The sequence below is a fragment of the Gallinula chloropus genome (assembly GCF_964237585.1).
Source record: "Gallinula chloropus genome assembly, chromosome: Z".
In the NCBI taxonomy this organism is placed as follows: Eukaryota; Metazoa; Chordata; class Aves; order Gruiformes; family Rallidae; genus Gallinula; species Gallinula chloropus.
The window spans coordinates 6,278,961-6,567,318 of record NC_140089.1 but is presented as its reverse complement, the minus strand read 5'-3'; positions in this window follow the sequence as shown (position 1 = coordinate 6,567,318).

The following is a 288,358-nucleotide window of genomic DNA, read 5'->3' as shown; positions in this document are numbered from 1 at the left end:
CGTCTTTTGAAAAGTCAAACAATGAAAAACTTGGTTTATTTTGTTTTGTTTGGGTTTTTTCCCAGTGCAGGCACTGAGTTCAAAAGTTGCCTGCAGAGTCTGCTCTAAATCTCTGGGTTTACTCTTCAGAATACTGCCTTGTGCATTTCCTGTATCGCTTAAAATTTGGGAAAAATTGTTCCTCATGATAATTTGTTATAGAAGCTTGTTATCACTTAAAAAAACCACAAAAATTTGACAATTTTCACATCATTCTCACATAGTAGGGCAGGTTTGGAAGTTCTGTTTCCTTTTGTTCTTGTGTGCACCTGCCAGCATTTGTTTTGTCCTTACATTAGTATCAGCTTTAGGAGTGATATATCTTCCTAATTTGATCTGACAGATATTTGTTTTCTGTGGATATTTTTTTCCCCAGCACGACTGGGTTGGCTCCTTTTAATGAAAGAAGTTGCATTAACAGTTTCAGGAAGATCTATGCAGAAGCAGAAAGAGTGAGTGCAGACATACATTGCTGGTTGCTGTAATGGACATACATATTTATATCATTTATATTATTTATATTTCTATATTATTTATACTGTTTATATTGTGTATATTTGAGGTGGGCTGACCCTGGCTGGAGGCAAGATGCCAACCAAATCTGGTCTATCACTCCTCTCCTCAGACAGACAGGGGAGAAAATACATAATGAAAGGCTTACAGGTCGAGATAAGCACAGGATGTAAACATGTGTTGCAGTCATATCTTGTATGTTGATACAACTGAAGTAAAAAAAAAGGCTTTTTTTTTTTTTTGGTTTTTTACTCCTGCTGAAGAGAACAGTGGTACCAGAGAAACAGGAAGTATACAGTCTTCTTTCTTACTATTAAACTGTGTAACCAATGGACCTATTGCCTCTTTACTGGAACAGAAAAAGACAAAACAAACTAAGGTGCTATGTGATGTGATCACTGAACTAAGTATCTGAGAGTATTTATAAACTTGATAATGCATAATGCTTAAGGTTATATTTGGTCAACAGTTTTTTATTTCATTTGCATTTCTTGCATGCTTTCCCTTCACTTAACGATTCTATCTGTCCTGAGCGGCCTGTTACCATATATTTAACATAAATTTAAAATACTTCAAGTGAGCAGAGGTAATATTATGCTCTTAGCAAATCACCTGATGTTTGTAGATATCTCTAAGTCAACATAAACAACCTTTTCAGTTGCACCTGCTCCTCAGAATGTTTATTTCCTGCTACAATAAAAAACACTTGCAACATTCAGAAAAGGATGTAAATGATGAAATAATTACCTTTCCAAAGTTTTGAGGGTAAAAAATATAAAAATTCACAGTGTATATACTGGTAGCAGCTTTGTGTACTATAACAGCTTTTGGTAATAATGCCATAATGTTATAAATTTGAAAAAAAGTATGCAAAGTAGAATACACAAGAGGGTTTGGAATGCCAAAAGTATTAATATTCAGAGTTAAGTAGATAGGGCTTCAGGAAAAATTGGAACAGGATAAAAAAATTGAAAGATCACCAATGGCTGAGAAATACCATTCATAATCAGATTTTGTTTGGACACCGCTGCTTCAGGCAATTCTTGTCACAGTCGAATCGAGCAGATAAATAGACAAATGCAGTATCTATTTTGCAATTGTTTATTATTGCTTCTGTACTCATATTCTGCTAATGAGACTCTGAAAAATTCCCATCTGACCTAAGAAGCATCAAAACTCTTGTCATCCTACCTTGAGCCCCTGTAAAACTTAAAAAGATGGAAAAATGTGAAAATGTGGATCTTCTACAAAATGAAAAAACTCGAAAAGGAGATTCAGGTTGGATATTAGGAAAAAGTTCTTCAATATGAAGGTGGCGGATCACTGCAACAGGTTGCCCAGAGATGTAGCGGAGACCCTATCCCTGAAGATATACAAGGTCAGACATGATGAAGCTCTGACCAATATGATCTAGTTAAAGGTGTCCCCAGGGGAGTTGGACTAGATGACCTCTAAAAGTCCCTTCCAACCTTATACATTTTATGATTATATGAAAATTTAAAGATTTCTTACAGGCCATTTATATGATATTTAATTTCAGTTTCCATGGTTCTGTGCTTTTCATGTTAAATAAAGGAACTGAATGTAGAAAACAGTAAATGGTTTTTTTATGAAATCCACATCTTGTGAAAGAACATCCTTGCACTTACTGTAAGACCAGTTTTAACAATTTTTAACTAAATATTTTTTCAAAAAAAAGTCTATTTCAAAATAGAGAAATTCTTGATCTAAAAAAATTTAAATAATGTAATCCCACAATGTGACCAATTATGCTAGAAAAAAGTGGAAAGTCTTCAAAGAAGGATTGATACTCTTTTAATCATGTTGTAGTATTGCTTGTGAGAAATTGAATATATGTTGAAAATTTTCTGCCTCAAGTACCTTTTACAGGCCAGCTTCTTTAAGATGAGAAGCATCCACAGAAGACCAGTTTTTGCAAAACTTTAAAGAATATTTAAAGAAAACACACAACTAAAAAGAAGAGTTTATAAACTCTACACTTTAATTTTAAAATAGTTTTATCCTGACATTTTAATTATTCTGCTATTAAAGTTATTAATGAAAGAGGACTTCAGAATTATTAAGATTCAAAATATATGCTGATGCAATCCAACTTTACTGCACTATTGTTGTCTAATAAACGTTGATCATGAATCCTGATGAAAAGAAATGAAAATACAAGCTTTCGAATTCTGTGAAGAAAAATGTTTCTTACTGTCTAGCATTAAGGAGGCCCAAATCCTTTTTTGTTTTTTAACTGTCATACTAACATGGCTTCTATTTCTAACCTTTCTTTTCTATAAATATGATTATATGTTTAATTTGATACTGTAAAAAATACATTTCCCACATGGATCATTGTGTTCTGGTTTGGTTATATTTTTCCAAATGGCCCCAAATTGCAGTCCAATACTCTAATTGCACTATGATAAAATTATCTACAGTGTAGGCACAATAAGTACTTGTATGTATTTCTGAATACTTTTTCTTTTAATTTTGTATTTTCTTTTTTCTTTTCCCAGTGCACATCTACAGTCAAACTGTGTGTACTGTTTGAATGCTGGTTGAAAGAGAGGAAACGCTTTGCTATTCCAGTGGAAATGTTCACCTTTGCCAGCAAATCTCAGTGAATAAATATTGACTCTAAATTCTCAAACAACCTGGTCTTGAAAAAACAGTAATAATCTTAATTTCTAAAAAAAAGAGCTAATTATGATACAAAACCAGTATCCCAGAAAATTCAAATGTGCAAAGAGAAAGAAAATAATAAAAAATAGATTTTTTTTCAGAACTGTAAGAAATAAGGCTGACATAGACCTCAGAAGGCCATCTTGTCCATCCTCCTACTCCAAGGCAGAACTGTATGCAGCGATGTCATTCTTGGTAGATTTAGGACTAGGCAGGGGATTATTTTTCTTTCTTCTAAGGATGGAAATTCATTAAAACTTGATGTATGGTAATTATTTAGGCACAGATTAATCTGCTGTGATCTTAGGCTTTTATCAGGGAAGCCTAAAATAAGACACTGTTCACATTACATTTCTATTTCCAGTAAGGGGAAAGAAATATCTGAGTGCCTGAAATCTTGAGTGGACTTGATCATCCTCTTCATGACTTTTATAGAGGCATTGAATATAAGGAAGGAGAAGAAAGGTAGTCTGTTCACAGTATTGAATTGGACTGCACTCTGAAATGGGAAAGATACAAGGGTAGAATAGTTCGGTTTATAAGCAGCTGCTTTTTATTGTCTTCATGTCTTGCTCCATTGAGGTAGGAGGGGACGCATAACTTTGAGAACATCTAATACAATTAAGAGCTTGATTCTCCTATCCATTACAAATTTAATTTATGTCTGTTTAATATGAATGTAAAGAATTGAAAACTCAGGTTATAAGAGCAATAAACCAAAGCTTTTTCTTCTATAGACAAATTATAAACATTATTTCCTTTTTTGTAATACTATCTTCATTGCACTATTTATCCTGGAATAGTAACCCTCTCTGTATGAGTTTTATTTCTGACATCAAGGACTCTGATGTACTGGTGACCTAAATGTGTTTGCATGATCTAGAGCATAGCTTTTAATATTGAAGTTGTAAAACTTCTGATTTACATAATTGGTAATGTTAATCTTTATTTTAAAAACTTGATCTGTATATATGCTTGGTCAGTTACTGTGTTTACATTCAGTCACTGAGATTTTTAGGTAATCTTATGTTGTTGTGCACTTCATAATCTTTCCTTCTGCCTCAGAATAAAGAGGTAACAAGGTTCATGGCAAATTTAGAGAAAGTTTCTTGAGTAAAAATGGGCTTCAGATTCTGAGATTATCAGATGGGTAAACTATTTCAAGAGTATACTTTTATTTTAAGTCTTCAGAAAGGTTTTTTAAATGGCTGTTAGAGTGTATGGCAGGAAAATTGTCATTTGTTTTTCCACTAATGCATTTTTTCTTTTTCAATGCTGTTATTTCTCTGATACATTAGCTAAATAGGTTTGGAGTATTGTGTAGATATTTTTATATCATTAATAATAGTGGTGTAGTTACGCAAAGGGCACTTTAGTTTACAGTTTTCATGTTCTTTTTGAAGGTTAATGCCAGTACTGCATTATACACTGTAATTTAAAAGACAGAATGAATATTTCTGTATGCTGATTTTGTCTGTGTGTTGAAAAACAGACTTCTGCTGAGCCTGCAACATCAGTCTTACTGAGGATGAGTTATGCTACTTATGTGCTGAAAGAAGACAAGTCTTGGTTTATTTGGCAGTTGTCCTGGCCCACTGGAGCCCAATTTGGTGATGTCTAACACAGAAGGTGTTCGTCAACCTCACAGGCCCCTGGTCAGAGGAGCAGACAAACATCAAAACAGAATAGTGTCAGAACTTGTACCCACATATATGAGTGGATTTATATATGATATAAATCATGCACCTTGCACTCATTGAACTTTCATTTTTATCTTCCTTCTCCCATTTTCCCATTCTTTTTTCTCAATCAACCAGTTTGACTATCCTGAACCTAACCTTTCTTAAAAATTGTCTCCTCCCAAATAAACAACCCACACCTAAGTTCTTTTTTCCTTTGGGCTTTGTTTTTCTGTATCTATACCCAGATTTAGTATTTCTGATACTATTACAAGTCTTTTATGATATTAGTGTACAATATGATATGACAACATAACATGACAGGACATGACATGTCAGCCTTAGAAAGTGTTATTACCTCCTCCAAAGCCCTGTGATTACCTCCAATTATTTGAGAAGTGTAGCTGTATCTCATAAAACTGACCCTTAATCACCTGCAAAATCCATCCATCCCTTACATCTCTATCTACTTCTGCACAGATATAAAATGCTTCTCATTTGCTATGTTTAACAGTTTCTCACATCTAGGTGTTTCTTCAGTTGTATAAATTAACTACATACCCTCACACTGGTGTTACTTCTTTTCTTCTGTAGTAACTACACATTTATTATATATTTCAGATAATCTTTGTCTCTGTTGCTGTAATTTGACATTCATGATCAAGGCATACTTAATATTGTTTATAAAAAATGTATTCACAGAATCACAGAATCATTAAGGTTGGAAAAGACCTCAAAAATCACGTAGTCCAACCACCCTCCTACCACCTATATTACTAACTAAACCATGTCCCTAAGTACCTCATCCAATATTTTCTTGAAGACCCTGAGGGATGGTGACTCCACCACCTCCTGGGTAACCTGTTCCAGTGCCCAGCTACTCTTTCTGAGAAGAATTTTCTCCCCATTTCTAACCTGAACCTCTCCTGATGTAACTTTCAGCCATTCTCTCTTGTCCCATAGCTATTTCTCTGTGAGAAGAGGCTTATCCCCAGCTCACCACAACCTCCCTGCAGGTAGTTGAAGAGAGCAAGAAGGTCTCCCCTCAGCCTCATCTGCTTCAGGCTAAACTCTCTCAGTTCCCTCAGCCACTCCTTGTAAGACTTGTGCTCCAGACTGACTCTTCACCATCTTTGTTGCCCTTCTCTGGACATGCTCCAGGGCCTTGATGTCTTTCTTGTAGTTGACAGGCCCAAAACTGAACAGTGTTTGAGGTGCAGACTCACCAGAGCTGAGTACAGGGGGATGATCGCCTCCCTGGTCCTGCTGACTATGCTATTGCTGATGCAAGCTAGGATGCCATTGGCCTTCTTGGCCACCTGGGCACATTGCTGGCTCATGTTCAGGTGAGTGTCAACCACCACCCCCAGATCATTTTCCTCTCTACAGCTTTCCAGTCACCATGTCTTTGCTTCTAAATCAGAGTCTCACCATGACCAGTGGACATTTTCTATGCTTTATCCAAGATTAAGTAAATATAATCTCCTCAGTGATAATCTTTATTGGGAATAGCTCTTATGTCTAAGAAGTTCCTGAATAATTGTTTCTAAAATTTCCCTTTAACCAGTGCTATTTACAGAACGGAGTTTTTGCATTATGCTAGAACTGTCAGCAGAAATTCTTGCACAGTAAATGGCTTATGGTATTGTGCTTTTGTAGTGTGTGTGGGGAGGTGTGGGTGAATGAAGGTCTGCCTTGAGTAAATTAGCTCTGAGAAACATGCAGGAAAACAGTTCTTATTTATAAACTCATGGAAAGTCTGCTATGAAAAAGGATCCCCTGAATCTCAGAAAACTGCTTTTAAACCTAGAATCTTTCTGAATGATAAAGAGACTGAGTAAGGGTCTCTGACTCAGCAAACTGAGTCTGCTTTTCTTCTATTGTAACCATTATTGATAGCTTAAGTAAATCAGTTGTGTAAATAAACCAATTTCATTTATGATTAATATGTAGCTCTTATCTGTATCTGGGGAATCAAATCATGAAACAAAGTATGTTTTTGGGACAGCATTGTAAGCCAACTGAATAACATTAAGGAGAAGATGAAATGAGACAAAAATAATATTTAGAATAGAATTTACATGGTTGGTCTTGTATGAAGAAGTTCATGCTAAAAATGTTTGATTTGTAGTTGGCACCACCTTCTGCACCATTGTGTGAGCCATACCGATTAAAGCTTGATTTTATAAAAATGATGAGTATCAGAGTTTTGTATGTGTTTAAAACAAACTATACTAATGCCTTTACTAGTCTGGTAAATGCATTTCTACTTGAAATAATCCCCACAAGTCTCCCTTGAGCTTTCCAGAAACCCACGAATTTCTTCGTTCCCTCTGCAGGATCCAATTTCTGTCAATATTTACACTATTTCCTGAAACATCATGACAGTGTCAATGTCTATGAGACAGCTTGCACAAATTATAGGATTTGGGTTTTTTGAAAAAAAAAAATCATTTGTCAGAAAACATATACGAAGCCAGTCTATATGTATACCTGGCACTCCAAATAATTGCTGGCTTCCTAGATGGAGAAACCTGCCAGTCTCCAAACTCTACTACTTCTTGGTGGTGGTGTATTGACCATCAAAGCTTTTAAACTTCTGCTCCACTACTAATCCTACAGCTGGCTGAGGGAGTTCCAGGGTTCCCTCCCTCCTGCCCCCACAATGTAAGGTCTTTGAATGAGTTCAAGTGCAAGTTGATGTTTCATTCCAAGTGTTAAGTTTTTCAATGTATTCCATTACTGAAAGACTTCTTGGCTCATTATTGAGGATGATTATCACAGAATCACAGAATTGTAGGGGTTGTAAGGGACCTCAAGAGATCATTGAGTTAAAACTACCCTACCAAAGCAGATTATCACCCTGTTATGGTTTATTTCTCACCAGAACTAACATTATTTTCCATCCACATAAGATTATATTTTAGATTTGTAAGTAATGTAAACTTTACAGCAGTAGTAATGGAAGATTTGAAAAGAAAGTTTTCTATACCTGTCAAAAAAATTCCTCCTCTTACTCCAACCCTTTGGTCCTCTGAACTTCCCCTGTGTTTATCCAGGCGATGATTTGCAGAAAAAGCTGGTATCTCAGACTTTTTATTTGCCTTTCCCTTTAGTGCCAAGGCTTTTTACGTGTATATGTATATAAATTAGAATCATATCAAGCATGTTGGTCAATTGTAAACCAACATTTCACCAACAGAGGTGTTTGATTAGAGGGTGTATGCAGAGAAATATAGTAGCTTTCATTCTCAATACCTTGGATAATGCATGTAGACATAGTTGAATCAAACTCAAGTGCTATTTTTCAATTTCATTCTTCAAAACTTTGTACTTTATTTGACTGCCTGTATGTTAGTCAGCTTAGAAGATAAAATTGACTTGAATCCTCACTTGCACATTAACTAACCTGGGAAAAAGCTTTTGCATCAAACCATGCTTGATCAGTTTATTGCAGAAATTAAACTAAGAATTATTTTTCTCCACCCACTCCCAAACTTTGAATAGGCACGAATTAGTGATAAGCTAAAGACTAGAGGTATTCTGAAACTGAAAATCAGAGTGGAAGCATGATGATATTGGTTTTCTTGTTTACATAGATTACATTTATAAATCCTGGAGTACAGGTTTTCATCAGCAATTCTAGTAAACCAATCAGTCACTGGTTTTATAATTGCTTAAGGTTCGTATAAGGCTTTTGTGGAACTGCTGCTAAAGATGATAGTTGGAACTGCTCAGGACTTCTCTGAGCACAGAGTTCATAAGCATCTCCTCACCTTATTATGGCAATTGCTGTTTCTTATTGTGAAAATATTTTGACATATATACATTGCCTTGCACTATGTTTTACTTCTCTTATGTAATAAATGGCATGGAATCTGTAACTCATGCCTATTTGTAAATAAGACCTGAATTCATGCCACCAATATTTGTTGTACAAGCAAAATAAAATAAATATACCACCAAATCTATTCACACTGAACTTCACATAATTTGTCATTGCTATAAACTCAGTAGCATGTATTCATTAGTCTTATCCTCAGCTACTTAACTACCAAGTAGCATGAATCAATGGAGACTAAATGTTACAAGGAGTAGCTGAGGGATCTGGGGCTGATTAGTCTGGAGAAGAGGAGGTTGAGGGGATGCCTAATAGCTCTCTACAACTACCTGAAAGGAGGTTGTGGAGAGGTAGAGGCTGACCTATTCTCCTTAGTGACAAGTGATAGGACAAGAGGAAATGGCATCAAGTCACACCAAGGGTGGTTTAGATTGGATGTCAGGAAAAACTTCTTCACAGAGAGGGTTGTTAGGCATTGGGACAGGCTGTCTAGGGAAGTGGTATAGTCTCCATCCCTGGAGGTATTTAAAAGACAGATGTGCTGAGTGACATGATTTAGTGGTGGTTGCAGGTTAGGGTGGTGGCTGGACTTGATGATCTAAAGGGTGCCTCCCAGCCAAGACAATTCTATGATTCTCTGATCCTGTGAATCTGAAAACAGAAACCACTTACTGCCAAACAATTCTGTAGAATTGTTTCTCCATAACTAAATCTTGTTAAAATCTTCAACCACAGCAAAAAAAAAGACCCCAACCCCCCTGCTTTTTAATTTAATACCAGTGCCATCTTCTGCTTTATCTCAAAGTATCCTGTAGGAAAACAACATAATGTGCTTTAAAATTTAAATATATCAGGGCCTTTGAGAACTGTTTCTGTTAGTGGTTTATAGTGCTTAATCTGTTCATCTTCATGCTTATTTGTTCAACTTAGTATCTGAAATCTGAAAGTATACTTGATAGTTTTTAATAAATAATTTTGAACCCAAATTCCAGGTATTGAGGCATGGTGTTTGTTGCTATTTCATAGGTATGCAGTCTGTTCAGTCAAGGCCTGGATTACCTGTAATATTTATGACTCTTGGGAACCCTTGTATCCACATTTCCTGCAGCTGTTCTTTGATCAAAGTAAAAAGTTATAAAGCTACATGTAAGGGGATGCTTTTAGCTACAACACTGCACTGTGAAATACCGCAAAATACTATGTAGAATGAGACTGGTTTAAAATAATAGGACAGACTCCCAATACTACAAGAGGAAACTGAGAATCTTAAGACTTGTAGGAAAGTGCAATATTGGTAAAAAAAGAAAATTGTTATTTCTCTCTATGAAAAGGAAGGGGTGAAAAAAAAGAGACAGAACATTCTACACAACAGTATGGACTAATTCAGAAGGAAAGTATTATCCTTTAAGTATTTTTCTGTAATGATTATTAATGTAATAATATTACTGATACATTTTACAGAATGCTAATTTATTTTATGCTTTGAAAACTGCTCCTTAAAATGTTCATGCAGGTTAAGCCAGTATTAATTACCTGGTATTTCAGTTTGATTTTTCTGCCAGGCATTTTATTCAGTTGCTCGTCAGGTTCAATGAGTTCCTCCAGCAAAAAGATCACACCATTGTAACCACAGTTGGAATATATAAAATCTGTTTATGATTGTCTTCATGACTGCCATGAGATACTTATGTGGCAGCATTTTCTGTTCACGTCACAGCGTTACCAGATGAACAGATCAGGGGAATTTTGTTGCTTTCTACATTCCCTAATACATAAGAGTGCTCTATACAGTTCTGACCTTTTCAGTGTTCACAAATACTATAGGATGCTCTCTGCCACCCCCTTTCTTCTTCAACAGCTTGCAGGCAGCTAACCTGTAGGGAAACCATAGAAAGACTTAACCAATTAAAGTACAGAACATTGAAAAGGTCAAAGTAATACAAAACTTGGCAGTACATGGAATATATCAGGTGCTTCACAAATGGAGATAAGAAAAGGAGAGAAGAAACAAGATTAAATCACATTTGAGTTCAACCAAAAAAAAAAGAAGTTTTTTTGTTAAACTTTCTTTATTAGTTTGATACAGGAGGAACACCCTGTGGCTGCTGAGTATCCGAGTATTTTAAGGATGTGCATTTGGAGTAAAATCTTGTTCATATGGATATCCTATTGATTACATGGTTTGAAGTTTTCTGGCCTGCACAGATATTTTCTCTCAGTTAGATCATTTTAAGTTAATGGATAAAAATCACGGAGTGAGAAATACCTCTTTCTGCAGTTAACAGGATTTTGGAGTTGTGAAGGTGTCATGCTCTAGAGAAAGTCAAATCTTTCTTTAACAACACTAGAACATTACAACTTTGTCTGTAAATATGTGTAGCTGGTGGCTGGGAGAATTTTGTGAATAATCAGTACAATTTTACCTCATACACCACATTTTGCAGTCAGAGATGCTGGTTTATAGCTCTGAACTGATGCTTTTTTCCTATGGCACAGTTGTAGCAAAGGAGACAGCATCTCTTTGTTATAGTATACTGAACCTTAAATAGCTGTCTTTAGTGCTTTGAATCAGTCTTTCACTTTGAATAAGTGATCTGTTTTGTAGATAGAAAAATATATTTTTTTCCTTCTCTGATTGGTTCATCATCTGACAATTCTCCGTATCATGACATGCTAGTAGGAAACTCCGTATGGAGATGCATCTGCTAGGAATCTAAATCCATCAGTCCGTTGCCACTCCTAACAATCCTGCATTCCATTAAAATATAGTTTTAACTTGATTTATCATTATTTTAGAGTAATATAACAAATGTTTTGTCTAGACACAGGATTGGCTATGTGTTTCTAACTCCTGTGCAAATTAATGTGATATTTTTTATAATATTTAAATTGTCCAATGAGATATGAATTATGTCTGAAGTTAAGTCTAGTTTTCTTACTCTGCTTGGACAAAGGCTTAGCAGAGAAAGTAGTTGTATAAGAAACTGGAGACATACCAAAGCAGATTAACTCATCTGTGAGGTAGTTGTCTGAGGTAGGTCTTCCTAGCTCCAGATTTACTTAGTGGCATCAAGAGCTTAGAATCATGAAAGACAAGCCTTCCTAGTAAAGACCAAAGCAAAGAAGCTTGGCCTTTTTGTTGAAATAGATTTGTACCACAAAAAGCCACACAATATTGAAAACTCCATGCCCATTCTTTATTTAAATTTTAATTAGGAATCTGGTTTAGGATTATAATCCACATCAATATGTATATTGCCAAGTTCACTCAACTGTACAACACCTGCAACATCTGGAAGCCACTTAGTACATGCTGTGGGCTTTCCAGTTGTTGCAGCTGTTACCACAGTTAAATTAAACATAACAATCTTCCTTCCATCCCAGATTTGCTGTTTCATTTTCATACATTTCCCCTCAGTTGAGAAAACAGACTTGAAATTTACTGGTGTTTATTATAGATGATGTTGTGAAACTATTTAAATCTTAATTTTGTAAGTTAATGAGAGTGCTGCTTTATCTTGACATAATTTTGAAGAGCACTCTTCCTGTGCACCAAAAAGTAGGATTCATATATATAAACCTAGAGTATACCATAATTTAAGATGGGTATAAAACCTGTATTAAATTTGCAGGTAGTTACTGCCAATCTCAACTTTGACTGGCTAGTCCATAATCATAATTCTTGATGTTATTTACTATTTGTACTCTGGATGTATCCCTAGCAGCAGTAATCTGTCTGAAAACAAGTTCAGGAAAAGCCTATTTTGGTGCTGAAATTATTCTGATATCTATACAGCTGAGTACACCATATGCATAAATGCAATTACTGCATCGAGTTTTCAAATATTTTCTTATCCAGAGAAACCTGCTACTTCTCAAACATCTGTTCTCTTTTACTTTTATGAAGTTTCTACAATAACTGAAAAACACAAGCACCAAGTCTCCTCATTCACCTGTGGTCTGAAACTTTGAATCTTTTAACACTTTAGAAAGTGATTATTTTAATATTTGCTGCACCAAATTATAATGTTCTGCAGGATGAAACATGCAAAATCAGTTATTTTAAATAAAAAAAATCCTTAGAGTACTTTTTTCCTCTCAAAACAAATATGCGTCTATCTATCATCTGTCTGTCATCTCTCTCTCTCTCTCTCTCTATCTATTGAGGTCCAGGTAGTTTTAAGAAGTCTGTTTCCCAGAAAAAGAGTATTATGTTTAACTTTTGCAGAAACAAAATAGTGAATTTTATGTTTTATCAGATGAGCTTAGATATATCGTGTGGTTTATCTTTAATTTATCCTGCTGAAATTGCTTTCCAATACAGAAGCCTGGAATAGTATTTTCTCAGACTTAGATCTCTCCCACATATATTTCTTGCTCTCTTGTGCAGCTTGGTGATTGAATAATCACAGCTTTGATGAATCTGTTTTAAGGGTGTACATTCTAGTGGTTGACTGAGCAGTAAATGCAGCAGTCACTCACACAATCTGTACAAGCTTTCCCATAAAAGTTTCTACTGGAGTCCATGGATCAAATATATAAATCTGAAGCATAAAAGTGGTGAGAGGCGATGCCAATGCTTTGTACTTGTTTAAAACAAACTGCATTAACCCATAGGATTCACTGGAATGTTACTGACGTCCCTCAAATATAATCATTTGCTTGATGAAAAGTTCTAGCAGCCAAAGAATGCAAACCAGATTGCATAAAACACAAGATATGGGAGTCTAGTGGTGTGACTTAAATGAGTCTGTCAGCTCATTTTGTCTTTAAATGCCCTTGCTCATCTGATTTTTTGAATATTGTGCTGGAGTTTGTGCTTCAAGAATTCTACCATATAAAATTCTGCAAGGTCATGAAATTTCAGAAGTATTTATAGACAAAATGCTGTCACTTCTATCAATTTAAACTTTCAGCAAGTGTGGCTCAGACAGTGGTACAGAGGTTATATCAGTTATATACCAAACATTTTTTAGCATGGACTTCTTCATTAACATTCCTAAGAGATTCTGTTTTCCTCAAGAGAATTCATTGTATAACACTTAAATATCCACAGGTCTGCTAGCATTGCAACATAAAAAAGCAAGTAAGGTTCCATAATTTTATGAAATATATTTAAATTTTCAAGGAAAAAATGAGGTATACATTCATTATTCTTCCCCCTTTTATCCAGTAGGTTTTCAAGAAAATATTCACAGCTGACTTTTAAGTTCTTTTGTCATTAAGAGGTGAACTTAGTACTTGTCCATCTTTCCCAAAAATTTAAGCCACAGTATGAGTCTTATCTGCATTTAAGAGATATGAAAACCATTACTGAAGGGCTGCTCTTGATCACTTTCAGTTGCTTGTTTTCCAATGACATTATTTGTGAAGAAAGTAGGTGTTAAGGCATCAGAAAGAATGAAACTATTAGTTTTCCATATTTTTTTCTATATTTGACCTTACATATGAACATAATGTGGGTATATGAACATTATCAGCATTGAAAAATAGTAAATAATTTAAAGGATTACTCTGCTTACCAATGAAGGTCTTGAAGGATGCTTGCTGATTATGGATTGAATTCTCCTGTTCCCTCAGTAACTTTTCACTCTGTTTTTTCTGTCCTCTTTGTTAGCCAGACTAAGCAAGACATTCCTCCACCTCATCTTTTTCCATCTGACTGTAATGGCACAAGGTATTTTCCAAACTAGGTAAAACTAGTTATGCTTAGATTAAGCATCCAACATTAATTTTTAAATTTCCTTGGCTTCTTCATATAAAACCACCATGCCTTCTCCTACTCATCCTTGCCCCTTACTCATCACATATTTTTCTGTAGGTCAGTGTGGACCAGTCAATGTTAACTGACATTTCACAGGACTTTTAATTAAACTCTTACGTACTTACATGCATGTTTTGTGGTGGCCGTATTGTCCTAGTCCTGATGTGTTTACCTATGCCTCATAACATGTTGTAAAACCGTCTGTGCAAATTTTCCTCATTACAGATTTCTGTTGATATGCATAGATTTTCAGGATTTCTAGCACCAGGAAGTTCCTGTATCTCTGTGTTCAGGTTCCTGTCTTTTATATTATTTCATGTCTGTACTACAATGAAGAAAACCTGTTCCCCAACACAAATGGAATATTAGGCACAAAAAGATGTGGACAGATGTGAACTCAGTTTTAGAGCTCCAGATGATCCCTGGGTACTCCCATATATAAAGTTATTCTGCAGGGGATCTGAACATTCTGGATAGATCTGACCGGACTTTTGTTTGTTTTGTTTTCTTTTCTTTTTTAATACAGTACCTCATGTACCCAGAAAGTCTGTCTCTCTTCTTGTTATTTCAGAAATATTGATTCCATGGTGCCTTCATATAGGATGAAGCTCTCAAAGAACTAAAAGGGAAGCATAAAAAAAGAGTAAAATTGGAGGTAAAGGAAACTAAAGTAGAAAGTTTCTGTTGAGGATGAAAAATCTTTTTCTGTAAATATTTTTTAATGTTAGACTCCTAGATTTCATGTGCATATTGCTATGCAAGGGTTTCACCTCTCCCTACTAATGTTCTTCTTCAGTTCATAAGGTGTTTCAGATACTGCTTACTTAGGCAATATATTTGGACATAAAAGCAAAGCCATAGTAGGCTTTCATAATTGCTTTAGATGTACCTCATTAGCATTATTCACCACAAGGAGTTAAAACACCATGTTAAGTGTAGATTTTAAGCTATTTCTGTTGGAAAAGAGAGAGTTTAATCCCATAAGGTTGTTAATTTATTTTCCATGATCTCTGCCTAAGAACAAGTCCTTTGGAAGCTCATTTTCAATATTGGGCAGTTGTCTGCAGGATCAGGCCCAGAGGGTGACAGTAAATGGGGTTACATCTGGCTGGTGGCCAGTCACTAGTGAGGTTCCCCAGGGCTCCATCTTAGGTTCAGCTCTTTTTAACATTGTCATGAAGGACCTGGATGCAATACTGGAGTGTCAAGTAGGTTTGCAGATGACACGAAACTGGGAGGAGCTATTGACTCTGTTGAGGGTGGAGAAGCCTTAAAGAGAGACCTAAACAGAAAAGAGAGCTGGGCAGTCACCAACAGCATGAAGTGTAACAAGGGAAAGTGCTGTATTCTGCACCTGTAAATGGGCAACCCTGTCTACCCATCCAGCCTGGGCGATCAGACGCTGGAGGCCAGCCATGCTGAGAGGGATTTGGGGGTCTTGGTTGACAGCAAGTTAACCATGAGTCAGCAGTGTACCCAGGCAGCCAAGAGGGCCAACCCTATCCTGGGGTGCATCAAGCATGGCATGGCCAGCCGGTCCAGGGAGGGGATTGTCTAGCTCTACACTGCACTGGTACGGCCTCACCTTGAGTACTGGGAGCAGTGTTGGGCACCACAGTAGAAGAGTGACACAAAACTGCTGGAGAGTGTCCAGAGGAGGGCAAGGAGAATGGGGAAGGGTCTCAAGGGGAAGTCATATGACGAGAGGCTGAAGTCCCTTGGTTTGTTCAGCCTGAAGAAGAGGAGACTGAGGGGAGACCTCATCACAGACTGTGGCTTCCTGATGAGGGAAGCAAAGGGGCAGGCACCACTCTCCTCTCTCTGGTGGCCAGTGACAGAACCCGAGGGAATGTTGGGAAGAGATTCTGTACTGAAAGGGTGGTCTGGCACTGGAACAGGTTCCCCAGAGAAAGGGTCACAGCACCTTGGCTGAGGTCAAGAATCGTCTGGAGGATGTGCTCAGTCCCATGCTCTGACTTGGCTGGCCTTGTGTGGAGCCAGGAGTTGAACTCCATGGTCCTCGTGTGTCCCTTCCAAGTCAAGATATTCTGTGATTCTATGATTCTATTTCTACCTTAATTCCTTAATGATTCCATATAGACTTACATACATATGCACACACATACACACACATACTAGCACACATGTACAGAGACACAATCTGACTTACTCTTCTCACTCAATGCCACATTCTTGATCAAATCCAAAACCTTTGGAGCTCAATCAAAATATTCTACTGATTTCTATATAATCCATGTAAAATCTGTGGATGAAATATTGTTACAAAGATAATAGATATAATTATCTTTATCACAGCTTTTTATCTACTGCATTTGTACTGATTCTGGTCACTGATTATATCACCTTTAATTTCCCAGACATGTATGATCAGTCAATGTTCCTCATATTGCTGACTCACTTGTTTCTGGTTAACTTCATAGGGATGATGACTTCTGATTAGACATCTTATTTTCTCTATTTTCTATGTTATGGTTATTAAATGTGACAAATGGAGCTGGAAAAATTTTTCTTACACAAGAACAGACAGAAGCCTAATGTGTTTAAAATTTCATATTTGGGCTGGGGATGTGACAAGTGCTGTGAATTTGAAGATAGGATCTTGGTAAATGGTTTTGACAATATTGGAGAGAACTAAGAACTCTAAACAATTGATAAAAAGAGTGTTGTAAGATAAGTAGTGCTGCATTTCTCCTAAGGGATTTTTTTTTCTTGCTGTTCTTGTTTATTCCTGTAGCTTACTAATACTAATACTAATACTTAAGTTTCTTTTCTTTCCCCCTGCCTCTTTTCAGTGTGATTGATTATTTCTGCGGTGACATACAACATATATTTAGGCTGTACTCCTAAAAAAAACAAAAGAAAAACTGTGTTACCTGAAAGGTTTGATTCAGGTTACATATGTGATAGAGTGGAGTTGGAATCTGCTGGTTGCTCATACAGGCCATGTCTGTATTTACAAAATCATGATCTAATGGAAACAACCTCACCGAGCAGAGCAGTTGGTAGAGAATAACAAATCTCATTGTGCTTATCTATAAATCGTAGAAACATAGAATATATAGGGTTGAAAGGGACCTTTAAAGCCCATCTAGTCCAATTCCCCCTGCAGTGCACAGGGACATCCTCTCTAGATCAGGTTGCTCAGGGTCCCCTCAAGCCTGACCTTTAATATCTGCAGAGACGGGGCCTTCACTACCTCTCTGGGCAACCTGTTCCACCAATCTACCACCCTCATATTGAAGAACTTTTTCCTAATAGCCAACTTAAACCTCCCCTTTTCTAGTTTAAAACCACTACCCCTCATCCTATTACTACATGCCCTTGGGAACAGTACCCCAGCTTTGTTATAAACACCTTTCAGGTATTGGAAGACCTCTATAAGGTCCCTCCAGAGCCTTCTCTTCTCCAGGCTGGTTTACCTTAAAAAAAGCCCTGATCGTGTTCTGTAGAGTGGTTAAATTCTGAACTGTGTTTTCATGGAGTTTCATCCATAGGAATTCACGTGTTTCAAGACTAGTAAGGAGCAGCTGAGGGAACTGGGACTGTTCAGTCCTCAGAAGAGGATGCTCAGGGGAGACCTTATTGCTCTGTTGACCTTCCTGAAACGAAGCTGTGGTGAGCTGGGGGTCAGCCTCTTCTTGCAGATAAGTAGTGATAAGAAAAGAGGGAAAGGCCACAAGTTGTACCAGGTAAGGTTCAGGTTAGAAATTAGGAGAAATTTTTTCTCAGAAAGAGCAGTTAGGCATTGGAATGGGTTGCCCAGGGTGATGGAGTCACCGTTCCTCAGGGTGTTCAAGGAAAGGTTGGATGAGGTACTTAAGGACATGGTTTAGTGAGTAGTATAGATGATAGGGGGACAGTTGGACTAGATGATTTTGGAGGTCTTTTCCAACCTTAATGATTCTGTGATTCTGAGATTCTATGAGACACAATATGGTCAGTGAGCACTTCACAAAAGCTAACAAAAAATTAATCTCTAGGGAAACACTCTCCCTTCCCTCTCCGCCCCTTTCTCTGCTTTCTTTCCCAAGAGAAGTCTTATTTGAATTCAGTAATTATTACATTGGAGACCTTAGAAATCATGACCTTCTCAATAGAAAAATCTCCGTTAACAGCTCTAGCAAACCTGGATGTGGTGATGAGGCAGTCTGCTACCCAAGAGTAGAGGCTGTATTTGCTTTTTATTTTACTTTTAGAAAATCAATAACCATTACTGGACATCAGCTGAAATATCAGTGAGGAAATGTTATCAGTTATCCTGCTTCAGAGAATAAACTGATTTCCAGGTAGTGATCAAGATGAAATCCACTCCCCCTGTTCCCCCATTCTATATGACTCTGTTTGTATAAGGTTTTATAGCTTCTTTTGCATTGCTCAGTGTTTACCATGAGAGAGATAAAGGCATCTTTTGTTCTCTTAAAATTGTCTAGGATAGTTTTAGTGATTTTTGTGCAGCATTTGATTAGAGCATGTGACATCTTGAGAAACCTCTCCAATTTAATGGGAACAGTAATAATAGATTGAAAAGTAGACAGATTAAAATTTTCAGGCATCTAATTCAGTTAACAGTACAAAATTATCAAAAGATCCCCATCAGCACAAACACTCAAACCACATCACACTAAAATGCAACTCCATGTACCCTCCATTTATGGCTAATTTAAAAGCAGCCTTGGAAATAATATTGACTGACAGTTCTAGGTAGTAGTGAAGTATATTTTTTTCTTCTATCAGACACCTCTGGAGGGATATAGTGTATGGTGGAGACTTGTTTACTCATTTGACCTAAATTTTCCTTACCAGCCTAGATTATGTATTTCTAAGAGTACTGTATTTTTCTATCCTTCCTTATAAAAATAATAATAGAATTGCAATCACAGAATAGTTTGGGTGAGCTGGCACCTCAAAGCACATCTAGTTTCATTCCCCTGCCATGGGCAGGGACACCATCTATTAGATCAAATTGCCCAAAGTCCCACCCAACCTGGCCTTGAACCCTGGCAAGGATCCAGGGGAAGCTGTAGCTTCTCTGGGCACCTTATGCCAGGGCCTCACCACCCTCACAGGGAAGGATTTCTTTCTACTCTCATTTAGTTGAAACCCTTTACCCCTTGTCTCATTACTCACTGCCCTTGTAAACATTCTTGTCTACATCTTTCCTGTTGCTCCTTCAGGTACTAGAAGGCTGCAATAAGGGTGTCTGCCTTATCTTCTCCAGTCTGAACAATCCCAGCTCTCTGAAACTGTCTTCATAGGAGACACCTACTTGAGGAGGGGTCTCATGAGAGTGGAGTAGAGCAGGAAAGCCGCCTCTCTTGACTTGATGGTCACTGTTGGCTTCCTGGGTTGCAAGAGTACACTGCTGGCTCATGTAGAGTTTCTTGTTTACCAACACACCCAAGTCCGTCTCCTCAGGTCTGCCCTCAATACACTCTTAACCCAGTTTGTAGTTGTGCTTGGGATTGCCCTGACCCATGTCCAGGGCCTTGCAATTGTTAAGCTTTCTGCCATTTGCATGGGCCCATCTCTCTAGACTTTCAAGGTCCATCTAGATGGCACCCTTTCCCTCCAGTGTTGTCAGCAAATTTGCTGTGTGTGCACTCAATCCCAATGTCCATGTCTCCGGAAAAGAGAGGTACTGATTCCAATACTGACCCCTGAGGTATGCCACTCAGAATAACAACAGCTTCAAACACATTATTCCTGATACTTTAACTTTTACAGGGAAATTCTATAGCTAGGAAAAACCCCATCAGTTATTTCTCTGACTTTAAAAATAATTTTGCTATTTGTTGGTATTCATAGGAGCTTTAGAAACATTGTTCAATTGTTAATTAATGTTCCAGAGAATGATTCTCCAGACTATTAGTTAAAATACTAAGAATTTCCAAAACAGTGTGTTATTTTATTTCACTTTCATATGACCAAAGTCCTTTTAATCCTAGTCTTATTGATAAACCAGGAATAATAAGCAATGTGTTTCCTGCACGGCTTCTCAACCATGATAATCATAAGCATAGCTATTTCTTAGGGATCAAGGTCATAATCTCTCCTTTAGCACTGAAGTTGAAAAAATTCCATTTCAATATATATTGAACTTGGATTTTCTTTAATGCTTCAGAAAAAAAAAATCAATTTCACAAAAAAAACCCCCACCAAAACCCACAGTTTCACAAATATGCATAATTTTCTCTGAAATTATTGTTTCATTAACATTCTGTTCCCATTTAATAAGATGTAAATAGACATAGCTGCAATATTGAATATTATTAATTTCTTTTCAATGCATGGTATGGCTAATGCTCTTTCTTAAATCCTCTGACATTGAAGATAAGTGGTTGTTTCCCTAGACGACTATTTAAAAAAAACCAAACTGTTGTATAATTTTTGAAGGAGCTTGTGACACTTTGTATTGGCACTTCTTATTAAAGTTTAAGGATTTTAAACTTACCTATCTTAAATAAACTTCTTGTTTTCCTCAAATTAAATGTGATATGTCTCCAAGATATGTTCTCAAATAGTTAGCAGTTTTTAATGGCAAAAAAGTGTTCCTTTCTTTGAGATCATCTTATGTTATAGTTCTATAAATGCATTTTAAATGCAACTTTCAACATGGTAGTATAAGAACACTGTATAACATACATTTGAAATCTTATGCTTTATGCAGATCCAGTTAGATATTGTCATTAACTGTATAGCATTGTGAAAACAGAAGAGAGAAGGGGGAAAACCATACAGGACAACACAGTGGAGCAGATGCAATGCATGCAGGAGGTGTTGGGGTTTTGCAGGAAACAATAAAGATACACCATGTCATGCAGTCCATCATGTAGAAGCAAACTCATCTGGTTTGTTCTAGAAAGTTTTCTGAGCCAGGGAAGGAAGGAAAAAACTGGAAGAACAGGGGAAACAACATGTGTATTGGTGGGCACAGACTGGACACTGTAGGTACTCGCTTTTTTGTGTATTACTTAGTTCTGGCAGTGTTTAACAAAAATAGATTCTGAAGTAACAAAACATGTAGCAATGTGATCTGTAGAATCATAGAATCTTCTGACTTGGAAGGGACACATAAGGAGTTCAACTGCTGGCTCCACTCAGGGCCGGACAAGTTAGAGCATGGGACTGAGTGCATTGTCCAGACGCTTCTTGAACTGAGTCTATCTCCATGCTGTGACCAGTTCCCTGGGAAACCTGTTACAGTGCCAGACCCCCCTCTCAGTAAAGAACCTCTACCCAACATCCAACCTAAACCTCCCCTGTCACAGCCTCATGCTGTCCCCTCAGGTTCTATCCTTGGTTAACAAAGAAAGGAGATTGGGACCTGCCCCTTCACTCCCTCTTCTCAGGGAGCCACAGACCATGATGAGGTCTCCCCTCAGCCTCCTCTTCTCCAGGCTGTACAAACCAAAGGACTTCAGCCTCTCCTCATAAGACTTCCCCTCCAGACCCTTCACCATTCTTGTTGTCCTCTGTTCCATATTACTATGTTCCTCTTGTACTGTGGTGTCCAAAACTGCATGTTAAACTTGCTGTTGACCAGAAGTCCAAAATCCCAATGATGTAGGTCATCCCATGGCTGACCTACAGCGTCTGATCCCCCAGTCTAGACATGCAGACAGGGTTGCCCCTTCCAATGTGCAGAACCTGGCTCTAATGAAAAAGCCATGTTTATAAACAAATGTAGCAAGAAGTTTTAACCAATAGATTTGGTTACTTAACAGAAACTATAACTTTACGCTCTACTGATTAGTATGTTGGTGGGGTTTTTTTGTTTGTTTGTTTTCAGGAAACAGCTCACAACCCAGATTTTTTTTTTTTTTTAATTTGAGAGCACGAAGTTTATTACTGTGTTTGGTAAGGACTATCATGGCTGTTTATTTTTAAAAATTTTCAGGTTTCTGGCATATACATCTCCACATTCTTCTGTTGGAAAGATCCTTAGAAATTTTTGTATGTCATCCTAAATATATTTATGGCTAGTGTCTTATGTCAGCAAAATTTGGCTTAAAAAGTTATTTTTCTGGTCTGTAGTTGTCCTCTAATACACACTGCAGTCATAACATTTCTTAACCTTTGTTTTGTTAGACTAAATAGCCAAGGTGGACTGACCCTTGCTGAAGGCTGTGTCCTTTTCCCTAACAACTCTACAGATACTTTATGAAACCGTTCTGGTTTCAAATTCTTTCCTGAACACTGGTGTCCAGAGTTACTTTCAGACAAATCTGACATGGAGATTGTTGAATGTCCCTAGAAGTACCTCTCTCTCTTTATGGACACATCATATTTTGACGTGAGACAAATCACTGAGACATATCCAAAGCTCATACTTGGTAAGACTGGGGTTAGCAATTCACCATTCTAATTTCTCTTTTTCTTCTGTTTTCAGGGTCCTTCTCAATCTCAACAATTATTTCTTCACTGCTTAATGATTCCTACACTAATCTAATGCTAACTTCATTAATGGAGTTTCATGTGATCCCTCATCAATTACCCTAAGTCTGAAGTGACTAATCTACCCAGCTCCTTTTGTCTAGAAAATCAGATAAGCCACCTTGTTTCAAGAGAGAGAGGGGAAGGTAGTTATTATTGAATAAACTAATTTCTATTATTTTTCTTACATCCATGTAACATTTTTCTAAAATTCTGCTGTAATTTGATATTTTTATTTTTATATATACATAATTTTTACTTTCATTATTCTTACTATCTTTCCTGCAAAATTAATGCTATCTTGTTTCTAAATTGAAACCAATACTTTATGTATTTTTTATCTGTACTTAAGCTATCTATTCCATCTTACTGCTTACCAGTCACTTTTTTTTCCTTCTTAAGTGAAGAACTTACTGAGAATCTTAAAACACACCTGGAAAAGAATCCGTCTTTGCTTCACTTCTTTAGATTATTATTTTGTTATCACATTTTTTGACCTCAAATGATGGCTTTAGTTTCAAGTAAGTTTCTTTTATTGCATGCAAACCTCTGCTTAATTCTGAAAATCTATGTGAAATATGTACTTGTGAAATTAATTCAGAGTGTTTTTTCCCCTTTCTTATAATAAGACACCTGAAGATGTTTGTACTTTTCACTTGAAAAACTGTAAGGGAGAATTTCTTCAAAATAATTTATACATATATGTTCTAATTATGAATTATTTTCTGAGACTTTACAAAATGCACATTGTAGAGTGCTAATACAAACTACAGAGAGCATTTATAATGGTTACAACTTTATATTTTAAGTTTCATAATAGCGTTTGGGGTTTTTTATAACAAATTAAATGAAGTTTTTATAACACCAAGTCTTAAAAAACCCCTGCTTTTAAAAATGGAGTGACAGCTGTAGACTTTTTGTTTGTAAAACCCTTATTAGTAGTTTTTTTTCAGTTTATTCAGAGTCACATATTATAGGCAAACCATATAGTACTGATAATTCTACACATTTATTTTCGGTTAGCATGGCAAGATTTTGGTAGCAGGGGCAGGGAGCAACAAGGGTGGCTTTTGCTAGAAGTTTCCCCCATGTCCAACAGAACCAAAACTAAATGGCCCCCAAATGTACCCATTGCTGACCAAGGTTGAGCCCATCAACGAAGGTGGTTGCACCTCTGGGATAACAAAGTTAAGAAGGGGTAAATAAACCACCCTAGCATCAGCTTTTTGTAACCAGGGAAAGGGATGAGAAGATGTGGGACACTTTACTCCAGGGGGACCTCACAAGGCTGGACTACGGAGGGAAAATACAGAGGTCATGCTGCTTCTGATGCAGACAAAAATACAGTTGACTTTTTGGGTTGCAAGCACTCTTCTCATAGTTTAATTTTACTTCCTTTTAAATTGCTTGATTATGAATATTAATATTCTCATAGAATATTAATTAAAATATATTTTAATATGAGAGCTGTTTTCTTCCTAAAAGCTAGTATCACATTATTTGCAAAGCCTTTAGAAGGTAATGAGTAACTAAGGATATAATAAATCTTACATTGACCATTATCAACTAGCACATTTTTCACACCAAGTAAAAATGTGATTTTCATGCCACACCCCAGCAACTTTACTAATGAGACATAGATTATTTTTAAGATTATTTTTCTTTAATGCTGACTGACTCTTTGGTTGGGGTTTGTTTGGGGGTTTTTTTCAGTTGCAGATGGGACAAAAAAGAACGTTTTCCTTCTGAGTTTTACTTCTTTGAAACACTGCACTGGTGTAATAGGTATTTTCAATGGATGGGACAAGAGCTTCTTTTCCACAAACCAAGGTATTTTATGGGCAATAGTTCCAATATCTGAAAGACCTTCCATAATAGTGTGGAAAACACTAATGTTAAGTATGTTGGCATAGACATGTGACTATCATAGACCTTCACCATCTCAGTGGCCATGCCATCTCCTGGATTTGCAGTAAGGACCACCACAAACTTCAGAACCATCATTCTACCAGTGAATGTCTAATGGCAATCTCTTGACCCTGCCTTCCTTAGAACAGAATTTCTGTTAACTTTCAGTGTTTGTTCAGGCTATCCTTGAGGTGTCTGTCTTCTGAGAGGGAAGGAGTTCAAGTATATTTGGAAAGCAACTTGGTAATAGTGTTGATTTGCTTATCCTTTTAGTCAAGTAATTGCAGTAGATGAGTGACTCGTCTCACAACTAATCCACCAACTCTTTCTTTATGTGACTGTCCAAGGACAGACTTTCTTAGGGAATTGTAGACCTATTATAAACTATTTTATTGCCAACTTTTTTGCTGGCAGTGGTTTCCTCTGTTAACTGAAAAAAAAACATGTTAGTTCAGAAGTATATCGCTCACAGACTATGTCTTCTGGGAACTGGAATCTACAATGGCGTCAGGAAAAAAGGAAAGGATACTAAGGACTGTTCAAATAGTTTAATCTAACATAAATATGTATGTAGCTCTTGATCTCTAATACTACCCTTAAATTACCACACTCAAATTTAAGAAGTATGGGCTACATGCATGTAACAAATTAATGGGATCTTTTTTTTAAGCTATATGTAAACAACCATTTAGGAATGGAACCATTTTGTAATACCTTACTCAAAATAGGCATTTCTTGAAACTTTGTGGGAGAAAATGCTACTAGTGTAAATACTGTATTATTCAACATCATCAATTATTAAAATGAAATGCTATGGCAGATAGAACAGAACTTCACTCTTAGAGCTGGATGAAATTTTAACTACTGAGAAGTTAATGTTTCCCTTAATACTATGAACCATTGTTTACACAAGTTAAATGTCTTAAAGACTGTCCCTGTCAGCTGCCTCTAATGAGCCAGACACCAAAAGTGTAGCTGATTGGAAGCTTTCCTAATTTCAGAGAAATTTATATCTACTGTAATGTATAGTGTGTATTGATAATTCAATCAGACTGAAGGGAGAGAGTTTGACTGGCAAGCACTTTAGATCTTCTATGTTCTGTAGTCTTCTGCATATATTTTAGAAAAATAGTTTATGTCTAAAACAAAACTGCAGTCTTGGAGGAATGGTTAAATCTGCTGCTTACCTTGAACATTTCATTACCATACAAGCCTTATAAAGAATTTATTTGTGTGTGTGTGTGTGAGGTTTATATAACTGGTAACCACACTGCAGTTCCTGTTCATTTCAGTTTTACAGAGGAAAATGAAATGTATTTCTCCATTTTTCTCTGTGTAAAATGCATAATTTCCTTGAAGCCTAATTTTTGTTAGTCTATTGCTGTGTGCTGTAACAATTAGTTTTTTGTATCTTCCTTCAAAACAAAAAATATTTCTCCAGATGTATTTTTCTGCTGCTTGATATTTCAGGAGAAAATAAACATTGTCTATCCCTCAAAATTAATCAGTTCAAGGTTTTGTTTCCCTTTTAAAATCTAATTTTAAATTCGTACAGATTCTATAACAGTAAATAAAATGCATTTTTTATTGATTTTTTTCACAGTGTTGCCTAGCTAAGCTTTTTTACAGTGAAGCTGAGGGTGATGAATATTTGACAGCTTTGTTCTCATTTTTTAATAAATTTAATAATTTACATAAATCACGAGATACAAGAACCTTTGCTTCCATGATCAAAGTGATTATTAATCAAATGTTTAGCTGATTCCTTCCACTTTCAAAGTTTCTGACTGTATGTTTGCATATGAGTTGGGTATCTATGCTATTAAATGCTTGTTTTCAGTTCAGTTCATATTTGCATAAAACTATGATATGATCAGGTATCCAAAGTGTTTTCCCCTGTTGAGACTGTAAGATTTGAACTCTGCTTTAGGGCCATGGCAGGATGTGTGTTCATGGGGATGATCATGACACCTCATGGGTGAGTGGACTTAATGATAGAAAACTTAGATTTGTGTCCCTACTCTGTGAGCTTTAAACTGAGACAAGACTAGTGAGAGCAACAGGGGGCAGGTTGTCTTGGCATCTCTGATCACATACAGTGTTATCCCATTCAGCAAACATGCAAAGGTCTCAGACTTCCCAAAACAAAGCATGAATGGAAACTTCAACAACAGTTAAGTGGCTAAGCACTAATTTCTTTATTGGGAAATTTGGTTTCTGATGAGAAGTCCAACATTTTCAAAACCTTTTGGTCTGTTCCAATCATGAGCTGAATTTTCCGGTGGAAAAAATGTGAAGTCTGAATATTCCTGACCAGCTGTTACAGTAAATCTGTTTAGTCCAGAGCACAGAATATTTTGAATTTTTTCGGGATTTAGATGGCATATCCTTTAAAGCTGCTGTGAGCAAATAGACTCTCTTGCTGACAAGGATAAGATAATTGCTTTCAGAAATACAACTCTTGCTATGCACACGTATTTTAGCAATGCTTTCTTTGAAATCTTAAGTGAATGGGGACAAAGAAATAGTAGGATCTTTGTTCAGAGAATATGTGACTGGATACTAAATAGATATGGTAGGTCTACTCCTGGTGCACATGTGTACAAACACATTAGTAAATAACTGTAGAGGAAGAATAAGATTGACTGAAATCATTTATCTCAGCAGCAGGAACAATTATCTGTGCCAAATGAAGTATCCAAAGGAGATAAAAACCCTTTCCCTTACAATGTGCAGGAGTGGACTAAGTGCTATAAATGTTTTCATAGTCTAGCCATAACCTTGGCCATACAGTCCTGTTGCATTCTCCAAATGGAGATTGTATTTACATCCTTATCCACAATATTACAAATATCTATTTATCTAGAAAGTTTGGTCAAGGTCTGTACTTTTCACAGGTGCATAATTAACTTTCATTTTTAAATGCACATAATTCTGCCACTCTTCAGTTAAGAAAAAAAAATTGCTGATAAAGAATACAAGCTCAGATATGCTTACCAAAAAAAAAAACCCAACCTAATAAACACAGTTTATATCCAAACACCTGTATTATAGGTAAGTACCTAACAGGATTTTACAAATTATTTAACTGAAATGAGAATCAGGAAAGTACCTTAAATAAAAGATTTTGCATTGATCCTAAAAGATTTAGATGCTTTTGTTCCTTGTAACCCACTTAATGCTTGCTAGGAAGTCTGTTTCAAAGCAGCAAATGGAATTCTAGGCTAACGGCCTAATCTCTATCTATTTTTTCCTAACTGTAGTTTGTTATTTTTGAATTATTAACTATGTGATTTATTGAACAATTAAGACATATTTATAGTGGTCTCATTAGGTAAGTTCTCTTCAAAAAATATTTTTTTAGATGGTGAACCATATACATAACCTTATGGATTTTTTTCTACTTGAAGATTAATATGCCATAGCTTATTTTTCAGCTATGGCTTTTGCCAGATTCTTAATTTATCACTGCATTTAGAAACCCTCAGGGAAGTTCCATAACTTTGGGCTACTACTGATTATAATGGCTAATTGCTGAGGGTACACATTATATGTATATATATCTGTGTAAGTTCGAAACCTGAACTCCCAGACATAAGATTAGACTCTGTTTATGGCCAGATGATGGAATGGTATATTTATCCAGACAGGTGCAGGTAGATGTGAGCTTGTGTGAAGAAAGAAAAGAGTTAGAAAGATGCCAAGAGACAGGTGCTAGTCTTTGAGACACAACAGTGTGCCATATGGCTCCCAGACAGGATTTGGCTGGTGCCTTGTCAGATACGAGTGTGGGCAGAAGATCTTCAATCATACTGGAACTCATAGACTTGTCCTTCTTGTATCTGTGATTCTGTTCTTTTTTACCTGACAAGTGCATAACCTATTCTAATTATATCCATGCAAACATTAAACAACTAGTTATGAGAACACGTACTTTTACAGTAATTTCTTTCTAATCCACAAGTCTGTGAAGTTTTTTGCATGAGTCTTGGTAGGGATGCAAACTTCAGTGCTGATATTGATGTAACATCACTGCACGAAGAAGTCACAGCACCTACGTCTAACAAGCTGGCAAAGGGTCAAGGAAGTGAGCAGGAAAGAATACAAAAAGACCCAGTCTACTATCCCGACACTGAGAGTAATAATGACCATTATAACTTTATAAACATTAATATCTTACAATAATTATTAAACATTACGTTTATGTGCTATTTACAAAAAATTCATCCATGTATACCTTTTCTGACTCATTCAATTTTGTGCTGTACAGAATGTATAAGTAGTATTACTTTCATACTTATAATCCATTTGGGAAGTGACTGGGAGGGGATTTTTTTGTTTCATGATGGACCTTTATTCTTGAAGGAAAAAAAAAAGGAAAGATAGTATAGTGGATCACTAAGGACAATTTTCAATTCCTCTCAAAAAGGCACATGTCTTAATACTGTTCTGAAAGTAGCTATGGCTTTTCTTGCTGTAGTGTACTTCCTTTTCAGGTGAGTACAATGGCATCCACTAAATAATCCAGAATTGGGAAGCAGAAGAAAGCACCAAAATGTTATCTCCACAGTGGTCATGGAAGGTACATATTCTCATAGGGCAATAAGTCTCAGAAGAAGATTCATAAATTCCATTCTGAAAACTGGAAAACAGACCAGTGTGGAGGATTCAGTGCAGACTTGGTTGTTGGAGAAGGGTCACAGCTGCACAGACCTGCTCGAGATGGCATAAGGAGGGTAAAGGTTGGTTCAAAGTCAGTGTGCCCTTGGGACCAGCTGCAGGCAGTCCTGTTGTCTTAGAAAGAGGTCTTTCTCATAACAAAATGCAACAGAATGTAAGCAGATGTGTAATAGAATGTAAGCAAGGGCAGGACTGCAATTGATTAGCTGGACCAATGATGAGCTCGGCTTTGCAATATTCAGTGAGCTAATTAACTACTATATTTAAGCTATGCTTGTGTGATTAAAGTTGGAGACAGCCTGACGAACCACTTGGTGTCCGTGTCTTCCTTCTCCGACAAAATGGTGACCCCGACGTGATTCTCGTCAACTCCCAATCCCCCGACGTGAATACTGCGACGCGGCACCACGGTCGAAGAAGTCGAGCTGGGTCCTGTAAGCAGGCAGGACGGCGACTTAATCAAGGCTCGCCCCCAAAGATTACAAGGGTAATTTTGGGCCATACGTGCCACAGAAGCCTGGAAGCTGCAACGGCGCGCGCTGAGGATTACACGATGGATAGGCAAGTGGCATATGATTTATTTGCAAATACTTTAAGAAAATGGGATATTAAGGGGTTAGATCTAAAAAAGGAATTACCGGGGTTCTTGGCTTATGGGTATGCTAAGGGGTGTTTTCAGAACCCGCACGCGGTTCACGAGTTAACTGCATAAAGCAATATCAAGCAAAAGCTGCTCAATTAGAAGATCAAAGGGGATAAGCCGGCAAGTCAGTCTTGGAAAGTGATTATGTACCTACCGCCCCAACTGGACTGTCGGTAACAGCTGAACCCTTTAAAACATCAGGGGCTTGTGAGGCAATTCCTCCACAATCTGCTGTCTAAGAGAGTGATTAAGAATTATGAAGTCTTTAAAACCCCTCCTTTTTGAGCAGCGAAGAAAGAAAACTGATAACAAGCCTTGACAGCACATTTGATTTACCTACTTGGGAAGCTATTGGAGCTCAAATTCTTGACGAACCCTCAGTCTGGGCGAAAGAAAGTAAATCCTTAATAACTCTCTGGAAATCAAGTAAAAGGACTTTAACCAAAATAGAGACAGAACACATAGCTGCTACTTCAGCCTTTGCAGCTTTAGCACCAGTTCTGGATTCTACAGAACCGATTTAAAAAGGGAAAAATCTACTATAAAGAATGTGGTTTTGTTTCTGGGTGCTCTTTCATCTACCCCAGTTACTATGCCAAGTAAGAATGCCATGTTATCAGAGCAAAGTGATAAATCTGTCAGAACTGACCGGGAAGGGGAGCGAGTAGTGCGTGTAAATCTGCCACCATGGCCTGCCCCCCCCCACTACTATACCTTTGGAAGGAAAAATGTGGAAACAAACGTACAACTTTAATATCTGTTTACCTTTAACTTTTACTGAGCCTAAAAACACGCTATGATGCAGTCGAAAATGTTAACCGGCATCCACAACTTCAGCCTGTCCTTGAAAAGCTGGAAAAAGGCAGAGCAGGCGATGGCATGCCCTGCTGGGAAAGGGTTTGCAGAACTGCCCACCCAGCCACCCGAAAATTACTGAGATAAAATCTACCTACGTGAAGAATCACCAACTAAGGCACAGAGCAGTGTTGCCCCCATGGACAAGGAACCTAAGCACAGGGACAAGAATCCTACGGAGATGGACACATCACCCACACCTCCCGACGAACTCACCAATACATCACTGTCTCCTGACGCCCGAGACACTCTGCAGAGACTGCTCGTCACAGCCTGGACACGTAAGATGCCGTCAGAATGGGATAAAGGGTTACATCAGGATATTTGGATTCCTACTCAGTTGCGGAACTTACTGGGGAAAAGTTTACGTGGGACTGAGCGGGTGGTGGAGAGAGTTAATAGTGGGCCGGTGGGAGGTGGACGGAAAAGGGAGACCGTGCGGCAGGTCCTGGTGTTCCGCCAGGTCCTAGTGCTCACCCAGGGCTCGGCCCCGGTGACCGTCGGGGTCGCGCTGTGGTTCACAGCACGGAGAGTAGAAGGGCACTGCGGGCAGCAGCCGACACCACTGACACCGTGCTGCGCAGCCCAGTGCCTTGGCAGAATTGCCATAGAAGTGGGAGAACTCCCCCCCCTCCCCCCCATGTGCACTGGATGTGACAATTTGCGTCTTGCAATGTCGTTTGTTTGGTGACTTGCTTTGCAGCGTTTGTTTGTATGTGCTATGGGTTCAGAGATGCATTTATCCACTGAGAGCAAGGCTGCCTACTTAGCAAAGGGATTTTTGATAGCAATCATTGAAACTGGGCAGCTTACTTTACAAACTTAACCTGGAAAACAGAAGATCCCCGTTTGGGCTGATTACTAACTACTTACTTGGACAAAAATTGCCCAATTGCAACGTTTAATACAGGAGTAACTGACTACAGGGTGTATAAAGCCTTCCGCAACTTTGTGGAACATGCAAAGATTTTCAAGGATTGGGTTTTATTTTCCATTATGCGTTTACACTCCAATGATTAGGAAAAATTTGCTTTTTCAGTCCCTAGTATAAGCAAACGTGTGCTCCCACAAGGCATAAAAAAATCCACCAACTATGTGCCAGGCTTGTGTAGCCTAGACACTTGCTCCAGTATGAAAAATTCATCTTGATCTAATCTTTTATCATTATATGGATGACAATTTGATTACAGAAAAAGCTTGGACATTGAAAGTTTGATTCATGAGTTACCAGTGCAAAGGATTAGAGATTACTGTGTTTTCTGGCAGTGTGAGCTACTACACAAACAGGGGAATCCAGTAAGTGTGCTTTGCTATAGCAGAATTAGACTATCCTGTGAAATCAAACTGGACAACAGCTCAGAATATATGGCACGAACATTGCCTATGTTACAGAGACGCCACATTTGCCTATGGGCAAAGCCATGGTAGAACGTATGAATCAAACTCTCACAAAGCTCTTTACATTTTGAACTGTTTGTGTCTGCCACATTTGGTACCTCCAATGGTGAAATAGCAAAAGACGAGAAAAAAAAAAAAAAAGAAAAAAAAAAAAGACAGAAAAGTCGATGTCAAGTGTTATTAAGAATGAAGTTACAGGTACTAACTTGGCAAGGAGATCTGCCTGTGTCATTACAGATGCGGGAGCCAAGCGGCTAAAGCTGTGGGTTCAGAAGAACTCGAGCTTGCATGAACCAGGACGAGATCCCAGTAACTGAAGTCAAGTGTTCCAAGTGCAACCACAGTGGACTATGAACTTTGCTGCGAGATATTTTGAATGATCTCACAGTCTTTGAAAAATGCATGTATTTGTGCTAAATGAAAATTAGGGAAATTGTGATTTCAGCACAGCCTAAGGTCATAGATTGCGATCAGTACCTGCAGGAAAACATGAGGCTGATGTTATCACACTCCTGATTGGCAAAACAAACAAATGCAACAGCAAAGGTATCAAGGCACTTACAATTGGTTTAATGACTGGGGAATTTCAGGATGGATATTGTGGATGGTCAAATTTGGATTATTGGATTTGGTAATTATGGTACTTGTCTTACATTTACTGTCATGTTCATTGAGCTTTCTGCAAAGGGCCCCTGCAGAGACCTCAAAAAGCAGTTTTTGTAACACAGATACTAAAAGGAAAAAATTGGCAAGTAGGACAGTGGACCTGCCGGCGGCCTGGCTCTCCTCACAGAAGACAATATCCTTGAATTCCCATAAGACAGGAAAATTACTTATGCTGAGAGGTATTCGGTAATGAAATTCTCAAACATAGTGACCTTGAAGACAGAGGTACGCACTGCCTCAACCCAAGGAGGAGTTTGAAGGCATGTGTTGTATGAACCTCTCTGATCATTCACGATCCATACATTCCCAAATTAATGAACTACAAAGGTTAACTAACGACTTACAAGTGGATTCTGGTTTAGGACTTGATGGATGGTTAAGATCACTGGGACTGGGACCCTGGTTGCTATCCATAGTAAAAGCAGCTATTCTGATAGGAGTAATACTACTAACCTTTACCTTACTCTTACCATGTCTCTGTATGTGTCTGCAGAACATGATGCAAAAAATGGTATCGGCAGCTTTCAATCAGACGCTATTAGCCCAAAAAGAAAATGGGAGAAATGTGGAGGATTCAGTGCAGACTTGGTTGTTGGAGAAGGGACACAGCTGCACAGACCTGCTCGAGATGGCATAAGTAGGGTAAAGGCTGGTTCAAAGTCAGTGTGCCCTTGGGACCAGTTGCAGGCAGTCCTGTTGTCTTAGAAAGAGGTCTTTCTCATAACAAAATGCAACAGAATGTAAGCAGATGTGTAATAGAATGTAAGCAAGGGCAGGACTGCAATTGATTAGCTGGACCAATGATGAGCTCGGCTTTGCAATATTCAACGAGCTAATGAACTACTATATTTAAGCTATGCTTGTGTGATTAAAGTTGGAGACAGCCTGACGAACCACTTGGTGTCCGTGTCTTCCTTCTCCGACAGACCAGGACTGATGTGGTAAGTGTACATTATTAAATCCTTAAAGGGAAAAAGAAAAAAAATAAATCGACCAGACAATGAATGAAAATTTTTCAGCAGCAAGAGACAGGACTTGTTATATTTTTGGGCCTGGAACAGGCTGCCCAGGGAGGTGGTTGAGTCACCTTCCCTGGATGTGTTCAAAAAAGGGGTTGATGAGGTACTTAGGGATACGGTTTAGCATAGGACGGGAATGGTTGGACTTGATGATCTTTTGAGGTCTCTTCCAAACTTGTGATTCTGTGATTCTGTGACTTGCATTAAGTAAAATAATTCAAAGTATATTGATTGAAATATCTATCTTTAGCCACAAAAACCTGCAAGTAATATATTAGGTTGCCTTGCTCTTCTAGTCATATAATAGTCTTTATTCTGGGGACAAAAAAATAATGCTTTATCAAAGAATACAATTAAAACCCTCTAACTTTTAAATTAAAACTATAATGTTATGATATCATGTTGAAAAAATTTCTTAAGCAAAGTATGTTAATACATGCAAAATGTACAATATGATGAATGATACGTAATCAATGACTGGTCTAAAAGTAAAATCAAAAGCAGATTAAATTTTGACGAAAGACTTTGTCAGGCACTTGAATCGGACTTCTTAATAGGCAAGTACAATCAATAATAGGTATGAAATCCAATACAAGTTTAATACTCAATTACTCTGTAAGTAGAGGATATGTTATACTTGAAATCTTGGCTATGAAGTTCTGGTCATTTTTTTTTCCTATATGCATGAACATGTGCCCACATAGAGAACAATTCTCCTACTTAAATTAAGTTTTCACTAAAGCTTAATGAAAAAAAATACCCATATATTATATTTTTTCCCCACACAGGAATAAATGAATGACATTAGTCTCCCCTGTAGTTCTGTGTTTTAAAAGCCTAAAGGGTGCTACCAGTAAGTTTATGATAAATGGTCCAGCTTTGTTACTCACTTGCATGGATGTCCCACTCGTTTTCTCACATATACAAGTCAAAATTAAAATAAAGATGTTAACAGAAAAAGAAACTAAGAAGAAAGTTGCAGACCCAGTATCATTCTATTTTAGTAAATGATGATGATGTAACACATTTTTCAAACAGTCAGGAAAAGATACAAATCCTTTATTGTACAGAAAAGGAGACATTTCCCTGAAATAAGTAGTGACTTTATTTAGCTTTGACTGTGCAATTCATAATTGTAAGACTGCACCTGATCATGGTTTTCCCTTTATCAATGCTTATGACAGCTAAATTTGAGCTTTTGGAGCACTTAATAAATGGAACGCTTACATGAACTGATAGGGAACGTTGAATTAAGATTACCCTAGTCACATGAAGCTATTATTCAAATCTAAGAATCCTTATTTTCATTTAAAGACAATTCACTTTTGAAGGAAATCTGACATAGTGATGAATTTGCATCAGTATATGGACATCAATTTATGTTCCGTGACTGCATCACCAATAATCACAAGAAATGCTGCTTGTTTTCATATGTAAAATAATCTTTTTGTTTCTACAGGATTACAAGGTACAAAGTAGATTGAAAAATTACCTTAATTAATGTTAACCAGAGCAGCATAATTAATAAGAAACCACCTATGAGGATGGTTAATCATCTATAATTAACCATCTAAATGAAGGACAGAATTTATGTTACTTTATGTGCCTAGAGTAAGCAGATTTTTGCTGACACCTTGAAGTACTTGTCATGCTTGCAAAAATATGCTAGAGTAACTCCTTGCTGACAGTAAGCTCATCAAACCTTTGTCTTCAAAAGCAGCTGAGATCATCGATTTAGAAGGTAAGGTCAACATTAGGGATAACCTGGAGTAAAGGTCTCTGACAGAACTGACTGTAAAATGATGCTACATCATGTGCTATGAACATCATTTCCACAGTAAGTGTCTGAGCAAGCTAGTGGTTACTTGTAGAGCTGTTGAGTATTTTTCTAACCATTTCAGGCAGTACCCAGCTTGCTGTGACACTATAAATCAGATACGTCTTTGTGTGGCTGTGTTTCAAAGAAAACCTGTTATAAGTGACCTTTATCTGGGTGATGTCAACTTTTCTTTACTAGAAGGATAAATGCCCTCTCCTTCTGGATTTATTTTATCCTCTGTATTCCATTTTATTCAGAATAAAAGTCCCTGTTTGTCCCTTCACTTTCTCAGCCTTGTGAAATGCATGTTCTGTAAACATGTATGGATGAACCTGTTTGAAATTTTCTTTAGGGATGAATGGAAGTGTAGAAGATAAAGTCTTTTAGTTGAAGACATAGTAGGGACTACAGGGAAAAACAACTAGTGCCATTGGTAAGGGTCCAGCATTTCAGAAAAGCAAGGATGTTACGGAATTATTTTATTCCTTTGAACCCCAAGAGATTTAAATCAGCTCCACTGGATTCCCCCTAGAGCAATTTCTGGCTACTTCTCTATCCCTAATCTTCTAAAGTAACAGAAAACTACTTAGCGTTTTCATCAAAGTTTAGTTCTGTAAAGGTCTTTTGAAGCTGTAACTTTCAAAATAAAGGCAAACTCTTAAGTGGGTCTTATAAATTATGCTTGGTGGCATTTCTCAAATAATGCAGATACAAAATGTATCTCAGGTTCTTTTCATTCATTTTAATGAGTGTAATGAAAAGATAATATACACTGAAATGCACTGCTCAATCTGAGCAAGGAGTAGTATAGAATGAAATAGCTACTGTTGCCCCTTAGGACTGCAATACATTAAGCTTTTGTTATCATGATGTGCTTTACTGTTAAGTGTTATGTGCTGCATTTATAATTTAATTCCTAACTGAGCTGATTCAATGACTTTGAATCTTTCAGATTCTTAAGGAAAAGTTTTCTAAAAGAAGGAATAAGAAACAATCAGATGACTCAATTACCTGAAAACAGTTTTATTACAGGATAATAAGTTCTTGAGTGATATAAATCAACATAACATCAAAGTCTATGGAGCGTAGCATTTTATATGAGCAGAGTATTTGGCCCAATACTTGCATGTTAATTCTCTTAAGTGTGTTGCACATGGGAGTTCCAGTTCATAATGAGGGATTCCAGATGCAATGATATCACATGTTATAATGATTTGCTGTTTACTTCTGCTCTTCTCTCTTCACATTGTCTTTGAGTTTCACACGTTTCAGCATGTGAATTTTCTGTGAAATTTCACATTTATTTTGATGTTTTATCACTCTCTTAAATTATAACCCCATGAAAATGGATGGTGATCCTTCTATTCCTCAATGAATCCACTGAAGACCAAAGAAGTCAGAATTATATCTGTTACTTTCTCTCTTGCAGCCCACAGAATGAAGTGTAATCTAGCCAAAATGGGGGTTAACTTGATCATTTGCACATAAACCTCTGTTGTTGTTGCCAATTAATAATAAGAGACAGAGGGTTTCTCTCCCTTATACAGCAGGAGAAAGATACGAACCTCAGAATTATAGTCCAATTACTCTCTTTTGTGAAGACTAAGGTCTATTTCTGGCATGATAACTTAGTTATGAACTAGTTGTCAGGCTGGCTGTTGTAAGACCTCAGATCTTTTAAATATTGTCAGTAGCTCCAGTCATTTCGAGCCACTTGTTTGGACTCAGCTGCTACATTTCACCTTAGAGTGTTATCAGATCTCTGTGCTGCAGCTTGTCTTCTCCTTTGGATGACAGTCAGGTAAAAATATTTGCTAATTTTGCCAGGAAGAACCCATTTTGCAAATATTGAATGAAGTCTTGAAAATTTTTTGTGCCAGGCAATGTAACATACTCTTAAACTGCAATTCTCCAGAGTGAACCAAACAGTTTTTACTGTGCTAGAAATGTGCTGTGTCTCTTTAAGGCAAGCCAAGAGGGAGCTGAGGGGGGAAAAAAGGGCTCTGCGGCAAAATCACAATTGTTGCTTTAATCTCACATTTCATGGAGCTGTCAATAAAGGTTAGTGACATATTTCTACTTTATTTCATGGCATGACCAGTGATGCCATTACATCTCATAGTAACATTTCAAATTAGGATTCTCAAATAAAGCTCTAATCCTTTGAAGCTGACATTTTCCAGATTGCCAGCCAAGCGGATGTTTAGGAGGATGTGTATATAGCTCCTGGGCCACAATTTTTCCCTTTGAACTATGTTTTAAGGCTACTGTTGATTTCAGTAAAAGTTCAATAAACTATATGTCTGTGTTATTGAAAGGTTAATTAAAATGTAGCAAACTGTTCTTATGTGTTCATCATAGCGTGACTGTTTCTGTTCACTTAAGTTATAGAAATGATACATCTGTGTTACCTGATTGTTATTGTTAATACAATGCAATATGTACTTTTGAAAAAGATTAGTTTTCTGCTCTTTTGGGTTGGATTGATCTTCAAATGAAATGAAGTATTTCTATTACTAGAGCTCATAGAATCAAAGAATCATAGAATCGTAGAATGGCATGGGTTGGAAGGGACCCTAAGGATCATAGAGCTCACACCCCCCTGCCACAGGCAGGGCCACCAACCTCCAGCTCACTTTCTGAAGAATCTTAAACTATTCTAACTTCTCAGATTAATAAATACTCTATATGCTTCTGATTTTTTTGTTGATTGCAGTAGTTTTGGATTTTAAAACTTATGTGTTTTATAAGCATATCTATTATAATTCCCTTATTTTTTTTTCACACCATGTAATTAAAGATGTGATCTTGCTAGCAGTTTTCCCATGGATGAGACGGTCACTTACTTCAACAAAGCATGATCAAAAGGTGCAATTATTTGTAAGTGAATGTGACTAACTTTTAAAAGATGTGGTTAAACAAAAATAATTAAATATTTTTAAGAAAGTTGAAGAATCCTGATTTGGCTGCACACTGTGAAGAGCATTGGTAAAAGGAAATGAGTCATGGCTATGAACACGTGATACCATGAAGGACAGTACTATCATACACCTCTAGTGAAGTAAAGCTTGGGGTTTTTTTTTGGGTGCCCGGTCTTTTATGCCCCGATAACCAAATCCGGGAATGATGAGCCACTGAGAAACCAGTCTGTCAACACAATTATCAGCGCCACTGTCTTTTAATCCTCCTCTTCCTCTTGTATAAAAGCTCTGACCAGAAAGCATCACATGCAGTTGCAGACACCAAAAGTACTATGTTGTTACCTGTCTTGAGTTTATCAGCCTTACCATGGCATGGTTTTGTACTGCCTTGATCTAAAACACACACAGGTTAACATTAGATATATGATTTAGATTCTCCCAGGAAAACAACATCAAAGTGGGCATTCATCTGGAGTTTTTTCAGTCATGTCTTAACAGAGAAGAATCCATGTCACAAATGACATGACATTATTAGTCCTGCAATTAAACCAGGATTAATGATTTCACATGCTCTAGAGGATGCATGTCATTAGATATTTTTTTTCTCATTATGTGAATAATCAATAAGTGAAAAAAAGCTGTTAAGAAGGGCAGTGTAGAACCCTGAATTGTCACTTTATCTTTCTCTCCATAGATGGCTCTAAGATCTTCTGTAGGAGACATAATTTACACTGAGCAGGTATAAGAGTTTATTAAAATTTAATTTTGATGTTTTAACCAGGGGGTAAAAATTTTAAGAGAATTTTTTCCTTTATTGAAGGATTAACAAAATCTAACTCAGAAGAATCGGAATTTCTCTGTTGCAGTAAATTCAAAGGAAAATGCAGAAATCATAGGAAATGTGGAAAAGGAACACTACAAACAAACAAACACTGCAATATATGATGAATTTCATCTGGAAATCTCTATACTGTAGGCATTGGTATCCAGTCTCAAAAGCTTTTCATGCAGTGCTTTAGAATAGTGGAAGCAAGGCAAACAATCACCCACAAAAAGCATGTTAAGAGACCACCACCAAGAAGGAAGCTCTCAAGACAGTGAGGCATTGCTAAAATTGAGGATGGGTGGAAGTAGATTCAGCACAACCCTGAAGAGGAGGACGTGTGGGTATTGGTGGACAAGCAACTCCACATGAGCCAGCAATGTGTGCCTGCAGCCCAGAAAGCCAACCACCAAAAGTAGTGTGACCGGAATGTCAAGGAAGGTGATTCTGCACCTCTGCTCTGCACCCCACCCTCAGTGCTGCATCCAGCGCTGTGGTCCCCAGCACAAGAAAGATATGGAGCTGTTGGAGCAAGTATAGAGGAAACAACATATTTGATGAGAGGGCTGGACCACGTCTCCTGCAAAGACAGGCTATAAGAGTTAGGCTTGGTTAGGCTGGAGAAGAGAAGTCTCTGGAGATGCTTTAATGCTGCCTTTTAAAACAGAAAGGATGCTTATAAGAAAGAGAGAGAGGCTTTTTGTCCATGCCTGTAGTGGCAGGGCAAGGGGTCATGATTTTAATCTGAAAGATGGTAGATTTAGATTTGACATAAGGAAGAAGTTTTACATTGAGTATGGCAAAGCACTGGCACAGGCTGCCCAGAGAAGCCGTGGCTGCCCCTGGATCCCTGGCAGAGTTCAAGGCCAGGTTGGATGGGGCTTTGGGCGACCTGGGCTAGTAGAGGGTTTCCCTGCTCATGGCAGGGGAGTGGGACTAGATGGACTTTAACGTCTCTTCCATCCCAAACCAGTCTGAGATTATATAATTGTATCATTGCATGATTCTATGTTTCTTTCTTTGGAATTCAAGTGCTTGCTTCTAGCCTGTAAATGGCACTGATTTTTGTTCAGGATTCGTAACCCAAGACTTTCAGAGCTTTTGAAGGTTTTTCCTTTGTGTGATGAACAGCATTAGCCTCTTGCATTTGAAAGATGTCACTCTTCCCTTTATAGGCATTCTTGAGGTGGAAGAAACTTATACTTAAAAAACTTAGCTGGGTCTGGTGTTTTCCCCTTTCACATCAGTATTAAATCACAAAGCTGCAGGATGTGATTTGTACTTGCTTTTTGTTAGTAAAGTCAAAGCATTCTCTAATACCTTGGTGGAAAATGTTACAATTTCACCTCACCAGAAGGTTTTGAATCAGTTCTTTCAGAATAACTCTACGCATGGAGAGGTGGCAAGTTTTGGTGTCACTCGGAGTATGCACTAAAATAGATATGCTTTAATGAATGAAATAGGGTCTGTGAAAGGGTTGTTTGAAGTTTCTTGTGGGCAGGAAATAACAGATAACAGATTCTTAGAATCATAGAATATCCTGAGTTAGACGGGACCCATAAGGATCATAAAGTCCAATTCCTAGCTCCAAGAATATCAAATATTTGATATTTAGTCAATGATGCTGTTTAAGATGTAGTTGACATGAAATTCTGGTAAATTATATTTATAATCTTTTACTTTAAATTAAATGTGTGGGTTTTTATACATTTCTCATGGTCCTGACTAGAGAGTGCGCAAGTGAATGAAGTCACAGAAATCACAGAATCACAAGGTTGGAAAAGACCTTTAAGATCATCAAGTCCAACCATTCCCATCCTATGCTAAACCATATCCCCAAGTACCTCATCTACCCTTTTTTTAAACACATCCAGGGATGGTGACTCAACCCCCTCCCTGGGCAGCCTGTCCTGGTTTCGGTCAGGATGGAGTTAACTTCTTTTGTAGCAGTGGATGGAATGCTGTGTTTGAGAGTTAAAATAAAAGCAGTGCTGATAACACCCTGATGGTTTTAGTTGAGTCAAGCAGTCAAGGACTTTCTCAGCTCTTCATATTTCTCTATTCATGAGAAGGAAGGGCAAAGCCAGGACAGGTGACCCAAACTGGCCAAAGAGAGTATTCCATGCCAATTACGTCCTGCTCAGTATAAAGGGGGGGCTGATGGGAGGAGGAGTGGGGTGGGGGGTTCTGGGACGCGCAGTTTTTGGGGGAGAGTCGCGTTCCGGGATGGCTCTGGGTGGCACGGCCTGAGCTGTGGGTTCGGTGAGAAACTGCATTGTGTATCAATAGTTTCATATATTTTTGCTCTAAAGTCCTGTTAGCATTGTTATATTTTATCTTTCTGCTATTCTAGTAAACTATCCTTATCCCAACCCACGGGCTTTTGGTTTCTTGGTTTTGGGGTTGTTATTTGCCCCTTCCTTTTCCCTTCCCTTGCCTCCCCCTCCCCCTCCCTTCTCCCCCTGCTCTTTTCCTTTAAAGAGCAGGCAGCTGCGTGAATCTTGGCTCTCAGCCAGGGTAAAACCACGACAGCAGCCTGTTTCAGGCCCTGAGAACTCTTTCAGTGAAAAATATTTTTCTAACATCTAATCTGAATATGCTCTGGTGACACTTCATGCCATTCCCCTTTGTCCTCTCACCTATCACCTGGCTGAAAATACCATCGCCCACCTCTCTACAACCTCCTGTCAGGCAACTGCAAGTCGTACCAGTATTTAACACAAGACCCTTGGAAAATATATTTGAATGTTATTAAATGGGATCAAATATGTTATGATAGGTTGCTGAATGGATAAATGAACCATGGGAATAGGGAATACATAAAGAAAATTTTGCCTTTAGGTATTTAACACAGAATGTACATCATGACAAGAAAATAACATTCCATGACAATGTTACTGAGTAGCTTTACACATTATACAATATACTTATTGGAAAATATCCATTGTTCCTCCTTTTATTCTTGTCTTTTTGCTGTAGTGAACAAATCCGGACCCGACATATATATATATATTGAACTACTTATAACTATTTTTAGAAAACTGTATATAAATAAACTATCCCTTCAGACATCTTGTGATGATTCTAATGAAAAAAGGAGCCTCTAACACCTTCTTTCTTCAAATAACAACTAAACAAATAAATTCACTTCTAGAAGCAAAAATATCATTACATCACTTAAAAACCATGTAAAATAAGAGCATCAATCTGTTTCTTGTGCAGTAGGTGAATGCTGACATATGTGATCACTATGCAGCAGAGGGAAATTTTATGAGAAGTCCTATTTTCCTGTATTTTTTATTTTATTTTTAAATTTAAATCTTGAAATATTAATCTCACTGTAAAACATATTTAGGATAGGAAGAACGCAACCTGTGAAAAAGGGACAAAATTAAATTTTGTTTTAAAACCTCTGTGTGAAATTTCACATAATAAGACAGCAGGGAACAAGTCCTTATTTTAGCTTTGTTGAATGTTTATATCCACAGCTTCAGTGATTTTTTTGTCTTCATTTCTTTGTAATGCACCTTTTAAGAACATATATAACTTTGGGGTACAGGTCTAATGAAATACTGAGATAAGTCTTAATTTCTATTAAGATATCTAGCCAAACGGATTGCTTTTGGGTTTTTTCTTTTTGCTGTTGCTTTTGATCATATTTTGGGGGGTCCTTAATTGTTTTTAAATACTTAAATGTTGAACAACTGTTTTTCTTTTGATCCTCATCAAGTTTTGTAGATGAGAACACATTATCAGCCCAGTGCTGAAGATACATATATTGATCTCACACAAGAGGGTATTTATGTGGAGAGAGAATTCAGGGCTGAATTTAGGGGCTGAAGAGGGGGTTCTGATTGTGATATTTTAAAATTAAATTAGATAAAGACTTGTGGAAAAATGGCAAGGTTAGAAAATAATTTATTAATAGTTTGCCGTAATAAATGGTGATATGCATCATTTCTGTTCAGCAATTGTTACACTTGGTATAGCAAGGGACTGGAAGACAAGATGATGTGGCTTTGTCACCGGATTGTCTGGATGTGCCTAATGGGCAGGTCCATTTGATGAATTGCTGCATGTCATTCCTAGGATGAATGGCATTCATCTGTGTGGGCTTGGAAATTGGAGCAGGCAGTGAAGAGGTCTGAAGGTGATGTTTGGTGTCCCCAGGTCAAAGTTTTTCTTCAGAGTTTGAAGAAAAGTGCCAGAACATGTTAGGAAAATAAGGAAAAATGTACACACCTAGACAGAGTGTTGGTGGTTTAAAAAATAAAGGAAAACAAAGGGAAAAATAACACAGGAAAAAGAAATTAAATGTCAGGGATTTCACTTTAAGTTCTGTCACGTGGCAGGACTTTTTTCCATCATACAGCAGCAGTCCTGACTGACTGAGGAAGTTCCACTCCACTGAAGGCTGGAAGATGTTACATCCATTTACAAGCAGGGTTGGAGGAAGGATCCAGGAAACTATGGGCCTGTCAGTCTGACCTCAGTGCTGGGAAGATCATGGAACATGTCTTCCTGAGTGATATCACACAGCACACACAAGGCAACAGAGTGGTCAGCCCCAGTCAACATGGGTTTATGAAAAGCAGATCCTGCCAAACTGACCTGATCACCTTCTATGACAAGGTAACCCGCTTAGTGGATGAAGGAAAGGCTGTGGATGTAGCATACCTCGACTTCATCAAAGCCTTTGACACTGTTTCTCACAGCATTCTGCTTGAGAAACTGGCTACCACCAGCCTTGACATATACACTCTCTGCTATGTAAAAAACTGTCTGAATGTCCAGGCCTAAAAAGTTGTGGTAAACTGAACTAAATGCAGCTGGAGGCTGGTCACAGGTGATGTTCCCCAAGGTTCAGTCCTGGGTCTAGTCATGTTCAATACCTGTATCAATGATCTGGATGAGGGGATTTTAATGTTCCCTCAGTAAGTCTGCATGTGACACAAAGCTGGGAGGAAGTGTCTGTCTGCCGGTGGATAGGGAGGCTCTTGAGAAGGATCTGGACAGGCTGGATTGATTGGGACATAACAACCCTGTGCAGCGCCACAGGCCTGGAGAAGAATGTCTAGAAAGCTGCCTGGTGGAGAAGGACCTGGGGGTGTTGGATGACTGCAGACTAAATATGCATATTAAGAAGGTGACTAAATATGAGCCAGCAGTGTGCCTGGGTGGCCAGGAAGGCCAACAGCACCTTGGCTTGTATCAGAAACAGCATGGCCAGCAGGTCCAGGGAAGTGATTGTGCCCCTATACTCAGTACCGGTGAGGCCGCACCTCAAGTACTGTCTTCAGTTTGGGACCCCTCACTACAAGAAGGCTATCAAGGCCCTGAAGCATGTCCAGAGAAGGGCAACCAGGCTGGGGAAGGGGCTGGAGGACCAGCTGATGGAACTGGGACTGTTAATACTGGAGGAGGCTGAGGGGAGACCTTATCACCACCTACAACTACCTGAAAGGAGGTTGTAGAGAGATGGGTGTTGGTCTTTTTGTCCAAGCAAGAGGTGATAGGACAAGAGGGAATGGCCTCACATTGCACTAGAATAGGTTCAGATTAGACATTAGGAAAAAATCCTTCACCAAAAGGGTTATTGGGCACTTGAGCAGGCTGCCCAGGGAGGGGGTTGAGTCACTGATCCTGGATGTATTTAAAAGATAGTTAGACAACATACTTAGAAATATGGTTTAGTACAGGTCAAGTATGGTTGGAGTTGATGATCTAAAAGGTCTTTTCCAACGTAGGCATTCTGTGATTCTTTGATTTTGTGACTTTGAGAAACATCTAGGAGTAATTAAAGAGCATGAAATTAATTAAAATGCATGGATTGATGATGTAAAGGACTGCAAAGCCTGCTCTCTGTCCATAGCTGTCTGAGGGCAGTGTGTGCTGTAACACATCTGCAGGTAACAACTGCGGGATCACAGCCAAATGCAAGAAGTGTCATTATTCATTGGAAGCTCAAACTGCTTTCTTCCACATCCCTCATCCTCAATCTTCAACATTGTTTGGTCTGGCTTCAGGATATCAGTAGAGATTCTTGTTGCAAAATACTTTCCTCTCGGTCTTTTTGAGCTGCCTATGCACATTTCTGGCTCCTAGCAGTGTAGATGACTCTAGATGCTTTCCTACAGCAGCATTTCAACTTAATATGTCTTGAAACAGTTCTGGTGGCTTCAGCAGAGTTTTCTAATTAGGTCCAGATCTTTTGAAAATGCATCAATATATTTTAAGACAATGAAGTTGGGAAGTTTTGCTGCCCTTCAAGACTAAAGCAGTTGAAAAACAAATGTGGATCTCAAGAGGAAAAACTACGTATTAGAGTTGGCAATTATATGATCTACTCCTCAGTTCATAACACTATAATGTGTCCAGACTCATGCTTATGGTTTATAGTTTCTCCATTAAATATTTTATATAGACACAAATGTTTGCAACCTTCTGGTTTTTAAATGGCCCTAATTTTCTGTAATTGCTAAGACTTAATGTAAGAAATAAGCAACTTCTGACTTAACCACACTTGAACATTTCATGCTAAAAGTGCAGAGCTTGATCATTCAGTTTGTTAACAAAAAGGCAAGTAAAGGCAAGTTCTGTGCTAAGGTCAGAAATTGCTTGGTTGCTGTGTGTATTATACAAAGAACAACAAAGGTTTTAAAGAAAGTAAACAACATTTCACATGCAGCAATACAAAGTAGTTGCTTTCTTTGTGCTAATAAAGTGTGAGGTGAAAATAAAATGCAAAACAATGGCATTTTTATGTACTTGAGGATTTTTACACCCAGAATATAGTTCAGTAAATGCTATGCAGGGAAAAAAACCCAGAAAATTCTGAGAGTTTTCACTTTTGTGTATATGTAGTAATTGCTTAATAGAAATATGATAGGTCATCTTTTTAAAATGCATTTTTCAAGTACAATTGCAGATGAAATATGATCAATTTTTGTGAAAACTAAGTGGCCTTTAAATTAGAGAATCATATAACTTGAATACATAAGATTTTTGTGTACTAGTAGACATTAGCAAACTGATTGAATACAAGTCTATGAGAGTAAACTCTTCACATATGATATATGAAACTGATTGTAAAATGTGAAGTTTTACAAAACTGTTACACTGTAGTTCTCTCTCAAAAAGATACAGTTGAAATATTGTTCCCCTTGTCTCTGACCAAAAAAAAAAAAAGGAAGTAAAAATAAATTCATGAAACTTCTAAGAAAAGTAAAAACTTTGTAGCAAAGCTAATTTTTTGTGAATTCCTATGTATGTGTTTTCTTGAACTCTGATCCTGTTACCTAGAACTCGGAAATATTACATTTACTGTCATTAATTTTTTTGTTTAGTGTTTCCTTTTGCAGTAAATTTGTCTGTACCATCAAAGAAAAAACCCCATAGTTTTACGTCACCACGTTGTGAATTTTTGGTTTACAAATAATTCCTCTTTCCTGTAGGAAATCTAACTAAAAATACATCAATTAAATGACTAAATCTTTTACAGAAATAATCTATTATGTGATACCACATTATTATATTATTTATAATTAAACCTATTTTTTTTCTTTTCATTTTTAATATGTCAATAATAGTGCACCTCCTGCTCTTTGAAATTAATTGTTTCAGGAAATATACTTAAGGTCAGCTCATACTACTGGATCTTAAACATCAAAGAAATATTGCCTTTTCTCATGTGCTTGGCTAGACAGTGCTAAATATTTTTATCTTTAAGGCTTTTCCAGTTCCTGGTCTTTCCATCTGACACAATCAGCAACTTTATAATGAAATATAAATTATCTTCCATTTGCTTTTCCTTCTGCATTACCCCAACAAGCTTGTTTGTCTTGAAGTGTCTAAACATAGATTCAGAATGAATGTTCCACAACTATGATTTAAGACACATATTTCTGAAATTGCAAGTTCATCTTGTCTAAATGGTATGACCTAGGCCCATGTTCTCATGGTGATCTATTTGATTGACTTGCATGACCATTCAGCAGTGGAGATATTTTCTTCCTTTCTCCTTTGAGAATTCTTCAGGCCAGTGGAATCCAGAGGGTTTTCCACTGGCATAAAGAGTGGAAATTAGAACATTAATTGCATACAGAGATATAATTGAGCCTGTCAATGTGTTCTGCTCCAAGCAATATGGGCAGAAAAAAACACTACAAAACAGAAGTAGTAAAAAAACTGAGAGTTCAGTGAGAGAGAGAGAGAGAATTTGACTAAGGAAAGGTGGTAGAATAAAAGCACACTTATTGGCTTAGTAAAGCAAATGCTGGATAAAGGGGTTTGATGCAGAATATTCTGCAAAAACACAACAGAAATAAAAGGTGTTCAGTGGTGATGATTTTGAGTGAGAAAGTTTGTTTCGAAATGCTTTTCAAATTCTTAATTTCTTTTGCTGCTTGTACATTTGCAGAAACATGGAGAGGGGGAATTTAGAGCTGTTGTATGTAAATTAGACATAGTACAACTATGTTGATTTTCAGACATATCCCGTCACCCAGAAAAATTATAATGAGAGCATTTGATTAAAGAAAATGTGAGGAGCTTTTGCTCATTTAGGATATTGGGATTGTCTGTGGTTGCTAATGAAGTGCAAAGTGAACTTCTAGTAATTATGTAAATAAGAGAACAAGTAAATCTAGAGATATAGCTGGAAATCTATGGAAAAGACAGTCAACTTTGAAACAGTCAGTGGATAGTTTCTGTATTGTGTCTGGCTAAGTTGAAGTTGAATTTTTCCCATAGCAGCCTGCATAGTGCTGTGCTGTGTATGGGTAGCCAGTGAGGTGTGGGTAATATACAGGTGTTTTGTGTCTGCTGAGCAGTGCCAGCACACATCAAGACAGACAGACAAATAGACAGGCAGACAGACACACACACACACACGCACTCTCTCTCTCTCTCTCTTTTTCTCTCTCAACATTCCCCCTCACCATGTGGCTGTAGGTGGGCAAGACTTTGGGAGAGGAGATGGCCAGGACATCTGACCCCAGCTGACCAAGGGGATATTCCATATCGTGTGGTGTCTGCTTAGTAATAAAGACAGAGAAAGGAGGAAGGGGAGCATTCATTATTTATAACACTTGTTTTCTGGAGCAACCATTGCATGTACTGACACCCTGCTTCCTGGGAACTGACCAGATATCACCTATGATGGGAAGTACCCAAGAAAACTTTTCATTTTCCTTTACTTCCGGGCATTGCCTTTGTCTGTGGTTTTGCTTTACTAAACTGCCTTAGTCTTGACCCATGAGTTTTTATTTCAATCTTATTTTCTCCCCCCACTCCTTCCATCCTGCTAAGCAGGTGAGTGATAGAGCAGCTTGGTGGGCACCTGGCACCCAGACAAGTTCAACCCACCATGGTTCCATAAAATACTGGTTTTGTTTTGCCTCATGCTGAGATGTGTCTTGGCTGGATGTTATTTGAAAAATGCCTTGCTGTAGATGACGGTAATCTTACAGGCAAATATGATCATGGATATGTCAGTTGTGCATTGGATCACAAATATAATCTGATATATTCCTCATCGTTAAAGGTGGGGAAAATTAACATCTGATGGCTAGTAGTTAGGAATTTCTCTTAAATGAGAGAGAAGAACTATTGATTTCAGTAAGTCATAGTCTCTACATTTGCTCCAGTAATCTTGATGGAGAATAGCTGAGTTTGCTTGGTAATACATGAGATCTTGCACAAAACAAGAAATAGTTAATTTATCTTTTTCCTGAAACCAGTAGACATATACAAGTAAAAAACCTTAAAAAAAATTTGAAGATTGTCCATATTTTCAGTAACATTATTAGCATGATCCTTCAATGTTTACCACTATTTGCATTTTAATAGATTTCAAATACCTTTCACAAAGAGGAAAGTTCCAAGGGTTTATATTTTAGTCATATACAGCTTAAATAGTAGCATGTAGTGATAGTAACAATCTGCTGAATGAAATATAGGGCTATATTAAATCAACATAAACAAGTACATTTAAAATTAATAGATAAGATTTTTAAAATTTTATTTTAAATCCATAACGATGTTTTTTTATTGCTTTCATATGTAATTTTATACTAACAAAATAAAATGCAAAGAACAAAAGCGTTCAAGTAAATATACTTAGTTTTATTGCAAATTATTGTAGGCAGAGGACAATCAAATAAAATCTGCACTGATTGTATTTTTGTTCCATATTCATTAAACTGTAGCAATAATAGAACTGCTAAAGAGTTTTAGCCTTTTGTTCCAAACCCCTAATTTTTATGTTGACAGACTCGCTGGTATGCTGAAACCTCAGCATTGACCGCTCAAATCACAGGAAATAGTATGGAAATACTTGGTTTGTGTTGCCAATGAAAAAGAAAAAAATAATATTCATGGCAATTTTGAAGTATTCTCTGAAAGTTGTGTGTTGCCTCTTGTTTATAGTGTTTGTTTCTTTGTGACTGTGTATGGAGTGACAAAGATGGCTGGTGGATTAAACTGGTAACCATTGATGGTTCCACTGTCATTGCTTTTGTCTGACCTTGAGAAATTCCTGTTGCAATCTGTATACCTGCAAAACTGAGAGGTTTATGTTACCAACAGTTTTATCTGTATGCTTACTTGTAAAGAGCAATCCAAGCCTTTCAGGGAATATGTTGGTTGAATTCTCCCAGTATTCCTAATCTAAAACATTATAGCGGAATATTAGTATCTGTTTTAATGAAGTTCTGTTACCATAGAATAATTAAGAGAGAAAATGATTATTAGAATTATTTCTCCGAAAGTCTTCTGAAAGGGGTATGAGGGAAGAAGAGTATGAGTTTCATGGCAGTATTTGGACGTAAAGTTTGAAACTTGTCTATCTAGCTCCATATACACTATTGTTTACTACCAACTGCAGTAACTTCAGAGTCATTAATAACAGGTTCATATACTTTCTCATGGTGACTACTTAGACCATATGAAATCTCTATCCTAACTTCAACCAACTGTTAAAGAGGTGAAAAGCTACTAAGAGGCTACAAACTTACATAGAGGTGTGCTGGAAGAAAAGAAAAACATATATAAAATATTTAAAAGATGCTCATGTAAAAATTTAACCTCCTTTCAAATCTTTGTCTGAAAAATAAATGTCTCCTACTGCCCTTACTAACTCTTCACTATCCCTTGGAAAATTCTAGCTGCATACATACATTGGATTTGTCCTTTCAATGTATTTATTGATGACCTGGGTGAGGGAATACAGTGTACAATCTGCAGGTTTGCTAATGACACAAAACTGGGAGTGGTGGCTGACACATCAGAGGGTTGAGCTGCCATCCAGCAAGACTTAGGCTGGAGAGCTGAATGGGCAGAAATTTAATGACATTTAACAAGAGCAAGTGTAGGGTCTGGCATCTAGGGAAGAACAACCCCAGGTACCAGTATAGGTTGGGGACTGGCCTGTTGGAGAGCAGTGTAGGTGAGAGGGACCTGGGGGTCCTGGGGGACAGAAGGATGACCATGAACCAGCAATGTGCCTTCATGGCTAATGATCAATAGTCAATGGCATCCTGGGGTGTTTTAGGAGGGGTGTGGTTAGCAAGTCAAGAGAGGTCCTTCTCCCCCTCTCCTCTGCCCTGGTGAGACTGCACTTGGATTATTGTGTCCACTTCTGGGCCCCTCAGTTCAAGAAGGACATGGAACTCCTGGAAAGAGTCCAGCACAGGGCCACTAAAATGAGGGGGTGGAACACCTTCCTTATGAGGAAAGGCTGAGGGAGCTGGGCCTCTAGCTTGGAGAAGAGGAGACAGTGGGGTGACCTCATTAATGTGCATATATATGTGAAGGGTGAGTGTCAGGAAGATGGAGCCATGCTCTTCTCAGTGATGGCCAGCAACAGGACAGGGAGCAACATATGCAAGCTGGAGCAGAGTAAGTTCCATGTGAATATAAGGAGAAACTTTTCAGTATGAGGGTGACAGAGCACTGGGATAGACTGCCCAGAGAGGTTGTGGAGTTTCCTTCTCTGAAGACATTCAACCCTTGCCTGGATGTGTTCCTGTGTGATTTAGTCTGGGTGATCCTGCTCTGCCAGGGGGGTTGGACTAGATGATCTTTCGAGGTCCCTTCCAACTCCTAACGTTCTGTGATTCTGTGATTCAAGACCCTTTGAAAATGTGATTGCACTTTGTTCTACTTAAAAAATTCATAGTATCACAACATTTATTTAATTTCATTATTTAGCATCCCAGAATCACAGAATCACAAGTTTGGAAAAGACCTTTACAATCATCAAGTCCAACCATTCCTGTCCTATGCTAAACCATACCCCTAAGTACCTGATCTACCTGTCTTTTAAACACATCCAGGGATGGTGACTCCCTGGGTAGCCTGTTCCAGGCCCTGACAACTCTTTCAGTAAAAAAATATTTTTTTCCTAACATCTAATCTGAAACTGCCCTGGTGCATGCAGCTTAGTGCCATTTCCCCTTGTCCTGTCATCTGGATGGCTAGAACCCTGTATCCACACTGGTATAATTCTAAACAAGGACTTGATGTCCAGTTGCAGATATGATGTGTATTTATTTATTAATTTTAATTTGTGCATTTCCATTATGTTCCTAATTTTTTTTCTGTAAATGATTCAGTTCCTAATTACTGTGTGTCTTGGTTTCAGTTGGGATTTTATTTCTGTTAGCTGGCATACTGCTATGTTTTCTATTTAAGGTCTGAATGGTGTTGATGACACAATAATGTTATTGCTAGGCAGTTGTAGTGTCTAACACTAAATCCAGGACATTTCAGCTTCACCCACCATGCCAGGTGCAGAAGCAGCTGGGAGAGCACAGACAGGACAGCTGACCCAGGTTGGCCAAAGGGATATTCCATACCTTATAATGTCATGTTCTGGATAGAAGTGTGGAAGCAAGACAAGGGATTGTTGCTTGGAAGCAGACTGGGAATTGGGATATATCTTTCTGCAGGTGGTGAGCAATTGCATTTATTCATCTCTTGTATTATTGTTTGCTACTATCGTTATTACTAATCTCTTCCTTTGTTTTCTATTAAACTGTCTTTATGTCAACCCATGAGGTTTTTTCCATTTTCCTTCCCACCCGCTTGGGGCCAAGGGTGAGTGAGGAGCTGCATGGTGCTTATTTATTGGCTGGGGTTACACCATGACATAGTACAAACATGCCAGACCACAGAAACAGTGATAAATGGTGTTGATGCCTTAGGGTGATAACTAAGTAAATTATCTGGTAAAGATAAACTGTTCAGTTTCAATTTTTAATACTGTTTTGTAGGATTGGATTGTTGTTCACCACTGAATTGGCTTTGCTTACTTTGTGATTTAATTATTCTTTACAGAGTAATGAAAATTTAGAAATGTATAAGGAAGTCAAATGTAGTTTTACAACTGAAGCTAAGAACCTGATAACTAAAGAGTAATCGAGGGAGCTCTGAGCTACAGAAAGCAGTTTAAAAGCTTTCAGAATGTGCATTCCTTAGAAAAAACATTTTGCCTGAAGGATTCAAGTACTTATTTTAAGATGCACAGCTCCTTAAGACATAAAGATCCTTTTCTTTTAGAAAATGTCTTCTCTATTAGAAGTCAATGTTGTATGTTCAGTGAAGAATGGAAGAAGACATACACAAAATGATCCTTACCATCTAGAGGACTGCTGAAACAGAAGTGCTGTCTTCATGTTAAATAAGAATTTCCAGATCTTTCATATGTGATATTTTAATCCACAGCCTCCAAGTTTACAGAAACATGACCTTTCTCAGAGTTAAAACAGGAAAAAATCTCTGCGTTAATGCACAGATAAGAAGAAAACATTCCCATGGCTAAATTGTTTCTTAAGTTGTTTATCTGCTTATTCCTTTACTAATTTTAAAGATGGTTTTATGATACTGCTGGCATCTTGGGCTTACTTGGTTTCAAGGCAGAATACAGAGGAAGCTTTCAAAGATGCATGAAAATGCGTTTTTTTCACCTGCATGTAGATAATGTCCAGGCACTTGCTTTCCACCTTTTCTGTCCCAGTGGCTGCCTGCATTTGTTCATCCATTTGTATCTTCTTCTGTGTGTCTGAGATGACCTTTCTCTTCCAGCCTGCCAATGATGGCTATCTCTCAATCCTCCTAAAGCCCTACTTTCCTGCAATAAATAAAATATGTTTTACCCTTTAGTTATATATCCTTATCTAAACACCAGGAAATACATACAGTTCCATCATGCACATCTGTAATCTCTTGCCTGACACTGTTATCTTATTAAGTACTGGCATAACTCTTTTGAAATAGAGTAGGCTAGAAATTTTCACATTTCAGTTTAATTTCAGATATTAACTGACAAACTATGAAGCTTGTTCATTGAAAATGGTCAGCTGTTTTATTTTTTCTTTGACAGTTTTGCTTAGAAGTGCTGGCAAATATATTCAGATAGAATAATGTAACAAATAAGTGCAATTCATGTGTATTCACCCTGAAGGATATAGATTTATTTTTGTCTAAATGCCTTGGAACATTCTTATCCAAGATAGTTTAAAAAAATCCAACACATTTCATAATCAAATTTCATATGATGAAATTACAATTTTCCACAGAGAAAGGAAAAGCTATAATTTAAAACATTCATGTGTAAGTTGATCATTTTCATTTTGAACTCACAGTTAAATTGATGTAACTGAATGTTTCAATTTCATTGTAAGTTTTGGAGGATTTCTAATTCTTATTTTTTAATTGTCAAACAATATTTACCCTAAATAATTATTTTATTATTATTTATTACCTTAAATAATTTTTTTATTGGCAAGAAAGCAACAGTTTTTAGTTAACCTTATTTGTTCCTTTATTAAAATAAAACCTATGCCCTGTGAGAAATTTCATTTCATTTCATTTCAGGTAAGGCAAAAAGAAAGCCACTCAGAAAAACAAAACAAAACAAAAAACACTGCTAATTATAGGTTAAATAAATCCTCAATTAATTTTCTATCAAATAAAAATTACAACACTATGAAGGACAAAACCCATTACACAACAGCTGCTTACCTCAAGTAACTCATCTAGGGTACCTCTGGCTTTGCAAGTATCCTGTGCTAAATTGTCTTGGAACTCTTAGACAGCAGCCAAGCCTTGTGAGCAGACAGTTTCAGGATATGCTGTTTCAGGAAAGATGTCAGAAATCCTTTTTTTTTTCCCTCCCCCTGGTTGGATGAATTTTTGTACAGAAAAAAATAAGTGAAATATCAGTGATCCTATCTGTACTCTTATGATTTAAATGTATCTTGTAGAGCAGGCATAACTGTAAGGAAAATTTCACTTTGGTTTATCTTGAGTAAGAAATATGAGTAACAAGTAGAAAAAAAAGTCAGTGAAGCAGATTTTATTTTAAGGACTAGCAAGGTAATTTTTTAAATCTTATTTGTCTATTTTTTACAGTGGAGCTAGGAAAGTTAATGTGCTGCAGGATACCTGGATAGGCTGGAGAAGTGGGCCTAGGTGAACCTCATGAGGTTCAACAAAAGCAATTGCAGAGTCTTGCACCTGGGTCAGGACAATCCCCGTCATCCATACAGGTTAGGAGATGACGTGCTGGAAAGCAGCCCTGAGGAATAGGACTTCAGAGTACTTGTGGATGAGAAATGGGACTTGAGCCACCAATGTGCATCTGCAGCTCAGAAGGCCAACCATGTCCTGGGCCGCATCAAAAGAAGTGCAGCCAGCACATCTAGAGAGGTGATTCAGCCCCTTTACTCTGCTCTGGTGAGATCTCACCTGCAGTGTTGCATCCAGCTTTGGAGCCCTCAACACAAGGCCTGTTTGGAGCACTTACAGGGGAGGACCACAAAAATGATCAAATGACGGAGGCTGCTCTCCTGTGAAGACAAGCTGAGAGAGATGGGCTCCAGGGACACCTTTAAAATAGTGGGATATTCACCAAAGGTAACCAAAGAATCCTTAGTAGAAACAGAAATTCTGGTTTTCATAAATGATGGCTGATCTTTTGTTTTAATAGGAATTTGTAGGTCAAACCACTGCTTTTTACTCATCGTAACTTCCTGAATGTTCTAACTGCACCTCACATACATGTCTGCTCCAGGCCACAGAGTTACTTGGGCTTTCCTCAGGCTTGGCTTACTAAAGGAATTCAGGGATTTAATATCTCATAAAAGTTTGGCAAGTTCAAACAAAATTAATGTTTGGTCACTGCATACCAAACTAGACTGATATGTACCAATAGAAGAGAGACATAAATTATTCTTCTGAAGATAAGAATTTCATGTTCTTTTCTGCTTCAGCAGTACAACAAAAATTTCTAAAACTTTTTAAAAAAGGGAGGGCAGGAGGTACAACATCCATGTAGGAAAAAAACAAGCAAGCAAGGGTCAATGATACAGAATTTAAAAAAAAAAAAAACAAAAAAACAAAACAGAGAGATCACATTGTTTCTGCTGGGTTTCTTGCCAGATTTAATATTCATGTCATAAAATGCTCTTGGGTTTAGTTCAGAAAGCTGACAAGTAGAAGAAAAAAAACCCAACAGACCCAAACCAAAGAAAACTACACAGGCCACCTAAAAAATTGAAAAAATAAATTTCAAAATGCACTACATTGAATTATTATTATTTTGATGTAATTCTTCAACATTCTAAAAATAAATACTGACAATATTCAGAACAATAAAGATAGTACAGAACAACTGACAATACAAAGCAATTATCTGAGATTTGTTATTTAGGAATTTGACCTGTTCTTTTTTATTTTCTTACAGAAACAAAGTTGATCAATTCCTTTTACGATATATATAAAAAAAAAACCTTTAAAAGTTACTACAATAGAAATGATTACAGTATATTATGTATGCTTCAAATAATCTCAGTTCAAATCGAAATGGAAATCATTCTTGATCCTGTTGATCTCTTTTAAATTATGTTTTCATTATATACTTTGGATAGCTGAAATTTATATCAAATTGTATTGTAATATTTGAGTTCTCTGTGTTTGGTCTTTCTCTGTCCTTACCATAGCTTCCATGAATAACTCCTGCATACACGTTTCTCAGGACTCGATCTTGCTTTTCTGATTTCAATACCACTATTCTCTTCCAAAAAGTATCTGAAGTTTCATTGCCATTTCAAGTCTAGAAGAGCTTTTAGCAAAAAATGTCAGATGTCAAATTAGTTTCTTCTACAGAAGGTATAGTCAAATCTGTATTTCTATTTCCATTGCAAAAATAACTTGGGGTTGTGCCTTTTAAAATGATTGATCTGGGCTGTTGCCCAAAATCTATATTTCACTAATTGTTGTCCATAATTTTCTTTTATTTTGCATTGAAATCACCAAGAACTTTTATTGAGGAATAACATGCTTAATATCTAAGTAATTCTGTTATTAGAAAATAATGAGTTCAAATGTGTTATACAATTTTCAGGGGACTTGTGAGACTGTATATTAAAGATTTCAAAGACAATAAATATCACTCAATAAATACTAATATGTCATAAACATGAAACAACAAGAATGATTTGGATTGTAATGGAATGGAGGTACTGTAGTTCCACCTCTTCTCAAAACAGGTCCACTTAGACTAGATTGCTTGGAGTCTCATACTGCTGAGTTTTTAAAATCTTCAAGAATAGAGATTCCAGAGATTCTCTGTATAAAATGTTCCCTCATACTGAACTTTTCCATAGCATTGCATTGACTTTTAATATCTGTTTCTCTGCAAGTGCTACTAGGAAAGGAAATGAGCAACAAGGTAGAAATTGTGTCTGGTTCAGATATGAGGGAGAAGGGCTACAGTTTTCTTATATTTTTATTTTTTTGGACCCCAACACCGAAAGTGATTTAAAAAGTTAAAGTGAGTTGACTTTAAAATGTGTTTTACCTGTGAAGTAATGCAGTTAATTTCCAGAATTGGAAAAGACCGGAGACTGACAGTCTACCACTATCAGAGAACAAGAATTTTGATTGATTTAAAGTTTGTTCATATGAAGTATATTTTTAAATTTGTGTCCCAGTCTGAGTGATCAAGACAGTAATGGACTGTGTCAGAGCTTTTATAAAAATGTACATAAATATATTTCTAAACAAATTTATTTATATAATTTTCACAAATATTAGAAACAGAGTTTAACACAGTGCTGTGTCAAGTGTTTAATCCATGTTATAATTTTATTGCTAGATTCTCCTTATTTTTGCATAAAGTTTTTAATGCTGTCATTAATCACAATTATCTGTTCTTTTAATCAACAATCACAACTAACACAATTTAACTTGCACTATTTTGTGTTTAGGTTAATAAAAATTCTCGGCTTTTAATATAAGAAAAAATCAAACAAAATATTTTTACATCTCATTTTTACACAGAATTATGATCTAATCATATTTTGATGCAGTGGTTTTGAAGAGGACGCCATGGCTACTTTAGCAGAGAGTAATTTGAATTTGCACAATCGATAGGCACAACATGCATTCATTTTAAAGATGAGTCAAAGCAATTCACATTTATATTCATAAAAAACATTTATATTCATAAAAAAGTCCTTTTTCCTGACTTTAAATATATTAATGGAAAACTGTATTATTCAATATTAACAAAATAAGCAGGGCTAGAGGGCAGTTGCAGATTTTTTTGTGATTACAAGTAGTAGAAATAAGTCTGAGAACTACAGATGTGAATAATTACCTTTATGTACTCAACATAAATGAGAGAATCACTTCCTTTTTCTGTGAATATACCAGGTTTTCTTGGTCTCCAGTTGCTTTTTACTGGTTTGTAATGCTCCTAAATGCTGTATTGTAAACATCAGATGGTAGGAACTTCCTTCATAAAGATGGATTTGTTAGTATACTAATACTTTAGAAATAACTGGTGTGAATGTGTTTCTTTTGCTTTTCTAACTGTTTAAAATATAAAGGGCATTAGAATTTAATTTTTATAAGATAGGGGTTTTTTTTATCTTTAAACCTATTTATCAGAAGGTAGGTGTTTAAGAAAAAGTTAATTACATAAAGTGCATTTATATCTCCACTCTGTGTGGAGAATCCCTCTGCTCTTAACCTCATGGTTTCCCTTGTGGTTTTTTTTCAGATATACTGTTTTGACAGGATTGCTTCCTTCTATTCAAGTAGTAGACTGTAAAAGACCTGAAATGGTGTGGACAGAGGATGACTGTGTATTAAATAAAACACTTTAGTATTGTGGGATATAGTTATTAAATCAGAAGTTCATTTAATGGGTAAAAATAATCCCCCTCAGGACGTTTGTTTTACGACTTTGTTGGGTGCTGCTTTACGAAAACTACCCATGGTTAAACTGGAAAATGAGAGGCAATTTGGAGCATCGACAAATGTTACAACGTGGCTGTAAAAAGCAACCACAGAGAGTAACAGGAATAGAAACTGCAGCCAAGTGAGAAAGCTTTGAGACTTAAAAATGGGAAGCTGTGTACAGAAGGTAGAATTAACAGCATTTCTACACATTAAACTGGACAGCCAAAAGGGTTTAGTGGAATGACTAGACTATTTTATTGAAGGAAGATATTTTAAAACTTGTCTTTTGAATGTTATCCTCAAACTATTTTTTTTTGTGTCCAAGTTCGACAGATGCAATAGAAGAGAACTAATAAAAGAAAAAATTTTATGAGACAAAACACAATTTGAACAATTGCTCAAAATGTAAGGGATGGAATACCTAAATCCAGTATGTATCTTCAGAAAGACATCTTATGTTTCACTTTAAATGGTTAAGTAGATATTTGCTTAAAATCAATATTTTCAATTTTATCTCAGTCTGGGTTTGCTCTGCTTTTTTTTCCCCCCTCAGAGCAAGGCAAGAATTAAACCCATTTAAATTTTTTTTAAAGCTATAGACAAATATGAAAACATCAATTTAGAAAAGTGTTGCTTAATTGTTTCTCTCTCTCACATTGCCTCTCTGGGATTTCCAATACAGAACAGAGTCTTTTCATTGCTGAAAATTAATCTGAATTAATTATTTTATTGCCTTATTTATACATTCAGCTCACAGAGAAGAGGATGTATGTCATGCTGTTGGTCACAGAATTTTTTAAACTTAGCTGTATGAAAATTAGAGCTTGTCTGAATACTTTTAATATGATTAGTATGAAGATTTTTATTTAACTTGACAATCATCATGGAAGTTAAAAAGCTATTAAGATCTCACGATTATTAAAAGGGTAACAGACCACATATTGCAATCAGAGGCAATTAGCTTCTGATATCAAGAAAATGATTTTTTACCAAATTGCTTGACTTAATAGCAGTCATTTAAGAAATTTTCCCTCCTGTTATATGATACAGGCAGAGATCATTGTGTTCAGGCTTGATTTAAGCAATTGTTTCCAGTTCCCATACTTATGAATCAGTTTATTAAAGATCAACTGAAAGTATTGGGCTGTCGATTAACAAGCTAATAAAAATGCTGATGACAAAAGCACAAAGGCAAAAGTCAGTGACAGTTTCATCATGAAATTAGAAAGATATTCCTCATATAAACTCTCTACCCCAATGCTACTGATGAGCTGCAGTTGAAGTGCATCTTTTGTCAAAATTCCTGAGACCTGTCTATGTAGGATAGTTAGATGATAGCAGATATTTATTGGTAGAGTCTTGCCATCGAGCCTTAAAACTGTTTAATCCTTTTGTATCTGATTTAGTGCCTGAAAATGGGAGCCATTAAAACCCTTCTGCAGAACATTCTCATCCCAGTAAGATTCTCCTTTGCATTTCTGAACAGTTCGTCAAGTTTATTTTTTTCCTTTGAAAAAACCCCAAAATGTCTTCCTTAGTCAGTGTATGTAAAGCCATTCTTTCTGAATATTTGTTAGGATTATTCTTTCTTACAACTAACTGTAGCAGAAATAGCTTTTCCTGCACAATGGACTTGTGCATCAGCAGAATTTCCAGCTTTTCTATTCCCTTAATTCTCACTGCCACTTTTCTCCCAGTATCTCCATGTCAGATATATTCACTAATGTTAGCTCAGTCTGGAGTGCTGTAGCAATGTGTTTTGGCTGCCTATTGTAGTAGCAATCTTAGCCTGCAAAAAACAACTTTCTGTTTCTTTTCTATCCCTTTTATCTAACAACATCATCTTAACTGATGTTGAAACAACATCCAAATGACACAATTGAATGTTATCAGGTTCTGATTGACTTTAATTTCTTGTGGCTCATTTAATATGAAATCCTTTTACATCTTCAGTGTATTGTAAGCACAGAACATGAGCTTTTCTCTTTTTCATGTTCATAAAGCTAAACTGTTTTAAAACCTCATAAGTATGTGTATACATATTTATGAAATGCTTGTGATTACCCCTTGCTTAGATTATCTTGATTTTTTAATTGGATATTGAGACACTGTACAGATCTATACCAAGTTCTATGGTATTACTGAGGAGTTGGCTAAAAACATTTGATTTATTCATGTGGAAATTTTAGTCTATATAATGACTCTATCACAGAATCACATCTCAGAATCACAGAATGATCTGATTTGGAAGGGAACTTGAAGGCCATCTAATTCCAACTGTCTTGCCATGTACAGGAACACCTTCCACTAGACTAGGTTTCTCAAAGCCCCATCAAAAATTCATGTAGGAAAAGAGAAATTTACTTAATTTACATACTTGAGTTTAACTTAGTATCTTGTCCTGGTTTTGGTCAGGATGGAGTTAACTTCTTTTGTAGCAGTGGATGGAATGCTGTATTTGAGAGTTAAAATGAAAGCAGTGCTGGTAACACCCTGATGTTTTTAGTTGTATCAAGCAGTAAAGGACTTTTCCAGTTCTTCATATTTCTCTATTCAGGAGAAAGGAGGGGCAAAGCCAGGACAGGTGACCCTAACTGGCCAAAGAGAGTATTCCATGCCAATTATGTCCTGCTCAGTTCAACAGGGGGCTGATGGGAGGAGGAGCAGACGCGGTTTTTGGGGGACAGTCGGGTTCCGGGATGGCTCTGGGTGGCACGGCCTGAGCTGTGGGTTCGGTGAGAAACTGCATCCTGTATCAACATTTTCATAGATTTTTTGCTCTAAAGACTTTTGGTTTCTTGGTTTTGGGTCCTTTTCCCTTCCCTTCCCTCACCTCCCCCCACCCCTTCTCCCCCTGCTCTTTTCCTTTAAAGAGCAGGCAGCTGCGTGGATCTCAGCTCTCAGATGGGGTAAAACAACAACATATCTATAGCAAAAAAATCATGCTTTCTTTAACTTTTAGCTGTCAGAACAATTATTCCTATTAACACTGTCTATCCAATATTTTCCTTTTTAAATTATTTTTCCCTTATCTAATTTTTTTCAGTGTGGCAGAAGTTTCCTACCAAATATCTCATTGTTGTGGGTAAAATGATGTCATGTTGTTTTCTTTTACAGTTTAGTAACTCATACATGAGATATTGGGGGTGTGTGTGAATTTAACTTAAGGTTTTTTTACTATTATTTTTAGTTTAAAACAGAGCATTAAAAAAGTATTGTTTCAATTTTTTATCAAATATTTTTGTTCTGTTTTCAAAATGCTCATTTGCAAAGCTCATTTTATTTCCTTGAAGTGACTCTATGTCAAATCCAAATTTCTTTGTGATTATTAAGTTACCAGTTACTGTCTAAATGGTCTTTTGAGTTATACCATATGAATATTTATTCAGATGTTTCTGTTTGCTTTTTGTAATATAAGAGTATTTGCTATCTGGCAAAAAAAGCAATTGGTACTTCACAAGCTAAACTGAATGAGGTCCTTATGATTTATCATGGTAGCTGGAAATGAACGACCCCAAGCCATCAAGTTTCATGGTTCTGAGTTGCTGGTAAAGAACTACTAATGGCTATAAGTAGATGTTCAGCATCTGCAGCAAATGCAGATTGTGAAGGAAAAGCTGTTCAGCTTTAGTTTTAGGATCCAGAAAGGGGTGAAGTTGTCTCTACAATTTTCATCTGTGAATTGAATGCTGTATTTTGGGTTATGGGAAAACATTCTTTAGATTGTCCTTTTTTTTGGAAAGTCAGCAAATAATGTGCTTTTTCAGTTTGTTGCTTTAAAAGGTACAAGTTAATGTTCCAGTAACAATCCCTGTGAGGCTGATACAGTCCATTAAAATTGGGGGCACTTGGTCACTTTGCAGAATTACTTCAGAAGTAAGCTGTAATTTTTGAAGCCTCTCTGAGGAATTAAGTACAAAGTAAGTGTAGGTCTTTTTTAAATGGTCTCAAGTAGTGTGTGACTGAAGGGCAGAAAATGCCATCTTTTTTTTTCTTTTTTTTTACCTGAAAGATACTAGAATTATTGACTTTTCTTAGTGTTTGAGCTGATCAGTTCAAAGTTTAATATGTTTGAAATGTGTTTTCTAAATAAAAGAAGTATCTTCCTTTCCTCTTGTGATTCTCTGCTTGTGATTTTTTGCTCTTTTGTAACTGATCAAGCTGCAGTGGTACAACATGCCACTGATGTTTCAAAGTCTTTAGTACTTTGAACAGGAGCGAAAAGAAATAATAATAATAAAAGATAAATTTATTCACTTATATTAGAATTCCAAGTCCTATTTTAATTTCTTGAACTTCTTATACATGGCTTAAAACATAAAAAAGATTAAAATCATTCACGTTTTCTCCCTATGTTGATGACATGTTGGCCATGAGCCAGCACTGTGGCCTGGTGGCTAAGAGAGCCAACGGGATCCTGGGTTGCATCCGGAGGAGTATAGCCAGCAGGTCAAAGGAGGTGATCCTCCCCCTCTACTCTGCCCTGGTCAGGCCCCACCTGGAGTATTGTGTCCAGTTCTGGGCTCCTTGGTTTAAAAAGGACAGGGATGTCCTGGAGAGAGTCCAAAGAAGGGCCACAAAGATGATTAGGGGCCTGGAACATCTCCCCTATGAGGAAAGGCTGAGTAAGTTGGGACTGTTCAGCCTTGAGAAGAGAAGACTAAGGGGGGACCTAATTAAAGTTTATAATTAACTGAAGCAGGGGATGCAGGGGGAATCAGCCAGCCCCTTTTCAGTGGTCTGTGGAGACAGGACAAGGGGCAATGGCTGCAAGTTGGAGCACAGGAAGTTCCGCACCAACACGCAGAAGAACTTTTTCCCAGTGAGGGTGACAGAGCACTGGCATAGGCTGCCCAGGGAGGTGGTGGAGTCTCCATCTCTGGAGGTATTCAAGACCCGTCTGGACGCCTATCTGAGTGATATGTCCTAGGGAGCTGCTTTGGCAGAGGGGTTAGACACGATGATCTCTGAAGGTCCCTTCCAACCCCTACAATTCCATGATTCTATGATTCTATGGCCAGAAGACAGCTTTATTATTTTGAAGATGGTAACCTAGTTTTTAATACGCTATAATGTCTGTAATAATGTATTTATTTTTTTTCTATAGCATTTATATAGGGTTTTATTGTGATTTCTTTTTCTTCTTTGAGAAAATCTGAGACAGTCAGCATGGCTTCAATAAGTACAAGTCATGACTGAACAACCTAGTGGCTTTCTATAATGGAGCAACTATATCATTGGACAATGGAAAAGCAACGGATTTCTGGACTTCTGTAAGGCCTTTGACATGGTCCCCCATAACCTCCTTCTCTCTAAGTTGAAGAAATATGGATTTGATTGGTGGATAAGTATTTGGCTGGATGGTCACATCCAGAGGGTAGCAATCAATGGCTCGATGTCCAGGTGAAAGATGGTGAAAAGCCATTTTCTTCAAGGGTCCGTACTGGGACTAGTGCTGTTTAAAATCTTCATAAAGTGATATAGACTATGGGAATGAGTGCACCCTCAGCAAGTTTGCTGGCAACACCAAGCTGAGGGGTGCAACTGACTTGCCAGAGAGACAGGATATCATCCAGAGGGACCCAGACAAGCTGGAGAGGTTGGCCTGTGCAAATCTCTCAAGTTTCAATAAGGAAAAGTCCTGCACTTGAGTCAAGACAATCCTTGTTATTAATACGGGCTGAGGGATGATGTGATAGAGAGCAGCTTTTCAGAAAAGGTCTTAGGGTTAATGGACAATAAGCTGAATATGAGCCTACAAAGTGCATTCATAACCCAGAAGACCAATCTCATCCTGGATTGCATCAAAAGTGTGGCCAGAAGATCAAGAGTTTATTTTCTCTCTGTTCTCTGCTCTGGTAAGACCACATCTGGAGTACTGCGTCCAACTCTGGAGTCCTCAGCAAAAGAAGGACATGGTCAACTTGGAGAGGGTCCAGAGAAGGCCGTGAGGATGCTTAGAGAGCTGGAGCACCTCTCCTGCGAAGACAGACTGAGGGAGTTGGGCTTGTTCAGCCTGGAGAAGAGAAGGCTCTGGGGAGGTGTTACAGTGACCTCCCAGTACCTGAGAAGGACATACAGGAAGGCTGGGGTGAGACTGTTTGTAAGGGCATGCAGACGCAAGACGGGTTTTAAACTAGACCAGGGCAGGTTTAGATTGGATATTAGGAAGAAGTTCTTTGCTAGGAGAGACACTGGTACAGGTTGCCCAGAGAGGTGGGGAAGGCCCTGGACTCATTCAAGGTCAGGCCTGAAAAAGCTCTGTGCAACCTGATATAGTTAAAGGTGCCCCTGCTCACTGCAAGGGGGTTGTACTAGATGGCCTTTACAGGTCCCTTACAACCTAGTGCGTTCTATGATTCTATGAAAGTTTAAAAAGATAACCATCTATCATACTACAGTTATTGGAAAAATGAGTGGAACAAACCTAAACCCCTAGGGAACATAAAAATATTGATATAGTCCAAAAGACTATAATATTAAAAAATAATAAAACACACATTATATAAAATATTTTCTGATACTCACAATACATATAATAAACACATCAAACATCTTATGTATTTCTCTTTTATTTCCTGCAGTTATTTATTTAAATACATATATGTGTATCAGACATGCAATTGATAAATAGCTGCAAAGTGCCGGAATAATGGCTGCAGATGAGAAATCAGAAAATCGTGTGTTATTTGGCATCCCAAGCACATCAGGACTGCAATATTCATACATCTTCTTAATTACTTGCCATAATTGGGTACCAGGTTTTATTTTTTTGATGTTGATATTCATCCAATGGGAATATTCAGAAGTCGCAAAATTAATTAAACTTTTAAAAACTGCTTTGAACTACTGGAAATGAATTGTTGAAGACTATATAAAAAAGATTGATGATTGTGTTTGTTTCAAACCTCAGATATTTAAAGAAGCCTGCAGTCCCTTGGAAACTTATTTTCCTCTAAATGTGAGACATACAGCATACCTGGGTGTTCTGTTAGCTTTGGTCAAAATTTTTAGCTACTCTGTGTGTTTCCCAGACTTGATGGTAGCAGTAAATCTGTCCACTGTTATTACTGAACATAATGCAGGATCACTTGTATAACAATATGGTTTCCAAAATGTTTAACCTTTTGATTACAGAAAATCTGAAGATTTTTGTGTTATTTTTCATACATGAGAGAATAGACCGTTGCTGAGACAAGGACAAAAGACATCCTTCTGGGTGAAGTCACCAGGAATAGTGGGGGACTCCCTGAGTTTGTTCTTGGTTGTGAGGCAAAAAAAGGGAAGGACATGCCTAACTACAGACATTAGATCTCGGCCATGTCATACTTACAGCTGATAATGTAGATTTTTTAGAAATAATTTTAGAATGCTATGGGAACCACTTGTTTAAGACTTGATTGAGAAAAACAAAGTGGCAGTGTGCATGGGAAAATGGAATCCAGTTTGAACTACACAAAAAAGAACAATATATTAAAAGGGGCTTTTGAGTGGCAGATTTAAAATGATAATTCATATCTAATAGATACAAGGGAATCATGTTTGCTATTCAAAATTTTGGTAGTGCATACAAAGAAATACCTCCTGCCTGCAAAAGTGCTTGCTAATAGATTCGGCTGAACCAACACAATCTTGTTACCTGACACCTTATAGCAGTCAGAGGGAACGTCTGAGTAGATGTTGAGCTTTATTTAACACATTTACAGGCTTATTGCTTTGCTCCAAAGTTCAAGGCTTAATTCCGTGCAGAGCAGGCAGATGGATTTGCCTGAGGAAGAAGCATATCTCCTTCTTAAATAACACGGAGTTTTTGGCAAACAGGCAAACATCAAAGTATTCCCTGTTTTCAAAAAGTAATGTCTGAAAGTTTATGTGACCTTCTGTGTGTTACTACAGACTTTCGTTTTGGACTGTTTATAAGCTGTAAGTGAAGAAAACTGATAATAACATTTTCTGAATGTAATTGCTTTTTGGAGGATTCTGGTAATTTACTGAGACATGCAAGATAAAGCAAGTACCTGAAGTGTCTGACCAGGGAGCTTGAGGTGCAAAGTCAGCACCCAGAGGATGGTTACTGAGGTGAATCACTCAGGAGTTTTACTTCCTGTCTGAGAGAAAGCTGTAGCTTCTGGTAATCATGAGCTTTTTCAGCACTTTTTGTTGTTGTTGTTGGAGCAAAACAGCACTTCATGACCATTATGTTTGAAGCAGGGGTTACTGGACTTGGATCCAACTGCTAGCCACGTGTTACCTTACTTCCCTTTTCAGTACTGAGAATTTACAACTCTTGCCCTCTGATTCAGAGTCATCTCAGAGAATTTATATCTTTATAATGAAGAAATCCTTATCATGCCCAAAATATACCACTTGATGAAAATAATTCAGGGGGATGGAAAGCCTACCTAGTGTCTGTGTTTCAGGGGATGTATGCCATGGTTGGAATTTCCAAATTTGAATTATGTAAAACTGGAATGTGACTCATTGAAAAAGATACATTTGTTTGTTGATACAACCATCTCAGCTGAGTAAAAATAAAGGAAAATATTCCCTTTATAACTATTACATCTTCAAAAGGTACATATTTTCCTTGGAAAAAATCTAAAATCAGAAGGGTTGATTAATTTTAAAATAATTCATTCAGAATTATTTCTTAGCATGCTTGTAAATGACTACAAGATCAAGTTTTCTTCCTGCACAACTTGACACCCAAGGATCTGAAGTGGCTTACTAGAACATGGAAATCAATTTTCTACTTTCTATGGAAGAATGTTCTCATGATGTCTTTTCTTCTGATTACTTGCTAGATATAAGAAAGGCTTAAGTCCCTGTGATTTCCAGGATGCACTTTAACAGATACTATACTGGTATTCTCCAGTATCCTGAATGTTGATCTTTGTCCACCTGGCTGAACAAAACCCAGAATTAGTATAACAAATTGGAAATAAACAATCCCCTTTTCAGTTCCCTCTCTCATTCCTCTGAAATTCCTCTCATCACAACATTAGACCATATGTTTGAAGAAGTACTGGTATAAACAGAGATTCTTCATATGTAAAATTCTAGATGCTATTTAATATACAATTTTAATCTTTGAAAGTAGCCCCCAGTTTATGGGAAGTCAAAACACTTCCTAAGGAATCAACAGATAAGTTGTAAAAGAGATTGCACCCATGTGACAAGAGTTTGACACTTAACGAACACATCAAGACAATTGACAATAAACATGTCAAAGCAAATTTATGTTTCAAAATTTACTGGAAAATGTATATAAAGAATCCATTAGGGTTTTACAAATTCGGAGGCGTTGAGTAATTTTTCCAAACTTGAAGTGTTAACTTTAATGGTAAAGTGCACTTCCAGATATTTATATGATGGGTGCCTTATTGTAGATGATCATAAATAAGTACAGGATAACAGCAACAGAATCTAGAAAGCTTTCAGTTTTAATTCTAGTTATGATTTTTACTTCATTCTTTACAGGATCTTAGATAATTCTCTTAAAGCAGCTTTGCCACACAGAAAAGAAGACGGTAGCTGCCAATTTATATTTTGGCATGATGACTAAATGATGAAAAGAAAGAAAGAAAAAAGAAAAGTAGCAATGTGTCAGAGATTTAGGATCCAAAGAGTTTAGTGAAAGGCAACAGATTAAAGACCATAAAGGCTAAAGCAAGTAAAAATTTACCCTTTCAGCGACATTTGAAATATTCCTAGCATTAGTCTCCTTGTACTCTCCATGTAGTCTCTTTCCTAGGTTAGGAGAAATGGTTTTGATTTCTTTCCTCCTACCTGTTTTTTCTGTGTTTCAGCTGACATAAAGCCGCAGGCTAGTTGTTTGTTTATTCCCCTTTATTTCACAGACAGGAGTGCTAAAACTATAGTAGGGTACATTGCTGCCTTGCAATCTTACTGCCAATAATGGGAGCCTTACACTCAATTACCACAGTCTTCACAGAAAGTTTAATTAGCCAACATAATGTGAAAAAAAATGTATTTAGTAGCTAGATTGAGTGGAATCATAATATTACACACAGTGAGATATCTCTATTTTGCACTAGAATGAGGTACATCCCAAATCATGAGAGGAGAAAAAATGATGCTTGAAACAACCTTGTGCCAGAAATAAATACTGCATTATTATTTCTGTCATTGGAAATAACTATGATAATGCATTCACTATTGATCTTTCTCAATAGGACTCCAACTCTGACTCCTTGCTCATCTTAAATGGCTCAGTGAGTTGCAAGAGCTGTCAGTGCTTGTCCATTTAGTCTTACAATCTTTTGCATACTCCATTTGCTTAACAGTCCTAGCTGCTTGTGGACTACCATTCACATGGACCAATGGCAAAGCAAACCTGAAAACCAATATTGGCAGAATTTTCTGGTTTATTTGTTTTAAGTATGCACCGGTAAATTTAGATTCCAAGATAGGAACGAATTGTTTTCATGTGAAATGAATTTGGAAAATTAAACAAAAACAGTAGTTATCATTCCTAGGAGTCAAAATAAATAAATAATACGGCATCTTTTTTCCAATCACTTTTAACTTACATTAATATCTTAATTAAAATACTAATTATTTTTATGAAAAATATTAATTAAGATTATTATTTCAATAAGGCTTTTGATACTGTCCCTTAACAGTATTCTTCTGGAAAAAATGTCCAATTGTTGTATGAGCAGGTACACAGTGCACTGGGTGAAGAACTGGATGAAGGGCAGAGCTCAAAGAGTTGTGATGAAAGGGGCTGCATCTGGTTGAGGAGTGGTCCCCATTAGTGTTCCTTAGGGCTCAATCCCAGGGCCAGTTCTGGTCAGTATTTTTATCAGTGACCTAGATGCAAGGGTTGAAAGTACCATTAGCAAGTTTGCTGATGATCCCAAACTGGGAGGTGCTGTTGAATTTCATGAAGGACAAGATGCCTTGCAGACATATCTAAATTGGAATGTTGGACCATGATTAATGAGATGAAATTTACTAAGTCCAAATACCAGTTTCTGCAACTAAGATGAAGTAACACAGAACACAAGAGGGAGAGGAGTGTTTGGAAGGCAGCCCTGAAGAAAGGATTTAGGGGTGCTGGTCAACAGAGGCTCAGTGTGACTCAGCACTGTGCCCTGCTAGCCAAGAGGGCAAACAGCATCCTTGGGGTACATCAAACACAGAGTAACCAGACAGTCAAATGAGGTGATTATCCTGCTGTGTTCAGTCTTGGTGGGGGTCTCACCTTTAGTACTGTGTGCAGTTCTGGGCTCCACAGTTTAAGAAACATATGAAAGTCTTTCAATATGTACAGAGAAGTGCAGCAAAGCTGGTGAAAGGTCTGGAAGGTGTGTCCTATGAGTAGTGTCTAAGGACTTTGGGATTGTCTGGTTTGGAGGAAAGGAAGCTAAGGGGTGAGCTCATGGTGCTCTACATCTTCCTGAGGAAGGAATGTGGAGATGGAGGTGCTGAGCTCTTCTCCCTGGCGTCCAGTGACAGAATGTGTGGCAATGGTTCAAAGTCACATTATGGGATATTCAGACCAGACATTAGGAAATCTTCTTTAATGAGAGGGTGGTCAAAAACAGTCTTTCTGGACAGTGGTTGGTGTCACAGGCCAGTCAGTGTTTAAGAGGCATTTGGATGGTGCCCTTAAAAACATGCTTTAACTAGGTCAGCCCTGAACTAATCAGGTGGTTGCATCATTGTAGGTCTCTTCTAACTGTAATACTCTATTCCTGTTCTCTTATGTTCTGTTCTACTTTATTAAATAGAATTTTTTTATTCATTCTTGTGTAAAAATTTTAAAATAAATAGCTGATTTTTTAAGGAATATATACATGTTGCTAGATTAAATGGTTTCAATTAGTAAAGTAGATGTACAGTAAATTATATTTATAGACTGGCTAAAGCCATGCAAACCTGATGGACTTCCAGCTTCTTGGTTGTTCACATACCAGTTTCTCTGGAAATGTAATAGCTGGATTTAAGAAAAAAACCCACAACCAACCAAAAAACCCCCATCCTAGTACTTTTCACAATGTAGTGGTCTGATTTCTATTTGTTTTCCTCATTCATTTTATAGATAATTCCCAGGTTGTCTTGTCATTCCTAATAGACATATCTTTTAGTGTTGGGAGTTTACATAGTCATTTCCAAACTTGAACTTAGACCTAGTAACCACACAGCCAGTTCTTGCAAACGTGTACTATGTAGAAGCAGATTCAGAGTGGAGAAAAAAAAGTCTGAATATGACCAAACAAAAACTTAAACTTATTTTTACTTTAAAAAGGTCATATAGAGTGAAAATATATGACCTTGTGGATATTTGCTTTAAAAACAGTGTATTTTGAGGGTATGTAAACTGTTTTCACTGAGAGCTGGAGTGATTGAATGATTGACTAAAATTTATTTTATGAGAATGAGACTACATTGCAGTGTTTCACATGCTACAACTACTAATTGGTAGATGAACAAAGAAAATTAACCACAGCTCTCTGACTTCTTTCCTTCAACCAGTTCACAAGCCATCTTGCTACCTCATCCTCCACACCACGTTTCCTCAGTTTAGCCATGAGGATGCTGTGGGAAACAGTATCAAATGCTTACTGAAACCAAGATAAACCACATCCACTGCCCACATCTATTCACCGGGTATGTCTTCACAGAAGGCTATCAGGTTGATAATTAATTAATTAATTTATTTATTGATGTGATTATTAACTTAGTAATATATTTTTGTTATGTCTGAGACGGGTGTATTATGTGGGTAGGCTTCATTTAACTTAACAATAAATGATAAGCATCCACAGCATCACCAAGATTATTAATGTATCTACAAGCTTTAATGTTACTGTTATCAATGTAGTATTTTGGTTTTTACTTTGTTAACTCTCTATAGGAAGCTTTAGAGAGGAAATTTAATGCTATCTCAATCACAATTTTACTTAGAAACAAGATAGATTCAAATTTACAATAGCAGGAGTTCAATTTTCAATTAGTACCTTACACTAATTAGATATGTTACTTAATTTATTTCTGTAGTTGTGTGCTTTCACCTGTGCTGCTCTTTCTTCATTTTTTAACCTTATCTGCAGCACAGCAGAGAAATCATCCCACTTTAAGGCTTCTATTTAACTTTTCATTGTTAGAAGATAGAATGTAAATTAACTGTAACTAATGTCTCTACATTTATATTATGTCAAATTGAAATTCATCGTAAAAAGATAAGAATAAATTTCCTATTCAGAGAAATTTCTTATCAGTTCCTAGCACTTTTTTATGATTAACCAGATCCTGTCTGCTTTTTGAATTTCATTCCTATTTTTAACAACTCTGATATTTATGTACCTAATATGTAAAAGTGACTTTTTGGAGAATTATGTCTTGAGTTATATATAAAGGAAAAAAACACAAATTCCCTAAGCCATCTGAGTGCCTAGGAAGATTTTTAACCACAGAATCATTTCACATAGTTACAGAACTGACATGTATTATTTTTCCTGTAGGATATTAGATCTGAACTGTACTATTTCCTATCATTTATTTAAATATCTGTTTGTTTAATGCTGCTGGTCAGTTACCATCCAAATCTTTCTGGTTATTGAAAATGTAGTGATCTACAGGACCTGGAAACCATTGAAAGGTTAAGTACTAGCCTGATAATATAAATATATATGTATGCAGTATAAACCAGCTTTTTTTGTTCAGTGTTTATTTCTGAAGTACGTCAGTTTTGGTTTATGATTTCTAATGATGGTTACTGCTGTCTGGCATCCATTCCTGTGATCTCCCAGTTATTCCCACCCCTGCTGCTGCCCTAGATCCTTAACTAACTCTTGGCCTTGTCAAATGGCACTTCTCTTGGATTATGATCAGGATCTCATTCTGCTGTCCGTCAGTGTCTCCAGTTATCATGGTTCTTGGCTATGGTGTGTGCCCAGCACATTAACCTCTCCAACTGCATGTGTGCTAACAACTTAGGCTCCTGTCATGGTTCAACCCCAGCCAATAGCCAAGGACCACACAGCTGCTCATTCACTTCCCCCTGCCAACAGTGGGATAGGGGAGAGAATCAGAACAGTGAAAGCAAAGGAACTTGTAGGTTGAGAAAAAGACAGTTTATTAGGTAAAACAAACGCCAAGCAAAGCAAGACAAGGAATTATTTCTCTATTATATTTCTTCAGCCATCACTAGGTCAGCCCCTCTTCATCATGTCTAACTTGGGAAGAAAACATCACTCTGAATCTCCTTCTCTCTTTTCTCCCCAGTATCTTCTATATCCAGCATGATATGATACAGTATGGGATAACCCTTTGGTCAGTTGGGGTCAGCAGTCCTGGCCATATCCCCTCCCAACTTCTTGTGCACCCCCAGTCCCCTTGCTGGTAGGGTGAGGTAAGGAGCAGAAAAGCCCCCGCTGCGTGAGCACACAGGAATGAAAACATCTGTCTGTTACCAGCACTGTTCCCAGGACAAACCCAAACCAGAGCAACATGCCAACTACTATGAAGAAAATTAACTCTATCTCAGCTGAAAACAGGACAACTCCACAACTATGGACCTCAGTGTCAACCGACCCACAGCAACACACTTGCTAAAGGAGCTGGCAGAAGTCATTGCTAGGCCATTCTCTGTCATCTCTGGTAAGTCATGGGAAACAGGAGAGGTGCCTGAGGACTGGGGCAAAGCAAATGTCACTCCAGTCTTCAAAAAGGGCAAGAAGGAGGACCTGGGTAACTACAAACTGGTCGGCCTCACTTCTATCCCTGAAAAGGTGATGAAATGACTTGTCCTTGGTGCAGTCCCTAGGCGTATCAAGGATAAGAGGGTCATTAGAGCTGTCAGCAGAGTTTTACCAAGGGTAAGTTATCTTTAAACAATCTGATAGCCTTCTACGATGGTAGGGCAGTGGATGTGGTTTACTTTGTTTTCAGTAAGCATTTTACCCCATCTACCCCGGCATCTTCACAGCTAAACTGAGGAAGTGTGGTGTGGAGGATCGGGTAGTGAGGTGGATTGTGAACTGGTTGAAAAAAAGAAGTCAAAAAGTTGCTGCCATACAGCAAGACCTGGACAGGCTAGAGATCTGGGTGGAAGAAATTTAATGAAATACAACAAGGACAAGTCTTGCATCTGGGGAAGAACAACACCAGGTACCAGTATAGGTTTGGGACTGGCCTATTGGAGGGCAGCATAAGTGAGAGGGACCAGGGGGTCCTGGGGGACACCGGGATGACCATGAGCCAGCAATGTACCCTCATGGCTAAGAAGGCCAATGGCATCCTGGGGTGTACTAAAAGGGGTGTGGTTAGTAGGTTGAGAGAGGTTCTTCACCCCCTCTACTCTGCTCGGGTGAGGCTTCATCTGGAATATTGTGTCCAGTTCTGGGCCTCTCAGTTCAAGAACACAGAACCCCTTAAAAGAGTCCAGTGCAGGGACACTAAGATGATTAAGCGATCATCTTCCGTATGAGAAAAGGCTGAGGGAGCTGGGCCTCTTTAGCCTGAAGGAGACTGGGGAGTGACCTTATTTATGTGCATATATGTGGGAAGGGTGAGAGTAAGGAGGACGGAGCCAGGCTCTTCTCAGAGATGTCTAATGAGAGGACAAGGGGCAATGGGTGCAAGCTACAGCAGAGGAGGTTTCATAAGGGATTTTTTTTTCTCTGTGAGGATGACAGACCACTGGAACAGACTCTGGAGTCTCCTTCTCTGAAGACATTCAAAACCTGCCTGGATCTGTTCCTGTGTAACTTACTGTGATCCTACTCTAGCAGGGGGGTTGGACGAGATGATCTTTCGAGGTCCCTTCTGACCCCTGGCACTCTGTGATTCTGCAATTGGTGTCTGCACCTTTCAGAGCACTGATACGGGATTTATTTATCAGATTAAGATACATGTGACAATCTGATGCTTAGAGCCATTAGAATTTGGGGCTAAGGACTCAGGGGCTTTTTATCCCCCAAAAGGACTTGGTTTACTGCTTTCAGTAGCATTTGTCAACAAAGGTGGAGTAATGCTGATGTTTTGTCAGCATTTTTAGGTGTTCAAACCTTGAGAAAAAAAAAACCTCACAGAGTAAATCACAAACCTTTCAGTGGTACATTTTACATGTGTGTCTTCATGGTAAATTTTTAAATATAGAAATAGAATTCTTTTTCATTTTGACATCATTGTAGCTATATTGAGAAAGGAATGTCTAATACAAACAGAAATTTAATATAACTTCTTTCTGTGTTTTTTTGCTTTTTTAAAAGGACAGTGCATTAGTATCATTGTGTATAAAAGCTGTGGTGCTTTTATATAAACAGTTTTCATTGTCTTACTACAATGGGGAAGCTTTTTTCTGTACTATACTGATTTAAGCATCGAGGGAATTTCTTTTATACATGAAGTTTTCCAGAAAACCTTATTCATTTAAAAAAAACCCAACCCCCATTTTGCTAATGTAACAAATCTAATTTGAAAACACTGCAATAAATGAATAAATGCTTTTGTCTGATACAATCCTCTCATCAATTAACATTCGAATTGCACCTGTTTGTTATTTATACTATATAAGACTTTTATGTTTAGTTACTATCACACAGTTATCACGTATAGCTATAAACTTAATCCTGTTGATTTCAGTAGAACTGTGGTGGTTTATAAGAGTGATTTATGACTGGAGACTATGTAATTTCTTTTCAAAATCAAGGGTTTTTTTGCAGCAATTTGCCCTAGGAATAACATACTTTTAACCACTTAATTGAAGTCAGTCTTACCTTGTACAGATCTTTCTATGCCAATAGAGGGTGAAAAGGCTGTTGACAAGGACAATGCCTGAATCCCTATGTAGGATAACAATTTGTATACAAATGACATCGTTTTTTGAAGACAGCTAAAGCAGGGTGGAATTAATCCTTACCTTTGGTATGCCCAGTCACTCACCTGTTTCTAAGAAGTTCTTTACAAAGTGTAAACTGACAATGATTTAAAAGAATTTATCTTTAGTATAAATATCAGAAACTATCATATAGGATTTTCACCTATGTTTTGACAATGTATCAATTTACTAAGCTTAAAGCAGTAACTAGCTCTTTTAGATTCTTCATCCTTGTCTGAATAAATAACTTACTGGGTCTCTATTAAAATATCCCAGCTGTTTCACTTTAAATCTGAGCCATCTTCAGGCTGTTTTTTATACTTTTGGTCTAGCTTCTACAAACAGCTCATCAATGCTGAGTATCAGTTTCTAAGAAAGTATGAATAAGAATAGACCAGCAAAGTGTTAGAGAACTGGAGAATTTAGACAATTGTAGAATTTAACTTTTCCAGGGTTTTAGGTGCTTTATATAAGCACAGATTCAAATGACTTTTGAATCCATAGCTCATATCTGACCTAGTAGTATTAATCTCCTTGTATTAATAACTGTCAACACAGTTCTGAAAATTTTTTCTTGAATAAAAGATTTCCTCTACCCACCCCCTCCCTGCCCAAGGGAAAGAGAACGATAAAATAAAAATCCGGTATTCAATATCATAAAATCAGAAATCACCACTCCACATCAGAGCAGAAAAGTTTTGCTTTTATATTGCTATCTGGTAAGGGTTTTCTGCTTTCTGATGTTGGGATGTATGGACCTAGAAAAATTCTTGAAACATTTAAACTATATAAATAATATAGATATTACAATTTCTTCCTCCCTCTCTTCCTCCCTCCCTCCCTCTCTTCTTCCTTCTCTTCCTTCCTTTCTCCCTTTATCTTTCTTCTTTTCTCTTTCTCCCTTTCTTTCCCCCTTCCCTATCCCCTTCCCTTCCCTTCCCTTCCCTTCCTTTCCCTTCCCTTCCCTTCCCATTTGCCCTTTTCATACTTCTAATGAAAACAGATCATGTGGGGTAGCTAACATAACCCCAGTGTAGCCACTTGTCATTATATACCTGCCTCTGCAGAAATTCCCTCCATCAAAGGGTAACTTCTTCCAGCCATCTAGCCAGGCCAGAATACTAATGGAAAGGGTTGAAATTTTTCTCTTTAAATCAATGTTGTGTCATTTGTCAAAGACCTTATGGCAGATTCTAACTCATTTACTACACCAATTTAGGTCACAATGGCACTAAAAATTCAGACTAAACCTGCTGTATATCCTTTATGACATACCTGACACCTGGGAATATGTTTAAAAAAAGAGTGACCAGATATAAAGGAACATGGTTTACTTTTTGACTTTAAGGAAGTGATTGTGCAGAATGTTATGCTTATATGTTAACATGTATTTAGATTTTAATATTAAGTATGTTAATTTTTCATCCAATTATTTAATGACTATTTGCAACATATATTCACAATATTCTAGAAAAGATTGCCAGGACAGACACTGCAAAAAATGGACATAATCTAAATTAATGATTTCTTATTTCAGAAGCAGTGTGTGCTGCATATGCATATAGACAGTCAAGCAGACTTTTACTTGGGACAATATAATATGAGGGGAAAACAATCTCTAATAGAATGTAATAAAAGATTTTTTTTTTTCAAGGACAGGATAGTCCAGTTTTACTCTTGATAACATGGTAGCACCTTTCTCAACTTGCTTGCTGCTGGCAAATCTTAATCCACAAATAAAGAATAAAAGTCCATGTTACTTCTTAAATTCAGTTTAATTATTTGGTTTACCAATCCTTCTAACTTTCCTTTGCTACTTGAAATAAGACATTATTGACATACAAATGTAATTTTACATAGTAAAAGTAGATTTATCAAGCTATAATACAATATCTGAAATGTCACATATTTAACAGCAATTATGCAGGTGTCCTAAAGAAGCTATAAATTAATCTGGTAACTGCTAGCAGTAATATTCGGCTGAATTATACTTTTCTTATACATAAATAACTATTTTATGGCATCACCAAATATATAGAAGATCTGAAAACTACTGAAAATGAGTCAGGTAAAAAAAAATCTATTGAGGAGAAATTTCTCCATTGGGGAGAAAAAAACCCTCACTATTGAAGAAAAAATTGTCTATTTACCTTTCTATCCTTTCAAAAATTCCTTTTAAACATTTTGGATCTTGTCATACCACTTACTGTCTCACAGTGAAATTGATTCTCCACCAAGCCACCAAGTAGAATAAGATAAATAAAAAATGTAATTTCTCTTGCATTAAGTATGGATTAGTCTTACCAATTTAGCACTCTGAAAGCTAATAAAATAATAAACTGCACTCTCTCATATCACCTTACAGTTGGCATAGTGACAAATATCAAAGGAAGACTGGATTTGTGCAAATATTTCAACACAAAGACTTTATTTGTGTTACTGTGCCTTATTTTTCTTCTCTTAATTCTGCAGAGAAGCTGTGGTTATTACCTTGATGCATTTTTATTGATCTGCAGTAGTTTCTTTCCTAGTCAGTTATGAGACATTACCTTTTTTTTCAAGAGGTATTAGTTGAACGTGATTGCTGGATTACTGAAAGTCATTTCAGTTTGTTTGTATCCTCATGGCAAAAGAAGCAGTTTGTTGTTCAGCTCAGTCAAACTCATTTCATGCAGAATATGGTATTTCAATCCATAGAGTTTCCAACTCAAAACCTTAGAGATTTTATTTTTAGTCAATTTGGATTAAACCTGGAACTAGTCTGTATTCATCATCCTTTTAAAAAGACTCTTCTTATTTTTTCCTTTATTTTTAATTAAAAGAAAAAACAGAAAGACATAATTATTTTTTTTTTTAAACAAGCATACTTACTTGATACTACATCAAAATATCTTCTATTTGTTTCAAAGGTAGAAGGCTACTGTGGAGGGTTATTTGATAGATGTTTCAATGAAAGTCTCTGGTATTAAGCAGAAAGTAACAAGACTGCCTCTCTACTATGTTCTGCTACATCATAGAGGAATATAATACCAGTTTTATGTTTTCTGAGCAAAAGTCAAAATGTAAAGAAAAGGCCAGAAGTCTTTAAAGGTTGTTTGTAAGTTTTACTATCAGCACTTGCTTCCCTGTCTACAAGGTTAATATATTTTGGGGATTTTAGTTTTTCTTTCTATTAAAAAAATAAGAATGACCGGCAAGTTGTCAGTTGGTCAGCAAATTAAATACTTCTTTAGTTGGCTAGCATGGTGAGAGGCAGTTATAATACGTTTTTAATTTTTTTTCCTTAAATGTCATGGTTGAGCTTGTAGCTGTCATGTTCCACAAGCAGAATGGATAAATGTGTAAATATCAATGGTTTCCAGTTTGACTTTCAGACTTAAAATTATAAGCTGAACAAACACATTTTCTTCAGGGAAAAGAAAAATGTTGAAAAAATTAGCCTAAGTGATAACATCTTTTCACAATTAAAAAAACCCAAAAAAACCCACAAAACCCCCACAAATCCAAAGCAGTATGATGACAGAATCACAGAATCAGTAGGTTGGAAAAGACCTTTCAAATCATCGACTCCAACCATACCTGTCCTCTACTAAACCATATTCCTGAGCACCTCATCCACCTGTCTTTTAAACACATCAAGTGCTGGTGACACAACCAACCACTTCCCTGCGTAGCCTGTTTCAGTGCCTGATAACCCTCTTGGTGAAGAACTTTTTCCTAATGTTATCTGAACTATCCCTGGTGCAGCTAAAGGCCATTCGTCCTCATCCTATCACCTGTCACTTGGACAAAGAGGCTAACGTCCATCTCTCTACAACCTCCTTTCAGGCAGTTGTAGGTGGTGATAAGGTCTCCCCTCAGTCTCCTCTTCTCAAGGCTAAACACACCCAGTTCCCTCAGCCACTCCTCGGTAAGTTTGCCCTCCAGCCCCTTCCCCAGCCTAGTTGCCCTTCTCTGGACATGCTTCAGGGCCTCAATACCCTTCTTGTAGTGAGGGACCCAAAACTGAACGCAGTACTTGAGGTGCGGCCTCACCGGTACTGAGTACTGGGGCACAATCACTTCCCTAGACCTGCTGGCCATGCTGTTTCTGTTGCAAGCCAAGATGCCATTGGCCTTCTTGGCCACCTGGGCACTCTGCTGGCTCATATTTAGTCTGCTGTCAGCCAACACCCCCAGGCCCTTTTCCTCCAGGCAGCTCTCTTGCCACTCTTACTATCATATTATTAGAGACTATTATTATATATTTTTTCCTAAATTTAAATATCCATTTAACTCCTATTCCTTGTTTTGATACCAAAAATAACTAGCTTTAGCTGTAAGTGAAGTTTATTTTGGAAATAAAGATAAAACATATGAATGTACATTTAACCTTCTAAATCCATTTTCTGCTTAGGTTAAGTAATTCTATTCCGGCCTTTTCATCTAATAAAAACAATAATTGTGAACAATTCTTCATGGCACATTTATCTGGCATTCCCATCACAGAAGCTCAGAATAATCATAACTATCCTCGTGAATTTTTTTTTTAAATGAAGAATGAAGTCATTTTATTTCCTTAAATGTAAATGTGAAGGATATTTGTACAAAATTTAAAAAAAAAAAAAAAGAAAAAAGAATATGTGATACGCTTTGGTTCCACTTCTTTTCCAAGTACTCAGAAGTAGAAAGAAAAAAAAGTAATGGTTTTCACAGATTATCTTGTTTGCTTGTCCATTTTACCAACCAAAAAGTAAATACAAAATAAAAAAGTATTACGGTGGGTATTTATGAACCTCACTCATCTTTTTCAAAGTGTAATCTAAAGTAAAAATAATAAATAAATAGAAGTCTTATTTTACATGCAATATTTCAAACAAAAATAAAGCTGAGATACTGCTTTGCAGGGGTTTTTTTGTTACTTTGTTTTCAATTTTGGTTAAATCATATTAAAAAAAAAAGACTCTAAGGAAAAATTCCTTTGAAGTGTCCAGTTGACTGAATAAGTACTTTAACTACAAATCATAAATTGTATACATTATCAACTTCCAGTGATTTGCAATACTAATTCCCCAGATGTTCTCTCTCTCACTTATTCTGTCATTTAGTCTATCATTTAAAAAAAAAAAAAAAAAAGAATAAAGGATTTTTGTCTGTATTTGCAAATTTTCTTCATTAATTTCTGTTACGAATTAATCTCAAACCTGTTTTACCAGAAAAAAAAAAGGCTTAGATGAATGCAAGATTAAGTGTATGCAAATGTTTTATGCTACCAAGAACTGGCATGAAAGAAGTAGTACATGAAATGTTTCCAATTAAAGCTTTGCTTTCCTACATCATAGTGAAAATAATCCCTTTGTCTTTGAAACATACCTTTCATTATGTGTTTATAAAATAATGTTATCATTTACTGCTATTGCAGAACATTTACTTTGAAAGCCGGTTACACTACAGAAATAGGTATCCAGAGAAGACTGAGGAAGGGGAGAAAAAATTCAATTCACATCTTTTTCTGGTATTAGTGTGCTCAGTGAGTTAATGGAAAAGCTTATACTAATGGTACACTATAAATTAGTACATCTGCAATAAAAGAACTGATTTTCCATTTTAATCTCTTGGGAGCTGTTCTGTAAATGTATTTCTATCTTAGGTACTAGTAAGTTCAATGAGATACGCTATAGGACTCATGCTCCAGCAAACTGATGAAAGATGTTAAATGCAAGAACAGCATTAAAGTTATATCTGGTGGCAGTATAAATGAAAGCCCCTCAGTATTCCCTTGCAACCTGCTCCAGAGTTTGTAACTCAACTGTGAAATGGGCACAGGATTAAAGAAACTACTAAACAAGTACGTAGAAAAAAAATATATATATAAATTTTCTTCAGTTCATTGGAAGACTTTGACTTTTAGGCTTGTCAGGAAACTTGAGTGATCTGTTTTGATTCTGGAAGAGAAGTTGATCAGACATGTGTGCAGGAAATACGTGATGTTCAGTCCTCAGATTACCTACTTCTTGGCAAATCCTGAGTTCATATCTTTTTATATGTGTACTTAAACATATGCACACATGCAAAAATATTTTCAATATACATTTTCCGTGATCTCAGTCAGAGCTACAGTTAGTATAAACTGCCCAATTTTCACCAGAGAAAACAGAGATCTGAAGCAATTTATACTGTTGCAATTCTTGCTGAGTGAATAAAATTTACTGCCTTTTGAAGTCTTGATAATTATTTACAGTGATATCCATGCATTAATGTTTTGAGAGAATGAATATGTGACTGCCAATAAGTTGAGGCCTGATTTTCTTCATATTCTCTAGTGAATCGGACAGGAATTCAGCTGATGTCAATAGCATTTCACATTTGTTTCTAAATCACTTATATTAAGAGAAAGCTTTTTATGTAACTTATTACGAAGACCTTTATTGCCATCCATTCTTCTTCTGTGGCTGTGGAAAGAAACTCAGTCTATACAAATTTCAACCCAGCAAGACTCACTCATGAACCCTTATTTTGTGACAGTGGAAAAAACCAAAAAAACAAAACCAAACAAACAAAAAACCCAACCAAAAAACTCCAAAACAACACAACACCAACAACAAAATGAATGTCCATACAAGGAGCGTTCAGGTGAATCAAGCTGATGAAAATTGTTCTCATTCCCAGACCAGGCAAGAACATAGAAAACATGCACTTTCCAGGACAGAACATATTTTGACTATGTCACAAGAATGAATATTAGTTATTAGACTAGTGTCTGCTGGAAATAGCTTTTCCTGTCCACATTTTGAATATACTGATAAATATTTAATAACTTGTGGATAGAGGACCATACCATTGTGGTGTTGAGCATAATTCTTGATGCAGTGAACCTTACTTGTACTAGGGATGGTTTGATATACAAAGTTAATTTATATTTACAATGCATCATAACTGTCAGTACAATGTCCCTCGGGTTCTGTACCATATCCTTTAGATTCAATATAATCATTATATTAAAATTCTATAACTAATTATTGAAAATTTTTGCTTCCAAGTGAAATTTTACTTGCTTCAGTATCTTAAGGTATTAGATCTGGTAAAAAAAATATTTAGCTGATCTCAGATTTTATGTACTTTTGCAGATATGCATCCCTACTTATTTTTCTTGATATATAATTTTATATATAGATCCAATAGTTCTGAAAGAGAACATTGAACAACTGTTGGATTCTGCTTGCTTTTTCCTAGATGATTAATTATATTTCAAAGTTTATCATAAATAGGATTATAGACTGCTAAAAAGAAATTAACTAATTCTGGGTTGGGGTTTTCTTGTTGTTGTTGTTTGATTTTTATTTGTTTGGTTGTTTTTTTTCCAAAAGGTATAATCTCAAAGCTCTGAAAACTAAAATCAGTTGATGCAAATTTATTCAGATTTTCATTTTTACATATTACATATATAATTGTTTCATTGAATTTTGAAATACCTGACATTTTTACATATACAATTGCATTCTTTGAAGAAGATAGGTGTGTCCTTAGAAATGGAATCATAGAATAAGGCAAGCTGAGGGGACAAAACTTAATCATTATATAGGTAGTATTTTCCTCCAAGGTCTACTAGAACTGTTTTCAGAAGCAATGTGAACAGTTACAGGTCAGTAACAATACCATTTCAAGTATACTCATTACTGCTAACACAATGTTGTTCTGGTGAGAAATAAAGCCCCACATATTTTCTTCTAGAAGTCGGAGTGGAAATGGCAAGTAATAATGGCATGCATAAAACTGCAAAGGCAAGAACCACAAAGACCATTCCAGAATTTCAACAATAGCAGAGAAAGCTCAAAAAAAACCCCCCAAAACAACCACCCAAAAAACCCAACCATGAAAACAAAATAGTGTTTTTGAAATATCCTATAGCATCAGCTTTCACTATATTGTCTTAAAAGAGGGCATTGTTCTTTTCTAAGCTCAATGATGAAAGAAATATTTTGCACCAGGAAATATTGTTCTTAAAAAATAAATAAACTACTAAAGGACGTGATGTGATCTGAAAGCAATCATCTGTGAAATTTGTCTATGATTTACCTCTCTTGGAAGCTGTGAGCTCAGGCCAGAGTAGTCCTCCAAATACAGCCCAAGACAGGTGAGCGAAGGGCTTAAGAAACCCTAAGCCTGTGGTTGTCTGGGGACTGTGCAGAAAGGAGGAACATTTGCTTGCAACAAGTAGCAGAGACAAGAGGCAAGCTCTTGGGTAATGGAAAAGAGACTTGACTGGATACCTGTGGGAATGGATAAAAAGAGGGAACAATAATGAATTGTTCACTTTCTAACCTGGAAAACCCTTTGAGAGCTGATGAACTAAACAGCAAGGCAGTAGGACAGAGAGAAAGACAAAGTCCACCTTGGAAGGATACCTTTGCATTAATCAGACTTCTCTTCAAACAGATTATGTACTTTGTCTCAGTACACTTGCTCTGCATTGTTCCTATTCTTTTCTGGCTTTATTACCATGCATCTAAAATCTTTTGCTTGTGGAAACCAAGACCCTTACATACTCACTTTAAGGAAATGATGGGGGGGACTTTAAACTCAAGGTTCTTGGCCTGTGTAGGATGCCTGCACAGGGATGTCTTGTTTTGTAGGGGAACAAAATTCAGGTCATATTAGTCACTATTAGTCACTATCAGAGCTTCACAGAATCAGACCCAATCTCATTACACAAAAAGGAGGTAATGAATCAGTACAACAGGCACACAGTTCAGATGCTCTGATGGGTAACATCACCACCACAACATGAGGCCTATGTTTTATAAATAACAACTTGAACTACAGAATTGTTTATCAAATCATTGAAAAAAACCCCACCATTTTGCATTTCAAGCCACTGAACATTTCCAAGTGTTGAACCACTCATTTGCAGATAATTAGACAAGATAATTACATGGAATTTATAGAATAAAGTCAAAGTCTACCTTTACGCGTAATTTTCCTTATGCATATAAGCTTCAACAAAGGTCCACCATCACCACAAAATAAACTTCATGCTTACTTGCAGCCACATTGTCTTATACTGAATTCTTTCTGATTATATGTATACTCCTGTGAGTATTTCTTATATTATTTTCTAGAAATTAAGAATTATCCTGACTGTTCTGAACAAAAGGAGATAACTGGTTTTGTAGAAGTGGAAGAGAAAGTTTTCTTAAAACCAGCAGTAAAAATGACTATATATTGTCAATGTTATTGTGCCTTAAAGCCAAAATGACACCTAAGTTGTAAACCAGTCTTAGATGACCCATTCACTTTAAGGTTTCATCTTTACTCAGTGTGTAAACTTACATTTTTCAAGTGTTGCTAAATGAATCTCTGGGAAACCTACAGCAATTTCTTTTCAGATATGCAGTCACTTTATCAGGGTCCTGTAGCTGTTCAGGAGTGAAACTCCAAACCATCGGGCGTGAGAAAGTGCCTAGGTACTTGCCCTTACTCTGCCACATGCCCTGCCACTCCTGACTATCCGGCCTCGGAGAAAGCTCGTGAGTGGTATTCATAAACCTGTGCTTAATATATAACGAAAACTGAACCATCTGCACCAAACCTACCAACAGCAAAATGCTAGTTTGAATATCCCAGGGATATTGAAGATTTTCATAAACTGTTACCAGAGCTGTTGTATTTAGCCCAAAGGGAAAGAAAGCAGTGTAGGTATTTCTTTCTGTACCCCCACCATACCGACTGCCGTTATTAACCCCTCCCTGTCCTAGACAGGGCAGCAAAATCTCATACAAGTACCTGCACAAGCTCATGGTCATTGATACTATTGTATCATAGACTGATATCATAAAATGCACTAAAATGAAGTACAGGAACAAAAACAGGAGCCGCAGCCCCAGGATGGTAAAAAATCCTGCCAGGACTGCATGAAGCATACAGTGTTTTTGCTGCTACAGCTGTGACCACAGCCTTGTGAATAAATACCACAGCATCGCGACCAGAGACCGCTTAAACAGCAGTGCTTATCACAACTTTGTCTTAATTACAATTGGGTCAGGGTCATATCTACCGTTATCCCAACCTTTTCGGGCCCCACGTTGGGCGCCAAAAAAGATTGTCGTGGTTTAGCCCGGCTGAGAGCCGAGATCCATGCAGCTGCCTGCTCCTTAAAGGAAAAGAGGAGGGGGAGAAGGGGGAGGGGGCAGGGAGGTGAGGCAAGGGAAAGGAAAAAGAAAGAGGCAAATAACAACCCCAAAACCGAGAAACCAAAAGCCCGTGGGTTGGGATAAGGATAGATTACTAAAATAGCAGAAAGATAAAATATAACAATGCTTTAGAGCAAAAAATCTATGAAACTATTGATACACAATGCAGTTTCTCACCGAACCCACAACTCAGGCCGTGCCACCCAGAGCCGTCCCAGAACCCAAACGTTTCCAAAAGCCACGCGTCCTGGAGCTGCCCTGCTCCTCCTCCCATCAGCCCCCCGTTATACTGAGCAGGATGTAATTGGCATGGAATACTCTCTTTGGCCAGTTTTGGCCACCTATCCTGGCTTCGCCCCTCCTTTCTCATGAATAGAGACATATGAAGAACTGAGAAATCCTTGACTGTCTGACAGCAACTAAAAACATTAGGGTGTTATCAGCACTACTCCCATTTTAACTCTCAAACACAACATTCCATCCACTGCTACAAAAGAAGTTAACTCCATCCTGACTGAAACGAGGACAGTGGCTCAACTATGTTCTGTTCAACTAATATGGGGGGAATTCATGGATCTTAAAATCGGAACTATAAAGCTTTTTAAAACTAAGTAATCTGCAGGTAGCCAGGTTCTCACCACTTTTCATTTTAAATGGAAAAGGCATTTCATCAGCCCTGCAGTTATGAGTGTTCTGTTTTTGCTTGATGGTTAGTGCGTGGTGTTTCATTCTGATGAACACTGAGCATATGCAGACTACATGTGCTATCTGGGTATCACCTCGTTTGTACACGCATTTCTCCCTGAAATTCCACAAGGCACTATATTGAATAAACAAACTGACTTTTTTGTTTTTTTAAAACAGATACTGACTGTTGTAGAATTATTTTTAATACTTTTTCTCAAATTTCTGTGGCAAGATCAACAGTTTTATTAATTTAATCTAAATAAATTTACTTGCTTATTGCTATAGTATCTGATCTGTCTTATTTCATTTTCTATTTGAGCAGCAACATTCCAAAAATTTCCCTAATCGGACCAGAAGTAAAAGAAAAAAATCAAAAGCTAGTATACTATTTACCTCTCCCTTCTGTTTCTGATGTTACCGTTTTCATACTTTTATCCCCTATGTCGCCTTTCAAAAGTGTGAATTTTCCCCCATGTTTAACGAATCAAGCTGAAAATTTGAATAGCTATCACTAATTCATATATGATGTATGTGACCTGAAAAGTATGAACACAGTTAGTTACTAGACTACCAAAATTGACCTTCACTTGCGAATATCTGACCTTTCAAAAGTAATTTTTCAGAATGCATTTTTAGTCACCTGCAGAGATGGTGGTTATATCTGATTTAAATAAGGAGAAAGGATATTCATAAGGTTATATTTCTTCAAAATTATAGAGAAGTTAGACTATTGGAACTGATAATCTCTTTTTACAGTTTGGCAAGGAGAATGTTATAGAAATACAATGAAATAGGAGAAAAGAATATTTATAGACTTAAATGATTTTCAACAGTCTGAATACAATTTGGATTATATAAGTGTTCAGACTTATTCTTAAATATGAACAGAAATTAGATGCATAAGATTCAATTTTTGATGGAAATGCAATGTCTCTTTGAACTTGGATATTTCCAAATTTGTACAGTTCTGTTCATATATTTGTTTGCTAATATAAATTAAATATCTATGCACATATAGGCTCCAAAAAAGGTTCAGTGACAGCAATCATTAAATGTGATAAATAAACTGAAGGAAACATCTAGAAAGAATAATAAGAACTTACATCCAGAGTGGTAAGCCCAGGTGGTGACATAAAAAATTTTGTTTTCCTTACTTGGGATATTTTGGGACAATGGAAGTACTTATGTTCCTTTAGGACTGCTTGTTATTTTCAACTGAACATGCACCATGCTTTCATCCGTAGCATGTAAATATGTGTGGTTATGCTGGTGCTAATGAAAACTACAAGTGTAAAATAATAGTATTTCACGACGGCAAAAAGAAAAAGGGGTTTTGGAAGGAGAGTAAGTGCTCTCTGAAGTTCTAAAAGACCTTTTCAAGCTGTCAGATATCTAGGCAATAAGTGACTGTTAATGATCGACCACAATAACCCTGCTCAGTTAGTTACAGTCTTTCTGATTTTCATTGCTTCTGTAGAAGAACTAATGAAAGTTTTGTATAGATACAAATATGCCTGTCATAAAAATTAAAGGGGGAAAAAAGGGGAGACAAAATGGGTGTGGAGAAGGTGTGAAAAGACCTTCAAGTCAGTTTTCAGAGTTAAAAATTGCAATTCTGACAACAGTGATTTTTAAATTTTGAGTAAAACTGAGATTTTCTACATTTCATTGAAAGTGAGTAAAAAACTCTTCTGTCTCCCATAATGTTTAAAGTGAGCTTTAAAAGAAAATGTTTATTTTAAATAGATTACACATTGAACATCCCTAAGATGTTGGCAAAGTGCCATTAATAAAACTCTGGGGGGAAAAAAAAGAAAAAAAACTAGAAACAGGCTGTAGACAGAAATTTGGTTGGTAGAACATGATTTAAAAGGATTCCGTGTCTTCTGTTCTGAAAATTTACTGTAAAATACTAAGACATCAATTAGTAGGTATCTATGCACATAAAGTAGCATTTATTCATACTTGTAAGAGTAAATAGTTGTACTTTCCCCCTTTAAGTTCTCACCTCTCATCAGCTGCTTACTACTACATAACTGATAAGATCTATTATGGCAGAACCAAGAGGAGATGGGAAAATCACCAGCACTATGATGTAGCTCAGTAGTAAAATTTCTAACTACTCTAGGAGTCTAGTACCAAAAGAAATCTTTCTTTTCATGGAAGTAACTGAAACGAGTATTATAAAAATAGCTGATGACTGAAATAAATAAGGTAAGAGGAGCTATTCAGAAAAGTATTTAGTCCACTTTATTTTTTGTCACTAGGTAGTCAAAGAACCAGAAGTGCATATTTCCATTTTAATTTTGTTGGGTTTTTTGGCGTGGAAATGGTCTACTGTTTTCAAATAGATAATCTAGAGTTTTTGTTATGGACCACAAATATTTTATTGGTATGGCTCTTCATAACAGGATGTTATCTTTTGAGCAAATCATCACTCAAAATTATATTTAAGACTTCATCAGGCACATAAACCTTGCATCAACCATGGAAAAAAATATGCAGTCCTGTAAAAGTTCAGAGATTAATCAGATTGATTCAAGAAAGGAGAAAAATAAAGTTTTGGAGAGTTTAATTATTCCATGACCCTTCCTTAAATTAGATTACTCTGTATAATTTCAGCTAGATATAGTCTAGATAAAATTAATTTGGACAGTTTCAAAAATCCTTTGTAAACCCCCTAATAAAATATTAGTTATATTATTAACTTTGATAAAAGAACTAATACATGAGCAAAAAATAGTAAACACAAATGAGATATGACAAATGCTGTATTTTCCACTTGCAGACAGATTTCTATACAGGCCTTATTTTGCCTTTTGTCAATGTCAGAAAGTGTTGGAGAAGGTGAATTTTTATTCATATTCATATCAATATCGATATTGATATCCACTTATTCACAAGGAGAGTACTGACAATATTCCTTGCTGCTTAATGGCTTTATTTAATGGCTTAAATATCCTTAAGCATATGAAAAACTCATTACATTATTATCTCTTTTTTATCTAAAGTCAACTATTTTTTTTCTTCTATTAAAACTCCTTTTTTTTTGAACCCTTAGTTTAAACTGTCCTTGTGGCAATTTCTGAATGACTCATACCCTTCTTGATGAGGTGCCCGGTACTGAAATCAGTATTTGGCAATGTCTAGTACAGTATCAATTACCTTCATCACAGGGCTGCTTCCTTCCCACTTTTCTTCTTCCTTTCCTTCTTACAAGCATCATGGATTCAACAGGTTTCGACCTGAGAAATTTCCTGGATACAACCTGCTTCAGTTGCATATAGAAAATATTTATTCTACAAGTGCAGGCTTTTCTTTCTGACTGTGTTTAATTTACCAAATCTCTGTTCTACAGAAATCATTACGGAGGGAAAAAAAGATTGCACTTACATTGACCAGCTTGTATATACATCAGTATGCATTGAGGTCCTTCTCCTTTCTTAATCAAGATCAGGAGTTTTCTGGTATATGTTATAACACCATGCAGGTGCTATCCAACCCATGCATCTTTCCTTTCCATGGGAAAAGGACAGAGGTATATAGTTTAGTGCTAATGCAAAGTTAAGACGGTTCTAGAGCCAAGACCACACAAATGTTTCCGGATGCCTTGGTTTGTTTGGTTATTTTAGGAAGAAAGAACGGCTTATCTTTTAACAAACCATAGGAGAAAAGTAAATGGCTTCAAGTTGTATCAGGTGAAGCTTAGATTTGATATTATGAAAAATTTTGTCACCAAAAGGGTTATCAATTATTGACACACTTTGCTCAGGGAAGTGGTTGAGTCACTATCCCTGGAGGTATTTACAAGATGCATAGATTGCTGGTCCAGGGACAAGTTATTGTTCCACACTATCTTACACTGTTCTAGTGCAGCCACACCTTGAGCAGTTTTGGATGCCACAATATATGAGGGACACAAAACTATTGGAGATGTTCAGAGGAGTGTGCTCTTGCAGCTTGCAAGGCCAATGGTATCTTGGGCTCCATCAGAAGAGGGGTGGCCAGCAGGGACAGGGAGGTGATTGTTCCTCTCTACTCTGCCCTCGTGAGGCCCCATCTGGAGTACTGTGTCCAGATCTGGGGCCTCCAATACAAGAAGGATGGGGAACTGTTGGAGAGGGTTCAGAGGAGGGCCACAAGGATAATTAGAGGGTTGGAGCACCTGCCCTACAAAGAGAGGCTGAGGGAACTGGGCTTGTTCAGCCTGGAGAAGAGAAGGCTGCGGGGGGACCTCATTGCAGCTTTCCAGTACCTGAAGGGAGCTTATAAGCAGGAGGGGATTCGACTTTTTAAAAGAGCAGATAATGGCAGGACAAGGGGGAATGGACTAAAGCTAAAGGAGGGAAGGTTTAGATTAGATATTAGGGGGAAGTTTTTACAAAAAGAGTGGTGAGGTGCTGGAGCAGGCTGCCCAGAGAGGTAGTGGATTCCCCGTCCCTGGAGGTGTTCAAGGTCAGATTGGATGGGGCCCTGGGCAGCCTTGTGTAGATCCAGGCCTGGAGGTTGGTGGGGTTGGGGGGGGTTGGAGCTCTATGATCCTTGGGGTCCCTTCCAACTCAGACCATTCTATGATTCTATGATTCTATGAGTGCAACAAGGATGCTGAAGGGTCTGGAGGTGAGACTTATGAGGAGAGGCTGAAGTCTCTGGGTTTGTTCAGCCCAGGGAAAAGGAGGCTGAAGGGAGACCTCATGGTGGACTGTGGCTTCCTGAGGAGAGGGAGAGAAGGGGCAGGTGCCGATTTCCTTTATTTGGTGACCAGTGACAGAACCCGAGGGAATGGTATGAAGCTGCGACAGGGGAGGTTTAGGTTGGATATTAGGAAGAGGTTCTTTCCCGAGAGTGTGGTCAGGGTCTGGAACAGGCTCCCTAAGCAAGTCATCACAGCACCAAACTTGCTCAGGAAGCATCTGGACGAGTGACAATCCCACGCTCTGAGTTGTCTGGCCCTGTGTGGAGTCAAGAGTTTGACTCAATGACCCTTACAGGTCCCTTCCAGATCACGAGATTCTATGATTCTGATTCTATGATCCTATGTGGTGTTTAGGGACATGGTGCAGTGGTGAACTTGGCAGTGCTGGGTTAATGGGTGGAATTAGTGATCTTAAAAGTCTTTTCTGGTATAAATGATTCTATGATTACCTCTAACTCTGTGGTCTCAGAGGCCTCATGCTTTGTATATCAACTCTTCCACTTCTGCAACAATGGAGGAGAGGAAAGAGTATTTATTTTTGCCTCCAGGTTGTGTTTTGAGAGATGTTGCACTAGGAAAACTAACATAGTCTTCACTAATTTTCTATAAAATGTTTGCAGAAATTCATCATCCACAAATGACAGATGGTATACATGCATACTAGAATCTAGCATTTGATTTTTCTGGGGTTGAGGGGATGAGAGAAGGAGGAGAGGTGGGAGAGAAAATGCACACATTATCTATAATAACAATAGGAAGGGATGCATACAAGTGGGCTGAAATTTTTCTCTCTACTGTTACAAAGGAGGCCTGAGTTAGAGGCATTGTGTCCATTACTGACAGATCGTGTGGGAGTTCTGAGTGCTGACATCCACGACTCAGTTCAGCTGCTCACTGGGAAAAATGTGTTGCAGCCACAGGGGTGCCAAAGCTTTCCTTGTTGGCTCAGCAACACGCACTGTCATCCTCCCACTCAAATGCAGATACTTGCCTCCTGCACAAATCAAACAAATCTGCAATCCATCAAACATTTATATTACAGCTACACATTTTAATCTTGAAGAACAACTTTATGCTCTCTGTACTAGCCTCCTAAATAAATACATGTCGTGAAGGTAGACACATATAGAGACTGGAGTGTTTACTCATCCATTTCAGTTACCCACATCTCTCTTTGGGAGATTTGATTTACCCACCAATGGATTGGTGTATTTGATTTATCCACCAATAAATCAAATGAGCAGATTAGACAAATCACATTTGCTAGTAACAGGTCCTGTACCAAACATCTTAATCCCATTTCATGCTTCTTATAGAGAGCTATTAATTTTCGCCTTATGCTTGTTAGTTTTTGGGTGTGCCATACACACATTAATAAAATATTTATTGAAGCTAAGTAGTCATTTTCTTAAAAATGGACATAAAAATACAGACACTGAAGCCAGCATTTTAATCTGCAGACTCATGTTAACTCTGAGGAAGAATGGTAAACAATGTTAATATTTTATTTATGTTCAAAAATAGTTATCATACAGAGGAAAAATTTGAAGCTGTGTGCTAGAAAAAAGGCTATAGTTTCACAAAGGAAGTATTTTTTGAGCTGCAGGGCTCAGAATGACCAGGAATTTAATGACCTTTGTTGAAGCACAGATTGAGGAATTTATTTTCTGGAGTCTATATCACATGATCAAAGGAAAATTGCCTCTTGTCTAATATAATGTCCCCAAAGGTAGATGCAACAGGACCTAACAGCAGTCACTGAAAATATACTAGAAGCAATCCAATGTTCCCTTTCTTTTCTTTTACAAATACACTTGAAGTAGAGCAGAGTTTCTAGGTCCAAATATTGGCATAGGTTACAGCTGCTTTTTGACTTTGCTTTACGTCTGAAAAAAAGAAAGTTTGCCCACTATTTTTCCTTTCTGTCCATACCTTGCAATGCAATAAATAACATAAAAATACTAAGAATAAAAATACTAGAAATACCAAAATTTGGGAGGAACAAAGATGACTCAATAAGTATTATATTTTAATACTACTTAATGAGAAGTTTGAATTGGAGCTGATATTTTTTAATGAAATATTTTAAGTGACTGTGATGCAGGGGATCTGTGCTTCTCTCTAGAATTCTCAATATAAACATCCCTACCTTTGCTCAAATCAAAACAGATCTGGGGGTAAGGGATGGGGGTGGGAGGGGAAGGTGGTAGTGGGTGGCATGTTACTTTTAAATATGACCCTTAACGGTGTATGCCTCACATAAAATTTCCCTCATTCAAACGTTATGAAATCAGACTATGAAAAACATTCATCAGCCTTGGAACTTCCTGGGATTTGCAATAAAAAGCAGTATGAAAAAGCTGGAGTTCATGATAACCTGATTTACCAGACTTGCATGTTATGATGTATCTCTTCACTGAAGTTTGTTAGTACTGAAGGAAGGCAGCCTAAGAAAATAACCTTAGATATTGTCCTGTTTTTTAGTTTTTTCCCCAGCTATTTGTTATTTTCCTAAGGATGGGCTGAAGGGTTAACATACCCTTGTCTGATCCAGAAAACCATTTTATTATGTCAGACTGCTGCTTCTGGAATGGAAGCATTTGAGTATAAAATCATAGAATCAGATAATCACCTTGGATTGGAAGAGACCCTTAAGATCGAGTCCAACCACAGCCTAAGACTGCCTAGTCGACCTCTAGATCACATCCTTGAGAACTTAATCTACACACCTTTTAAATACCTCTAGGGATGGGGATTATATCACCTCCCTGGGCAGCCTATTCCAACGCCTGACAATCCTTTCAGTACAGAAATTCCTCCTGATATCTAACCTAAATCTTCCCTGATGTAATTTTAAGCCATTTCCTCTTATCCTATCACTTGTCACCTTAGAGAAGAGACCAAGCGTGACATCTCTACAACCACCTTCCAGGTAGTTTTAGAGGGTGATAAGGTCTCCCCTCAGCCTCCTTTTCTCAAGCCTAAAAAGCCCCAGCTCCCTCAGCTCTTCCTCATAGGACTTGTGCTCCAGACTCTTCACCAGCTTTGTCGCCCTCCTCTGGACACACTCCAGCATCTCAACATCCTTCAAGTATTGAGGAACCCAAAACTGAACACGGTACTCAAGGTGCGGCCTCACCAGAACTGGGTATAACAGAACTATCATTTCTCTACTCCTGCTGATTACACTATTCCTGATACAGGCCAGGATGCAATGTACCTCCATCCCATATTATAAACTATGCTTAGGTTCAGCCCTGCCAAAAGAAAAGGCATGGGGTAGTCAGTGTGACAACTATGTGATTGTTTATGATTGTGCCTGGGAGAAGGTATAATATCCTATAATAGAGGTGGGATGCAAACCAGCCTACTCTGTAACAGAGGCAGGATGGAAGGGATGAAAAGTATGTTTTAGATTATTGGGGAGCTCAGATAAAGAGGAGCAAATCAGAAAGAAATGTTGAGTATGCAAAGAATCTCCTTGATGACCTCAAGACACAACACGCAGTGTTTTTATTATTGTGTATCATCAATTGCTACTATAGTTATGCAATAAGGGATTAAACCAGCTTTGGGAGTCCAACAATATTTAAAAAATATTCTGGTATAGCAATATTATTTTTAAAAAAGAGGAATTACGCTGCCTGAATTCATAGCTGTCCAGCTTGGCTCTTCTTCCTGAACCTTCTAGAAACGAACATTCTTTCTGCTAAAACAAACACCTAAAACTCATTTTAAAAATACAGATACTACATCTGGAGAGGGTAGAAGATGAATAGAACATTTTCATGAAGCAGCTGTGAAAATCAGACATAAAATCAAAACTACTGGTGTAGGAAATTAAAGTAAATTAAAAATACACATGTAGCAGATCTTAGTTTCTTTTCAAGTTGTAATGACTATAAAAATGCTAATTTTATTCCTATTTTCTTTCTTAACCAGCATGTTTTCTTTAAATTTCAGTTATATCTACTAGTCTGTTTTTTATGAAGTTTACATCTGAAATGATTTTTCAAAGCCCCTAACCAGAAAATAGTGCTATTGCATAGTTGTAGGTTCCTCACACAATTTACCATGCAGGATTCAAGCCAAACACTACAGAGTTTTGCAATTAGATTTTTTTTATTTATTTAACAGTCTAATAACTTAAAATTAATTTAAACAATTTCATTCAAACAGGGGAAAAAAGCTCTGTTGGGCTAAAAACTATCATGGAAAATGTCAGTGTGAAAGTCGTAAAAGTAATTGAACCAAAACTGCTAAGAGTATTGAAAATCGATCTGTTTGAGTGTGCAAATGCTATAGTCAAACAATCAATTTTTATTTACTTTTGGAATGTACTGAAAATACTACAATATGGTAATTAAACAGAAGGGAATTTTTTCTTTCAAAATGTTGCTAAAATACAACATAAAATTAATCCCAATAAAGGAATTTATTAACCATTTTATAGACTAGTTTTCATTTCATAGCAATGATCTTGTGTATCTTGATCTTTTTCAGAAGCGCCTTTTAATTTCATGAGTACATTAACCTACAAAACACTGGCTCAGTACCACTTTCATCATTGTATTATTACCAAAAAAATTAATCTAAAACAGATGTGACAATGGCCCTTGGCATTTAAAATTAGACATGTATGAAATTGCATTCCCAGCCCATAAGGCAACTGAAATGGGTTACCAGTTTACCACACAGTATTCCTCTTTGAAATTCAAAAAAGTGTAAAGAATTTTCTTTCTGTGATTATTTGTGTCTTTCAAGTTTTCCAAGTCCTTTGATAATTCTACATCTTGAAAACAATCATAGAATCATAGAATGGTTTGGGTCAGAAAGGACCTCAAGTACCACCTAGTTCCTACTCCAAAGCCATGGGCAAGGATACCCTCACTAGACTAGGTTGCCTAAAGCCCCACCCAACCTGGCCTTAAACAGCTCCAGGGATGGGGCTTCCACAGCCTCTCTGGACAACCTCTTCCAGTGCCTCATCATCCTCATAGTAACGAATTTCTTCCCATCATCTAACCTAACCCTGCCCTCTTTCAGCTTGAAGCCGTTGCCCCTTGTCCTGTCACTACATTCCCTGGTGAGCAGTCCCTCTCCCACTTTCCTGTAGGACTCCTTTAAGTATTCTTAGGCTTGGTCAGTGCTTGGTCTGGTCTTATTCTACATATTCATCAGTGATCTGGATGAGGGGACAGGATATATCCTCAGGACATTTGCTGATGATACCAAACTGGGAGAAGTGGCCAACAGGCCAGAAGGCTGTGTTGCTATCCAGTGAGGCCTGAAAAGACTGGAGAATTGGGAGGAGAGGAACCAAATGAAATTCCATAACTGCTGTGTCCTGCCTCTAGATATAAAACAACCACCTGCACAAGTACAGGTTAAGGGCTGACCTGCTGGAAGCAGCACTGCAAAGAAGGATGCAGAAGTCCTCATAAAAAAACAGCCTTCCATGACAAACAGTGTGCCCTTGTGGCCAAGAGGGCCAGTTGTACTTCGGGTGAATTAAGAAAAGCGTGGTCAAGGGAACTTGCCCTCTGCCCTGATGAGGCCATATCTGGAGTACTGTGTCCAGTTCTGGGTTTCCCAGCTCAAGAGAGACAGGAAACTACTGGAAAGAGTCCAGAGGGAGGCCACAAAGATGATGGAGCTACAAAGACTGGAGCATCTTTCATATGAGGAAAGGCTGGGAGAGCTGGGGCTGTCTGGCCTGGAGAAGACTGATCTCATCAACACTTATAAATATCTAAATGTCTAAACAGTGGATAGGGGTGGGTCCAAACTCTTCTCAATGGTGCCCAGTGACAGGACATGGGGAAATGGGCACAAACTGGAACACAGGAAGGTCCATCTTAACGTGAGGAAAAATGTCTTTACTGTGACATTAGCAGAACACTGGGACAAGCTTGCCAGAGAGGTTATGAATTATCCTTCTCTGGAGATATACAAGATTTACCTAGACGTGATCCTGTTCTAGCAGGACGTTTGACTAAACAATCTTTAGAGCTCCCTTCCATGCCCAACCATTCTTTGAATCTGTGAATTGTGTTTAAAGGAAATATTTGATTTTGGAAAGAGCACTGTAAACAAGCAAAGCCTACGGCAATCCATGATGGCTTAAATTAATTTTATCTTTCCCATTCCTGTACTTACAACTATTTCTTCTTATATTATGTATTAAATTATTTCAGCTTGTGCTACATACTCCAAAGACCAAGGAAAGATACAACTACCCAAGATGTGGACAGCAGGAGACAGAAGAAATGAAATAAAATGAGAGAAATGAGATATAAGAACATGAGACAGCTCGGTTCTGCCTGTCCATGATAATCCAATACCCTTTGATTCTCTTTTAACTTCTATTGTTACCTTCTTCCAAAACTTCCAGTCTAAGAGAGTTGTGTTCCACTCATATAAAAAGGTTGCACCTGCTGACTTCTTTTCCTTTCTTCTGTCAGTTGTACTAGATTTGACTTCCTAATTCTGTATCCTTTCCTCCATTGTCTGTCACATGGTTTGCAAGTATCTTTTCCTTCTTATCTCCTATGGGTGGAATACATTTCTAGTGCTGGTCTATCGAGCTGCTACTCTCTTCCTCTGAAATACATCTTTGATAAATTAACAACTTGTGCAAATAACTAGTTGTCTTTGCTTTAGATTAATAATTTTGGACAGCAATATTAGGTTTCTATCTGAAACTAACTTCTGCAACATCCAAAAATTTTGATACCTACAATTAACTTAAAAGTCACATACAGAATTGCCACAATATTTATAATAATTTTATCCAGCATCCGGTTTAGAGATTGATCTAAGAGGCATGAAAGTTTTTTCCCTGACATGTTAAACACTTTTCTGTCAACACAGTAGCTCACTTGCATCAGGGTATTACACATACAGCTTGTGTGGATATTGTCCTTTTGCAAAAGAATTGTGTGGAAGCTTCACAGAATCACAGAATCATAGGGGTTGGAAGGGACCTTGAGAGATCATCAGATCCAACCCCCCTGCCAAAGCAGCTCCCCAGCTCATATTGCACAGATAGGCATCCAGATGGGTCTTGAATATCTCCAGTGAAGGAGACTCCACCACCTCCCTGGGCATCCTGTCCCAGGGCTCTGTCACCCTCATTGTGAAAAAGTTCTTCCCCATGTTGGTGCAGAACTTCCTGTGCTCCAACTTGCAGCCACTACCCCTTGTCCTGTCCCCACAGACCACTGAAACGGGGCTGGACATTTCCCCCTGCATCCCATGCTTAAGATATTTATAAATATTAATAAGATCTCCCCTTAGTCTTCTTTTCTCCAGGCTGAACATTCCCAGCTCAGTCACCCTTTCCTCACAGGGGAGATGCTCCAGGCCCTTAATCATCTTCGTAGCCTCCTCTGGACTCTCTCCAGGACATCCTTGCCTATTTTATATCAGGGAGCCCAGAACTGGACACAATACTCCAGGTGGGGCCTGACCAGGGCAGAGTAGAGGGGGAGGATCACCTCCTTTGACCTGCTGGCCACACTCCTCTTGATGCACCACAGGATCCCACTGGCCCTCGTAGCCACCAGGGCACACTGCTGGCTCATGGCCAACCTGTCATCTACCAGGACCCCCAGGTCCTTCTCCGCAGAGATCCTCTCCAGCAGGTCATCCCCCAGCCTGTACTGATACAAGCAGTATTGCATGGGATACAGCCGTAGAGAAAATAGCATCCAAGCAAGATGGCTGATATGGAAGGATCACCTCCTCCAAGCTCAAAGGCACATGCTGAAAAGTAGGAATTCATGAAAAGGCATCAGGAGGCTTGCACATGTGAGCAAGGAGCTCCAAGCTGAACAGAGACACAATAAGGGAGGGTGACACATGAGGAATACAGAGATACTGTGTGATCTTGCAGGGATGTGGTGAGGAATTCCAAGGCTGACCTGGGTTTGAATGTGAAAAGCCACAGGTACATAGAAAAGGAAGACTAGAGAAACTGAGCATCCACTGCTGTATGCAGCAATGGCTCTAGTGACACAGAACATGAAAAAGGATGAGTCTTTCCTAGCCAGATAGGCTTTTAGGAATCCTAACCCTAGATATCAGTCTGGAGCACCCTTGATGGAAGATTCTGGTTAGAGAATACTTAAGCAAGTTGTACATCCAAAAGTCCCTGGGACCTCACAGGTTACACCCATCATTGCTGAGGGAGCTGCTGATGTCATTTTAAGGACAATGTCAATTACCTTTGAATGGTCACAGAGACTAGGAGAAGTTCCTGAAAACTCAAAAAGGGAAAATGCACTTCTACCTTCAAGAACAGCAAGAATAAAAACATGTGGCACCAGAAGATGGTTCTCAGTGACACAAAATCCAATTGGAGCTGTCTCTGGCTGCATATCCTAAAGCTCAATACTTGGTCCAATCCTATTCAAAACCTTCATTAACAATCTGGGTGATAAGACAGGGTTTGTCAATGTCATAAATCCGGAAGGAGAACACAGACACCTTATGTGTGTACTGCCATTAAGAGGGATCTAGATGGGGTCAGGAAAAGAGTTGAAAGAAACCTCATGAAGTTCAACAAGAGGAATTGCAAAGCCCTGTCCCTGGGGAGGATCAGTATATGGTGGGATAGATGATCTGGAAATCAGTTTTACAGAAAAGGTCCTTGGGGTCCTAGTGGATACCAAGTTGACTACAAGTCTGAACTAGCGGGAGGCAATTCTTCCCCTCTACTTAGTGCTAGTAAGACACATCTGTGGTCTTGTGACTAGTTCTGGATATGGGCATATTAGAGAGAGTCCAACACAGGCAAATGAAAATTATGAAGGGACTGGAATTTCCGTCCTACAAGGAGATGTTGAGAGAGAATGGTCTTTTAGCCTGGAGATCTATCAGGGGTATCTTATCTATGTGTATAAATACCTGTTTGGCAGTATGCAGAATGGTCCTTCTCTCTTCCTGGCCTTTGCATCCTCAGTGCATGTTGCTCTTTGACTTAATGGCAGTGGTCCCAGCAAACATCACTGCTTAACATGAGCTGTGTATGAAGCCAAAACCTGGTCATAAATTGAATGAGTACACTGATGGAAGAGATGGGGGAGCCAGACCCTTCCTAACAATGCCCACTATCAGGGTAAGATGTTGTAGAAACAAATTAAGAAATTAAATTCCACATGAATACAAAACAACTTTTTTTATCCTAGGGGTAGTCAAACACCAGGGCCAGCTACTCAGAGAGTTTGTGGAGTCTTCATCCTTGCAGATATTCATAAGCAATCTAGATGCTGCTATATGCAATCTGTTGTAGTTCACCCTGCTTGAGCAGGGCCAGTGGATTAGACAGTCTCACAAGGTCCTCTCTAAGCTGAAAAGTGCTGCAGTTCTGTGGTTCTGTGAACTAGAGGAAAACGCTTGATGTGAGACAGGGAATGAAGCCCACATGGTAAAGAGGATTTCAGACAGCGCTTTTCTGTGCTAGCTTTTCAATACTTTACATGTGTTCAGAGAGCCATCTGTCATGAATGTTTAGACACAAATATTCTCACGCTTTATTGTACTGAGCTTTTGAGCCTCTAAATCAGCAGTGTAGGTCCATGCCCACAGGAAGAATTTGCCAGCCCTTTCCATCCATTGTACTTCTTCAAGATTGCTGTCGCACTTTTCCACAAGTTTGGCAAAAGGGAATGTTGGACCAGCTACTTAGTTTAAACTGCCACAACTTCTTCCCACCTTATTTTATATCTAACTTTAACACCTTACCACTCAGCAGCTAAGACATGAGTATATGCTACTGCCTGCCAGCTTTCCTGCAGCAGTAGTAAAATGTGAGACAGAAGAAAGAAACCTGCTTTGAAATTGCTAAAGCAAGTTTCTCCAGGCTTTGGCTCTTGGTGCTGTGCTTCTGAGCACTGCAACACTAAGAGATAGAGTTTCTTCTATCTTTCTCTCTTCTTATACTTTCAATTAATTTGATGGAGTTTCACACTTGCTGATTCTGTTCAGAGTTAATTTTATTTTTAGTGTTATGTATTGCTTTTTTCCACAATCAGATGGTGTTTCCTTTAAATAAGCAGGTTGCGCAGGCTTAGTGTTTTGTATCCTCACAACATCAACATCTATTAATCCATATGATAATTTGTTAAAATAATAGTCTGATAATATCACCTTTTCCACATTACAAGCAACTCAGCTCAGCATAGTAAACTACCCTGTTATTCCATAACCATTTTAAAATTAATGATTTTACAGTCTCTGTCAGGGTAATGGATTAATTTTGTGCAATTTTCAGTACCCATCATGGTATTTGTCAGAGGAATGAAAAGGTAACTAGAACAAAAATAGATTACACACACACATACAAAAAAGTAATAACCCATCCTTATGACAAAAACTAACAGATATGGGGAAGACTAATCATTATCTCATGCCAATTGTAAAATAGTTCTCAGAACAGACAATAGTGCAACATCAATCCATTTGTATGACAAACACAACAAAACATTTAAAACCCTTTTGATGATTAAACTTAACCTTTGTCAGAATAAAAAGAATAAGAAACAAGGTATTATTCCTTGCATAAGCATATTAATAAATCAGTCTAAAACAGAAAAAGTTGCATGTGTATGCATTTGCACTGTGGAAAAAAGGGCAAACACACAATGTCTCTCTCAGAGTTAACAAGTTTGAATTTTTAATTTTTTTTTCCTTTCTCCTTCAAAATGTGAGTTTGTTTTTCCTGAAGGAGCATTCAGTATGTAAATGAGTGTGCTATGTAAATGAATGTATGCTGTAATGATATATAAAGCAGGCTCTGAAAACAAAACCAATCCATTGCCACTTCAAGGTTTTAATTTTTCCTCATCAAGTGTGAACTTGATACTGGAGAATTCTGAACTTATTTTAGAATGAAACTTAAAGTTACTGTCTCCTTTCCATTTCTCCAGGACCACTTTTCAGCTAAGTAATAGCCAAACTCTTCAAAGCAGCCAGCAGTACAGATGCCCATAGCATCTGGACTGCAGAAACTTGTTGGAATACATTACGGCTTCTTCCAGTTCTCACACCCAGGTTTTCATTCTCAAGTTTATTTTTGGAGGAGAGGAGAAAAAGTGAGAAAGTAGAACTGGGATGCATCCCAGACATGATCGAGATCTGGGAAAACAGTATAAATGTAGTCTATTTCTCCTTCAAAAGAAAGTGGAATGAAAGAATTAAACACTAAATTCCTTTAGGCTATGTTGACCAAAAAAAGTTTGATTCAAAATAAATTAAGCCATCTGGATAACACATATTCTGTAGGTAATGATAATAAGATAAATATATAATGAGAAATAAAAAAAAAAAATAACCTGATATTTTTGTTTTAGAGGACACCCTTTCTGCATGTGTCAATAAAGACATTTTTTTCTCTTTTCAAACTATGTTCTCAGGTTCTTATAGTTAGGGTGTATTCCCTTAAACAGATGGAAATTAATTCAAGGATTTCACAGGAATTCGGCAATCAAAACGGTCTTTCATTCAGAAATGGTTGGACTCTGAGAACTCACACAAGGAATATTCTCCTTCTCTCAGGTTTTGAAACTTTAGTTGCAACAGAATTTAACTTGTCACTTACAAACTCCCTCCTTTTTTAAGAGATCTGTGAAAGCTGGCTAAAAAGTAGAAGGAATAGAATAGAATAGAATAGAATAGAATAGAATAGAATAGAATAGAATAGAATAGAATAGAATAGAATAGAATAGAATAGAATAGAATAGAATAGAATAGAATAGAATCAGAATAATCTCTGTTTTAAGGAACCTACAACAATCTTCTAGTTCAGCTGCTTGAATAGTTTTGTAGAATAGTGTGCATCTCATCCAGAAGAACATGCACAAATTAAATAAGATCGAAAATGACTACTTTAGGTGTCATAGAATCATAGTCATAGAATGTGTAAAGTTGGAAAGGACCTTTAGAGGTCATCAAGTTCTTTAACAAACTTGCTTGTCCTTTTAATCACACATTTTCTCTTAGCCTTCTAAAGAACCTTTCTGTTCCTTACGGTTTTGAGATCATTTCCTGTGACACAGAACCTTAACATTTGGTTCATACTCTGTATTTATTGACAACAGACAAGTTACAAGTCATTATTATCTAACTGTGCTTCTCATACGAGACCATAGCTAATTCTGGCACCCAATACATAGTGATATATGATGACAATATTTTGATGTCAACAAAGAATGAAATTGAAGCAACTTTTGAGAAATGAAGATCATTCCAGAAAAAGGAGAAAAAACAGTAAGGAATTTTAGAGCTTTTTTTGTGGGTTTTGGGTGGGGTTTTTTTGGTTTGTGGGTTGGGTTTTTTTGGATGGTTGGTTGGGGTTTTTTACAGGTTTTTCTTTTATTTTTTTAATGTCAGCTGTACATCTTTGATTAAGTTTCATATTTATACTCCCCTTAGGCCTACATAATGTCATTTACAGAAATCTTAAACGTTATATTTCCGTAAATCCCTTTGATTTAGATTTAGCTACTTTTGGTCCATAGGGAAAAAGGAAGGGCAAAGCAAAAAGCCACTGTCAGTACATGTGAAGCCAAATAGGATTTGAGTTTCTAAAACCATTTTTTTTTTCATTGTGATTTTATCTGTGAAGAGAGCTCCTTACCAACCATCACTCTGATTCCAAAATATTTATGCAGCTTCAACATTTCCTTTGTATAGGGTGTAAAAAGGTCATGGAAAACCCTTCGTGAACATTTTCAACAGTGATACATCAGAAATAGATTTTGTATCCCTTTACAATAAGTATTGAAAACATGTGCATCACCAAATGTCCATTTTTCAGGTACAGAGACAGCTTCCATAGACTATGTTGGAGCTTATATGCATTTTTTCTATGTAGCTAGAAATAATTGACTAGCCTTCTGATCTCTTTTCCCATGTTCTGCAGAGTCTAATGAGGTAGATAATGAAACTTTCCAGCCACCTAAATAGTCTCTATAGCTTTCCTTTTCCTCAAGTGATAAGAAAAATTATTTCTGTACCAGCAGCTCCATGATTTTTACGGTGTCTGATTGACATCTCTGCATGCTATCAGTAAAAAGGATTACAATGCATACATCCTTTTCCTCAAAGCAGTAGAAAAAGCTACTCAGACACCCAGCTTCTCTTGAGCAGCAGTACAACATTATTCCTTGAACACCTAACTGCCAGATGATAGACCTTAGGCAAGAAATATTCATAGTCGTTTGACAGGTAGAGATTCAGATGAGGTTCCACTTCATTGAAGGTCTTGTCCTAAGGATCTGTTTAAGTCTGAATCAATTTGCCTGACTGCATTTATAATGTTATCAAAGTAACTAGACACTCCATTGTTTGACTGTCTTGATCCACAAAGTTGGATGATTCCAACAGTTCCCAGCATGTTCAACCATCTTAGGAGGTAATCTTTGTCAGAAATTTTTTGTTAAGTTTGTTTTAAATAATAAACAAAAGAGGGGACAAACAAAAACATGAAAACATGCATACTCCTCTGTAAACCAGGAATAAGGAAGCAAACTCACCATCTAAATTCTGCTTTGGAGAAAGAGAATAAACCAATCTCCCTTTGACTTAGGAAAGGCTCTTACGAGACTTTTGATTTTGTTGAACTGCCTCAACTAAATTACTTGTCTATTACTCTTTAATTCAGCTCAGACTCCTTAAATTTGTTCTTTAGCTCAGGACTCATGTTCTCAGGACTTCTTGTGGCTTTATAATAGAGCCACAAAACCCAGGTTTGTGGGTTTCCATAGTTCTTAGAAGACCTGCCCTATTTGTAATAAGACACAAAGTACATTTGTTCTCTTTGGGCAGATGGTGCAAACATTAGCATTTAATTTTTAAAAACAATCCCCAGAAATTATGTACCCATGAAAAATATGCCAAGGAAAATTCAATGTTGTAAAGAACAGGGAGTTCTCTTCATCCAGCTTCTGATTGTAGCAATTCTTAATAGGAAAATATCCAATGGGTTAAGATAGCCAAGAGCATGAAGCCTACTTTAATCTATACCAATTGCCAATAGCTCAGAGCTTACTGGGCTATAGGGAACTACAGAGGCACATTTTTATTTGTCTGCCCTTCTACAGAGAAATAAATGATTTTTAATTTACTTCTTCCGTTAACTAGTTGATTTTCTAATTAATTTGGCCATACCAACATTCCAGTGCCCAGCAAAAATTATTTGAATTGGCAGAGTTATACAAAAGCTGTGCTTGCAGTACTTGTGTAGCTCTGATTCAAATTCCTTCCATTAGCTACCCAATTAAGCAGAAGGAAGTTTAAATTACCAGCCTCCAAGTTTATTTATTTATTTTTACAGGAGACTAGTAGTTAACCATGTTTAAAGTTGAATGAATAGTAAGAGAATATATACCAGATCAAGCCATGAAAGAGATGGGGAAAATCAGAAATAATTAAAGGAAATGAGAAGGAAAGAAAACACATTACCACTGGAAAAGAATTTCTTTCTTAATTATGGTCTAATTCAGTGAGTTATTAGACTTCTATTTAAAAAGAAACATCTGATAATTAAGTAGCTATTAAAACAAATTGCTCATTAGTTTGTGAAACACAGACAACCCTTTTAGCGAAAGGCTACTTCCAAGTTATATAGCTTTAAATAGATATCTCTTTTTCCAGTAGCCCAACTCAATGGAGCCAGCTACACAAATAAAATGTTTCATGTGAATAAGAACAGCAACTAGAGCTTGCTCTGAAGAAGATAATTGATGTAAGCAGCTTAGGGATACTCTTAGGAAGCAGTCTCTCTGTTATCTTAAGAAAAGCATTGACTGCATAGTCACAGAGAGAGAAATCCTTTCTTAAATTGTAACATTTGTAGGTGCTTTGTGTTTTGTTTTTTTTAAATAAAGTTCTCACTACATATACAGTGATTTAAAACTTTAATTCTATTGGTCTGAATCAAACAATACAATTCCTTTTCAAGTTGGATAAACTGTTAATGGTCACAACTGAGAAGCATATCCACTTGTAGTAAGATTTTTAAAAAAATTTGAATCAATACAATTTTAAATCAAAACAAAAGAAAACAGACCAAAATATTAACAGACCAAAAGACAATAAGTCTTTTTTCTAGCACCCCATGGAATTTGTTTTGTTTGGAGCATTTTTGGTAAGTAAGCAGATGATTTTAATACCTAAAGATATCTCAGAAATCTTGATTGTCTCAGCCCTATGTAACTGATTAAGTTCATAAGTAAAAAAATTAAAAGCAATTTTGATATGAGGACTGTTCTGACAGAATATCACTCAGGCTGTTGAATGATGAGTCCATTTTAAAAATCATACTACTTGAACAGAGTTCTTATTTATATAGAAAGTAATGTGACTCTAAGGTTGTAACTGTATTGTTCACATAGGCTCAGAGAGAGGACATGTTGTGGAATTGAAATATTTACAAAGACAAAAGAGTAACTTAGCAAATGAAAATAGTTGCTTTTTCATTTTGAATGTTTTGAGTTTGGTTTTCACAGAATTCACAGACTGGTACATGGGTTTGTTCTTCCCTAGATGCCAGACCCTACGCTTGCCCTTGTTAAATCTCATTAAACGTCTCCCCATCCAGCTCTCCAGCCTGTCTGAGTCTTGCTGAATGGCAGCACAGCCCTCTGGGGTGTCAGCCACTGCTTCCAGTTTTGTGTCGTCAGCAAACCTGATGCCTGTACACTCTATTCCCTCATCCAGGTCATGAATGAATATATTGATTAGTACAGGTCCCAGTACTGACCCCTGAGGAACTCCACTAGATACACGTCTCCAGCCAGACTCTGTCCCATTGATCAAAATTTGCTGGCTTCTTCCCTTCAACCAGCTCTTAATCCACCTCACTACTTAATTTCCTGACCATGCTTCCCCAAGTTTAGCCACAAGGATCCTGTGGGAGACAGTGTCAAATGTTTTACTGAGATCAAGGTCGAACACAACTACTGCCCTAACATCATCCATCCACCTGGTTATATCCTCATAAAAGTCTATTATAGTAGTCAAACATGACTTCCCCTTGCTAAAACAGTGTTGATTGCTCCTTACAACCCCCTTATCCTTGATGTGCCTCGAGACAGCACCAAGGATAAGTCTTTCCATCACCTTTCCAGGGATGGAAGTGAGGATGACCAGTCTGTAGTTACCTGGGCCCTCCTTCTTGCCCTTTTAGGAGACTGGAGTAACATTTGCTTACCTCCAGTCCTCAGGCACCTCTCCCATTTCCCAGGATTTAGCAAAGATGATGGATAGTGGCTTTTGATTTGCTTCGTGTTTTTTTCTGAAACTTTATATTGAAGATGTGCTTTTAAGATGATCATAAGTTTTTATTTTTACTTCAGAGGTTGAATGAGATATTGGATATGTTAATTTAAACCCCACCTTCTAAGCACCAATTCTGCCAGAACGGCCTTTATAATTGTAAACTGTGTGCAAATTAAACGTTAAGATACTTCTTAATTTTAATATATTTTTGTCAAATGAGCTACTTTTTCCTTGAATTATTTTGAACACCACCCAGTATTTACCCACAGTATTTTATACTTATAAAATGCATATTGCTACCCCTTCTAAAAGTTAAAAAATACTTCTGTTATTAAAAAAAAAATCCAAACAACCTTCTCTTTATGACAGGAAATTTTCTGTTTAGTAAAAAATTTTACTTTAAGGGGAAAAGCTAAAGAAAAATATAGGAATATCTGGATTTTCAGATTTACTTGAATATATGTAGATGTAAAAAACTCACCTGCATAAATGTATAATAATTTATCAGTCCATATTTATATTGTTATCCCCCACAACAGCCACAGTGTCTGTCAGAATCTTAGAATAACTTTCAAAAATATTAACGATATAGTCTTGATTAGAATTTTCATTGTAGGAAACATCTGTAAGCCTGATGCCACTGAGAGATTCCTATATGAATAGCACTATTTACAATATAGGAAGTTTTTCTTCAAATCAATCTACTAATGCTGTTCATCTATTTTAAAAAGGAAAACTTAATAATTAAAATAAGGGATATATACAATTCTATGATTCTATGATTCTATATAAACTTCATAGAATGGCTTTATATTAATCAACACACAGCACTGTCTTAAAAATATTCAAATTGCCTAAAGCAAACTGCAGGGATTCAAGGAGTTGAAAATAATTTTATAATTAAAATGATCAATTCTTTTTGAGTAAATTCACCATTTAAAAAGCCTTCTTATTTTACACTCCCACTCATATAAACACACACAGGTTCTGCAAGACAGTAAAACTGCTGTGGCCTAAAATTTTGAAGTGGACCTTTCTTTTTTTTTAATTTCTCAAAAGGACCTGGTTTCAAGAAAACTTTTACCTCTCCAAATTTGTTTGGTTTTGGTTTGGTTTTTTTTTTACATATATTGGTACTAATATTGCACTCAGATTTTAACACTAGCTTGGCATGTATTAGTGAATATCTCTAAAGACATGAAATTTACCAAGAACTTGAAACATTAAGGCCCAAATGTTTCTCTCCATACTGTAAAATCTCTTCCAAACATGACAATAGAAAGATATTCTCAACATACAGAGCTTGTATAGGGAATACTAGATAACAGTTGATCATGACTACCAGAATTAAATAAATTATGTTTTAAAATTAATATTATTATCTTGCTTTCATACAGAAATCTCAACCAAAAACTAGCCATTGACTCATTTTGGTATTTTTTTTTTGCTTTGCTAGAGGCAATATGTTGTGGTTTTGCCCCAGGCGAGAGCCAAGCACCAGGCAGCCGCAGTTCTTTAAAAGAGAGGACACAATATATGACACCCACACAGCTGCCTGTTTCATTCCAGGCTGACAAGAGTGTATCAGATAGAAAATATTTTACTGTGATGTGCAAGTTCTGTAATTCATTGGCTTCACAATTTGACCTTGAAGAAAAGTTTCAAGGATTACTCTGCCTATGAGACTATAGTGATCTTTTCTCAATCTGGACTAAAGTTAGTGATGGTTGCTTCCCACTATTTCCTTTCTTTCATGTGTGTGCATGGACTTAAGTGACACAGTCTAACAATAAATATGTTTTTCCTGTAAGTATACTTTAAATCTAAAAAAAATAAAATAAAAAAAGAGAGAAAAGAGAAAAAAAAATAATAGAGCAATTCCAACTGAGAATATGATTTTTAATACAACCCTTACTTCCCCCTCCACCTTTGCCCAAAAGAAACATCAGTTGCAGTGCAATGTATTTTATGGAGTGTACCAGTTCCTGGTATTGTATGTCAAGTAACAGAAGTATCAGCAGTGCATAATTAACAGCACCTTGTTAAGTGTTCTCCTTGGAGGCTTTGCACCTGATAGGAGATATACTTCAATTAATTCAGTAGAGAATTAACCAGAAGTTTATTAACATATAATTATTAATAAATAAATTCATGTTTTCACTAAGGTATTTTTGGGCAGAGGTGAAGTATTTTAGTATCCTCCTTTCGTCTCAGATGTTTTGGGGAAGGGAAGACATAAAACACTGGACATATCTATCAAGTTTCTAATTTACTGCTTTAACTACAGGAAGGAATGGATCTCTTAGATGAAATATCATTTTCTAACAGGCCTTTGTTTTTAAGTTTAACTAATGTATATGAGGAGGGCCATGAATAAGAAGTCATGGTCTCTGGAGAGTCTTAGCTGCTACATATGTGCAGAATCCAGGGAATCTGTCAGGATTACAAGGTTTAATAATAAAACAGTGTAGACTAGAGAGGACCCCTGAGGGTGTGTTATAAAAAAAACCCAAGCTCACTTCAGATGTCTATGAGCCCAGTCTGGCCAAGAAATTTGAAGCCCAATCCATGACAGAGATTCTACTACCTCTCTGGAACCAGTTCCAGTATTTAACCATCCTACCTGTGAAACTGCTTTTCCTTAATATGTAGATCCAGTGGAAATCTCACTCCCTGCAACATGTGTGTCTCTTGTCTTTCTCTGTGCTGCTCTGAGTCATACTTGTCTTCTGTGTTGTGCTCTTCCTTCTTTTTGGCGATTCACCTTTTCTTCTTGAGGCTAAACAAATTGAGCCCACACAGCCTTTCCTCAATGCAAACATTCCCTGTTTTAGTGTCCTTCCATAATGATTTCCAACTCCTTCAAACCTTTATGGTTTCAAAACAAAGTTAACACAGCAGGGCAAAGATTGTGAGTCTTCCTCATCACTAACTACTGAGGAAACAGCTGATCTGCTAAACACAAATAGTTTATTGTTTGTGTGAGTGATGGAAAGTCTGTACCAATACTTTTCCATTCTACATAAATACGATTATCTGAAGTAGAATACCATTTCATATTCCCTCTCTGATACACTGCTAGCAACATAGGGAAGGTTACCTCAAACATAATGTAATTTTTAATATGTTACATCAAAACTGATTTTCACTAAGTGCCTTACTTGTCTGTGTGAGAATGGGCATCAGGTTGCTCTCTATCATCTGAACAGGGAAAAGTTGACTACTTTTGTATGTGCCATGCTTCGGTCCAGGGGCAGCTGCATAGCAGAGACAAATAAGCCATTCCAGACACTTACCAGAGTAATCTGTGGTTTGCCTGGATCTAATAAATGATTATAATCCACCACTAGAAGTAGAAAAACATATTTTACTCTTAGCCTAAGCCAAACTGATGAACTAAGAATAAAAATATTATCTAAGAGTAAAAGCAAAATATTTAAATATCAAAATAAGTGCTTTTACTTGGGATCCTGTTGTCTATTAAAAACATAAAGAAGCTCAGCTTCCAATCTTCTCTTGCCTTGAAAAATTGATTGCTTTCCTGTATTGTCTGCAGTGTTGTTTAGATTGCATTTACCTCACATTATCTGAAGCCAAACATGCATATGCATGATCTGCAATGACAAGTTAGGGGTGAAAGTTTACCCAAGTGTTTTTCAGGACTTCTGGTTGTTCTGCTCTTTTCACAACTTCTGCAGTCCTGACAATGAATTAAGTTCTCAAACTTTTGTGCTGAATCAGAACATAAATCTGAATGTTTTCCCTTTCCTTTTATGAGGTTTTACGGCCAGAAATGATGTTGTGAAGAATTTATGAACGTGAAATCTTCACTAACTACAGGGTTATTGCCTTTTCTGGAGGAATAAATCCAAGCTTCCTTAAAGTATAGGTATAAAGTTCTTTTCACTTTTCAGGATTCAGCACTGACAGGCAGTGTCCCAGGGTCTTTATAACTGCTGGATGTTTTCAGGGTTGTAAAAGATGAAAGTGGACCCTAGGAAAAAGATTAACACATCTCCTCAAGTATTCAGGCAGAATATATATACATGAAAAGAAGCAAACCTGCAAGTAATACTTTTCTTAAAGCAATATAAGGCAAAGATGCATTACAATATTCATCTTTTTATCTGGAATTTGTCACTATATTTGCAAATAAACCAAGTTATACACACACACACACACACACACACACAATTGTCAGTATTATATATCAAAAAAATACAATGGAAAGTACCAAAGTAATGCCTTTTTTACCTTTGAAAAAGTGCTAAATAATGATAATTAAAAAAAAGGTAAAGACATACCTAATAAAACCATAGGGGAATTGCTGCTGTTGAGTATGTCTCTAAATTATTTTGAAGTGTGCATTAATGAAACTGCAAACTGAATTAAGTACCTTCATCTGCTTCTGGAAGCTGCTCTGTCTGATCCCTTAAAGAATACACATTTTCACTGCAGTAATCAGAGGTTTAAATGGGCTTAATGTAATTAGAAAAATCCTTGGAGATATAAATTATCTCTTATGAAAATGGATATGCTTTGTAGATTAGAACACATTGTTTCAGCATCAGTGTAGGACTATAGAATTACAGCTTTAAGTACTAACTTTTCTCAGCTATGGGATCAAGGTTCCTGCTGAGTGTAAAAGGAAACAAATACACTGGGCACATAAACATACAAAAGTCACACTGAATATCCCTACCAATATTCTGAAGCTTGAAACATGATTCACAACTGTTATAATTCTTTTAATCAATTCTGAAAATGTGAGTGTGAATGTTGTGCCCCAAGTTATGATGCTAAAGCAAGACATTCAAACTTTCCACAGCAAAACCAGTACATTAGTCTCTACTTCTTTGTATGAATCTGAGCTCCTTAAGCAGAATCCAAAACAGAATATACCTGCATGTAAATCAAAATTAGAGGAGCCTATGTTCCTAACATGCATGCATGTTTGTTAAATACATTTAAATGTGCATACAACTCCCCATTTTATCTGTGCAAATGCTTCTAGAATTGGATTTCTTATCTGCTAAATAAGAAATTTCTGCAAAGAAAGTATAAAGTTATTAAGTGTTTTCTGACTTCATCTGGTACATCAAGTTCTCATGGTATTCCTTATTTAACGTTCCATCCTTGGTAATTTGTTTCTTTTAGACTAATATGATGTATTTTTTTTTCTTTTCTTTGAGATCCAACTGACTGAATCTCTTAAGCATATGTTAAATTTCAAGTGCAAGTTATTCTGAGATTTTAATGTAAATATTCCTGTGATTGAAGTTAAGCAGAAGCTTATGAGCTTTGCTGGAACTAGGGTCTTATTGAACTAAGCTCTTCTCACCCATGAAATGGTCCCCAAGACAGTAAAAACATGATTATTAGTACTGTTTGAGACATCCTTTCTCCCTAAGGAGATATTTTCTGGCTCAAAAAAGGACTCAGGGTGCAGCCAAGATGCTTTTCTAATGTGGAGGATCAGCGAGGAAATTGCATTTTGGCTTTAAAGCTGCTTGATCATCCCACTCAACATGGTTTTGTCAGGAGCTCCTGCCAACTATGTTATCCTTTTCTCCTGAGAGGCTTAGAAGGTGTGCAGTGAAACCCTGCCAGCTGTCTTCAATGTCAGGTGCAGATTTACCAGGAGATCTAAAAAGGCTTGAACCTCCTCCCTAGTGTAGTCATTTGTTTGAAGTAATTTGCTCCTATTCCATAAATGATTTGACATAGTAATGGCCAAATGACTGCTCGTTTCCTGCTGGATGTCATCTCAATAATTTTATAAGGAAACACTTCACAGACACTGTGTTATTTCATATTCTATGAAATAGAATATGTCCTGACTGGCCTCTCAGTAAAGAATGGAGTGTACTAATTGCTGTGGAGAAGGACAGATTGCCATGGATCTGTTAATTCTTTCTCTCAAGAACACTGTAAGTCATCGCTCTGTAGTGGTGATTAACATCTAGTTAATTGGCTGAATTAGCTGAAGCTAACAAGATGGGCCACGGGTTAAATCACAGAAGGGTCTGATGCTGGCTTTACCAAAACTTCTCTCTCACATTTTAGAAAACTTCATGCTTCGCTTATATTTCCTTATTTATAAACTGGGTGATATATATATGCTTAGGATACCTTAATATATTTAGGCTAAATTGACTTAGTAATGTATTTATAAATACCTGAATAAATCCAAAGTTGTAATTCTAGGTGTTAATACTATATTTTATTATTGAGTTTTAAACATTTATGCAAGTAACTAAAAAAGAGGTAGTAATACTCATAGCTATGGTAGATGAGTCACAGTTTGTGTCTTTGCTTTAACAACTATCCTCTTTAAATTGGGCTGTTTAGCAGCCAAACTGGTAATCCTTAATAGAGACTGTCATGTTTTCATGACAAACCTAGATATTTTTCCCCTGTTTTTATTTTTAGACTAATAAATTACCATCAAGATTGATGGGTTGCAGTGTAAGAATCTCTGCTGCTTTCATCCAGGGACAGTAAGTGTCTCTGAAGCCTGAACCCATGGCAAAGGTTCCGAAAAACAGTGACTCAGAAAGCATATGCCAATATTTGGCTGTAACATTGACCTTTCCCTGCTTAACCTTAGAACTTTTCCCTTCCTGGAGGTGTGCTTGAATTTGTCCACGCACTGTGAGTGCTGACCAGAAAAAGCACTTTATTCCATTTCTGAGTTTGTTCTTCATTATGTAACCCCTTTCTCCTGATGTGTCTTTTTTACCTTGTTGTTGTTTTGGTTTGTTTTGGTGGTTTTTTGTTTGTTTGTTTGTTTTTATCATCAGCAAGGAGAAGTTAATAGCTTGAAAAGTAACTCTAGGAGGATCCTGGACTTACGGTACTAGAAAAATTTAAAGGAAGATATATAAAACTCCTTGTGTGCCCTGCAGCTTCCATGGAAGGAAGAGAATGTGGTGTCATGTTCCTTTTTAAATATCAATGAAGATTTATTAGAGAACATATAAACAGGAGGGATATCAACTTTTTAAAAGGGTAGAAAATGGCAGGACGAGCATTAAAGCTGAAGGAAGGACGATTAAAATCAGATATGAGGGAGAAGTTCTTTGCAGTGAGAGTGGTGAGGTGCTGGAACAATCTGACCAGAGAGATACTGGATGTCCCATCCCAGGGGGTGTTCAAGGCCAAATTGGATGGGGCCCTGGGCAATATTTTCTAGATCATGCCTGGAGGTTGGTGGCCCTGCCTGGGGCAGGGGAGGGGTTGTAACTCTATGATCTTTGGGATCCCTTCCAACCCAAACCATTCTATGGTTCTAAGATGAATATAAGAGCAATTAATTTAGTTTTAGTGGGAATTACATGTTTAGAAAGTGTGAGTCCTTTAATATGTCATGAGCATAGCGATTTGGTATAATTACAATGTATAATCTTTAATTATCTCTTTAATTTTATAGATGTCAGCATCAGAGATCCTCAGAATTTGACCAAAATATGTAACTGTATGATATTTGATATCATACTTCATTAGTGATTGCAATAGACTGTCTGGTAAAAATCCCAGTACGCTTAAGAGTATTTTTGGCAGGCGGCATAAAAATGTTTTCAGTTCTTGTTATCTTTGTTTACTTAAAAACACAACTGTTCTTTCTAGTTAGGAGCTGAGTAGTCTCCAGTCTGCTATTTGAAAGTAAAATGACAACTTATATGGAGATAATTATATGAGAATGGGAACACTGCTTAATTGAAACAATCAATTCAAGGCAAAAATACACAGCTTGGAATTTGGAAGTGACAAGATGCTGTGGTACCCACTGTATACTGATATTTCTTTTTAATTTATGTTAAATTCTTAAAGAGAAAGTTTATTTCTCTACTAAAAAGAACTATGCTCCATAAGTTTATTCTTTAAAATTTCTTCACTTGCTGTTACCTCAAGGGAAATAAATGATATTTCTTTGATGCCACATGCTGTTTAATTGCACAGCATACAAAGGTCTTCTGTTTCTAAAGCAGGACTCAAAGCTATCAGAGAAAAATTGTACAACACACAAACAGAAGTGCAGGATTCCATGTTGAGATAATTACACTAGTTCACCTCAGAGATTTTAAACAGTTCAGAGAAAGAGTAATTTATTTAAGGTTTGCTAATGAATGGAGGGTTGACCTCAGCATTGCAAAGGCAGTCTGAGAGCTAGTTCAGAGAGTATTCCATGCCTGAATTAAAAAAAAAAAAAAAAAAAAAATTAATAGTTTAGTTCAAAAACTATTTTATGATTTAACTTGGACAGAGATAATATGCTTGTATTGTAAAATCTCTTGCTCTTTCTAGATTACGCAGAATTTCTAAGAGTTATGTTTCTAAGAAAACAGAATTTTGGGACCCTAGAGAATGGTTCTTGTATCTTATTTTTAATCCAATACAAAATAAAAATTAAAAATAAAATCATAATTGGAGTTTACTCTCCAACTAACCTAAAGCCCATTCTCAATCTCATGAATTCATCTAAAAAGAGAAACTTTACAGGTACAGGGTTTGCAAGACTAATTGGTAGGGATATAAATTTAATTCTTCCCACTTAAGCTATTTTTATGCTAGCCAGTTAGAAACAACAGATTTTGGGGTTTGTTTTCTTGATATTTCTGTAAAGCTATTCTAATCCTTAAATTCTTAATGGACAAGGGGAAGGCTGTGGATGTGGTCTACCTGGACTTCAGGAAAGCCTTTGACACAGTTTCTCACAGCATTCTGACTGAGAAACTGGCTGCCACTGGCTCCAGTTCAAAGCAGTCTCTCCTCACAAGGCAAGTGCTCCACTCCCCAAACATCTTGGTGGCCCATTGTTGAATGTATGACTGTGAATCCATATCTTCTTTACACTGGGGACCCAAACCATTTTGCAATGAAGTTTGAAGAGTTCAAATACAACAAAAGTGCTCCCGAAGCATGGCTTTTACAGCACACGTTTGGTGGTTTTGCACCACAGTATCACACTGCTGTTTTTCCCAGTTCTTTATTTTATAGCATGCATACTGTTAAGCAGCTGTGCCAAGCTTAATTACATTGAATCTAATAGCAATAGATTGTTCTTGGTCTTATGACTGTGCACTTGCTGCTGTTTCTGAGAACACTTATCTGGAAGTTATACTCTGGTGTTATGTTATTTGGAATATATAATTTACAGAGATGAATTATACAGTTTAACTGAAATTTAAATTATATATAAACAAATGTATATTTTATGGCTGTGAGTTGATCTATTGCATGCACAGGACAATTTGTGCATTTCACTTTTTTTGTAGCAGTCATATTTCATTAACAACATTCCTTCCAAAATACAGAATTTTGGTTTTGGTTTTTATTTGCCAATGTTACATATTGCATTTATTTACCTTCTGCAATGTTGAGGACAGTGCATTTTTCTAATTATTTATCTACTTATACATATATGGCTAAATAATTTCAGTAAAATATTTGATGGTTCTTAGTAAATGCAGACATTTTAGGTATATTCATTCCCATAGGATTCTGGGGGAATGAGATCCTTCTGATTATACAAAAAGTACTCAGATTGGGAGCTCTAGTAAATTAGGATAGTCACTGAGATTCTCCATGCATTAAAAATGTTTAATTTTGCACCTACCATAACATTTCTTTTACAGTGAAAATAATGCAATGTCTTTGTGAAGAACTGTTATGCTTCAATATATTTGAATATATATGTGAGAGTGATCATCAATGGCTCAATGTCCAGATGGAGATTTGTGACAACTGGTGTCCCTCAGGGGTTCTGTACTGGGACTGGTGTTATTTAAAATCTTCATTAATTACATTGATGATGAGATTGAGCACACCCTCAGTAAGTCTGTAGATTACACCAAGCTGAGTGGTGCAGTTGACATACCAGAAGGACAAGATGTCATCCAGAGGGATGTGGGAATGCTGTAGAAGTGAGTCCATGTGAGGGGCAATCCTCATCCTCAATGCAGGAGGGACATGATGTGCTAGAGAGCAGCCTGCAGAGAAGGACTTGGATGTGCTGTATATGAGCCAACAATGAGTGCTTGCAGCCCAGAAGACCAACCATATCCTGGGCTGCATCAAAAGGAGCATGGCCAGCAGGTCAAGGCAGGTGATTCTGCCCCTCTACTCTGCCCTTTTCAGACCCCAGCTGGAGTGCTGTGTCCAGCTCTGGAGTCCCCAACATGAGAAAGACATGGAACTGTGGAATGGGTCCAGAGGAGGGCTACAAAGATGAAGATTAGAAGGCTGGAGCACCCCTCCTATGAAGACAGTCAGAAAGAGTTGGGACTGTTCAGCCTGGAGAAGAGAAGGCTCCAGGGAGGTCTTATAGCGGCCTTCCAGTAGCTGAGGGGACCTACAAAGAAGGTGGGAGGGACTTTTTAGAAGGGTGTAGAGTGATGGCATGAGGTTGAATGTATTTAAAATGGAAGGAGGTAGACTTAGGTTGAATATCAGGAATAAATTCTTTACCACAAGGGCAGTGAGGTGCTGGAACAGTTTGCCCAGGGAAGTGTTCGATGCCCCATGCTGGATGTGTTAACAGGTTGGATGGGGCCTTGAGCAGCCTGGTCTAGTGAGAGGTTTCCCTGCCCATGGTAGGGGGGGGTGGGACTCGATGATCTTTAAGCTCCATTCCAGCCCTAACCATTCTATGATTCTATCTTTACTCATAAGTAGACAAGATGACCAACATCTGAAGCGGTTTAAAGTTTTCTGAAACAAGACCCTTAAAATTTACAGACTAACTGAAATATATTAACTTTGTTTTATGTACTACAAATTGGAGAACAATAAACTGCAGGCATGTTGTAGACATGCTGGAAATCTGGACAACCCAGATTTAAGAAAAATCTTTTCATTAGAAAATCGTGCTAAGTATTTAGATTAGTAAATACTTAGATATGTAAACTTAAATCAGCCATGCAAGAATCACGCAGTTATGATTAATGCAGAGAATTAATTAGGATTCTGGATTGCTTTTCTAAAATACTTTTGCTCATGATATCAGAAATTGAAAATTTGGTACAATCTACTTTCTTTTTCTTTGTTTATATTTTATTTTGTAATAGTCCCATCGGATTCTTGGTCACGGTTAACAAAAATGATCCTGTTTATTTTGAACTGTTAGTGAAACAGAAATTCAAGATGCTGGTATATTCTTCAAATGCTTAACAATTCACTTATGGAGGAGGAGAAGGGCTACTTAATTTTTTGGTAAACAAATAATAATGACATTCCTTGAAGTTGTCAGCTTTGTGTAGTCTTTAGCATGTGTATGTATGTACTTCTCTTATCTGTGTTTTGGTTTCAAATGCATGGCTTATGTTAAATTCTCAAAGATCTGTGTTCCACAGTATACGTGAGGTGGGATTTATTTGGTTTTATGAATCAAAGCTAAGGTGAAATTTGTCATGTATCCACCATTGCTTCTGGTAGATGAGAAACCTAACTCACAATGGTTAATTTTGCATGTGTAGTGAAATGGGTGTTTTTCAGAATTTTAAGTGTTTATGTAAAGGTATAGATGTTATTGTGTGAAAATTTTTCTGAGTTTATCAGTATTAGCCTTTAATTATGAGAGATGGAGGATAAGCATGACCTCAAGAGGCTAAGCTCCAGGGAGTCATTATTTTTTCTGAGTCAACTTATAATTGACACTAGTTAACATGGAATATAGGTAAGTGAAAAGAAACTAGTAAATAATTGGAAAAAAAAAATATTAGAGCCAATGACTGGAGGAGCAAAGTTGATGGAGATCAGTTCTGGTAATTTATTGAGAGTAGAGAATCACTAGAAATGAGCCCAAGAAATTTTAGCTAAAGATCCTCCATCCCTCTTACTCTCTCTTCTTATTTTCTGTTTTCTTTACCTTTGCAACATGTGTGTGAATTCCAATGGATCAGAGGTTAAGGGAAATGTCTTTTTATCCTTATTGAAAATCGTGGCAGCCTTTTCAATAAGACATGTATTGTACCTGGAAGTTTAATTGCATTTGTCATGGCTCTGCCTAATCTTTCTCTCTGCCTTCAGACATGTCTGAAATAATTTGTGCTAGTGCTAATTTCTGCTGTCTCCATTAACATAACCCTGTCTTCTTTGAGCTTAGAACAAACTTAAGAAAAATCTTTCTGCAGTATACCAAGGAGGAATACTAGTGTGGATCCCATGTGGAGACACATGAAGGAGACTTTGAACAGGTGGGAAACCCATGCTGGAGCAGGCTCCTGACAGGACCTATGGAAAAAAGAGCCAACACCGGAACAGGTTTACTGGGGGGACTTGTGACCCCATAGAGCAGTCTGGTCCTGAAGGTCTGCAACCTGGGAAAGGGACTCACACTGGGGCACTTGGTGAAGAACTGCAGCCCACAGGAAGGACTCGTATTGAAGAAGTTCTGCTGTGGAGGGACCCCACGCTGGAGGAGGGGTAGAGTGTGAGGAGGAATGAGCAGCAGAGGCGACATGTGATGGACTGACCCCAACCCCCATTTCCCATCCCATTGTGCTGCTGGGGAAGAGTGAGAGAAATGGGGAGTGGAGTTGAGCCTGGGAAGAAGGGAGCGGCGTGATAGGGGTTTTGAGATTTGGTTTTATTTCTTATTACCCCACTCTGTAATACATTAGGTTAATTTTATTCCTAGTTGAGTCTGTTTTGTCCGTGTTGGTAATTGGTGAGTGACCTCTCCCTATCCTTATCCCATGAACCTTTTATGATATATTCTCTCCCTTGCCCAGCTGAGGAGGGCAGGGATACAGCAGCCGGTGCGGAGGCACCTGGCCCCAGTCAGGGTCAACCCACCACAGTCATCTAAGGCCTATTTAAAAGTATCAAAAGTATAGAAATCCAAATATAAAAAGGCATTTTATTGTGTCAGAACATTGTTACAGGTAATTATATAACCACTTTGTAAGACCCAAGAAATTTTGAATGTGCTACTCTATTCATTAAGGTTTGGTTAGTTTGTTTGGTCTTTTTTTTCTTGTTATTAATTGTAAGGTTGACAGAATTCTTCTAAAAGATGTTTCCTTTCAACTGTGTGATTTTAAGTTCAAAAATAAAAATGATAATGCACACCTCAAAGTTAGTCACTTTTAAAAAAGCCATCCTTAAGACATCTCATGTGTGATGATTCAAGTGCAGTTAATAACTCAGTTAATGTTCATAGGTATGGAAAAAGATGTGTACCAAAAACCTCATCTTAAGAGTCAGTGTATAACAAAACTGAATGATTTTATAGTCCTCTACTGTGTAGTAAAATTAGTAGATACGTACCAGGCACCAAAAACTAGTCTTCTGAAATTCAATCCATTTACTTTTTTCCAAAATACATACTTAACATACTTTATAAACGTTCTATAAATTTTGGTGCTACTAATTCTACTGGTAATTCATTCTTAGCTTTTGCATAAAAATAATCAAAATTAATTTCTTCTGTGATTAATTTCTTTCATCTTCATTCTCACACAGTTGAAGCAGTCTTGAAAATTTTATGTCTCTCTGCCTTTCTCCTTCTATACTGTACCAGATTTCTACTTTCCCATCTTTCAGCACTAAATTAGCTAGAAATAGAACACAACCAAGAATATCTTTTTACTCAGTGCAGGGTTGCCTTAGGATGTTAGGTTAAATTGTAACTCAGTGGGGAATCAGCTAAATGTGACATGCCTGGCAAATCAGGGGGAAGCAGAGAGTATCACAACTGAGCATCCTATACTGCTCCTAGACTGGGAATAACTCTTATAGTTACATGTTGTTACAGGGAGAAACAAATCTGTGGGGATATGTTGGTTGTTTGAATTACTCAGAGTTACCTTTCATGCTCTTTCTCATCTTCCTCACTTTTCAGGTATTTCAGATTATCTTGAATAGCAGGAAATCACCTTTTATTTCTGGGTCTGTAATAAATTCAGTGCATGTTTCCAACATGCTCTTTTGTCTTTCTTTTTTTTTCTCTTCTTCTCTTTTTTGATAACACCCCCCCAACTCTTTCCTCTCTCTCACCTCTTATTTCCCCCCTTTTCTTTTTCCCTCTTTTCTCCAATTATTTTCTCCCCTTCCCCCCTCTTCCTTTTCTCTTCCTTTTTCACCTCCTTCTCCCCCATTTTCTCCCCCTTTCTTCCCTCTCTTTTTCCTCCTTTCCCCCTCTTTTTCCTGCTCCCCCCTTTACCCCTCCCCTTTTTTCCTCATTTCCCCTTTTTTGTTGCTCTTTTTATTTCTTCTCCTTTCCCCTTTTCCCCTCCTTTCCACCTTTTTCTACCCTTATTTTTCTCTCCTTCTTCCCCTCTTTTCCCCCTTCTCCCACATTATTCCTCCCCCATCTCCTCACTTGCCCTATCTTCCCTCTCCCTTCTTCCCCACCTTCCTACTTCCCCCACCTTTCTTTTCCCTGCTTTGTCTGGAACAACCATCTCACGACACTGATTTGGATAAAAGAGTAGTGAACGGGGATGTCTTTTGAGGTAAGACTAAGATCAAATATCCAATGCAGATATAAAACTACATAGTATGAATTAGTATTCATTCGCTGCAGACAATTATGCTTTCAGCATCTGTTTTACTAATGGTTTTCTCTTTTAAAAGCAATATTCTTGGTAATCTTGAGATCTAGCCTCTTCAACCTTCTCCTGTTCTTCTACTCATTTATGAACGTTTCATCACCTGAGAAGCCAACAAAAGTATTCTTCACATCTTTGCTGTCTGTACTTGTAAGGTAAATAGGCAGGAGGGGAAGAAAATTACAGTAAGGTCCAAAGGCTTCATCTGACAAATATTGTTCCTTTTCTGCTTCATTTCTTTATTTTTTTCTTTCTTACAGAAGTAACTTACTACCTATGTCTTTGACTAGTATTAAGTTATTTTTACTTTTGCACAGAAACAGGACTGGTTTGGTTGGTGGTTTTTCTTTGGGTTTTTTCTTGGTTTGTGGGTTTTTTCTTTCCTCATAATTCTTTTTTCTGTTTTTTTCTCATTTTTTCCCCTGTTGGGGTTTTTTTCCCCTCTTCACAATGCTGATATCAGCTGCACAAAGGTAGAGAAGACATATGTTCCTTGTGAGTTGTTGCTTTTTCCCTGGCTGTCTATTCTTCCTAGAAATAAAGTTAACAGTTTTCATAGGTAAGACGTACCATTTTACATCACAAAAATCTTCACCATCTTGTTCCTTTCAGAACAGACATTTAGCATATTATGTTATGATATTTGGAGCACACCGTGGCTTAAGAAAGTTTTGTTTATTTAAATGGGACTTCTTATTTGACATCTAATTATGACTGTTTAGCTGCCAAGATTATTATAACACTTGCAGTATTCACAGTGCCAGGAAGACATCTGCTAAAAATTTCTATTTAATGTTTAGTGTGAACAAGGTGTATCTGCCATAACCACTCTCCATTTGAGAAGACTCCAAGAGCAGAACTTGAACTTATTATAGTACTGACTTCTCTATTACATAAGCACAATGCAGGTAGAAAATTAATCTACAGATGCATTAAACTGTGTAGCTGTGCTCCCTCCCAGTTCTCCTGCTCAGATTGGATCTCACCATTCCTGCCTCAGAAAGCATGTATTTGCTCTTCAGTAGTTTTAACTTGCATGTATAATTACTGTTCTAGTTGTGAACCGTGGTTAGGATTCTATGTGTCTCCATGTTACATCATGTAGTGTATTTGGCTGAAGACTGCTACTGTGATGGTGCAGTGCACAGAATACCTGTTTCTTTCCAATGAGCCTTTGATTAAGCTCAGGAGTGACAAATTGATATTTCGTTAATTTCAGAATCATGGAATCACTAGGTTTGAAAAGATCTTTGAGATCAGTGAGTACAACCATACCTGTCCTCTACTAAACCATATTGCTGAGCACTTTGTCTACCCATCTTTTAAATACATCTTTTAAATACACCTCTGACTCAGCCACCTCCCTGGGCAGCCTGTTCCAATGTTCAGTAACACTTTCAGTGAAGAATTTTTTTCTAATGTTTAATCTAAACCTGCCCTGGTGCAGCTTGAGTCCATTGTCCCTTGTCCTGTTACCTGTCACTTGGGTGAAGAGACCATCACCCACCTCTCTACAACGTCCTTTCAGTTAGGTGTAGGCGGTGATAAAGTCTCCCCTCAGCTTCCTCTTCTCCAGTCTAAACAACCACAGTTGCTTCAGCTGCTGCTCATAAGATTTGCATGCTTCTTCTAATAGCATGCTTTTACTGTTTCACAGCACTTACCATGATAAAGTCATCACCCCATTTATTCATCTTCAATAATGTATCACAGAATCACAAGGTTGGAAGAGTCCTTTGAAGATCATCGAGTACAACCATTCCCATCCTAAGCTAAACCATATCCCTCAGTACCTCATCAACGCTTTTTTTGAACGCATCCTGCGATGTTGACTCAACCACCTCCCTGGGCAGCCTGTTCCAGGCCCTGACAACTCTTTCAGGAAAAATTTTTTTTCTAATGTCCAATCTAAACCTGCCCTGGCACAGCTTTGTGCCATTGCCCCTTTGTCCTATCTCCTGTCACCTGGCTGAAGAGACTATCACCCACCTCTCTATAACCTCCCTTCAGGTAGTGATAAGGTCTCCCCTCAGTCTCCTCTTCTCCAAGCTAAACAGCCCCATCTCCCTCAGCCGTTCCTCATATGATTTGCCCTCCAGCCCCTTCCCCAGCCTGGCTGCCCTTCTCTGCACTTGCTCAAGGACCTCAATGTCCTTCTTATGGTGGGGAGCCCAGAACTGCACACAGTATTCAAGGTGTGGCCTCAACAATGCCGAGTACAGGGGCACAATTACCTCCCCAGATCTACTGGCCACACCGGTTTTGATACAAGCCAAGATGCCATTGGCCTTCTTGGCCGCCTGGGCACACTGCTGGCTCATATTCAGCCTGCGGTCAACCAACACCCCCAGGTCCTTCTCTGCCTGACAGCTCTCCAGCCAGTCCCCCTCAAGCCTGTAGCGCTGCCTGGGGTTGTTATGTCCCCTGTGCAGCACTCTACACTTGGCTGTGTTAAACTTCATCCCATTGGTCTCAGCCCATTGGTTCAGATGTTCAGATCCCTCTGAAGAGCCTCCCTATCCTCAGGCAGCCCAACGCTTCCTCCCAGCTTAGTGTCATCTGCAAACTTACTGAGGGAGCACTCAATCCCTTCGTCCAGCTCATTGATAAAGATGATGAACAGATCTGGAGCCAGGACTGAGCCCTGGGGGACGCCACTCGTGACCGGGCTCCAGCTGGATTTGGTTCCAGTCACCACCACCCTTTGGGCCCGGCCATCCAGCCAGTTTTTAACCCAGCTGAGGGTCCACCTGTCAAGGTCAGTGGCAGCCAGTGTCTCAGTCAGAATAGGAAACAACAGATTTTTTTTCAGTTACATCAAAAACTTCTGACACACGTGGTTCTCTTTCGGTGACGGCTCACGTGTGTAATGATAATGTTAGGATCATAGTGATTACTGTAACTGACAGAGAGCTCTAGATCTGTGGGAAATTTCCATGGATAAATGCTACAAATCTCAGTTGTTTCCCTCAGTACCTCTGAGTGCAGAGATAGAGATCAGTGCCAATATTTTGATTGCCACTACAACTGGAGAATAAAAATGGCTGCACTGGTCCCTTCAAAGCATTTTTAGTACTGAGGGGTTTAATTAGAAAACAAACATTTTCCTCAAAGCAGGAGCTGGCATCAGAGATCACACGTAACTTTCAAGCCCACTAGTATTAATCTTCTTTACAAATCTTTAAGTCTAAACCCCTTTCTAATTAAACTCTTAAAGCCTCTTATCTCTGAGTTCTGGCTGACGCTGTAGTAGAATATATCATTCCAACTAACAATGATTAAGATTGTAATTCCCTACGCAATACAAATCAATTGATTGTAGAACGTAATGTTCATTAGAAAGTAATAGATTTTTTTTACATATTTGGTCAAAGCAGCTGGTATTTAAAACAAGCTGAGAAGCAGAATACTATTTCATACAATTTATTGGTTAATTTATGGCAAGGTCTGCAATTCACTGAAAAAAACCCAGAGCAACTTTATGCGGTGTGTGTTACCTAGATAATGTGCGATAAATACTGGGCAGCACACAAAATTAGCACAGACAATTCAATGGGAGGAAAAATATCTTTCAGGACATAATAATGTACTTTCACGATTTAAAAATGCAGATGAGAAGTGGGTGTGAATTGGGAGATAATAAAAATACTATTATGGTATGTTTTTCAGGTTCTAAAAATGGTGCTTCATCTGGGACTGGGAAAATCCACAGGCTCATTGGTACTCAAACCAATGAATCTGGGAGATCTTTCAACATGTAGGGCTCTGTTTCCACCCTGTATCACAGAAAGATAGTAAGCACATTTCTGTCTCTTATCACTATTATCCACACAGCTCTTTGGTTTATACAGAATAAAACTTTACATTCAGATTTTGAAGGGTTTTCAGCTTTTCAGCCAGAGCTGAGAATGTGGAAGCTTACTTCAGTAAGTAAGTACTTAAGTTACTGAAGGAAGATTGCTGAAGCAATAAATTCCTTCTTTGCTTAGAGAAAAAATATGGTTAATATTTTTTTTTCCCTCTGCATTGCTGTACTAGATTAACAGGGAGGAAGGTGCAGCAGGAAGCAGCCAGCTAATAGGTAAGAAGAAGATATATGAAGTTCTCATTGCCTACAAACTGCGCATGAAAGGATCAAAATAGAGCTTTTTGTCTAACAGAAGATGGCTGCCTTCCCATTTCTTTTCCCTGACATTCCTCCCATGGTAACACTTAACGGAGTTTAACATTGTTTTTCTGTTTGTTGTTCACTTCAGTGATACACCAGGACATGTGACCAAACCTGCATAAGGCACAGTATTGCCTATGAAGACACAGAGAGGCCGGCCAGCAACGTTGGGTGTTTCTTTAGTGACCAAGGTAACTCATTCCAAATGAAACTTCATAAATCCCACTAAAATCTTGATGCCTTAATAAGGTCATGCAGTAGCACCACAGCACAGCAAAGGTTTTTCTGCCTTGTACTAGCTTCTTCCAATTTGTAATAAAAAGAGCAGCTTAAGGGAAAGTTAAAACTTAATTAATAATATTATAACCATGTATTTCTGTTTTCCATCACCGAATAAGTAAATGTTTTGTTTTATCTTACAATTTTGTGAGCATTTTCTTGATAATGGGTAATGTAGACTTTTCTTGGTTTGCACAGTACTCCTGTGTACTCCAGACATTCCTAACTGTTGTCTGCATTGTTCTCTTCAACCTCTGCACATGCACTCAGGCACATTTCTAATCAGAATTTTCACACTCTAAAATGTGAGTTTCCATTGCATCCCATCCTTTCCTAGGAAAGTGTACAATTTTATAGGGAGATGGAGAGTATGAAAGAACCATTTTCCATCTCAGTTATCAGGCTTGAATTGCCTTTATTATCCATCAAAGAATTGCTAGACAAAAATAGATCAAAATATATTGTTATATCTATTGATTTATTAGATCAGTGCAAACAATAGGAATGTGGTTTTTTTTCCTGTATAGTTTCTAGATCCTGTCTCTTTATGACCCTTTCTAGTACTTGTTGTCTTTGTTTGGATCTTTGTTTCCAGAAATAGGAATTAAAAAAATCACAGGTAGCTGGCTACTGAACTTCTTGAGTAACATTGCATATCAATATTATTTGGTACCTCTCTGGTGTTTCATTTAACTCTTCATTTCACAACTCCCCTGAAAGGTTTATTAATCCAAGAAAGCATGAGATAAACTATAGAACTGTGCTAAAAAATGCAACCATAGGAGTAAAAGTGTCAGTTGAGACAGTCGCAAATTATCCCAAGCTCTTAGAAATCACAGAGATCCAGACTGTTCTCTATGAAATTGGTGAACTGATATCAAGAAAAAAAAATATCCTAGTGAACCTTTGATCCAAAATTAATTAATTCATATATTTTCTATAGGAATCCAGTGTTTATTTTATATGAGAAAAAGGTCCATGCAGTCCAAGGCAGGGGAAGTTCAACAAAAGGATATCTGTTCAGTCTTCAGTGTTAATTTTTAAACACTGCTGGAACAAATGTGAGGTAAAATTTGCCTGATCAGTGTTGTAGTAACATCCACATGTTTTTCTTGCAACAAATGTAGTGGAATAGATTGCCTAATGTAGTAAAACCAACCATAACTAATTTGTGGTGTAGGTGTTTTCTATATGAATTGTAAATAAAGGGAGTGCCATAGCAAACAACATTTAAATTCCTTTAAATGTTAAAATACATTTTATTTCTCGTTTCTCCATTATTTTCCTAATCAGCTTTTGTCTATTAGGTTTTTTCTTTTTTGGTTTTTTTTTTCTTTTTTTCCTCAAGCTGTATTCAATACTTCCAATTATTTTTTGTTTCCCCTGTGTTTTCATTTCCTGTATTGCTTTCTGATTAATTCTGGTTTTATTTGAACTAATAAACATGGATTGCCTGTCTAAATCTGATGTAAATTATCCACCAAGAAGTTAAGTTGTACAGCTGTAGGCAGACCTGCATGCTAATTTGTCTTGCTGTTTAGTTCCTGCTTTAATAATAGTGCTGTAGATTTTTCAGATAGATTTCATGTGAAATTGAAACTGCATCTTTCTTTCTCAGATCTTCCTAATCTGCTATTTTTGATAGAAAGAATTCAACTGGATAAGATACTATAGAATTCTTCTGTAATTAGGAAAAATATTTCAATGGGAGGGTTTTGGGGGGGTGGGGTGGTGGGTTTTTTAATTAATTTCATTTAGTGGATAGAACTTGTTCATTTGTTTGGTTTTTGCTTCTTTGCTGATCTTTGCCATCTTGATGCTGTTAGAACTTTTCTTTCCCTTTTATTATTATTTCTGAGAATTTTTAAAAAAGCAAAAGTAATGCATGACCTATTCAAACTAAATTTTTGAAATGGAAAATAAAAACAATTAAAATAGTCTGAATAACAGATAAGAAATTCTGTACACCTTCCTGAACCAAGACTACCTGTGTATTAAAACTATTCAGTAAAGTTAAAATTATTCAGTATGATGGGGATGAGGTGGGTGGTGGAGGGGAAGGAAGTTAAAAAGGAAGAGAATAGTAAGAGATACTAATTAAAACAATATTAAATATTATTACTTTTAAGAGTGAGTTTTCTCTGTTGCTTTTTTAGGTTCCAGGCTGCTGAAAATTCTGACCTTTTCCTTTGTAAGATTTATCAGAAAATAAAGTCTATAAATCTTTCTGGCTCCTCTGCCACTCCAATACACAAACACAGAGAGACACATATGAAAGCAAAAAAATTCAATAAAGTAAGTTTAACACATATCTCTCATGTCTGTGTGTATTAAATTACGGCTTACACCAGGTACTAAAAAATGAAATAAAAAACCTGAAGTAATTGAAATCAGGTTGTGCATGATCTGTTATGACACATTTTCATCTGAGATGTAAAAAGTTGTTCGGAATTCTGTCAGAATCAGTCAGCTGGAGCAGTGTGGTGAATCAGCAGATGCAGCCAGTCAGATGCGAACAAATTCCCGTCTCCGCCAGTGTGCCAACCTATTGCTCAGCGCTGATGACTTTCATCTGCCATTGGGTCTACAGATGCAAGTTAGCTAAAGTTGGAAGTCACTGATGACTTTTATTTGAAATAAGATGGTTAGTCTTAGCTGTACTTGGGGCTACACCAAGTAAACAAAGTAAAAGAGAAAGAACATAACAGCCCATTGAATCAGAAAACAGGTAACAGCTCTTTAGGCTGAACAACTAGACTCTCCAGCAGGCTAGAACATCTCTTACCCAACAGCATACATGGTAATTATCTCTCTCTTAAAATAATTTACCATGATTAAGGGTGTGGAACATCTTTCTCATGAGGAAAGGCTGAGCGAGCTGGGTCTCTTTAGCCTGGAGGAGGCTGAGGGGTGACCCCATTAATGGCTATAAATATGTGAAGGGTGAGTGCCAGGAGGATGGAGCTGGGCTTTTCTCAGCAATGTCCAGTGGTAGGACAAAAGGCAATGGGTGCAAGCTGGGGCACAGGAGGTTTGATGTGAAGATTAGGAGAAACTTTTTCACTGTGTGAGTGACAGAGCCCTGGGACAGGGTGCCCAGAGAGGTTGTGGAGTCTCCATCTCTGGAGACATTCAAAACCTGCCTGGATGCATTCCTGTGTGATTTAATCTGGGTGATCCTGCTTTGGCAGGGGGGTTGGACTAGATGATTTTTTGAGGTCCCTTCCAACCCTTAACATTCAGTGAGTCTGTGATTATGTTAGCTGGTTCTTAAATTAAACTAGAGAGGATAAAACCTTTTTTTTTTTTTTTTTTTTTTATAGAAACTTATGTAAGTTTTATTCTGAGATGTGCACTAGGTAATTCTCACAAGCAAAAAGCCAGTGATGGTTATCATTGCTTCTGCATTCTAGTATCCTGTATACTGGGCAATCACGAAGTTCAGTGTTTTTGTGAAGCAAATGATCTTTTTTATCAAACTGTCAAGTTACAGTGAAGGTCTGCTAGAAAGTGAGTGTTGCTGAATGCTGAACCCCATCATTTGAGTATAGCACCGTCAGCTAACCTTCACTACCCCTGTTAGTATATAAAAGAAATCCAAATTTAATGAAAAACCTTGCTGCTTCTGAAGACAAAGGGTAATACAGAGCTGGAGATAACATCAGAGCCCACAGAGGGTCAAGCACTTAAGTAACTTTACTTTTAAATTAATTTTTAAGGTGCAGAATGGTATTTTAGAAAAAGGACTACTGAAGTGACAAAGTAACTTGCACTTGCTGTCAAACAAGTTATCAAGATGCTTTATAAAGCAACCACACGTAATGGCAATGTAGCTGTGAGCGATATTGTTCTGTGAGTGATGCTGGCTGCTTTACATGCAGATTCTTGACAACTGTTGTCGTTTCTCCTACACAGGATTTTTAAGCAAACTGACTGTATTTGTCTTAATAGGCTAACTGACTGTATTTGTTTTAATATGATGTGCTTAATCAATTTTAGTGAAAAGAAATACTACCATAGTGGTATAATTCTTAATGCAAATGTGAGAGACCAGGCTCAACTAGAAGAAACTGCAACATAACAATGCTGGGCGGTACTGAGGAAATAATAGTTTCCACCTTCCTCATCACCTTTATTTCTGTTCTACAGATTGACTGGCCATCTACAGTTCCTACCATTACTACAGGTGGGTTCCCTTAAACCTTGTTTTGAGTGTAAACAACCTTGGATATAAAGTTCTGGCTGTGCTAGTACTAAATAAATAAACCCTCTTCTTAAGCCCTTTATTCAGCCTTCTCACATTCAAAAAATCTTGATTTTACAGTTTGCAGAATTAGACAAGCAATTGTTAAATTGTTCTGGCCTAGAAAACAATGAATGATGTTCAGCTGTCCTGGAAAACCTGATGCTAAGAAACACTGCTTCTTTTTTTTTCTTCCTTCCATTTAACAAGAAATTGACAGTTATTTTATTCCTGTGCTATGTTGTTGGGTTTTTGTTAGGTTTGGTGGGGGTTTCTTTAGGGGGTGTGTTTATTTTTACCCCCTTCTAGTTGCTGAAGGTTGTTTCTCTTAGTGGATTTGGGCAGATATTCACTGTCTAAGAATGTGATGTTAATTCAAAGTAATTTTGGTTGTGTGACTGCAGATATCAGAAGTTTCTATCTGGTTCTGCCTGGAGGTACATCTCCAAGGCTCTTTAACAACAAGACAAACAAACACAACTGTTTGGTTTTGCAGTTCAGCACTCATTTTGTGTTTGACCCTGTGTCATTCCATTTTCTTTCCAGTGTTAAATAAGCCTTTGTCAAAGATGAAAAAAACCAAAACAAAACAAAACAAAAAAAAACCAAAAAAAGCTTTACTTTTTAGGTGCAGGGGAAAATTATTAAGAATGACAGAAAGGTAAATCTTTATACCTCCCCTTAATTACACATCATGTCAATGAATAACACTCACATCCCCAAGGGAACATGGACTGAATTGAATAAGGCGTCTTAAGCTTGACTACTGCTGGATTTCAGAATTATCCCATTGCTGCATCTGTTCAGCAGATGTAGCATAGTTCATCCATATGCCCACACTGTTACACATTACAGACCTCCCTCCCTTCACAAGGTATACTGATTGTTTTGGCGAAAAAGCTGTTTAAATTAAAGCAACATCTGTTTTGTTCTCAAATTCAGATTTGTTTGTTTGGTGTTTTGAGGGGTTTTTTTGTTTGTTTGTTTGTTTGGTCTTTTTATTCAGTCTTATGGAAATCATTAAAAATTGTTAAGGTGATGAATATAGTAGTTTTGAAAACTGAACTGTTTCACTTTAAGAGTAAAGCAGCTTAAATGCAAAACTTTCCCCAAAATGAACTATTAAACAGCTATTAAAGTATTTTTCCTACATGTGCATAATGAAAATCAGAAACTCTTTGTTCTCCTCATCCATTACTGTGACTCTTTTAAGTTCCATCTGTGTTTTTCGTGGCTGAACAATGATGACCAGTTTCAAAACAATATCTGCTTTTACTGCCTGAAATTTCCCCATGATAAATAATATGTATTATTTGTAACACAGCCATTGTTTAGGAGACTGCACAGCCCATTTACAACAATAAAACTAAAATGGCATTTTACAATTGAAACAACTTGTAGAATGTACAGCAAAATAAAATGGTTTGTTCTTCATAGAAAATTAGTAAAAAGGGTCTTTTGTGTGTGGTACCTGCTTGAGAATATGTTGTAGATTCTTTGTTTCTGACTGTTTCTCTGATTGCTCTTTTTCTTCCCCTCCACCTCCAAAATGATTACTTACTTTGATTTTTAAAGCGGCACACTGAATAATAGATTTCACAACCCAAGAAAATTAAAATAAAGAAGATCTGGATGGATGCGTGTAACTTCCTTAAATATCCTTTGAAATTTCATTTTAGGTTGACTTTGAAGCTAGAATTTAGTTTTACTGAAAGACAAAATTTTCTATGGCAAGATGCTGATTTGGTGGAATTAAATTTTTACTGAAGCTTCAGTGGAAAAACTCAGACTTTTGAAAAAGCCAAACAACCCGAGACCCAGTCGGTTTTGTTAATCTGTTATTTTCAGATTAATTATACGAAAATTTAATTTCATTTAAAATTTATACTATATGTGTTTTTACTATTAATATGTTTAGCTTTTTCCATTTTTGCCTTGAACAAATTTTGAAATATTCAAGATGAGTGGAAACTAAATTATATGACAAGAGTTAGGGGTTTTTTTTATATTGGGATAGGATATAATATAGACTCAGTGGATGAGGGAAAGGTTGTAAATGTTGTCTACATGGACTTCAGTAAATCCTTTGATGCTGTTTCCCACAACATCGTCTTAGAGAAACTAGCTGCTGATGGAATAGATAAGTATACTCTTCACTGGATTAACTGTCTGGACAGCCAGGCCCAGTGTTTTGGTGAATGTGGTAAGTCTGGCTGGCAGCAGGTCACAAGTGGTGTTCCCCAGGGCTCAGTGCTGGGGCCAGTCCTGTTTAATATCTTCATTAATGATGTCAATGAGGGGATCAAATGCACCCTCAGTAATTTTGCAAATTGTGTAGGAGCGTCGATCTGCTGGAAGGTAAGATGAACCTACAGACGGACCTGGACAGGCTGGATTGATAGGCAGAAGCCAAATTTATGGCTCAACAAGACTGAGTGCCAGGTCCTACACTTTGGTGACAATAACCCTAGGCAATGCTACAGGTGTGGGGCAGAGAGGCTGGAGAGTTCCCTGCAAGAAAAGAACCTGGGGTGTTAGTTGGTAGACAGCTGAAATTGAACTGGCAGTGTGCCCAAGTGGCCAAGAAGGCCAATGATACCCTGGTCTGTACCAGGAATAGTGTAACCAGTAGGAGTAGGGAAGTGATAATTCCATTGTACTCTGTTCTTGTGAGGCTGCATCTTGAGTACTGTGTTCAGTTTTGGGTCCCTCAATACAGGAAGGATGTTGAGATGCTAGTGTGTGTCCAGAGGAGGGCGACAAAGCTGGTGAAGAGTCTGGAGCACAAGTCCTACGAGGAAGAGCTGAGGGAGCTGGGGCTTTTTGGGCTTGAGAAAAGGAGGCTGAGGGGAGACCTTATCATCCTCTAAAACTACCTTCAAGGTGGTTGCAGAGATGTCAAGCTTGGTCTCTTCTCTAAGGTGACAAGTGATAGGATAGGAGGAAATGTCTTAAAATCACATCAGGGGAGATTTAGGTTAGATATCAGGAAGAATTTCTGTACTGAAAGGATTGTCAGAAATTGGAATAGGCTGCCCAGGGAGGTAGTGGAGTCATCATCCCTGGAGGTATTTAAAAGGTGTGTAGATTAGTGCTTAAGGACATGATCTAGAGGTCGACTAGTCAGGGTTACATTATGGTTGGACTCGGTGATCTTAAGGTGATTCTATGATTCTATGAATTTTATTTCATTGCTTATATATTTGATCATACAGATCCTGTTATAATCCAACTTCCCTAAAAAACACCTGCAATATTTTAAATAAATGCCCTAGAAAATAACCCAGTGTTTTTATGTGGACTGAAATATTAACAAGGTAAATTATGCACGTACAGAAAAAAGAGGTAATTTTCCTAGGTTCCTGTTTGTGTTCTGTGGATAATGTTTCATCCTCCATTCAAAAAAACTGAAAAGGAATTTCAGATTGAAACCTGTGTTTGTAATGATAGGTAGCAAAATCTTTAAGTTTCTTAAGATGCATTTATTTATTTGTCAAAGACAATGCTGATGGAAAAAAAAAATCAAAATGGCATTTATCAAAAGGCTTTCATAGTCTCATTTGTCAATTAAACATTAAGATGTGATTTAAATAATTTCCCTTCTAAAAAACCTTCAAAATCCACTTAATCTTTAGCTAGTTCTGCTGAAAGGCAGTCATGATCAAGCTGTACTGTCAATGTGCAGCTGCTGAAGTGTTGTAGCTCTCATTGTTGATCTTTAGTTTCCCTTGTAACTTTTTTATTGAGGGGTTGGAACCTATATTCACATATGTTCTAGTAATTTTATATAATTACTGCCTGTAAAAGAAAAATTGCAAAAAAGACCACCAAAGAGCCTTCATCCATGTTTCCTTACATTTGCTCAGCACTTTGCACTTTTAGAATCTTAAAATTGTTTGGAATAAATGTAATCATGACTTTTAAGAAACCTGTTATCATCTTTTAAATGCATTGTGAACAATGATAATACACACTTTGCAGTTTCATGTATAATTTATGCTTCTGTGTTCCCTGGACCACATTCTACATCCAAAATTCAGCTGTTTTTACACATCAGCATCTATCTTGTTCTCATAATTAAATATCCACATTTTTCTCCAAAATTTGAATGAATAGCATATTAAGTCATAGAAGAGTCACTTCTTCCCCTGTCCTGTGTATTTCAGATCAACCAGAGTCTTGCTGTTGAAGATAACTCCACTTTTTAGTTTAAAACGCATTCCACACAGTTTATATTCTCCGAATCTGGGAGTATATTATAGGAACAATTTGAATGTATGAAATAGTTTATACCTGGCAGTTTTAGTTTTCTGCTTCTATCAGACTTCAAACTGCTTTCTTTAAGTGTTACAGATAGCTACTACAGCAGCTAGAACAAACTGAAACTGGGATTTCAATGTTTTGTTGAACATTTTAGTGACTTTTTTAATAAGGGAAGTATGTAATTTGCTTTTGTTGGGTTTATATGTGACAATTCAGTGCTTTGCAGAGACTAAGGCCTATTTTTCTGTTATCATTTAACACATCTTAACAAAATCCCGTAAGTGGTTAGAATTCTTCTTCCAGAAGGATCAGACAAATCATCTCTCCCTGGTCTGACCCCCTTCATTGATCTACCATAGTTAATAAAAGAAATTCTCATCCTCTGCAGAATTCAGTAGAACTGGATCATGAGCTAATCTGTGTGTAAATGTACTAGAACTAGTTTTGGTCACAGATGTTTGATGCCCCTTAGTAACATTCCACATTCACCAATGAAACAGTTCTTAAACCATTTAATGAACTCCTCCTTTGCTGGTGTTGTACTTCAATTTGAATAAAAACTTAGACAAATATATCATGAGGACCTAAAATAACTGCATTGGGAATATGAAGATATGCTTTCTCAACACTCATCTCTATCAATTGCTGTAATTCTTTCAAAAAGAAAACAAAACTAAAACTTGTGGGGCAAATAACCAGATTGATTTACATTTCTTGTACTTTTGGCCTTTTCATGTCTTTGAGGTCATAGGAATTTATTAAATAAGGGTTATTTTTTAGCTTGGGAGGCTAACTAGGGTCTAGTTTTCTGGAATATTTTAATCATGAAGTATCCTACTTTTTCAGTATGTTGTAGCAGTTTACTTTCCAAAGTCAGATAAATAAAATTCATATAGTCCTCTTTTTCATTTCATAAACAAATGGAAATATTAGATATTACAGACTATTTATTTTTATTTTTAATATTCTTATTTTAATATTCTTCTTTCCTATTAAAAAACTTCAATGATGTTTGCCCATATTTGCTGTTATTTTTGAACTTTTAAACTTCAGAGTTGCTGAAATATGTTGTCACCTAGATGAGTAGTTAATAAATGGGTATTTCTTTCTCATCTTACATGTAATTCATTTATTGTGCTTTCACATGCCATTTTCCAACCCAAATGGCTTTGAATTTAAATCTGCAAATGTCTTTTTGAGGCAAGCACTATGATGTCTCTGAAATTCTCCCAGCTGCTATTAGCATCTTTCTCCTACCCTGCTCTTTTCTCCTGCTCTTAAAAGTCTGGTCCCAAGAAGCTAGGGGAGATTTGTTTTATTTTTTTTTTTCAGATACATTTATTAATATCTGCTTTTGTATTATGTCTGTAGAAAGTAAAGGGCCAACAAGAAAGTTGGAGAAGGACTGTTTACAAGGGCATGTAGTGACAGGCCAAGGGGGAATGCGCTTCAACTAAAAAAGAGTAGATACTGATTAGACATTAGGAAGAAATCCTTCCCCATGAGGGTGGTGAGGTCCTAGCACACGTTGCCCAGAGAAGCTGTGGCTGCCCCTGGATCCCTGGCAGGGTTGAAGGCCAGGTTGGATGGGGCTTTGGGCACCCTGGGCTGGTGGAGGGTGTCCCTGCCCATGGCAGGGGGATTGGAGTAAAAGGATCTTTAATATCCTGATGCCTCAAACCATTCCAGCACTCTGTGATGACTCCTCTCTGTATGCATGAACACTTACAGTCTTAGGGAGAGCTGAATCTTAAGTTTAAATGTTTGTGTTGTACTATCCTATCATTTTTAATGATTACCTTTTATGCATCTCAGTGAAAGTGAGGATGACAGTCATTTCAAGGCCAGGGTGAATGGAGCTTTGGGCAACCCGCGCTAGTCAGGGGTGTCCCTGCCCATGACAGGGAGTTGGAACTGGATGGGCTTTGAGGTCCCCTCCAACCCAAAACATTCTGTGATTGCATTAAATATTTCCTCACCAGTCCTCAAACAATAGCTAATTTTAAGTGAACATTTACTGTTTATTTTTCAGGAGTTACTATAGCTTATAATTCAGTGTGAAATATTATACTCACTGAATAATTACCCAAAATAAACTAGTGTCATTCTAAGAAGGACCTATGATTCAGATTTCACTTCTTTTGTGACTATCTAATCATAAATTTTGATATATGAAGCTTTGGTTTGGGTGTGTTTTGTAGTCTTGATGGCATCTTACTTCACTGGCCTATTTCAAGAGAAGCACAAAAAAAAAAAGAGATTTTTTTTTTCCACTCCTTACTCAGAGAGTTGTAAAAAGTAGCAAATTCTAGTATCAGTGTATGTCTGAAGTCTATTTATCTAAGGTTTATTATTTGGAGAGGATACAGGAAGCAGGTGTAGAGCATCTGAAGTGTGTTTTTATAATTGTAACACATCCTACAGCTTCCTATGATGGAAATGCTGAAGCACATCACACTCGTTACATATCTTGCTTTGTGTTTTGTAGCATGTCAGTGCCCAGACTCTTGTTTCACTCTTTCTGAATGTTTATTTCCCTTCTTGGCATCTGTAGAGGTTGCTTAGAGGACACAACTGCCAATAGGGGAGACTGATGGAAAGTATTCCAAAGAATATTAAATAATGGACACATAATATTTGAGAAGAACACGTCTGTCTTATGTTAAAAGGTGTCCTGGTCTCAGCTAGGACAGAGTTAATTTCTTGTACAGCAGCGGAAGGGAGGCCGTGGTTGGGAGTTGGGGGGGGAGCTGTGCTGATCACACAGGGATGTGTCCGGTTGCTGCCAAGCAGTCAGGGACTTTTCAGTTGTTCCTATTGCCCCGCTAATGAGAAGGGAGGGGACAGACACAGCCAGGACAGGTGACGGGGGTATTCCATTCCATCTACCTCATGCTCAGCATAAAAGCGGGGCTGGGGGAGGTGGGGGTGTGGGCAGAAGCAGGCGGCTCTAGGACGTGCGGGTTTGGGAACGGACCGGTTCCTGGACATACAGCCTGAGCTCTGCTGCTCGGTGAGGCACTGCAGTGTGTGTCACCAGTTTCGCGTATTTTGCTCTAAAGTCCTGTTATTATTGTTATAGCTCTCTTTCTGCTAGCCCAGCAAACTTTCCTTACCCCAACCCGCGAGTTTTTTAATCCTTCTTCCTTCTCCCCATCCCTCAACTTCCGCCTTCCTCCCCCCCTCTCCCCCCCCCCCCCTCCCCCCGCCCCGGTCTTCCCGCCTTTTAAAGAACAAGTGGCTGCCTGGTGCCCAGCTCTCGGTTGGGGCAAAACCAAGGCAAGAGGTTTACCTCACAGACCTCTTGAAATTCTTAAAATGAGTCGGTATACATGGGAGAACCCACTGACATAGGCACATATAAAACAACTGGTTCAAAGACAGGAAACAAGACCAGTTTTCATACTGTGTAAACACAGAGATCTACAGAAGAATGTGAGGTGGGAAAAGCAACCTTAATCTTTTGGATAAAATTACACATATAAGCTAAATATTGTTATTCAAGGATGAGATCTTTGGTTTGTAATAGGCAAATCTATGACAGTATCAGGTCAGGAGCTTTTAAGAAAATAAATAATACATTGAAGAACTGCTGCAGAAATAGAGACCAATCAGGATGCCCCTTGCTAGAGCTCCAGCAAACTCATTGGCTAAGCCAAGCAACGCCATATCCAGCTCCAGGTTTGCAAAAAGAAGATAACAGGATTGAAACAGGTTCCAAACCAGCAAGAATATATGGCTTGGATATGATAAACTATTAAATGATCTAAACACTTCAGTGTGGAGCTAAACACTGTTAAAATTCTATAAAGCTTGAAGTGGTGTGGGAGAGGGTCAGTAAGGATCAGGAGATAGCAACTGCCAGATTCAAAACAGCAAAAAGTAATGCTACTTCAGGCACTGGAGGCTGGGGTACTACTTCATGAGACACACTGTGCAGTAAATTTATATGAGCTCAAACCCATTTATAATTAATGGAAAAATATCCAGCCAATACAGTACAGGAGGCTGATACCACCTCTGACTCAAAAGCCCGTGATCTGGAAACCACTACTGTGCAAAGTATCACCATAAAGTATTACTCTACATGCACTGTTATATGTTTCTGCAAGCATCTGTTACTGGAAATGCTACATCCAAAGTACAGTACAGGTCTGTCCTGGTTTTGGTCGGGATGGAGTTAACTTCATTTGCAGCAGAGGATGGAATGCTGTGTTTGGGAGTTAAAATCGGAGTAGTGCTGATAACACCCTGATGTTGTTAATTGCTGTCAGACAGCCAAGGACTTTCTGAGCTCTTCATGAGAAAGGAGGGGCGAAGCCAGGACAGGTGCCCAAACTGACCAAAGAGAGTATTCCACGCCAGTTACGTCCTGCCCAGGATATCGGGGGGCTGACGGGAGGAAGGCCAAGGGCAGCTCCGGGATGCGCAGTTCTTGGGGGGACGATCGGGTTCTGGGACGGCTCTGGGTGAGTTGTGTGGTTCGGTGAGAAACTGCGTTGTGTATCAACAGCTTCATGTATTTTTGCTCTGAAGTCCTGTTAGTATTGTTATATTGTATCTTTCTGTTATCTTAGTAAACTTTCCTTATCCCAACCCACGGGCCTTTTAGTTTCTTGGTTTTGGGGTTATTTGCCCCTTCCTCTTCCCTCCTCTTACTTCTCACCCTACCCCACTCCCCCCCACCCCCCTTCCCTTTTCCCTGATCTTTTCCTTTAAGGAGCAGGCAGCTGCATGGATCTTGGCTCTCAGCCGGGGTGAAACCACGAGAGGGTCTATGTACTATCTTATTCTGTTTTAATCCAGTATTTTGTTCTTATTTTATTTTGGTTTTCTTTTTTCTAAAATTTCAATTTGTAGCTCTTCATATTTTATGGCAGGGGTTCCTCTTTTTTTTTAATTTTCAATAATTGTAGAGTATAAATTTGACTAACTAGACGTGTCTCTGATCCAAAGACAGACCAAATTAGGCATTCTAGAAATTATTATTCCTTGCCTGTTAACAAACGTAACTAAATCTACAAGCTAAATCTAAAACTTTTTCCAAAAGCCATAAGGTTTTGCTCTAAGGACTGAAATGAAGGTGATTTAAGGAGAAGTATTTCAGCTTCTTTGTCTCCTCATTTACTTTAAGACATGCTTGGCTGATCCATGCAGAAATCTGTATTAAGCAATGGAGGTAGGGACAGAGAGGTTAGAAAATTAGCCTTTTTCCTTTCAGGGATTCATTTTTTCAGTTCTCACTGAACATGAATGTCTACTGGTGTATATACAGAACTAAATGTGTCAATATTACTGTAAGTATACAATAGGTGGAAGATAAACCAACACTTTCTAAATTATACATTTTTTGAAAGAAATTTCTATGGTTTTCACCTGTCTAAAAAGATAGATTAAGCATTTATTAATTCTCAAATTCGCTTCTGTATGGCTCCTGAGTTGGATAGAATTCAGCTACTAAATATTTTCAGAGTTGAAAATGCGTTCATGAATAACATTAGATATATAAATATACTTTATATATTCCTAGTGTAAGTATTCTATTGCATTTATGCTGTAAATTTAAATAATTTATAAATATGTGTGCATACAAAAGTCACTGGAGGATAATTAGAGCTGGAGGAGACCAAAAAGAGATGTACAAGAAAGCTTGTCCAACTTTACAAAACAAAGACTGAGTAAAACCCAAGCTTACTTTCCATTTCAAATTAAGAAATATTTTTAACATTGCTGGAATTCTTTCGAAAGAGTCTTTGGCTTTGTTTTGAAATGTTCTTTTCTGCAGTAAGCTTCAAAACACTTTGCATTGCAGACTGAAACACCTTGAAAGATTTGGTAAAGAAGTCATAGCAGTGAAAGCAACCTTCCACAGTACTGTTATGTGTAGAACTTTTGCAATGTTTTTAGCTACTGGCTCGTTGCAAGTTTGAGCCAGTAAAGACTGGCAACTATGCTTAGTAGCAAGAGCTCAGAAATTATATTGATGTGTGGCTGGAAATGGGAGATAAAAAGACAGACAGTTGACTGAGCTTGATGTGCCCTCCGTTGAAGCTTATATGTGTAGTTTTATAATGGGTTTTTTCAGTGTTCCTCCAAAATAAGAGCTGAAAGATTTTTTAAAAGCACCCTTCCTCAGTGAGCTGTCTGGACTTTTGTGCTTTTGTGTAAGTTTTGTGGGTTGATTTTGTTGGGGGCTGTTTCAACGGATGTAGTTGTGCTGTTTGTGCTTCAGGAAATAACAATTTTGCATCGGGACCACTTCATGAAGCATTTGAAGTCCTTTTGAGGTACACGAGTATCTACGTATTGCAGAACAGGCAAATCAAATGGTTGAACAAAAAGTGTGTTTGTAAGTCTCTGTGATACCACAGAACAGATGTTTTTACACTACTTACTAGTATCACCTCTGACAATGTATTTACTTCAGTTTTTCAAAGGGTTCTTTTGTCATAAATTAATTTTGAAGCCCACTGATGAGCATTTTGATTGCTTATTTGTTGTAAGAGTATCTCTAACGTACAGCCTTGACGTTTTTTGACCTTGACAGGCTGTGAGAGGCTATAGGAAGAGAGCACAAATTCTTCACTTGTATAAGCTGATTACTATTAGTAAAGTCAGCATTGAAGGATAATTTATAATCACATTTGGAGGTGATTCTCATATAGCTATTGGCAGAATCTGCTTTTAATTCAGTACTGATGTGCTTCAGATGAGGATGTTGTCACACTCAAAGGAAAAAAACTTCACGTCAGCTGAGCAGATATTGGTAATTCATGATGAAGCTAGAATTTTGAAGTGCAGGCAAGACATAACGCTTCACAGGAGCAATTCTTCAGGGGAGTTCAGATGTTGTGAACTCTGGATAAATAAATTAGAAAAAGGCTCAGAGTAAGCTCTGCTCATCTTTAAAAAATAATTCATGCTTTGTATGAAATTCTATTTCCACTCAAAATCAGGATAGTGTTTACTCTTCTGGAGATTTTGTTTATTTGAGTTGGTTCCAGGGTGACACTATAGAATGAGAAATTTAGAACTTTACGGATGTTCATCTTTGTTTAAAGAAAAAATTAAAACCAGAAAAATAGCGACATGCTGGCATCCCTTACAGGTTATGTATTGTTTCATTCCAGAAAGCAGTAGTAACACAAAATTAGGGGCAATTATGTCTTTTATCTTATTAAGTCTTTTTAAGGTAATTATGCATTTAAGTTTGGGTTTTCAACTACTTCATTGTATTAGCGCAAATAATACAAACAGTAAAGCAGCTTTAGCTTTTGTATCCTAAAATACATCTTAGATACTCACAAGTCACATTATTTTCTGCTCTATAAGCATACCTGACATAAAATACAATTTTTTCTTGATACTTTTCAGGTCTCAGGAAAGATGGTTTGGTTTCAAAGCCTAGTGCAAGTTTGCTGTATCACTCCTTAGTTTTATGAATTAGTTTTAACTTTAGTCAATTTAAGCATCATCCCAGAAAGACATACTGAATTGAGAGTTACTTAACCTCTTCTATTGTGATGGATGTATTCCCTTGAGATGGAAGACAATTTCTTAGATGTAAAGTCAAACAATTTTATTTATAAACTATGAATTGACTATTTTAACTTCTAGTAATAGGCATATATGTGAATGAGAGTCAAGCTGACAGGCAAATCTACTGTCTAATCAAATGTCTGAGATTTATTTAAGTTAAATTTGGTAAATTAAAATAAATTTCTTGCCTTACTGTGAGTTATATGCAGCTATTGGTTTAGGTTAAATATTATTTTGACATTCATCTCCATAGTTTTGTTTGGGAAATCATATTATGAATCCCAAGAAATGTTTTTACCAGTTTATCCCCTGGTTGTAATTCCTGAAATAGTTTAGCATCGTCATTTTGTGATGTCTTGCTCCGTTGTTACATGCAAGTGAAATCAGCATAAATTAATAAATCTTTCTAATAAATTTTCCTATTATTAAAATAAGCATTTCTTCTTCTGTATTTTATGATATTTAATTGTCTTAGTTATTTGATAGCATATTTTTCTATTTTTTTTTTCTCCCTCCACTTCCTTTATCATAGATAACTTTTGCTTCTTTGTTTTCATTGGTTGGTTTGTTTGTTTTTTCTTTTTTTTAGGAATGTAATTCTGTGTTATAACTGATCAAAATTAACAGGTTTTGGTTTTTTTTTTAATTCCTCCCTTTTCTTTTAAGAATGTTTTTACCTACTAGATAATCTCCATTGTACTCTCTTGAGATATTTTTTATTTTAGGACCTAGAAAATTTTTCTACTTCATTTTGGAGATTTTTTTGGTGCAGTAGATCTTGTAAGGGCATAAGAACTTAAGAAAAAAAAAGTACAATATTTTGAAGAATTTGGTTTGAATGTTACTCTTAAATGGGTTTTGTTACTACTTGGGTAGGCTTTAAAAATCTGATAAAAAAAGGAAAATCCTTCAAAAGATAATTAATGATGATGTTTCTGAATGAATATGTATAATCTGTTACATAAAATCTGGCAGATATTTGTGTTAATAAGAGCAAAGCTTCCATATTCTTTAAAAATTCCTAGCAAAATCATAACTTTGGGAACTTTGCTGTAGGCTTCATGCTATGTGGGGTTTTGACACTAGAAATGCATTACTGAATTTCCTTCAGCTAATTTTATTTTATTTTTTATATTCTCTATTGATGGATTAATTAATGGGTGAAATAGGTGTCCAAATTAATATTTTCTCAAGATGGCAAGTTTCTATTGTCTGTGCTTGTTCAGTTAGAGGTTTGTTTCCTCATTAGGCTGGAATTTCATAGAATTTAGGAAAAGGAAATTTCAGGAAGGACTGGAAGAGTAATCATAAAGAATTTATTGTTTAGTATGGTAAAAAGTTTTTCCCTCTTTTTTGACTCATTTGTCACATTATGAGGGGGAAGGCTGTGGTGTTCAAAAACTGCTCACATTAACAGATTGGAGGTGGGAGAGGGGATGGGGCGATGCTAACTGAGAACAGGTCTTTACCATATGTTAATGGTTATAAAATAAATTATGATCTAAACTGGATGCGCTATTACTGGATAATTCCCTGATATAATTTAATAAATCTGTAGTCTAGTCATCTGATATTTCTGGCATGTTCTGCTTCTTCTCCCAGTGCCCAGAACAAGATGTCCAGTACTTAATACCAAAAAGAAGACATAAATTGAACTCAAGAGATTTCAAAAAAGTTGATGTCAGTGTATTCATTGAGCTTTGAAGGAGAGCTGGAAATAATGTCAAGTGATCTGCATATAAAAAGGATGTGAGAAAAGCAAGAATGTGATTCAAAGAAACATCTTTCAGTATGCTTTTCAAACTTTATTTGCCTTTGTAATGAATTTTTATTTCTGCTTCAGCATTTATAAGGACAGGGAGTTACTGTGCTCAACAGAAATTGCTAGCCCTCTGTATCTAAATGGTGATTTTTGTGAGAACCGGGAACATTTAGGTACTTAAATAAGTATGTAATCTCATACTGCTTTATAAACCTGTAGGTTTAGGGTTTACTAGTCATGCCCTCTGATACTTAGGAGAGAATATGTAAATTTTGCTCCATCAAATCTACAACCCCTTGTTTTGTTAGGTATTTATGTCTTGGGAATCACCTTTGGTTTGCCCCCCTAGTGAAAAACATAGCTACATGTCAAACATGCATGACTATCTTACTTTACAGAATGGTTATAAAATTCTTAATTTTTAAAGCCTTAAAACAAAGGAATGCATCTGAATTTGAATACAAAGCACAACAGAGTGATAAAATGTCCCCTGGCACAATCACCTACACACTTAGTGATTCCAATTAATCTGCTTTAACACACATGGGTAAGAAAATGCATTTGGAACAGTGTAGAAAGTAGACAAAAACAATGTTGTCATGTGCTTCTCTCTGCTTGAGGCTCTTGGACCTAAATGCTTAGCAGTATGGAGTCATGAGAAGAAAACCAAGGCAAAATACCCTGAAGGAGAAAATAATTTCATAAACTTTTCCATTTATTACATGTAGCTCTGGAAATAAGTATTATGGGAATGCTAGCTTCCAGTTTATGTATTTTATCAGTTTGATAGCTGCATTCTTGAATCTAGAGTTTGAAAAGGGTATGACCCAAGCAACTTGTTCTCATGCTTCAGAAGAAAGACAGTAATGATACTCTATATCTAGATCTTTCATTAGCAGATTCCTAAAGCGTCTCATTTCAGAAGTTTCATTCTAAAGAAATTAAAGTTATCTGTTCTGACATCATCTGATATTAAATAAACCATAGGAAAAAGATATAATAAAAATCTTGCCCCTGCTCCAGCCTAAAATGTTAATGGCTACAAAATCATTAGCTGACATCATCAAAGTCAGAAAGTTTATCTTTCTTTCTGAAAAAGTTACAGGATGTTATATTGAGATAGCTTACTTATATACGACTGTGCAATTGCTGTAGAAGGAAGCAAGCAGGAAAAGAGCTCCTTCTAAATTATTTTTTTTTAATATTTTTTCCCTCTTCATCTGAGGTATTCCTGGGGTTCTTTTTTGGTTTTGACTGTCTTCCTATATTCATTCACTGAACCCCACAAAATAGCATTGAAAGATTTTGGTTTAGACTTGAAACTTTTTAGTATTACAGATATATTTTTAAAAGTCACGTAGAATATTATTTTACAATACAACAACTATGTTATTACTCCATTACAATGAACTAACTGAGACAGAAGATTGAGAAGAAATTAAAAATCCCATAGCAGTCACTTTGAGAAGCAATCATGTCAGGCCTTTTCAAAATACACCTGAATAGCAAACACAGAGTCTAAATAATAGGTGATTTCTGTTTGTAAAGTTTTTACATTTCTCTGTGATGTACATCAGTATTTGAGTATAAGAAACACGTTAAGTTGAGAGAGTTTTGAGAATCTCTTCCTGAATAATGTATAAGTAGAGTGAGAGAGTCAAGATGTTAGAACCCTGACCTGAACAGAAATAAGAAATATGAGAACAGCAGCAGTTCTGTGAAACCTTTGCAACCAAGAAATTTTTATATCTTACAGAATTGAGTCTTGTGGGAGAGTTACAGTACATCTGAGCTTATATGCTTAAATAAAATACTAATACAAGGTTAAATTCATGGTGCAGTTATTCACTCAGTGGAACCAAATTTTCTATTATAAAACCCCCAAAACCAACAAAAAAAAAAAAAAAAAGAAAAAAGGAAAAAAGCAAAACCAACACAGCATTTGTCAAATCATCAACTACCCATCTGACACTTGTAAGTTAAATTTGACTACACAACAGCTACCTGGAAAACCTTGACAAGCAAGCTCTGAAGTCCCTGTTTTACTTCCACCATCTGAACTCAACTTAAGAATCCTGGAAGTTGTGTGATTTCCGGGTCTGTGGGAACATGAATTTTAAGATTTCCCCATTAAAAAAGAGTAAGTTCTGTGGAGGTCTGCCTCATGTAATTCTTAGATCACAAAATGGTTTCGTTTTAATGATCATCTTTCAAGGACAAGTTCTGTCCTCTTCTGTGACAGGCAGGTTATTTACTTGTTCTCCTCAGTGGTCATTAATTTATAGAAAAAAATGGAGATTAAACTTGACAAATACCAATTTTGTCAATACAGAAGTTGTTCATTCACCTCTTTTATTCTTTCAGTTAAGCATATATTGGGAGTACTGTGTCACATCCCACCAGGCAGGCAAACCAGAAAGATTCAGACCTTTATGTCCTGTCCAAGCAGATGGGTACATGCTGAGTTAACCTTTGCAGCGTGCCCCAAGGGCCAGGTTAACCCTCTCTTAGCCAGTCTCTTTTAACAACCACCCACGAGATTACCTCCTGTAATCCTCTGCACCGTATTCTGGAGTAATGACAATTACACAGGAGGTTCAAGCAAAGCACAAATTAAAAGCCAGTACAACTATAAAGCTTGAAGACAAAACCTCACTGCACAATATATTTGGACTACAATGGAGTACAATTAGCATACCTTATAAAAACTGTAAATGCTGTTACAATTGTGTGCGAAGAATAAGGTTAGAAGTTGAGAGAGAGATCGAGAAAGAGTAAAAGAGAAAAAATGATATATCACCACCCAGGGATCCAGTGTAGATGGTCATGAAGTTGTAGTCCTTGCAAGGTGGGCACACACCAGATATCCCAAATCTACATCTCTGGTGCTTCCCTGACTTCTGGGAAACTAAGCGTATCTTGTGCAGGCTCAGTGTTGAGTTGCAGAGTTCTCTCAAAATGAGTCGGTGGGAAATAGGGGTGCCAAGGGGTCATTTGACCCCCCCAGCTCGGCTGATGGGCCCATGACCCTGTTCAGTGACCTCACACAGGTCTTTAGCGAGAAGGTGCTCTGACTCCGCAGGGCCCCACTTGCCTGTCACTGTTCCGCATTGGATAAGGACAGGATCCTGTTTATCAAGGTAGCTGATGAATGAGGGGCTGCCCTTGCAGGGATAGTGTCCAGAGCGTTTATCGAATGAGGATGCATGATGTCCAGTTTGTCAGAGCGGCTGCTTTGAGATCAAGGGTCTACAGGCCCTTCCAGCCATGGGAGGATGGAGTTCCTTGTCCAAGGCCCCACAGATCCTTGCAGGATCAAGCCCCGTGTGAGGTGAGAGCCAGTCCACCAAACAATATCCTGCCTCTGCAGGTTAGGTTATCTTGCAAGACAAACTACTGATTCCAGTTCTGGTGAAACGGTATTTGGAACAATACATACCCCAACATCAACACAGCTCATAATCTCAACCAAAAGTTTTGTCTTAATTGACTGTTAACGGGATGTTTCTTAGTCTCGCGCAGACAATAGATTTTCTTCAAGTTACAACCTTTTCTAAATTCGTGTCACAAAATCACAGAATCACAAGGTTGGAAAAGACCTTTGAAGATAGATCATCAAGTCCAACCAATCCCATCCTAAGTGAAACTATATCCCTCAGTACCTCACCTACCCTTTTTTAAACACATCCAGGGAAGGTAACTCAACCACATCCCTAGGCAGCCTGTTTCAGGCCCTAATAACTCTTTCAGTATTTTTTTTTTTTCTAATGTCCAATCTAAACCTGCCCTGGCACAGCTTCATGCCATTTCCCCTTGTCCTATCTCCTGTCACCTGGCTAAAGAGACCATTGCCCACCTCTCTACAACCTCCCTTCATGTAGTTGTAGGTGGTGATAAGGTCTCCCCTCAGCCTCCTCTTCTCCAGGCTAAACAACCCCAGTTCCCTCAGCCGCTCCTCATATGATTTGCCCTCCAGCCCCTTCACCAGCCTGGTTGCCCTTCTCTGCACTCGCTCTAGGACCTGAATGTCCTTCTTATGGTGAGGAGTCCAGAACTGGACGCAGTACTCAAGGTGTGGCCTCACCAATGCCGAGTACAGGGGCACAATCCCCTCCCCAGACCTACTGGCTACACTGGTTTTGATACAAGCCAAGATGTCACTGTCTTTGAGTTCTTAACTGTCCAACTTCTGTGGTAGCAGATATACTTGCCAAAGGAAAGATAGAGATATTTTCTTTTCTTCAGAGTTTAATTTTTCTATATGCTGTAGAAGGCAATTTTAAATCTTATTAATATGTGTTGCATAAGAGAAATTCTTGGCTTCATATTATGTCAGTATTTTATCATTTTGTATATAATATGAAACAGGAAAAAAATCTTTAGTTTCAAGCACAAGACTCAATATGTAAAGGTAATAATTTACAAAAGCTTTAGTTTTCACTGTGATTGAAGGAGGTACCAATAGATTAATGACAGAAGAGTTTGCTCTGAAGAGAGCAATATTATGCCAAGGTTTCTAACCTCTTTTTCTCCACTGGGCAAAAGGAGCAGTTTAACCTTAATTCCTGAGTTTTATTCCAATAGACAAAAAAATTTTTTTACCAGTGTAAGTAATTATTACTGTACTGTCAGTTGCAGATACAGACGGCCAACTGAATGCACAGATGATGCCACTATAAAATACTGTTAAGCATATGAAACAAACATTTTATATGTAGGTACACATGTACAGTTTAGGATATAGGAAAATAAATGTCTCAAACTTTTGTCAACAATTTAGACTGTTATTGGTTAGTACTTGTAAGAGAGTGCAATGGTATGCATATCTTTCTTTACCTTTAACATTTCGTCATTTTCAGTTCAGATGAATCACTTGAAGGGCAATACCTGATAAATTGAAAGTGTCAGAGGATGTATAAAATTCATAAAGCAGGAAAATAATCAGATGTTGCATGGCATGGTGATGGTTACAGAAGATATTTGTTCTCAGCTTCATCAATCTCATATAATGATCTTCTTTTAAAGGTCAGAAATAGACTGAGGCCTGCATTGAAAATGTATTATTCCGTGGTCAATCTGGATACTTGCCAACCAAGGATCTGTACTCAAGCTGTATATGATCCATGAGCTTTGGGGTTTAAATAGTTGGACACCATAAAAACATTAAGCAAATTAATGTTAACTGACTTTTCTGTGAGCTCATTTTACATCTACTGGCTTAATCTAGTTTTTTTTTAGAGAAAAAATATGTTAAGACTTTCAAATACTATTTAGTTTGAAAGAGTTTTATATACTTTTCCTTCTGTCTGGGAAGACAAATACTGGAGTTCGCGTGAGAAAGATTTGCTGTGGCTTTTTAAGCTCTTATTCTAGACTTAATTGTGTTGGACTTCTTAAATTTATTTGGTTTGGGTTGGGTTTTTTTTTTTGGTAAACTCAAATATCTTAATAAATTTCACTTTTTAAACCTTCACTTTTAAATGGAAAAAAATGAGATTTACCAGTACCCCCTTTAGATCAATGTAAGCCATTCATTTACATAGAATTTCACACTTTTCTTTAGCATTGTCACTGTAGACAGATTTGTGGATCTAGAGGCATTGTTGGTTTTTTTTTTTTTATTCTCCAAACACAATTTTCTTGGAAATACTGCTTTTGTAATAATCTCCAAACTTAATTGTATCAATAGATTTTTCTACATTTTTTTAAAAGGATTTGTTTTAATTTACATTTTACGGGTTTCTTTTGTGTATGCTACTGTTAACAGCAGTTTGACAACAGCAAGTACAATTTCTTTTTTATCAAAGACCACCATTACTTTCGTCTTGCAAATAAAATAATGGCTCTCCATTAAAGTTTTTTCCATGCCAACAGAAAGAAGCAATCAGCAGAACGTCTGCATTTTCTCCATGAAAAAATAATTTTTTGTCATCTTTTTCCTTAATCTGAATTAAAGAGTATTGCTACAAAAAGTCTTTGTTTAAACCTAACGTGGAACTTTCCATTCTGGAGGGAGAGTAATACAAATTACTATTTGAATTGCATAAAAAGAGACTTATTTGGAATGGATTTATAAACCTTAAACTGACCTGAATTATTTCACTGTCTAAATTGACAGCATGAATTCAGGCAGTAAATCTCAATTAGAACCACTGATACTGGATGATTTAACTGAGATTAACACTCATTACATGTAAATCTATTCTACATCTACTTTATTGTTCTAGTGCAAACTTTTGTCAACACATAAAATCCTATAAGAGCAGAAAAACAAGATGGTTGATCTTTTTCATGTAATGTTTTCAATGACAAACACCTTTCTAGAGATGAGAGTTTCTATCAGAAAAAAAAAAAACAACAAACCAACAAACAAACCTCACAACAAAACCAAACACAAAACCAGTAAAAACTCAACAAAAAACAACAAACCCCAATACTTAATGAACATGGTGCATTTGCTTTGAGATTCTGGACAGTCTTGGAATCTATCCCATAATTAAATTTTCCCTCACAGGATAGTGGACTGTCTCAAATGAGTGAATCAGAGAATCACAGAATCTCCTGAGTTGGAAGGGACCCATAAGGACCATTGAGTCCAACTGCTGGTTCTACACAGGGACAGCCAAGTCAGAACATGGGACTGAGCACATCGTCCAGATCCTTCTTGAACTCAGTCCAGCTTGGTGCTGTGACCCTGTAGAACCTGTTCCAGTGCCACCCTCTCAATACAGAACCTCTTGCTAACATCCAACCTAAACGTCCCCTGTCGCAGCTTCATGCTTTTCCTTTGTGTTCTGTCACTGGTCACCAGGGGAGATTGGTAACTGCCCCCGCGCTCCCCTTCATCAGGAGACCACAGTCTGCGATGAGGTCTCCTCACACCCTCCTCTTCTCCAGGCTGAACAAGCCAAGGGACTTCAGTCTCTCATCATAACACTTCCCCTCCAGACCCTTCACCATCCTCATTGCCCTATTCTAGACACTCTCCAATAGTTTTGTGTCACTCGTGTACTGTGGTGCCCAAAACTGCACACAGGCCTCAAAATACAAGCATGTTTGCCACGAGATTCTGAAGTGTCAGAGTAAGATACATAAAGTATAAACAAAATTATATATAATATAAATAAACAACTTCTTAGCACCACATCCTATTAATCTAGGTTTTCTAAAAGAAAAAGGATAAAATTGTTGAACTACAGACTACAGTGTGCAACCTTTTGTTTAACTAACAATTACAGGTGTCTTGGGAGGACTACAGGAATGAAGTGTGAAGAACTTCCCGCTAATATCTAATCTAAACTTTCCTGCCTTTAGCTTTAATCCATTCCCCCTTGTCCTGCTATTGTCTGTCCTTTCAAAAAGTTGATTCCCCTCCTGTTCGTATTCCAGGTACTGAAAGGCTGCAATGAGGTCCCCCCTTCTCTAGGCTGAAGAAGCCCAGCTTCCTCAGCCTCTCTTCGTAGGGGAGATGCTCCAGCCCTCTAATCATCTTTGTGGCCCTCCTCTGAACCCTCTCCAACAGTTCTACATCTTTCTTGTACTGGGGCCCCAGATCTGGACACGAGGGCAGAGCAGAGAGGGACAATCCCCTCCCTGTCCCTGCTGGCCACCCTTCTTCTGATGGAGCCCTGGATAACATTGGCCATCTTCAGCCATCATTTACCCTCCCCTAGTAGCACTATATTTCACAGGTCATAGCATGCCCAGGTGAAATCCACCTCAGCCTAGGAATCTGAACATATTTAGCTTCTGTTCATAGTTTCTTATCTAGTCAATGAGCCAAGTCAATGCTTATATGGTTGTTCCTTACCTTAGTCGTCTGACCTTCTCGCATTTTATAACTTTTTAATACATACCTTTATATATAAAAATATATATATGTACATATGTAGGCTGACTTTATAAAGCCATCTCACTTTTGGTTAAAACACTCTTTTTTCTTCTTTTTCCCCTCCCCCCCCCCAAGCATTCTCCCATTTAACAGGAAATATCCAATAGCTGCTGAATGATTATAAGCCTTAAAAATAAGCCTTCAGCAAAATCTGTCATTTGTGTCAAACATACATTTTGTTAACATTGCTGTTATCAGGCCAGAAGAGCACTTCACAATTGCAGCAGAGACTGTGAAGCTTTCAGAGCTTTCATTCAGTTAATAGAAGCCAAAAGTTTACAGCGAAGAAAATACTGAGCAGGCAACTATCTTTGAAAGTATAACTGCTTGGCACACAGAAGAAAGCACTATTTAAATAAGATTTTTTAGCCATGAACACACACAAAAGAAAATGTATTACTGTTCTCTCACAATGGAAATTCTGTTCCTAGTAGTCACGTTTGTATTAACTGAGGTTTGTGTGAAATTGCTAAATCTATTGTTACAGTTTGGATGAACAGCCACTCTCACAAATATCACAAGAAGACTATGTAAGAGATTCTGACAATTCTTTGATGGATTGGGATAATAACAAGATATAAAGGCCATGCCTGGCTGAACCAAGTACCTCCATGTCATGTTTTTTTCTCCATAATGTTTAGGAGACTGTATTTCTGAGAGTAACTGAGAGAGAAGTCAGATAACACATATCCTGTAATACAGGAGATGTCTTTGCTCAGATGTGAGATACAGACATTATGGAAAGTGCTCCAAGGATGCAATAAATATGACATTCTTCAGTTTAAATTAGACCATTTCTTTGTAATTTAAGTCACTGATGTCATTCTGGGGCAGGTAGAAGAGAAGAGGCAGGGGCAGAGAGAGAGAGAGAAAATTTATTGTTCCCCTCTTACTGCTCTTTTCACTGATGTGACATTTTCAGAAAATCAGGATGTGCTGTGTAGACAAAAATCTGGGATTAATCATATATGAGCCCAAATCCCCAAGTCTAAACACAGAAATGGCTTTAACTTGTTACTGCTTTAATTCTACTATAGAAATCAAGCTTCCTTTCTGGAGGCCAAAAGACTTATCCACACTGACAGTTTGTTAGGATGTCTCCTCCTCACTCAATCACATCTTTTTCCTCTATTCGTAAAAAACACCCAAACAATAACTCTTTAATCCATGGAATTCAGCTGGGGTCCCGGAGCCCCAAGGGTCAGCTCCATGTTCCTGAATCACAGTTTGATGTAGGGCATTCAGAGTCCATCATGTTTGTGTAGCTTCTTCCTCTGTTTATGGTTTCAACACAGCAGATCAAGGTTGGTTTTTGGGTTTTTTTTTTCTTTCTAGAGGGTCACTGTCCTCCTAACTATTGAGGTTTTGGGGCATATTGAAGCTGCATTTCCTGAACTTCTACACAGTTCCATTTAAATTCAGGGCTTAAACTTTCCTGGAAGTTTAATGACATCTTTCATTAGTCCTTTATTTTTGCTTCATCTCTCACTTGGTAATAAATGGCATAAATGTCAGTTCCATAGTAAAATGTAGAAATGTGATGTCAGCACATATTTCTTATAAGTCTCACTGCTTGAAAATTGTGGTCACAATTTATGCCACTGAGAGCATCCATCTTTCAAGTGAAGCTTTGCAAATGGCAAACCTGTGTTATATATGATCTTCAACAGCTAGCTGATCATGAGGACGGTGAGGGATGTGAAACTTAGTTGACAGTAACACCTGAGTAACTTTGCAGGGACATCATTTATTAAAGATGTAGTTCAGCAGCTCCTTGATTCTTCTCCTGTTTGATGGAACATTTACAAGACCATCATGAAGATCATTAGGAACAGATAATTGTTTGGGATGGAACTGAACTAATTCAGAGATTTTAAAAAATAATAAAAAAAAAATCCTGTTTCTACTATACATTGGAACAGTTGTTCATTTTTTCAGTACACAAAATGAATGGGAACCCTCAGATTAAACCATATATTTTAAGAATCCGAGCAGAAAACATGGTTCAGCATTCCATCATCCTTTGGATTTTATGGGTAGTGTAAAAAAATACAATTTTGAATTTAGGACAAAAAATATTTTTACCTTTAAAGGTTTAGGGCATTTTGATGGTCACAGAATGCCAGCGATTCCAGGTACATAACCAGAGGGTTTCTAGATATATTAGATAATCTAGATGTGGACTGGAGAAAAAAAGAAAAAAAAAGTAGTAAAAAGTCTTTTTTTTTAAACTGTGATTTTTGGCTGAGCATGATTTCTCAGTATTATGAGTCAGAGAGAGTATAAACAAAAAGACACAGTATTATGAAAACCAAGCCACGGCTGAAAAATTTTTGCTACTCACATAGACACATTTGCAGTAGTGGGCTTTTAAAGATGTGCAATGATATCTGGGTGGCATTTTAGGTTACGATCTCTCCCTTTATGCTGAAAAAGTACTGCTAAATAAACATTTCTTTCTAGAACATGATGGCAGCCACAGCACAACAGGTGACAAGATGAATGAAACGTCCCAAGAGAGTGCATTTTGGTGTCAGGGCAAGGGAATGAAAGAAACTTTCTTCCTTTCATTTTGCGTGAGTGGCATAGAAAGTTAGCAGAGTGTCATCATACAGCCAAAGCACATGTGCAAATAGCTCCTGCAAGCTCACAGCTATGTGACTTTGTCACATTACTGTCTCAAACCTCTCCTGCTACTTTTGTTTTAATAAAATTCTGAAACATTAATTTTATCACCTTCACCTGCATCTCTAGGCTACAATATGTTTTAAATGAGCCCCTGAAAATGTTATGTGCAAAATAATACACCACTCCTCTGAAGTTTGGGCGTGTAACTTCAGAGACTTACTGATAATCCTAGCATTAAAGTCAAAAAAGCCCCAAAAATCTGACTTCATCAAGCTCAAAACAGTGGCTAAAATCCTTAGTCACATTGTCCTAATGATTGTTCCAGGTTGGAGTCCCTTGTATAAAAATGATTCTTCTATTCATTGTAAGAAAATTAGTCCCTTGTCCTTTTGCCCTTTCAAGAGTTCATAAATAGGAAACTATCCTTATCCCAACCCAGGGGTTTTTTGGTTTCTTGGTTTTGGGTTCTTATTTGCCCCTTCCTTTTCCCTTCCCTTCTCCCCCACCCCCACCCCCCCCCCCCACACACACACACACTTCTCCCCCTCCTCTTTTCCTTTAAAGAGCAGGCAGCTGCATGGATCTCGGCTCTCAGCCGGGGTAAAACCATGACAGCATCAAACTGTGGAGTAAGATGATCGGCTCATAGATGTATTTATGTACCCAGTGGGCACTGACCAGCACTCTAGCATAGTGTGCCCACCTGGCTATTGTGTTGTTATCTGTCTTCCTGAAATCACCATGAGGTGGATGCAGACATCACAACCACCACCAATGGTTATCGATTAAGGCAGATTTATGGGAAAAGTCATGCAAAGTTGGGTGCAGCAGGGGAAGCATACTGTCACACCCCTCTCCCCACTAAGTTGAAAAAATACATTCTGTTAGAGGTGAGAGCCCTGAAATTCTAATCTAAGAAAGAAGATGTCTTATTCCCATAGTATGAAACCTGTCCGTCCCCCCCACCAAATTTCAAACAATAGGTAAACGTTAAAGAACACTGCATCAAGGAGTGTGGTCTCACAGTTTTGTACTGCTCAGGGAACTTCACTGAAGGCAGTATTTTTTATAATAATTGCTCTTAGATAATTAAAAAAACCCTTTATATTACCTTATGGCAAACTTTAAGTTGTTCATCTGGGAAAAAGAGTTAAATTTAATTAAGAATACTTTTTCACCATAACCTTTTCTTTCAGAAATTAATCATTTTTCTTAAAACTCTTGATAGAAGAAGCATTATTGTTGTGATTGTTTTAGGATTTTAGTGTTTGACAGTTACCTAGGGTAGGATGGAGAGTCCATGGAAGAGATAGAAAATGGAGACTACTCACTTTAAATTATGAAGTCATATGCAGCATAATGCTCTCCTCTGCAGTGGGAAGTCTAACAGATTGGTTGATTTGGACCAAACCAAACATCAAAACTTGGATATAATTGTAATGGTTTGTGGATTTATGTGGTAGCCTATTTTATTGGTCTTGGTTTTGTTTGAATTATAGAACTAACACATTCCTGCACTTTTTTAACATGATGAACTGAAAGTGGAACTGAAGTCTTGGTCACTAGACTCAAGAATGCTGCTATGAATATGATTAATCCAGTGAATCCATTACTGTTTATGTGTATAGGTATTTGTGTACAGCACACATTGGTATATGCACATTCATCAGTTTTGTAACTCTAAAACTAGAACAATCTGGATTTTCTTACAAATGGCTTACATATGAATCCCAGCAGAAAAGCTTGACAGATTTCTTCGCTATATTAAACAACTGGGTATGTAATAATTGACTTAATGTGGAAAAAAAAATTAAATTGCATTTTAGAGTTCAAGCTTCCTCTTTTACAGCATATTAAAGTGATCAGGCTGAGGATGACAAATAGTCAGGTAAAATGAGTCAAACTCATCCACAGAAAGTAAAATTACATATTCGTCCAAGCTGGCAAGCCTGAGTTTGTCAAGCAGCAATTGTTCTACAAGAATCATATGAAAAACATAGTTAATACACTCAAAAAATTATGAATTACATCAACAACAAAATTAAAGCTACTGAGAGAAAGTGACTGTAACTTACATCTTCACTAAATGTAAAATGTGTTTATGCTGTTACATTTCAACAAACTATATAAACTCTCACTTTAAAGAAAGAAGATATTACATACAGCTTATGGCAATAGTTCTAGGCCTGTTTTAAAAAGATGCTACTAAAATCATTCTAATCTTTCATTTATTCAAATGTCTAATTTATTTTTTCATTATTTTTGTATCATAGCTTTATAATGAAACTGTCACAGTGTTTGTGAAATTTACTATCAAATATTTGCAAGTAAGAACAAACACTGCAAACTGACTTAGAAAATTTTAAGGTTTACATTCACGAGGAAATTAATTCAGTGCATCCAGCACAGATTTTTTTTTATTCTGCATAATTTTTTTTTCTGTGCAGGGAGGAAGCCTGTAATCTTTCTCAATTTAATTAACAGGCCACAGAAGGGTTTTTGATGGAGAGGTGTATGTTACATGTACATGCAAACTATGCGTCTCTATATGCATTTACAGCACTGTGTCTCCGCCTCTGTAATCATTCAATTTTGTTGCTGTGTTTCCGTAGTCACAATATCATATGCATATCAATTATTTACAAATTATATAAAACATCATCTGTGTTTGTGCACTGGCAACGAATGCCATTATAAACAAAAGAACAGTTAAAAGGATTGGGTTTTTGCTTAGAGAGAAGGCAATGCTGAGTGCTTTGCAAGAAGCAATTACCAGGAAGCCCCAAGGCGCCTCCTCACTTTTCTCCTCTACTTCCATACACTCAGGGACAGCAGGTGGTAGATTTTATTTTCCAGACTTTCCCCAGCTTCAGTGGTTCCTTTATCAGGCCCCAAACACCCAGGCACACCCAGGAGCTCAAACAGAAAGTCAAAGCGAGCCTCTTCATCACATCGTGAAGCTCTTACAAGTCCCAGCTACCAGACTGATGTCTCCCTCTTTGCCTCACTCACGATCAACTGAGAGCTTAACTGTGAACTTTTAATTACTCTGTAGCTCAGGTTCAAGCAGTGATGAGCTGTTATTTAATCTGTTGTCAGCTTTAACTAATTGCAGATGTGAAAAAGGAAAAGAGTGCTCTGCTGTTTGTACCAGGGTCATCAGCTCATGGTGGCAGCTGCTGACTTGCTGACAGGGTTTTGGCAAAGGCATGAATGACGTGATCTCTACCTGATGACACTTCAATACAACCCTGACACCTGCATGCCCGGGCACACAGGCTAGAGCACAGAAGTCATTAATAGACTGATACAACATCTCAGTCTGTCACCCTTCTGTGACATCACCTTGGTTTTCTTTCTAGGGTTTTTTTGTTTCTTTGTTTTGTTGTTGTTGTTTTCCCTGTTGACGTGCTGTAAGAAAAAAATACTTGAAATACAATTTCTCTTTTCTAATCATTCTGTCACATGGGGAAGTGGTGGAGTCTCCATCCCTGGAGGTATTTAAAAGATGGTTAGATGTAATGCTGAGGGACACGTTTTAGTGGTGGTTGGCAGGTTTGGGTGGTGGTTGGACTTGATGGTCTAAAGGATCGTCTCCAACCAAGGCAATTCTATGATTGATATATAATATTAATATAAAATATTAGGCATAAGGGAATAAAAATTTGTTGTAACCAGAGATAATACAAAATTCTTGGTGTCTTGATGGAAAGAAATTTTTTCTTTACACTAAAACATTCCGTAGCTTTGGACCAGAGGGATATTCTGTACCATATGGCCTCATGCTCAGGGAATAGTGGTGGGAGCTGGCTGGAGAGTAGGGAGCAGGCTGGGGCTCAGGTTGGTAGTGAGTAATATGCATTGTGTATTACCTGCTTTGTATATTCTAAGTACTGTTATTCTCCTCCTCTTTTGCCGTCACAATAAACTGTCCTTATACCAACCTACCAGTTCCACCTTTTTCTCTAATTCTCCTCCCCATACCACCAAGGGTGAGGACTAAACGAGTGGCATGTGATGCTCAGCTGCTGGCTGGGCTGAACAACCAGAGTCCTTCCTGTAGGAAGAGGTGGAACCAGAGGTAATTGATGCCTGTCCTTGAATTAGAGGTGAGATTTGAGAAAAGATTCTAGTCATTGACTACGTGACCAACTTGTCATTTGGCTGCTCTGATGCTGGGATAACAAGGCTAGTGGCTTGGAATTAGAGGGTAGGGAGGCCAAATAGCTGGGTTGCCTGTCCATGGAAGGAAGCATTGAGTTATTGGGGAAAAGTCCTCAGCCTCTGTAGGCAACTTCTTTCAGGCATGAGGGAAATGTGAAGATGTTGTATGTCATCCAGACAAGAGGACTGCTGGAGAGAGGCATTCACCTGAAGCAATTAGCTTTGCAGGTGATAGTTTATTATAACCTTGACCATGTGCTGTTACCCACAAATCCTGATGAAGTCCATTGTATCTAACCTATGTGGCAGAAGTTTGTAAGAAATGAACCATTATTGTACAGCAAGTCATCATTGACAGGAATGGACTGGAATGGTGTTTCCAGAGGCAACAATGGCGAACGAAATGGCTGGTCATCCCTGGTGAGTCAAAGAAAGTTTATCTTCCTCCCTCATCTCAGATGTGGAGAAACTGTCCTGGAAGGTTCAGAAAATCAGAGAGAATGTGTCCTTTTTGCCACTTGTAAGAGCCAGTGCCTTATCCGTTAGGAGTAAGCGTTCCTTTGCTTGAGAGAGGATGTACAGAGTACACAGCATGAGGCACCTTGTGATTTTACTTGCATGACCACAGAGAGTGCATGAGGAAGGGGGATGGAAAATCTACCTCAACATAAAAGCCTAGATGCACAGTACATGAATTTAAAGGAAAAACAATCAAGCCAGCAGATTATTCCAGGAAAAATCCTGCTCCAGTTTCCAGTTGGCAATTCCCCAGACTGCGTGGAAGGCCTAGTCTTTCCTATGATCCTCTTGAAGGGATTTCTAAGTCATTTTTACAAAAAGTGAGTAACAAAATATGATGGCCAGCATTAGAGAGTCCCTGCCTCCTGCCAGGTGGAAGAAAGACACAAACAGGTTTATTGGACTGGTTGCCTGGCATGTCAGATCTACAAGACCACAAGGCTCTCGCGGATACTGATATACAGTGTATCCTAATGCTATAGAACCATGAAGTGGAAGAACTCATCTGTGTTTCCAGAGTGACAGGGGGATCTCAACAATTGACTCTGCTGGAGGCTGAAGGGAGTGTAACTGAGAACGACCTGGAAAAGCACCCCATTGTGGTTGGTCCAGAGGCTCTGTGCATCCTGAGGATAGACTACCTCAGGTATTTCAAGGACCCAGAAGGATGCCAGTGGGCTTTTGGTATCGCTGCCGTGGATACCGAGGAAACTGAATAGTTGTCTACTTTGCCTGGTGCCTTCAGTTGTGGGGTTGTTGAGGGACAAAGAACAGGTGCCAGTTGCTACAACAACAGCTCACTGGCCAGCAATGCCACACCAACCATGACTCCCTGATTCCCATCCAGAAGCTGATTTGTCTACTGGAGAGTCAGGGAATGATCAACAGAATCCACTTTGCCTTCAGCCATACTCCAGGGCCACTGCAGAGGTCAAATGGAGAGTGGACCCTGACAGTAGACTATTGTGGCCTGAGTGAAGCTATGCTACTGATAAGGGCTGCTCTGCCAGACGTTGTGAATATTCAATATGAACTGGAGTAAAAGGCAGCCGAGTGGTATGCCATAACTGATGTAGCTAGTGCATTCTTTTTGATCCCTCTGGTGGCAGAGTCCAGGCCGCAGTTTGCTTTCACTTGGAAGGACATCCAATACACCTGGAATTGACTGCCTCAGGGGTGGACTTTCATTAGTTTAGTATTCATACTTTAGCATTCATACTTTTAACCATAGCTTACATTTCAAGGCTTTCCTTGATTTCTTGTACACTTCTTTCTTTCCCTTTCAGCAGTGATTTTGGCAAGTTAGTATGTAGTGACACTTGTGGTGTTAGCATAGGGTGACCCATTATTTTATTTCTTGGAACTGGAAATATCCTGAGTAATTCACTGTTTCAAAAACATTTTAAAACTTGTAACCACCTTCTCCACAGGTCTGACTGCTGTCATCACACCCATACTTTTACTGTATTTGGATTACTGGTACACCGGTTTGAGCTCTTATTTTCAGTACCTAGCTATGTAGGACTTGGTTTTTTTCTTGAAGAGTAAATATTGGCAGTTTAATAGCGGAAAAAATCAAGATAAAGCATATAAAATATAAGTGGAAACAAGCATATAAATGTGAAGTCTCAAATGATAAAATAATTTTAGAGTTTTAAAATTATTTTTAACTGGGCTTGAACAGAACATAAGTAGCCCAGAAATGGAGGCAGAAAATCAGACCAGGCTTGCAGAAGACAGAGTCATATTGGTAATGCTGAATTTTATGAGAAATTCCTGCCAAGGATTGTCATAAATTTTACTGAGATGCACTTTTCAAAGTCAAGACTCAATATTACCATAAGATGTGCTGTAGTTTAAACCAAATATTTCAGATGTCTATGATTTTGTTTAAGTAACAGATTAGACAAGACCACAGAATCATAGAATCTGAATTGGAAGGGACCCATAGGGATCACCGAGTCCAAATCCTCCATCCAAGGATATCCAGTCCTTGGTATCTTTCTGCAATTACAGAATGTGGGGGCAGAAGGGATGATGATACCAGTGTGATAACAAGAGCCACTGATGGATTTACAGCTGATACAGGTGGTCTCTGCAGTATTCCTAATGCTCTCTCCTGGCTCTGAAAGTTGTAAGGCCTAAACAGTGTTATGGTCTCAGATAAGAACAACTCAGTGTGCTTCTGGGATGCAATAGTTGGATAGAGACACAGAGGAAAAAAAGTATTGAGGACTTTGCTCCTTTCAGATTTTCAATATAATGCTGTTTGAGGCATTTTTGGTAGTTAAATAGGCTTTGTTTATTATCCTAGTGCTAAGTCTTTTTTGTTTGTTTGCTTCACTGAAATTTCTCCTGAAGAAGTATACTAGAAAACTGGAGGTTGCATAGCTAGTTGGATCTTGAGTGTGTTTCCAAAAAGATTAGAAATTGAGATGAGTTAAAATGTATAGTCGCATTAGACTTAATGCTCCCCATTTACAGCATAAATTAGAGAACCTTTATAATGGTAATTCTACAGACACAGTGATCCAGCTTGATCACTTTTCATATGTGTTCCAAACTTTTAAAGCTGCTGGTCAGAAAAAAAGCCCAAACACATGATGGTAGGAATTTTAAAGCATGAGCTGCATGTGTTTGGGCCAAAGGAAGTACAGTTTTCCCACTCTACCTAACTTATGTTTGTTGCCTCTGTCTGGAAATCTCATTATTTAGTTTGGAACTTATCACACCGTCATAAATGTTTTAAGTTAAAACCAGAAAAAAAAAAAAAAAAAAGCCCTTTAATTGGAAGGGGTTTATCAGATTAGAACTTAGATTCTTAAACATTTCCAAAGCATCTGGTGATGCACACAGTCCCATGATCTGACTTGCCTGGCCCTGTGTGAAGCAAAAAGTTGGACTCAGTGGTCCTTAAGGGTCCCTTACAACTCAGAATATTCTATGATTCTATGATACGGAATTGGTTTCTGGTTTTGTATTTCATTAGAAACTTTATAATCATAGGTACACATTACAGTTAAAAAAAATTGAATTTAAGAGCAGAAGTCATTTCTAGGAGAACAGCAAAAATTTCTGTGCTGCTGACTCAAGTAACACACCTAAGTGCACAAACATATGTAATGGCAATTATAGAGGAAAATAATATATTATTTAAGCTAAAGTGTTAACACACTGTAAGAATTTATTCTAAAATTACAAATATTCTGTATATTCCTCATTACTTCTGCACAAAAGTTCTATGTGTAGAGAATTTAAAGATACCATTTGATGATTTAGTTTATTTATATTTTACATAAAGGAAATGTGCCAGTTCATTTTATAATCTTACCTCTTACCACATGGTTTTAGTGGTGCTTCATAGTACTCTATAAAGCAATGCAGTCATTTCACTGTGGTTCACTGGATCAACCTATAAATATTACAGTAGCTGCAAAAAAATAGAATGATTATAGAGACCAATTTACACAAAACACATTCTAAGTAGTTCTGTGCTGCCACTATGTGAACTATGCAGCAGCCAATCTTTTTGATATGCACTGCTGGCAGTTCAAAAAGAGATGAAAATGAATGAATTGGGTCAACAGCAGCAGGGCTTGCTGTGGAGGAGGGGACGAGAGAATCCTCTAGGTACATACATATTTCCACTTATGTCAAGAATCAAAGTTTGGTTTGGTATGGGGGGGGGGTTGTTGTTGTTTTTTGGTTGGTGTGTTTTGGGTTTTTTTTCCCATTTTTTTCTGATGTTTTCCAACATTGCTTTTCTTCCTTATTTTAATTTAAATTCATGTTTCAGGTTATTGAAATATAAGTGTCTGAAATTTGCTGTAAGTTTACATTCATGTAAAACTAATCTTTATAAAATCATATATAAGATACCAATATTACACCATAGGTATGAATGACATCTATGATATTAAAATAAATTTGTGTGTGAGAGCCACTTAGATTTATCTATGTTTAGCATTTATCTCAGCTTAGCATTTTCTCAGAACAAGAAAATAAAGTGAATCTCAGTGTACTTGAGTGAAGCCTGAAACAGCTTTATTCTATAAGGTACTTTCAGTTTTTAGGAAAATATTAAGAGAAGTGCATTAATACTAATATGATTATGTTAATTTCTCTAGGGTTGAATGAAGGATTATGCTTTACCTTACAACAAAAGCATTAATTTATAATTCAGATTAAAACTAATTTCATAGCTATTTACAGAGCCAAATTCTCACAGCAAACATTATTTTATTACAAAACCAGCTTTGCTGACCTGGGATGACCAAAGACTGATGTATTATTCAGCATGTTTGAGTGGTATAGGTCTTAGCCCTTAGTTGCAGGGTAACATGGAAAAAATACAATAAAATTCCTGATGTGACATATGTAACAGTGGGGCAAGAAAGTCAACGTCGAGAAGAGAAAATTTACTTGTAGATTTTCCATTTTTTCTTGTAGTGCGTAACTCGTTCCTCATTTACCTTTCAGTAGCAACAATTCTTCTAACCTCAGTTATATTCCACTTCAGTCATTTATTGCATAAGTGTCGCAGTTTTGTGCCAGCCAAGAGCTGGGCACCAGGCAGCTGTTTGTTCTTTAAAGTGTGGGGGGGAGGAGTGTAATTGCGGTGAGAGGGGAGAGGGAAGGAGAAGGGGAAAAAAAACCCCAAGGAACCAAAACCTCACAGGTTGGGATAGGGAGAGTTTACTGAGATAGCAGAGAGATAGATATAACAATAATAAGACTTTAGAGCAAAATATATGAAACTGGTGACACACGATCCAGTGTCTCACCAAACCGCACAGCTCAGGCCGGACAGCTCAGAGCCATCCCAAAACTGCACTGTCCCCAAACCTGCGCATCCTGGAGCCACCTGCTCCTCCCCCTAAGCCCCACTTTTATGCTGAGTATGAGGTAATTGGCATGGAATACCCCCTTTGGCCAGTTCAGGTCACCTGTCCTGGCTGTGTCCTCTCCCTTCTTGTTAGTGGGGAAATATGAACTGAAAAGTCCCTGACTGCTTGGCATCAACTAGCAACATCCCTGTGTGATCAGCACAGCTCCCACCCCAACTCCCAAACACAGCCTTCCTTCCACTGCTGGAAAAGAAATGAACTCTGTCCTAGCTGAGACCAGGACAATAAGCTAAATTATCTTACAATGCTGCTGGTACTGCAGGAGTGCTCAAAATGATCTATACTGCTGTTTCTAAAGAGATTAGGACCTTAATTTCTGATTTCAAAACTCATCATCTGTAATCACAATTCTTGCTCTTCCCTAGATTTTTCCCTTCCTCTTCCTTTTCCCCTTCCCCTTCCCTTTCCCCTTCCCCTTTCTTTTCCCCTTTCCTTTCCCCTTTTCTTCTTTTCTTTTCCCCTTTTCTTTCTTTTTTTAGATGAAATGTTAGATGGTTTTATTTCCCATTATTTTCTTACATCTGTTCCCTGCCTTGTCATTCATCCTGCATAAATCCAGAATTAATTTATTCTTTCCAGTCACTGTAGACAGTTGATTCTCATTTTCTCACTTCTTTTATTTGCTGTACTTTGCAGATCTTCTGAAATATACATAAGATTAGTTTAACACTAGATTAAGCTCAGAACAAGCAATATCGTCTTTGTTCCCAGGACAGCTTTTCATCCATTCCTTGCTCACCAAGTTTTTGTCTAAGTGGTCACTGTTCATGTGCCTTCAGACACTATGTAAGTAGAAATGTCCCTCACTGATTCTGTAAAGTGTGTTTCTAAACAATGAGATGCAAAATGTCTAGTAACCTCCACCTACATGGTTATGTCTAGAAGAGGCAAAGACAGCACAAAGATTTCAGATGCAGAAAAATGTCAGTTGTAAACAGTGACAAAAAAGAAATAGTAAGACATCCTATTAATATAGTTTTGGAAATAATCAGTTTAAGATTTCTCTAGAGGAGACATTCTAACATTGTGCAGAAAAGAATGAAATCTCTCAATACTTACTACTTTTTTAAGTATAACATTTCAGACCAGAAAAACTCATCATTCTACAACCCTTAGACACTTCCCTAGCATGTGTGCATAAACTAGCTGAAATTTATACTTTCTCTTTGAAATCAGCTACTTATTGCAGCAATTGTGTTTATAAAATGAAGTAGTTCATTGCACTCAAATGCTTTTCACATTTAATTCAATTTAGGCCTTTAGGTATATGCAGTTTACTGATGATTTCACTGGAAACTGAGTATATTTACAAAGCCAAACTGAAAAGCAGCAAAGATTATATAAATGTTAGTAAGTTTGTATACCTATTTGTGCTTAAACTCCTAGTTCTTTTTTTCAGGCAAACTTTTTCTAAACTGTTCAGAAAAGGATTATAGGAACATCAAGGAAAAGAGTATAAAATGTGTTGAAAACCAAAATCACCTTTGGCTACTCAAACTCATTATGTTGAAGATATACTAAGTAGTATCAAAAATCCCCACAAACAAAACTGCCCTTGAATGAATAAATAAACACATGGGGGAAGGGGATGGGCAGGGGTGGGAGGCGGGGAGTGCAGTGGACACAAAACCAAAAGCTACAAAAAACCCAGGAAATCTAGTTGCACCTGGAATTTCTTTCATCTTATTCAGATGCCAGTTCCAGGGACAGCTGGTGGATATGAGATTGAGGAGACGAGGCATAGTACATTTCTATTAATTCAGTTACTGAGGTATGTTCTAGATCAGCACCTGCAGACTATGAAAGAGATAAAGCCCTGATGAAAATGACAAAGTTACACCATGTTGATAATATCTGGTTGTTGGGTTCTATTAAATTCTGGTCCTTATGACTATTGTTTTACGTAATTTAAAAGCATGCAAGTGAATTGGAATGAGTTTTAAGATGATAAAGACAACAGATGTGCTTGGAAAACCAAAGGGCTCATTTACAGTCTGTCAGGTTCTCGGACTGCTGGCAAAGAGCAAGGATTTTAGGTTTGGGGTTTGTTTGTTTGTTTGTTTGTTTTTGTTTTAATTATGGGAAATGGCAGCTCAGCTGAGCAAGATGACAGTGAACTTGTTGTTATCAAGTGGATTTGTAGCACAGTAAGGGAAATTGATACAAACACCATCACAATCTGAAAATATTTCTCACAGTTAGAAATGCTGAGGTCATTTGGGCATCCCAACTAAGCCATGTCCTTAGAGACATCATAAACCAGCCATGGAAATTGTAATGTGAAAAACATCAATGTTTTTTGAAACTAGTGTACAGGGGGAAAATAAGGAAAGGACACATGCGGAACAGAGCTGTAAATCAAGTGCTCTGACAAGCTGGTAGGCAGCTGAATGTCTGCATGCAGTTGTAAAAGTGTGTGAGGAGTTTATTGTGTGCACAGAAGATTACTGCTTCCCCTACCTCCTCCCTCCACCCCTTACTAACATTATCTCTTCCATTTCATGGGGCCTTTTATTTAAATTGATTCATAATTTCTCTTTTTTTTTGTTTTATTTGGGTTTTTTTTCTGTTTCTAACAGTAGTTTTCATGTATCAAGATCTCTTCTACATCTTCATGACAGTTATAACAAACAGGTCTCTAACAAATCCCTGCAAAATTCTTTCTATGTTCTTCTGCTTATTAACTCACCAATTTGTTTCATGTGTGTGGTAGGTTGACCTGGCTGATCACCAGGTGCCCACCAACGCTGCTGCATCACTGCCCTCCTCAGCAGAACAGGGGAGAGAAGATAAAATTAAAAGCTCCTGGGTCAAGATAAGGGTAGGGAAAGATCACTGACCAATTACAATCACAGGCAAAACAGATGCAACTTGGAAAAAAAAAAATAATCTAATTTATTACCAAGCAAAACAGAGTGAGGTAATGAGAAATAAAAGCAAATCTTAAACTCCAACACCATCTCTCCCTTCTTCCCAGGCTCAACTCCACCCTCCATTTCTGTCCTTACTCCCCCAGCAGCACAGGGTGACAGGGATGGGCTTTAGGGTCAGTCCATTACACGTCATCTCTGCTGCTTCTTCTTCCCCAGTGGAGGATTCCTCACAAGCTGCCCCTGCTCCAGCCTGGAGTCCATCCCATGGCAGACAACCCTCCACTAATTTCTTCAATGTCAGACCTTCCTATAGGCTGCAGCTCTTCACCGTCTGCCCCAGCATTGGTCCCTTCCATGGGGTGCAGAACTTCTGGTCCAGACTGCTCCAGCCTGGTCTTCCACAGAGTCACAAGTTCCCCCCAGCAAACCTGCTTCAGCATGAGCTCCTCTCTCCATGGGCTGCAGACCCTTCCAGCAGCTTGCTCAAACATGAGCTTCTCACAGGGTTGAAGCCTTCTTTGAGTGCCTCTACCTGCTCTGGCATGGGGTCCTCCTAAGGCTGCAGGTGGGCATCTGCTCCACCATGGACTTTCATGCGCTGTGGGGTGGCAACCTGTTTCACCATGGTCTTCTCCAGGGGCTGCAGGGGAATCTCTGCTCTGGCACTTCCATCTCCTTCTGCACTGGCTTTGATGGCTGCAGTTTCATATGTCTTCTCACTCCCTTCTCTGGCAGAAAAAAAATGGTGCCACTAGTTATTCTTCCCCTGTTTCTTAACTCTGTTTACTTCAGATGCTCTACCACCGTGGCTGATGGGCTTGGCCTTGCCCAACAGCTTTTCCATCTTGGACCTGGCTGGTATTGCCTCTGTCAGACATGGGGGATACTTCTAGCAGCTTCTTGCAGAAGTCAGCCTTGCAGCCCCCTGCAATGCCAAAACTTTGCTGTATTACCCAAAATAGTATGACACTAAAAAACTTTAGTTTTGAACACTTTAGAAGAAAAAAGTCTCACATGAGTTGCATTAGAAATCATTTGTAATTAGTATTAGATTAGATATGTTCAAATGTTTTTCTCAGTCGAGACATAAAGGGACTTTGCTAATAAAAGCATGTACCAGCCAGTTGCAAAAAAGAATACCACACAGGGAGAAATCCTTTACTTTTATATATGGTTTACTGTGTTTTCAAATACGACAAAGCAATTCAATAATTACAGGTCCTACTAAGTAATGATAATTACTCTGTAGGGAAAGCAAAGCTGCACCAGGGCAGGTTCAGATTAGATGTTAGAAAAACATTTTTTACTGAAAGAGCTGGTGGGGTCTGGAACAATCTGCCCAGAGAGGTGGTTGGGTCACCAACCCTGGATGTGTTTAAAAAAAGGGTAGATGAGGTACTTAGGGATATGGTTTAGCATAGGAAGGGAACGGTTGGAGTTGATGATCTTAAAGGTCTTTTCCAACCTTGTGATTCTGTGATTCTGTGTAAAGGATATTGATTGTGTTAATAGCTGAAAATTTGGAACAAGTGACTTCCGTTCTCTCCTTGGACATAGGTTTCCCATACATCTTTAGCCAAGTCACCCATGACAGCCTTTTGTAAGCATGTGGGCAAACTAGACCTCTCGATCTGTTTTCAGAAGTCATGCAGATAATCAAACTCAACTTTCAGAGGGGAATAAGCTATTTTTTGGAATGGTTCTCTGTGGACTGTGGAGGAGCCGTAGCCGAAATTCACATTACTACCTGACAGAAAAAAAACCACCAACCAAATGACAAAACCCTAGGAACTTAGAAATCCATTTGAAAATGGACTTTGGAATTCTTTATCACATAACTCTGCCTGTTTTGTTTGTTTTCACAGAATCGTAGGGGTTGGAAGGGACCTCCAGAGATCATCGGGTCCAACCCCTCTGCCAAAGCAGGGTTCCTAGGACAGGTCACACAGGTCGGCATCCAGGCAGGTCTTGAATATCTCCAGATAAGGAGACTCCACACCCCCTTGGGCAGCCTGTCCCAGGCCTCTGTCACCCTCACTGTGAATAAGTTCTTCCACATATTGGTGCGGAACTTCCTGTGCTCCAACTTGAAGCCATTGCCCCTTGTCCTGTCCACATGGACAATAGAAAAGAGGCTGGCCATTTCCTCTTGTGTCTCACACTTGAGATATTTATAAACCCCTCTCAGTCTTCTATTCTCAAGGCTTAACAGCCCCAGTTCACTAAGCCTGTCCTCATAGGGGAGATGTTCCAGGCCTTTAATCATCTTTGTATCCCTCCTCTGGACTCTTCCCAGGAGATCCCTGTCTTTTTTATACTGGGGAGCCCAGAACTGGACACAATACTCCAGGTGGGGCCTGACCAGGGCAGAGTAGAGGGGGAGGATCACCTCGTGTGACCTGCTGGCCACACTCCTCCGGATGCACCCCAGGATCCCATTGGCTCTCTCAGCCACCAGGACACACTGCTGGCTCATAGCCAACCTGTCATCTACCAGGACCCCCAGGTCCTTCTCCACTGAGCTCTTCTCCAGCAGGTCATCCCCCAGCCTGGACTGATACAAATGGTTGCTCCTTCCCAGGTGCAAGACTTTACACTTGCTTTTGTTGAACTTCATCTGGTTTCTAACTGCCCAGCTCTCCAGCCTGTCCAGGTCTCCCTGGATGGCAGCGCAGTGTTCCTGCGTGTCAGCCACTCCTCCCAGCTTTGTATCATCGGCATACTTGCTGAGGGTGGATGCTATTCCCTCATCAAGGTTGTCGATGGAGATGTTAAACAAGACCAGACCTGACACCGATTCCTGGGGAACACCACTAGTCACAGGTCTCCAGATGGCTCTGCTCCACTCAACCCACCTCACTGTCCTCTCATCTATCCTATACTTTCTCAGCTTTTCTATCATGATGTCATGGGAAACAGTATCAAAAACCTTGCTGAAGTCAAGGTAGATGATATCCACTGCTCTCCCTCCATCTACCTCCATCTTATTTACAGAGAGAGAACAATACTCCTGAAATCTGTAGGTTAGAATGTACTCATTAGTGGCTTTGCAAATTTTGATGAGGAAGATTTCAAATGGATAAATATTCAATGAATATTTATGAGTCTTTCAGCTCTGGCCCAAAGATATTCTTCATCTGTCTTTAAGAGAAAATGTCACCTGTTAGACCTGGAAACATATAGTCCTATAATGATGCCACCTCTTGAAAGCACAAGTAGTTATGCCTCAGCAAGCAATGTCTCCTAAGAGACATTAAGAGGATTTTATTAATTTGTTTTATGTATAAAAAAATGTAAATTCAAGCCAAAATCAATTAACTAAATAGTGAGTGTTATTCCTTTATTCTTGTATAATGTTACAGAAGTGGAATTCATACTCAGATCTAAAGCACTTGAGCTTTCTCATGCTGAAGCTGTGCTCCAGCAACTGCTCCTTAATCACCCCTTTGCAGTGCTCCTCTCTACAGCATGATGTCCAAAAGTGTGGTATTTAGGAGGGACTCCGTTCAGTGTCACACCTGTATTGCATCCTCTCCCAAGTTTCATAAACGTGTTGCAATTCAAATAATCTAAGCAAAGAATAGCTCTTAGTATGATTTACATATTTTTTGATAAGAACAGTGCTTTTACTTTAATATATTGTTTCCACTGAATATCACATTTTTCTCTAAAATGTAGAGAAATGTTCCTCCACAGATCATTTACACAATTTTTTTCTATGTTTCAATATCAAGTTATATTCCTGAAATTACTGTCTTCAAATATATTTCCAGTGCTAGGTAATAGGATATTACTGAGACAAAGCTTTTATTTTCATTAATAAGTTATTGTGCATGACATCTAGCAAAAGGTAGATATCACACCTCTAGCTAGATATCACATCTCAGCTCAGGTCTGATCTCTTTTATACTCTTTAACATAAAGACATATATATATATTGAAGAGTGTACTAACATTCTGCAGAGTGTTAAAGTCAGTGTTACAGAAGGGAGAGAGAAGGCATATCTAAATTCACTTACAAATTTTATTGAATGGGAGTGGGTAAATATAGACAGTACATGTAACATGAGAAGTAGCGTGTAGGTCTAAGGAGGAGTTTTCTACAGCAACCACATGTTTGCTTCTCTTTAATTACTGTGTGTTTTCATACCTCAAAGAAAAGAAAAAAAAATCACAACTCCTTCTTATGGTAGTGTGCAACATAATGAAAATGTTCTTTATCTTCATGGTGGAGGAATGTAACTAATGTGTTGTGCTTTTCTGGGCTTAGTTATCACTGTCTTGGTGTGTCTGTCTTATGGTTTAACCACAGCCAGTAGATCAGCTTCATGCACTCCCCATGCTGCAGTGGGATGGGGGAGAGAATAGGAAGAATGAAAGTAAGGGAACTTGTGCTTTGAGACAAAGACAGTTTAATAGCTAAATAAAAGCTGCACAAAACAGACCACAGAATCCAATCACCACTTCCCATGTTAGGGTGTTCAGCCATCCCCAGGACAGCAATACAACAGCGATCTGGGAAGGCAAATGATATCACTCCCATTGCCCCCCCTTCTTTCTTCTTCCTCCATCTTCCTATGCTGAGCATGACATGATAGAGTATGGGATCTGCCTTTGGCCAGCTGGGGTCATCTCTCCTGGATGTGTCCCCTCACAACTCGTTGTGCATCCTCAGCCCAGTTGCTGGTGGTGTGGGGTGAGGAGCACCAAAACTCTTTGCTCTGTTTGAGCACTGCTTGGCAGGAATAAAAACATTTATCTGTAACAAAAACATCCCTGTGCTATCAACACCTTTCTTAGCACAAATAAAAAACACAACTCCATACTAGCTACTCAAGAAAATTAACTCCATCCCAGCCAAAAGTCTGTTATGATGAATACTATGAAGATTTTAATTCATGGCCTTGGCATTTGTCCTTATTTACTTCATAGAATCATAGAATCACAGAATCCCCTGTGTTGGAAGGGACCCATAAAGATCATCAAATCCAACTCCTAGCTCCACACAGGAACAATCAAGACAGAGCATGGGACTGAGCCCATTGTCCAGATGCTTCTTGAACTAAGTCAAGTTCGATGTTGTGACCCCTTCCCTGGAGAGCCTGTTCCAGTGCCTGACGACCCTCTCAGTAAAGAACCCCTTCCTAATATCCAACTTAAACCTCCCCTGTCACAGTTTCATGCTGTTCATACTTTGTTACTTAAAGGTTCTCCATGTGTCTGTGCAGGAGCTGTAGTTTAATGACAAGGGCACAGCATATATGTCATATATCTGGACTCCTTAAAGGTCTTTGACATGGTACCCTCACAACATCCTTCTCTCTAAGTTTAAGAAATCCAGTTTTGATGGGTGGACTGTCCAGTGAATAAGAAATGGGCAGGATGGCTGCATCAACAAGGTAGTGGTCAACAGCTCAAAGTCCAAATGGAGAGGAGTGACAAGTAGTGTCCCTCAGGGACCTGTACTGAGACCAGTGTTGTTTAATATCTTCATCAGTGGCATAAACTGCAAGATTGAGAACACCTTCAGCAAGTTTGCAGATGAAACCAAGTTGATTAGCATGGCTGACCTGCCAGAGGGACAGGTTGTCATCTAGAGCAAACTGGAAAAAGGGGTGCGCCTGTGCAAATGAAGCCTCATGAAGTTCATTAAGGACAAGTGCAAACTCCTGCACTTAGATTGGCAAAATCCTTGTTAGCAATGATAACCAAGGGTGATTAGATAGATAGCCTTCTCAATGATAACAAGGGGTGATTAGGTAGATAGCCCGGTGGAAAAAGACTTGTGGGTACTGATGGACAGCCAACAATGTGCACTTACAGCCCAGAAGGCAAATCACATCCTGGGCAGCATCACAAAAAGTCTGGCCAGCAGATCAAGAGAGGGGATTCTCCCCTCTACTCTGCTTTGGTGAGACCCCACTTAGAGCATTGTGTTCAGCTCAGGAGCCCTCAGCACAAGAAGGACATGGATGTCTTGGAACAGGTCTGGAGGAGAACCATAAAGATGATCAGGAGGCTGGAGAACCTCTTTTGTGAAGACAGGCTGAGAGGGTTGGGCTTGTTCAGCTGGGAGAAGAGTAGGTTCAGGGGAGACATAATTGCCATCCAGTACCTGAAAGCGACCTACAGGAAAGCAGGGGAAGGACAGTTTGTAAGGGCATGTAGTGACAGGACGAGGGTTAATAAACTAGAGCAGGGTAGATTTAGATCAGACAACAGGAAGAAGATTTTTACTATGAGGGTGGTGGAACATGTTGCCCAGAGAGGCCGTGGAGGCCCCATCCCTGGAGACACTTGAGACCAGGTTTGATGGGGCTCTAAGCAATCTGATCTAGTTAAAGGACATTGGACTAGATGACATTTAAAGGTCCCTTCCAACCTAACACATTCTATGATTCTGTGATTTTTTCCCCCCTCTTTTGTCCATTGAACCCTTTCATTGTTTTTCCATTTTTCCACATATATGCAGTGGCACCAAGATAATAAGAAGCTTTTCCTTTCTTTCTGTAATTACTATCAGGAATTTCCAATAAACATGGATTATAAGGTACTGCTTTCTTAACATTTTATTTTCTAATTTTCTCAAGTTTTTGCCTCTTTATATAACCCTTTTCTTGCTCTAGGCTGCTGCTAAATATTGGTAATGAAATTCTGTTTCTTGTGTTCATTAACAGGTTTCATGATTCTAGGCATTTCAGAATTCTGGATTTGCTCTTGTTTTTGTCCTTCTGCCAAGCATCTTCACCCCCTCCCCAGCACCCAGCAAAACCATCTCTGCAATTCAGAGAGAAAGATGTTGTGAAGGACTTACAGATATCCAGACAGATGACATCCGTAGCTCTTCCCTTGTCCACTGATGTAGTCACTCCATCATAGAAGGGCACTAGCTGGGGAAAGAACGGAGCTTAGTGAAGCCTTGTTGTCTATCTTCAATCAACCCACTGTCATTCATGTGCCCTAACAGAGTTTCTAGGAGGATATGTTCCATGATCTTCCCAAGCACAGAAGTGGACAGATTTGCAGTTCCCACGTCCTCCTTTCTATCTGTTTTTTTTTAAAAAAGGTGCAATGTTTCTCCAGTCACCATGGACTTTACCTGACTGCCATGAAATTTCAAATATCATGGAGAGCGGCTTTGCAACTACATCAGCCAATTCCCTCAGGACTCTGGGATACATCTTGTCGGGTTCCATGACCTTGTTCAGGTTCCGCTGGTGGTCGCCAACTTGATCTTCTCTTATAGTGGGACTTTGCAGCCCTATCCCCTGCCTTGAAGTCCATCCAACCAAGCAGTGTGGTCAGAAAAAAAGTTTTCCAAATATGATCAAGAAAATATCTGTGGAGAACCTCAACCCATTGAGGAGGTTGTCTGAGACCTGCTCTATACCAGAATGTATGCAGTTCGGTGCCCCCAGGAAAACAAGATTTAAAGGTTTAAATTATTTCTTCAGTGCAAGTGCCTACACTGTGATTTAAATACTTTTTCTGAGACCACTGGCCAGTAAACAGATTGTGTTAGTGCTCACTTTCTGCAAGGAGGGTTAGAGCACTTCTCCAGTACCTTCCTCTGGAAACCTGTGTGTGACTGTATTAATCCCAAAGTGGTTTAAACTCAGCACTGAGCTCCTATACAACCCTTAATACAAGAGTCCTAGGATGTGAGGATATCTGTATAAGTATGGTGTAGCTTTGTATTTCAGATATTTATAAGGAAGTGGAGTAAAGACAGGTGGTCCACAGAAAAAAAGAAAAAGTCTATTTTTTTCTTTTTATTAAAAAAAAATACTGAAAGAAAAGTAGTAATCAGGTACTTTCTTTCAAACATATGGAAGAATAGCACACACAAAATGCTGTAATTATCTTGATCACAGTTCATTTTAGCCTGAGACTACCAAGAGTGTTACTTCCAACTTCATTCTGGCAAGAAACCAGCATGCTTGCACACTGGCAAGGGGGACAGATGTATTGGATATAGAGAACTATATAGAATTGCTGCCAAGGAAATTCCAATAACAAAGAACTATCCAGGTGACTAAGAATATCAGCCAGATGAAGATGGTGACAGAGATTAGGCAGTTATCCCAGAGAAACCGTAGCAAATGATATTACTTATATGCTAGTGATATTGAGGTAGGAAGATGAAATAATTCAAGTAATTTAAAGAAAAAAAATTCAGGAAAGATGCCAGGATGATGACTTGTTCAGTCCAACTCTCAGACAATTTCTTTATGAATGGTTTTATATTAGGAGTTTGTTTATTTTTTTTAATTTTTAATTTAATTAGAACAAAAGGAGTTAAACAAGAAAATCACATTGTCTCCAATAAAGAACGTTTACTTTACAGTCAAGGCTGGGTTGGATGGGGTTTTGGGCACCCTGGGCTGGTATAGAGGGTTCCTTCCCGGGGCAGGAGGTGGAACTAGATGGGCTTTGAGGGCTTTTCCAACCAAAACGATTCTGGAATTCTGAGATTCTATGATTCTACGACTTGTGCCTTTCTCTATGTTTCATAAGCACCTGAATACTTTGGACAGAAAGAACTTTCAAAAATTGTTAAAAATTAGCAAAGAATTGAGTGGAAAGAGAAAACATAATCTAATTCATAATGTGATTTGTGAGTTACCAAGATTTAGGATATATTGTTCCAGATGCAGCATCTAATACTGAATGATGACAATATACTTTTGGTTTTGACTTTCATTTGTGTAACACAGTATAGGAAGGACACTGAGGTGCTGGTGAGGGTGCAGAGAAGCGCAACTAGGCTGATGAGAGGTCTGGAGAACAGGTCTTATGAGGAGAGGCTGGGGGATCTGGGGCTGTTCAGCCTGGAGAAGAGAGGGCCGGGGGGGATCTCATGGCTCTCTACAGCTACCTGAAAGGAGGTTGTGGTGAGGCAGGTGTTGACCTTTTCTGCCTAATAACTAGTGACAGGACAAGAGGGAACAGGCTCAAATTGCACCAGGGGAGGTTCAGATTGGATATTGGGAAAAAATTAATTACTGAAAGAGTGGTGAAGCAATGGAACAGGGAGGTGGTGTAATCACTGTTCCTGGAGCTGTTAAAAAATGGGCATATGTGGGAGGTTGGTTTAGAGGTTACAGTGGCACAGTGCTGACAGCTTGACTTGTTGATCTTCAGGGTCTTTTCCAACCACCATGATTCCATGATTCTGACTTAAGAGTCATTGCACGAAAGAGACAAAAAGGATGCTTTATCTGCTGTACTTTGGACTTTGTACTACAGCGGTAATGCCACAAGAAGAAATGGATGTCTGACTACCACATAAACATTAACAGTATGTTTTCTCTTCATAATACTCAGAAAGAACTGCTGGGACCCTTCCCAAATAAACAGTCTCTTCTACAGAAAGTGCAGTATTTTTTGACACAGCGGTTTGAACAAATTCTTCTCCTTGTGACAATCCATATTTTTATAGACATAATGAATAAATCATTTAACATCAAGCTTTTCAACAGTTAGAGCTTTTTCACTCTTTTAACTAAAGGAGAATGAGAAGCAAGCCAGGATGCTTTGTGTAAAGTAGCCTAAAAGTACATCAAATTTCATGGATCTTATAAACAAGGGAAAGGCAGAAGAAATAAAGATAAACCAGAAGTAGCAGCGACTGGTTCACAAACCCTCACTGTCACCTGTTCAACAACAAATCATGGTGTAATGACATCCTAACTGCCCCGCCCCAGGAGACTTCCTTCTCAATAAAATCGTGACAGCATTAATTTCTCAGTCTGCAAGTTGAGATCTTTACAATTTTATTAAGTAAAAAATGTTAAATATATACATAGTTCAAATATGTGGTTTTGATTATCTGAGCTATCATATCATCCTGTCTTTGCTAATGAGAAGGGATAATGGTTGCTGGTGGAAAGACTGACTTTTCCACACAATAACACCATTTACCTACATTTCCCCAGATCCACCATGAGATAGTTGAAGATTCACAGATTTTAAAGGCAGGCCCTATGCACAAATGACATTACACTGTTATCACAACCAGTATTTCAGAATCTGTGCAATTTACGTCAGTGTCTTGTTGCTGAAGATAAAAGTATATGCTGGTATCTATACTATTGTACTATTGTGGCAGTAATTTAAACTGAAATTTACAAATAGGAGTGAAGAGTAGAGAGGCAGTAGTAGATAGGTAGACAAAAAAAATACAGGAGCTTTGTATTTTTTAGGAAAAGCTTATGTAGTCTAGCGTTAAGGCATCAGCTTTTATATTTTGATTGATGTGCTAATTGTATCCTGAATAGTCTTTCACCATCTACACGAAGACCTGCATAGATACAATTATTCATATTTTTAAAAATACTTAACCTTTATATCTGTGTGGTTGTAGTCTCAGCACCCAGCTGAGTTTTGCTTTTATCATACACAGCTTCATATAAAGAATTCCAGGTTCCTTGACTGCTTCTTCCACCCCCCATCTCAAGAACTCAAGAGAGAGCAGTAGAGATCACTCTTTCCCTAAGGAGCATAGTCTATTGTTTCTACTTCATTTGATATCACAGACATGTATCTCTACAGAAGATACAGTAAGTAATAAGAATTTATTTCCGAGACCTTATAAATCTTAACAAGATTTGCAACAGCTACTGTCCTCTTCAGCCTTTCTTTTGTCCATGTATTGTTATTCCTATATTTTCTGCATTCCAGAACAATTCGAGTCCTGAAGCGGTCGTTTTGTAACAACCTTCACTGACATGTAAAACAAGCGATTCACTACATGGAGTTTAAACTAAGTCACTGTGGAGTTTCCCTAAACCTTGCATGCAAGCTAAAAACCTATATTCTGAGAACTGGAAATTCACTTTTGCATCCATCTCTTTGAAGATGCAAGCTTGACAGTAAGCTTTTTCTTCCCCCTCCCCCCCCCCCCCCCCCCCCCTTCTTTCAGCTATGAGATTTCTCCCTTTTAAGCTGGCTGGTCAGATCTAGATTTGGCAGGGAAAAAAAGCATGACATGTATCATAAGCTTCAACTCAGTTCCAAAGGTTTATGCCAGAGGCAAAGCTGCAGGCACAAATAAATAAATAAATTTAAGAGCCCTGAAATTATATTGGTATGTAATGTCATAGTTGCTGTGGAAACCATCTTACAACTTTTTTAATGCCCCAAAGACATTCTTACTACTTTCTCTACAGCACAAGATTTTAGTTGATTGTAAACTAGTAATGAACTACTTGAAAGGCGGAGAGAGTTGGAGTTGTTTAGCCTGGAGAAGAGAAGGCTCTAGGGAGACCTCATTGTGGCCTTTCAGTACTTAAAGGGGCTTATTAGGAAGATGGGCACAGACATTTTAATAGGACCTGTAGCAATAGGAAAAGGGGTGATGATTTTTAACTAAAAGACCATAGATTCACACAAGATCTAAGGAATCTTAGGTTGTGGGATTTTGCTGGTGGTGGCGATGGTGGTTTTTTTGGGGTTTTTTTCATGGTAAGCGTGATGAAACACTGGCACAGGCTGCCCAGAGAGGTTGTAGATGCCCCATCCCTGGAGACATTCAAGGTCAGCCTGAATGGGGATCTGAGCAACCTGATCTAGTTGATACTTACCCCTGCTCAATGTAATGGGATTGGACAAGATGGCCTTTAAAGTCCCTTCCAACCCCAAATGTTCTATAGTTCTATGATTCTGTGTTGTGATTTTGCCCCAGCAAAGAGCCAAGCTTGTTCTTTAAAAGGGAGTGGGGAAGGGGAGAGGCAGAGTGGAATTAAGGATGGGGAGAGGGAAGAAGGGAAAAAAACCTCGCAGGCTGGGATAAGGAGAGTTTAGTGGCCTAGCAGAAAGATAGATATAACAATAATAACAGGACTTTATAGCAAAATACATGAAACTGGTGACACATAATGCAGTGCCTCACCGAGCAGCACAGCCCAGGCTGTACATCCAGAAACCAGACCGTCAATAAAACCCACACATCCAGGAGCTGCCTCCTTACCTCCCCATCATCCCCACTTTATGCTGAGCATGAGGTAATTGGCATAGCATACCCCCTTTGGCCAGTTCAGGTCACCTGTCCTGGCTGTGTCCCCTCCCTTCTCATTAGCAGGGCAATAGGAACAACTGAACAGTCCCTGACTGCTTGGCAGCAACCGGACACATCCCTGTGTGATCAGCACAGCTCCCACCCCAACTCCCAACCACGGCCTCCCTTCCGCTGCTGTACAAGAAATTAACTCTGTCCTAGCTAAAGCCAGGACATTCTACTTAGAGGATATAAATATGCTGAAACATAACAAAATGTTCCTACATATTTTTCTAGGAATTAGATCAATTTAGTTCTCAATTAATGTTTGGGGTTTTTTAGAAATTAACATATTTTACTGTCATGGTCCATCCACTTTCAACCTTCTTGATAAAGGGGCTTTGTCAATAGGTGCCAGTCTAGTTTTATAGCAATTGTGTAGGTTTAGTTTTATAACATTTGTTCAGGTTCCTGATCCTTACTAACATTAAAAGTGGTGCAATTAATTCAAATTGCACTGTTCATGCAAGATAGTTTTCCTTAAATGAGTAAATTATCAGAATCATGCCTCATTGCTCAGCTGTGGACTGCTCTTCTACCATTCTGCTTTGAAGCAGATAACTTTTGCATAGTTTTAAGTAGACAGAAAATCTGCTTACACATAAAACATGACAAATGAGTTATACAGCCACAGATAGATCTCTATAATGCAGCATAAAGTGAGCAAGCTAGTATTCTAACATAACGTGGTAAATTAATAGAATTGTATATCATAGTTTGCACAGAAGGGCATGCAGGAAGCTCTTCCTGTTCAACCAGGGAGCAGTTGTATCCACCCAACACAAAACCATGGACTCTCTAAGCTCTGCACCCACCACACCTGACACAGCTTGCCAGACTGAGCTTCGGTGGGAACATGCAGCCATCCAGGTGTCAGACTGCAGGATGTGCCCTGCTCTTATGCCAGTACCAGACGACAGCAGTGAGTACACTCATGGGAAGTGTGCCCAGGTGGAGGAACTCCTCCACTTAGTGACAGCTCTGGGAGGAGGTAAGTGGGTTGAGGGGTATCAGGGAGCGCAAGAGAGAGACAGACTACTGTAATCACATCCTACCTTCTCTGGGACAGGGCCAACAAGCAGGTAGGACATAAGATGTAGAGGATTCTCTATCCTCTCTCCAACTATGACTTAAGGGGTAGGCAATAATGGTGATACGTTCCTGCCCAGTGCAGCAGGTGCATCTCCTGTGTGGCTACTACACCTTCTTAGATGCCCTTGCATAGTAGTGCTCCACAGGTGAAAATAAACATTAGCAAGTAGAGGGGTTCACCTTGTTTGGAGTTGACTTCAAAGTCAAGTTTGCCTTTGCCATATGTCAAAGCCACTTCCATAAATGAAAACAGGCAGATCATTGTCATAGAAGACTCTCTTCTAAAGGGAACAGAAGGCACAATATGCAGACCAGACTCTCTGCTTAACCAAGTCTGCTGCCTCCCTTGGTCCAGGTTAAAGATATGTAGAGGAAGCTTCCTACCCTGGTGCCACCTTCAGATTAGTATGCATTGCCTACTTTTTGGGTAGGCAGCAACAAAATTGCAACAGGAAGTCAGAAGGAAATCAAGAGAAACTGAAGGGCCTTGGGACAACTGGTCAAGGGATCAGGCGCACAAGTAGTGTTATTCTCCGTCCCTCGGGATCTGGAAAATGATGGGAGAAGAAACAGGAAGACTCAGCAGATCAATACCTGGCTTCTCTCATTATGGGCCTGTCTAGATGACAGCAGGCATGGTGCCAACAGATGCAGTACACCTGTCTCAAAAACGGGAAAGGAAGGATTTTTGCCATGACTTAGCAGGGCTCATTAAAAGAGCCTTGACAAGTTTTGAGGGGAGAAAAGGATAAAACTAGGGTCATTAAAGATAAACCTTGGGGTAACACAACAATATTTGAGGGACTCTGTCCTAGAGAGGTTATCTGATCTGATGTATCAGTGTCTATGTGGCAGCATAGATGTTACTGATGTGTTAAAGGCCACAGAAGTACTGAGAATGGTCTTGTAGGAATTAGGGCTCACACCCAAAACAAGGCAGCAGGATCAACAGTCCAACTGAAGTGCATCAATCACCAATGCACACACAGCATGGGCAACAAATAGGAGGAGATGGAAGACATGGCACACTGGAAAAAAAACATAATATAGTTGCTGTAATGGACACACGGTGAGATGATTCACACAACTGGAGTGCTGTAATGATGGCTATATAAAGAGATAGGCAAGAAAGGAGAGATAGTGGAGTAGCTCTGTGTGTTAGGAAACGTTTTGGTTGTCTAGAGCTTAGTAAAGGTGATGTATGTTTAGGGGTAAGAATCAGGGTGAAGGCACACAAGACATGGTTGAATGCTGTTGAAAAGCACCCAATCAGGATGATAAGCAACTGGGAGAAGTCTCACAGTCATTAGCTCTTGTTCTCCTTGGGGATTTCAACTGCTGGAAATACAATACAGCAGCGATGAAATGGTCTAGAAGGTTGCTGGTGTGTGTGGAAGACAATTTCCTGACACAGCTGGTGGGTGAACAAATAAGGGAAGGCATCCTGCTAAATCTGTTGTTTGCAAACAGTGAAGGATTTGTGGGTGATATAGCAGTTGGATGGACATCTTGGCCATAACAGTCATGAAACCATAGTTTTCAATTCTTGGAGGAGGATCAGCAGAACCTTGATCTTTTCAATTCTTGGAGGAGGATCAGCAGAACATTGGACTTCCAGAGGGCTAACTTTGGTGTAGAGTCCCTTGAGAGGCAGTCCAGAAGAGCAGATGAGTCCAGGAAGGCTGGATGTTCTTCCGAAAGGAAATCTTTAATAACAGGAGCAGACCATTCCCATGTGCTGACAGATGAAGTGGTTGGAAAGAAGACCACAGAACAGAGAGCTTTGTCCAGAACTCAGGAAAAATCTGACAGTTACGAACTTTGAAACAAGAGGCAAGCAGCTCAGGAGGACTATGAGGATGTTGTCAGAATATGCAGGGAGAAAATCAGAAAGCAATAGGATGAGAGGCAACAGTCTCAAGTTGTGCAGAGAAGGATGTTGGATATTTAGAAAATATTAGGAACATTTCTTCTCCAGAAGGGTTGTCAATCATTGGAGCAAGCTGCCCACTTCCAACCTAAACAATTCTATGATTCTGTGATTCTGTATATTCTCATAATTACATCAACATTACAATATAGTATATTGCATATTATTTACTTTAAATACTTAAAGCCAAAAATAACAATGTGAGTAGTAGTTTTAGAATGAGTCCCTGAACTACGATGTGAATACCCAAAACAATTTTAGATTTTCAGAAAGAATAAACCCAGAATTATTCACCAAAATCTGAGAGCCATATGGGAGTGTTTTTCATTGGGTTATATACTGTGGGACTGTTAGATTTACCTGTCAGTAAAATGTGGCACTTTAATGTGGTATGTGTGTTCTCTGCTCTTGCATTTAAGCAATAAAGCTGTGCCTGATGCTGTCATGTGCAAGAACAGAGACGAGACAGCATTAAATCTGAATCTTTCCTCCTTCAATCAGAATAAGCACTCATCTTGGTGACTTCTTAAATGTCATCACACAGACCCTGTGCTTTCTGGAGGGTGGGATAACACTAAATTTTCAGTTAATTCTGAAGTTTCACTGTGTTGTCCTAAAACCAAATTTCTAAGACCAACAACTTGAAAGGCAGTTTACTATTGCAATGGGCATGATCACAAATGCAGTGTTTTTAGTGAAGTCTTGCAATACCAAAATAATTGCACTGAAACAAAATGATGGTGATAACAAAAGGAATACAGCCACCAAAACAACTCTTTTGGTTATCTTGAAGCAACTGAAAAATATCAGCACTGATTTATTTCTTTTTCTAATAGACATAACTATAAAGAAACTAGGAAGTTAATCTAAATACTCACTGCAGTGAGTCAGGATGTTATTCTTTCCCATTTTGAGCTATGAGGACTACTTACAGTAGGGGTGACCTACTTTTTAACAACTTCAGTCTGAGATTAATATATCATCTTACAACTGCTATGTTATGTTAAAACATTGAAAATAGTGCTTAAAGTGATTTTTTGAAGTAAATTTTAGTATAGTTTTCTGTGGCCTTTCACTGAAGTCTGAATTTATGCATGCAATTGCAATAATGGAATATAATATAAAAAGGATTTCAGAAAATCAATTGAGTTCTCTTCAGAATTTACAATGCAAGTATGCAAAAGGTAAAATATTATCAAAATTTGCAAGATCAGAAGAAAACAACTAAAAAACATACTTGGTTTGCTTTGTTCTGATTACTTTTTCTAAAGTAAGGTTTCCTGTATGTTTATCAAATATACAAAATATTATCATACTACACCACTGATTTAAGGAATATAAATATCTGCTGAAGGACCATTCTAATATCCTAAGTCTGTCATATCATAGTGCAAGTTTTAGAATAGTCTCACAGAATTTAACCTATGAGCAGGGTAGTACAGCAACAACTGGAGTTTTAAATAAGATCACATAATTGGAAACTTGTTGTTTCTTGTGGAAAGGTATTTTTCATGGTTAAATATAAGATGATGTAGTTTTGTGAAAAAAATCATTTTCACCCATTTTAGGAGGACTAGATTAGCTCTGCAATTTTATGCACCTTTTTTTCATGTGAGCCATAAATAGCATACAGGTTTTAAAGGTTTACCTCTGAGACTAAACATATAAATAATATTTGTTAAATGTTCTTTTGAGAAGTGAAACAAATTATATTCATTTAAAAAGTGTAATTGTCGTTCTATAACAACTATCTATTAACATCACCTTACTGTCACTGAGATCTTCCTGAGCTGATCACTGGCAGGCTGGACCACCAAACAAGTTATATGAGATGTGGCCGCCATCCACAACATTGATATTTGTTCCTGAGGTCCCTAAGCTTTTTGCTTAGTTATGTTGGTCTCTTGAAAGCTTTTGCTCACCAGTTATGACAAGAAAGCCCTTCTTACCCCTCTTCATTGCTGTAAAATTGTCCTTTGTCTATAAGACACAGGAACATCTGGAGCAGTTGTTAATGACAGACTAGCTCCAAATTTTTCAGCTAACACCACAGTGTGTCTTACTGAAAGGTATATTTTATCCTCTAGACCTTTGAAGCTGAACATTTGAAAAATATTTCCCCAGTATTAAATACGCACTAGGGATTTTTTTTTTCTTTTTAACACCAAAATCTGTTTAGTCCAGCCAGAGTTACTGTGCTCATTGTTTCATTTTTGCACAGCCTATTTTCTCCCAGCCTTTGCTATTTTTCTTTCATTTCTGCCATGAAAGCTTAATATTTTTCAAGGAATAAGAAAATACCAGACAAAACCTTAGGGAAACCCTTCAAAGTGGTATGTGGAGACTGAGACAAGGGAATGCCGTGTGCTAATAAACTTTCATACTCTTTTAAAAGTGTCCTTCCACATTTCCTCTGTTATGGTTTGGCAGAGGGCATTCGACTTAACTTTTTACTCCTTTATATCTTTTGTTTTAGGATGAATGAATGAATTTGCTCATATTGAGCAAGCCAGAGGAAAGAGTCTAGTCTCCAGAAGCCCATGACTGTCTGTATTTCCCTTGGTAATTAAAAGCCCATTGGAAATCCATGGTCTTCAAGTCATCTATCTTTGGATACTGCAGCTTGAACATGTAAGGGACTACAAGTATGTACTTTTCAGTACAGAATGTAAAGGTGGTCACACATAGGTCTGACAATATTTGGACAAAGCAACATGTTAACCTCAGGTCTTCCTACTGCTTCAAATAAAACTGTGATGGTTTGTGTTTGTGTGTGTGTTCAAGCCTATATCCATATGTATGAGTTGAAATTTATTTCAAATGAAGTATTTTCGAATAGATTATATTTGGAAACCTATTTGTAGATATATGCACTATATATATTTTATCTATAAAATATTTTGATACAATATATATAAATATATACATATTTTTGATGCATCTAAGGGTAACAAAAGCAAGCATTCAGAATAACTCCATATTTAAGAACATAAATCTCACAAATTTCCTTATTCATATGTGTATTTTCATTCTCAGTGAAAGGGGAAAAACATTCATTTGCCAGAAGTGCTTAGGCTTGTTGCATGGAGTGACTTGGCTGGTAAACTGAGGCACTCCTCTCAAACAAGTGGTAACTGGCAGAGGATGCATGAGCTGAATGGGGAGGAAGTCTGATGTTACTGAAACATCACTAAAGGTGAAATATGGGAAAAAAAATAGCTACACAGCTCAGGATACTTCAGTGAAAGTAACACTGCAGAGGCAGCTTCTTTTGAATGTTTTGGTTAATGTTGGTGTGAGTTATGCAGAGAATAAGAAAACATGAGGAACTCACTGTGGCAAATTGCTGTCTTTGGAGGCAGCAGTGGTGTATCTGCAACAATGATGAAAAGATTAAATGAGTAAGAGATTGAGTAACTGACTTATGTTGTCTGTTTATAATTTCTGCAATTTTTTGTCATGGAATAAAACTCATATTTTCATACACTATTTACATAAAAATAATTGCTAGCAGTACAAAGTAATGTTGGTCTGTGAGTCTTTAAATATTTCAGAATGACAACTGAGGGACCCATGTCACAGCAAATGCAAATCACTGCTTTCTTAACTAATGCTCGTATCAGATTTACATGAATGCATAAACTGACAGTTTGCATAATATAATTTAGACTTTAAATGGCTACATAGTGTTTATCTTCTTAGAAGAAGAGAATGTACATCATTAGTTGCATAGAATTACCAAATGTTAGTAGAATAACTGTTTTGCAGTTCATTATATTAAGTGTTTAGTGGTGTTTCCTGAGCTATCTCAGGTAAATTTCTAACAATGACTTAGATGGAATAGCTTGCCAGACCATTAGGAAAACTCTATTGTGAATAACTACATGTAAAGTGCAGCCTTGTAGCACACACGCATATTAAGATTTATGTGATATGGATACAGAACATCTATTTCATCAGGGCTGATGTTAGTAAACTTAATCTACCATCGGTTTGTTTGCTGGCTCAAGAGGAAGAGGTAGAGACTGATCTAGCCCCAGCATTAGCAATGCCTGTAGTGCATTTGTAACTCACCTTGGGTGTGTAGCTTTTCCTGTCTCCATTTACCCAGGCAGTATGTAGCAGAAAACTTTTGATTTTTGATAGGTTGATGTAGCAATCTAAAATGTTTATTCAAAATTTAATTTAAAATGTCCAAAAATCTAAGTGCCTTGATTGCATTTAATTTTTAATGAAATATTAATGAACGGAGTGCAATTTCTGACTGCACTAAACTTAATATAAAATTTGAAACAAGTCTGTAAATTAACAAAACTCTTTATCATTCATCACAAGTCCGATGGATCAAGAATCTTATTTTAACAATATTAATTGCTTTAATCCATTTTGTTTGTCACATTTTATTTAAAAGTTCTTGCCAAATATTTCTTCCCAGAAACTTAACTAGCATTCAGGAATTTATAATTAAGAAAGTGAGAAAGACGTGAATTCTCCCGTAAAGTATTAAAAAAATTTGCAATTGGAACAATGCTGTCGTATAATTTACAATCAACTAAAAGCAACTATAGTAACTACAACTTGCCATTACTGTAACTACGGTGCTACTACAACGCTATGGTAACTACAACACACTATTGCTAATGAAGGGCTAGATGAATAGTGAGCGTGGCATCGTGAGAACACGATTCTGCAGCAAACGTTGAGACCTCACCACTCCTCATTGTAACACCTCCACCTGAGTGCAGCCCAGTTTTCTTCTCTCTGAGGGTTAAAAGTTGTGTGCTTCCAGAATAGAAGAAAACAGGTATGGTCAAGTTGATGTATCACTGGAGATAGTTTATTTTCACCAGGAAACGCTCATCACTTCATCTTTTTTTTGGGTTCTTTATTATGAAAGGAATTAAAAGTAACTTTTATATGGACACTTTCATAGAAAGAAACCTGACTAATATTTGATTTTATTAATGCAAAAGTGTAAAAATTTAAACCCAGCTGAAGCTGCATGTTTCTCCACGTTTGCACATGCATATCACAACACAAGGAAAAATGGCAGTCTGCCATATGAGTCTGGAGATGGACCATAGAAAATCACAGGAGAATTCCCAAAGTAGAGTCTCAAATGCCAATGGGAGTTTCAAACCCAACAGTAGATGGATTTGGAGTCTGTCAGATGTAGTTCTCACAAATGACATCAGCACAGTTAAATTTGAATGAACTTTTGAGTGAACAGAGACTTGAGAGTCCAGTTGGGTGTAGGAACTTGCCCCACCATTGCATGCTTTTCTTGGGCTGGCACAGAGGAGATGCTAAGGAGTTGGAGCAATATGACTTAATAATTTGTTACTTCTATTTCAAACCTGCCATTGGAAAGTGAATACACAGTTTTTCAGTAATTTTCTGGCAGTTAATAATACAGTACTTTTCAGCAATAATCTAATAACTTAAAAGATAATATAAACAGTAACTGTCTGCAAGGTTTCAAAAGAATTTTCCTTTATTATATTTTTGTCAAGCCTTTTTTCTTTTCTCTTGCACACAGTGTAAATATTGAAAACAGTACCTTGTTTTCAACCCAGTAAAATGAACTAATTTTTTTAATCTAATGTTACTTACAAAGCAAATGGTTTAATATGACAGATTCCTGACCTCAAAATACATTCTGAGAAAAAAAAAATAAATTACTTCTGCTAGCTATATTTCTTGGCTTCACATAAACCCAAATAACTTTCTTTTAAATTTTTAATCTTTCATCTTTTAGTTTCTGTATCTCCATACTCATATCATCAGCTTAATACACATTTTACTTATTTTGATGTTTCCTGTTTTCTGATAAGTGTTTTACTTGTTCTGGATTCTTGCATTTTTTCTGTTCAGTGGCAGGTGAATTATGTGAATATAATCAGCTATTGATAGTCAATAATTAGAATAATCGAAATGTCATGAGATTTCTCAATTATATAATATATAAACCGATTAGATATCATGTTACAAAATCAAGGCTGAATGTCTCCTTTGCACATAATATTCATGTACCTCAAAATCCCATAGAATTTCAGAAATAGATATTTCAATTTATAATCTGTTATTAGTGTAGACTCAGTGATGCTAAGATAAACATGTTCACAAAGTCAATATAAATAAGTTTCAAATTTGTTTTATGAGAATAGACATCCTTTTGTAGTAAGAGTATAAAGTAAATAGCAAAAAAGTAAAATTTCCTACACAAAATTAAGATGGATGCAGTAAAGAGAAGTTTATTTTTGTCTTTGAAAATGAGATACCAGTCAAGATAATAGGAGAGTACAATTCCTTCAAGACAAGGATGTGTGTGTATGGTGCTTCAGCATCTCAGTTTAAAAAATATTTCACAATGATACCAAAATCTTTAATATTTACACCAAGTTTTATTGTCATTGGCGTATCTGATCATATTTTGGTATTAGCCCTTCTACTATAAGACTGAGTTTTAAGCATTTTGAACTTATTAATTAATTATTTTTAATTGGAAATTAAAATATTTTATTTCTTTTGGAATAATTAATATTTTTTCATGTACCAACCCTTCTAATAATCTGGGAAGTATGGTCTCAAAAGTGAATGAATGATGATTACACATTTCATTCTGGTGATGATAAATACAAATTTGCATGCATTTAAAACCTCTGAAATCATGTTACCTTATCAACCTATAGCCACATGATCAAAAAGTGAATACATACTGCAAAAACATATATAACATAACATTCATGTCAAATTAAAACAGACTTTCATTTGTATAAATATATAAGGGGACTGAAGATAAAGGTCATGGCCATACAGTTCAATATCCACTGACAATTTAACTAATCTAATTCACTCCTTGTACAGATTTGGTCTGTTGTGTCCAAATTTCCCCGGCATTGGGAAACATAGATCACATGTATACTCTGCATACGTGCATTTATACATAGTGGGCCACACAGAATACAGGCAGACACTCACAGTGATGGGTTTCAGAACTGGACAGTGGGGCTGATGGTTCTGCTGGGACAGCCTTGGCAAGGGTCTGGACAAGATGAGCAGTTCTCAGGGATCCTTAATTGAGTTTCTCTTTCTCCCTCATTGTGCTCATTCTGCAGATGGACCATTTATGGGCTTTGTCACATAACAAAAATCTTGGAAGTAAATATACAAAATCTATCAAGACATTCAAGATATATAGACAAATTCTTCTGTAGTCAGTGTTGGCTCTGGAGAGTGAATGTATTCTGCCTGCAGGAATAAGTGTTAAAGAAAATATCATACTGGACACTTTTTTGAGTGTCTACAAACTGAAACAACAATCAGAATCTACTGATGTAACGTAATCTAATAAATACCATCATTTGAAAATTCTATAACAAAATACAAAACAGGCATGCCCACACCTCTGCCAGCACACAGGGCAATCATCTGACCCTCCCATCAGATGGCAGGAATACTGCAAGGGTGACTGGAACCAGGGCAAAAAGTTTGTCCTCTCACTGGCCATTTTAGGCATCATATGTTGCTCCAGAACTGCTTTTCCTTCCTCACCATTATGATCATACTGCAGCCTCAAATGAGCAGTATCTGACTGAATTGTGCGATCTTCCAATGCTCATGCAAATCCCCATAAAATGAGTCAGAGTCTGCAGGAAGAAGAAAATAAAAAAAAAAAAAAGAAAAAAAGCCCTGAAATTCAGTTTAATCTGTTTTGTCAGCCTCCCCATCTCACATAGCACTTGTGTGATTTGCAAAATTACTGACACGCTTTGAATGTGGAAAGAGCTGCATAGTAGGAGACAGAGGGAGGAGATGTCACAACAACCACATCTTTTCTGGGCCTCTTAATAGCTGTGCAAAAATAATTCAGAGCATGAATGATTTACAGTTTAATTAATTATTTACAGATGTTTTCAATGCAAGAGTGAGAAAATTAGAGAGGATCGAATTCTGTAGAAAGAAAAGGAAGAAAAAGGAGCTGTTGAATACAGCTCGGAGCATGGGCTGCACATGGGCCAAGCAGAAGAGAGGGCTGCCATCAGAAACTTCAAGATTCAAAGCAGGTGAAAGAAAATGAGATAAATGAAGACAAATGTTTGGGAGGGAAATACAGAAAGGGATTCCCTTTCTCCCTCCCTCCCTCTCATCCTTCCATCCTCTGCCTTATAATTCTGGCAGGAAAATTAACAACCACCACCACCCTCACAGAAGTTCAAGAAATCTGGGAAGAATTGCCATGAAATGAGGATAAATCTGGCCCAGATCTGTAGTCAACAATTAAAGCAAGTTGGTCCATGGAAATTGATATTAAAAAAACCAAAAACATAGGAATTATTAAAAAATTTCTAGTTACACATAGTGTCTCACTGTGATGGTGGAGCCACAGCTTTTCTAGCCACCACAAAGTGGACTCCACAGTCCACAGATAACTTATGGCTAAACGACGTAACTCTCACCTCATGCAGACAGCTCAGCAGAATGCAACTGAGGAGAACTGCCGGCAGCTAAAATCAATTCTATGATGAACTGACAGTCAGGGAAGAGATATTATAGTAGTTTGGGGGCTATTTAGTTTAGATTTTGTCAATAGCTGAGCAGCCTTACATTGAATGAACCAGAAGGATGTCTCACATCTCTGCAACAAGCAGTACTGTAGCCAGTAGCCTGTCAGGAAAGAGACACATATCAAATGCATTTGCATCCTAAGAAATTAGATACCCTCTTAGCAATGTTTTATGTAAGTATAGAAAAAATTTTAATGACATTGTCTCCTGAATGCATGCTGACATTTAGATTCCCCGTACATAGCCAGAGCATTAATTGTTAATTCTGTAGTCAGTAAGGCATAGTTTGATAGGGAAACAAGAACTTAGAGACACTCTGATTTCCAGTGTCTTCTCTGGTATTTAATGCATTTAGTTTGAGTAATTGTTTTTGTATATCTGTGTGCTATTGCACATTTGACCAGATCCCAGATGAATCAATATTAAGCTCTAATGACTGAGAAGAGCTTCAGCAACCTGTCAATGAAAGCTCGTCAAAAGTATGTGAATGTCTTGCCCAGTGACAACATGCAAATTTGAACGAGTAAATAGGCCAGAGGATGTGGGAAAGTCTCCTGCTGACATAAAATGACATCTGTTAGCTAGGTAAGAGCAGCAGCAATGCAATCAGAGCGCTGCCAGCATGACACTTGCATTCAGCTCAATCTAGCATGATATGATGATCAGTTATATTGCTCAGAGGAGGTTCTTAAAGCTTTGTTCTACCCTAAAGATGTAGCTCCATAAAAACGTCACAGTAGGGGTTCCCATTTGTTGTCTCTAAATGACTGCAGGTCAAAATTGCACATTTTACAGGTTTTCTCCTCCCTTGTGCCCATAGCTATCCTTTTTATATATCATATCTTAGGATCTGAAAGTCAAGCTGAGATTTTTTTTTTCCCTTTAGGTTTTTTTTTTTTGCTGTGGGTTTTTTTTTGTGTGTGTGTGTGGTTGGTTTTTTTGTTTTGTTTTGGGGTTTTGGTTTATTTTTTTTCCCATACTAATGACTACTACTTTGCAGTGAAAGAGCTGTAGAACTAGTTATCTAGAAGCCTTCAATTTTGGTTAATGCTTTTAAGATATGGATGTTTGCCACAGCTATATAATTGCTGGACAACAAGCGAGAGAGTACAAATGGCTTAAGAAATAGCATAACATGTGATTTGAAACCAGAAAAAAAACCCAAACAAATACCTTCCTCCGCAAAGACCTTAGTACTGCTATGGCCATATCTCTAAAAGAAACTGATTTCAAGTTTACATACCTCCTACTAAAACAAAGAACAAAAATCCCCACAAACCCAAAAGACACAGTGGTCTGGTCTGAAATGAACATGTTGAATACTTGGTGTGTTTTGTGGCATCATCCTCTTTTGGCTGAAATGAAAATTGTTCTGGACACACCACGTGTAACTTGTCACTTCTTGTGTTCTGTACCTTGCTGTCTTTCTCATGCTCAGACCAGGCATTTGGATTGCAGAGCTATTGCACAAGCAGCTGAAAGTACACAAATAGAGAAAACGGTTACTTTTGGAAGACGACCATGATGAAGACAAGTTAAGATGCACAAATGCACACAGAGGAGGATGTGTGAACATACTCCTGTACATCTGCTGCTGTCTTTCACTTACTCCTTCCTGAGGGCTGCGGTGATCACGTAAGTGATATTTATTAAAACTCCTTGCACCAAGCAGGGCAGAACTGCTTGGCATATCACACCACAGCTTTTCTAAGAATAGGGATTCTGAGATGTTTTGTGGGCAACAGCTCCTGCTGTGTGCTGTCAGGACCGCAGTGGGGCTGCAAAATCGCCAAACACTTGATCGTGGCACCTGCTAGAAGCTCCAATGTCTTTACAACACCAACTGAGCCCTCCTCAGGTGTGAGTGGAAATGCAGTAGAAGCTGGGAATTATTTCCCATAGAAGCAAAGCTAGCTGCTCCTTTCCCCCCGTGCATCTCAGCCCAGCAGAAGCCTGGCTCCACAGAAATTCAGAACTGTGGTCCTGTACTTCCCTCTCTGCTTCCAGCCTTACTAAAAATGCTTCAAACCAGAATATTCACAAAACCCTTCAGCAGCATCTGAAATCCTAAGCAGTTGCCTAGTAAAGAGCTTTTAAGCACATTATCAGCTTTACAGAAACTTCAGGGTCAGAAGCTGAGATTTTTTCATTAGGCAATTGATAACATTTTTATCTGCCTTCTTTTTACATGTTGGAGGCAGCATATAGGTCTGGCCTAAGAGTCGATGTCAAGACCTTCCTCCCAAATATCATTTCACACATATGTGGTAACATTTGCTTTGCTTTAAGGAAATTTTAAATTCTTCTCTGTTTCAATTCTTCTCTTTTTCTATGTATTTCCTGACAGAATACTTTTTGAAGTCCAAATCTTTTAGTCTAGCCAATCAAATCTTTTTTTTCTAATCCCATTAGAATATTTGTAAAATTGTTTATAAGGCTGAGTTCTACCAAAGGTACATCAAAGTATAACTTTCCTTCTACATCTTCAAGTCACAAATAACTCACTGGTTTAAATCTATCTGCAGAATCTATGCCTGGTTGTTAGGAATCAGCACTGTTCTTGTATCAAAAGTCAAAAACAAGCTCTTGAGCATAACAAATATAAAAATGCGAGTCTGGGACTAAGACCCTGTACTATGTTTATTAATAGATAAAAATTGTTTTTAAGTCTAAGTCAATTCAGGAATGCAATGGAATAATCACTAGTAAATATGCCATACCTTTGCAGGGACCAAATTTAACTTTTGAAGAACACTTGAACAAAAATATGAAGTGTATTAAGTAGTTTTATGTGAGCAAAACCTACAGAAATACTGCAACTTATTGTGCAAAGGAGGATGGGTGGCTGCCTACATACTGGGGGGATGATGGAAATTGTGTATTTAGAGGAAATAAATAGCTTTGTGAGAGGTTTTTATTTTGGTCTGAGTCTTCTGGTTTTGATCTGCCTAGAGATTTAAAAGTTGGATTTCATGTTATTTACTTTGGATTCATCTTACAATGCTTGTTCTTGATCAGTGTTGCTGCTCTATGTTTCATATTATGAAAGGTTAATTTTATTATTGCTATGTCTGTTTATTGATTAATTTTTCTAAAAGAATATCTGTGCAGGAGACTTAAAAGCAAACCAGTGTTTCACCATATTTTACTGTTTTAGTGGATGTAAAGCAGGTTGTTATAACTACTGAGAGGAAATAGTGTTTAACTATTAGATACCAGGATCTAAGATATGTGAGCAGATTTCATGATATAAGGCTCAAATGAAAACACGGCATTAGAAATTCTCATTACTATAATTATCTCCTTTTGATATATGAAATTAATAGCAAATTAAAATTAATCAAAATATTTAAGCTGTTACAGGAATTGTTATGATGTGTCCACAACACCCCTTTTAAAAATGAAATTTTACTATTAGAAGTAGAAATATTCTACTTTATTATGTAACAATATGTTTGTTTCATATTTTTCTTTTCTCCAGAAGAACTCAGTACAAGTAATTCTGTGTGAAATCAAAGCTTTCTGTATAAGGATTCCTTTTTTTGAGTAACTCAAAACCAGATTCTAGTGGTTCAAACAGTGGGTGCATATGATTATCTGTGTCTGATATTACTTAAGGATTTCACCCAACAGCTAATCACAAGAAGTCTTTTTCCTTAAGCCTGCTACAACAAAGCCTACTAAAATTTTCAGCAGAATGTAGGAAAACTAGAAAAATAAAAACCTCTGGATGTTTTCTTTGACAAGTTTTTAAGAAATGCAGTATATTTGTACTTGCAGCACAGTTCCTATTTCCTATCCATTTTTTACCATAATGCAAAACGGCGATTGATCATTATCCCCATGTTATCAAAACTGAAGTGTAATAAAGAATTTTCTTCTTACTGTGATTTCTTAATAATCATGTTTAATGAATGAAGAGTTCATTGGAAACATCTATCCCATATATCCTTTACTATTTAAACCAACTTTGTTAAAGAAAACTGTGCATCTTCTTCAGTGCTAGAGAAAACAACACCTATTGAAAGGATTGCCAGCTTTTCAGGGTAAGTAAAGTACGTGTGATCTAGTTTTAATTAGTGCTGAGCACCTTTGGTCCCCTCTGAATACATGGGGAGCAACCCATTCCCATCATCAGTAAATATCTGTCGTGCAGGTTATTGGTTTGGCGATAGTTATGTAGTGTGGCATTCTTACTCCTCTGTATTGGGTCTGGCTGAGTTTCCCCATCGCAGTGCTCTGCTGTGTATGGGTAGCCAGTGAGGTGTGGATAACACACAGGTGTATTGGCAACTGCCAAGCAGTGCCTGCACACACCAGGACTCTCTCTCCAACATTCCCTCTTACCGGGAGGCTGGGGTTGCACAGGAACTTGGGAGGGGACGTGGCCAGGACAGCTGACCCCAGCTGACCAAGGGGATATTCCATACTATGCAGTGTCTGCCCACCAATATAAGGCTGAGAGAAAGGAGGAAAAAGAGAGCCGTTTGTCATTTACAAACTTGGTCTTCCGCAGCATCCACTACAATTACTGAAGCCCTGTTTCCCAGGAAGTGGCACCGCCTGCTGATGGCAAGTACAAAATAAATCTTTTGGTTTTCCTTTGCTTCTGCCCACTGCCTTTGTTTTTCCTTTATTAAACTGCCTTTATCTTCAGATGGATTTTTTTTTTTTCCCATTTATTTTCTCTCCTGTCTAGGAGAGAAGGGCAGTGATAGAGCAGCTTGGTGGGCATCTGGCATCCAGCCAGGGCCAACCCACCACATCCAAGTTTCACCATATTCTGCATCTTCTAATGACTTTTTCATGAACTGCACAACTGCAATTTTTTTTTCCAATTCAGAGACCATCTTCTGATAAGAAAATGATTTACAAGACTGTAAAAGGGATAATATTTTAAACTGCTATAATAAATAGTCTCGGGAGTGCTGGTGAGTCAGAGCCACGGTATCCATTGAACTAAACATAACCATTTATCTTAGCTGGATTACATGTGTACCTCTCAGTTTAAAAAAGAAACCTTTTGCATTGTTTGGTTTGTTGCGAATAGCCTGATATAATTTGCCGTTCTGTATATTCTGACAATTTAAAGCAAAATCAACTTCAGGTAAATTTTGATTGCTGGTAGAGTAAATCTGGTTTACTGAGCCTGGTTTTCTTGCAGGGAAAAGATTTTTGAATTGATTCAGAATCAGAGTCTACCTTTGCCCCTGGATATTGCTAACAGCATAATGACCTCAGTCGGCGTGCTGAATGGGTATAAAACCTCAGATGGTCTTTGAAATATCCTAATTTATCCAACATCCAATTGGATGTTATGAACAGGACAGAAGCCATTTGAAAAGAGATGTGTTTTCAGGGATAGCGGACCAGCAGCCTCGGGAGAAATTCAGTTAAACATCTAGTCGCTTGTATATGTGGTCAATCGTTTTGCATGAGAATATCATTATTATGTTAAAATTGAGAACTTCTGTTGCAGGTAGTTCTTGCTCTTTTCACTTCTTAACCTCACTAGACATTCCTGTTAACAGGCTTGTGTTCTTTATGAAATACCGAAACTGAAATAGTTGAAATGACTAGTCTAGACAGGGATGTTCATGTCTGTGCTCCATGAGTGTAGAATTTGGCCTTTATCCATCTTTGAAATAGGAGCAGATATGTAATGATAGTAAAACATAGTGCCTTTTAGGACTGCTACTTCAAAGTTTAAGTAAGATAATGTTGCTGGAAAAATAATATTTTTGCAGATACAATAGGAGTGGCCCTTTATAAGGAATAGAAAAACACATTCCCTGTCTCTCAATAAAGACAATTTATTATAAAATATGAATAAGTAAAAATAAAAAGTAACCCTAACAAATTTTTAAACAATACCTGCTTTCTAAACAAGTAATTTTATCTTTTGTCAGCTTCTGAAAGAATTAAATGAATATGATGGAATAAGTTGCGTAAAGGATGATAATAATATTTCTGCATGATGAACTGTCCATTTAAAACTAATATATTGGTAAAAAATAATTTCTGTTTTTAGTATTTTTTATATCAATATAAGGTTGACTGAGAAAAAGTGAAATTATACCATCAACCATGATTAACACAAAACCATTTATCTACAGAATTATTTTTACAGATGCAACTGCTTTTACATGCAAAATCTGATATAAAATAGGGATTTATGTACAAAATATGAGAATATTTTCACACTTAAAATATAAACATAGTCTTTAATAGCTTATATGTTATAATGCAAATATTTATATTTTTAATTGCCAGTATTATAATGCACTAGAATATTTTATTCAATTTGTTATGATCCTTTCTAATCATGCGGTTCAAATCATTTAATATCTTTGTTGATCTAAAAGATCTCTTAAAAACACAAAAGGAACTGTTTACCATTTAATAGAGCATAAAGATTTAATCGTACTCCAGTTAACTGCAGAAAAGTACTTACAGGTTCAGCAACCTCCTGGATTTGGTACTGAGGAAATTAGTTTTCAACTTCACCTATTGTTGAGATAACAATCAGGGACACAGCCTCACAGAGAATGAAGTATTCAAATAATTTGTAGAATTCAAAGATTAAGTTCATGATATGACAGTCCAATTTCCTGTTCTTTGCTAAGGTTATATTGTGTAGTATTACTCATATATGTTACAGAGTGAACCTAACTTTCAATTGGTCATGTGCTGTACTAGGGAAGACGAGGAGAACGTGAATTTTTGTCCCTTTATCTATTCTCTTCTTACAGATTTCCCTTCTTTTATTTTTCATGAGACCCAGGAGGCTGGAGGTGAGTGTTCTCAGGCTGGAAACGTGGTGTGCTTTGTCTGTCTTCATACAGCAAAATGATAGCAATGTGCTAATGCAGTAGGTGAGCATTGTATTCCCAGTGCACTGTCAGTCCAAGCTGTGACCTGTAAAGAGCTGGTTAACTCCTCATTTCTTCAAGATCAGCTGTGTGGAAAGGCAGGTTCTCTTTCAAAATTTATTTTGAGTTCTGTGCAGATTATTTTGACTTTCAAAAGGAAGAGGTTCTGCAACCTTTGTGAATAAACCTGTTAAGCTTATTTGATTAGTTTTTTTGTTGCTAGTTTTAAATTTCTTGTGAGTCAGTTATCCAGAAATGTAGATCTAAAAAGCTTTCTTTTCTGTCAACAGTTGTTGAATGTATTGATATTCTTTCAAGAAATCAAATAATTTGGTTCCGCAGAAGTGAAAATTAAGACAAGTAAGAGCTTCTCAGGAACACACAGCCATGATTTGGAATGATGCTGTTGGAGAAGACTACAGAAGAATATGCTTCCATTTTCTGAGTGTTCACTGTTGTTTTAATACACTGTTGAAGCAGAGTAGATGTTCATCTTTGAAAGTTCACCCAGATGCACTGAGAAAGCTAATCAGACTCCATTTTCATAGTAACAATGGAAACACACTGAAAATGCTACATCTGATGACAACCCTACTTGTAAGTATTTTTTTTTTTTCTCTCTCTCTCTCTCTCACACACACACAAGTATGTGCTGTTTCCTGGAAAGACTGACATTTGACTGCTTCAAATATTACGATTAGCACAATTCTGGCCATCGAATAAAGTCAGGATTTTTTTCTTCTCTCCTTTTTTTATCATAGTGCAGTGCTTTTTTGAGAGAAAGAAATTCATGCTAAAAAGTTCAATGACACATGGACAAGCTCCTACCACATGGGCACAATGCAGTCCCTTGGATTAGAAATATCTTTGCCACAGTTAAATTGTTTTCACAGTGGATAGTGGGTTAATTTAATTTAATATAATAATAACAACAACGATAATAATAACAATAGTAATAATAATAACAATACCAGTAACAGTAACAATAATAATAAAGAAAAATGGGGGGGGAGGGTTTAAACAGACTTTCTTTTAATGGAGTATGGTCATGCTCATCAGAGATAAATCTCTGAATAAGACTCTGAACTGTGCTACTAAATGATGTTATCTGAGAACAGTGGTCCAATTATGGAGATAATTTAAGATCTTGTGTTTAAGGTGCTAATATTCAACACAGTGACAACAATTCAAAGCTGTCTTCACACTGACAGCATCTGAATACCTAACTACATATTTGAGAAAAATGTGCAGATATTTCTCAACTATTGTGCTCAGAGGGCCTATAATTGACTTTTTTTCATCTCTCATTTTTTACATCAACATGTGCTAAAAAATTAAAAGCAAACATTTGCTTTCCAAATGGTACATTATTTAGTTGAATGCATTTCGAAGTTCCTCTTTTCTAGCGTTAACAGAATAAGTATGGGTGAAGAAACGAATTATTTCAGGAAGGGGTATCTAATGTCTTTGAACTCAGTGAGACAGTAGCTCTGAATTAGTTTAGATAAGAGATTTAAGGAAAGTGCTTGGGTCTCTACACTGCATCAATGCAACTTTAGAGTTGAGGATAATGTAATATAAAAGTTCAATAATAAAATTGTAATAAAAAACTTCAAATTTTCTTGTACTCTACCAGATAACTAGGAAGCTTGTTTGAAAGAAGTAAAAATAAAAATAAAATTTAAAAAATCACATCATAATATTTCTATGAACCATATCTAAATCAAAGTTATGTATTATTTCATCTATTGAAAAATACATAAATTAAATTATAGAGAATCAAAACAATGGTATATTAGCAGTTCCATGTTTTCTTTGTATTGTTAAACTACTTTATTTATAAAGATTAAAATTATTCCTCCTCATGTTTTCTTGTCCCCAGCCATCTATGTAAGTCTTGTTTTCTTTAACATAAAATACTTAATTATCTGCTATTACATGTCCACAAGACCACTTTCCCTTTTGGGATGGTTTAATTACATATCTTTATTATTATGTTAAAATGATAATTTCTAAAGTGTTTATTTCTCTGTAATTATTAACATTTCTAGACAATAAAGAAAATTATTTAAAAATTCATGTTCAAACAAAATGCCACATTCCTCACTTTAAATACAAGTGGTCATTATTCCTAATTGACTTGAGAGAAAATCCCATGCAAAATAAAGGTCAACCTCCTAGCAATCAGGTTTGAAAATATTTTAGAGGAAAGTGATATATTTTTGTGTTAATTAAGTTCTTTTAAAAATGATTGCTCCTGAAAGACTACCCTTTAACTTTTTAATTGCAATTAAAGCAATTTAGAGATCAGCTTAAAATATTGTGAGGGAAGATAACATTTATTTTACATAGTTTAATATCCAAATTTACAAAAGTAGCTAACTGCGCTTCTTAAGTTGTTAACATTTTGAGGCACATTTAGCAAAGAATACCTCTTGTAAACTTGGGATTTATGCAATGTTACTTAGTGTTTTTTCAATCACAGGGCAGGTTTAAACCATGGCTCTGATGTCAGCTTTTACTTCTACTTTAGGAAGGCACTACATGCTTCCAGTGTGGGAGGTTCTCCATGGTAAAACAAATTAATAAATAATAAATGTATTGGTCAAGATGCAGTCTGTATATCACTACAACAGATTTAGAAGTAACATCTATTACATTAATGGTTTACCTTCACACTATCTTCTACTGAGGTGCAAAACCACTAGACAATATACTATTTTTCCTTCATACAATGCAGAAGCTGAGAGGTAGACTTGAAGAATTGGAAATGATCACCATTAAGGCAGATAGAGTTCAACCTGACAGTGAACGTTATGCTTGGGGAGGTGTATAACTATCTCAGTGGCCCATGTGAATGCAAAACTGGGGCAGCACTGGGCTTACTTTGTTATCTGCAGATAGTGCTCCAATCTGCAATACTGAATTTTATGCTGTGAAGATTTTCTCAAGGAGATTTTTTGAGGCACCTTTTTGATGAAATATTTGGTGTTGTAGTCTTGACAACGTGTCCTCGACAGTAACACTGTGTTCTGATGATAATTGTATGATCATATTGTATATATATGTCTTCAGAAATCAGATTTTAGTAGTATTGGGGTTGTGAAGACCTTAAGACTTAAAGTATTTCTAAAACAATCTGATTTAACTGTGCAGATTTTGAAAATTATTTAACTAAACAAATCTCACCTATGTGAATTACTAAGGGAAAGGGCTTCTAGTAACTAATAAATAAACCCAAACCACTCTGAACTGCAGAAAAATTACATATTAGTCCCAATAGACTTTAAGTAACAGAATCATAGAACAGATGGCAACTGAAGGGCTCTCTGGAGGCCACTTTGTCCAACCATTTTTCTTGGGCAGCATGAACTGGAGCAGGCCAGGTCCTGTCGAGGACCATGTCCCAACTGCTTTTAACAACTCCAAGGAGTTATTCCACAACTTCTCTAGGCAATCAGTGCTCAGTACGTTAATGGTCTTTGTCACCAGACCTCTCACCTCAGTGATGTAAAACATACTTCTGTTCTTGGAGGAAAACTGTGTTACTGGAAAAGTAATTTGACAAATAAACTAATCTAAACAGAATATGTCTGCCCTGTGTTTTCTTATTCCTATAGATATTATTCTACCTCTACTGGGTCAATGAGAGTTTTCCTGCTTAACATTAACTTCAGGAAAGATCAAGTTATCTCGCATTTTCACTCTCAAAAATACACCTGTAATCTAGACATCAGTATATGATCTTTCAATATAGTACATTCAATTTTTCAATATTTTGATTGACTGTAAGAAAAGTAATAACAGAATGAAAATGGAAACAGATCCTAAAAAAATATTTTTATCCTAGTAAGTATCAAAAAACCTTGCTGAGAAACAAGTGAAGTTTTAAGGATTTCTTGTTTCTTTGGGTTTTGACACTTCCATTCTTTTCACTTTTTTTCTACATGTCTCTGTGGGTATCAGCCTGTATCATGGAACTAAAACGAACAAGTCCAAAGGGATATTGTGGGTCAAAAATTCCATATTTCAATCATTTAAAATAATGAAAAGGATTTCTGTAATTTCGTGTCAGAATCCCCTCCAGTCCCAGGCAGGACATTGTAGACAGTTAAAATTGAACTGGAGGGGAAAATTGTGTCCAGTGGGCCTGAGATCCACCTCCCCAACCAAAGATGAAGTAACCAAAGCCTACAGGTTTTAGTATGTCAGGGACAGTTCTCACTGAAAGAAAGACTTAATTTCAAAGTCTTCTTCACAAACATGAAAAGAGTGACACTAATTACCCCTTTTAACAGTCTTCCCTTTTGTTTTTTTTTAATATACTGTGAGACTAAGTGCTTTTTCCTAGATTTCTACCACATTGTATGAGTCAATCCAATAAAATCCAGTATTAGAGTTGCGCATCATTTATATAGTGATTATAATTCAATGCATCCTTTTGAAGAGGAGAAGGTGATAGAGATATGTCAGCCTCATACTAAACCAAATTAATTAACATTTATACAAGATATTCTAAGGGATTCTTTTTGTGTTGTGAATTTTTAGGATCACCAATTAAAGCTACATTATAAGGCCTTAATATTCTGAAATGGAAGCTGACATCATGACATTCATCAACCAGTAATCTCACTGCACACAACATAAAAGAGATAAATTTTATAACCATAATCAGCAAAAGGGTATGGTTCGTTAATGTGTACATGTGTCCATCTGGCTGGAAAATAAATAAGGCAGAATTTGTCCCATTGCATTGAAATAACTGCTGAACAAGGTAGTAATTAAAAAATGTATGACCAAAGATGTGTAATAAAAGAGATGGGGTAATATTCTTAGCAAAGAATTTTCCTCAGAAAAATAGATCAGTTAATATGATGTTGGTTTGAAACATTATAACACTACTGATTCTAACTCCAGTCCCAAGCTATTTACACTCCTTTCTTGCACACTTTTTTGGAAAACTCTACTATATGCTTTTGATTTTCACCTCTGATTTATTTATGCATAACTTTACCTAGGCTCATATGGCAACATCTTGTTGCTTTCACCTCCCCTATGCTATGTGATCCATAAATACAAGATGTACAGTGTGAAACAAGTTTCCTAATATAAGAAAAAAAGCATTACATTTCTAGCATCATAAAAAAAAGAAAAGAAAACTTAAGCACCTTAAAGTCAGTGGAAACTTGCTCATTATTTTACAAAATAAATTTTTCAATATATAAAATACAATATTTACTTTTTAATCATACAATTTTTTTCAAATATATTTTTTTCTAAGTTAAGAAGGAAACAAAATCCTACAAAAATCTCTGAAAATAAATTAATTATATCTCACCCATTTAAAATTATATCAGCTCACATTATTTATTATCTTTTGTGTGGATCACTTTCCAAGAGACTTCATCTCTCCCTGAAATTAATAATCTGAAACTGTTGCATCAATCTTTCTGGAAATGTGAATTTTGCAGTGTATATTTTTGGGTATTAAGTCCTAATCACTTAAAATATTACCAGCATGAAATAAAATTCACATAAAATTTGACAGGATCTGGTTTTCTTAAGTTTTGGTCTATTACCTTTAGAACTTTTTTGATTTTGTAGTTTAAATATGCAAGAAATCTCTATCCATTTTGCTTGCTTAAAAAAAAAAAAAAACACACAGAAGAAAAAACAAACCCAAAACCAACATCCTTGATGCTTCAGCTTTGATATAGAAGAATTATAGCTCTAATTCTCTCTTTTAATTGGGATTAAACTCTAATTCAATTTATTTGGTGTATCATTACTATCAAGATACCACAAAGGTGCAATACATTTTTAAGTGAAGCTTACTTTAGCTGTAAGATACAGTCGCTCCTGAAATTCTTTTTACAACAATAAATAACTTTAGCTGTGGATGGTAATTCTGGTTTTGATAGAAACAAGTGAGAAGTATCAGCATTTTTGTGAGTTTTACTCCCATAACACATTTTCAGTCAGAATTAATCTTTTATTTTAAGCTCAGATCTTGATGCCTGTATTACCTTGAACAAAGAAAATCAGTGCCCATATTTTTAAACTTTTATGTGCAGTTTGGCATACCTATTAACTATTCTGTTCCTGGAGAACATCAGGAACTCTCTGTCCATACCATTTCAGATAATACCATACTAACCCTTAAATTGCAACCATCTTTACTAGTCCAAATGTCTTATATTTAGTTAAGGGTGTTAATTATAATAGTAGTAGCAACAGTAGTAGTAGTAGTAGTAGTAGTAGTAATACTACTACTACTAATAATAATACCAACAAAATAATAATTATATTAATAATAACAATAATAAAAGCTATTACTATCACTGTTGTTATTATTATTTTTTCCAAACAATTCAAGTTGAAATCTCACAAAGTATTAAAACAAAATATGTATTTTATAATTCATTTAATTAATAGTGGCAATCTGTGAAGACAGACTATTCCTTCTGATGCTATTCTCATTAACATTTCTTTTCAATGGAACCTGAAATATGCCCAGAAGCCAACAGATAGGGGACCATTTTGAAAAGCGGCATATGTTGGTTTACTATGGAGAGGAGGATACTGAGAAATTAAAAGAAATCTTCTGTAGAAGTTTCTACTATCTCTCTAGCTTAAGGGAACACTTATTTTAGAAAAAATAAAAAGGTTAATCACACACTCAGCTAATCTCTATGCTATTCTCCTTCCACACAACTGTGAGCAGAAGTATCTACATGATCTTTCTTGTCTCACACAAAAGAAAGAATTGTAGATATGAGATTCTCATCCTTTAATATGCTCCAAATCTCTAAACTCCTTTTGTACAATTTTTTTTTCCTACACATTTGACTTCCTTTCAATGGAACTGTTAACAAAAATAATTTCAGATAAGGATATTTATTCATACTATATAATGAAAATATGAAATTATGGGGGACTACAAGAAATTCCCTTCTAAAATTAAGAAAAGCTAAATTAATATTTTTCTCCTTTATTAATAATTAAACTAATTATAAACTGTTTTATAAAATAAAACGTTTGTGAGTGTATTTTATTTCATAATTTCAGTTTTTCTGAGTAAACCAAAACATATAATTGCATAGGTCTAGAGTGTATTCTTTTTGTTTGGGTAGTAAGCTGAAAACCAACTTATTTCCATAGCTCTGGCTGAATGGTCTATGTTTATTTTCTTTCAATATAATGTTTATTGTTCAAGGTACAGTATTTCCCATGCCTAATGGAATGATTTAAACCACCCTGATCCTCATTCAGTCACCACTTCTACAAGATTCAAGCTCTTTCAATGAAACTTTGGGGGAAAAATATAGATTTCCTTGTTTTACAGATAATTTACACTGTAGTGGTTTCATTTAGCTGGAACTCCCTTTAAAGCTCTACATATCTCTCCTAATAAAGGAAATGATCCAAGAATGCTGTGGAAGTACAAGAGCAGGTCTAGTGGAAATATTTTTTTTCAGCTGCTTCAGTATTTACCCTCCAGTATTTCAGTTTGAGAGCAATGTAAAGATAGCTTTATACATATATGGCATAAAAGCAGTTCTACACAATAGGGCAAAAACTTATTCAAATGTACTGCAGAATAATTATGACTTTACCAGACTAAAACTGGGTTTTGCATCAGCATGCGACTGTCATTAGACATTTCCATGTATATTCAACATACTTTTTTTTTCTTCAGTTCAGTTACCATACTGAAAAAATAAAAACACAAGGAAAAGCTATACCCAGCCTGTCATTGATGCCAAGAGGAGAAATAATTGGGGGCCAAAAAAAATCATTAAAGACATAGACTACTTTGAGACATTTTGGAGCACACAAAAAGACAGAATAGTCAGTATTTAATCCACGAAACAGTGCAACACAAGGGTTTGAAGCTATTGTTTATTGTATAGACAATAGAACGTGGAGACGATATTATCAAGAATTGCTCCTTTCTGTGAGCTTCAAATGAGAACCTTCTCTGTCTCAAACCTTGCCCCTGGACTCTTTCTGCCTGAGGGCAAGGACCTACTGCATTTTTGTGTCTTAAAATATAACAATGAGCAATGGTAAGAAAAGCTAAACAACCTAAGATCACAATTAGACATATATTGTCTAATTGAATAATTAGACATGTATTGTGGCATAAGGCTATGGAGTGTATCGGTTCTTTTAACATATTCTTTAATTATCTACTATAGAAGCAGAAACTGTCACCTCATGAAGTAAAAGACAGGATAGGATCTTGAACAAAGGAATTGTTGCCTTTCTGCCCGTACTCAATACTGCAACACAATGTTTTGTAGTAAAGGTGTTCCACACTGTTTCACTTAGCCCTCTGCAGAAGAATTTACAGCCTTATATGTAAAATACAATACCAGACTTAATTAGTTCACATGTGATACAGCCATCTGGGAAACACAAAGGTTACTTCCAATAACAAAAAACCCAGCAAAAATATTGAATATTCAATAAATTTGATGCTATTTCATTGATCTCTGAATCTATAATCCAGGGCCCATTAAAGAAATAAAAATGTTCTCAATCATTAAATTATGCCATAGAAAAGAAAAAAAACTTAACCTTAGCCACTTTCCTATTTAGATATATATATTTGAAATATTTCTGCAAGAATCATCCTTTTAAACATCACCCTTTTCCTAGTTCACACTATATATTTATATATAAAATAAGAAAAAAAAAAACAACCCAAAGGAATGCACAGGGTCTTGCAAATGTAATAAATAAGAGAAAAATCCCAAAACCAAACCAAACCAACCACACTTTGGAAATGTACTTGAATACCCATATGAGGGTCCCATACTGGGACTACATAAAATATCCCTGGGAAGGTAATGGACAAATATGGACCATCCTCAGCTCTTATGCTTCTGTGAATGTACACTGGCTGAGAATATTTAAAAATCTTTATAGGAAACCCTTGAATCTCAGGTAAATTTTGTAATGATTACTATCACCATCTTTCAGGATATGGAATTAAGCTCAAAATGAAGATGGTATCATAGTTGCACAGGTATGATAATGATAAATTATCTATATTACCTTTGAATCCTTTAATGACTTTGCACCTTAAGCTGAAAGCTTTTTAGACTTTATTGCTGCTTGAAGATCCTCCATTCTGGGGAGTAAAAATCAATACCCATGAAAGCATGACAGTAATTCATATTGCCTCTAAGTATAATATTCTAAACACGTTAAAAACCTTCAATTTTTGTCTTTCAGAAACTGCTGATCTTATTATTACAGATTATTTTGGGGCCACACTTTATGTAATTCCTTTACCAGGTCCATGAAGAAAAGTTTCTTCTAAGAGATGGCAATTTACTTCCCGGATATATATTTTACAGCAATTTAAATCTATATATATAAACCAACATTTTAAATCTAAATTCTTAATCTACATTTTCCTACATTACTTTTCACAGACCATATTTGAAATGTGTTGTTTCTCATACTGCTGTTTTACTCAACATTGATAACTCACAGGTAGGTGGAAGTAATTTATGGTAAGACTTTATTCAGAAATCATTATAAGGCACAAGAAATACTTATGCTACTCTTTAATTTTCATGGTTTAACTCTGGTAAGTATCTAAACACCACACAGCTTCTCCCTTACTCTCCCGCAATGGGATGGGGAGAAAATCAGAAGGGCACATGTGCAAAATATTATGGGTTGTGTAAAGGCAGTTGAACAGGTAAAGCAAAAGCTATGCAAAGCAAGGAATTCATTGTCCACTTCCCATGAACAGGAGTTCATCCATCTCCAGGACAGCAGATCTCCATCACGCCTAACAGGACTTGGGAAAGAAAATCGCATTCATTCCTGATGTCCCCCCTTCTTTCTCTTCCCCCAGATTTATATACTGAGCGTGACATCATATGGCATGGGATATCCCTTTGGTCAGCTGTCCTGTCTTTGTCCCCTCCTAACCCCTTGTTCACTCCCCAGCCTAGTTGCTGGTGGAGTGAGGTGAGGAACAGCATAGCCCTTGTATCTCTGTGAGCACTGCTCAGCAGGAACAGAACCATCCCTGTGTTACCAGCACTGCTTCCAGCACAAACCCAAACCAGAGCCACACACCAGCTACAATGAAAAAAATTAACTCCATCTCAAAACCAGAACATGGGTACAGTACACACAGTGGGGCAAGGGATATGTCTGGGACATATCAAGATTACAAAACCATTACAAAGAACTACTTTTAAAAGTTGTTCTGAAATGTAAAATATTAAGAACAGTCTATAGATATAGAATTCGTCCACACAAGTGACTAATTAAAGACTAAACTTGCCATAATATTCATACTAATGGAAGCTAGCAATGCTTTGCTGGAATGGCTTTAGAGCACTCAGTGACAGATAAATCCCTAACTGAGTAATAAATTTTGAATGAATGAAAAGCCTCTGGTATCTGCATATCCTTTGAATGCAGGACTCCTGTGTCTTGATTAGCTCTGTTAGAGTGTCCTCAGTGTGGGAATTTATTTCTGAATCCTAGAAGAGCATTAAACAAGTGTGATTGACTGCACTGTACCAGAAGCATGAAGTTTCTCCTGGAGCTAAGGCTACATACTGCGGTTTTCAGTGTTCACTGACTTAACAACTACATGAGAGAAAAAAAGTTCCGTAGTATCTGAAGATTTCTCATCTAACATAGTGATGTGGTGCTAGTTAGTGGTTCACAGGATCAGTAGACTCAGCAAGGGGTCTTCACTTAATGTGTAACATTGTCTAATGATCTTCCATCATGGCAAAGAGATGCTCAGTGCTTTGTGAATAAAAATAGTGTATGCTGCTTCCTAGGAAAAAACCCAAACCAAACCAAAACTTTAAAAATTATTGACTAAAATACTGTCTGATGGTCTCTAAGCCATGCTGTCCTCAGATATTTATAATTTGTTTGATTTAATAATTGATCTTTTTATTCATTCATTCATATGTCTTTTCCAAGAGAGCTGAGGGAAAACTAAGGTTGTCTATTAATATGAAGTGATGAACAAGATGATCTCTTTGATTCTGTGATCTCTGAGGTCCCTTCAAACCCAAACCATTATATGATTCTTTGATTCTATATTGATTAACTTGAGAAACATTAGTAAAACCACAGCAAGCACTGTATCTTCCCCATGTGCTTAGATTGTGTGCCAGTTACCTGTTTCTTTAATTCACTATCTAGACTCAAGATATGAAACATGGCAGCCATGTCCATGAAATATTTTTCCCTTTTTTTTTTGGTTTATAGCTTTAAATTTTTTTCTTAAGATAATGAAGACATAACTCTTGTCTTTACCACAAAATTGCATATGGAGCCTTCTATTTTATTTGTTGTTGTGGATTAAATACACACAGCAATTAAAACTGCATAAAATACAGAAGCCTACTTTTTCCCCTTGGTCAGAATATACACACTCTCTGTTTCCTAGACTACATGCTTTCTGGGCTGCTTATAGACTTAGAGATGATACTTCATTTCTAGGTTTCTCTAGATGGATTAAAACCCAACAGCTTTAGAAGTATAAACAAGACATTTAGCTTGTGAGGCTTTAAATACTTAAGCTAACTTTAGCAATGGTAATAAAGCTAGATACTCCTTGTTTTAGAAAGGAGAGGCTGGGGCACCTTCTTCACCCTGTAATTATTTCAAAGTACTCAGAATCTGTTAATAATCAATGCTTATTACAATTTATAAAGATTATTTTTGTTAGAAAAAATGTAGTCAGCTTCAATATTTGTGGCCAAAACTATTTTTTTCCTAGGTTGGATTTTATGTTTATACCTACATAGTGATTGCTGGTGCAGAGGGGCTTGTGGTTTCATCTTGCATGATTGTATTCCCAATTAATATTGATCAGAATCTGGAATAAACCTTATTTTTATATTTCAGAAGTAAATGATCAACAGCTGCTGACACATGCACTTTTAGATAGTTTTAATAGCAGAAACTGTTTATTAGTAAAATATTCCTCTGTATGTTTTTGCCTCAGTCTTCACCAGAAAGTGCTCCAGTTACACTTCCCAGGACACAGAGGTAAAGGCAGGGACTGGGAGAATGAAGAATGGTTCACTGTAGAAGATAGAACGTCTAATGAACCTGATGGTGCACAGGTCCATGTGACTTATGAGACATTATGACACATTTAAGATTTCCCCCAAACATGTATCTTTTCAGAGTAAGAAATAACAAATTCATGTAGGGGGGGGTTTTGGCATTTAGTCTTAAATTATTGTAAGAAAAAAAAAATTGATCTGCAGAAATTTCAGCAAAAATGGATCAACTAGTTGCAAACTCCTCACCTAACCTGCTACCAGTCCAAACTTCTCCCTTCCCTTTTGTTACATCTTGCCCTAAACCTCTTCTACTCACAAATTCATGTTCACAATTGTCCTAATCCAAGCTATGCTGCTCAGTAAATCCTACTTTTTCCCCTTTTCCCACCAGAACACTATTTTTTATTGAGTCCAAATCCTTGCACTCAACCGATCAGTTTCACTTTCTTCTATCCCACTGGACTCCTGCTGCATTATCAATGAAAACATTTGTTTTAGTTAAACTTAGATAATTATCATAATGAATTGTGAAGATAGTATAACCATCTCTAAAATATTAATCTACTTTCAATTACTGCTCTTTTTTTAATTTGTTTTATTTTGTTCACAGCCTTTGTGAGGGTTTTCTTTCTCTTTTTGATTTTCTTTGTCATTACCTCACAGATAGCCTCATATTTAGTTTAACAGAATTGAGCTATTTTCACTGATACCATCACATACTGAAATTATCATTTCTTCAGAAAGATGATCTGTAAAATAAATAACTTCCATTGACTATGGTGTTACTTGCAACATTGTTTTCAGGCTGGCTTTGTAACTTTTGTTCTCAACTTGTCAAGAAAATTAATATAACTTTCTGTTTTTCAAAGAATTTGCAAGGAAGCTATAGAGATGACATTGTGAAAAAAAGCACTGTTTTGTTTTCCATGGTCTGAAAGACCTGCACTTTATCTTCAGACTACTGTAATTTTCTATTGAGTTTGAAGTTTTAAAATAGATTGGAATTGTGAGAACTTAGAAAATAAACTTTTCACAGATTTCTCAATACTTAAATGAAATAAAGACTTTAAACACTGCAGAAAGAGTCTTTCATCTAATGCAAATGGACGCCAAGTTGCTTTGAAAGCCATTATTATCACTGACTTAAAACTATGATGTGACATAATTGTTTTTATGCTCTTCTATGTCAAATACTTATATATATATATATATATATATATATAAACCAAATAAGAGGATATAGTGTTCTATTAAATATATATCTCTCTGCCCTGGTTCCAGCCAGGCCATACTTAACCTCCCTAAGCAGTCAGCACAGTTTAGCTGAGTTAGCCTGTGAGAGATAGTTGAGGATGTATAGCCTGGAGAAGAGAAGGCTCTGGAGAGATCTTATAGTGGCATTTCAGTACCTGAGGGGGCTGATAAGGAATGTGGTAAGGGACTTTTTACAAGAGCAGGTAGTGATAGTGATAGGACAAGAGGGGAATGGTTTTGAATTGGAAGGGGTAGATTTAGATTGGATATTAGGAAGAAATTTTCACTACGAAGGTGGTGAGACACTGGAACAGGTTGCCTAGAGAGGTGGTGGATGCCCCCTGGAAGTGTTCAAGGTCAGCTTGGATGGGGCCTTGAGCAGCCTTGTCTAGGGAGAAGTCTCTCTGCCCATTGCAGGGGGATTGGGACCTGGTGTTTAAGGTCCCTTCCAACCCTAAATATTCTATGATTCTGTGATTCTTTTTCACTCTCTCCTTCTCTCCCAGGATTAAGACTTCTGATTTATGGTCATCTTTATCTATATCATTCCTTCAAAAATAGCTAATATCTCCCTCAATACGTATATAACAATCCTTCAAAAGGCTTAGCACACTAAATTATTTTTTCTCAGATTTAAGTGGTTTCAGATACTTATGCCCAAACTGATCTAGGTTACATCCCAATCATGGTTTTCAAGAAACCTGTCTAAAATAGCTTTTTTTACACATCAGGATACTCACAACAGAGCTGTCAAATTACAGAAAAATATACCATTTTCTGATGTTCTCTTTGTTCTCAGGAAAAGTCATCCTGTGAGGTATTTGCATTTTCTGTCACAGCTGTTGGGTAACACTGCATGAAAACAGCAGTTACAGATCAAATTTCACTCACTCACAGTGAATTTCTAACACTTGCACTGGGATAGAAAAAGGCTGGGAAAATACAGTGATATCACCTGAAATAAAACTCAGTGATTCAAGTTGTAATAGAAGGAAAGTGCCTGATCTTGATTTTATTCTAAGCACTAGCATACAGGATGCTAACACAATACTTGATTTTTTTTCCTCATCTGCATTTCAATACACTGCTCTCTCTTTGTTAGATGAATCAACTAGACTCTGTAAAGAACAAAAAAGTCTTTCTCATCAGATTCAAGTTTTATGTCCCCACAGACCTCCATAGGTCATAGGGTTTTATGTTCTGCCTCCAAAGATGGTCAGGATGGGCAGAAGACCTGAACCTGCCTAGATCTGGCTTCCTCTGGGTGTGCCGTCTGAAAACATCGCATTGATTATCAACACATTCACTCCCTGCTGCTAAACTTCTGCTTCTGTTGCCTCAAACGCTGCTGAACAAGATCACCCTGCTAGTGGCACTACATTGATGCTCTTCTTATGCCTTCATTATCAAAAGCAACATGTAAAGGATGGACTTTTCTCCACAAGAACGGCCTGATGCTCCCTCCATCAAGAACACATCCAGATATCTGATCTCAGTCTAGAGAAGGAGTCTTTCCATATGTGGTGTGAAACTCATGCAGATGCACCACCATGGTTGCTTAGGTTGCACAACGTGGCCTACCCATGAAAGGGAAAGCACTTCTACAGCTCCTAACGGTGGGAGAAACACCGTGATGAAAACATGTGCACAGTGATCCAAGCTGCAAAAATTAATTAGAATAGAATAGAATATTTTCAATTGGAAGAGACCTCCAGGAATCATCTAGTCCAACTTCCAGAACTTCTCATTGAGGTTCTAGCTACTTCTCTTTCACCTCTCTCTTTTTTATTTTTCATGTCCCCAGACAAGTCCTCAGAATCAGGATCTTTGCATCAGTCTGCTCCTAGTTCTTGCCAGGCATCAGTCTGTCTCATCCATGGCAGGAAGCTTGACTGGAGACCTCAGTTATTTGGAGCCATTTCTTTCGCACCTCTTGCCTGCTCTAAGATATTGGTGTAAGTCAAACTAAAACTTTAGATTGCATGTTAAATGTAATGTCATGATTTCACATTTGAGTATTTTTTCTGCGTGACTGGGAAATATGGCCATCTCCCAAAATGTGTCAGATAGATCTCTGTTTCTACTGTCAATTTACTAAGGCAATTAAAAATGTTAAGGCAACAACTGAAATACCTCTATTTATCATTTTAATTATAAACTGGTGGATATACACCTGAAAAAACATCACTGTGGTGTATGTTGCTGGCATATGTGAACATCTCCAAGGAAGAAATCAGCTACAGAGGGAAGATGCAAAGCATCAGATTAGCATTTTTATATATTTAAAAGAAATTTGTATCTGATTTACCTGATCGCAATGTGCTGACATAGTGCTCTTTAAGGGAAACTGAACTTGTGCTGGTCTTTTCAGTCTCTTGAAAATCAAATTCTAACAGATTGAGTGTATTCTTCAATATGAAAAACTACATTGCTGAAAATTTAATATTGATCTTTTTAGCTTTTACATTTTTGAGGCCAGAGGGAAGTGAACCTGGGAATAGAGGTAGATTTATTTTAGAGCTCAGGTGGCATTCATTTTATTCTGGCATATCAACAAACATTTTCAGTCTGCCCAGCTGCTTCTTTAATCCACTGGATGCTTAAATCAGGAAACATGTTAAGAATGACCTTTTCTGCTTAGATTTATAGTCAATTTTGGTTGCTTCTCAGTAATGAAAAATGTTGAGCTGATTTTTAGATCAGATGAAACCAGATCAGATAGTTCAAAATCTGCATAGTTGCAACAACACAACAGGAAAAAAAAAAAGAAAAAAAAATTCAATGGGTCTAGGCTCAAGTAAATTGGATTAGAATCCAACATGCCCTTGTGTAAGTGTTGCACACTATACAGGAAAAGCAGTGGAATAATTTATTTTCTAATTGAATTAGAATTCTGATGTAATAACTGTAATGATTATGTGGGTCAAACTGACATCTCAAAAATTTTCAGTTTGGGGGGGGTGGTTGTGTTTGTTTAACAGTCTGTTTCCTGGAGTACTGAGGCAAGAATGCCAAAAATGTTCTCTTTCTTTTCAGGGTTGCTTTAATTTTTAAATTGCAGAGAAGACATTTATTTTGTGGAAAAAAACATTCATGATGCTGAGAAGGGAGAAGACAGGTTACAAGAAGGTGCAATGAAAGAAAGAAAACAGAAAATCCATAGAGTGTGGAAAGTGACAAACCACTCTGTGAAATGCACTTTAATGCCTTGGTTCTTTACCCACTAAATTCAAAGAAATTTCACAGCTCTCCACAGTTTAGAAGGCTTTTACACTGCTGGCTTAGGGAATAGTTGGAGTTATGGCTTGTAAAGGTGCTGGGCTCTGGGAATTCTTTACTATCATACACTACTTCTTTGGTACTAATAGACAGAGGCACATTGTAATTGCCCAAAGGCATGTCATTTTTCACTTGTTTCTTGATTTAAACACTCAGTAGATTATAATAGTAGCTGGGCATATGATGGAACAGTATAAAATTTGGCAGAAATCATAGCAATTGCTGTGCAGATGGACAGCTATACAGTATAAGAAGCACAGAGTATCAAAACTCTCAGTTCTCTCTGCTGTCTGCAGCCTAAAGAATCTCAGGAATTGGTGCAATGTTTCTGTGATCCTGAAGAAATCTAGTACAAGGATAACCTCCCACTTTTGACCTCAGTTGATCACACCATGCCACTTGTCAAGCTCTGCATGTCTGATAATAGAAAGAATCTACAGTCAAAACTGGACCTACAGTGGTGGTTATGCGGTTATGATGGGAACACTGCTTAGATTTCATGTTCTTTATTGAGACAACAATCCTAGAGAAAAAACAGTAAACACTTTATCTAAAAAAAAAAAAAAAGAAAGTCGCTATGGTGTTTGGACAGGATTTCTAATAAGAAAATTTATCTTTGGTGAATTTCACTGATGGTTTGAAGGTTACCTGTTCCAGAAAAAGCTGTCATAATATATTAGATTTTTTTTTTCTGACAATCATTGCATTCTTAGAGGATCTCATCTCTCTAAAATACATTTCCTAGTAGACAATCTTTACACTTCTGTGAGCTGACTAATCCCAGTTGATGGATTGACAGGAAATTGTAAGTCAGAGTGTAGTCAGCTCTGTTCTCATTCCAGGCAAGTCACAGTGCCTGTACGATTAAAGTGCGATCTTGGATGCTCCTTTGAATTTCAGGCATCATATGTTTTTATACTGAGATGATAATTTGTCATCTGGGAAGGAAGGCTTTTATATATCCTTATATAGTTAGATTTAAGGAATCAAACATAGTATGAACTAAATTATTCATAGTAGAGTGTGCTAACTCATTGGTGATTCAGATGTTATTCCTTGATACAAAATCTCAAAGGCATGGGCCTGTAAAGAAGTGCACATACAGAAACAAATATAAAATAAAACTCAAATAGGACCCCTAAGGAGTACATATAGGTCCTGCCTGGCATGCATATGACTAAATTAGATACAGAAACAGATATCCTCACTGAGAGAAGGATGTTGATCAGAAAAAACAAACCAACCAACCCCACAGCAGTAAATAACATCAATATATCAGTTACAAGGTTTAGTTTCATACTCTATCAGTGCCCCAATATGCATCCTTTCAGTCCCTGGTATTGGTATTCCAAGTTTGATAAAGTATCTTCTCCCTTAATCATGAGTAAACTTAAAAAATCTCAGGGGCATACTGCCAGAAGAGTCATAGAGCTCAGCAAAGAGGACTGAAATCTTGCATGTGGGTTGCAATATTCCCTCACAGGCTGGTCACCAGCTGGCTAGAAAAGAGCTTTGCAGTGCAGGACAAAGGGTCCTTCTGGACAGAAAGCCGAACCTGAATAAATAGTGCAGCTCTGCAGCAGTGGGGACTAGCTGTATGCTGTGCTATACAAAGATCAGTAGACCAAGGGAAATCATTATTCCCGTCTATGCTACGTTTGTGAAGTCAAATGAGATCGTACTGTAGATGTTAAGGAATTGCACCTAAAGGGAGTGAACAAAATCCTGTGCATCAGTAAAACAAAGCATGCACAGTCCTAGGGCATTACAAGTGATAAATATCTGTTTAACTCACAGGCAATACAGGTAACCACTTCCCCCCTTCTTCCCCCCACCCCCCAAGTGTTACTCTTAAGAAAAATTAATTTGCATACTCACAGTGGAATACTTAACCTCATATATCATTTCATACATTTCATTTCATGTTAAAGACCAACAGAACCTTTCCATCAAAATTTAGGTGCACATAAAGGTTTCTGAAACTTCCATTAAGTATACTTCTTTTCCCCATTTTAGCTCAGTTTTATGGCCTCATGTCTTAATTTCAGATTATTTGTTAACTGTAGAAATGTAAACTAATTAGGTAAAATTATGCTGAAATATTCTATTTTAAATGTAATAAATAGAGTAACACTGAATTTTTGGAACTAAGTTCCAAATATTTCAGATGTTTTCAGAAAATATGTCTAACTAATTTTTTAGGTCTTTGTTAAAAAAAAAAAAAAAAAAAAAAAAGTAATTTTTACCCTTTTCTAATGATAACTAGCAGCTACTGAAAAGCCTGAAATATTTCTTACCCACCTCACACTTTTCTCTTTAAAGATCAAACAAGGCCAGGACCTTCAGCTTCCCCCCATGCACTAGACAGTAAAATATTTTAGTATCGCTATTGCTGGTTCATGGATTCCCTTCAATTTGCATGCATCTTTCTTCTATCAGAGTTTACAAAAGTAAAACCTCCATCACACATTTGTGCAGAACTGGGCAGAGAGGAATAACCCCATGTTCCAGAAACAACATTATCTTTATACGTACCAGCATATCATTTGCTTTTTATGTAAAAATTTGGCACTGCTGACTTTTAAAATGTGATTTGATATCTGGTTTAGACTTCAGAACATTCTCTGCAGAACTGCTGTCTTCTCTGTTAGTTCCTATCTATGTTTTTGATTTCTCCTTCGTAGATGTAGGACTTAGCATGTGGCTGTATGTAAGTGACTTGTTGACAATAAAAAAGATACTTAAGAATATGAACTATAAGAAAACCTCTTTTTATCCAGAAATCTTAAGCAAATTTCTAGATCAAAAAAAAGAGACCAACGATGATTTTCCACAAGGCCTCCATAAATGCTCACTCTTTTTCCTCTCATAACTCTGAAAAACAAATTGCAAAGAATATACTCTTGCTAATTTTCTAGTATTCAAAGTAGCCTAGAAAGTTCATAGTTACTTTCTCAACCTCTACTTATTAAAATTTCCTGTATTGCAATTAAAATATGAGGTCTCAGATGATGACAACAGAAGATGATCACAACAGAGAGCAAAACGAGGCCAATTTGAAGTAATTTTATTGTCCTTAACAGAATTACATCAAAGCTGAACCTAAACTGGTTTCTAATAAACTAGCGACGTTACTGAAAGGTTTTGATTTTAAAGAATGATCTCTTGTCCTAACTTTGCAGGAGAACTCTTCACCATTTTTTTAATGTTATGCATTTCTTTTAGATCGTTGGATTTCCTTTGCAGTTAAAATTTTTACGTGGAAGCTGCTGAGTTTTGCACACAGGTTATGTCCCATTTACTTGCAGTATGCTTTTATTGTTTAACAAACACAACAATTTATTCATGATAATGCATGTTAATAAATTTGATGAACGAGAAACTTCACAGAATGAGAACAACCTGTGATACAATAAGAGAAAATTGTAAATGTGACATCTATACAACTTTAACAACTCAAAGACAGGATAATAATTACCTTCCTGTAAGTGTCATCAAGATGTTCATGATTCTTCCTATTGAAGAACTGTTGACAAAATAATGTGAATTGTGCGGTAGTAATGCTAAGTGGTGTCTTTGTCAGGAGTTGTGAATAAATATCCTAAGAACATTTGTTCTGTGTTTTGGTCTTGTCTCTTAATGTGGCCTTTGGAGAGGCTCTCTCAATGGGACCGCTCAGCATTTCTAGGCACCAGTGTCCCACACCATTTCTTTATATGGATAAGCCGGGCTAAGTTACGAGTTAGTGTCTTTTCAGTGATAAGCAGCTTTGATCTTTGTTTTCTAGCTGCAAACTAATTCTTGAACATTGTGCAAAGCTACTTTATGCCATGATTTTCTTCTGTTTTACATGCTGTGCAGAGACATACCATAGCAAGTATATAATACTTCTATGCTTAAAAATGACCACAGCAGTCACAAAACACTTGAAAGTCAAGCCTCATTACCTATTTCCAGAGCTAGATAAGTCCACAGTTGATCATGATTTCTTTTCCTGTGCTTACGGAATAGAAGAATCAATACTCTAGAATAATGTATATGCAATTAGCAGGCCTCTGGAACAAAACTGGCATACTTGATAAAGATAGGGTTTCCATAGCTAGGAAGAAACCTCAGTCACTCTAGTAGTTCATGATGGAATTCTTGGTAGTGACTTTTTAAACGTAGCATTGGACCTGAATGTATTTCACTCACATGCTGTTCTTTGTCTCCTCTTCATTATTTTGTGTTTCTTCATATAATCTTTTACAGCAGGTCCTCCACTGTAAACTCCATATCTAATATACTACAGTATGTACCCATGTTTCATTTCTTCTTTGCTTCTCTAGTCCTAGGACAAGGGGTAGATCATTCTTTTATGGTCATAAAGTTCACGTCTTTTGGTTAATTTATCTCTCTCAGGGAACTTTGTTTAATTCCTAAAAACAATAGTAGACAGAATTCCATGGTCTCAATGTTTCCTGGATAGAGCAAGAATTGTTTCTTTCACCTTTTATAATTTCCTTTTTTTTCTTCTTTCCTATCTTCTCCATGAAATTGCCTGTGTTTTTCTAATTTGGCATACAGTGTTTTCATCTTTTCTACCAAAGCCAACATCTTTGTATTTTAATTAATAGTTATTATTTCAAATAACATTCTCTATGACATTACTATTTAAAAAAAAATCTTGCAAAACTCTTATTCAGTGTAATTTAATTATATTTCTCAGTTTATGTTACTCCTTTGACACCAGAAGTCACTGCTATATTTTTTATATTAAGTTATTAAAATGTTTAGTAAGAAGTCTTTAAGTCCAAGAAATGATATTTTAATAAGCTAAGTCAGCTAAATAAAGTCTCTTACTTCTCATTATAATGTTCAACATTTATGAAATTTAAAATCATTAGATTTTCAATATACTTAGATTCCCAGAGCCTTTTGGAATATACTCTGACACATTCTTTTGAGGCTTTACATAACCAGTAATGTTATTAAGAAATCAGAATAACTGCACTCAGTACATTTGATTGCCAATTTACCAACTCAAAGAGAAAAATAACAGTTTAAATGGGTATCTTTCTTTTTCTTTTTCATGAAAACTTTATTCCTCTACTCCCATAATTCAGGAAATGAAAAACAGAATATTAAACTCAAGTAATGCATAAAATGAGGAACTGTGTGTGAGGGAAGCTGATGTGATTTACATGTTGTGTAACTAGATGCAAGATCAAGTTATAGAAGGGGGTACCTTGGTTTGAGATACATTTTCACGTTCTCTTGTCAAGTGACTTTCTGTGTCTTTTCTAAGTATTCTTCATCTGAGAACTGCATCTTACGCTTTCTTATTTTCAAACTGTGTGCATCAAAAGCCACGAACTAGAAGTAAAAAGTATGTGTGGGTGAAAATGACATCTTGCTAAGTAGATGTGACAGTAAGTTTATTGTAAGGGAGTATAGGCAGTTGCTTCAATTCAATTGCTAATTATTTAACTTTATTAACTTCATGACATTATTTATTTCCCAGCAATTACTTTTTTAACTTCAAACTAGATTAAAAAATCCCAGCTCATCTCAAAAGTATCACTTTGGAGCTTCATGATCTGATCTGCACCCCTGCAGAATTCATTTCTCTTGTACAGATTATGCCCTTGATAAACGTAAACAAGTAAAATTGATGCAATTTGAACAAAATATAGCTATATCTCAACAGGCCATTACAAAGCTGAAAAGATGATTGCAGGTTCTGGTGCCTTTCTGTTTTTCAACTAATACATAACACAGCAGCAGGACCCAGAGGATACAGAAATGTTATTTCATTACTGTCCCAGAAAACTGCTGTAACTATGACTGTAGACATCAAGGTTTTCTATTGATACCTCTCCTACAGCAGATTCTCATGACTTCTTACACAGTGCTCCATACTACACGGAAAGGAATTCCTCCTTTTTTTTTTCTTTCCCCTCTTTTTATTTTTTTTCCTCTCCTGTGGTTCTGCTGGGACTTGAAAGATTTGGGTTCATAGGTCAATAGGCCAAGTAAAATCTGTAAGCAGGATTCACTTCTTTCTAATCAATAAATTGGTTTAGGTTTTCCACGAGTTTTTAGCTTAAGACCTATTCAAAGATTCAGGTTCAGACTTCTTTGGATCCTATTCGGACCTGTACTCGACAATCCTCATGGGTCCCTTCCAACACAGTATATTCTATGATTCAGTATATTCTATGATTATTTGAGCAAGTACAAGTGTGTGCAGAATGTACATTCAGATTGAAGACTACACGATGCCTTTAATGACAAGGCTACAGGTTATTTGTGTTACAAGTGTTAGCAGCTGTCATTATTAGCAGCCTTTTCTAAGTTTTCAAAGTACTTTTATTTCTTACTCTTCCAATCGTTAAGATTTGCTGTCTGTGTTCAGCAGATTTAACTTTCAAGTCAGCTGTCAGATGTACCTGTGTTGTCGCTGGAATGAAATAGGTATTTCTAGAGCATTGATCATCTCTTGCTACATTAGACAAATGAAATAGATCATAAAATTTATATCCTAAAAAGTCTATTTCTTTTCATTGATTAAAAAGTATCATATAGGGATAGTTTATCTGGAGTGTCAAATATTGGACGAAATAAATTTTAACCTCAGCTTCCAGATTTCAAGTAGCCTTACAAGGGCACTTATAAAGTGAACTGCTCATGGACTCAGCTATATTAGAATTCAGGTGTACAAGAAAGTTTGTTCCAACAGAATCATGTCATTAGGGTGCTTTGGGTTTCTATATACACTATGTAGGATTTTTCGTCTTCATCATCTGGATGATGGGGCAGAGACCCCCCCTTCAAAAGACCACTGGTGACACAAAACATGCAGGAGTGGATGGTACGCTAGAGGGTTACAATGCCACCCAAAGGGATGTCACTGGGCTGAAGTAATGGGAGGATCATTGTGAAGGTCAGAAAGGGGGAGTGCAAAGTCCTGCACCTGGGGAGGAACAATCTAAGGTAACGCTGGATGCTGGGCATCAAAAGGCTGGAAAGCAGCTTTGCTAGTGGTCCTGGTGGATAACACGTTGGACATGAGCCAGCAGTATGCCCTTAGAGGAAAGACCCACAGCATCCTGAGCTGCATTATGAGGACTGCTGTCAGCAGGTCATGGAATGTGATCCTTCCTCTCTACTCACAATTCGTGAAGCCACACCAGGAGTATAGTGGCCAGCTCCCGGATCTACAGTGTTACAGCATTGCACCCACTGGATACAGTCCAAAGATGCAACTGGGCTGCATCAAAAGAAGTGTGGACAGCAGATAGAGAGAGGCAATTCTGCCCTTCTACTCTGCTCTGGTGAGACCTCACCTGGAATACTATGTCCAACATTGGAGCCCTTAACACAAGAAGGACATGGACCTTTTGGAGCATGTCTAGAGGAGGGCCACAAAAATCATCAAAGGGCTGAAGCACCTCAAGACAGGCTGAGAGAGTCAGGCTTGTTCAGCCTGGGGAAGAGAAGGCTCCAGGGGGACCTTATAGCTGCCTTCCAGTCTCTGGATGGTTCCTGTAAGAAAGCTGGGGAAGAACTGTTGCCAAGGGCACATGGCACTAGGATGAGGAGTAATGTTTTTAAACAAAAAAAGGGGAGATTTATGTTGGATGTTAGGAAAAAATTTCTTCAATATGAGGGTGGTAGATCACTGGAACAGGTTGCCCAGAGAGGTAGTGAAGGCCCCATCCCTGGAGATATTCAAGATCAGGCTTGATGGGGCTCTGAGCGACTTGATCTAGTGGAGATGTCCAGGCTTACTAGAGAGGGGTTGGACTAGATGGGCTTTAAAGATTCATTCCAATCATATGCATTCTATGATTCTATGAATGGTCATTGAGACAAGTAAGGGACAGGAACACCTCTCCTACAAGAAAATACAGATTGCCGGGGGATTGTTCAACCTGGAGAAGAGAAGGCTCATGCGGAATGTCATTAATGAGTACAAATATCTGAAGGGAGGGTATAAGGAGGACAGAGAGAGTTCTTTCAAGTGGTGCCCAGGAAATTGGCATAAACCAATAGACAGAAGGTTTTGTCTGAGCATCAAGAAAAACTTTTTGACTGTGGGGGTCACCAAGCACTGGGAAGATGGCCAGAGAGGTTGCATTCTTCCTCCCTGGAGATACTCAAAAACTATCCGGACACAATCTGGGCAAACAGCTCCTGGTAACCCTGCCTGAGCAGGGACTTGAACAAGATGTTCTCCAGAGGACCCTTGCAGCCTTAACCATTCCATAAGTCAGTTATTCAGATGATTCCCTGATATCTCAAAAAAGTATTTCAATTCTGTAATATTACGACTGATGTGGACAATGTTAATAATTTAATTATAAATGTATGTAAGTATGATCAAATGGTTTTGGAATGTGATAGTCCAATTGAGTGCACCAGTTTCAGTTTACATGCAGTGTAATATATGGAGGTGGAATAATGAAAATCAGAAAGATTTTAAGGAATACTCATTTTCAGAGTTCTTGCATACAGTTTGAGGTTGAATGCAAATAAGAATAGTTACTTTTCTCATTTGACTTTTTTGTTTGTTCTACTTTATGCCAAAATAACACATGGAAAAGAAAAGGAAGGGGTGGAGGGAAAGGTTTTAAGTGTTGGGTTTATTACTCAATATCCTATTCTGTTTTGATTGACTAGAAGATTAGCTGAATTTTATTTCATGTTCAGCCATTTTTGCTCATGAGAGTAACTGGTGAGCAATCTCCCCCTGTCCTTACCTCGAACCAGGACCTTTTGTGACATTTTCTGCCCTTCCCAGCTGAGGAGCAAGAGTGATAGAGAGGCTTTGGGGGGCACCTGGACGCCAGCCAGGGTCAACCCACTCCAAGTATTCATTCTTACTTTGTATTTTTCCGAATGAAAACATTTCTTAGAGTTTATAGAGCAAGGTCAGAATTTGGCATTTCATTCCCACTGGTCTAATCTATTTTTTAATTTTTTTTAAAGAATTTTCATTGTCTGCAATAAAAAGAAATTCTGTGATTCCTGACAAGATAAACGAAAAATACTGGTAAATGGAGTCACGATTTCATTATAACTTTCTGTACATGAGACTGGAAATAAGGGAAAAGTTATAATTTAGATAAAAGTCTTTTTCCTTCAGATCACTTACTAGACTTTAAATTATAATTGACTTACAAAAGGTTCAGTTGATCATGAAGCAGCTCATTTTAGGATCTTTTTTATAGTCTTGACCTTAGAAATGCTCAGGTGGAATGGTCAGATCTCAGAAAAAGCCAGGTACTGAAAAATTTCCTTGTACATGCAAGCATCTTCGTGAGCATTTGTTTTTAATAACTACTACATTTCTCTACCTCAGATAATGACTCTTTTTATTTGTGGACATTTATCAAAGTTAACTTCTGGCAGAACAAGTGCTGAGCAGGCAATATACATTTATAGTGCAATGTTCTGAAAGGAGAACTTGATCCTAAAGGAATATGTCCATGTACAGCATATATTCTTATTTCTCTGAGATATATAAATATTATTCATTTGGTATTACAGTTCCAGTTAATGAAATATCTTCATTCTTATCCCCTTTAAGTAAAAAAAAAAAAAAAAATCAGACATTCTTAATTTATTTTGGACCCTGCACGAGAAAACTTGAAATATTTTTGAAATATCCTTCAAAGGAAACCATAAACGAATACATATTAATTGCTGTGGAAGTTAATTCTTCCTTCAACTTGGATGTTATAGGGTTGATACCACTTTTGGTATTTTCCTTAGAAAATACTATTTAATTTATTTGGAATCTTTCTAAGTTTCAATTCTTTGAACAGGAAGCGTTCTTGTTAAATATGTGCTTAATAATTATGAACACACTTAATTCTCAAGTTTTAATTACCTTGGGAATATCATCCTAGGCAGTTCATAGAATCCTAGAATCTCATGAGTTGGAAGGGACCCATAAGGATCATCAAGTTCAACTCCTGGCTCCACACAGGCCCAGCCACACCAGAGTAAGGGACTGAGCTCTGTCCAGATGCTTCTTGACCTCAGCCAAGGTCGGTGCTGTGACCCCCTTCCCTGGGGAACCTGTTCCAGTGGCCAACCTCCCTCTCTTCCTAACATCGAACTGAAACCTCCCCTGTCACAGCTTCATGCCATTCCCTTGGGTTCTGTCACTGGTAACTAAAGTTCAGTTCGGTTACATATGAAAAACAAATCTTGGGGCAACTGATTAATAATTTCAAACAACTGCCTTTCATTAGTTTTTTAAAAAAGTCCAAAGTTTGAGACAAGAAATGAGGTGCTTTCCTGTGTATTTCCTTTGTGATGGGATGCTGTCATCTGTTACCTCCATTAAAAGCATTCTCTAATTTTGTCAATTACAAATTACGTCAGGTTTTGTACACTCTGGTCTTTTCATGCACATTTCCTAACTGTTGCTTTTTGATCATGATCTGTAGGGATCTGGCAACCTGTGTGTGCAATCAGGGAACACATAAGCAGTCACCCAGTGCTGCTATTTTGAAGCAGTAGGGAGGATGATCATCTTACCTCAACTGTCTCATCTTCAAATTTTTAAATTCTATTAATAGTGCATTTTAGTATGGGGATTTCTCTTCTAGCAACAAACTGTTCCATGGATTTGGTATCTAAGAAAAATTTGCTGCTTTGAAAATTAAACAGGATATAACTAGTTTAGCTAGTGCATTTAGGCTTTGTCACTTCTTCCAGTGATCTTACTTGACACAGTAAGTCACAGAGACTGCAGGTAATTTGTCATAAGCTGAAGTATTGAAAAACAGCAAGTTGAATGTGAAGGAATACCACAAACCAAAAGTTTTGGGTGTTCCTGATTATGTCCTAATATTTGTATACATCAGTGTGTATTTATTTATTTATATACCATGCAGTGCCACACTTTTTGTTTTCATACTCCCATTAGTGAAAAGAACCAGTCCAAAATCTTTTTGTACCTTTATAAGATTTTACTGTCAGGTCTTTTCATGTACTTCTCTCTCTTTAATGTACCAGTATGTAAGTTGACAATATAAATACAGGTTCACTACAGGTAGAACCATCAGAACTTCACTGTGACTGAGAAGGCTGGATAGACATTCTAAGAAATATTATGCTGTTCCTGAAATTTATTAAGCTCCGAAGACAAAAATCTTCACATTAGTGTGATCCACAGTAGGATTCAAATTTTTACATGGAATATATGCAAGTCTTTACATAGTCTAAAAGTTTTCTGCATGTGTCATCTAATAGAACCATGACATGCAGTTTCAGAGTAAAAATAAATACACCTCCCAGGACTACATGTCAGTTAGTAAGTCACCATTTTCCATTTCATCATCATGTTCGTGTTCTAAATATACTAGCTCAGCATGTTGGGAAGCTGCTTTTGTGAGGCTCGACTGCTTTTTAATTCCCCAAATGTATGTGGAAGGTTTCACCTACAACATTATCAGTGATATTCAGAATATATATTTGTGTAAGTGTTCATATTGCCTACTAAAGAAAGTATTTGTTTTCCTCTTGCATCCATATGACAATGGCAGCTTAGATTTCAGTGATCTCTGAAAGAAACATGGTGTCATGGCTGAGTGCTGTTGTGTTATAACCGAGTGTGACTGCTCTTAGCCTTCCTTGTCACTGCAGATTATGTTTTAAGCGGGTTTTTTGATAGTTCTCATTACTTATTTGTGATTTCTGATTTCATATCCTGTGTTTTAGAAACTGTCCAAGTCATTAAATTCAAACAAAGCCTTAGGTTGACATGCAAGCTGAACACACCAAAAGATTTGGAATGCTTCTAATAAAGACATATTACAATATTAGATTTTGGGAATAATTGCATTGAACTAAATTTCTATTGAAGGGCACCTAAATTTTCTTTTCTGTTTGCTGTGTTTGTCAGAGACCCCAGACATGAAAAGTATTTTTTCTTTTAGGAACTGCATGAATTAATATGGCCTTAATCTGAGTTTTTCTGTTGCACTGTGAGAAGAATATGTCTCAGTAGAATAGTTATATAAGTTCACATCTGACTGGTGTTTCTTCAGTGAGGCATCTACTGGTTTGCTTGTCATTAAATTTGGTTTGGGTTACTGCTTCTTTATGCTATAGAATCAAAACTCCTCCCAGTGTAATCTTTTTTTGTGTCATATGTTCATCTATAATCTATAATGGGAGTAGAATAATTTTCTTATGAACAGCTTGCTTTATATTTTCCCCAAATTAGACTAGATGTACTTGGTGCCCTGCCTTTCTGTGGTAAGACAATATTTTCAATCACATAATGTAGAGCAACTTGTATTTGATCTATGACTTGTTCATGACTTGTATTCAATCTATGGAAGCAGTTTTAATTTCTGTACTTGGAGTTTTATTTATTTATTTATTTAAGTAGCATACAGTCCTTCATCAGTAATACTCTATTTAAACCAGAACCTGGAAGTAAAACTGCCATAATCTAACAGATAACGAGTTGAGAAATTTTAAAGCCATATTGTATGTCCAGGTTTTGGCTAAGATAGAGTTAATTTTCTCTCTAGTTGCTGTACAGTGCTGTGTTTTGGATTTTGGATGAGAATACTGTTGGTACCCTGGTATTTTCAGTTTTTTCTGGGTAGTTATAGTGTCTACACCACGTCAAGGACTTTTAAGCTTCTTCCACCCTGTTAAGTGCAGAAGAAGCTGGGACAGCACAGCCAGCACAGCTAACCTAAGCTGGCCAAATTAATACTCCATACCACATAGCATCACACTCTTATTAGAATGGGTAAGTGAACTGGGAGACAAGATCACTTCTGAGAAACAGACTGGGCATCAGGGTGTTTTTTTCTACAGGTTGTGAGAATTTTGTGCTTTTGTGCATTACTTGTTATTTTTTTAATTATTATTAGATTCCTTTTTTCATCCTATTAAACTGTTTTATCTGAACCTATGAGGCTTTTTTTTTCCCCATTCTCCTCCCGATCCCCATGGGTGAGAGCGGTGAATGCTTAGTTAATGGCTGGAATTAAACCCTGAAAATGTGGAAGGTGAATAGCATCTGTGATAAATGGATTGGCATTATCCTTCACGTATTTAAATTTTAAAAAACCCAAAAAACCTACACCAAACCAACCAACCAACCAAAAAAACAAACCCACAAAACTGTAACAACAACAAAAGCATTTTTTGCCCCCAGAGAAGGCAGTGAGATGTGAGAAACTCTGCAGGCACCAAGTGCAGGCAGTAGGGGGAGGAGGCATCCCACAACCCATGGAAAAGACCAAGAACCCCACCTGCAGCCTGTGGAGAGGCCCCGTGCTGGAGCAAGGGGAGACATACAGGAGAAGCTGCAACCTGCATTGGAGCAAGCCTCTGCCAGCACTTGCAGCCTGTGGAGAGAGACAGAGACACAGAGATGAGCAAGAGATAGAGAGACCCACGCCAGAGAAGGTTTGCTGCTGGGGATGATGTTAGTTACCCCATGGAGAACCAGCCTGGAGCAGTCTGGGCCTGAGAGACTGAGAGACATTCTGTGATTGATGACTGCACCCGTTGCAGTGACCCACGCTGGGGCAGCTGGGGAAGAGCAGAAGCCCTGTGGGAAAGGACTCCCGTTGGGGAAGTTCCTGGAGGACTGTCTGCCGTGGGTGGGACCCCAGGGTGCAGCAGGGGAAGGGTGTGAGGAATGCCCTCACCACAGAGGGCTGGGGGGCGAAGCAGAGAGCAAAATCCTGACTCAAGTGCAGTCTGCTAAGAAGGGAGGGATGGGGGGAGGTGCTTTAAGATCTGGTGCCACACCTCATTACCCAATTCTGGTGTCACTGGGGGTGCAGGGCAGTGTTACCAATTAGAGAGTTTTCTTGCCTTTATTGTGTGTTGAGTCTGTTTTGGCTGTGACGCCGATTGAGGAAAGATCTCTCCCTGTCCTTCTCTTGTCTCCTGAGCCTCTCAATAGATATTTTCTCCCCAGTCCAGCCTAAAAGGGGAATGACAGACCTACTTTTGTGGGCATCTGGCCTCCAGCCAGAATCAAACCACCACCCTATCAGAGGCTATAATTTATACATTTGATTAGAAAAAAACTTTTATAGTTAAGTCCACATAACTCTTTCAGTGACTATCTTTTTTATTATTTTTTCAGGTGCAAACCAAATTTATAGAAAAGCAGTAGAGAAAGGGTTATATAGAACAGCTTAGTTGAAAAATTAAAATGTTCCTATTTTTTCTAATTTGGCAGGACTATGTCTCCCTTGTGTTGCATGATCCTTTTGCTGTTTGCATGGTTACTTGTCAGGCTTATTAGATGTTGGCTATTAAGTGCCCACAAATGCCCATAACACTGCTCAGGCACTATGTAGCAGGTACCTGCCAGCTGGGTTACAGCCGTACCACTGCCATTGAACAGAGAAGTCCCCAGGACTGTCCCCTATCCTCCATTTGCAGTTCCCAAGGGCTGCACAAGGGCAAAGATGAAGTTTTTCTGAACTATTCTCCTGTGTGCTCAGCACATCCATACTCTGCCAAACACCTGTCTGCGTAATGAAGATGACATCCCACCACAGTGTTTTATATTTATTCATATTAATATTCAAACTTGTGCAAATCCATTTTTATAACAAGCACTGTGTAACTGGTCCAGGCTTAATCTTTTAAACTCCAAGTACTGAAGCTTCCAGAAAGTCTGTGAGTAGTTCTGGCGCTGTAATCAATTATCAGTCCTGTTGTTACTGAATACCATTGATTTAAACATACCATCTCTCATCTTGGTAGCACAGAAAATGTAAACTATGGGATGTAAAAATTACTGCAGACTGTGAAGTTTGGTGGCATCACTGCTATGACTAATTAGGCTGGTAGCTACAGGAGAAAGTAAATATTAAGGTTCAGTTACATGACTGAAGGTGTAGTGTATGTATGTTCAGTGTATGATTAGCTGAGAGATACACCTATTGATGAAAAAAACTTTTTCTTCAAATTATTAACTCTAGCCTAGAAACTTGTCTGGTTGCTCACTGAGTTCAGGTTTACTCCTGAATCAGCTGAAGAAGAAAATTCCTAAAAATGTAATCTTTGCCCAAATATGTCTTGTCATTTTTTTGTTGTAGGGGTTTTTTTTCCCCTTTCATTATTTTTCTTAAAGAAAAGTCAAGGCACAGGAATGTACAGGGTTTTCTGAATTAATTAAAAAATAAGATTACCAAGATTACTTCAGAAACATGTTATCTTTCCCTCACATAGGTAAGGATGTATTCTTAAGAAAAGGCAGCACAGAAAGTAGAAACAAAGGTTGGGGTAGTGTTGTTGGGGCACCAGTGATGTGGCCAGGTGAATGGAAGTGACCTTTAAAGGTCATCTAGTCTAACCCCCACGGCTCAGGGGATGTAAGGTCCCATGTAGAGGTCAGGATCAGGCCTAGTGAAGGGAATCACGCTCCAACAGAGTTTCATTTTCTAGAGATAAACTATGTCAGATAATGTGACGTAACTGAATTCTTCCAACGTTGGAAAATTTTGTAGAATATGATGAATTAGTTATACTCTCAGCTATGATTATACATAATCCTAATTTCAAATATTCATTTATGCTCAGGGCTGCTCTCAACCCATTCTCCCTAAAATGTGTGGAGATTTCTTTCTAAGAGGGGAGTGCAGATGGGAAGCAGCGATGCTTCTGTTTTTAAGTTCAAAATATATATTTTATGTGTTTAAATCTATGCACCTAAAAATAAAATTTCCATCTACTACTCTAGATGTTTTGCATAGGTATGAAAAATAGAGTGAAATAAGAATTTCAGTTAACCTCAAAAATCAGCCATTAAGGTCAACAAGGGACTTTTCATGCTAGACACTTTAGGACTCTCAGAGTTAGAACATTTTTTACCTCCTAAACTCCCTCTGAAACAGGGTTCAAATAGAAAACATCTTTTCTGTTAAATTGGTAGAGAGTTACAAGAAGCAACAAATTAAGCTGCATTAAAATAGGCTTGGAAAGCCTTTGGGTTTTTATTCAGTGGCTTGGTTGTCTGGTGGAATTTTCCAGCTTGTGAAACCAGTGACCTTTCCTCATATTAACCCTCCTGAGTAACGTTCTGATTATGGGGTCATTCGTAGCAGAATCGCACAAAATCAGAGTTATGCATCTACATAACCAGAAGGATCTATAATCTGTATTCAGATTGGAATACAAAACTAAAGAAAAGAAAGTTAAGAATTCTGTCTGTTCTGGAATTGCTTACTGGAAGCTAAGAGCAAAAATCAGGCTTAGGCATCAAAGTGTGGCCTAACTGCTGTTGGAGGCTTCTGAGTAAAACATGTAAGTCTTAATGTCTGAAGCCATAGCTCTGTCTATGCTCAGAAGCCCCTGGGTTTTAAAAGTACACCTGTGAGTATCTGCAGTCAAAAGATTACTTTTCCTAAGTCAGTTGTGGGGGCTTAGAACACACTTTCTTATAATTTCCATAAAAGTTCTGATATTAAGAGGAGGAGTTTCTCAGGCTTATTTTCATTAAATGACTGTAAAGGGGGGAAAAAAATAGTGCTGTTTTCTGATTTTGTTATATGGAGTAAAGTTGCGTAAAACCTGTGTGCAGTTCTGAACTATTCATGTACAAGAATGGCTAGTTTGGAAGTGCCTCCAAACAGGTACAGAGGTGTTTGCACAAATTAAGTCCAGTTGAAAATAAAAGGTGACATTTAGCTGTTTTGTGTATTTGAGCAAAGCACAGGTTGTCCTGATTGTCTAAAATTTTTACCTCAAACTATTTCTATCAACTCTCAGTGCCTGCATAACACAACACTTGACCTGGATCTTGCCTGGTACTTATTATCAGAAACCAAGCACAGGTAAATACTTGTGAATACCTTTCAGTTAAAGTGAAAAGTTAATGCAGGATCAAATACATAGAAATGCACTGAATACGATGCTGTAGAAAATGTGAGCGAAGTCTTTAACCCACAGACTGGTGAAGTCAAGAACCAAACCTAACAATATTTAGGATTTTCCAGTTTTGTATTCCTACAACTGCAGAAACACATTTCCAAGATTCAAAAATTTTTTTTTCCACTTAATGTCCTTAAAATCTGAATCTGCCACAGAAGAATTTGCCAGGCTGTGAAATTGGACATGTTGTTTGCATGAGGTGAAGGAATTGTTTAACAAAACCACCCATATTTTAACATTTATTGGGACGGTCTGGAATGTGAAAATATTTTCTGAACTGAATGTTTTCATCATTAGGTTATGAAGATTTGTCCACATTTTGGTCCCTATTTGATTTAATTCAATTTAATTTCTTCAATTTTAGGAGAAAAGAGATTAACTTTAAAAAAAATTAAAAATCCATTTTTGTGTTACAACTATGTTCTTAACTTTCTTTCTAAATAAAGGTCTAAGTGGCAGTTTCTGTCTATATAATAAGCATTCTGATAAAATTTTGTGTTAGTAGACATTTGTGTATACTATAGTTTCACTCAAAAATCAGAAAGGATCCTGTAGTTAGGAAGAAGGAAAATCTTATTTGTCATTTACCTCCAATACTGCAGTCATGTCTGAATCCTAGTAAACATGAAAAATCCTCGAGAGCCCTGTGTGAATTCTAGACCTTTTGTTCCTTGTTCTCTAAAGATCATGTGATAGACTATCTGTTATACCTGATCTAGGGGAGGAAAAAAAAAGTAAAAAAGTTTTTTTTTTTCAAAGACTTCACAAAAACACACACAAAGAAGAAAATTCATAGAAAACAAGGAATGAGAGAAAAAGATATTTAAACTCTTGTTTCTGTCTAAAATTTAGTATCTCATGTGGAAGCATAAATATCACTACCTCTGAATTATGTTGACTAGTACAGGGTTTGGGCTTTGGTTTGGTGTTATAATCTAAGCATCGCCTTCCTTTCACAGAGAAACCTCATTAGAACTATGGTTCAGCTTGTCTTTTACATCTGTTGCCTGATGACACTGTGGAACAGAATATATGTGTGTGCAATTGTTTTGAAGCCGCATAAAACTTCCACTGTCCAATACCCAGTAGTTTTCTTTGATTTTTATACCGTATGCAGTTGAGGACTTCGTTAGGTGAACAAGTATCTTAAAATACCCAGAATTTTCAGTGAAAGTTATATAACTACAAAAGGAATGACATAGATATAAATAATATTACTGAACATGAACTACATTGCTTATTTTACCCCATCAAAATTGAGGTGCTGAGAAAATTTGTCCATTCCATATATTTATTGTTAAAAAAAAAGTCTTCTGATCATAAAAATATTACGGGTCTTTGGTGACACTAAAGCTTAATGTTGCAAAATGCGGCTCTTTGAAATGCATTGAAAGTGTTGTCTGGTTTTATTCGTCCATTCTTTTACTTCCTCTCCCAGTAGGAACTAATTTTCTTTAGTAAGATCAAGTTGGAATGCAAATGTTTATTAAATGCATATTCAAACCCTGCAGTCACAGACGAACTGCTGCAGTGCTCACATATTGCAGCTTGGCTACTGTAGGTGCCTTTGTATCAGAAACTACTTTTCCCAAGGGCTGCCTATAATGAAGAAGTCAATGACCTGTAAATTACAACTAAAATGCTCAAGCTGGTCTTGCAGATGAATGCTTTTGATTATGGTCTACAGTATGCAGAGTTCAATTTCTATTTAAAGCAAAGAACTTTGGGTTCATTTGTATGTATGTGGGGTTTTTATTTGAAGGTTTGATATTAAAGTGTGTTAAACAAAACCTTCTGATTTAAAATTTTATTGAGAAGTTAAATATGTGTTCAATGACTATTTTCTATTTCAAAAATTGTAACTGTATACCAAAAAAGAAGAAAAATCAAGCATAGATCCAAAGGTACAGTTCCGTATCACTTACTATTACATATAAATGCGTAACAGTGAAAATAATTTACTACTCATTGTAATAGAATAAGTTTATCACATGCTCTCTTTGTCACTTCTTCCCTCTCAGGGCTGAGGATTCCTCACACTCTTCGCCGGCTCCAGTGTGGGGTCCCTCCCACAGAAGACAGTCCTCCATGAACTCCCCCAGAGTGAGTCCTTCCCATGGGCTGCAGGTTTCCATGAGCTGCCCAAGCATGGTTCCCTTCCATAGGCTGCAGACCTTCAGGACCAGACTGTTCCAGTGTGAGTCCCTCAAGGGGTCACAAGTCCTGTCCAGTGTGGGCTTCCCCACATCTTTTGGGTGTATCCACCTGCTCGACTGTGGAGTCCTCCATAGGCTGCAAGTGGATATCCTCTTCCATCCAACTGCTCTTGCTGTTGCAGAGCTTTTTTTCTCCCTTCTTAAATATGCTACCCCAGAGGTGCTACCACTGTGGCTGACAGGCTAAGCCTTTGTGAACAGCGAATCTGTCTTGGAGCCAGATGGCATGGGCTCTGTCAGACAGAGGAGAAGCTTCCAGCAGCTTCCTACAGAAGCTTCCAACTACCGAAACTTTGCCATGCAAACCCAATAAAATGGGCAGCTGCAGGAGATGGAAGAAATTAATTCCCTGGCCTTTGGGGGCCTGTTTATGCAAAATTGGGGAAGTGGGGAGGGTGGTACAACTGTTCTCTTGGTCTCTTTAGCATCACCTGTGAGTAACACAGACGCAAGCCTGCTCCTGTTGTTGGGTGAAGACCTGCCTGGGCAAGCTGCACTAGCCAAACGACAAAAGAAGCAGAAATGTGGCTGGGAGGTGAAAGAAGACAGGGGAAATCCCCCAGGGGATTCTTCTGAGAAGAACATAGAAAGCTACATGATTTTCTCCATAACCATTTATGTATATATGTATGTAAGTATGTATGTGTGCAGTAGAATATACAGAAGGTAAAAAGAGTTAAAAATCAATCCTTTACAAAAAAGGGAGAAACAAAGGACGATTCATGGAGGAGGAAAGAGGAAGAAAAGTCAAAATCTAGAAGATTATAGGAGTAGAGAAACTTGCAGAATCAGAAAAAAAAATGCCTCTGAACTCAGAGTTAGTGGTTTAGAGATGCTCTGACTGGCTGAACAGCACAGAAGAAATCAGATGCATGAACACATAAAACTACTTTTAACGTTGCCTCCTTTTAAAGTAATTTTTAAATTAATTCAAAAGAAAAAAGTTGAATGAAGTTACATCATAATGGTAGGATAATGATGGATGGGAGAAGCTGCAGGAGAGGCTTTAAAAATGTTTTGTAGTGTCTTTTTATGATCGCAAATATGGGACCCAAATAATGGTGAGTAAAATGTCAATCTACATCTGGACAGGCCAGAGAGCTGGGCAGTAAGAAACGAAATGAGGTTTAATAAAAGCAAGTGTAGAGTATCACATCTGGGAAGGAATAACTGCTTGTATCAGTACAGGCTGGGGGATGATCTGTTGGAGAGGAGCTCTGCAGAGAAGGACATGGGGGTCCTGGTGGATGGCAGGTTGGCCATGAGCACTGGAACAGGCTGCCCAGGGGGTGTTGTGGAGTCTTCTTCTCTGGAGATATTCAAGAGCCATCTGGACACCTACCTGTGCAACCTGTCCTAAGGAACCTGCTTTGGCAGGGGGTTGGATTTGATGATCTCTGGAAGTTAATTCCAACCCCTACAATTCTGTGATTCAGCAAAATTTTTATAATTGTCTTCATGTATTGTCTTAGTTAATATCTTACTATGTTGTCTTCTGCAATCTGCATTTTCTCCCAATTTTCCTTAAACGTTTTTGAAACAGGAGTACAGGACAACCTGTGCTAGTGGAAGATATCCCTGTCCATGGCAGGGGATGGAATTAGGTGGCCTTTAACGTCATAAAAAGTTCTAGGTTTCTGTGATTCTAAGGACTTTGTTAGTCTCTTAATCCTTTGCTAGAATCTCTGTTCCTTTCCTGTGCCAAATTTGTCCTGCAATATTTTCTCCTGAGAGACACTTGGCATTTATGTGAAAGAATATGACAAAAATACTATGAAAGATAAGGGGCTTTCAAATCTAAAGGCAGTTAATGCTTTGCCTGAAAACATGAAGGTGACTACTATAACAGGTCCTATTCTTTTGTTTAGGCAAGGAAAAAGAAGCCTTAGCTTACATTCATACATACATTTAAGAGTATATGCTTGGTATGTTCAAAAGAAATTCTTGGTCATTTGAGTATCCTACTTCTGATTGCTAATAAAGTTCCTTTATCTTTTTTATGAAAAGGATCTTTTTTCAAGACTGTTGGAGTTTTGTGAGGCTGTGCTGCTGAGATGTTTCCTTTAAACAGCAGTTTCTGCCAGCCTAAACTATAAACAGCCAGCAATTCAAGGCCAAAGTCGCGCCACAAGAGATAATCAAGTGCAAAACAATCTCAGTTTATGAAGTGATACAAACAGCTGAACCTGTGGTATTTATAAAGCAAACTTTAAAAATTGAATTAAATTTTTAAATTAATTTAAATAATTTCTGTGACTTTGTAATTCTGCTCTTTATACTGCATACCCACAGATTCCCTAAGGACAGGTAGCTGTTCATAAACTTACAAAGAGAAGTGCTTCCCAAAAATCGTGTATCTGGAAGGAAGTAGGATGCCTTTTATTTGCCACTTGTTGTCCTTTGAAAGACTCCCTCATCCCTTTGTCATAGGATGTTTTCTGACATTAGGCATATCTAGAAACTGCACAGAGAGCTGAGCAGCGTTCTTTTCCCTTCATCCAAGCTGATTTTGGTCATGGTTTTGTTCCTTCATTCTTTGCTTGTTTCCTTCTAGGGTATTGGAGTGTGGCTCAAATTACATTCTCTATATTGCTTGTCTTTCAACAGACATATTTCATTACTTTTTTACTGTATTCAATGTGGGGGAATATATTTTTAGATATACTGTCAAAGTAATGCAGTTTTTCTCTTTGCTATTTTTGAGCTGCTTAGGTAAAGAACAACTGAATTTACCCAGCCTGACACAAAATATCTATAATCTGGGGGTGGGAGGATGCTTTTTGAGTCACTTAATTTCCTTTCACTCAACTATTGAACATTTGCAGGTTAGAATTTTAGATGAAAAAAAATAGCCTTGTTTATATAAAATAACTTTTCTCTTGCTGCCAGTGGTGACAGAAATACATCATTGACTTGCATGCACTCAGCCCCTGTGTGTTTCAAATAGCAGCCAGCAGGATGAGAGTAGCCTTGGAAGCACTTCTTTTTCTTGGAGCTGATAGAGAATAGCTCTTTGAACACTGAGGTCTGTATTTCCTCTGGCTTGTGGCTCATTACAGATGACATTGGCAGTGCTGGTGAAAGCCTCTTTATTAACCTGACCCTGCAGGTCCCAGGAGTTGTGCAGGATTGTGTTGGCCTAAACTGACTTCACCTTATTTTAGTTGTGGCTAAAAGTGACTATCTCTCTATTATTTAACTTGTTTTTGCATAGCTCTGTGTAGACCATATAAAGTCAAATTCTAACAAATCTACATGAGCAGTGGGTGACAAACATGTCAATTCTGGGAGACTATAATGTCATTTTAATAACAGCCAACAAGCAAAAATAGTAAAACAGTAGCTAGGAACGAAAGATGGAGGAATAACAAGTCAGATTCTATTATACACTTCAAAATAATCCCAAACTGGCGCTGGACTGAGGTGAAGGAAATCTGTACCACAAAGAGCACACATCTAGTTATGTGCTTCTGATGCTGATGTGTTGTCCTAGTGGCCAGCACCACCACCATAGTCTGGAGGAAGAATATGCTGTAAGGCTGTAAGGTCTTCACTACCTGAGTTGCTGAGGAAAAGGGCTCTGCAAGAGGAGACTCCATCGAGGGGCTCCTTTATCTGAAAGCAATAACGACCGACAACGACAACCACCGGCCATTGAGCCACAGCCATTGTTCGGTCCACCTGAACTGCCTGGAGTGGTGGCTCACCGGTGACTCATCGGGGGTGGAGCCAAGGGTGACAGATGGAACCCCCTTCCATAAGAGGGGACTCTGGGAGCGCCGGGGACCCGGAGCGCGGCGAACAGGACGGGCAAACAGGGCGTGGCGCGGCAGTTCGCGCGGCACTGGCGCGGCAGTTTGCGCGGCAGTTTGCGCGGCACTGGCGCGGCAGTTTCGCGGCAGTTTGCGCGGCACTGGCGCGGCAGTTTGCGTGGCACTGGCGCGGCACTGGCGCGGCAGTTTGCGCGGCACTGGCGCGGCACTGGCGCGGCAGTTCGCGCGGCACTGGCGCGGCAGTTTGCGCGGCAGTTTGCGCGCAGGCAGAGCAAGCAGGCAGGGCGAGCCTCCCCTCCTAGCTCAGCGGGGTAAATTGAGCGGACCTGCTCGCAGGGTACACAGGGAGAGCCAAGGGTTCCCTGTCTGCAGGGTGTGTAAGTGTGTATAGGCAGCTAACCATGGTCTCCACCAGGCGCAGAGCTTATCCCTCCACAACTGGGCCAGTGCCGACGGAGGGCCTGCGTAGGGATGCTGCGGTTCAGGTCTCTGGCTGCAGGGAATGCCAGAGTCTGCTCTCACCAGGAAAAAGGGGCAAGCACCTCACCTGTGTGAGGTGTGAGCAGGTCGATGACCTGCTTTCTTTGGCAGTTCAATTTCAGGAAGAGATTGATAGACTGAGAGCCATCAGAGATTGTGAGGAAGAGATTGACTGGTGGAGTGGCTCCCTGGCATCCTGGAAGGAGGAGTGCCAGCAAGACACATCACACCTGAAGAAGGTCCCCATTCCCTGTCCTAGCCAGGGAAATGGGAGCCTGAGGAGGGCTGGAAGACAGTCCCATCTCGCCGCCGTAGGCACTCCCCCTCCTTACCTACCCTACTTCCCCAGGTCTCCCTAAGCAACAGGTTTGGGGCCCTGGAAGTTGAGGAGGAGGTGAGTGAGCAGATTAATGCAGCCCCTCTGCCTCAGAGGAGGCGGAAACCTAGGGTGAGGCGACCATCCACACGCCTCGAGACTGCCCCTGTCAGGCAAGAGAGAAGGGTAGTTGTGGTAGGGGATTCCCTTCTCAGAGGGACAGAAGGCCTCATATGTAGGCCAGACCCTATATGCAGGGAGGTGCGCTGCCTCCCTGGAGCCCGGGTTAGGGACATCACCAGAAGGCTACCAGGGCTGGTAAAACCTTCTGCCTACTATCCGTTATTGATAGTTCAAGCAGGAAGGGACGCTATTACAAAGTGTAGCCTGCGCACTATTAAGAGAGAATTCCAAGACCTAGGGCGCTTTGTTGAAGGGGGGGGAGCCCAAATAATATTCTCCTCTATCCCCACTTGTGGAAAGACGGGTTCAGAGCAGGTCAGGAGAACCCATGAGTTGAATATCTGGCTGAAAGGCTGGTGTCGGCACAAGAACTTTGGGTTTTTTGATCAAGGAATGATGTACTCTGCTCCTGGCATGAGTACTGCCTATGGGGCTCCCCTGTCTTACAGGGGGAAGCAGATCCTTGCCCAGGAGATGGCAGGGCTCATTGATAGGGCTTTAAACTAGTTAGGAAGGGGGGAGGGGATATAGCGAGGCTTGCTAGTGTAGGGCAAGTAGCCCCCATAGGAACTTCTAGGGACTCCTCAGAGGAAGTAGTATGTCTGACTCCCCTTCCAGAACCTTCCAATGTCCCTCTAGGAGGCAGTGGGGGAAAGCTTCAGATTCCTCCCAGAGGTCTGAGGGAGGGCTCCTCAGAAAAGGTCTTGAGTCAGAAAGCCCAGCTGAAGTGTCTTTACACGAACGTGCACAGCATGGGTAATAAGCAGGAGGAATTGGAAACCGTGATGTCATTGGAAAATTGTGATCTAGTTGCAATCATGGAAACATGGTGGGATGATTCCCACAGTTGGAATACCCCCGTAGGAGGGTATCGCCTTTTTAGAAGGGATGGGATAGGCTAGGAAGGAAGGGTGGTGGGGTTGCCCTCTATGTTAAAAAGTGGATAGACTGTGAGGAGCTCTCTCTGGAAGGTGGCCAGGAGCAGGTTGAAAGCCTGTGGGTCAGGATTAGGGATGGGGCTAATAAAGAGCAGCTGGTGATAGGGGTCTACAACAGGCCACCTGATCAAGGAGAGACTACCGATGAGGCTTTCTTCCTTCAGCTGCAGGTGGCATCACGGTCACAGGCACTCATCCTGATGGGGGACTTTAACCACCCGGATATCTGCTGGGAAAACCACATGGTGAGCTGCAAGAGGTCCACGAGACTCCTGGAGTCTGTAGATGATAACTTTCTGGTTCAAATAGTGGATAGACCGACCAGAGGCGATGCACTGCTGGACCTGGTGCTCACCAATGTGGGGGAGATCATTAAAGGTCTTAAGGTTGGAGACAGCCTGGGCTGCAGTGCCCATGCCCTAGTTGAGTTTGTATTCTCAAGGAATGTGGGCCTGGCGAAAAGTGGGACCAGGACACTGAACTTTAAGAGAGCAAACTTTAGGCTGTTTAAGGACTTGTTGGCCAAGATCTCCTGGCAGGTGGTCCTTAGAGACAGAAATGTTGAGGACAGCTGGCTACTCTTTAAGGATGCCTTTCTGAGAGCTCAAAGACTCTCTATCCCCCTGAATAAGAAAGAGGGCAAGAGGGGCAGGAGGCCAGCATGGCTAAGCAAGGACCTACCGGTCAAACTGAGGGAAAAGAAAGGCAAATACAAGCTCTGGAAGCAAGGGTGTGTAGCCTGGAGAGAATACAGGGATGCTGTTCGGACTTGCAGAGATGGGATCAGGAAAGCCAAGGCGCAGATGGAACTGAACTTGGCAAGGGATGTTAAAAACAACAAGAAGGGATTTTACAGGTGCGTTGGCCAGAAGAGACAGGCCAGAGAGAACGTACCCCCCTTGGTAAATGAGAAAGGAGAATTGGCTGCAACTGATGAGGAGAAGGCTGAAGTACTGAATGAGTTCTTTGCCTCGGTCTTCTCTGGCAGTCAGGATTCTCATAATTCTCAAAATCCTAGAACTCAAGGTGGGAAATGGGGGAGTAAATCCCCCCTGCACTGTAAGAGCAGAGCAAGTCCGAGACCGCGTCATGAGACTGAATGTCTACAAGTCTATGGGGCCGGATGACATGCATCCCAGGGTCCTGAAGGAGCTGGCTGATGTGGTTGCCAAGCCGCTCTCCATCATATTTGAAAAGTCGTGGCTGTCAGGAGAGGTCCCTGGGGACTGGAAAAAAGGTCATGTCACTCCCATTTATAAAAAAGGGAACAAGGAAGACCCAGGGAATTACAGGCCGGTGAGCCTCACCTCTGTGCCTGGGAAGATCATGGAGCAGATCCTCCTGGACGACATGTTGGAGCACATGAGGGAAGAGCATGTGATCCAGGACAGCCAGCTCGGCTTCACCAAGGGAAGGTCGTGCCTTACCAATCTGGTGACCGCCTCTGATGGAGTGACAGCATCGGTAGATAAAGGGAAGGCGACCGATGTCATCTACCTGGACTTGTGCAAGGCCTTTGTCACAGTCTCCCACCACATCCTTATCTCTAAATTGGAGAGAAGTGGATTTGATGGGTGGACCGTCCACTGGATAAGAAACTGGTTAACAGACCGTAGCCAAAGGGTGGTGGTCAATAGGTCTATGTCCAGGTGGAGGCCGGTGACAAGCGATGTCCCCCAGGGGTCTGTCTTGGGACCGGTGCTCTTTCACATCTTTATCAATGACATGGATGATGGAATTGAGTGCACCCTCAGCAAGTTTGCGGATGACACCAAGCTGAGTGGTGTGGTCGACACCCCAGAAGGAAAGGAAGCCATCCAGAGGGATCTTGACAGGCTGGAAAGATGGGCCCGGGGAACCTAATGAGGTTCAACACTGCCAAGTGTCAGGTGTTGCACTTGGGACGGAAGAATCCCAGACACAGATACAGTCTGGGAGAAGAGCTTCTTGAGAGTAGCCCTGCTGAGAAGGACTTGGGGATTGTGGTGGATGAGAAGCTTGACATGAGCCAGCAGCGTGCTCTTGCAGCTCGTAGGGCCAATGGTATCCTGGGCTCCATCAGGAGAGGAGTGGCCAGCAGGGACAGGGAGGTGATTGTCCCTCTCTCCTCTGACCTCGTGAGGCCCCATCTGGAGTCCTGTGTCCAGATCTGTGGCCCCCAATACAAGAAGGATGTGGAACTGTTGGAGAGGGTTCAGAGGAGGGCCACAAGGATGATTAGAGGGCTGGAGCACCTGCCTTACAAAGAGAGGCTGAGGGAGCTGGGCTTGTTCAGCCTGGAGAAGAGAAGGCTGTGGGGGGACCTCATTGCAGCTTTCCAGTACCTGAAGGGAGCTTCTAAGCAGGAGGGGATTCAACTTTTTAAAAGAGCAGATAATGGCAGGACAAGGGGGAATGGACTAAAGCTAAAGGAGGGAAGGTTTAGATTGGATATTAGGGGGAAGTTTTTTTACAGAAAGAGTGGTGAGGTGCTGGAACAGGCTGCCCAGAGAGGTTGTGGATTCCCTGTCCCTGGAGGTGTCCAAGGCCAGGTTGGATGGGGCCCTGGTCAGCCTTGTGTAGATCCAGGCCTGGAGGTTGGTGTCCCTGCCTGTGGCAGGGGGGTTGGAGCTCTATGATCCTTGGGGTCCCTTCCAACCCAGACCATTCTATGATTCTATGATTCTACCTGTGCCAGGGTGTCCACCACTCTCATACTGAAGACCTTTTTCCTAAGATTCGCCCTAAATCTCCCCTTTCCTAGTTTAAAACCATTACCCCTTGTCGTACTGCTCCGTGCCCTTGGGAACAGTTCTTCCCCAGCTTTCTTACAGGCATCTTCTAGGGACTGGAGGTCCACTCAGAGCCTTCTCTTCTCCAAGCTGAACAAGCCCAACTCTCTCAGCCTGTCTTCATAGGAGAGGTGTTCCAGTTCTTGGATCTTTTTTGTGGCTTTCCTCTGGACTCACTCCAACAGGTCCATGGCCTTCTTGTGTTGTGACATAGTATTGCAGGTGAGCTCTTACCAGAGCAGAGTGGCAGAATCCCCTCTCTTGATCTGCTGGCTACACTTCTTGTGATGCAGTCCCTTCTGTGGCTGCAGATGTTCATGTCCAGCTTCTCATCCACAAGTACTCCAAAATCCTTTTCCTCAGGGCTGCACTCAAACACATCATATCCTAACCTACATGGGTAACGGAGATTATCCTGACCCAGGTGCAGGACCCTGCACTTGGTTTGTTGAACCTCATGAGGTTCACCTGGGCCCACTTCTCCAACCTCTCCAGGTCCCTCTGGGTGGCATCTCATCCCTCTGGTACATTAACTTCACCACTCAGCTTGGTATTACCAGAAAATCTGCTGACATTGCACTCAATCCCACTGTCAATATCTTTATTAAAGATACTAAACAGCACTGATCCCAGCACAGACCCCTGAGGAACTACACTTGTCACAGTGTTCCATTTTGACTTAGAGCCCTTGACCACCACCCTCTGGATACGACCATCCATTCAATTCCTTATCTACTGAACAGTCCACCCATCAAATCTGTATCTCTCCAACTTAGAAGGTTGTTGTGAGGAACCATGTCCAAGACCTTGCAGAAACCCATATAGGTGACATCCATAGCTCTTCCCTTGTCCACTGATGCAGTCATTCCATTGTAGAAAGCCACTAGACTGGTCAGGAAGGACTTGTCCCTAGTAAAGCAAAGTTGGATGTCATGAAGGAACCTCCTTTTCCTCTATGTGCCTCAACATAGCTTCTAGGAGGATCTTCCCAGGTACAGAGGTGAGGCTGACAGGTCAGTAATTCCCAGGGTCCTACCCTTTTTAAAAATGGCTGTGATTCTTCTCTTCCAGTCACTAGTGACTACACTAGTGACCGACATAATAACATGGAGAGTGTCTCAGCAACTACATCAGCCAATTCCTGGTGCTCTTGGATGCATCTCATCAGGTCCTACGGACTTGCTGTATGTTCAGCTTCCTCAGATGGTCACAAACCTTATCTTCACTGACAGTGCTAAGGACTCTGTCTTCTCAGTCCCTGTCTTGTGGACTATCAACTTGAGAGCAGTGAGGAGAAAGGTGACCAGTGAAGACTGAGGCAAAAATGTGTTTGAGAACCCAGCCTTTTTCTCATCTGTTGACATCAGTTCTCCATTGGCACTCATCTGGGAAGGTACACTTTCTTTAATCTTCCTTTTCTGGTGCATGTACCTGTAGAAGTCCTTCTTGATTTTCTGGGTACCATATACACTACTGTGAAGTAAATTAACTCTTGTCCCAGCCAGATCCAGCACAAAACTCTATAGGAGAGTGAACGAGAAAGACCTATATATGTGCGTCCCCTCTCACAGCCAAACATGTTCAGTTCAGGGACTTCCTGAACAACTGTGAGTTAATCTCCTTTTGCAGAATGAAGTTTAATTATCCTCCTTTACCGATGTAAATATGCTCTACAATTTAAATTGATATGTTGTTTTAAGATAAATAAACATAATTTGGTGTCACTCAACTTTGAAGGCTGAAACTAATTTTAATTTGGTTTTGATTTATGACATTTATTTCTGAAGTATACATACATACAGTATATTCAGATAAAGTTTGTCATCACTAAAGTTTTTGGGTCTAGATCCACAGTTGATATAACTTTTAAATTATGTTAATCTATTTGTTATAGTACCACTGAAATTAATTTTTTTTAGGATCAATTAATAGATAATAAAAAATGAAAAAACGATGTTACAGTTCACATGGATTTCTACTGAAATAAAATTATCTTCTATCTTAACAATTACTTTTGGCTAATGTCACTATGGGAGCCATTAGAATTCATTTCATGCTGCATCAGGTATGAAATTTTACTTCATAAGACATGAGTTTACCAAAGTTAGATCATATTAGACTAATGCTATTCTTTCTCTAGACAAAGTAAATGACGTAGATCTAATCTATGTGAATTTTGATTAAAATATAATATTTAATGTACAGGAAGTCTACTGAAGATAACATTAGTATAACTACAGAAGAACATCATTGAAATGGATGTTACAGTATCCTGAATGAAAAAAATTCTAAAACTGGAGAAAGTTAATAAAATTAAGGATAGATATTGATATCATTGGCAGGAAAAAAAGAGAGGTTCAACCTGATAAATTTTTTTGTAAGAAAGAGATGGAAATCTTAAATACGTGGGAGAAAATCTGTAATCAACTTGGTAAAGTGATAACAGTGCTAAGACAAAAAGTAATGATCAGAAGGCATCATCATAGTTTTGAGGATGAGGAGTGTAGTCAGCTTTTGAGAAATGTTAGTCACAGAAGACTGAGCCATCAGTGGAAAGGCTAACCTATTTCGGCATTTATCAGGCACAGTACAATTCTATTAACCAGTCTCTGAAATAAACACCTTTTCCCATGTGAACATATAGAAAAGCTACCTGTATTTTTATTTCATTTATCACACTTTCTTACTAAGTAGAGTAAACCTTTTCTTCCTCAAAGTTGTTACTGCAAAATCAAATGAATACAAAATAACTCTGACTTAATTTGGGTTGAAAAATTATTGCTGAGAATGGGTCTGGAATAGCTTCCAAAGGAAGAAAAGCATCAAGAGACTACTGCATTGTAAAATGCTATTTAATTAATCTCTAAGAAAGGAAAAAAAAAAAAAAAGATACAATTGCCTGTAATATAAGACTAGACAGGGGGAGATATGGGAAACATTCTTTGTCATTTTAGGTTTCTAATTTCAATAATTACCAAACCTGAAAATGTTTACATACAACATCAAGCTAAGAATAGCTCCTAGTGGAGTGTGGATTACACTTGACAACTTTCTTGGAAAAAACAAACAAACAAAGAAATAACAGTAGTGTATCCCTGCTTTTTCACTTGGTGCATTAAGGCAGGTGTAGTTACCTTCATTTAATTAAAATATTCTTGCGATACTGTTCATCCTTTCCATCATCTAACAACCACAACAAGAACTCGCACACCTACTATGTGTCAGTCAACAACTACGTGTGTGCAGGTGTGTATTACACATGCAGGCAAAGACATTTTTCTCCAATACGACATATTAATGAAGAAGCCAATGAATCACTGTTGCCTAAGTTAAATGAGAAATCACAACATTTCTATTCTATTGTCAATTAGGAATGGAGTATATAGTGAACCAACATTTCTTTCAAATAAGCATTGACAAAGGGTGTCAGTGAACTTTAAACTGACCATACCCAGTTAAGTAGAGACACTATCCTGCACTGTACAAATACGTGTATTTCAGGCGTCCGTTTTTAGTGTGTGTTGGCTGGGGCTTTTTTTTCTTTTGGAACTTTCCAGGAGATCAAGAAGATGTTTTCAGCGAGGAAAAATATACAGTAAGTGAACAGAAAAAGGTATGGTTCTGGGTAACTTGATCTAACTTCTCATGTGGATTGCAAAAATCTTACGTGATCTAAAATTCCTTGAATATTACCAAACTGAGTGAGCTGAAGAACACATAAAAAGAGCACTTACTGCCCTCTGGGTACAAATAGGATGGGGTGACATACATTATTTGAATGTAGCAGTGGATTTCATAATGAGGTATAGCCAAGAGTGGGTAGAGAAGTACTTCAGCTGCATCAGACTTTTCTCAAGCTGACCGCAGTGTGATATGACAAGCAGCAGCTCTTTCTTCCACTGCCCTCATGTAGAATATACTGCAGGGATGAAATCTACCCCCTCTCCCCGTTAACACATCTAAGACCCCCCCATGAGAGGACATTTGACACTCTGGACTGTAATGCTTCCAGTAGCTTCATAACCCTCAATTTTACATTTGAACACTGACATAGCTGACAGCCTAGCAGATATTACCATGTTTGATTGACAAGACTTAATCACCTAGCCAACTGATGGTTTAATATTAACTGTTCCAAGATGCAGCTTTAAGGACAGCAGAGATAATGACTTTTCCCTCCAACAAAGGAAACTTTTCCTGTGTTACCAACAAGAAGATTCAAAGGCTTATGACAATATATTTTCATTGTGATTCTTAAGGCAAGAATATTGATAATAACGTAAAATTTTCTACTGCTTGTCTGTGATAAGGAATTTGTAGTGTCTGATCTTTGTATCAAGACTGCTGTTATTTATTTCTGGTGTTTATTCAAGTAGAAGGCTTTGGTTTCATCAGTTTCTGTAGAAATTGTCTGGGTTTTTGCAGAAACCGATTCCTTTTATTAATACAATGCGCCTACTTATTGTCTGAAGTTTCAAGGGTAATTTGTTTCAGAGCAAAAAAATCCCTCAATAAAACGAGATCTTAATAAACCTTAGCTGACCTAACAACAGACATGCTAATGCTATAGTATGTAGACTGTTACTCTACTGCTCATAAATAATAAGCTCAAAAAACACCAAGGTGATGCTATTTCAGAAACATTTGGGTTATTTATTGGAATAAAATCTCTTGCTAGTGATCTAGGCCAAGGTTAAATTGTAATAGCTGTCAGTATCATAACATGATAATAGAGTAATGCTCATGATGATTTGATATAAATTTAAATGAGCAATTTGGGCAGTCTGTAAGAATTATATGCATCACATTTGAATCAGATATAGCTCAGGTGATATTTAGAAGTAAGTAAAAAATCTATATTAGTTCGGTAGCAAGTTTAAATATCTTTGACACTGTGCAAGTTGTTTGCCAAGAAACAGGTTCAGAGGTAAAAAGATAAGAGTAGTCTCTAAAGAAAAAATGATTAAGAAATTTGGAATGAATTTGGTACATTCCTGTGTGTTTTATAATCTGCAAGAACCAAAAACTGTAAATGTAAAATTTTCAAGGTGGAACATTAATTTTATTGTATTTTTCACATCAGAAAAATAAATAAAATGCAAGTATCAGATTAAATTATTCCAGGTCTTTTTCCTCCTAGTGTGTAGAAACTATATTATTGGCTGATGAACCACTGTCATTTAGGTTACAGACAGGTATATAGGGAATTTACCAAAGAAAATAAAAAGTCAACCACATTTTGAGAAGTATCAAAAGATCTGATGGTTAACCTGAATCCCACAAATAGGTCTGAGCCCTTCATATAAGAACTTTTAATAACACATCAAAAAAACCCAAACATTCCTTTGAACGAAAAATACTCTTTTTATGAAGAAACATTTTATTTTTTTTAATATTGTCAGAAACAAAAACAAAACACAAAGTTACATATAGTACTGAAATTGTGTGGAAACTGGTACCAGTAAACTAATCTTTTCAATGTCTCATTCAATAGGCAGTTTCAACAAAAACAGAAAACTCATATCTGAGCCAAAATAAAATCCAGTTATTTTGGAAATTAGAAATTAGGGGGTTTTTTTTGGTTTAAAGGATCTCAGCCTTTCAAATTTTAAGGTGATTTAGCATTTTGCATGTGACCAGTTTTGTGCAATTAGAAAGATCAGAACTTTAAAAAAACCCACAGGATTTCAGACATTTTCCTGGCTTTCCTTACATTAACAAATTCTTTACCAATTATAGGAAATATTTAAAATTTATACTGTAATTTACGTTGAGTTTTGGGACAGACCAATGTTTACAATTGCTACATTTTATTCTTCTGACACATTTACTCTCTGTGATTTTGTCTGAAGCTTACACCAACACTACAAAATGATCTTGATGCAATTAAAATATAATTTGAGTTTAATTTTCCTCCTTAATTCCTATCTGCTTCCAAGAAATTAACTGGGGGGGGGGGGGGGGGAAGTCCTCTGAGGTGAAGAAATCCTGGTTATAGAGGTAGAGTTTGTGCTTGGGGATTGCCCTTTTCCCAATCCCATTTGAAAATGAAACAACCCCTCTTATGCACTTTTTGGGTTCAAGTCAACCTATAAGAAGATACTTGAATTGACCCAAACATTCTACACTGCTATTTTCCTGAGGTTTTTTCAGTTTTATTGATGGCAGGTTTTGTTCAGTACCACAGAGTATTTTTACAGACCACTGGTTGCTGGTTTCTCAGTAACTTTCCTACTACTGCACACAGTTTGATGTGGTGCTAAGTACTAGTGTCTTCAGTATATTTCACCTTTTACATGAGAAGACCTGAAGCCAATAAAAGAGGTTTATAATGCATTTTCTAAAGAATACCTCATATGTATCATTCTACTATGCAGTCATTAAAAAAACAAATACTGGAACAGAGGTAGCCTCAATATTACTTAATTTTTTTCTTTTGCTCATATGATAGTATGAGGATGTGATAAAAACAAGAGTGTGTTTGCCCTTATTTTCAGGTAGCTGAAAACAAGTGTGAAGAGCCCAACTGAAATTACAAGAAAGTACTAGATAGACAGTTTAGCAATCAGCTGATTTGACATATGATACAGGTGATTCATTATCATCAAAGGCAGCAATAGGGGACACTTTCTGACATAAGTTGAAAATAAACATCCTGAGGCTTCATATACTGTATTACCGGATAGTGTTGACAGATCAGAAAAATGGGGTGTGAAACAGTTTATTAAAAAGAACATCATCTTCAGAACATACTGTGCTGTTTAACCTTCAAAACTATAATTTCCACTATCCACAGTGCAGAATATTTCAATAAGAAATGATGAACGTTGTGGAATATTGAATAAGGAGGAGATAGCAACACAGGAATGATTTCAATCAAAAGATGTGATACTTGATTTGACCTCTATTCTGATTTGGGACACAATTAATAAAGAATATAAGGCATATTATAGAACAAATGTCAATCAAAACCACTGTTGAAAGGATTTTAGCAAAGTAATTGAAGATTTCTAATGCAGTTGATGCTTGTCTGATGATGTAACAAGCTCTGTAAAAGATGTTTTATTTAGAAACGACAAAATTTGCATTTCCCCAAATGCTGAAAGATTTTTTAAACCCCTTATATGTCAGATGTCATTTATGTTAATATTTGTCTAGCCATAGGTCTCAAAATTCCACTTCAAGTGAATTCAAAGATGTATTGATTGTAATAATGTTCAAAAGAACTGGGCAATAACTTTTTAAAGCATTTTTTTAATAAACAGACTGGAGGAAAACATGTAAGACTACGATGCACTTTCTAAGTATAAAAATACTTGATAAATACTCCAATTAAAAGTTGAAGCCATGTGGAAATAGATTAGAAAGAAATTAAGCATAAATTGCACATTTTAACACCAATGACTACCATTTTAGCAAGCTGCCAAAATTGTAGTGCATTGTGGATTACTAAACATTTCTGAAGCCATATTGAATTATTTTCTTTCTAAAATTATTACATTATTTCAATTAAGGAAATACCTAAGGCTGGTTTCATGAAGGAGTCAATTTGGATCTCTTGCAGTCAAAAAATTTATGAACCACAATAAAATTCTTCAGATTAATAACTTCACATGTACTAGAAGCGTATTTAATTTGGTTTGTTAAGCTTGCTTAAATATCATGTTTCCACTCAATAATGTCTTAGGGATTTGAGATATATAGATGTGGAAATAAATAGGATATGTTTTGATGAACTTATTTTCTTACATTAGAACCAGAGTAATACCCTTTTCAAGAGAGGATAAGAAAAATAGAATTGATTGCTTGTTGCCATTACAGTTAGATACTCTAATTGCAATATTAAAAATTCCCTTATAAACACTTTGGTGGAAGAAGTACCTTCATCATAACTTTCATTATTATGCCTTAGAGGAATAAATATTCAATCAACTGCAACAAGGTTATTAACCAGAACTTAAACAAAACAGTTTGTTAACACAACTGAATAAATCAAGCAAATGTCAAGCAAAAGAAGTGAGGCAAACACAGAACCCTGAAAGTCAAAAGGTCTGAGAAGAACTGCTAGGGGTTGAGTTTTCACTTAGTACCCAAAGGTAATTTTCAATTTCAGAGTTTTGTCTCAGTGGTTTGAAATAATATCAACTCAGTGTCTGTATTTCATTAGAGTTGCCAAATTATTCTTCTAACAGAATGATTTGCAACTGCAGATTTGTTTAGAACAATTTCACTGAAAGAAAAATTGAAAATACTAACTAAAATCCTAATAAATTGTCAGGTTCCTAAGAAGACTCTGTATGGCATTGGCAATCATAGAGTCACAGAACACCAGGTTGAAAGAGACCTCAAGGATCTTTTCTTTATTGGTATCTAAACAAGATGGCTCAGCACCCCATCCAGATTAACCTTAAAAGTGTCCAATGTTGAAGAATCCACAGCTTCACTGGGTAGATTATTCCAATGACTGATTGCTCTCTTTGTAAAAAATTTTCCTCTTGTGTCTAATTAGAATGTCCCCAGGAGTAACTTGTACTTGTTACTTTTCCATGTGACTACTTACAGAAAGGGAGTCTCTGTCTTCTTTGTAGTCACCTTCTAATTACTGGAACACGGTAATGAGGTCACACCTAAGTCTTCTTTTCTTAAGGCTAACAATGAGCTAGATGAAACTGTATTATATTATCCTAAGAAATTGACTTTACTGTATATGCTGAAATTTATTTTACTTATAATTCTGAAAAAAATGATGAAGCTAAGAATATTTTAGACTAAAATAAACTCGCAAAAATGAGCTGCAGAGCACAGCTAAGTCCTCAGCTTGTAGGGTATATAACACATCAAAGCATACTCTGTGGTAGGGAATTATGTTTGTTATGATGAAGACCATAAGAAATTCTTTGTTCTACTAAGGGGTTTTTTTCCCATTTTACTTGCTGCCAAAGCTGAAATAACATGGGTTTTTTTTTAAATCCAATCAGACTTCTCTGGTTCTGATCCAGTTTCTCTTCTGATTTCTATATAAAATAACAGCAAATTATTTCTTCAGTAAAATAATTTTCAATCTTGAAGAAAGAAACAAAGACTGTCTTGTCTTTTGAGAAGAAATGTGATACACTGTAAATATTTTAAAGAAATTAATTTCTGGGTTAAGGATTAGTTTTACATGGTAAATAAACGTAGATGTGGAGCAGTGAAGAGAAAGGGAAATAAGACTGTGATAAAACATTTCCAGAGTCAAGTGCAATGCTGCATGAAAAAATTAATGATGCATTTTGTTTGCATAAAGTTAAACTGTAAATATTTTAAAATGACATAGGTAGTAAACATTCTGTATTTTTTTCTTCTCAGTAACATAACAGGTTAGATTTTACTGCCTTTTTTTTTTTTTTTTTTGCTTGCTGTACAATCAGTTTATAGTATTTTGTACTACTGTCATCACTGATATGATTCTTGTCCCTGGAAGTGGCAGCAAAATTGAACACCTTCTGAACACTCAAGACTTCATGAAACTGATTTGAGTTGTTACTGGATTTGCTTTCAGAGTCTGGAGAGTAAAACTCTCAATCCATACAACCCATAGATCATATGTGATACGGCAAGCTTTTCCACCATATTCCAATAACATGCTAAGTGCTTTTGGAATAGATTTTATATATTATATACCAGATGTCTTGCTCTATCATAAAGACTGAAAGCTAACAATATCCATCTTTACTTTAAAGGCATTCAGCAGTAGTTTTCATGGACTGCTGGTTCTACAGTATAACCTCTGAAATACAAGTTCTTCTAAAACACATTAATTTTACTTCATTTATACTGTTTTTACTTCAGTAGTTTGTGGCGTTGTTCTTTATTTCCACTAATTCGAAAAAATTATAGAAACAGTAGTAAGCTATCAGTATTACCTTAAGATTTTTATTTCCAAATATCTAAAGCAAAATGTAACTAAAACATAGAAAAATCAAATATTTTTACATGAGCCCTTCTGAATCAAAAATTTAAAAAAAGAAAATGGGTTTGATGTATGTACTATTTAGTGAGGTTATCAGAAGTTATGTATAAAACATGTACAAGTTTCTACACCTTGTTCTATAAATATTTATCTTCAAAATAATAATACATTTTAATTTTCTTGGGTTTGCTTGCTTGAAATGATAAATTTATCAGATATTGGATTTAGAGTATGCTTGTACTGTGTACAAATGTTTCAAAAAGTAAAATATAAAAAATCTAACTTCAAATAGATACTTATTTTTTAAAAAGATGTGAAATAGAAGTAACACGGATGATGGCTATTTTGGATGTCATGTAACAATTTACCTGTTTTAAAGATGCATTAAATTATAATGATATTATATTTTAGCAAGATAATGTCACAAAATTGCTAGTTACTTTTCTTAAGTCAACGGGGAAACCATTAGAAAGAATATGACATTTAAAACATTAACATGTTCTTCACATCTATGTTTTGCTATTGAAAAGCAAGTATTTCCTTATGAGTAACTGGAGCTGTATTCATGATCTAGGTAATTTTAAAATTAATTTTATTTTCTATAACAGAAATTTGAGCACTAGGAAAGACTTCAAAATTCTTAAAGGTCTAGAATTATTTTAAAACTTTGATAAAGAATCTATACTCATAAATAATTCTAATACTCTTTGCTGCCATTTTAATTCCAGTTAAAACAACTCAGAAAGCTTTGCTTTTTATCTTGAAAACATCTTCATAGTTATGTGCTCCAAGTCCAAAAATCAGGCTAATGCACTTTTGAGAAGAATTAGCAAACACATACCTCTTGCTTAGGATAACCCTCACCATAGGCTTAAGAAGCTGTTGGTTTTTTTGAAGACTATATATAATGGGGGAGCAAAGAAAGGGAAGGGTTATAGACCTTCTAGGTATGGTGTGCATGTGAATATGAAAGATAAATAGTATTTAAGTTAGCAGTGATTACTAGACTGTCAGATCACTTGCTAAGTTCAGCTGAGCTTCCACATGGCCTTAAAACCACAAAGAATGCCAAGAGTGGGATGGCAGTTGTTTGAGTCCAGAACTGAACATGAGATTAAGCTCTTCTCTCTAGTGGTCCCAACTCTTGTTACATACAACATGGTCCATGTTACCTAATTTTGATACATTGTCTTCATTATGTCTCATTAATGTGATGCATGGAAATAGAAGGTATGATAGATAGTAATACTGTAGACCTTAGATCCCCATATTAACCCCACAGGTCCTGTTTGTTCCACTTAAAGAACTGCAGTCTGTATCCAAAGTCCTCTATATTTCTTGAATGAGAAATAAGCAGAGAGGTAGTATAGGTCTGTAACAGACAGGGTCGAGACTGTGTTAGTGGTTGGTTGACTCTGAGGATGTTTGTCTCAACATTGCTGGAACATCACACTGCCTACCACTGCCATAGCAATGTCAAACCACATGACTGCCCATTTCCTGCCTTCCTACGTACCTGTATATGGAGCAAAGTGTAAGAGCTTTAACCCAACCCCATGCATGCACCCAGACCCAAGGGCAGAAAAACAGAGGGGTCTGGAGACCCTTGCAGACTACTAAAGACGTCAGGAGACCCCCACAGTGGCGGTATTGGGCATGCGCACCACCTCCAAGGGATGGGTCAGTTTAAGTTAAACAGTTCTTGCAATATGGTAATCGATTCTTGGAAGGAGCAACCACACTTCAATAAAAGAGCTGAGATGATTGACATCAGATGGAACATTCCCCCAGTGGACTTTTAGACAAATCAGACTGATAGGAAACCACAGCTCTGTGGTGGTAGCTATTGTACCTTTTTCTTCTTTATTTTTTTTCCTTCTTTCACTCTCTCCCTCTTTCTCTTGCATCAATAAGTATTTGAGGTAACCAATACATTGCTTTATTTTACAGCATCTGACCTTGTTTATGTCTTAATCTCACTCTGTGTGTAACAATGAATGTCTCCAGGCAGGACCTTTCTGGGTCAGGAAAAGGTCCTACAAAGATCCTATCTCATACAAAGAATGCAGGAAGCAGTACATGTATTAAATTGTGATTGATTCTGAAGACATAAGCCTAATCCATTTTCTGCTAGAGCTAAAAAGAGACTTAATGAGCTTATCTCTGCCCCTTCCACAAGAAGTAAGAAAGAAGGTATGTTTTTATTTTTCCAACAAACACAACTGGCAGAAAAAATAAGGAACTATTTGTCAATAAATGCAGCCATTTCACCCCAGTATCAGCGTGTGCACTAAGGTCTGGCCATTTTTCTTCCTGTAGCATTGCCATGGTATTTAGCACTCTTTCAGATAAATACAGGTACTTTTTAAAACAAATCTGATCATTTTGATGTCATCACTAGCTGGGTAGATGGAAGGAGAGCAGTGGATGTCATCTACCTTGACTTTGGCAAGGCTTTTCATTCTGTCTCCCAAGACATCCTGATAACAAAGCTGAGAAAGTATGGGATAGACGAATGCATAGTGAGGTGGGTTGAAAACTGGCTGATGGGCTGAGCTCAGAAGGTTGTGGTCAGTGGAACAGAGTCTGACTGGAGACCTGTGACTAGTGGTGTTCCCCAGGAATCGGTGTTGAGCCTGGTCTTGTTTATCACCTTCATCGAGAACATCGATGAGGGAATAGCGTCCACCCTCAGTAAGTACACTGATGATACAAAGCTGGGAGGGGTAGCTGACACACAGGAACACTGCGCTGCCAACCAGAGAGGCCTGGACAGGCTGGAGAGCTGGAACCAAATGAGGTTCAATAAAAGCAAGTGTAGAGTCTTGCACATGGGAAGGAATAACTGCTTGTATCAGTACAGGCTGGGGGATGACCTGTTGGAGAGGAGCAATGTGGAGAACGATCTGGGGTTTCTGATGGATGACAGGTTGTCCATGAGCCAGCAGTGTGCCCTGGTCACCAAGAAGGCCAATGGGATCCTGGGGGGCATTAAAAAGAGCATGGCCAGCAGGTCAAAGGAGCTGATCCTCCTCCTCTACTCTGCCCTGGAGTATTGTGTCCAGTTCTGGGCTCCCTGTTAAAAAAAAGACAGGGATCTGCTGGACAGAGTCCAGCGAAGGGCTACAAAGATGACTAAAGGACTGGAGCATCTTCCCTACAAGGAAAAGCTGAGTGAACTGAGGCTGTTCAGCCCTAAGAAAAGACTGCGAGGGGATCTTATTAATGTTCATAAAAATCTTAAGAGTGGGACACAGGGGGAAATAGCCAGGCTCTTCTCTGTGGTCTGTGGGGACAGAACAAGGAGCAAGGGCCACAGGTTGGAGCACAGGCAGTTCCACACCAACATGCGGAAGAACTTTTCCATGGTGAGGGTGACAAAGCACTGGAAAAGGTTGCCATGGGGCATTGTGGAGTCTCCTTTTCTGAAGATATTCAAGACCCATCTGGACCTGTGTGTCCTGTTCTGGGGAACCTGCTTTGGCAGGGGGGTTGGACTTGATCATCTCTTGAGGTCCCCTCTAACCCCTAAAATTCTGTGAGTCTGTGATTTGATGCACCTCTGAGAGCCAATGTAACAACTCAGCTCTTAAAACAAGAGGCACACTTTCTGCAACTATAGTTTTTTAGTAAAACATTGCATATCAAGTATGAGTATTCCTTGGTTTTTAAACAAAAATGTGTCTCTGTCCCATTGCTTATTTAATTCTGTGAAGGTGTGCTGGAGCATTCTGTAACCACTTTCTAAAGCTATTGATGTTACGGCGTGGGAGTGGAGATTGAAAACAAACTGCATGCTATCCCAAATGCACACTTTGCCCTGTGGTTAACTTAACCTCCAAAGGTAGGTCTTCCATTTAATTTTTTGTTGCCTTAGAGTTCATGCAGGCACACAGGACCTCACCAGCTGAGAGCATTATCAAGCACATCCATGCAACATGCTTTGATATTGATTAAAAAATCCTGTCTTAGGGCCAGGATTTTTAAAGCCCTGAAATACCACCTAAAAAAAAAAAAAAATAGAAGAAGAAGAAGAAAAAGAAAAATCTATAAGACTGAGTGCTTCTGAAGATCCACATTTTTTCATGCCATTAATGTGCCTGTGTAAACTAATAAAATCTATCTATGCACAAATATTTGATTATATTCCCCCTCTTTGCACCTTCCTTAACAATCATTCAGCCTGCAGAGGTAAGTACTTAAATGAATATGGACCCTGTGACCCGCTTCATAAAGCAGACAGAAAATTCATCACTGTTTCTTGGCAAAGGATTTAATAATGTTATTCTAAAAGTCTTGGCTAACAATAGCTACAAAATGGAATAACAGTTATAAATCACATGAAAAATATTAATAAAAATATACACCTTGAGTCTTTCTGTCCTTCCTGTGAACTCAGAAGGGCACATTCTCATGTATACGTAAAGCAAATCTAAGTCCACTCAAGTCAAGTCCCCAAATCCTTCAGACTAACTGACGTAACCGACTGAAAACTATACCGAAAGATACCTAAGATATCCTTATACAAGGGATTTTTTTTTAGCATGTAAATAAATTCAGATAAATAAATACAGACAAATAAATATAACTTCAGTGTTGATCTGGATTGCTGGTTTTCAGTAATGTGTGGCTATTCTTCACGAATCTTCAGGAAAGTCTATTCCTGTTGAAACAGTTTAAGAATCCGAAAATAAGAGTGGAGGCCTTTGGAAACTATAGTAACTTCCAAACATTTACTAGTTATTGTGAAATAAGTTTATCAACATGGGTTTCAGAGGGGTGACAAGCAGAGATCATCTTGTGGTTGTATTGTCAAAGGAATGATATATACCGTATTCTCCCCTACATTCCAATTTCTGCATTTTTATACTTGGGTTAGTTTCTTAGTAATTATTCACCACTTTCTGTTTATCACTATCTCCCTTTCCATAATAACTTTTGATTCTCCCCAATTTTGCAGATAGATAGAGGTCTTACGTGTTATTATATTTTTAAAATTTTACAGGAATAGGAAGGAGATAAGAGAAGATAGACTGCAAGTGCCTTAGCTGTGAAGAAAGCTGAGCTCATGTACTGCTGGAAATGAGAGAAAAGGAGACCTTATAATTGCATGACCCAAGAGTAAAACTTCAGTAGCACTTTGCAACTGCTTAGAGATGAAAATCAATCAGCGACAGTACCTCTGTGTTCAGGAAAGCAAGGTTCATTATATTCAGCTCTTAGAGAACATTAATTCTCTGTAAGTGGGATTTACTGGCTGCACCTCTGCTAATAAATAAAACAGGTCAAGGCTTTTTTCTGTGTCCATAAAGGACAAGTGGCACAGGTCTCAGCCATACAATTAAAATCACTTCCCTCCCAAATTGTGCATGTGTTCATACCATCTAATGGGACGATCCTGTGCTGTGCCTTCAGCTGTGCCCAGGAAATGCTTGGGAGAGTTCTGGTGGGTGTAGAAAAAGCATCCTAAGGAAACACATCAATGATTTAAGAAAATACGTAAGTGCATGTTAGCAACTGAACTGCGTCCTTGACCTTTTCTATATACAGATTATACCACTGTCTCATCCCAAGTTTACTTATCCAGATATATATCTTACCTTTGTAAGTTCTGTTCCCTCCATGTTAGAAGAAAATATATTACTTGATGTAAACTTGTTGCCTATAAGTCTTCAGTGTTACAAGGAACCAAAGGCTTTGTACATCACACTGCTGACTAACACTTTTAGGCTTCATTAAATCATTAAATCAAAGTCGGTAGCATATTCCATGTGCTTTCTGAGCACTGATGAAACACTTCCGTTGCTCACTTATCAACTTTCTGGAAAGTGCTTGAAATTTAGAGCCAGATCCCTCCATTTGATACGTTTTTTTTTCCCATGAATCATAGAATTAGTCTAGTTTCTTTCTTTCAAGTGAGATACACTTGGCTTTATCTGACCAATGGAATTGCCTTTTTCATCAGCTGCTATAAAAACCCCTTTTGACAAGTCTTCTTACTTGAAAACCACCAGAAGGCTGTGACCAGTAGCAGTAATTTTCTGTTTTGATAGTGTGGCATTAACATTTTAATTTTTTTTTCTTGAATTTGAAAATGTTTTGGTTTGCAGTTCCAAACCCATCAAGAAGCTCAACAGCCTTTAGGTACTACATTGTCCCATGGTGTTTCCATGTCCAGGGCCAGTCTTTTCTGCAGAAAAGGCTCAAGTTCTGGCTCATCAGGTAAGCCCACAAAAAGAGTTCCTAAGATCATTGTAAGCCATAACTCACGACATAATATGGCGTCCAACAGTATCACAATTGCACACTCATGAACTGTACACTAATGAGTACCTGAATTGCAGCTTCTACTGTTGTGAAAATTCTGAAGTATCTACTGGTGAATTTGCCCACACAATTCTCTGTCCAAGCCCAACCGTAGACTGTTCTGGGTATGGAAGCACAGTCAGCTCATCAGCGGCTTCTCCCACTGAAAGGAAAGAGGCTACTCCTGTGTCACATAGCTGCAATTTGAGTTAAATTTTATTTAAGAAATTATGTCAATTGCTTACATATGGTCTGTAGCGTCTGCACTGTAATTCTTTGGCTAAAATCAGCAGGATAATTATTATTGGTCTTATTTGCTTGCATCGCTCAAAACTTGTGAAACCAGTACCCTAGCTCAAGAACTGAATTAAGAGAGTTTCTGGTACATATAGTCTATTTTGAACAGTAGGTATATTTTAAAATAGGCCACGAAGTACATGTAACGTATGTATAGTGGTGCTTGATACAATGGGATTTTATATATATGATTAGTTGTGCATCTGAATCTTTCTGCACTGCCATGCACAGATGATAAAGTAAGAGGGATTCAGACTACTCAATTTTGCTTCTAGGCAGGACCTTTTCTGAGCCATAAATACACGGTTTAGGAATAATTGATTTTCTCTGGTAAGGTGCATGGCTTTCATCCTAGCAGTGGAAAAGCAGTGTTAAACTGTCACTTATGGTAAATATAAGTTTTTATTGTCATAGTAATTTTGATCTTCTTGCTGAGATATATTCATCAATAAATCAGCAATTTTTCTTTGTCACACAGTTACTTTCTTTTACTTTATATTTAACTTCCCATGCACTAGCAATCTGAATTCAACTCTGTTTATTTTTATATTTTCCCAATACTTTATGTAGTGTTTTTGTTGGAGACTTTTTTTATACAGCAGATGCTTTTCTTGCTGTGTGTTGATTAATCATAATTCGTATTATCAGCTCCCCCACAGCATTTCACGTTTTGTGCTCAATAGATACAGTATATCATAAACTACGTTACTGGTGCTCAGATAAACATGTCTATCTTTTACTAGCTGTATTATTAACACTTCCATTTGCATTTCTGCACTTAGAGTTGCCATTATGAATATGTTTGCTGTTTTCATAGCAATACGTTCCTTGTTGCTTTGGTAGTATTTTATTTCAACAATTTCGGATTACTCCAGCAGTTAGTAGCTTAATGGCCTTTATCTAATTGTTGTAAATTGTAGTACAGCATGTAAATTGTAAACATACAGCTTCAGTGATCCCTAAACATAGGCATTTAGCATGTTCTTTTTTATGCATTGATATTTGCGTCCTTTAATATTTTTTTGTTATCTCAGGTTTTAATATTGTCAAATTTAGTAGTTTAGTTTTACTGTTTTTTTCTTTTTTCAAAATGTGTGGATATGGCAAAGAATCATCAGATTCCCAAGACATTATCTGATAGTTAAAGGAGCCTAAGCATGTTTATTTTGTCTACTAAATAAGTAAATACTTTCTTTGTTTAACTTTTGACAGAAATTCTTGTGAGCTTGAGATACCCAGTGTGAGAAACCCTGGGGCATTTACATTTCTACCATTGCCCTTTTTAACAAAGTTATCTTTAAACAGTTATTTGTGCTTTATCCGTGGGTGAGTGTGTCAGTTACAAATCTGCAGAATCAATTCTTGCATTCTCTGAATTCTGATCTAAATCCATTGTATCAATGACAATATTTTCATGGCTTTTGATAGAGTTTGGCTTGGATGCTAACTATAAACATCTCTTTGCCATTCACATGGTTCTCAGGAAAAGCATGAGAAGGCCCATTTCTGTATTCAGAAGTGCAGAAGGGGGCGAGGGTACTTATTTCTATGTGTTTCCTGGCTTTTGTAAAATAGCATTGGATTGCATGTATTTTACTTCGGACATTCCACTTACAAAAAGCTTCCTTACCCCATCAGTATTTAAAATGCACACTTTCCACTGTTGTTTAAAAAGCTAAATGTCTAACCCAATATTCACTGTCAGGGCTTATTTTCTAGATTTTAAGTTATGAAACCCTGTGTCATCGACATCCTTCTAAAAAGAAATATTTTTATGTTTAGACTCTTGCTTCATGTTTGAACTTCTGTCTCTGGACACCCAGATCGTCTTGTTCTTGGCATTCTTTCTACATACATGAGAAGTTTTACCCACCACATCAAGTTTTCAGGGCTAACTTAGCCATTGTTGAATAGTCCTCTGTCTTCTAGTAAATTGTTGGTGGTTTTTTGCTTGGAGATAATAGTTATTTTCAAATTCAAGGATATTTATATGCTGTAGTCGACTTAGCTAGGTCACATCAAAAGATAGCAATCACCTTCTTGTTTTCTAATCAGGTCCTAGGAGTGTTTGATCCTTAAAATGAGAATATTTTAGCCCCATTTTCAAATTACTTATTTAGGTGCTGGTATTAGTTTTCTGTTCTATTTATCAGTGTCTGATATGGTGAAAGTATCAAATGAATAGCATTCCCTGAAAAATAGGAGACTTAGCAGTGATAATCATGCTGCTGAATAGTCAGAGATAACAAGGCTGGGCTGCAAACTGCCTGCTAGAAAACATCCAGGAAGCATGCCTTCCTCCTGAGGCAAAGAAAAAATACCTTTTTTCTGAGCTGCATTGCTTGTGCAAGGCTTGCTGGCAGCTTTGTTTCCTTTCTACTCTCCCCACCTGCTCAGGTTGGAAAATTGTTATCGTTCATATAGAAAGTACAATAGCTGCTGGCTCCCCAGTGCCATTCCTGTGCTCCCAGGCTGTTCCCCTGGAGCCGGCTTGAATTTCCTCAGCAGGACAGCTCTGCTTAATGTGTCCTAATACTGCTAAAGGAAAGAATACATAGGGCTCTCTATTTTATTTTATTTTTACTCTGAAAAATATTAAGTTTCTCTGTAGGGGGAAAAAAGCTGGGAAACATCGCAAAACGGGCATTTTAAAGTGGAGGGTTTTTTTGCCATGCCTTCATAAGGGCAACACTTTCTTTCCTTGCAATAGAATTGGCATAAGAATCAGGTTGGAAAACAAATTCATTTGGAGGGTCAGGATGTGGTGTATGTATAGGGTTTGTGTGTATATGTATGTATGTATGTACAAAACACTTGCCACTCCTATTCCTCGTTAGTTAAAAATAGTTGCTGAAGGGAGTAATACAGTGAACAGAAGTAAAATAAAGTAAATTGATAAATCAAAAGTAGAGTTCTTTAAGTGACCAAGTGACAGTTGGATTAATCTGAGCTGATGTCCATGCATCCTGATTTATATTAGGTATTTTGACTAACTGAATGAAGTCACTAGAAAAAGATTTAGATATATTTCAAAAGCAATCATTACTTACAGTTAACATAATTTTGCAACTAGAGCTAATGCTGTGTTTTGCAAAGCAATATGCATACTATTGTAGTGTTTTACAAAATCATGGCAAACAAGAAGATCTTGAAAAAAATTCATGAGGACATCTCCTAAAACTGAAAATACTCTCTGAGAACTACAATCTAATCTATATAAAATATAATCTCTCTCTTATCATCCTTCAAAAAACCCTATTCAATCAGTTCAGTTACATCATTCCATCATCATTAATGGTCCATTGCCTTTACTATGTTTTCAAATCATTGGTTGCAGGCAGCACAACTTCACTGTTGGAAAATATTAAATCATCCTCATCACCCAGTTCAACACATTCCAATCTGACACATTAACACATCAGAAAGCTTTATTGCCTTATTGTCCAACTAGAAAGGAAAAAAAAATACATATGTAATTCACACATCCATGGTATGAATTAAGTCAAATACTGTGAACTCCTTGCTAGAAAAACCTCTCAAGATGCTCAGCTCCTTTCTGCTAAAGGGTTCTTAATATTAGTGATTAAATTGTTTCTTCATCAAAACGGCCTATACGTCTTTTCTCAAAATTATGCAAGTATCTTATATTCTTGTGCATGTTTATTATACGTAAACAGTAAGCAAGAAAGAGATCCCACTTTTTGAAAGGTGATATGGACTGACCTAAGCAGTATAAACTATGAAAAGTAAAGACACAGAATTTCTCAGTGCTGATGTGATGGCAACTGGCCTCTGGTAAGTATTTTGAAGCAAGCATTGCAAATGCTTTGGGATCTAGTCCTACAGATAAAAGAATGAGGGCAGGATTTATATTTCTGTATTTGTATCAAAATTACCATGAACTAAAAGGCAAAAAAACCCCAAACATAATTTTACATGGTAGTTATTCAGTAGCATTTACCTATGCTGTTATTGTGTGCCTTGTTTCAGATGTGGAGAAAACAATTAATTATTTGTTGAGTCCCTTACTCTGCTACCCCTCATTGCACAGGTTTGTTTTGATATTCTTCTGGTGCTGCTCATCTACAGTCTTTATTTCTGTCCTTCAATATATTTACATTTCAGGCATTAACATTTCATAGAGTCAGAGGATCCTAAAATCTGCTGAGTCGGAAGGGACCCATAAGGACCACTGAGTCATAGAATCATAGAATCATAGAATGGTCTGGGTTGGAAGGGACCCCAAGGATCATAGAGCTCCAACACCCCTGCCACAGGCAGGGACACCAACCTCCAGGCCTGGAGCTACACAAGGCTGCCCAGGGCCCCATCCAACCTGGCCTTGAACACCTCCAGGGTGTTTCTTATCCAGTGGACGGTCCACCCATCAAATCCACTTCTCTCCAATTTAGAGATAAGGATGTGGTGGGGGACTGTGTCAAAGGCCTTGCACAAGTCCAGGTAGATGACATCGGTCGCCTTCCCTTTATCTACCGATGCTGTCACTCCATCAGAGAAGGTCACCAGATTGGTGAGGCACGACCTTCCCTTGGTGAAGCCGTGCTGGCTGTCCCGGATCACATGCTCTTCCCTCATGTGCTCCAACATGTCGTCCAGGAGGATCTGCTCCATGATCTTCCCAGGCACAGAGGTGAGGCTCACCGGCCTGTAATTCCCTGGGTCTTCCTTGTTCCCTTTTTTATAAATGGGAGTGACATGACCTCTTTTCCAGTCCCCAGGGACCTCTCCTGACAGCCACGACTTTTCAAATACGATGGAGAGCGGCTCGGCAACCACATCAGCCAGCTCCTTCAGGACCCTGGGATGCATGTCATCCGGCCCCATAGACTTGTAGACATTCAGTCTCATGAGGCGGTCTCGGACTTGCTCTGCTCTTACAGTGCGGGGGGGATTTACTCCCCCATTTCCCACCTTGAGTTCTAGGATTTTGAGAATTATGAGAATCCTGACTGCCAGAGAAGACCGAGGCAAAGAACTCATTCAGTACTTCAGCCTTCTCCTCATCAGTTGCAGCCAATTCTCCTTTCTCATTTACCAAGGGGGGTACGTTCTCTCTGGCCTGTCTCTTCTGGCCAGTGCACCTGTAAAATCCCTTCTTGTTGTTTTTAACATCCCTTGCCAAGTTCAGTTCCATCTGCGCCTTGGCTTTCCTGATCCCATCTCTGCAAGTCCGAACAGCATCCCTGTATTCTCTCCAGGCTACACACCCTTGCTTCCAGAGCTTGTATTTGCCTTTCTTTTCCCTCAGTTTGACCAGTAGGTCCTTGCTTAGCCATGCTGGCCTCCTGCCCCTCTTGCCCGCTTTCTTATTCAGGGGGACAGAGAGTCTTTGAGCTCTCAGAAAGGCATCCTTAAAGAGTAGCCAGCTGTCCTCAACATTTCTGTCTCTAAGGACCACCTCCCAGGAGATCTTGGCCAACAAGTCCTTAAACAGCCTAAAGTTTGCTCTCTTAAAGTTCAGTGTCCTGGTCCAACTTTTCGCCAGGCCCACATTCCTTGAGATTACAAACTCAACTAGGGCATGGTCACTGCAGCCCAGGCTGTCTCCAACCTTAAGACCTTTAATGATCTCCCCAACATTGGTGAGCACCAGGTCCAGCAGTGCATCGCCTCTGGTCGGTCTATCCACTATTTGAACCAGAAAGTTATCATCTACACACTCCAGGAGTCTCCTGGACCTCTTGCAGCTCACCATGTGGTTTTCCCAGCAGATATCCGGGTGGTTAAAGTCCCCCATCAGGATGAGTGCCTGTGACCGTGATGCCTCCTGCAGCTGAAGGAAGAAAGCCTCATCGGTAGTTTCTCCTTGATCAGGTGGCCTGTAGTAGACCCCTAGCACCAGCTGCTCTTTATTAGCCCCATCCCTAATCCTGACCCACAGGCTTTCAACCTGCTCCTGGCCACCTTCCAGAGAGAGCTCCTCACAGTCTATCCACTTTTTAACATAGAGGGCAACCCCACCACCCTTCCTTCCTAGCCTATCCCTTCTAAAAAGACAATACCCTCCTACGGGGGTATTCCAACTGTGGGAATCATCTCACCATGTTTCCGTGATTGCAACTAGATCACAATTTTCCAATGACATCACGGTTTCCAATTCCTCCTGCTTATTACGCATGCTGTGCGCGTTCGTGTAAAGACACTTCAGCTGGGCTTTCTGGCTCAAGAACTTTTCTGAGGAGCCCTCCCTCAGACCTCTGGGAGGAATCTGAAGCTTTCCCCCACTGCCTCCTAGAGGGACATTAGAAGGTTCTGGAAGGGGAGTCAGCCATACTACCTCCTCTGAGGAGTCCCTAGAAGTTCCTATGGGGGCTACTTGCCCTACACTAGCAAGCCTCGCTATATCCCCTCCCCCCTTCCTAACTAGTTTAAAGCCCTATCAATGAGCCCTGCCATCTCCTGGGCAAGGATCTGCTTCCCCCTGTAAGACAGGGGAGCCCCATAGGCAGTACTCATGCCAGGAGCAGAGTACATCATTCCTTGATCAAAAAACCCAAAGTTCTTGTGCTGACACCAGCCTTTCAGCCAGATATTTAACTTATGGGTTCTCCTGACCTGCTCTGAACCCGTCTTTCCACAAGTGGGGATAGAGGAGAATATTATTTGAGCTCCCCCCCTTCAACAAAGCACCCTAGGTCTTGGAATTCTCTCTTAATAGTGCGCAGGCTACCCTTTGTAATAGCACCCCTGCCTGCTTGAACTATCAATAACGGATAGTAGGCAGAAGGTTTTACCAGCCCTGGTAGCCTTCTGGTGATGCCCCTAACCCGGGCTCCAGGGAGGCAGCACACCTCCCTGCGTGTAGGGTCTGGCCTACATATGGGGCCCTCTGTCCCTCTGAGAAGGGAATCCCTTACCACAACTACCCTTCTCTCTTGCCTGACAGGGGCAGTCTCGAGGCGTGTGGATGGTCGCCTCACCCTAGGTTTCCACCTCCTCTGAGGCAGAGGGGCTGCATTAATCTCCTCACTTACCTCCTCCTCAACTTCCAGGGCCCCAAACCTGTTGCTTAGGGAGACCTGGGTAAGTGGGGTAGGTAAGGAGGGGGAGTGCCTACGGCGGCGAGATGGGACTGTCTTCCAGCCCTCCTCAGGCTCCCATTTCCCTGGCTAGGACAGGGAATGGGGACCTTCTTCAGGTGTGATGTGTCTTGCTGGCACTCCTCCTTCCAGGATGCCAGGGAGCTACTCCACCAGTCAATCTCTTCCTCACATTCTCTGATGGCTCTCAGTCTATCAATCTCTTCCTTAAATTGAACTGCCAAAGAAAGCAGGTCATCGACCTGCTCACACCTCACACAGGTGAGGTGCTTGCCCCTTTTTCCTGGTGAGAGCAGACTCTGGCATTCCCTGCAGCCAGAGACCTGAACCGCAGCATCCCTACGCAGGCCCTCCGTCGGCACTGCCCCAGTTGTGGAGGGATAAGCTCTGCGCCTGGTGGAGACCATGGTTAGCTGCCTATACACACTTATACACCCTGCAGACAGGGAACCCTTGGCTCTCCCTGTGTACCCTGCGAGCCGGTCCGCTCAATTTACCCCGCTGAGCTAGGAGGGGAGGCTCGCCCTGCCTGGGCGAACTGCCGCGCCTCGCCCTGTTTGCCCGTCCTGTTCGCCGCGCTCCCGGTCCCCGGCGCTCCCAGAGGCCCCTCTTACGGAAGGGAGTTCCATCTGTCACCCTTGGCTCCACCCCCGATGAGTCACCGATGAGCCACCACTCCAGGCAGTTCAGGTGGACCGAACAATGGCTGTGGCTCAATGGCCGGTGGTTGTCGGTCGTTATTGCTTTCAGATAAAGGAGCCCCTCGATGGAGTCTCCTCTTGCAGAGCCCTTTTCCTCAGTCCAACTCCTGGCTCCACACAGGACCAGCAAAGTCTGGGCATGGGACTGAGTGCATCGTTCAGACACTTCCTGAACTCAGCCCAGCTTGGGGCTGTGACCACTTCTCTGGGGAGCCTGTCCCAGTGCCCGACCCCCACTCTCAGTATAGAATCTCTTCCCAACATGCAACCTAAACCTCCCCTGTCACAGCTTCATGCCATTCCCTCAGGTTCTATCCCTGGTCACCAAAGAGAGGAGATCGGTGCTTCCCCTTCACTCGTCCTCATCAAGAAGCCAGAGACCATGATGAGGTCTACCCCTCAGCCTCCTCCATATGAAAGGTTATCCAATGACACCAGATTTCTGCATTTTATATAGCTATGTCTAAGCATTGGGACCTGTGCTGTTACTGGCTCTCCAGGACAAGGCTGCATTTCCTATATTAAGAAACAACATCAGCACACGTGGTCCAGATCTGACTTCCTTAAGAAGAAAACATATACTTCTAAGCTGGGAAAAGACGAAGTCAGTATGAAACATATACTTCCTGATTTATTTCAATAAACAGAAAAATCAACCCTAAACTAATACATGTCAGTGGTATGGGAACAGAATTAGAAAAGTCATCTGTTGGAGCCTCCAAAAATTCAATTAAATATTTGAATTTGTTAAGATTATCTAGTGACTAATCCAACCAACCATCAGATTTTCTCAGAGCTCACCTTTCCAAGGGGCAAATCCTTGTCTTCATCTGTTCAGTCTGTTTCACACATATGTGTACATGGACTCCATCTCTTTGTTTTGAATTCAGGATAGAACCACACACTGAATTTATTTACTGGATTGCTGAATGGTGTACCAAGTGACTTCTGTGTAAGCACCTGGAATTTGTATTCCCATCTAAACTGCTCTTGTAATACTTCAGATTTCTCCACTCAGCACCACTTTTACTCATCCATGATCGAACTTCGCAAAAGGAATTAATTTTTCTGTAATATAAGTGCTGTTTTTCAGGTTTCACTAAAATGTTTCTCTTTTTTTAAAATCATCTTTAAAAGATGCACTTGTGGCTAAGTACAAAGAGTCATTACACAGAATGTGTCTGAAAACAAGAAAGCTGCATGTTTGATGTTCACAGGTTTCATTGTTGAATGACACATACTCAGGCTACGAGCTGTGCTTTTTTTTCCATTTTCACTTTTCATAGCACAGCCAATGTCTCAGTGATGCAAAGCTTCTAAGACTAGTGAAAGGGGCAAAAGAATGCAATTACCATGCCTGACATCCTTGATCAAAATTAAAACTGGGAACACAATTTTTGCAACTGCAAAAGGTGCAGCTCTGGGCTTCCTCAGGTATAAGGTAAAAGAGAAGTGGCTGCAATGTCCAGCAAGTTTTTCAGGCTTCTCAGCTGGGGGTTTTAAGTGAACAAACTATAGTTTGGAGCTTTGGGAGAAAAGTAGTTGCAGTTTTGTGAGGCTGTGCTGCTGGGATGTTTTCTTTAAGCGGCAGTTAGAACTTTTTGCCAGCCTAAACTATAAACAGTGAGCAATTCAAGGCCAAAGTTGTGGCCTGAGAGATAGTGAAGCGCCACTGAGAGTCACACATAGGACAAAACAACCTGGAAGCAGCTTCATGTTGCCACCAGAGAAGGGAACGAGAAGAACTAATGTGGGCGGGGGAGGAGGCGGCACAAGTTCCAGAGGGATAGCCGACCCTGCAGGCGGTGGAGAAACCCATTGGAAAGCCTGAGGCTCTACGCTGGATGGAGCAGGTGGAGACATAGAGGAGATGCTGTGACCCTACGTTGGAACAAACCTCTGCCAGCACTTGCAGCCCATGGAGAGAAACAGAGACACAGAGATGAGTGAGAGAGAGATTTACACCGGAACAGGTTTGCTGGGGGGAGGCTGGTGACCCCACAGAGGACTGGGACTGAGAGACATTGTGATTTATGACTGCCCACCATAGTGGTGATCCACGGCAGGGCAGCTGGTGAATAGATAAAGCCCTCGGGAAAGGATTCACATTGGAGAAGTTCGTGGAGGGCTATCTCCTGTGGGTGGGACCTTACGGTGCAGCAGGGGGAGGGTGTGGAATGAATGCCCCCCACCCCCCCGGCTGAGAGGGAAGCCAACTTGCAAGGGACTGACCAAAGCCCCCATCTCCCAGTCCCTGCCCCCCTGTACTGAGAGCAGGGGCAAGAAGGGAATGAAATCATGACTAGAGTGAAGTCTGCTAAGAAGGGAGCAGGGAGGGAGGTTAGAGGTGTCTTAAGATCTGGAAAGCAGCTCATGAAGAAGTAACTGAGAACCCCATTTTTTCCCAGTCCCTGCCCCCCTGTACTGTGAGCAGGGGGAAAAAGGGAGCAAGATCATGGCTAAAGGGAAGTCTGCTTGGAATAGAGGGGTGAGGGGGAAGGTGCTACCGAGGACCCCATCTTCCCCAGTCCCTGCCCCCCCCCCATACTGCGGGGGGGGGGGGGGGGGGCGGGAAGAAGGGAGCATAGTCCTGACTAAAGTCTGCAAAGAAGGGAATGGTGGGGGGAAAGTGTTCTAAGAAAGCCTGAAGGGAGCTTATAGGCAGGAGGGGATTCGACTTTTTAAAAGAGCAGATAATGGCAGGACAAGGGGGAATGGACTAAAGCTAAAGGAGGGAAGATCTAGATTAGATATTAGGGGGAAGTTTTTTACAGAAAGAGTGGTGAGGTGCTGGAATAGGCTGCCCAGAGAGGTAGTGGATTCCCCGTCCCTGGAAGTGTTCAAGGCCAGGTTGGATGGGGCCCTGGGCAGCCTTGTGTAGCTCCAGGCCTGGAGGTTGGTGTCCCTGCCTGTGGCAGGGGGGTTGGAGCTCTATGATCTTTGGGGTCCTTTCCAACCCAGACCATTCTATGATTCTATGATTCTATGATCTGGTTACATTTATTTTAAGATCTGGTCGTACTCTCAACTCTGTTTTTTTCACTGTTCTTTGTAGTGTATTGTAACAGAGTAGTTTTTCTCTTCTTCACTTTGTGTTGAGTCTGTTTTGCCCACGTTGTTGAGAGTGATCTCTCCCTTATTTTGACTCCTGAGCCTCTTAATATATAATTTCTCCCCTGTCCAATTAAGAAGGGGAGTAATAGACTGAATTTGGTGGGCATCTGGCCTCCAGCCAGGGCTAAACCATGACAGTAGTTTATCCCAATAAATGCTAAAGACTTGTGAGAACCCGCCCAAACGTGAGGAGTATTCACTTAAACACAGGGGGAGCAGGAAGGATTCTGTTGATATTTGTTTCTTTTCTGTTGGGGATTTTTGTCAGAGGTAGAAGTGCCTACAAAATTTATTATTTTTCATTAGAGGACTGCAATGTGGGGGCTGAATTTGTAAGTAGAACGGAGGTTTCTGGAGGCATTTTAAATCTTGAATCCTTTTCTCTCTTATATAAGAATCTTATTATTTACTGTCCCTGAGCAACAAGGGTACAGATATTGCTTCTTATCCAAAGAGGTGTTTATTTCAGTTTTATAAAATTAAAATAAAAATCCCATAAAAAGCATAAAGTATATGCAATAATAAGGCTGGAACTTAAATTTCCTCATTCCTGTTTAGGTTTCATTAACAGCAGCAGGCCAAAAACTTGCTGGCAGTTTTAAAGAAAGATAATTTATTAAGCATAAGTGGTAATGATACATATAATGCCTGGAAGAAAGAATCCAGACACACAAAAATTTGGACATAGACAGATGGGTTTGTAACCAGAGTGCTTATGGCAACGACAAAGCTATAGAGCTGGTTGTCTTCTGGGAAGACCCACAGTATTTATGAACCTTTTTTAAAAAGGCCAGATGAAGCAGTACATGTTTGTGCATCAAAATATTTCTTGTGGTGTATGGAAGGAATATGAGAGCCCACCTTAAAGTATGTTGACCTCAGCACAGAGGTCAAATCAGTCACTGAATGAAATGGCAGGCACAGATTTAGTGACACATTGAGCAGAGTCAGGAATATAAAGAGAAAGTCAACTTGGCTAATCCAATTTTCAGTAAAAACTAAACCGTAATACTTGCCTAGAAGTTATACTTCAAAACCATTTTCATTGTTTATGGTGTGAAGTGGTTTCACCCTGGCTAGAGGCCAAATGCCTCATCACAGCACATGGGGACAGGGACTGAGGGAAAAGGGGTTTCAGTGAGTTTCTCCCAAGTTGTTTTCCTTCTTAGCTTGGGGGGTGGCGGGGAGAGGGGTGAGCATTCCACACCCCCTTCCCCTGCTGCACTGTGGGGTCCCACCCCCAGAAGACAGTCCTCCACAAATTTCTCCAACATGAGTCCTTTCTATCTGGGCGTCATCTCCTCACCAATTACCTCAGCACAGCTCCCTTCCATGGGGTGCTGACCTTTGGGTCCACACTGCTCCAGCCTTGCCCCCACAAAGTCACCAGTCCCGCAGCAAACCTGCTGCGGCATGGGTCGGTCTCTACACAGGCTGTAGATGGTCTCTGCTCCCTGTCATTATCCACATGCTTCATGGGGACACCCACTCTACCATGGTCTTCTGCACAGGCTGCAGGGGAGTGTCTCTCTCTCTGACACCTGGAGCACGTCAATCTTCTCTTCATCCCCTGGTGCCTCCTTCTTCCCAAGCCTTGGTGTCTGTACGGCTTCTTGCTCCCTTCTCTGGTGGCAAAATGCATCTGCTTGCGGGTTTGTTTTTTCTCCTCAATGTGATTATCAGAGTCATTGTGACCATCGCCAATTGTGCTTGGCCTTGATCACCAGCAACTCTGGCCTTAAATTGGCTGATGTTTACTCTCTGGGGTCTGCAGAGAGCTTCTGGCTGCTTCTTGCAGGACCCATTCCTGCTGCCCCCTCCCCCTTCTGCATTAGTATCCAGCTATGCAAAACTGCAACATGGTGTTTTGGTTTGGTTTGGTTTTAGTAAATGTGTGTATACAAAGAAAGGTGTATAGGAAGGCAGATATTACCACAAAGTAGCTAAGGTGAGTTACTGTGTCATGTTATGAAAGGCTACAGAGGTAGAAAGGCAAAACAAAGAAAAAAGAAAGATGATTTACAAGGAATATGGAACAATACCTAGACAAAGGCCTTTTTATACACTCTCTTCAGGTTCATTTCTTGTGGGAGTTTTTATGCTATCTTTATTTCTCAATCTGGAATTAGATCTCTGTCTTAAAAAAAAAAAAATGCACTGGAAGTTGCCATTAAGTCAGTATCTGGAAGGTTAGTATCTGCTTTCATATAAGCAGGGCAAATGAACTATCTGAGATCTATAAGCTCAGAAAAACTGATACCAATTCCTGCCACTCTTTTTCCAGCTTCCAGGGAGGATTTTTAAAGCAACAATATTCCTTTTATCATCCTGCCTTTGACACTAGGAAGATCACAATCTTTGACTCCTGAGTCAATTTTACTAACCTTCATTGCCTGCCAACAACACAGGCACTCCCTGGTTTTCTGTGAAGATGCTGATAATTTGAGCCCTGCTCCTGAACAAGATGGAAAGAACAGAGAGCTTTGAATCCTCACCATTGCCATTTTGCATTGGAGGGTTTTTTTTCCCCCAATTATCCAACCTAAACCTCCCCTGATGCAACTTGAGGCCATTTCCTCTTTTCCTATCACTTGTTACTTGGGAGAAGAGACCTCATCAGGCTATAATTTCCTTTCAGGTAGTTTTAGAGTGATCATATCTCCACTCAGCCTTCTCCAGGCTAAACCGCTCAAGTTCCCTCAGCCACTCCCCATCAGACTTGTGCTCCACACTCTTCAAGAGCTTCTTCTCTAGACACACTGCAGAACCTCAACAACTTTCTTGTAGTAAGGGGCCCAACACTGAACCCATTACTTGAGGAGCAGCCTCACCAGAGCTGAGTACAGAGGGCAATCACTGCCCTGGTACTTATAGCCAGAGTAATCTAAGCCTGATGATCTTATGTACATGATCTAAGTAAGGGTGATTTGGATTTTCTTTATTTATGGAGGGTTTTTTTTGGTGGGAGTTTTTTTTGGGGGGGGGGGGTTTGCAGGGGGGGCAGTGTCTTCAATTCTTTGTTCTGAATTACTACTTACATTGAAGTTACCTATTTCTCTTTACTAAATATATTAACATGTGATGTCTCAAACCTGGTGATCTTATAATATTGAGCTTTGGGAATCACAGGGTACATCTTTACACTGAAAGATGGCACACTAACAAAAATATTTCATTATTAGTGGTACCACAACACCATGACTTATGCCTGTGCGAGTTAACAGCTGCTGTAGATGTTATTTGCCATTCCCTTTTCTGAGGGGAAGAAATTCAGTATTTTTGAAATAGCTTGATATTTTATTTTAACAAAAAATCTTTATGACTATCATTTTCCTAGAAGTGTTATAGATAGAACATTAAGATACTGGTGTCATCCAAGTAAATGTTTTATCATCACAGAATCATAGAATAAGCTGAGTTGGAAGGGACCCATAGGGATCATCAAGTCCAATTCCTTTATCTTGGATACAGGTGAAGAATAAAGGTGTAAATGCATATAGAAAACATATAAAACCCACTAAACACTTCTAGATTAAAAAACTAAACAAGAAAAAATATGGTCATCTAACCATGCTGTAGAACAGGTCTAATCATTGATGTTTCTTCCAGAGATGTGTAAACTACAAATATTATACAGATAAACATTTAAAAAGGAGTTATAGAGCAAAATGTTTACTGTAGCATATTGCTGAAACCTCCTCTGCAATAAGTCACTCTAAAGTGCCTTAATTAAAATGCAGAAAAATAATATATATATTATATTATATATATATTTATATAATATATATATAATATATATAGGGTTTTTATATATATATATAGGTGTTATTTATATATATATGTGTGTGTGTGTATGTGTGTGTATATATATATATATGGTTTTAACCCATATATATATATAGGTTAAAAACTGTCTGGATGGCCGAGGCCAAAGGGTGGTGGTGACTGGAACCAAATCCAGCTGGAGGTCGGTCACTTCCATCCTCTTGCAAAGGTAATTATCATTTGCTTTCGGGACAGATCACAGAAAAAGGGAGATATGGGATCAGTGTGCAGGTGGGTCTGTATCTTTTGAGTTCCAGGCTAAGCTATTACTCTTTGAGAGGCTGGTCAGAGCTATGGCTAGACTTCCCAGTTGCTAATCCTTCTCCCTTGAAGCACCGGGCTCAGCCTAGACTAGCAAGAGGCCCAACCAGACCAATGCAGAAGGGAGGGAGGGAGACAGAGAAGGAGCACTGCACAGGCAGCCATCAAATAGCACTTGAAAGCTGCTATGTCCAGTGTGCAAGGTGGGAAAGAGTGGACTCCAGAGACAGAGGGCTCTGCTGCTAGTGGTAGCCATGGCTCAGCAGCACATTCTCTTCAGGGCCGCTTGGCTTCTGGTGGCTCCTCTACAGAACTTGACTTTACTAGATGCTTTTATGCAAGAAAATCCTTTCAAATGTCCTTTCCCCACAGTCCCTGTTGAGGAAATGGCTCCACCACAAGCCTTTCCCTCGGAGGAGCTTTGCATGGAGTGGCAGCAGCAACGAGAAGCTGGAGCGGGACTTCTGAACAGGGGGAATACGTGTTTCCTCAACTCTGTCCTGCAGTGCCTGACGTACACGGCCCCTCTAGCCAACTACCTGCTCTCTAGGGAGCACAGCCAGTCGTGTGAGTTCTTTTACCAATATCTTGCAAGCACAAATTCCCAGGATCATGACTTTGGGTTAGGAGAAAAGCAGCCCTTCTCCCCAAGCCCCTGAGAGGCTTCTGAATTACCTAAGATAGCTAAGTGTTCCAGTCTCAGCAAAGGCATCCCTAGGCGGGGGAAGAGAGGCTCACTCAGCCTTTGGACTGGTCCCAGAAGTCAGGGAGGGTTCCTGATGGGATCTTCAATGATGGTTTCTTCCATGCTGAACTTTAAAGGATATCAGAAGATAAGTTCAGTTTTCAAAGAAGTCACCTCCAACAACTGTTCCATGCCTTTGGAGCGGTGGAGGCTGTTCTTAGAACTTTGGGATCTGCCTTATGTTTTAGCTGTAGATGGCAGAATCCCATTTGCAATCCATCAGAGAACAGAGCTGTGATTCTGTGCTATAGATCACAGAATCGCCATTGCTGGAGATCACAGACTAGTCGGGCTTGGAAGGGACCTGTAGAGATCATCAAGTCCAAACCCCTGCCAATTAGGTTCCTAAGGGCAGGCATTTCGCTAACCTGAGAATCTTCCCTCCCTCCCTCTTTCTCCTCCAGGTCGTCAGCCAGGCTTCTGCCTGACGTGCATAATGGAAGCACATGTTAAAAAGGTCCTGCATTCCTCAGGCAGTGCCATCATGCCCACGAACATCCTCAAGGTCCTCCCACGTAAGTCATTTCAGGGACTGGTAGAGCTGTTAGAGGTTCTGTTCTGCTCTTGGAGGAGACAACTGCTGACTTCTTCTTCCTTAGGAATAGCACCACATTTCAGGCGTGGCACGCAGGAAGACGCCCAGGAGTTCTTACTCTACACACTGAATACCATGGAGAGTTCTTGCCTGAGCAGAAGCAGCAAGTAAGCACAAGCAAATGACCTCCTCAATGTTCCTGAGTCCTTTGGACTCCTGGAGTGATTTCCATCAAGGAAAACCCATGCACAGGGCTTTTGCCCAAAGCAAAACTCTCAGAGGAGGTAACTCTCTGCTATGTTTTCTTTCAGCTCTTTGCAGCCAGTGACCCTTGTCCAGCAGATCTTTGGGGGCTTTCTGAGATCCAGAGGTACTTCCCCACAAGTCTGCCTTTGCTAGGAATTGCCTGTGCCCTTCTGCCTGCCTGTGGCAGCCAGGCGATGGTGGGACTGGGCTAGGCATGAAGAGCGGAAGCCACCCCAGTGCCCTGTCGCTGAGCGCTTTGATTTGTGTTGCAGTCACGTGCTTGAGCTGCCAAGCGGTTTCGGATTCCTACGAGCCCTTCCTGGATCTCCTCTTGGATATCAAAGTAAGAGGGTTTGTCATGGGATTCAAGACATCCCAAGGCCCAATGCAGTTGCCCCCCTTGCTGCCTCCTGGGCACTGCTTGCGTGTGGCTCTTCTCCTCCCTCGGCGTCAGCTCCCTGACCCGACTCTTGCCACCTCCTAGGAAGGGTTTGGGCGAGGGCATTTCTCGCAGCTCAGGCCTGTTCCTTCTCGCTCCTCCAGGACGCCTCCTCTGTCACCAAAGCTCTGCAGGACCTTCTGAAACCAGAGCAGATGGATGGGGACAACTGCTTGCAATGTAGCAAGTAAGAGGCTTGGTAACAATGTCCCAATCCTAGAGCCTGTGTGAAGGTGCTGCCTGTCAGCCAGCGTTAACGTCACCTTTTCACACCAAGGAGACACAGCTCTGCTTTTGAACCGGCCTCACTGTGCTGTGTGTGGAGCCTTAAAACGGCATCAGAAGGCCTGAGTTTTTCTGGCCTGCCAGGGGTAAAGAAGGGTGCGTTTCCTTACTGGGCTCTGTCCTTGGTTTCAAGGTGTGACAAGAGGGTTGCCGCCTCCAAGGAGTGTGCAGTCCAACACGAGCCCAGGGTTCTCACGCTGTGCCTCAAACGCTTTGACGACTTCATCGGCAGAAAGGTCAACACGGTGAGTACGCAAGGAGAGAGCAACGTTCCCTTCCTTGAGCAAGACATGTCCCAAAGCAGGGCACTCTGTCCCAAGCCTGGCTTCCTTTCGGGGGGCGCAGGGCGGAGGGGAGAGATTTCCTCTGGGAAGAAAAGCACGTGGCTGAGAAGAGGTTCCTGCCACCCAACCCTTACGTCTTGCTTTAGGGCAAAGCCAAGTGTCCATGAAGCCAAAAGGCGTGTTCAGACACCCCTGGGACCTGGTCTTGCAAGGCTGTTTCATAAGAGAATTGTCTGAGCTCTCTTGGTCTCTCCATAGTTTGTGGAGTATCCCGAGTACTTGGATCTTCGGCCATACATGTCTGAGAGAGATGGAGAACCGCTGCTCTACTCCTTGTATGCTGTCCTGGTGCATAGAGGTGGCACCTGTAATGCAGGACACTATTTCTGCTTCACCAAGGTAGAGAGCAACTTCCTCCCTAACGAGGGACAGGTGGCAGTGTTACTGGCAGCCAAGGATTTGGGGGAGAAGGTCTCCTTCCTGGCTGCATTGGATGTCTTTGAGCAGACGCTCGCCTCTGTCCTTTTCTGCCTGGGGGGCACCCTGCAGTTCCATGTCCAGATACCGATGCCTTTCTCTGCAGGCCAGCAACGGGGTGTGGTACAGGATGGACGACAAGGATGTGCATCCTCATAGCATCATCGCAGTTCTCCGGCAGCAAGCCTATTTACTATTCTATGCCAGGTAAGAACCAGGAGGAAAGCGTCTTCAGAATAGGTTTCCTCTTTGTTGTTTTCCTCTTTTCTTTCTCATCCTCCTGACCACTGCTCTTTCTGTGGCTAAAAGAGGTTGCCTGGAGAGGTAATGGGGATGCTCCCTCCCTGGAGGTGTTCAGGGCCAGCTTGGATGGGATTTTTCCGCAGCCTAGACTGTCTACTGGAGGGTGTCCCTGCCCATGGCACAGGGGCTGGGGCTCGGTGATAACTTGAAGGTCCCTTCCAAGCCAAACTGTTCTCCAGTTCTAGGACTCCATGAAAGGCAGGCCAGAGGGACCCTAAAGACAAGGTTTTGCTGCAGCAGGGGTGGATGTGTTGGGAAGAGCCCAGCCGAGTTTCCCATTTGTAGTCCTGCTTATGCCTTCTTCCTGAGATAGAATCCTCTCCAAAAATGAAGGGAACCCCAGAGGGAGCTGCAAGAAAAGACCTCAATGGAGATCACTCTTTTTTACTGCAGGTGCTCCAATCTGAAAAAAGAAGGAATGGCTGTTTCCTCACCAGCACCATCATATGTCAGTTCCCTCCTCGGAGAGTCAGGGATGACTAGTAAGGAGAAGATCTCTGAGGGACCACAGGATCTGTCTCCTAGGACCAAGGTATCTTGGGGGGATTTGTGTGTGAGTGTGCCAGGGCACCAGAGTGGCAGTGGGCTTCTTTCTGGGACTGTGGCATTGCTCTCTTTTTTTCCCTGCCACACGCAGCTTGCTTCACAGTCTGCACAGAGACTGCTCCCTCTCAAAGGCTCCTCACTAGCTCCCTCCATTTGTCTGCCTTTGGCCCTTCTGCCTTTGCAGTCCTCTAGGACTGCCCTTGCGTAGGCCTTGGCTGCACCCATCTGGAGCTTCTGGGTACTGTTCTGGCTCTTCCAGGAAGAAGAGGACATGATCTTTTCACAGCTCTCTTTGCAGGACACCGCAGCAGGCATCGAGAACTCTGCAGAGGACCTTGGCTCCTCAACAACAGCCACCACCAGCCAGCAAGACCTGGCAGTTGCATGTGAGGCTCTGGCAGGATGGCTCTGCACCATCTGGCACAGCACGCTCAGTATCATCTCCTCCTTCAGCATTGGCTTGAATCGCTGTTTCTATGGCTGTACAATGCTGATGTTCAGAAGAAAACCTGAGTGCCAGGTTCCCTGTCAATCACTTGACCCTATTCTCCAACACTTTTAGGGTAACTGCAATGAAGAGCAGCCCTTCTTCCCACTTCCAGAAGAAGGGTGCCAGGCAGAGGTCCCGGAGCAGATCCCCACACTGGGACAATCATCTCTGCCGTCAGTCTGTTGACACCACAAACTATGACGACTCCGCTGGGAGGAGGAGGAGGGGAAGACGTCCTCTGCAGCGGAATGGAGCCCCGAGGGAAGGCGCAGTCCCAGGGCACTCCAGCTCCAGCTCCCACCAGGCTGCCACACCCAAGGCTGTGCAGGAACAATCAGGGCCGAGGCAGAGGAAAAGACTCCAATCCCCAGGGCGGCATCCTGAGAAAATCCAGGGCTGCTTGACGGACCCTGAAAACTATGAGCCCTCAGCAGGGAGGAGAATCTCAGAATCACAGAATTCTAGGGTTTGGAAGGGACCTCGAGAGATCATCGGGCCCAACGCCCCTGCCAAAGCAGCTTTCCAGCTCATAGTGCACAGATAGGCATCCAGACGAGTCTTGAATATCTCCAGAGAAGGAGACATCACCACGTCTCTGGGCAGCCTATTCCAGTGCTCTAACCCTGGGGTACCTCCAGAGCCTATATATATATATAGGTATATATTACAGTCATGTATTAACAAATGTGGAAAAAGGGTGGAATTTCCTGTTAATCTTTGTCCAATCAGCTCACAGTGCTTACAAACTTGGTGCCTCAACACATGCTTACAAATTCAACCTCCCCAAGCAGTTATCACAGGTGAGCTGAGTTAGCCCGGGCTGGTTTCCACACCACTTACCCATAAAAGGGGCTTGATGGAGAGAGGCGATTCAGTGCAGCTGCAGTTTAAACACCGAAGTTCCTACAAAATGGTCCACTCCTCCTGTGGTGGGGGGGTGGAGTTCTGTGGTTCTTGAGATCCCTTCCAACCCTGACCAATCTATGATTCTATGAAAATTCTGTGACATCTATTTCTGAGTGATCTATCCTTATCCTTATGTCAACCTGGAAGCTGCTCTATCGCTTCCTTGCTTGAAGCTGACAGGGGGAATAAAGCACCACAGAAGACTCATGGGCCAAGATCAGGTCCCATATGGTGGCTTAAATTGCTCTCTCCAGGTTGTTTCAGCAACACAGCATTTGGGCATTTCCTAGAGAGAAAAAGACAATAAAGGCAAGAAAACTCTTGTCCTGGTTTCAGTCAGGATGGAGTTAACTTCTTTTGTAGCAGCAGATTGAATGCTGTGTTTGAGAGTTAAAGCACTGCTGATAACACCCTGATGTTTTTAGTTGTGTCAAGCACTCAAGGACTTTCTCAGCTCTTCATATTTCTCTATTCATGAGAAAGGAGGGGACGAAGCCAGGACAGGTGACCCAAATGGGCGAAAGAGAGTATTCCATGCCAATTACATCCTGCCCAGGATATTGGGGGGCTGATGGGAGGAGGAGCAGGGGCGGCTCCAGGACGCGTGGTTCTTGGGGGACGGTCGGGTTCCGGGACGGCTCTTGGTGGCACAGCCTGAGTTGTGGGTTCGGTGAGAAACTGCATCCTGTATCAACAGCTTCATATATTTTTGCTCTAAAGTCCTGTTAGCATTGTTATATTGTATCTTTCTGTTATTTTAGTAAACTATCCTTATCCCAACCCACGGACTTTCGGTTTCTTGGTTTTGGGGTTCTTATTTGCCCCTTCCTTTTCCCTTCCCTCGCCTCACCACCCCCCCAACCACCCCCAACCCCCTCCCCCCCCCCATCCCTCTTCCCCTGCTCTTTTCCTTTAAAGAGGAGGCAGCTTGGTGGATCTCGGCACTCAGCCGGGGTAAAACCACGACAACGCTCTAATTGATGACACTGACTTGCACCACCAGAGACACCAGAGTTGGGTAATGAGAAGTGAAGCCTGGAAAAGCCAGAATCCAAACTCACTATCCTTCGTGACTATTAAGCTGGTATCCTTTACTGCAGCGCTGCGCACAAAAGGGATCACTCCTCCCAATGTGTGCAGCTCTTAAAGTGGAATTTCTCACATTTATACAGATTATATCCACATATTCAGTATAAATTCTAAGAAAAGGCAGAGTTGGGCAAGCTATTTCCAGGAAGTAGTTTACATTAATGCCTCCCAGGGAGAGCATGCTCAGTGACTCTCAGGGCATCTTCTGGAATGAACGCTGGATGTCTTCCTCTCTCTCAGCTCATGCTCTTTACAGTTTTCTACATAGTTCCAAACTAGATGGGAACCCTTTTCAGATGAAAGCAAGATACACTCTGTCTCTTAAGTGATCATTGGTCTCATTACTTATGACTCCCTTACCTTCACTTTCTCTTCAAGGCTGTTCCACAGGAAGGGTTAAATTTGGTAGCTGCTCTCACAAAACAGCTCAAACAGTGACAGCCATATTCTACTAATATCCAAAACACCCAGATATTGTCTATGCTCAAAACATGCAAACTTTTCTTATATAAAGTTATGTTCATTAATTGTCTCTTAAGCTACATCTCTACCAATCTACTCAGCATTATTACCTCTCATTGAATCAGTAGGTGTTTCCCTACTCAGGGGAGCAGGGGGCCCCATATGCAGCCCTGATCGAAGCCACAGGGAGGTGTGCTGCCTCCCTGGGGCCCGGGACATCACCAGGAAACTTCCAGGTCTGGTGTGTACCTGCCATTCCTAGCCATTCTTGATAATTCAGGCAGGCAGTGACATAGTCACTAAGGGGAGCCTGCATGCTCTCAGAAGAGACTTCAGGGGTTTAGGGTGCTTGGTTGAGGGAGGGGGAGCACAAGGACTATTTTCCTCTACCCTCTCCAGTGAGGTGAGGGATTCGGAGCAGACTAGGAGAACCCAGGATTTGAACAAGTGGCTGAAAGGCTGGTGCCGCCACAGGAACTTTGGGTTCTTCCAGCATGGGATGGTTTACTGGGCACCGGGCCTGATGGCTGTGGACAGGGCTCACCTGTCCCCAGGGGGAAAGCGGATCCTAGCCCAGGAGTTGGTGGGGCTCGTTGAGAGGGGTTTAAACTAGGCAAGAAGGGGGAAAGGGGTAACATTTTTTTGCTGGGGTTGAGCAAGTAGTTCAGAGGTTTTGGCTAGAGTTGATTGGGTCAGAGGTCAATGGGAAAGTGATGTGCTTGGGGATGTTGTTATTGTTCTAGGTGATAGCAGAGAAAAATCTCTGGATTGTCCTGTAGGATCTTGTGAGGACTCCTGGGAGGAGGCACTGCTACGCATTCCCCACCCGAAACTCTTCTTGCATCCCTTTAGGGGTACCTTCACCTGCTACCTCCCTGAAGTGTCTGTCTACTGATGTGCACAGCATGGGAAATGAACAGGAAGAGACTTTTGTGCGGTCGCAGGGCCACGATCTCATCATGATCATGGAGATGTGGTGGGACAGCTTGGATGCCTGGCACGCTGTCATGGATGGCTATGTGCTTTTGGTGTTCATTTGTAAGGACGGTGATGAGTGAGTTTGATGTCAACAGTGGAAAAGCCCTGCTGAGATTTATATTAGTGGAATTTCTGACAGGGTTTCTGCTATGTGCCCTTGCCAAAAATTATAACTGCAGCCAATAGCCAAATATGTTGATCCAGAATGAACTTGCAGATTTTCAACAGCCCATGCAAAATTCAGTTTTCTTGTCTTGAAGGTAGAACTCCAGTCTGGCTGGGGCCAGGGTCCTGCTGTGTAGAAAAGGAGAGGAAAATTAGTGTGGCAATGGAAAGAATGGCCAGAAGCCCTGGTAATCCAGTGCTGTACATTTCTAGTGCTTCCTGCAGAGCAGCATTAATAATAATAATAATAACAACAACAACAACAATAGTAATCCTTCCTGTTTTCACAAACCTTGTGTTTGCTGATGTTGAGGAGCTGTTGCTGCAGGAACTGCCTCTAGAGAGCAACACAAACATATCATCACTGGATCGCCTGACTTTAGAGGTATAGATGAGTAGGGGCAGACATGTGCTGCATCCCTGAGAAGGAGAGAGGATATTTCCCAGGTCTATTGCAAGACACACACAGTAATTTTTCAACTCTGAGTTTTAAAGTGTTTCTGACCTGATTCCATTTAACTTCTAGTTTCACAGGAAAAACAGGCAAAAAGAAGCCAAAAACATGAGTATAACTACATTAAGGAAGAAGGAAGGAAGAAAAAAAAAAAACATCATCGCCACTACAAAAAAAAATCAAACCAAAAAAAGTAGCCCTGAACACTGCCTAAAATTATATATTGCTGAGTCATTTCTATATGAAGCCCTAATTGTCTGTGTGTGTTTATATATGTGTGTGGGCAGGCAGATCTGCCTGTAGGAATATCATCAGTGCTGACAACAGAATTGAGTTTTCTTAACTGGCCCTTCCCCATGTGGACAGGTAAATAATTCTATGTTAGATGTTTTGTGATTTCTTCAGTAACCATTTGAAACACCAAACAAAATTATTCTGTATAAAACTCAGTCCTGGAAAATGGGATGAGGAAAAATCTTTTAATAGCAAAAATGCATTTTATTATTTATTGTTGCAGTTTTGCAAGGCTAGGTTCTGGTGGAGATGGGGGTGCTGCAGGAGTGGCTTCTGCAAGCAGCAGCTAGAAGCTCTCTGCAGGCCCCACAGAGCAAACACCAGCCAGCTCAAGGGTGGAGTCTTTGCTGCCCAAGGCCGAGACCATCAGCGACAATCACAGCACCTCTGCAGGTACCAAGGGCAGGGAAATGGGGGAGGAGGCACCCCGTAGCCCATGAAAAAGGCCAAAACCCCACCTGCAGCCTGTGGAGAGGCCCTATGCTGAAGCAGGGGGAGACATTCAGAAGAACCTGTGACCTGCGTTGGAGCAAGCCTCTGCCAGCACTTGCAGCCTGTGGAGAGGCACAGAGATGAGCGTGAGAGAGAGACCCACGCTGGAGAAGGTTTGCTGCCAGGGGGAAGGCCTGTGACACCGTAGGCTGGAGAAGTCTGGGCCTGAGAGGCTGAGAGACATTCTGTGATTGATGACTGCACCCATAGCAGTGACCCACGCTGGGGCAGCTGGGCAAGAGCAGAAGCCCTGTGGGAAAGGACTCCTGTTGGAGAAGTTCATGAAGGACTGTCTGCTGTGGGTGGGACCCCAGGGTGCAGCAGGGGAAGGGGGTGAGGAATGCCTCCTCGCACCCAACCCTGGCTAAGAAAGTAAAGAACTTGTGAGGAACTGACCAAATCCCCCAGTCACAGCCCCTCCCCATGCCACTATGCGTGGGGAAGAAGGGAGCGAAATCGTGACTCAAGTGAAGTCTGCTAAGAAGGGAGGGGTGGTGGCAGGTGATTTAAGATCAGGCTGCAATTCTCATTATCCCATTCTGGTGTCACTGGGTGTGCAGGGTAGTGTCAGAAATTAGAGAGGTTCCTTTCCTTTATTTTGTGTGGAGTCTGTTTTGCCCATGATAGTGTTTGCAGAATGATGTCTCCCTGTCCTTATCTTACTCCTAAGCTTCTAAATATGTATTTTCTCCCCTGTCCATCTGAAAAGGGGAATGATAGATCTGTTTTGGAGGGTGTCTGGCCTTCAGCCAGAGCTAAACCAACGCATTTATAAACAAAATATTATTTATAATCTTATATTATTGAGGCTGTGTTTGCTAGCTATTATGGAGGAAAAAGAAACATGATAACCCACACAAATTACAGAATCACACAGAATCACAGAATTACAAGGTTGGCAAAGACCTCTGAAGTCCAACCATTCCCATCCTAAGCTAAACCATATCCCTAAGTACCTCATCTACTCTTTTTTCAAACACATCCAGGTAAGATGACTCAAACACATCCCTGGGCAGCCTGTGCCAGGTCCTGACAACTCTTTCAGTAAAATTTTTTTTCTAACATCTAATCTGAACCTGCCCTGGTGCAGCTTCTTGCCATTTATCTCCTGTTACTTGGCTGAATGTGATTTGCCCTCCAGCTCCTTCACCAGCCTGGTTGCCCTTCTCTGCACTTGCTTGAGGACCTCAATGTCCTTCTTATAGTGAGGAGCCCAGAACTACACACAGCGCTCAAAGTGCGGCCTCACCAATGCCAAGTACAGGGGCACAATTACCTCCTGGCCATGTGACCTGCACGATTACCTCCCCAGACCTACTGGCCACACTGTTTCTGATACAAGCCAGGATACCATTGTCTTCCCTGCTCACCTGGGCACACTGCTGACTCATATTCAGTCCTCAGTCACCCAGCACCCCCAGGTCCTTCTCTGCCAGTCTCCCCCAAGCCTGTAGCGCTGCCTGGGGTTGTTATGTCCCCTGTGCAGCACTCTACACTTGGCCATGTTCAACTTCATCCCATTGGTCTCAGCCCATGGGTCCAGTCTGTTCAGATTTCCCTGAAGAGCCTCCCTACCCTCAGGCAGCTCAACACTTCCTCCCAGCTTAGTGTCATCTGCAAACTTACTGAGGGAACATTCAATCCCTCCATCGAGGTCACTGATAGAGATGTTTAATAACACTGGAGCCAGGACTGAGCCCTGGGGGACGCCACTCGTATCTTATATGAGCAGAAACAAGATACTAGCCCCACAGATGATGGCTTTTTGCTTAGTACTATCTTTTTAAAAATGATGTAAAGTAACTTAAGTCAAACATAACACCGTATCTCAGACTCCAAAAGGTTCCAAAATATAGGAAAATATAAACAAATTTAGTCTGGTGTTTGTTGTTTTCATTAAATAATAAGATATAAAAATCAAGGTACTTTTATTTCAAATAATTCTTATTATCCGTGGAAAGAAGACATGACTGGCTCATATAAATGTTTTACTTACTGTCATATAGGTATTTGGGAGGAGGGGAAAAGAAAAAGAGGTGAATGAGCTTTTATACTGGCGATGTCCATATTTTTATGCAGACTTTTTGCCCAGTTAGAATTAGAATAGCCAGCAGAAAAATATTTTGTTCAATGAGCTGTGCTAACTGCAATTTTTTTTTCCCCTGAAATTGTCCTCCTGGCATTTTACTTTGTTTCAATAATCAGCTCAGAAGAACTCAAAGCCAGAAGGAAATTTTAACAATGGAAGAAATATTGAAGGCCGAACACATAGAAATCATTAGCTATGATGACATTATTGCAGGATGCTGACTTGCCATCATCAGAAACTTGGGCTTGCAGGAAATGTGAATCTGGATTTAGTCTTAGAAGGAGATAAAAAGACTTCAATTTGAAAAGCCTGAAATTTTCGTCACAGCATGCTGAGCAGAACACTTGTTTATTGTAAGTCAGAAAAGGAGCGTGCACCCATGTATCTTTCAGTTATTGCATACACCAAAAAAAAGGTTCCATTCTTAGGTTTTCCTTTTTTTTGAAACAGAAATAAGTAATTCATCTTTCCCCCCCCCAAAAAAAAGGTCAAAAAAAAGATGTTACCAGATCAAAATTAATAATAAAAAGTTTTATGCAGGCCTTAATTGAAGAAAACATCTCCTTCCAAATCATCTTTTATTTATAGCTTAGAATTAAATTCCAATTAAATGCTATTTTACAATAAACTAAACAAAGCCACTATATGGCACTGAACAATTTCAAATTACTTAAGAGACAAGGGCCAGCTATAAAAAAAGATGATTAGTAAAACACAAATTAAAAAAGAAATCTCAAGTAGTATTGTTAGTAATTAATGAAATGTGTCACATTTGGGGTTTTTTCCCCTCTTTTAGCATGTTAGAATAGGACATTTATAAGATCTTTAGACCTGTTGATGCTTAGCAGATACTAGGAGACACAGGCTTTGGTATTTTTATTGCTTGGCTTTTGTGCCATTACAGGAGCTTTAAAAAAGACGAATATAACCTTAAAGAGTCACCTTCAAGGTTGACAGGTAGAAACATTAACTTTCCTGGAAAACAACCTTTTTTTCTTCTTTTTTTTTTTTCCCCTCCAAGTATGACATGCTGATGGAGAAAAAAGAAGCATTTATCATTCTCTGAAGAACATACTGTTTGATGGGGGGTGAATGTCTTGGCAGCATAGCTGGGATTCAGCTCTGGATCAGCAAGGAAAGTTTCTTGTTTTTATTGTTAGGCAGCTGGAATGTGGGGCCTGTTAACCACAGCAAACGATGCATAAAATAAAATTGCTTCAGCACAAGCAGAAATTGCAATGATGTTAATAAAGTAGATTAAAGCCCTCTGCAGTGTCCCCATGTAGTCCACTGACTGCACTTTTTCATGCAGGAAGGTGAACTTTGTAGGACTCATACCAAATGCCTCATTCTCTGGATCCCAAGTCCACATTAGACAGGTTCTGTGTGTGCTTTCTAAGCTTACAATGGAAAATATTCCTCTTATAAATAAGCTTGGTTAGAGGGCAGTGGTGGAAGGAAGGAAGGGAGGAAGGAAGGGAGGAAGGAAGGGAGGAAGGAAGGGAGGAAGGGAGGAAGGGAGGAAGGGAGGAAGGGAGGAAGGGAGGAAGGGAGGAAGGGAGGAAGGGAGGAAGGGAGGAAGGGAGGAAGGGAGGAAGGAAGGAAGGAAGGAAGGAAGGAAGGAAGGAAGGAAGGAAGGAAGGAAGGAAGGAAGGAAGGAAGGAAGGAAGGAAGGAAGGAAGGAAGGAAGGAAGGAAGGAAGGAAGGAAGGAAGGAAGGAAGGAAGGAAGGAAGGAAGGAAGGAAGGAAGGAAGGAAGGAAGGAAGGAAGGAAGGAAGGAAGGAAGGAAGGAAGGAAGGAAGGAAGGAAGGAAGGAAGGAAGGAAGGAAGGAAGTTGCCCTGTAAGTGGGGGATGGAGGGAAAGGAAAAGCTTATCAGGAGGTGAGAATGGGAGGTGTTACATCTCTGTGACTGAAACATTTAAACCACCCTACAGATGCGACTTGGCACAAACCTTTTCACCAGGCCTGTAAATTGCAGTCTTCTACTTTATCAGGATCAGCAACTCTGGAAAGATTGCTGACCTATAAAAGAACAAGGACAAGTCAACACACTGGTAAGTACATAATTTTTTACACGAGGCTTGTTTTAGAAATATGGGCACAAGGATTCAGTGAGGGGAAACAGAAAGAGCTTTTAGCTGTGTGGAGTTTCTGGGAGAGAAGGGTAGAAGGAGGAAACAAAGTTGTAAAAGTGTGTATGAGAAAAATAGTTTTCAAGCTTTGTTCCTATTCGTCAGCACAGAGATAGTCGAGGCTATCTACTACTCAATCAAATCTTTTGTCAAAGCAACTGGGCAAGTCAGAAACCCATGAGTATGGTAAGGACACAATGGGTTGTCTGCTGTGCTGTATGCCCATTGACAAGCCAGCCTCCATTTTCCCATGTTTTTCCTTTACTTTAATTACAGATATCTGTACTGGGTTCCAGGCTATTGTTTGACATTTGAAGGGTGATCAAGGAGTTTAAATGACCCCTTTATCTCTCCTTGAAAATACTAAGAATAAACAAAATACCTAGTCAACACAAACTTGCCATAATTGGGGGGGGGGGAGGGGGAGAGAAGAATTGGATTATTTCCTGGAAGAAGTACAAATAAAACAAATCATTATTTTATCCTGTATGAAGAAGAACCAATAAGAACCCAGAAGGAAAGCAATTTATTTGTGTGTGTGTGTGTGTGTGTGTGTGTGTGTGTGTGTGTGTGTGTGTGCATGCGCACGCATGTGTGTCTAGAGAGAAATGTTGTCCCTATGTTCCCCCTCCAACATCAGCTGCCAACATGAAGAACCTTTTGGTCACACTTGCAGTAGGGAGAAACTAAAAAAATATGACTGAAAAGAAGAACATATTTTTTATGGTTACTTTTGCTTTTAGTCTGCTGTTAAAGACCACCCATTAGGTTGTAGACTGAAATCTTACTGTTTAGCAAAACAGGGAACAATGATTTTGTAAGTCAGTTCAAAAAGTTGCAGCCTTGGGTTCACAATAGTAGCCAGGATACCAAAGAACTAAATATCTGCAAAGAAATTTTACTTTGAGTGTTTGCAAGACTGTCTCAAGCTCTTTGCTCTAGAAAATAGGCTTTATAGTACAGTTGAGGTGTAATCAGCTGAATTTATTGAGACACCTTTACGCTTATGCTTACCATTTCTCACTTCAAGGGGCTATTTGTATAAGGGAAAGCATTAACAAGCAGTGGAGAATGTTCTGTTCTGTGTGACTCTCACTTGCATCTCATGACTACCCCTTACTGACACAGGAGTTAACTGGCACCTATCCACCACACTATGAGTATATTCTTGTCTGAGAAACGTTGAACTCCCTGTCATCACTCAGGCAGTACTCACCCCATGTCATGCAGAAACCTGAGAATAAATACAAGTGTGTGCAGTATAAATG